This window comes from Alosa alosa, chromosome 20 (genome assembly GCF_017589495.1).
Source record: "Alosa alosa isolate M-15738 ecotype Scorff River chromosome 20, AALO_Geno_1.1, whole genome shotgun sequence".
Taxonomy (NCBI): Eukaryota; Metazoa; Chordata; class Actinopteri; order Clupeiformes; family Clupeidae; genus Alosa; species Alosa alosa.
Window position 1 is genome coordinate 29,609,906 of NC_063208.1, and position 282,295 is coordinate 29,892,200.

Sequence of the window (282,295 nt, forward strand, 5' to 3'; positions counted from 1 at the left end):
CCAACAAAATTACGTCTCACTGCAGCGATCGCCATCTAGTGGACAAACGACTACTTTCTGCGCCAATGCTACTGAAAAATGCAGCCATGATGATGATGATGAATATTTATTTTGGCTTTCTTTTTAATCCTATTGATTTTCATTTTTACCGGGGACAAATCACAAATGAGTGATTATGAGCCAGGTTGATGTGGGCCCTTGAGACCAACATACCATAAAAGATTCACAGAGAACTGTGTCTGCCCTACCCTCCTTTTCGGGGTCCAGTCCAGCGGGGGCTGCAGATGAAAACGAAAAATGACGGTTCCATGCTATCCATGTGGGGGTACATGCTCACCAAGTTTTGTGTACCCGGTCTTTCAGTGTCCCGGGAATCCTTGTTGGTGTATCGTCACTAAATGTACACATAAATTATTTTATTGTAAGGCCCCCATGAACGAAAGTACACAAAACTTGGCATGCATTCAGAGGGTGTCATAATGATCCTACTCTTTTAATTTCGTGCAGTTTTGACCTTGTCAGCCAGGAGATATTGAGATGAAAACACCTCATTTTTTGCTTTTTAATTTTAACTAGGTGGCGCTATACATGAAATAAGTGGTAATGGGATGGGTTGACATGCCCCCTTAAGACCAACATACAAAAAAAGGTGGACCTCCTAGGCCCCTACGGTTCTCGAGATATTCACAGAAAACTGTCTCCGCCACCTACAGGCCAGTTGGTGTATAGTAACATAAATTAATTTATTGTGTGGCCCCCCATGAACGGAATTCCACAAAACTTGGCGTGCATACATAGGGTGTCATAATGATCCTACACTTCCAATTTTGTGCAATTTTGACTATGTTAGGTCACAGATACCTTCAATTACACCACCTCATTTTTACTTTTTGTGTTTAACTAGGTGGCGCTATACATGAAATGAGTGGTTATGGAATGGGTTGACATGGCCCCTTGAGATCAACATACAAAAAAATGGTCCTCCTAAACCCTATGGTTTTCGAGATATTCACAGAAAACTGTGTCTGCCCTACCCTCCTTTCGGGGTCCAATTCAGCGGAGGGCTACAGATCAAAACGAAAAACGATGGTTCCATGCTATCCATGTGGGGTTACATGTCCACCAAGTTTCGTGTACCCCGTCTTTCAGTGTCCGGGAATCATTGACGGAAATTTGGGCATGCTAAAAAGAAAAAAAAAAAAAAAAAAAAATCTGACTAAACCTATATGACCGCCTGGCAATGCGGCGGTCATAATAATATAGAAACACAATAGGGTCCTGCACCTTCGGTGCTAGGCCCCCAATTACAAAACCAAACAACACTGCCATTTGCCCCTTGAACAAAAAAAAAAATATTTATGATAATAATATTTATTATGTTGAGCTTTCCAAAGAGTAAGGATTTCTCTCCACATAGCCTATGGCTATCCTAAGCCATCAAATATGTCAACATAACTGGCTACATTACGGCAAGTAGGCTACTAATGTGCAGGAAAAGTCTTAGGTCCAAGATATTCCATGAATTCAACTCTTCCACTTTGCAATCCTACACCAATTTACTGCTGCAACGTGCTATGCCGCCTCAAAAACTTACGTACAGGAGTTGAGACCTGATGTAAGATTCGAGCGTAGCCACCGCTCACGTTAAAATTGATAATTGGCATGCTTTCGTGGAGATGACAGTATGACTGTCGCCTGTGTGGTCATGCGTTCGTTTCATAAATGAGGGCCATTGTGTGTCAGCAACTTATACTCAATTCTAACCAACTCCTTTTTAGATCTCTTCCACCTACCTCTTCTTGTTGGTCTGGCATATTCTACCTACGAATATCAAGAAAATGAAATATTTCCACCATAAATACACAGTCACAGACATTAACTCTTTGGCATATCATACACCAGACAACACCTTCCGGACTTTGATTTATATCAGAGTAATTTCCAATGATAAGATACAAGGTGTGTGTGTGTGTGTGTGTGTGTGTGGGTGGCTGAAGGAATTACAGAGTACAGACTTCTCAAAACAAATGGCACAAGGGAAAACAGACTGAATCTTTAAATGGTGGACAAGCTGGTTAATGTAATGCTCTGTAGAAATTTTATTCCACTAACAGCTAATTTGCTTTTAATAATGTATTCCTGATTTCACTCATATCTAGGCACTGTGTCAACAAAGGATCTTTTCCTCTGAATCCTTGAAAATATCCTATGCACCCATTCCCCTCAAGATGCTCTGGACACATGTCCCAGTCATTTTCAAATGATTTAAAGTGAAATTACACATCTTTACATAAAAATCTGAAATTTACAATTAATTGGCCTTAAATGATAATGTGGCTCATCAAAAGGACACAGCTGTTAGACAGGGTACCATGTAGATTTATCGACCACTTATGATCAATGACTCTCAAGTGGAAAGGGTAGAGAGTTTTAAATATCTTGGAGTCCATATTACTGAAGACCTGACTTGGACCAAGCACATTAATTCACTGGTGAAAAAGGGTCATCAGCATCTTTTCCTCAGACGCCTCAAGTACTTCAAGCTACCTCAACAACTACTGAAGAACTTTTACAGAACCACCACTGAAAGTGTTATCACTGGGAGTATAACAGCTTGGTATGGAAATAGCACTGAGCTAGACTGTAAAGCTCTGAAGAGAGTAGTGAGATCAGCTGAACGTACCACCAACATTCTGACCAATTAAATTCTCGAAGTGCAATGGCTAATAGACCAATCAGAATGTATTTTGTGACGTATCATGCAGGTCTGGTAACCCATGCAGATCAGGTACCCACAACAGCTCTCTATTTAGGGAGGGAAGGCAGCAGACAGCTGTCTTCCATTTTGAACAGAACCAATGATTTGTCTGCAGTATTAAGTCATTCAAACATTATTGGGGTAAGTATTGCTATGTTGCTATGTAAGGGCTATGTTTTCGATTGTAACCCCTTGTCAGTCAATAGTGAAAGTAGATAACTGTGTAGAATTGTTTTTGTCAGTTGCATATGAGACTATGGTGAAGTTAGTTTCACCTTTCCTATGAGTTCACACACACCCATGACTGATTAAGAACAACCCTTTTGAACAATGCGCCTAGTGTCTTGCAAACTTATTACGCCGTTAAAATAGCGATTTTGGACTGACCACACCCTAAACGTATTGAAACCTTTCGTTTCAGATTTTAAAAATAGAGCCCTATGGCTGTTGACAAACCCCGAAGCTGCAGGAAGATAAGAATAGTGCGCCTACCTGAATCCATTGAGGGACTGCACCCTACTGCTTTCTTCACTGAGCTGCTCCATACACTCTTGGGCGAAGAGGTCCTGACCGTCCTGCCATCTCTGCCGGAGCTAGACCAAGCACAGGTCCCTCACAGCCAAACCACTACCAAGGGAGAAGCCCAAGGCTGTATCATACCTTTCTATTGTTATCAGGAGAAGTACAGAGTCTGTCTATACAGTCTGTGATGCTTGAAGGTGGAGCGGGGAGCTTCCATGCAAGGGCAGATGCATTAAAAACTTCAACCCAGAGGTGCTGGAGCAAGGCAGCACATACAGGGAATGAGGGAAGTAATGACAAAGATCCCAAACAGTGATTCAAGCCCACTCTTCTTGATCCCTCGAGGTTCCAGATTGCGGGTTTAATATGCTTGACTTTGTTTAAATGTAAACTGGCCGTTCTAAATGTTTCCTTGGGCAGTACCAGCCCTATCGATCAGCTGCTATATCATACACTCTTTCCAAATCTTTAGATGAATCCTTTTCTGTCTTAGAGTACAAGAGGCCATTAAATCTGCAGACTGGCAAATCTCTGGAACCAAAGGGACACTCTGGAATTTTATAAGACGTTCTCTGTCACTGTTCCCCAGTATTAAGAGTATTTAATGATGCATACTTAAAGGGGAACTTACCACCGTCTATAGGTGCAACTACATTTTAAAAGCAAGACCAAAAAACACAACCTGTAATTACAGCAGCAACTTTCCAGCACACTGATGGGTATCCAACAAACTGTTTTGACACTTGTTTTCATAATTTACATGTCTTCATTTATTTTTTATAACATTTTGTTATTTTCTTAATATTCACCACAAGTTAAACTAAAGATGATGGTGGCCTACAACAGCAGACCAAACATGGCAGGTCAACAAACTACAGTATACATTCTACAAGTTTGGTTTTGCTATCTGTGTTGCTTCATTCAACCATTTGGCAACATGTGATAGAATGGTGAGTAACGAGTGCCATGTGGCTCCTCATACACATTGATAATTTAATGCCTACAATCTAATCTACATCAATAATTTAATGTCTGATAAGAGATTGTGATACCTAAACACTGAACACTTTTTGGATGGATTACGGCCTATTCCTCTTAATGAGAGATGTGGCCAGCCAGTCAGATGAGTGATAATGGTTAAGTATGGACATGTGTTTTCTTAATATGGCTACACTACACACTTACAGACCTAAACTAAGCCCCCTATTTGATAGAAGACTGTGATTGAATTGAGATTAGATTTCCTGGTGGCATGACTTCAGCTTGTACTGAAAATAAAAAAGGTATAGTGTTAGGAAAGGAACCTATTCTATTTTGGTGTTGTATAGCACGATTTCATCAATAAATTGTATGAAATGTATTCCCCTCTCATGGATGGTAGTTGAACATGCAAATCAATGAAATGGTTATTTTTCTGTGGCTGTCTGTTCACCTCACACTGTGGAAAGCAATGCCTCTGAGTGCTTCTCACTGTATAACAATACGCTGTAGTGATTGTTTTTACTCTCATCAAATCACCAGACAAAATAATAGTACTGTTTTTGGAAGGGGAAAGGTTTGTAAAATCTGTGTTTGTGTCTGTTGGTTTCACTGAAATGCTGTGATCCTTACTCATTCAGAGCAGTACACAATTGTTCTGCAACTAGCTATACCTTTAGCAATTTTATTTAATATTATAAAAAAAACTCAATGTTAGCAATATAATTAAAAGTAAAACCTTCAGGAAAGCCTGCTAGAGAGACAATTCAATAAAGGCGGTAGACCTAAAGTAAGCTAACCTTAAACTGTGATGTTGGGACAGATTCATATAGTTCATGGTGTTGATGTTGACTAAAACAAGCCAAGGATATTTCATGTCAAGGAAAAACATGTTTTTGGAGCAAGTGCACATTTCATCTTTACAGTTGGCAAATGCCCACACCCCTGCCTGCTTACAACTACATCACAGTCATAATGGTATTTAAAAAATCTCCCTCTGGTTCTCTAGCTTAAAAGTGCACCAAAAAGTGGAAAACTAAAACTAGAAACAAACTAAAATCTCTGTTGTTTTTATATTCACATTTCATATCTTTCTGGTACACTTCAGCTCTGAGGGGGTGTCCTGTTTTCTTCCTGTTCACACTCTACAGTAGTTCCTCAGGAGGTCCAAGACCTTACTGCTTTGGATTATGGGCTATGTAGTTGCTCTGGGTTAGCAGTGTATTTTCATTATCATTCATTAACAGGTTCATTATAATGATCCATGATTGGTGTGGTTGTTTGCTTCATAAATGAAGAGATAGCTTTTTTTCTAGGATTCTAAATTAATTGTAATGTGAAGTTATTGCACACATCTTCTTGGACTATCTCTTGTTATTGTCCATCAACACAACTAATCACTGCTTTCTCATTCAGAGTGATATCAGAGCCTGCCCCACCTGACTGCTATTGCTATGTCCCACAAGCTTTAGTTTGTAGCTCACATCCAAAATGACAATTGAAAAGCAGCATGTTCATGTTGACTATGCTGCAGTCTCTCTCCCATCCCTGAAAATATTGCGGCGTGGTTCTTGCAACATTAATGGAAGAGTTGAACAGAGATATAATAGATAGATCATGAAAAATGGTGAGTGAAGTCACATGGATCTTCACATTAAATTCAGCAGTTCATTGATTTCTATGTTGACAGTGAATGAATACATTAATTTGATCATTTATCAACACTTTTAAGAACACACTTAATTGGCTGTATGTTTACAAAGGTCTGTATCATGTTTTGTTAACATAGGCCTTATGATAATATTTTTTTAATAATTATTGATATGCGTTCTCTTCTGGCAATCTAATGTCATTGAGGCTACTAGTTGACTGCATGGCAATATAACCTTGCCTTGCAAAACAAATCCTCCTTGTTGGCCATTTTAAACATTTTGGAGAATGTGACCCTTCATTGAAATAACATATAAATAAATGTGCTGGTATGGCAGTGACTGTACAAGAGCAAGAAATGCGACAACGGCAAACCTAGAAGGAGAAAATACGAGGCTCAAGGTGAAACAACCATGGTGCGCTTTATGTTCACAATGCATAGGTTAAGTGAGCCACACAACAAACCTTCAAGCAAACCGTGCTGAGACTACCTCCTGAGGTGGTGTCAGTTTGGTTAATTTAAAAGGGGTCTGAGTATGTTTGGAGAGTTCAGATATGCAAGAGAGTCATCAATCTGAGATTGTTTCGAGGGCTGAAAGGGGCACCCTTTGAGGACCGAGTTTAGTTCTTTTAAGAAGGACTATGTGTGAAAACACTGTAATTGTAGTCTGTTTTCATTTTGTTTTCCGATTGTGTGAATGAAACATACTATACATTAAACTTTCTTCATACGATTTCTCCGTCATCTCTCTAGATGACATTATCTAGGGATAAATAGGTCACAAGAAATGCCATGGTTATAGCATAACTATGCTGGTACATAATGATACATTAGAATAATTTATTGTTTAAAGTCCAACGTTTCAGAACTAATTTAATATCTAGGCAAAATATATTTGCTGATTTAATACCATGAGCAAGACCCAAGGCATAAACATGGGTGGGACAGTTTTAGGTCATGGACGAGACAAAGTGCTTGACTTTGACTCTGCCCTGTATTTAAATTAAGGCCCATAGTGAACAACAATGTTTGTGACACATTTAAGCTTTGTAGCTTGTAGTGTTTCCCAGGTAGTTCATTTGAAGTAGATTGAGAATAGGCTAGGGCCATGAAAGCTAACATCAGCTCAGGTTAGGGCTTATACAGTATAACTTATCTCCTTCTCCAACTTGAATTGTCAAGTGGATATGACTAGCATGAATGCTAAGCACACTCCCTATTGAAAACAACAGCAATGACCATCACTGAAGTTGAATAGACACAGCTTCACCTTAGAAATGCCTATTAGCTTTTACCTGGATGTCCATGGCAGAACCAAGGCTATTAAAAAAAACACTGTACAGTACTGTAGCTACAGAAATGTGATTCATAGAAACTAATAATTGTTGTGGCTGCAACTGGTGTATGCTTTGCTGGAGTGGGTTTGTAAATTGGTGCCGCTATAGATTATCCTACACACTTGGGGGGCTTCTAACCTTATGGGAAGTTTTTAACCTTATGATATTTTGGTCCCCAATTTTATAGTTGATAATAGTACCACCTAAGTCTAGTGAAAAAAGTGCAGTTGGTATAACCATAATTGTGTCATTACAGACCAGTTTCTTTGCTGTGCAAGCTGTCAGTCACAACTACCACCTACATTGTTATTTACATAATAATACTATTCATATTCACAATAATAATTAAAATAATAATAATAATAATGTGTGGGTGTTGAAATAGCGTATACTTACATTTTAAGATTTTAAGGCAAGTGTGTGGACATAACTCAATGTCATCATACGGCTTGATTTCAGAGTAAACATAATTACACAGCCAGCTGTCCTAATATTGTTGTGAAAATAGATTTTTAACTTCGCTGTTATTAGAGAATTCCATTTATCTTACTGAACGGAAATTTGTATCTGGCTGTTATCTGAGGTTTTATGTTGAGTATTTATATTTGTATCTGGCTGTTATCTGAAGTTTAATGTTGAGTATTCGTATTCGTATTTTATGTTGAGTATTAAGTATTCATTAGAAAAGTAATTAGTAAATTTAGTTTGCACCAGTATTTTCGATAGTGCCTGAAAGGGGTTTGCAGATTCATGGGAAATGGTAGACATGTCTTTATAAGAATCCATGAATATTGTCCTCTCTGCAACTGCTCAGTCAGGGTGCTGAGATAGCGTTTCCAGGAAACAATAACTCATGGCTGCGATGAGAAGATGGCCAGTCACATTCCCTGAATTTACATTTCAAATGTCTCCAAATGGAATGACAGATTTTGCACTTTAAAATCTGTCATTTCATCAAAAACAGAATGCTGCAGAAACCTCATTCACGTAGACTAAATGGATGTGAAAAAGGCAGACAATCAAACTTGTTCTGAAAACTTGGATGACTGACGAAAGTTTCAGAGTTAGTGTTCAAATGTGACAACATGAGATTTTTTTTCAACAGTGCAACATTTTCGGACGAACAATACGGACTCATGATACAATGGCCTTAAGTTGGTGTTCTTACAGTTGGGAGAGAAGCAGGGGGAACATGACCAGTGTACTGTCTAATCAAAATATATATATATATATATATTAATCAGCTAATAGAGGGTGAGAGGGCATTACATCAAAAAGCAACATAGGTATACATACATACATACATACACACACACACACACACACACATTGTCATATTTTCCACCTTTTCTCCTTAACTCTTCCTCTTTTTTGCTCACTCATTGCCTCGCCTCACTTTTTGTAGCAGTTTTTTTTTATTATTTCTCCCTATCTTCACTTCTCTGTACAATGTCTCTCCACACAATCTACATCACTCCTCCACTCCACGTCTCACTCTCAGTCGCAGTCTCACTCTCTATCCCGATTCCCTTTCTCCATCTTTCTCCTCTCTGTCCCCTCTCTCTCTTCTTACTTTTGCATGTCACACTGCAATAGGAGTACAATAGATGGGTCACTCTTGGCAGCCTCTTTAAACTCCTCTAGGGTGATCTCATCATTGTGGTCTTTGTCCATCTTGCTAAAGATCTTGTCCACACGTTGTTGTGGAGTTAGTCCATCCTCATTCATCCGCATCATGATCACTGTACCGACCATCTTGTATATTGCCTAAGACATGCAAAGGAATAAAAAAAGGAGAGATGTGGTGAAAGACATTCCATTTTCCTTGGGATGAAGTATTTCTTATCTTATTTTAAGAGACCTTGAAGTGGAATAAATGGATGAAGATATGAGGTGAGAAAATGACTTCCATGGAAGTGAAGAGAACTTCTGAAGATACTGAAGGAGATGGGGTTGTAGCTAAAACAGGTAATTTTTGATGCCGTATACTGGCGAGTCTGCTCCTTGATCAGATACATTCAACATGACTTCCATGACCAGTCAATGCTGCCAGCACCAAGCTCCAGTATCTGTGCCGTGACTCATACCACCTGTGTGGCCTCTGTGACCAGTCAATGCCGTCAGCATTCCCTCACTCTCCATCTGAAGTAGATGTGTGGTGGGTGCTACACATTGGTGGTGGATAGTGACTGTAAAGTGCTTTGGGTGCCTTGATAATCGCTATATAAATGCAAGTTCTTGTTGCTGGAGTCAACGTCTGGAGTCTGTTCCGTGACTGGTGAATATCTCTGATATAGCCTCTGTGACCGGTCAGTGGTGTTGGCAGAGTGACACTAGGAGTCTGTTCCATGACCAGTCAATGTCGTCATCAACTAATAGCTAACTCATAATTTAGACAGGTGCAGCTGTTAAAACTTATCATTGACCAGACAGGCCTGTTGACATTTGTCATAGAAAAATACTGAATTATTTCAGCAGATGGCTTTAGTGCTTCCTGGTTGACACTACACACTTGACCAGTCACAGAACTGGCTCTGGAGCTCCCCCTTGTGTCACTCTACCGTCCATACAGGAGACATTGACCGGCCACAGAACAGGCTCTGGACCTCAGTGCCAGCAGCCCTGACTGGTTACAGAGGCCATGCCGAATGCATTGACCAGCCATGGACAGGACTCCTAGTGGGACTAGTCAGTAACAGCACACTGCATCAAAAAAAAAATAGATTGTGATACAACTTCTTCTTTACTGAAGACAGCCATAAACAAAAACATGAAAGCACAACTATGCAGTAAAGTTTGCACTCACACACACAAAATAAACAAAGAGACAAGAACAGATTAACAACTCCACCAATTTGATACACATACAGGGACAATACAGAGATTCTAAAGGGCTCTCCACCGCATACAACCCTACTTTTAAAATCAGCTATTCAGAATTTGTTTAGGATCACAAATTTCATTAGAAACAGGTCGTGCTGCTGAATGCGTTGTGTGTGCATGGCATGACACAAAAACTAAGCACATGGATAAACTCACACCTTTTAGGTCCATAAAATGGCAAGCAAAGGCAGAACAACAGATCTAAAAAGTTCACTCCGAAAGTGTCAACACCTTCTTTCACAATTAACACAATTGAACACAGTGTTTTCATCTCAAAATCCAGTATCTGTAAATAGAGGAGGAGCAGCTAAGAAATAATAGTACATTTGTATTATTATGTTATTGCATGGTTACTGTTATTGAATAATAATAATGTTCCTATGGTGTTTTTTTACTATTGTATTGTTAAATATTATTCTAATGTTGCAAGTGTCTTTGGATATAAACATATCTGCTAATTACCATTTCAGATATAAATAGGAGAGGTGTTAAATTCCTGGTGTATTGTATAGTCATAGACATTTACATGGGCACCGATCACGTAGGGGAATCCCGTACATGTATGTATGTTTGTAATTAATTTGTGTTTTATACATTATCATTCTTTCACACCTGCTTATGTTTATCATCTTACATCACATTTTACAGTATTTCGTTACTGCTTTATATTTTTTTTTGTTATTATAATGTAGCCTATAGGCTACACACCCGAAAGCAGACAGATATGAATATGTATGCCAGCTATTGATGCATACATTTTGAAGGTTTCTTGTATGGCTATGCGACATAGAAGAAATAAAGTATACCCAACAATGCAATCAAGGAAAATAATCAAGGACATCCTTTCAATTGTATAAAGTTTCAATGCAACACAATATTTTTTAATAATATCCTTCAAAAATCCAGTGTTGTGCATGTCACAAGAGCTAGCTCAATGCTCAGTTCATTAAAGTGAAAAAGAAAATCACGTTATATTTTGTGATTTCAAGTTCCAGTTCATTTAAAATAAGCCTTCACTCTCCCTCAACATCACTTGCACTTGCGACTGGTCATAGACATGTATACAGTTATGTAGGCTACTAGGTTCATTTCTTTGTTTCTCACACATGCATATGTATAAGTGGGTTACTGACTACTCATTTACCAAAAATAATGCCCTTCCCAATCTGCATTTCCTTGCAATATATTACAGCTATAGCTTAATAGGAATTCAGTCAGTTTAAGGGATGATTAGAAATGAAATAACAAAAAATATTTTGCCTTCTGCATATGTCTAGAGAAGATGCAGAAAGTTAAATTAATGTTTTATTTTAGGCCTATATTTTATTTTTAATTGTCAAAGGAGCTGAACTACTTCTTTAACATAAGCTCATATGGACTTGCATCTGTGGTAGCTAAATAAGAAATTAGTTACGGCGCAAAGGAGCCTGTTGCTGTAGGTAGTGTAGTCCTGGAAGTAGCTACATAGGTTAGGAGGAAGCATAGAGTCACAACAAATCCCAGGAAGACATGCAGTGCCTCAGCATGTCAACTATGCCGAGGTGTCAGCATCCTGCAGGGACTGATTGACTTTGTGCCACCCTGGTGGCCATTTTGTGTGTTGTCCTGTGTTTGTTTGCTTTTGCTGTTCCCCATGTGCTCTCTTTACCTGTCTGCTGTCATGTGACTGATGGTCTGCACTTGCTTTGTTGTTAGTTTCCCTCCGTTTCTGCTCACACCTGTTCCCCATTATTGTCTTGTTGGTTTTGTCCAGTCCTCTGTCTTTCTGTTAATTAGTCTCTGTATTTCTACCCCCTGTTCCTTTGTCCTTTGTCGGTTTGTCTCTGTTTGTCGTGTCAGAAGTCTTGTAAGTATTGTTTGTAATAAAACATGTTGTTCAAACTTTTGTTTGAAAGAGTCTTGCGCTTGGGTCCTATCCTGTCTATCCTGACACAAGGGTGTTAAATTCAGTTTTTGATAGGGTCTAATCAAGGAGTGCACCCAGATTAATTTGTTCATCAATTGCAACTGTGTTGCGTTAAATTGCTGTTCACAGCAAAATGAGGTTGTTCAATGAACATGTTCTTTTTAACGCATTAATGCACAGCACCTTCAAAATCAACCAAATGAAAACCAAGAATATATCAATTTGTCAAGATAAATGCTTATGTTATGATGCAAGTAGAAAGTTTTCATTCTTCTATTTAACATTTGTCCCTATACATAGAAATAATAGTCATGTAGCAAAATAAGTTGATTTAACCATCTAAATAATATACACTAGATATGGTATGTCTTATTACAATATAGGTGGCACTATAACCTGGTAATAAGGGGAGAGAAAATTATTAATTGATAATAAAATACTTAATTTCATTATTTTCAATTTCAATTTACAGCAGTTTTGTCACAAGTGCTTTAAAAGTGTTTTAAACAGGCCACTGTAAAGCAACACCTATATGTACCTCAATGATCTCTAGCATCTCCATGCGTGTGATCTTTCCATCTCCATCCAAGTCATACATGTTGAAAGCCCAATTGAGTTTCTGCTCAAAACTTCCCCGTGAGGTGATGGACAGGGCGCAAATGAATTCCCGAAAATCAATGGTGCCATCCCCGTTCTTGTCAAAGGTCCGGAAGGCATGCTGGGCAAACTTAGAGGCATCACCGTATGGAAAGAACTAAGGAAAACAAGCAAAAGAACAACTAAATGAAACACATGAATTGGTCTCACTCATAGAATTTCTGTACACAACTACAGGGCACCTGTATGTATGACTGTATCTTAATCAGTTGCTTTTACCAGAGGCATCATCTGATAGCATGATGTACAATGTCAGCTTTCAACCCTTTACATACATCAAGGAATGGTCATGGTTGCTGGGATCATAAAATTCTCCTCATAAACTGTGGGCTGGCTTCCTGGACATGGATTAAGCATAGTCCTAGATTTAAAAATCTATTTTACAGTTGAGAAAAAAACAATGGTAAAAGTACAGTCTCTAATGTAAATGTAAATGTACTCAAAGAAGAACTATTTGACAGTTGTTGCTATTTGATTTGCTATCCATCTTCAGTTTAAGATGCACTTTATAATACATTTAAAATGTGATGAAGCATTACCCATTAAGATAACATTGAAGTATGAACTGCTCTATCTACTGATTCAATGATGAACATGAAAATAAACAACTTATTTTAAAGCGTAACTCTTGCCAAGATGCAACCTAGGGTCTTTTTGTGAATGTACCTGAGTCAAACATTTGTTTAAAAGCATAATTAGGATGGAAGCGCCTAAGTACACTCATGGTAGTCATTAGGTGGCGCTACACCTAAAATATGTGATGAAGGCTGCAATGATGCACCTCAAAGAGACCAATTTACTACATACATTTTGTGATTGGCAGATCGGTAGACAAGTTATCCTAAAAATGGCATTCAGCCTTCCTACTAGGGGAGGTAGAATCCTACATTCTGACTGGCTGTTGGAACCTTGCATTCTGATTGGCTGTCAAAATCCTGCATTTTGGATTGGCTGAAGGAATTCTGCATTCTAATTGGCTGAAGGAATACTGCATTCTGATTCACAGAAATTCTGCATTTTGATTGGCTGTCGAAATCCTGCATTCTGATTGGCTATTGGGATCCTGCATTCTGATTGGCTGGCAGAATGCTGCATTCTAGCCATCTAGAAGTGCGCCATAATTGATCATGTGTCATTACGCACAAAATTCAAAATACTTCACCTCCTGTTGGGTGTGGCTAATGCCAGTGTACATACAAAAGTTATTGCGGAGTTACACACACCTACCAAATTTGTGTGTAGCTGAAACTATAGGCCAGCACAAGACTCAGTGGATTTGTTTGCTGCATATGCCTCTGAGGTGTAACCCTACTTGTTGCATACTTCAGCAATACCTCCCTCAGGCTAATGAGATAACGTGAGTGTGTTGACTAACTTCATAAACATTCCATCTGTAATTCAAAGAGTTAACTGTGTTTTAGAACGAGTAGATGGGATTTCACTGGAAGTGTCTACTCTATCTCAGTTCAGTATATTGCCATGTGTAATTTTAGAATAAATGACTTTTTCACAGAATAGGATTGACTTTCTCTGGTAATGCACAGTATTTTTGGTGTTCTGCATGTTGTCCCCAATGGCAAAAACGTGGAGATTCTATAATATTATATAGACCTAGCATCTAAAGATTACGATAGTGCTCTGAGGACACCCAATACTGCATAACTGACACTTTGCCTGCAACAATTAACATTTAAAAAAAAAATAATTGCACTCTAGTCTACACAAATTATTATTTTAGTAGAGACTTGCATGCAAAGGGACTCCTCATACATTTCTGGGATTATTTTATTTCAATCAGTGAATTATAGCTAATTAGATTACCATGATGAAACTAATGACACAAATGTAACCACAACAGTCGGGTCTGTAAAAGTCATTGTCAATAGTTTCATATATTGCATGATAAGTGGATAACAGCCTAATTATCATGACAGACTTACACCTAGGGTAACAATGGGGCACAAAGTAACGCAGGGTTAAATGTAACATGGACTGTTTAGTTGCATAGGGTTGATCAGGGCATGTTAATCACATTACTAGGATAGGCTACGGTGTCCCACAAATTTTTGGTCAGTATACAGTAGATGTGTTTTCATGGAAATCTAAAGCAAAATGTCTTTTGGAGGCATTAAAGTAAATGTCTAGATGGTGCTTGTCTTTCGATTATTGAGTTGGGGGCGAAGTCACTGAGTCCAATCTTATTATCTTAGTATCACATTAATAAGCATTTTGTTGGCTAAAATTTAACACCTTTTTGAAGCCATTTTGAAACCATTTTGATGTAGCCAACTCATAGTAGGTGCTAGCTAAGCTTATGACAAACGTGACCCGCTGTTAGGAGCTGTTACAATTAAGCCACCCATACTGTACAACGCTAGTGCAATACAAACACATGTGCCTATTAGTGTTAGATTAGTTTAGTCAGTTTTTGTCTTGCATTTTGACCTCATGTTTTTTAGGTTTGAGGGCTTTTCTGTAGACCTACTGTATTTGCTTCCATTGGCACATGCCACACATGGCTCATTTTTCACACACAGTCTGTTGTTAGTATTTTGACTTATGTATCATAAATAGTCAGATCAAATCATGCACATTCAGATAAATTTGTATTAAATTAATTTCGTCCAAACAGCCTTTTCTAGCAGCCTTACAACTAACCCGCCTACGGAACAGGGGTGCGTTTTCCGTACAACTACGGAAGGAGGTTAGCTTTTCACTAACATGGTACAGTAGGCCTACGATGCATCGTTCAACTAACCAACATCTAAGTTACGACTGTTTCCCAAAACCGTCGTACTTACATAGTACTTTGTAAGTTTGGACCATGATAGTTTCCAAACTTTAGTAGTCTGGACTAAGGTGGTTAATGACGTATAGTAACATGTGGACTGGCACACCTGCAAATAACAGAGATTAACTTTCATCCGTGAATCACCTCTGTTTTTCTTTATTCAGGGTCATCAAGTTAATTATTGGTTCATATAACCTGACCATGTAAATGAATCACTGCTCCATAGATGGTGTAGTAAATGTGTAGGTCTAGTTTTTACTCTCAGCATACTGCATGACATCATTAACAAAGTTGCTGGAACTACAGTGACATGAACAATGGAATTAGTTATGTTGGACCTTACTACAATGTTTTCTAGACAGTGTGAGTAAATTCAATATTTTAGCAAATGTTACTTTTTACCACCATTGTTCAGCAATGACTTCTTCCTAGAAATGCTCCCCGGGTAGTATTGCAAGGTCAGAGTGAGGGGTGTGTTGCTCAATACAGACTATACAGTACAGTACATACATACAGTACTCTATGTGTTGCTTTAGAATCCTCTGCCTACAGTACCTTGACATAGAGCTGTTGGAATTCCTCCAAGTTGAGGATCCCAGTGGGGCAGTCCTTCAGAAAGCCTTTGTACCACTGTTTGAGCTCAACTTCATTGAACTCTGTGTTCTTGGTCAAGTCTTCTAGCACCTCTGGGTTCAGCTTGCTGTTGTGTTTCCCCATCTTGCTGCACCTGTCTGGGTGTAAATGGACAGTGAGTACCTAAAATAAAATAAAAATCACAGGAAAAGCTAAATTCTAATTTGGGGGAAAACAGAATCAGCAGACAACAGAATCAACAGGTTTAAGAAATGCAGGTTTTGCAGGTTAAAGAAATGCGCTATAAGACAATTTTATTTCTCCCATTCTCCACTGGGCCGCTTGGCAACAAGAGCATTCCAGAGAGAGCAACAGTGAGAGTGAGAGTGAGTGAGAGAATCACTTGAGGTAGATTTTGACTTTGTTAATAGAAAACAATCTTATTTCATCAATGTGCAAATCATCGTTGATCCAAACATTTGACATTAATGCAAGATAGACTGGATCAACTGGATTAAATGATTCATTTACTGTATGATTCATCCATCCAACCCAGTTAACTAGGATGTGGCTGCTAACCTTCTTGCCAACTTCCAGATTTATCAAATAACATTTGTTTTCTTGCTTTTACATCAGATGAGAGCCTTACATTTTCAAAATTGTCTTTTTTGGTTGATTTGATGAGTGACGTGTTTAGATATGTGTTTATATTACTGCTGTGTCTCTGAGTCTGTGTACTTACTACCTTCTACCTTTTGCTCACTCTCCTGTCATGTAGCCTACCCTGTTCTGAAATAATACTGTAAATGCATACAGTAGGGGAGAGCCTGGACAATTGAAACACTTTTTAATTAAACGTAATTTACAAAGCGATCGTACCACACTGAAAGCTAATATTTGGTCACTAGTAACCTACATCTGTCCTCTGTCAAATACAGATGCATTTTCAGCTTTGAACAAAACCGTTCAGGAATTCTTACAACAAAAGTGGGACGTGTGTAATGTTTCATTCGTCCCTCCTGGTCGGGAATGTTGAAAGAACATAAGGGGACGTCCAGGAAACATACAGTTTAAGCCATATAATTGAAGTAGTATAAACGTCCAACAACTTCGACATTTTATTACATATCATGAATGGTACTCCCAAAAGGTTTTATTTTAGATAGATTGTTGCAGGGCTATACGTCTTTGTGCATGTCTGTTAAAAACTCATTGCTATCATCGTGAAGCGTGTATGAAGTGAATTTTTGAAATATCATGCCCTGTGGATGATTCTGCCATGTTTAAAGCTAAAACGGTAAGCTTTCCCATTTATATCATGTTTATATTGTTGAAAATGTCGTTTCACTAGGTTTTTACGTGGGTTAGGCGACTGCACAGCAAAATAAGTAGGCTTAACGACCCACCTGCCGTCAGTCTCCATAGGATAACATGGGAAAACTCGACCCCCTGCCTGGTGGGCCCGAATGTATTTTCATCTTCCTAAAACTGTTTTTCCATGTCTCACCTCCATAAATGAGTGTTTAAACACAGATATTTGTGCATTTCATTAAAATACATGGAGTTACAGCCTGGTCGGGACGATTGAAACACGTGTTTCAATCGTCCCGACACAGACTTATGTCACTATAGCTTGTTTTGCTTTCCATGTAAACAAGCATGCGATATGAAAGTCTGGGATTGTGGAGAACACTAAATGGTCTACTGAATAAGCATTAAGTCAAACATTTAAATGAAAAACACTCATTGATAATCGAAAAAAATGTAACCACTAATGAAATTTACTTTTGCGCATCAAAACTCGTTTATCACCAGTAACTCCGTGATAAAATGACATAGCAGGAAGATATTTGGCTAATAGAAGGAGGTTAACATGCTCTATGTTTTGACCGAAGGACGTCGGTCTATCATCATTACACTCGGAGAAAACTGGATTGTTACATTCATCCCGTGTTTCAATTGTCCCGGCTCTCCCCTACAAACAAATACACACACACACAACCACACATACACACAATATGTCAAAAATGGCACATATCAGTTCAAGGAGCTTGTTTTGGTAATTGTGACCCACATCCTTTTCTTTTTCTTTTATTTATTAAATATTTTAGTTGATGCTTTTAGGAATGATTGTCATCATAAGCAAAGAATGATTGAGAAAGACTGTAGACATAGAGGTGCATGGTGGAATTACAGCAAAGGCATTTACTGTACATCTTCAAAGTTCAAAGTCTTCAAACCATTGTTCATTGGGCAGCCGTGGCCCACTGATTAGCACTCTGGACTTGTAACCGGAGGGTTGCCAGTTCGAGCCCCGACCAGTGGCCCGCGTCTGAAGTGCCCTTGAGCAAGGCACCTAACCCCTCACTACTCCCCGAGCGCTGCTGTTGTAGCAGGCAGCTCACTGCGCCGGGATTACTGTGTGTTCACTGTGTGCTGTTTGTGTTTCACTAATTCACCGATTGGGTTAAATGCAGAGACCAAATTTCTCTCACGGGATCAAAAAAGTATATATACTTAAAGAAATTATCCGGAGTAAAATGCACTTTAGTAGATCAATTTACGGATGATTGGGAGTACATACGTTGAGTTGACATCAAAATCATGTGGATGTGTTTTGAGAAAGTTCGATTTTACCGTTTTTTAGTCAAAACTCGTTAGCGTGGAAGTGAGAAGGGCATATTATTTTGCCACTACAAAACGCTATTTTTATACCTCTTCTACAGTTCCAAACAACATTACACTTACGTGGTAGTGAATAGAGGGTCCCTAAAGCCAAACCGAAGTATCCCGAGGTCTTTATGTGGTCGGATAGAGAGTCCAGAATGAATTTCATCAAGCCAGTACCTTTCCGGAAATGTTGCCATCTTTGCTGCCATCTTTAGGGGAAAGTCCGTAGGACTTTGGCAAAAATTTTTTTTTTCTGTGAAGATAAGGTTTGGGCATAGAGATATACTGGATCTAAAATCCATATGGAGACACATGCATTTTATTCAAAGAAATTGAATACTGGGTCTCCCAAGCAGTTAATGAACTACCAGGGGTATTATTTTCATGATTTCCCAAAACCATTGTGGTGCAAGGTGCGGCTTGTGATCATTGATCAGTGATCATTATGCCGCCAAACGCATGAGTCGACAAGTTGTCAAATTAACTTTGTGCAGAATATAACTGTTGCCACATGTAACAACATGCAAATACTGTATGTAACCAATTTTTAGAAGTGGGATGTAAGAAGTGGGATGGCTTGCTGTGGAGCCATCAAAGGTAAGCCCAGTGTGTGTGTGTGTGTAGTATGCAAAGGACCCTGAGGTTAGGTTTATCCTTGTGTGAAGGACCCACCATATGGATTAAGCATTACTTTATGGGGCATCTTGGGACAGGATAAGTAGGGTAGGATGTGTGAAGAATGCCTGTGTGCACCTGTGTGTGTGAGGCATGGGTTTGCATGCTTTGCAAATGAGAGGGGTCTGTTAATATTTTGAAAACCGTAGGGCCTAGGATGACTAATTTTTTTCTGTATGTTGGTCTCAGGGGGCCATTTCAACCCATCCCATAACCACTCATTTGCAGTATAGCGCCACCTAGATAAAAATGAAAAAGCAAAAATGAGGCACTGTAATCTCAGGTATCTTTGCCTGACATGTTCCAAACTGCATGGAATTTGAAGAGTAGGATTTTTATGACACCCTCTGAATGCATGCCAAGTTTTATGGAATTCCGTTCAATGGGGGGCCATACAATAAATTAATTTATGTGTACATTTAGGGACTGTACACCAATCGGCCTGTAGATGGTGGTGTTGAGCATAGGTTGCCGGTAGAGGATGATGAAATGTACTTACTAAATGTCTACAAGCACACACATACACACACGCATGCACACACATACAAACACACACACACACACACACACACACACACACACACACACACACACACACACACAAACACACACTAACACACACTGACCAGCTAACCTTCTCTGACCATGTTGCCTCTGATACCCGGTCATGGCACTTCACACTATTCAACATAAGGACAATCATGCCATACCTAACCCAACACGCAAACGATCTCCTGGTACAGACCATGATCTTGAACAGTGTTCAAAACCCAGGGATGGTATCAAAGTCTCTAGTGAATAAATAGTTGTCTTAGCAACACAACAAATGACTACATGCTCTAGTGATGAATATGTGTGAGTGTGCCACATCAGCAGATGTTTCAGGAGTAGAAGCCCTTAAAGCTAAACAAAAAGTAGCTTAAACAAAGTCCCTCCACTCGGCGGTCATATTGCAACACTTTTTGGGCACTTATCGGGCATATTTTTTGGGTAGAATTGCGCATGCACAATGCTCCATGAATCACGACACACCAACCTCGCGCCAGCTGCAAGATCACAACACATGATTGGCACGATGTATTCACAACATACCACATGATTGGCACGATGTATTCACATGTCAACTCTTGGCGGAGGAAGGGACGGAATATCATCATCATCATCATCATCATCATCAACCGTTTTTTATTCAGGGAGAAATTGACTGAGCATCAAGCTCTTTTACAGCAACGCCCTGAGTTACAAAACATACAACAACAATAATCAAAATAATAAAACAAGAACAATAAAAAGATACAAAAGGCAAATGATAATACAAATAAAATAATAATAATAATAATAATAATAATAATAATAAATAGAAAGAAAAGAAGAAGGGGAATATGTATGTATAAATAATAATAATGATATAAAAGGTCTAAATATTAGTCAAAGCAAGAACATTGTGCAACAGCCATATCATCAATCATACCCTTGAACTGGTCTAGTGACACAAACCTATCTTTGAATAATTCTTGCAATTTGTTCCATTTATTACATGCAAAAAATGTAAAAGCTAATTTACCAAATTCAGATTTAATTTGTGGAGTTTGAAGAGATATAAAACCCTGTGAGCATGTATTGTGGCAGATTGATTTCATGTTCAGAAGAAAACTTAGGTAAAAAGGTAACTTTCCCAGTAGTGCCTTACAGGGGCGCTGCTAGGGTTGTATCCTTGGCCTCTCTCCTTATTGAGCCTAAGAAAAACCTTTTACCCCTTTACCCCTTTTTACCCCAAAAAAAAAAGCTTTTGGTAAATGTAGGCCTCTCTCCTTATTGAGCCTAAGAAAAACCTTTACATAAACTGTAACAGAAAGCCCCTCCTAATCACGTCAACCTACCCATGTCATCCCTTAAAATAGCCTACCGCACGAAGCGTCTAACACTGGCTGTAGGCTACGTGGGCTATAGGGGTGTTTCAAGCTTTTTAAAAGTTCTGGGATGAGGGAGATTTCTCCCCCGGGAATTTTTTTTAATTCTGGTTGCTAAACACACTATTTTAACGCAGTTTGGGAAGGACAGAAAAACCTTTACAGAGCAAGTGGCTCTGGCTCAAATTAGGTGAACATATGCTATATGCGCATTATAACTCAACTGCCCAACCCGCGAAACAGGGAAAGAAAAGAAAAAATAAACCAATGAGTTTATGTCGTGATTTGCAATAGAGAAAAACACAGTTATGGTAACCTACTAACAATAAGGATTTGCTCACAACACTGTAAATACATTGCACTGCTGTTTTGGTTGTCCCAAACTTTTAGATGATCCACTAATAGCCTACACATTAATTGAATCTTATTAATCCTTATCAATCTTGAAACCTGAACGGTGAAATGTTCCAAATAGAGTATGAGTACTCTTTTGATCCCGTGAGGGAAATTTGGTCTCAAATCCGTGAATTAGTGAAACACACTCAGCACACAGTGAACACACAGTGAGGTGAAGCACACATTAATCCCAACACAGTGAGCTTCCTGCTACAGCGGCGCTCGGGGAGCAGTGAGGGGTTAGGTGCCTTGCTCAAGGGTACTTCAGCCGTTCCTACTGGACCCTCCGGTTACAAGTCAGAAGCGCTAACCAGTAGGCCACGGCTGCCCCACTAGTGACTGACTGTAGATGATGCAATGCCTAATCTCACTGCCGTCAGCATCACTGCTAAGAACAGTGTGCCTTTTACTGCTAAACACCTGAAAAATATTAAGCTGATGTTTTCTTTTCATGACGATCACTAGGATCACTAGGATTGAATGATTTATATGTCTGAATGGAACCTTGCGTTTTGAAGCACCAAAATTGCTCATCATGTCATGACATAGTTTACACTAATCATCATCTTCTAATGTATCCTTATGCTGAGAAGTCTGCTCTTTTTGCACCAAACATAGGCGTTTGTGCACAAAGCGTTTGTGCACAAAGCATGTTTCAATCAAGATATTACACAACCTATTTTTATTGTTGTATAGGCCTAATACTGATTGAATGATAAAGCAGTGAAAATAAATGTACGCACAGTGCGTACAGGATTACGGCTGGCGTGCCACTGGTGCCTTTTAAACAAAAAGGAGGCAGTGCCTTTCCCTCCTATCATAGAGTTCTACATAGACCATCATAGACCATCCATTCATAGACCATCCTACATTTTAGTATAATTTACAGTGATGAGTTCTAAACCTAGCCTAGAAATCTAGACGCGCCCCTAGCGGCAGCAAATTACATTTGCTGCCAGGGCTAGTCTAGCAACTCTCCATTGGCTTGTGAGCTCCAGAAATCGAAACGAAATCTGGCATTGAAATCGTGTATAGAGTCGTTTGGTGGGCTTAACATAATGATTGATGGCAGAGTTGCAACGGTTTGGCTTGAATTCCCTGCTACTTGAAAACAAATATCCTATTAAGGCCCTATTTGGCGTGCAGAGGGAATTTGAAAGACAACTGATTATCCCGCCCCTCGGACTGAGCACTGCGAACAGTGAGTGCCCAGATCCTACATTTTAATGTGGGTCTGGCTCGCCAGGCTATTCTAAACCCATCTCCAGTTATAAAATGTATTCCATTGCACAGATTCCATTGCTGTTGATCTGTTATCACATATTTAATTAACCATATTAGCAATATAAAGTCAGTGCCACCTTCACAATGTAACCACTGGAGTAGCCAGGGCCTGTGGCTGAAATGTTCCCAAAATACAAATACAACAAAATAATAATGGTAACGCTTAAAAACATACTTAATAAGGATGAAATAAGTGTTTGTTAATGCTTAACTAATACTTAACTAATGCTTAATTGTGTACCCTTATTGTGAAGTGTTACCATAATAAACAACCGGCTAGTGATGTTGCTATGCATTTACAAAATACAACTCCTATATTGTTGATGTTGTACTTCATTGTATCTACAGCTGTTAATGTGATTACTCATATTTCAAGTATTTCTCCGGCCCCTCAGTTGTGATACTTCTCATGAACTGGCCCCCATTACAAACGAATTTAAAAGCCCAGCAGTAGACTAAATCATGTAACTTGAAACTAAACATCCTTTGTAATCTGGTCTTATATTACCTCTCTACTGTACATTATTTGTAGCCAAGTCATTTTGTATTTCTTATTGACAAAATAAGTGTTGCTAACCATAAATGACTCATACATTCACCAGTGAGTCATGAGTCATGGCTATGACATGCAGAGCAGCATCATGCAGCTGTTGGTAAGAAGCACAAATCCGCATGTCATCCTCCTACATTCAAAGATCATTTTTTGCTTCTCTGTCTGTCTGCTGTTTTGTTTTTCGTTTCATTACTTCATTTCTACAGTTCCCATTTTCTTCTGAAACGTGAATACACACACACACACACACACACGCACACACACATACACAGAGAGAGAGAGAGATATTCATGCTCTTCTCCCAGGTGCATATCTCAGTCCCAGCACATTATTTTAAATTAGAATCTTTGAACCGAGATGAGAGCTGTTTCCATAGCGATGAGCACATCCCTTGTGCAGCTGGGACTGGCAGAATACACACATCCCACCTTCCACTACAGACAGAACACCTGTAGGTAGGTCATACCTCTGAGGCCTAAAACTAAAAATAGTATGCTAGTCTTGCCTAACATGGGCACACATAGCGTTTGGACCTCATTAGAGGGTCCATTTGAGAGGGAACTATCCTAAGTTCACAGCAGTGACAGTGTGACAGTGAATTCTAGAAAGATGAAGAAATCAATTTTACAACAGCGCACAATGCCAGACAGACTCCTCTGTCATAGAGAGTCTCAACAGAAGAAGATTGAAGACGCTCCAACAGCCAACTGAACACAAACAGTAATACATAGACACCATCTCTGTCTCTCTCCTCTTGGGAAGCATCTAAGCATGCAAGGCAAAGTCCCTAAATCCCATGGGTTAGACAGGAATAGACACAGGTATGTTTATTAAGCAGCCACATGCTGTTGCTCTCTCATGATGACAGTAATCCCTGCATTCCCATAAGTAACCCACAAAACATTAACATTCAACTTGGTTCATTTTCATTGACCCCAACTAAAACGAAATGTGGGTGTTAATAATGACCAATTTGACTCAAGATCTCATCAGTTAACACCCTATAGCAATTGTAAGATCAGGCTGTATCCCACACAATATGCTACACAACGTCTTGCACAGGCACTGTAACCAGCCTGCCTCTGTTGAGATCGCTGCAGTTGATTCAAAATGTGTTGGTCTTCAATCAGCTACGGTCATATGGAAATTCTGGTGACAGGTATTTGGTAGCGGTACACAACTGGATTGGCACTAGCCTATTTAAATACTATGATTCATATCTATTCTGCCTCTCACCCACTTTGGTTGTCTTTGCCCTCATTCAGAAGCAAGATAACACAGTCCCCAATAAACAAAATAAAGTCCTGGAGACGTCCCTAAAAGGTCCCTGGCGAACGTCACCTCCTCGACATTGTGTAGGGTTCCCTTGACATCCCGCGGACCTCTGTTCGGGAGGTCTAAAAGACGTCCCCGAGACTTTGAGGGGACGTCCTGTATTGGTCACTGCGACGTTATGCGCGCAACGTTTATATTACCGCGATGGTAAAAAAAAAACACATGAAACGTGATTTAGCAGTAGGCTGGTACATCCTGAAGGCTTCATCGCTGCTAGGAGAGAGATTGTCGGAACATGAACACGCATTTATGACTTGCACTACAATTACACGATCAATTACACTTACCTCATGTTTTCACGTCGACCTGTCATGTATGAAATCACGTCCTCCTTATGCATTATACTAATGACGAGTAGACATGGACCTTTATACCGGGCTAGGATGTGCTGCTTTCACATCTACGGTGTCTTTTTCTTAATAAACTAATACAACGTTTTAATGGGCATATCCCGTAGCATATTGTTCAAAACATTATCAGAGTAGGCCTAGGCTAGCCTAAGCTAAATTGTTCAAACCATATTGTTTCAAAATAAAAAAAACTATTTTTTACATAAAATACGTAAATGAATCGAAATGCATGCTGGGAAGCAAAACTCAACATGAAATAAAGTACATGAAATATAACTAGAATATAACTAAACAGGGACAGCCTAAAAATAGCCTATGTAAGCCTATGTTCCTGGAACATTGCAGATAAAAAAAATGTATCGTTTTCTCTAGGCTATGAATGCTCTTTGTAGCCAACTTGAACTGAAACAACTGAAATAAATAGATTCCAGATGTTTCTATTCCATATCATTTTTTATTCATAAACAGTAAGGCTCTGGTAAGGCAGAGATCTTCTGCTCATTTCTCTAGTTTTATTGCATCGTATTCAGCTCCAAAAGTCCTCGGTTCAGCCCCAATACAGCCGTGTGTGTGTTTCTGAAAATAAAACAGATAATAAGTACGTGACTAGGTTAGATAAACCACTGCCTATTTAGAGCATGTTACATGCATCACGTAATGACAGTTATCTGAAGAAATGCGCATTGTAAGCTATAGAAGCTAGAAGCTAAGAACAGTGATTTTGCTAACGTTACACCAAGCATCACATCAGCTAACACGAATTTGATAAAATCCATTCCGTAGTTTGTAACGTTATACATTAACGTTAAACTCAAAATGCATGTGCTACATAATTCACATATCTGCAGTGAACCTAGCATGGTTCTACTTTGTTCATAGACGTACAACTTCATAAACTGTATAATATGTTGCTTTAGACTACGGTAGGCGAATGCAGCTACTGCTAGAGACTAGGGCTGCACAATATTAGGAAAACATGCGATATGCGATAACATTATTGAGTACTGCGATAACGATATAACTTGCGATATTTAAATATTTAATGTTTTTCTCCATTCTACTTGCTGCTAACATAGACTATAGGGTGGGGGGGAATGTATGCTCAAAAATTAAGGGGACACTTCAATCATACACTGGATTGGTGCTGACACTGTTTGATTCTGAGCATAAGAAAAACTTTTAAGGCGAGTGTTTTATTTTGCAAGAACTGTCAGACATTCTGTGAGTGTAGTTTGAGAATGGAGAGAAGGGTGGAAGGTTTCAAAAAATGGGTTTGAAAAATTGTGGAAAACTGTAAGTGTTCCTTTAATTTTTTGAGCAGTATATTATGTAGCCTAGGTGGACAGCTAAGATACCTACTGACTAGGCTATCGAAGTTGTGTGGAAGATGTGCTCCAAGAAAATCCTCGTAAAAGACGGATAGACAGCCAATCTGAATACTTGTGCACCAACCAGCGGAATACTCCACATTGCCAGCCTTCGCTGGGCCTAGCAAAAAAGCTACTGTCCTTAAGCTATATCGCGGCGGTCACTCATCTAAAATTTTAAGTATCCCAGTCTGTAACCTCATACGCTGCACATCCCACGTTATTAAGCTACCGGCATGCCGACTACGAGGGCAGCGGAAAGTGAAAGTAAGTGGCTGCGATCACACAGTCCAGGCTAACAAAGTAGGCTAAACAACTTTTACAAATAACGAATCCTGATTACCTCTCTGCTGCTGTCTGGGGCTTTTGCTAAATGCAAATTATGAAATACTGTACAAGCCTTACAGTGAAAGACAGATAGGCCATCTTCTGATCCTATAACAACAACGAAAGAAATTGTTTATTTGAACATGGTGGAGAAGGATGCATTTGGCACTGTGTTTGTAATAAGTCGGCCTTCATAAAACCAAAATATTTCCATACAACAGACGTGTTTTTCCTTTTAGTCACCAATTCCTCTTTAACCAAGTGTAGCCTACCTCGCTCGACTATCTTCAGCCATCACGACTTAGCTCCTGCCTCAACACCTAAAACACCACACACCTAAACTGGTGGGCGACGGGCTTCTAGGGCTGCATGACAGCATCGGTTTGGTAAACTATGTTGACATTCAGAATGCGAATACACCATAGACTGTATGGAATGCGCGCAGCACAGAAAATGTATCAAAATGTATCGAAAATTAAGTAATCTTTGCGGTATGTCCATCGCAAGCGCTGATATCGCGATAACGATAGATTTTAGATATATCGTGCAGCCCTACTAGAGACGTTCGATTCTAGATAGATACTTTATTCATCCCCAGAGGAAAATTACAGAATGTTACGTTATATGTTAGTAGCTAACATTATGACAACTTTTCATTCAGTTTCATTCAGTTATTGAAAACTTTATGAGCTACATACACAAAAATGTTACTTACTTTCATCGGTGGCCACCAATGGTGCATTTCTTCCGAATGCAGTGTGGAGTTGACCCTTGCTGACCTCAATATTGCTACGTAATGACGTGTAACGTGAAGTCGCGCATGGATGTGATGTCTCCGTCCTGCTAGCCAGAGCGCTCTCAACTCCGCTGCCATGTGTGAATAAACAAACGTCCCCTTGATGTCCCCGGTATAACATTATTGTCGGGTCCTTAGGACGTCTTTGAAATGACCAAATGCAAATGTCATCCGAGGGACCTGATGGTGACGTCCCCAGAAAGTCCTGCACCGGACGTCGCGCAGTAACCAAAGGATAACTTGCTCCAGACGTCAATAACGTCACCGGAACGTCCGCTAGAGAACATGACGTTCGAGACCAATCGGGGACGTCGTGAATGTCCACATAAGGTCCGGGGGACGTCCCGTGTTTGTTGGGTCAAGACTCTTATCTTTGCAGTCCCTCAGGGGTGGAATGACCTTTCTAGGTCCAATACCTTTTTCAGTCTAATCTACCCTAATATGAGTGCATTTTCACTGTTGACACGGAAGGCGATTTCTAAATGGATTCCAGATTCCAGATGCACTACAGCATAAAATGATGGCTCACATGAATCATAATCTCATGTATTTGTTTTATATGGACAAATCTCAGACAGTAAAAGAGCTTATGGGCCCTTTCTCTAAACCCTCTGTCTCCCCTTAGTCTTTGTTGGTCATTAATGTTGTGGTTTGTGTCTTGTGACATGCGTGGTTTGCTGTGTTCTATTAAAGATTCCCATTTGCTCCAAGTTTGCCTTGCTTCATCCTGTCCTGCATTTGGATCCAACACTCCCCCGCAGACCGTGACAGAATGAACGACCGAACTATGGATCGAGCAGGCAAGTTTTTTGTTTGTCTTCCAGTATCTTCTGGGGATTTTGGTGAAGCGACATTCTGGGGAACCTGGCTGGCTATTCGGAGATTCCCCAGTGTTTTGGAGGACGAGTGGTCGACGGAGGACGACTGGTCCTCCAAAGAGGATGACTGGTCCTCCGAAGAGGAATGGCCAGTCCCCACTCCAGTCCCGGCTCACATGCTCTGGTCCTGGCTCCGTGCTACGCTCCGTATTCACCTTTCGCTATAGACCAGGTTTTTCTTGGTCAGTGGCGTAATGCTTTTTAGACAGTCTAAGATAGCGATTTTTAGATAATGCGCCAGACCACACCTTAGGTCCTTAATTACTAAGGAAAGTAAGAAACGAAATTTCAATTCTTTGTATGACCAAGTGCATTCTACAGTCCCCTTGACTCCAGTCTGACTTGCTCCCTACATGCACTCCAGACCTAGCTCCCCGATGCACTCCAGACCTAGCTCCCCGACGTGCTCCGGCTCCGCGCTGCGCTCTGGCTCCGCGCTGCGTTCCTGTTCTGGCTCCGTGCGACTTCTGGTCCCTTCATGTTCCTGAGCTTCCTGAGCTCCCTGTTTTCATGACTTCTGTCTCCGCTCCCGCTCCAGTCTCGATTCCGGCTCAGAACAGGGAGCTCAGGAACAGGAAGGGACCAGAAGGCGGAGCGTGTCAGAGTGCCCTGTTAACCCCTGTGTATTTAAACCCTCTGTCCCTCTGTCTCTCTGTCCTGCATTGGATCCAACACTCCCCCGCAGACCATGACACTTGGGGATCTAAAAGTCAAATTTTTCGCCATGCGCGTTTCTTTTATTGAACAATGCGCTCAGGGGTGTGGCAATTAAGGACCTAAGGTGTGGTCTGGCGCATTATCTAAAAATCGCTATCTTACACTGTCTAAAAAGCATTACGCCACTGAGCAAGAAAAACCTGGTCTATAGCGCGAATATGAAGCACAGCTGAAGACGCACTGTCAGGAAATTTAAGCAGCAACTCTCTGCACACACCCAGACTCGAACCCGCGAACAGCAGCACCTCGGATCGGGAAGCGAGCGTGCTGACATTTGAGCCAATAGCCCAGGCTACTGGCTCACATGCCAGCAGCACTCTTGAGGCATCGGGGAGTGAGGTTTACCAACGTTCCACAAGCACAGCTAAGCTAGCTGGCATCCGTTACACTAACACTTACTTGCCTAATTGCAGGATGATCAGAGTCCTACTGCAAAGGCCCATCATTCTATTGGCTGAGCCAAACCTGTATGCTACAGCCTTTCAAAAGCACCATATTGTGCCAGTATAGCCAACAGTTCAAGGGCAAAAAATCCCAAAAGTAGAGTAAAAAATCACTTTAGAAATTGGATGATTGTATAAATTAAGAAATATGATTCCTGTGAATTACCAATTCATTTGGAATTATGAAAATTATACTACAGTAAATTCTATATTGGCATACAGGCTATTCCAGACAATGTTTTTGTATTTCCTCTTAAGCATATTGGCATCAAATGCCCAGCATAAGACACTCATAAAACATGAAAATGAATGGACGGATGTTTAAAAATGTACAATGTCATTTAGTCACAGTTGAATAACATTTGGACAAAGCATCTGCTAACCTAAAGTCATTGTGTCCTAGTTGTTTGTATCAGTGTGTTTGTCCCTCACTCTGAGCTGTGTTGATATGGGGTGAGAGCAAGGAACAATATAACTCTATTGCAGTAGAGTTAAAACAATAGTGTCTCTATCTAGACACTCACTGCTAAATCTAATGGCTATCTAATGACTAACCATCAACCCCCATTCCAATCATGACAGTGGTCAGATTTCATTATTGTTCAAAGTGTGGCAGAATGATACAGGAAAGAGGGATAACCATGACTTATGCACTCATACAAAGGAAAAACAATGCAACAGCAGGGATAGATAGTTAAAGGAGAATTCCTGCGATTTTTCACATAAGTCACTGAATATTGTTAGTATAAACAAAAATGAACATAAACATGGGAGCTCATGAACATCCCCTCAGAGCGTAGCACTGTAGCTGCCTGGAAGCTCTAGCTGTTGGCTGCAGCAACTCGAGCTAGAAAAACAACTAGAAAACTGTTTTGTTTTGGGTTTTGGGGGGGTACCGACAGTACTCAGTGACCTCGAGAAATGGAGATCTACTAAAATCGCTGGAATTCTCTTTTAAGGTTCATAAAATAGAGGTTAGAGATTAGGTAGCCTAATATGTCAAAAGAGACCTGTAAAAAAAGAAAAAGCAGAATGACATGCTTTCACTCATCCACTAAATATTGCTTTCCTAGTCATGCTCAGGGGCGGAGTGGGGCACTAAAATCCACCGGAAAATTCTGACGGCACCGGCCCCCGAAACTTGGTGGACATGTAACCCCACATGGATAGCATGGAACCATCATTTTTCGTTTTGATCTGTAGCCCCCCCGCTGGACTGGACCCCCCGAAAGGAGGGTAGGGCAGACACAGTTTTCTGTGAATATCTCGAGAACCATAGGGTTTAGGAGGACCTTTTTTTTTTGTATGTTGATCTCAAGGGGCCATGTCAACCCATTCCATAACCACTCATTTCATGTATAGCGCCACCTAGTTAAAAATTAAAAAGCAAAAAATTAGGTGTTACTATACACCAACTGGCCTGTAGGTGGCCGGAGACAGTTTTCTGTGAATATCTCGAGAACTGTAGGGCCTAGGAGGTCCACCTTTTTTTTTGTATGTTTGTCTTAAGGGGGCATGTCAACCCATCCCATTACCACTTATTTCATGTATAGCGCCACCTAGTTAAAAAATAAAAAGCAAAACATTAGGTGTTTTCATCACAATATCTCTGGCTGACATGGTCAAAACTGCACGAAATTGAAAGTGTAGGATCATTATGACACCCTCCGAATGCATGGCAAGTTTCATGAACTTTCGTTCATGGCGGGCCTTACAATAAAATAATTTATGTGTACATTTAGTGACCGTACACCAACAAGGATTCCCGGGACACTGAAAGACCGGAGTACACGAAACTTGGTGGGCATGTAACCCCACATAGATAGCATGGAACCATCGTTTTCGTTTTGATCTGTAGCCCCCACACCCGATGGACTGGACCCCCCGAAAGGAGGGTAGGGCAGACACAGTTTTCTGTGAATATCTTGAGAACCTTAGGGCCTAGGATGACCAATTTTTTCCGTATGTTTGCCTCCAGGGATCATCTTAACCCATTTCATGTGCACACATGTGCATAAACAGATACACACGCACACACATACATTCACAGTAATCATACGTATGACACATACTCACACTGTAGACATATGTACGCATGCATGCACATGCACAAACGCAGGCACACACACAAGCACACACACACACACACACAAGAATTTCTCAGAATTATGAACAGGCAAGATGGGGGTGGGGTTGTATAAAATTAATTTTACATGTGAAATCTATGAACTAATCATGTTTTGGTACTTGTTGTCTAGCAGATACCAGTGAGAATTGAGTGTGGATAATGCAATTTAGTGAGACAGTTGGAATCATAGGCCTTTCAGCGTGATTTATTTTTGTAGAAAAAATGTGCTGGACTGGGCGGCGGTCATATTTTGTACCGCTCTGCAGTACATCTAGTTAGGGTAACTGGTAACACGATTGAGTATGAAAAAGAGCATCCCAGACAGGCAGGGTCTCTTAAAAGTAAAGATGTAGTTATATTCATCACTCTGTGTAAACCTGTGTGCACAAATGATGAAACAATGTAATTTAATGCTTCTTAACATGAAACTGTGAAGTATTTGGGGAATTCATCATCTACATGACATACTATTATTAAAACATTCAGAGAATCCAGAGACATCTTTGCAGACAAGGGAAGAGCTGAAAAACTAATTGAATGGCTGTGGTCTTTTGGACCTCAGATGGCACTGCATCAACACCAGACCTGATTCCAGACCTGTCATTGTATGGGCTCAGGAAAACCTCTGATAACCATTGTCTATGTGCACAGTTTAATACTCAATTCAAAAACTGCAGCCAAAATTGTAAATGCCAAAACAGCCAAAATTGTATTGAGACATGATACAGAAAATACCACTGTCTTATCTGGGCCTAAAATGGACTGAGGTAACATAGAAAAAGGTCCTGTGATTAGACCAATCATAATTTGCCATTCTTTTTGGAAATCATGGACTAAAGAGGAAAGGGCCTATCCAATTATCCAACCTATCCAACATGTTTTAGTACTCAGTTTGAAACTCAACATCTATGACTGTGTGAAGGAGCATTAGTGCCTACAGCATTAGTATCTTGCACATTTGGTAAAGCACAATCAATTCTGAATGATGTATACAGGTTTTGAGCAACATAAACTGCCATCCAGGCAATGTCTTTTCCAGGGAAGACCTTGAATATTTCAGGAAAACAATGCCAAAATGAATACTGCATAAACAGTATTTCTCCATAGAGGTGCTAAAATGGCCTGTCTGCAGTCCAGATTTGTCAAATTAGGTGCATAATGGAATGAAAAACATGAAGAATACCCCATACTGAAATCCTATATCGGGGAGTAATGCAACTCTAGCAACTGGTCTCCTCAGTTCCTAAACATTTACAGAATTTTGTTAAATGAAGAGGTGAAGCAGCACAGTGGTAAACATTCCCTGTCCCAACTTTTTTTGAAACATGTTGCTGGCAACACATTCAAAATGAACATATATTTTTCATGAAATAGTCCAAATTTTCATTTTCAACATTAGATATGTTGTCTATGTGCCACATCTCAGTGATGCAGTAATTTACCCAAAAGGACCTCTGACTAAGTATTGAGTGCATACATTTACTATTTCTGATTAGCCAGTTTAGTTAATTAAGGTTGACATTGTTGTATTATAAACTCTTTATTCTAATATAAAAAGACTTGACATATTTTAATCTATGTGCAATGAATCTAGACTATATTAAGGTTTCACTTTTCGCAATAAATGGGGAAAAAATGAACAATAGAACAACATTAAAAGCCCAAAATTATTCATACCACTGGGAAATATCAATTGAATGTTGATTTTCTCTTGACCAATATGTTTGTTCTGACTGAAAATGACACTGCCTCATGCCATGTGCCCACATGGCCTGGCTAGGGACTGCATAAATTAGCCTACGGCTAACTCTGTTACAATGCATCAAATGCCAACATTTAGGCTATGTTAGAAATTGTACAGTACTTAGTCCCTAACAAATAAAAGTAATACATAATTTAAAATGTGGTAGAAACATGGAATCAACAAAAGTGTTTCCTTCTTTTTTAACATTTTTATGAAAAATGGCATGTCCAAAATGATTCATGTCAATTGACATAATCAATGGAAACATCTTCATTTGCCGTCACAGCACTCAAAGTGGTTCTTATAATAGCTACCAAGCCTCTCCATGTTAACACAATGATTCTAGACTTCACCTTTTTTAGCAGCAATCCAGGTTTTGAGGCAGGACACATGTACTGGTGTCATTTTCAGTCAGAAGAAACATATTGGTCAAGACAAAATCTGCAGACAGTGAAGTAGTTGATGGTGGCGGTAAAAGATGGAGAAAATATTTAAAGTAGAAAAAAAAATTCTACTGTCTGTGATGTTCTCAATTGTTCTCTGATAGAAAGCCTTTTTAGCAAGTACCGGTAATTGTGGATAAAAAGGCAGGTAGCACTGACTGGTAGTTATTAAGATCAGCATCTCTTAGCAGCTCAAAGTCCCTTTTGTACTTTACAGATTCAGTTATTGAGCCATGGATGATGGCATGTAGAACAACTGTCCAGACACCAGTGTGGAAGAAAGAGTGTCTATAGCATCATTAATCTCTAATGACAAGAATGAACTTGGAGTAGGTAAAACAGATGTCAACGGGGTGGTAAAATGATTGCTTAAGAGGCTTCTGAGATTACACTAATATACATTATATACTGTATATCTGCCATGTATCACTGTGGGACAGCTCAGTTGTAAGACAAAAATGAATGCACAATGTAAGAAAATGTGCTGAATGAATGTGCAGAAGGTGCGTTCCCCATGAAATTGTATTTTTGGTTGAGATCACATGACTCATGGTATCAATTCAGGGCATAACTGTGATTCATGATGTCCCTTTGGTCTGTGAAGCATGCACTGACCCATAAACAGGTTGAATAATCAATACACTATTCCAGAGAGGGCGCAGACCGCTACAGTTCTTTTCAGTGAAATGATCACATGTGTGATGAGTGATGACATCATGGCTGACCTGTTCTGTAGGATGCATGTATCTTCCTCTTTCAAATGCTTTCCAGTTTGAAGCAACTCAGAGTGGACACAGCTGCAGTTCCCTTGCTTAAGCCCTCACTATTGTCAGTAAGTTTTTTTATCCAAACATGAGGTCAGTGAGAGTTTGGATACAAGCATTATTTTCTGTCCCCTGAAACATTGAAACATATGTGACTCATATATTGTCACCCATGTTATGCCCTTTCATCATATTGGTGATCACTGGTAGTAATGCCATTATGCCACAGCCCAAGTAGTGCCAGGTAGTGTCACAGAGACCATGCAGAATCATGGTGACAGACACCTGCAACGTGGCATTCTGGTGGCAATGGCTGTCTCCTGAGCCTTCTGACTGCCAACTTGCAATCAATCCGAATACTAAAACAGATCACAAGTGCATTCCAACACAACATATCTGAAGAACATAAATGCTCCCAAAAACAAATGTGGTGGATATCCCAATCACAGAAAACTGAAATCAAGTTTAAGAAAATACTAATGTCTACTGTTTGCCCTTTCCCCCACTTTCATCCATTTTCTTCCATGAAAATACAATATAGGCCTAACCTATGCTCTCTCACATGTCCTGCACACGTTAACAACATGAACTGAGGACCTATTTGGCTAAAGCTCAAACTTAGACATGGACCTAAGAACCATCATTACTTATCCCTCAATGATGCAAAGACTGGAACACGCCACAACTACCACTCACATGTCAATTTCATGGAGAGGCAATGAAACCAATGGAACAAAATCTTTCCACTGTGTACATGAACAGAGCTCCAAAAGGAGGTTACACATGTGCCCTTTCTCCTCTAGTAAACCACATCGTGATTTCCCGTTACTCATTCCAATATTTTCGTCCATTACCTAATTCAGTCCAAACTGGATTGTATAAAGAATGATTAATACTGTGCGCTGAAGCCTGATGCATACCTATGCAAATCAAATGAGTCTGCTACACCTGCTGTTATGTCAGAAACGGTGAGGTATTCATCAATGCGTAAATAGCAGACCTATGCATGCAATCGGGAAAAAACGAAATTCATCATAGCATTGATCATAGCATTTGATCTTTTTTCCAGTAGCCCATTTACTCTGACAACTATTTTTCAGATTTCTGCTGCGCACTCAAATGCGCTAGCGTTATTGCTTTTTGACTTCATTTTACAATAACAAAATCACTTGCAGCCGTAAACAAGTTGTATTTCTTACCAATAGATTGAATTGAACAGTGTTCTTTCCGTAGTCTGCAGAGTCTTTATCCGTTTTCTACTGTCTTGTAATTCTAAAACTAAACGCGCAAGGCACTTCAATGCGAGATACCAATTTATCCTGTACACCGAAAATGAATGGACCGCCGCTTACGTCTCCGTTGCCAACACATTTGCGTAGGAACCGCCTACTTCTTTCACTGATTGGATAATACTTAAGATGACCTCAAATATATTATATATTAAAGACGGTGCGCTTGGAATTGGACAGCAAAGGCCATAAGCAACGTCATTCAAAAACGACTCAGTGCTGTAAGTATGCCAATAGGTGCTGTTAAAATACATGTTTGTATAGGCCATAATATGTGTGCTGCCATTGCAATCTTTTTTTTTAATGCTTCTTAATGGTTGTTGACACTGATATACAAGCTCTGACTAAACTGGAATATTCAGAGATAAATTACCTAATAACCTTCTTTGTTCTTATTCCTGTTGTTGATCTTGACTTAACTGCAAGTCTGAGTGTTATGTTGCACAGCATGTTTTCATATCTGTGTTTGGGACACATTAGGCATCTTCATGTTGTCTGAGGTAGTCTACTTAAAAGGGACAGATACTCATACCTTTCTGTTTCTTGTTCAGTTCAGTTTTTGTACTTAACAGGCTAGCATTCTGCTAATGAATGCTGATTGGTCAGTGAAGCTCCATCCAGCTTCATTCCATTCAGCATGTCAATAACAACTTGGAGTGAAGAGAGTAGGACATATAGAGAGAAAATCCTGCCCTAGTTGATGCTATATTCTAATAATGTGACCTCAATGCTCAATTAACTCACAATGTCTATCTCCCCTTTCTGTCTAAAATGCCAATGGATCCTTTCCTCACAACTAAGTGAGCCAACAACAACAAAAAAATACTAATTAATTACCTAATTATTTATTGTGGCCTGCATATTCACAATGCAGTGACAAAATGAATGTAGATTAAAACAAGGCGATTTCCTAGGCAGGAATGGACTTGTGACTAAAATTCCAAGAGTTAAAATGACAGAGTAGACTGTTATTGACTCTAATAGAGTTACATTTACTACAGTTGGAGTAAAATGTACTCTAGCATATTAGTTAAAAAACAGAGTTAAAATCACAAGAGTTAATCATCCACCCCATTTTCTCATTTGGACTCCATTTTAGAAATTTCTTGGGAGATGTTTGCCTAATTATTATTTGGATATTATTAATAAAAAATCTAGTTTTTTATTCAATTGTTGCATTGTTTAAGTCTATTGTCAGTTTTTTTTTTGTAATGTTATGTTAATTTTTATTTTAATGTTCATGAAATTTGATATTGAAGCCAAACACCGAGCTGGGCTAAAATGTATGATGAGTTTGGTACAGAAGATTGACAACTATGTGTCTGAAGATGTGGTGAAGGATCCAAATTGTGGTGTATTAAAGCTGAAGCCTGCAGAAGATGATGGTGAGTTGGAATATGGAATGTAGTTAAAACTTGGTACAGGTTTTGTGAATATATCAACAGCTGTTGCAACACATTGTTTTGATGGAATTCCACTCTGTGGGGTTTGTGGATGTTGATTATGTCCGTCTTTGAGCTTATTTAGTGTTTAAAAATCTCAGCCATCAAAGACTACATGACATACAGCTGTCACAGGTACTGGACATGACTATATTACTGATTTATTCTGTCCTCTGCTTTGTAGTAGATGCATTATGTGATTCAGATGACACCACTGCCTTGTCTCCAAATAAGCCCAAGGGAGATGATGGGGTAGAGCAAGTAAGTGGCATTTTTTCCCTAGTTAAATATTGGTAAAATCTTTATGCTGCCCATTAACACAAAGGTAACCTAAACTGAAACCCACACTGAGGTGTTTTTTTTTTCTTCAAAAAAATTCCACACACTCAGATCTGTGCAAAATGATCTTTTTATTCTAGATTTCAGTCATAGACCCTCTTCAGGAATCCTGAAAAAGGCCTATGACCGAAAGCTAGATAAAAAGATAATTTTGCACAGATGTGAGTGTGTGGATTTGTCATGCTGTGCTTGACTTTTGACTTTAAATCCCAGCATCTCAACCACCAGATGAACAGTATTATTTGTCTCTTTTAAATGATTGAACTTGAAATGAAACCATTTCATAAGTATTTCTGCATACAACTTGTAATGAATCTGTTTAAGATCAAATACATTGTTTACAGTGCACTGAATTTCACATTGATCTCCATTTCTCAAGGTCACCGAGAACTGTCGGTACAGGGAAAAAAAACAAAACAAAAAAACAATCGGATTCACTTAGCTCGAGACGCTGCAGCCAGGAAGCTACTGCGCTACACTCTAGGGGCATGTTCCTGAGCCCCAATGTTCATGACCCCAGAGTGTAGCGCTGTAGCTGCACAGTCGCTTTAGCTGCTGGCTGTAGCAACTCGAGCTATGTAAAACCGATTGTTTTCGTTTTACATACTCGGTGACCCAAGAAATGGAGATCTATTTGGAAAATCGCTGGATTTCCCCTTAATGCTGAAACTCACCCTACTTTACACTGTTTTATAGGAACATTTCTATGATCCAGTCAGCGGATCAGGGTACCTGGCCTGACGCATTAAAACAATTCAGAGGAAAGCCTCAGGAACCACAAAGTCCAGCACACAATGAACATAATGGAGGACGAGCTTCTGAAGATGTGCCCGAGCCAGTCCTGAACGAAGAACAGCTGAGAGAGGCGGTATCTCTAATGAAGCCTTCTTCTGATGAAGAAGTTGTGCGGCTGAAGGTGAACGTTTGATTATCGTCAGAAAAAATGGTCCATGACCCTCAATCACCTCATATGCTTGCAACATTCTCTCGATTCGTGGATGTAATGGCATCAGATTGAGCAAGACTGTGTTACTGTTTGGTGAGATTTCAGCGAACCTTCTTGAGAGGTGGTCAACTATGTTCAAAGAGAAGACTATTAAACAGAGTAAAGGTCTTTCTTCCTCCAGCATCGAACTGCAAAAAAGGATCCAGGTAGCAGAATCACCACATGGGCTGTGTCCCGGTAGAACACTCAGGTTAAAGTGTGGTGAGACTGGGTGTTTCAGGGACATTTGGCTTTTAGAAAACATTTGGAAAGGATACATGAGTATAGCGTTAATAATGTTCATGTTTTGGAAAATAACTGTAGTGAACACAGAAGTAATGATTTGGCGGTAGATTTTGATACAGTGGTTCCTGTTATGCATTCTGCTGTACATGAGATACAGGTTAAGGAAACTATTCAGTTTTTTGAGTGATAAGCAAAGTGTTGAGGAAATGAATCATAATTTAAGTCATCTTGAAAATCTCTTCTAGGCCCCATCCATTGGATCTTGCCTTAGGTATGAGCTACACCAGGCGCGTAACTGAAGCGTTCTGTTCGCAACGCGTAAAATTAATTTTAAATGAATGGTCAATTTTTTTCGAACGTACGCGCCACTATCACGTCTGGTGTAGCTACCTCCATTGATTATAGTGGCAGCTAATTGTTGCAGCAGACGCTATGCGAATGCAACGCTTTAGTTAGGCGCCAGGTGTAGCTTCACTGTTAGAATGTGTGGACTTAAACATGTCAGTGATGCTAGAATGTTTCAGTACAGACTGTAGAGTGAGTAAAATTGGTATGTAAGTTAATGTATCACTAACAACAACTTGATATTATGTTCTAGTGGCTTTGTTCCATTTGATGCCAAATGTGTTGTACATGCATTTACAAAAGGAAAAAAAAATTGAAACTTTTTATATTGTATATTGATACATTAACTTAATATTTTGTAATAAATATTTTTTCAATAATTTGTCTGTATGTCCTTCAGATTTTGTAGAACTTCATAAAGACAAGCAAAATGGTGACTAGCAAGAGTACCTGGGAATAAACTCTGAATAGAGATAAACTAAGATTACCCCATTAAGAGTTAAGATGACTCTGGAAAGAGTTGTTGGCTTATAGAGTAATTTTTTTTTTACTCCCTGTGGAGTTTATCTTGGTGATTTTCCAACTCTCTATAGAGTACATTTAACTCTGAAAAATGTGCTCTAGGAGAAGAGTCAAATTTACTCTCTGTGGGGTGGGACCAATGGGTCTCTATGACAGAGTCAGAATCGACTCTATTAGTACATTGGGGCGAAGCACAGTCAAAGCATTGCTACTTGGACGCAGAGATTGTCCGTGCTGTGGCGAGTGACACACACTGTAAAAAAGTCAGGGCTGTCCAATTTATCAAACCATATTACATTACAATTACATAAAACAGTCTAGTTTTGAATAAACACAACCTTATTGTGTTTACATGTTCATTCCAATTGAGCAATCCATGTTTCTAATTGAATCACGTAAGGTAAGAAAAAGGAAAAAAGGGTTTGTCACAGATACTAAACCACAAAACATGAAATTAAACAAACTCATGTTTGTTTTTCAAGCATCAAAATACCAATGTGCTGTTTGAAGTTGCGCTGCTTGCTAAAGGGAATGCCAGATATAATTTTCATTGGTTTAAATGCTGTTATGCCCAGAACACATCCATGACTGATAAAGAAACATAAGAACAACCCTTTTGCACCCATCATTTGATCACAAAATCACGCCATTAAATTAGCAGATGTGGACTGGACACGCATTAAATGTCTTTAAACTTTGCACCTCTGACCAGAAGTTTCAGATTGCCAAGATGGGGCCCTAAAGGTTTATGGGTCTTTGTAATTTATGCTGTTCAGGTGTGTTGTTGGTAAGCATTGCTACTCTACACAAAAGGTGCCATACAAATAAAGGTTGATTGATTGACAGACTGATATACTCTTCAATGTGTTTAATGTAATATGACTAAATGCTATATTTTGGATAATACTGTACACACATTGGTGGAGAAATTAGATTCAAATGGCAAACCATTTTAAAATTCCGACCTATACCTTTTTTTATCTAGATCGGCTGTCTGGAATTCTTTCATTCTGTGGAATACAGTAGTTCAGTACAGTACTTCAACCCCTTTGACAATCAGAACATACTGCTCACTAGTGACGTCTGTGATCTCTTAAATATGAATTATAATAATTAATGTGAGGAACATGCAAAACATTTGCAAGAATAATAGTGAATAATAGTGATGTTTTTTTTCCAAAGTGACTTACAAAATAAACAATACAATTGTTAAAATTGAACAGTAAACAGTTTTACAAAGTTGGTAAAGACTACATTATTAGGAAAATAGCAATAATAACAATAATGTTAATGCAATATCAACTGTAGTGTAGAGCTGGATCATAGAATTGAAATAGCAGGGAGCAGATTGCAATTGAGACTACATGCTCAGAGAAGTTAAGTTGGTCATCAATTTTGACGCCCAAGTTACATGCCGTTCTAGTCAGTGAAAATTAGTCAAGCCGGATGTTAATCTGCTAGGGGAATAGCTGTTTTAGCTGGAAACACCAAAAGCTCAGAGCCAAAAAGGGTTAATCATAGTTATAACCTTTAAATCGGCAGACATCTTATTTCCTTCCTTTTCAGTGAAACAATGTTTAATCTTGCCATTTGCTTTACAGCAGAAAGGGTTACAATGCGGAAGAGCCGGGTCTTAGAACAGGGATTGTAGCAGGCCAAATGATTACTCTTCAATAACAGTTACTGTATTGTATCTGTAAACACCACAAAATCCAAAAGAACAGAATATTCAATTACCACCACCACCATCCACCCCTCTTAAGAGATTTTCAGTGCACTTCTACATCTGAAATTTGCCATGGCCCCACTCAGCTGATAAGGCTGATATAAAGATCTCTGAGAGAAAAAATATCACCTTAAAGAAATACAATTTTTAAGCCTAAACACACCTACCACACAATTATTGGCACATCTAAAGCTAATGAACAAAATGTAACTAATATTTTTTTTTTCATTCAGTTCATTCATTCATTCATTCAATTTCTTTAAGGTAATCAGCGTACAGTAGTAATGAACTTTTCAGCAGTAATTCATGAATTCCTGCTTCATTCATGTGAAAGACAACAGAATTCACAATTCAAATAAGGGGCAAGTGTATTGACCTTGGTAAGTCAGGAAATTGATATAAAAACAAATTGCTGCCTGAAAATGCCCATATTTAAAATTTTCACAAACTTGCCTGTTCAGACACAAGATGGCAACCAGAATAAGAGCAAGGTAATGAATGCACTGACTGCACAAACAATCCTTTTTTATACCCTTTTCATACACTTACACAGGTAAAAGTACTTCAGTTCGTCTCTTCTAGCATAGATGTGTAATGTTTGTTGAGCCTAGAAAATGGCGTAAAAGAGTGATTTACTTGTGAAGTTGCACACAAAAGCTATGCTATATGCTATTAAGGTTGTAATTGCATATTCCCCTCTTACTCAAAACTGCACGTCTTTTGAGTCCTTAATGAAAATGTAGACTGGGTTGTATTATGACAGGGGTAAGTCATGCAGCCTTGTCTGTCAAAAGTTCCCTGCAACCTTAGCACTCGCACATAGGTTTTTAACCTGAAGGGCCCTATTTTGGAGATCAGAAACGGATGGTAAGTTTATAGACATTAAAGGCGTGGCCAGTCCGCATTCGCTAATTTAATGGCGTGATTGGTGAACCAAGTTTACAGCTGACATATTTTTGCCTCTATCATTAAGGGAAAGCTAATTTAACAGTCTAAACTATTCCCTCTAGATGTGACATTAAAGGAGAATTCCGGTGTGATATTGACCTAAAGTGTGTTGAAACATGATACCGAAAAGTGAACGCATAGTATGTTCATAGCTCATCTCGGCTTGTCCCCTGCACTCAGAAATCTGGCTTAGTTAGCCAATGCTACCAACAGTTTTTCGATGGGTGCCTCGAAAGCATCGCCTAGCCATGCAAATAAATCACTGTTTTACACCATTTACGAGGCTCAAAGTAGCTCCATACTTCATTGGTAGACTCGAGGGCCTTGACATTTAAAAAACGAGACATTGAGAACTTGAAAAAAGCACTGGTAGTTTATTTTACAAGACGATTTATTAGACAGCACCTTCAGGAAGTTTACCGCTTGTCGCCATCTTGAATTTAGTCACATAAGTCGAGCGACGAAAACCTAATTAACAGGTATGATAAGGGATGAGATTCCAAAAATGAATAAAACCTTATTATACTGAATAAAAATCATAAGGATATTTATTCTGCAGAAGAAAGTTGCTGCTTACATGTTCGATGACTGAATTTTTGGATCATCTGCAGAAGACCATCTCCTTTTTTTAAGCTAATTGCCATACACTTGGGTTTTAATAAAAGTGGAGCGCATGGCGAAAAACTCTTTATTGAGTGTAAGATAAGAATAAGCCTTGCACCACCTTGCGTCAGGGGCACGATAGGGCCCAAGAAGTGGTAGGGTTGTGAATATGGAAATTCAATGTCCTGCCCATAAGGGTTTAACTAGTGGGCACAACAGAGTATAACTAGCTACCCTCCGTAATTCGGGTCCTTTGGGACCTAGAAGCCAGTAAATAGAGAACAATGAACACAAGGAAAAGCAGTTTCCATTTGCAACAGTCTTCCTTGAGAGATAAGTAAATCAAATGAATTAAACATGACTGTTGTGTGTGTATGTGTGGTGTCATTCCTTATAAGCAGCTGTAAGTGAAAACAGGATCACTAACATGAAATGTTTGCAATATAAAATATGAATATCACTAAAATGAAATGTTTGCAATATAAAATATGAATATCACTAAAATGAAATGTTTGCAATATTCGGAACTTGCGTGTACACCTGCAAAGTTAGTTAGGAGCTATAGGGAACAAAATTGTGAGGGTGAATAAATGAGTATGACATTCAATCAGTGTAGTGTGGTACACTCTTGCCGCCACTTGTTAGAGACATAACTTTGTACCACAGCCACAATATGACCGCCACATGGTGATGCCATGGATATACTATCCAAAGAAAATAAAGCACGCTTCTCAATTTCTCTCCATCCCCAACTCCTGCAACCCCTTAACCAAAAGTCTGAAATGCTCCCCAGAGCCAGTCTGTGGCATAGGGGCAAATGCTAAGGGCTCTTTCCATCCACAGGGGCACCCAAAATGATGGGTTTTTCTTGGCTAAATCTTTTAAAGTACAGTACAGTTTAAAGTAAAGCACAGTAACATGACTATATTATTAGCTGATCGTGAATAAAGATTGTCGCCCCCTCTACTCAAATGTGGAGCTATAGCCAGGGAAGTACCTTCCCACAAACAAAATAATAATTATTATGGAAATTAGTTATTATGTTGCTATTAAGCAACAGTAAGTAAGTAAAAGTATACATACTCTTTTGATCCCGTGAGGGAAATTTGGTCTCTGCATTTATCCCAATCTGTGAATTAGTGAAACACACTCAGCACACAGTGAACACACAGTGAGGTGAAACACACACTAATCCCGGTGCAGTGAGCTGTCTGCTACAACAGCGGCATTCGGGGAGCAGTGAGGGGTTAGGTACTTCTGCTCAAGGGCACTTCAGCCGTTCCTACTGGTCGGGGTTCGAAGTCCGAAGCGCTAACCAGTAGGCCACGGCTGCCCCCGTATTATTAAGTTTGCAGGAGATCATAACATTGGTGGGATTATGTTTAAAAAGTGCAGCTTGTTATTACGTTGGTGTGAAGTTATTATGTTGGTGGGTGTTGCAGGTGCCCACTGGGACCTGGGTTCTGACCTGGGCCATTTCCCGATCCCACCCATCTCAATCTCTCACTAGCTTCTTGTCACTATCTTCACTGTCCTGAAGCCTGAAGACTGTCCTTTGAAGGACAATAACCGACTATACAAAGGCATTATTAGAGAACCGTTCCAGCTCCACAGCTCCTTGTTGTGTTTGAAAACAACCCATGGTACAATATAAGGATGTGCAAGACACTATGCTTTAACAATTGAGGGGTAGCCTTACAACGGCTAGTTGTGTCAATATGAGAATGCTAATTTGTGTATGGCTGCGTCCTGCGTGGACAAGCTGGGTCATCCTCTGTCACTACTTTACATCACCTTTGTGAAACAGACAGAAAACACACATTCTCTTTTCGCCATCTTTTTTATGTCTCTGTTAAGTTTCCACACCTCCTTCTCATGCACCTGTGACACATTCACTCATTACACCCTGTGCCGACTGCCGCAGCACTGACCCAGTTTCCATGGCAACAACATGGGCCCACCAGGGCAGAGGATGGTTCTGTGACGGCCACCCCACAGGCCTGCCTCACTGCCTCACTCATCTCTCTCCCGCCCTCTTTTTTCCATCAGTACTTCACTGATGTACAGTTCCTCATACAGTTTCTCTTTCAAGCATCATTACTCTTCTTTGGAGAGCTTATCAATACGTTCATATCAATACGGCATGATGTAGCTCTCCTCCGCAGGTGCATGTTTACATATCTGCTTCTTACTAAGATATACGTTCAGAAAACAGACTTGTTTAACTCTGTCAGAAAATATGTTAATGTACACAATGTATCATATTCTGCTATTATAATGGTATGTAGTTTCTGAACACTCTGAAGAGACTACGGAATCAGTAAACAGCTTACATGGGTAGGGTTTCATTTTCATTCATCCATTCATGTGCCAATAACAGGAGGTGTACTTGCTTATCTCTGTGTTTCTGTCTCTCTGTGTGTGTGTGTGTGTGTGTGTGTGTGCGTGTGCGGTGTAGGTGGTTTCATGGCCACTGCAGCTGGCTGAGATCAGAAATGATAGAAAGGAGCATGTGTGTGTATATACAAGAGAAAAAGGGGTACCACCAGATTTACATTTCAAAGGTTGGTGAGTCCTGTGCACAGATTACAGAAGCATGGCTTGTTTCAAGGACACTCTGGTGTCCAGCAACACACCGAGTCTCGATAAGCCTGAGTGTATGTGTGTGGCGTGTGTAGAGATATACTTATGCTAAACATGGGAACATTGTGTGTCACATCAAAGAATCCACTGGAAATGTGAAGATTGATATATTTATAAGTTGATCATGACTTTGAAGTTCTGGGTGAATTTAAAAAAAACATCCACACACACCCCCTGCAAAGTATCTCTGCCTGAAGCAAAGAGGCACAAAGCATTGTAGGGCTGGTTGCCGGGGTGATGCTAGGTTACATGCCCACTTCACAGAGTTGACTGGCAGCAGGGACCATCAACATGAGAGGAGCTCACCCACAGTCTCAGCCTCCAAGAGCTCGATAATCCCAAACATTGATTTGCTCACCACAGGAAAGAGAGGAGGGAGAGTGAAAAAAGAACTGAAAAGGGTAAAAAAATACAGATAAAGGAAAGAGGTAGATGAACCGGAGCTGTACTTTCACATTTGAAAACATTGACTCTAATGTATCATGATGTTCATGGAAAAAGTGGGTGAGTGTAGAAAATAGTAAAGCTGACAGAGAAAGGTTGGACAGAAAATGGAAACTAGGGTGACATAAGAGAGGACAGATCCAAGGATAGAAGAGGTGTAATATAGTTTTACTGGTAAGGAGCCCATATCGCCATGTCATGACTGATTCCTTCAGTTACACAGTACAGTAGTGTGACAAAATTAGCAGTTTTCCCTGAAGTTGTGTGCACATTTGTGTTGATATGCAACACAAACTGTTCCTTTGCTCAATGAAGCCTGCTGAATAAGTACACTGTGCAAAACTCCCATTAATACTATCTACAGATTCGCAGGCATTTCTCCCCCAGACATTCAGACATCACAACAAAAATAGAGAAAAGCAAAGAGAATTCTGTGGCACCCACTAACCCTCGTGCCAGTCCCCAGTGCCTGAGATCAATGAAAAGGTTTACAGCAGTAGAGGAACTACCACATGGAACCTCTCTCCAAATGCACAGAATGGCTAGTGGAAACAGACACAAGCAAGCAAGCAAATGACATAATGCATGACCCCATATAAAGTTCAGCAGATTAAGCACTGTCTAGAAATAGGCTACTAGGCAGGTGGTGCACTCCCAACAGAGCAAGATCAGGAGTTTGTAGGATGGGTAACAATGCATCTTATTTACCAAGAGTGTTTATCTATTACACTGTCCTAACTGCATGGCATGCGAGAGAGTGTCAGCAACAAAAACATCTTAATCACATTGTGTTCAATTGGACTGTCCTAACTGGACATGACGCAAAAGTGCTGTGCAGCCAGTTTGAGCAGAAATTTTGTGGGATGTCCCATTTCTATTTTCTGTCTGTCACTCGCATTGTTTTGCTTTTTTTAAACAAGAAATATGACACAATAGACCAGCATATTTAATGGATTCAGTATGGACAGAGAGCATTCAATGCTACATGACAGTTGGTCACTCGCATGTTAGGATGGTCAATAGAGCCACTGCATTAAAAATATGTATCTGTACAGTGCAATACAATATATCTGGGTTCAGCCCTGACAAAACATTTGCATCAACATTTTCCCAAGCCTATTGAAGGCAATGTCAATAATGTTTCATTTTCTTTTCAAGTTTTCATTCTTGTTTCATCTCTAAATGAATTTAGATGGATACACTGCATTTTTAATATGACATGTTTTGTGTACACATCATTGCTGATAGCCTAGGATATAGCCAATCACCTCTGACACACCAGACGATAGAAAACATACCTGAAAGCATGTTGTGTACCAGTGCACACACCATTTCGACCATTTTGTTGTCCAACCCGGAAAGTTCAGCAAAATGGTGCAAAATGTTTTGAGGTTGAATGTACCCATGGAAGAATGCTAAAGATGTTGGCCAATCAAAGTGAAGCCAATTATGTATATACATTTTAATATCTATAAAACCACAGCCGTCAAATCAGTGTTTTCCCCCCTATAGGATTCACTTTGTGGACCATGCAATTAACCTGAGGCCTCATGTATAAACATGACATGTGTACAAAAATGTTAATGTTGCATTTACCATATATCTCACTCATGGCTGATTGACTCTAGGGTGAAATGAAATTAGTCTAGAGTGGCATAAGTGGCTTTTGTCCGTTGGCGACACTCAGTGGCTACGTAGTGTAAGTATTATGGGGCATTGGTAGAGAAGAATAACACATCAAAGTATGTACAATTGAATAAATAGGCATAGAAAGCATTTTCATTTCATACATGTGAAAATGATCTGTAATACAGAAATGCGACTGAGTGACTTACTATGAGGGGTAAGAAGATTAATTTCTTCTTATACTTGTTGCTTTGGACAAAAGCGTATCCATAACCATTTAACATTTCCCTATGATATTCCAAATACGCCCACTGTGTTCACGCAAATATAACATAGCTGCCTATGTACATTAGAAGATCCACAGTTTCAACTAGTGAAATTATAGGACGATGGTGGTTCAATCTACCTGTACTGCCTGCAATAAGTTGGTTTAGACATGGAAACCCAACTGAAAACCTATGGTCAGTAATGACCGCGACTGGTGAAAGGTACAAGGTAGTTGTCAGGTATGTGCATATTAATAACACAATATAAATATAATTTACACAATACATTGTCCAAACAGAGCAAATCTCTATTGATGTTAATGGGTTCTATTATAACTATTTGCAGTGGGCCCCATATTACCATAGCAACACAGCAGAGGCCATCGAGTACCACATACTCTTTCTCCTCAGTTCATTTTATTCGGTGTTCTAGACAGTTTCGGTGGCACAGGCAGAGGCATCAGATGGGTAAATGTCTCGACACCTGCCACCTCTCGCGCTCACAGACAATTAAGCACATTAACCCAAGGCACTGATCTACCACAGATGAAGTGATATAATTCTCATAATCTGATATGGGATGCTGCACATCACATTTCATTCACAAATGCAAGCTTTTTTATCTCAAGCAGCTGCGTGGAAGGCTTAAGCCTTCATTTGAGGCAGACACGTTCATTATTAACTGAACAGCAGTCTCTTTTTGCTAGTGTTTCAGTTGATCAAAGATTAACAAGAACATTATAAAATGTATCATTATAAACAACAGCTTGTAACCACAAATAACTTTAAAAGGCTTCCTATCAACAAAGTGGCAATGAATTGGTACTCTTGTTACAATTATGTGTCAATAGACTCTCTCCACTGACCAGCCTCACTAATGCTACAAAGTGGGAATAAACAATACCAAAACAAAATCCACAGAAAACCTGTTCAGTAGAAAAACCATTCTGGACCAATAATACTCAAACAACTAGTACAGAACCCTAACTATAGTTCCAGCTCCATAATTGATCCCTGTCATTAAATCAACAATGTGTGGGATTTTAAATATTTTTTGTGGACAGCCATTTTTCATAGCATCCTTAGACGCACATCATTCCCACTAGCCACCAAGGCTATTCACAATGTACAACAACTTTTACACCTCAAGAGTAATCGAATAAACCAACACACCAGTTAAATACACCAGTTAGTAAGCTAGTTACATTTGCAGTGCCATCAATGATGTCAGTGTTCGCAGGGCAAATCTATCCGACATTACTGGCAAAACTCTACTGCCTCTCCACTGTCCTGTCTGAAAAATAGTGACTGCACACACTAGGTGGAGACATACACCATCTCGCTCCAAATGATTCCCTAAGAGACCAGAGATGCACAAGTAATACAGAACTGAAACTGGTCCTAAGTGTGAAAAAAGCATGTACTGTATTGCATCTGTTGTAACATGATGGGATGATCTTCTGAAAGAGAGTGCTGAAAGTGTGTGTGCCACAAGCATGCCTTGTGAGCTTGTATTGAGTAAATATGGGCATGCACTTACAGTGTGTGTATGTTTGAAGAGATATGTTCAGATGTACACATGTCTGAATATTCTATGAAAATGCATATGTGTAATATGTCTTCTGTGGGTAAGCAAATGAGTTTTTGGCTGTATGTGTGTGTGTGGAGTAGAGCAGACTGGGAGGGTCCCAGCTGGATTGCATCTGTGGGCCTCAGAGCTGTTCTCTTAATTTGCTGAGCTTAGCTTTGTGCATGTAGAGACAGGAACGATTAAATAATGCCTTGGGAGACAGATACAACAATGACGCAATGATACAGATAAGAGAAGAAATCTAGTGTTACAACATGTAACACTTGGATAAGGTCATGATAAGTAAAAAACGTATGTGTAACAATCAACTACAGGGTGAGCTTAGCTGGCACGTTTCTGGGCATTTAGCTTGTTCGGCACTTCTACTGCTTGAGGCTGGGTTTGGGGTTGGGGGTTGAATATTGTTGCCATCATATCCCCCCCAACACATACAGGATCAGGTGGAGTCGTCTACCATTTTAGCTTCACACTCCTGCAACAGTGCTGAGCCACCTGGATTGATACAGATTGTATGAGCCAGTAGTGTTGCAGGAGGAGTTAGTGTTTGGATGTGCGGAATGCAGAGAGAAAGGCAAGGCTGCATCATTTATTCACTTTATTCACATAATTGTCAAGAAGCTTAGCTAAAATGTACTTCCCACTGCTCTTTACCTCATTCACTTTGGTCTTCTGACTCTCTTGTAACCTCTTATTTCATAGTGTTCTCAGAGGACTGCCCCTTCAGAGAGAACCATATTTGTTTCTTTATTTATGTAGAGAATACCTATACTTAGAAGGCCAGGTCTACCTCAATTAACATGTCTTTCATATTATGTATCTCACTCAATCTCTTTTCCTGTATGTCCCCTCTTTCTCTCTTATCTCTCCCTCTGGCTGGTAACCATACACCCTACCTGTCTGTCTGCTCTGGTGCAGCCCCATCTTCTCACCACTCTTGGTGCATTTTGCCCATATAAGGAGAGAGAGAGAGGATGGACTATACCATATTCAATCTAACTGTGGGGGAGACTACAGGAGATAGCAATGATGGTATTCAGTAGGAAGGAGGAAAGCGCAATGGTACTGATTCTGAGGGTGAGTAATATCACTGAGTGGTATAAAAAGAATAAAAATAGCATCAGAGTGGGAGAGAGAGAGCGAGAGAGAGAGACAGAGAGCAGGCTCCTGAAGAGTCTGAGGAGGGAGAGAAAAAGGAGGGAGAGAAAAGGGGGCACAGAGCAAGACACAGAGAATCCGTGAGCAAGGGAGACAGGGGAAGCTGACTGCTGCTTGGTGGGCAGCTCTGTGGGATGGCAGTCAAATTTAGCACAGAAGCAGGAATATCACAGCAGGTTATTTTGAGATACTGCCACATAAGACCTGAGATGGTGGAGAGAGACCATCAGGAGACCAGGTAAAGGCCATATAGCCTTACATAGCTACATAGCTGCATCCAACTCACTGCAACCATCACAATACAGAGAGAAGTGTGGGACCATGAAAAAGACGTTGTGTATAGACCAGTCCTTACTGCATAAGACGAGCTAGGAAGCTATATTACAAGTATTATCACCCACCAGCATATTACTGGGAATGCCTTTAGATGCCTGGAAATCATGACTAAAGTCCCCTTTTTCATTCCAATTGTTAGGCCTTTGTACAATATTTCTTGGCACATATTGGTCAACAGTTACACCTACACTGCTATGATTCAGTCAAATATGATACAGTAGAATTACAGATGTACAAACTCTCAACAGCGATAACATGCACTACGTTACCTGTCCAAACTACAGTCATCCCTGCCAACCCACATAAACACTTGATGTGCTACTAACTCACTCACACAAACACCTTGGGACTCCTCAGCCTCAAGATGTAGCGCAAGACAGGACAATTGACCCAAAAATACTGTCCCCTTAATGTATAATGCAGTGGCTGAGCCTAAACTGCAGGGAAATAATTTCTGTGTATAAATATTTCAGAGTTCTCTTCCATCAACACTGTGCTTGAGACATAAATCTCTATCTAAGGATCTGCGCAAAGAGTGTGTCACCGTCTTTGCAGACAAATACTCATCCAACATTTACCTCTCTTATAGGTACTGTATCACTGCAGGATAGGCAAGCAAACAATTGCCTCCAGGCCGCAATCCAAGAAGTGAGGGTTCACTAATTTTACAAAAGGGACCCCTTCACTGTCGCCACCTTAAACCCATTCCTTCTAACTACCTCTATCGTCAATACTCATTCAGTCGCTCTTTGAACTCAAGTCTGTGCTCATAATATTCTGTTTGTCTGTTTGTGTTTTTTACTGTGTATTTATATTTTTCTTTTGTATAGTCTTTTATATTGTGCTAATTATATGTGCACTTTTACAGAGATGCTCTTTAAATCTCATTGTACTGTGTATAACGACAATAAAGGGTTTATATTATATTATATTATATTATATTATATTATAGTATATTATATTATATTATATTATAATGCAATATATTCTAAGCCTAACCCTACATCTGCTCATGCATACAAGATAAGGGTAGGCATGCAGGGATCCAGGATTGGGCTTGGGTTTTGCATTCAGCTGAGGGCTCTGTGGCGTGACATATACTTCTCCAGCTGTTTTTGATGCCCTCCATCTTTTAGGTCTCTTCTCTGGCTGGAGATATGTATCCAACTGAGATGGGTGTACATAGAACCAAACTAGAAGGCACCAGTGTTAATGTCAATATTGCTTTCCTTGAACCTTTTTTTATTGTAAGAACTAGGAGTGGATGTGATATCAGCCAGAACGTTCTCAGTAGTTTCAGTAAAACAAAAAAATAGCATTTATTCATTATCTTTTTCAATGGATTAGTATGTTTATGAGGATGATGAAGTGAAGAGTGTCTTAAAAGAGCTGTGTGATCTTGGTCTTGAAATTCTAGCTTTTCAAGTTTTGTTTCTGAATTGTTTGAGGTAGAGGGTCTCAAACTGTTTGGTTCCAAGGGCCCCTTGTGAGGGAGAAAATTTGGTTACAATTTACTTGAAGGTATCTACATAAGAGTGACATGACACTGTCATTAGCATGTCACACTTTACTTGACAGGTGAGTTCATAACACATTCATAGCAGCTGTCATAAACTGCACATAAAACATTCATGACTGTTTCATGAGACATGACTCAACATTCATACCTAACCTTTCATGAATGTGGAAGACAGAACGACAACAACTTGTCAAAATAAAAGTCCAACAATCGCAAAGGTAAATTAGCCTACATTCAGCTGACCCGTATTTGTGTAACCTGGATACCATTCATTTAATCTCTCCAGCCTTTGTAAATATTTCATGAATATCTTATATTAAGTCTACATCGAATGTCACTTTACTATTCAAGTTGTAAAGTATTTGTAGTCACTGAGTTTAACACTGCAGGTAAACTAGCCTACATTCAGCTGAATTTGTATTTGTGTAACCCGTATTTGTGTAACCTAGAATGGTTGGACATTCCCAGTAGCAAAAGATGAGAAATCATCTGTAAAAATCATAAAACAAGTACATTTTTATGAAACAAAATTATTTGCTTGACCATGTTCTGTCTATTTGGCACAGGAGTAGCCCATTGACTCAGATGTGACATGATCAGGTAGGAGGTTTGGAACAAAAACGGTAATGCTGCTTTGCGATTGTTGGACTTTTATTTTTTTATTTTTTTATTATTAAGTTGTCGTTCTGTCTTCTACATTCATGAAAGGTTTGGTATGAATGAAACAGTCATGAATGCTTTATGTGCAGTTTATGACAGCTGCTATGAATGTGTTATGAACTCACCTGTCAAGTAAAGTGTTACCAACATTATAAAGTCATAAACGTTTATGACATAATGCTTCTGCAGGGTTGGGTCAGATTACTTTGAAATGTAATCCATTACTGACTACAAATTACATGGCAATTTTTGTAATCAGTAATGTAATCAGTTGGATTACCAAAAACATGTAACGTAATCTGATTACTTTAGGATTACTTTTAGATTACTTCAATAAATATGCCCATTAAGTAAAAGACACCACCACAGAATTGATGAAAGAATTCTCATTCTATTTTTCTCCACTCTTCTCCAAACATGCACAACTCAGCTTAACCTTTATAAGGGCACACCTGGACAAAGAATTTAGCTTTCCTTGGATTTTTTTGACCCAGGGACTTCTGTCACTCATTTCTGTCAAATGGCATTCTGTTTTTGTCATGACAAGTTAGGGTTAGTGTCATTCGGTTTTTGTCATGACAAGTTAGGGTTAGTGTAAAGGTTATGACAGTGTCATGTCACTCTTATGTAGATACTTTTAGTAAAACATTTAGTAAAGTGTTACCAAAAAAATTCTGAGGACCCCCTTATAATCGTAACAATTAAGAATATGCCATTTCTATTCTCTGAAATTGTGACCAGGTTCACTATCCGTGTTTTCTGGACAGTGTGTAACTTGGTCTTTTGTCAACTTTGGATTTTACATCACTTGACGACGTGGACTGGCTCAAACATTTCTCCACATTCATCAGCTAGCTAGCTGGCAAATAAGCCAAACTAAGCAGCAGTAGGAATGATTCTTTGTGACCTGCGTGAAATAATTCAAATAATTATAACTGCTAGATTGCTGGGTGTAGATCATGTAAAGCCCAGACTCAAAACCAGGGCATTCAAAAGACGTGATGACCACGGGACCTTGAGATGCAGAGTGAACTGGTCTTGTGGATCAGGGTGAGCTATCAGCAACACACAAAGGAAATTCTGTTCCAGTGCTGCAGACCTGTTATGCATGGATCATTTACCCTCACAATAACATGACCACAACCAGCTATAAGCACTGCAAAGTGCTGGGAACCCAGTTTATGTTATGTTGGGAGTCCAGACACCTACTGAAGAGAATGTCACAGTTGTTTATACACACACACACACACACACACACACTCTCACTCACACACACACACACACACACACACACACACACACACACACACTCAAATGACACACACTCAAATGACACAGTCACCCACATACTGAAACACTCAAACATGCCCCAGAACACACGCCCACCCCCCACTTTGTGAGCAGACTCTGAAATGTCTGTTGTAACCCAGGGGGAGGGGGCTTTACTGGGTTGCTGGGGGTCTTTGTGTGAGAAGAGAGACAGTGAAAGAGAAAGGGAGGGAGAGGGGGAGAAAAAAAACAGCAAGAGAGAAGGAGAAGGTCTGAAGGAAAGGCAGGGAGAGAGACATTAAGAGGTTAAAATCAGATTCAGAATAGAGAAGAAAGAACAACCATCCTATTTCTAATAGATTATTGTTGCTTAGCAGAGACCATCCTGATTACAGAGCAACACTGAATGAGAGAGCAGTGAGAGAAGACGGCCAGTGAGCAAGAGAGGACTCACTCACACAAACACATGCAGAGGGCGTGAGACGCTGAAGGAGCTAGCGGTGTGTGTAGGCAGATCCGTCCACAGGCTGCGAGCTGGAATAAAGGAGGCTGTCAGCAGCGTTTTCTACCCTACAACAGGACTCTTTCCACCAAATCCACCATTTATTCACCCAGTGCTCCATTTGCCTGAAGAGAAAAGGGAAGACTGCAGAGATCCTACTGCACAACCAACCGGTAAGAACAACACAGCCTGTGGGTCTGGATGTCATTTATCTGTGTGAATGTGTGTGTATCTGTCTTACCTCAATCAGTGTTTCCCTATCTGGTCCTTATTTGCACATCCATTGATGATGACTAGACCATCTAAGATTTGATAAATAAAGAGACCAGCATGCTAACACGTTAATGTGTAATAGGAGATTCAGATGCAGATTGTACAGAAATGAGAATGTGTCAAATACTGTGGTTATGGACATAAAGATGATGTAAATGTGCAGTGGTGTCCAATGTCCTCAGTGCAAAAGGTAGAGTATGTAGAGGGTGTGTTTGTGTAGTGCATTGGCTGTGCTAGAGCCGGCAGCTCAGACTGGTATACTACTTAGCTGATAAAGGAAGAGCCTGGCTGCATTAAGCTATGATGAGGGAGAGGGGGCATGATGCTGAGGAGGAGAGGAAACATGCAGAGAGTACAGAAAGGACGCACAGAAGGATGCAGGGGAAGGGGTGTGCTACTTTCGGTCAGCTGGGGCTTGTCCTCTTTCACTGCAGTGGGCGGTAGTGTAGCGATGTAAAATGTACTCACATAGACACATACATAGATATACATGCTTATGTATGTCTCTGTCTGTGTGTGTGTGTGTGTTGCTAGGTAAACCAGAACCCACTGAGACCTATTTACACCTTTTTGCACGAAGACGCTAAATCTACTGCTAAAATGAGTGCCAGAAGGACTGCACAAACACAAAAGATTTCATAACGTCAGTACATCCTGTGAGTGTACTGTGTGTTTATGTGTATGTCTGTCAAAATATTTCACAGGCAGCACCATTTTACTGCTTCAATGACATTTACAGGCACGTCTAGCAAAAAGGAAAATCCATTTAAGGCTAATTAGTGAAAATGACTGTGGTGTATGTGTTTATGTGAGCCTCACTGTACACACGCAGAGCTCAGAACAATAGCCTGACATTTTTACTCAGAAAGACATTATAGCGGAGGGACTGTAAATGAAAGAGGATAGAGGACAGAATAAGGAAGAGAAGAAGAGCAAAGAGCACATTTGGATAGAGAGAAGAACAGAGACCAGATGAGAAGACAGGGAGAATAGGAAGGAGAAAGGAGAAGAGCCCTCCTCTCACCTCTAACGTCTGATGGAGAAATTAAAGTGAACAGGATTTGGGTTCTGATAGATAATAATGAGAAAAAATGTGGGCATACAACAAAGCATCCATACTGTATCTCTGTCTGTGAGCACATGTGTGCATGTGCATTTGGAAGAACCAATGATAAAAGTAAAATGCTTTATAGGCATAAAATGGTGTGGTATATCTGGACCAAAAAGTGTGTGTGTGTGTGTGTGTGTGTGTGTAATCCCAGATTTGTGGTGTATTGGATATATGATAAACATGACAATCATTAAAATATGAGTAGATTACATACAGTACAACTATACCCATATTTTTCAGCGTTTAAAATACACTACCTATCATTTTAATGGAAATTAAATGAATGCATGTTTGCATGAGGATAGATGGGGAGGCTGACCTTTACTGTCCATCTTTATGATCCACTATAGAGATTTGAGATTTTGCATTACAAAGCAAAGCTGACATATGTGATGATAATGCACAGCTACATTAGACACAATTATGTTCTAATCCATTTAAAAAGCTTTGAAAACCACAAGAGTATGCTTATAAAAGAAAGAATTTGCAGAAAGGTTTGTATTGGTTTGGCAATCTTTGACATAGGTCTATGAATGTGCTCGCATCTCACCTACACAATCAGATGAGGCAGAAAATGTATTTACTCGTCTGTTGCTAGGACACTCCCTTTGAATATTTTGTAGAAGTCTCCTGATTGGTTGGTGCCGATGATGCAAGTTTCTCACCCCAGATCTTTCCATTTCGTCCATAGAAACATGCTCATCTGTATTCCTCCTTCTCAATGTTTCACTTTTTCCCCATCTCGCTCATACTGTATTCAACCTAAAAACACCATACATCAATCTTTCTGTGTCTTTTTTCTGATTCCTTGTCAACATTTTGCCTTGGCAGTGAAATACACGCTCACAAGTATACACACACTCGGTCACACACACATTCATAAAAAGCTGAAGCTGAACTCACTATTCGCAAAGCTTTGTTGAGCATATCAGCTTGTATGAACAGTCCATAGTCAGGTTGTATGTATTTGTCTGGGTCTATGGAGCTGGTCTATGTGCAGTGGTCCATGTGTATTCAGGGTATGCAGCCAAAGTGTGTATGTTGCCAGGGTGTATTATTTATTGTGTGCCTCAAAGCCTCTTTGTTTTGGTCGGTGGGTGGTAAGTGCACTTAGTGTGATAAATATTATGTCGGACTGAGTGGTGGGAACAAATGGGAAGGGTTGATCAAAAGACTACTAGGGTTTATGTAGGGATAGGGGTTGAGGGGAGAGCTGCAGGGCTACCACTGTCCTCCACAGCATGCTATGAAAATTCCTCACCTACTGAAGCACTGTGAAATCTTAAGGATACAAGAGAGTAGGCAAACTTGAGTAATATGTCTTCTGGATGTGCTGGAGTGCATGTTTGCATGTGTATTATTATTTTATATTGTGCTGATCAAAACTAGAAGGCTGAGGATAGATGAATGGAGTTTTTTTGGTTCCACCTCATACTTACGGAATATTAGACTAAACAAAATTGAACAGAATAATAATACTAAGTGCAAACCACAGTTCCACCAACAATGAGGGATCACAGAAGAAAAGAGTCTTGACTGTGACTTCTTAGATGAAAGGCTGACATACAGTAGCAGACGCTCATCAGAGGACAGCAGTGGGTGAGAGAGGACGTAGAGCTGGATCATAGAATTTTGATAGCAAAGTGCAGACCCAGTAAGTGTTCTATAGGCTAGAGTGAGAGATCTGAATTTAATTCTGGCTGCTATCCACCTCATTCCTGAAACCTATTCCCATTGCGGTTTTCATCTTCCGTTCATTCTGGTTACAGTTGGGGACAGTCTCACATTGACCTGTTGTGTTGTCATGTAGGCCTATGTTGCTTTTATGTTGCTTTTTTGTCTGTGTTACTCTTGTCTTATTGTACAGTGTCCTTGGGTAACATGAAAGGCACTTTAGATAAAAATTATTATTATTATTATTATTATTATTTCTTATTAAATGTAATATAATCAGAACCTCCTGACTACCAGAGTTAAATTTTGTCCTAGAGGCCATTTGTAAACTTGACTATCTCCCAGACCATGCATACGGTGCGTTCATGGGCAAGGGAAAAACTTTTTCCCCAGTGAAAACACCATCAGTGGTAATAAGAGGTGGGCAACTGGGGCTAGATTTTGCTAACGGAGTTGCCCAGCTAAGGGCTCGTCATCACTTCTGTCGTCACGTAGTATGTTTGTAGTCCATGTGGCCTTTCATGTCCAACAGTTTTTATGTGAACTTGGGAATTTGCCATTTTTGTCATTTGAGAGCTGCATATCCTTCTTTCACAAGCGTCTTACACCATATTTTTAAGCAAATACAGTTGTTTATTTAAGTGAGCATATTAGTGAGCGTATATTTTAACCTTTGTTGTGGCATCCATCTTGTTCACACATTCTGACGGCAAAGCACATGAACACAAGCAGTGGGGAAATGAACAGGTGGCATGAACAGACCAATACTACTGAGCTAAATCCTTTTGTTCTCTACAGAGGACATTTAGGACTTTTAATTGATAACAAATGTATGGGGGTGGGGTTTTGTGAACTTGCTCTTTCTTTCTTAAAATGTCCTTGTGATGATGGACGCCATTTTCCAAGAAGCCAAAGAGGAAGTTCCCAATACCCCACTCCCATACATTTGTTATAAACTAAAAGTCCTCTGTAGAGAACAAAAGCAGTTGGCTCAGTAGTATGCATGGTGTGGGAGATAGTCAAGTTTACAAATGTCCTCTAGAGAGGACAAAATTGAACTGCTGGCAGTCAGGAGGTATTGTTGTGGTAAAATATATGACCTTGATATGGCAAATGATCAAGACTTTTTTAAATAAACCAGAATTTGCCATTACCTTGTTTGATGGATTACCCCTCAGTGATATTTTCCAAAAACTTTCACAAATTCTGCCAGGGTATGTAAACTTGAGCACAATTATATTTATTATTTGTTAAAGAAAATATGTCCATATTATGGTTCAATACTGACATGATCAGTACAGCCATTCGGTTGTGTAACAAATGACTTACAGTAATGGTCCTCCTTTGTCACCACATAAAGCCCACCCTAAATCGGATAACTAAAATCATCTGAATGTAGGGCACAGGTTGTAAAATATCAGATTTCTCTTTTAAAGATGCTATGTAGAGTACATTTGAACATTCAAAAATTATTTTGAAATAGCGTCAGAACATGGAGGAAAAAAAGCATTTTGATATTGAAGAATTGAAGAATATTGTCACATCAGTGTGCGCTTAGCTTACATGCCCAGCAACATGGTGTACAAGGCAAAGAGAAGGGGCCGCAGCACTGAGCCTTGGGGCACCCATGTGGCAGAGCAGTGAGATGTGGATGTTTGTCCTAGCCATGACACATTGGACTAGTTTACATTTGTTTTTATGGATACATCTTGGGTGATCTGATCTGATCGAGACACATAGTGGTTCACACATGTATTGAGTGGACTTCATAAACGTTGCTTACAGTATCACTTGTGTTTTGTTTCTGCTGTTGCTAACGTCACATTCATTAGAACTCCCATTGTCTGGGACACATCATCAAGGAATTAGCATTTACACTACCAAAGATATGTGATGAAATGCGTCTCGAACCACCTCGGATCACAATGTGTCTTGGCGATTGTTAAAAAACAAATGCAAATAGGGTCATTGAACGATCGCAGGTAGGATAGAAACCAAGAGTGTGCTTGGCTTGTAATGCCCATGTTTGAGAATATGGATTGTACGATGTGTCGGTTGACTGTGTCAAAAGCAGCTCAAGTCATGCAAGATGAGTACCGAGGACCGAGCTGCTGTTCTGGGGGTCGTTTCTAGAAAGCATCGCTATCTTGCATCGCAACCCTGGTAGTTCACTCCATCGTTCTTGGATTTGGTGTTTCAAGAAAGGGTAGTTCGAACTCTCAATCGCAAACAAGGACGCAAAGTTTGGTCGTTTGAACTACTGCCCCTAGGCAGTCGCACGTGTGTCGTTCCTTGGTAGTTCCTGTTGGTCACAACCGCCTAACCAAAAATTGCAAAGTGGATGTTTATCTCGTGACTCAAAGTATTGATCTATCCTGTAGCTTAATTTTGATTAAGACACTGACTCCCCTACTTGGCTCATTCTTGCTATTTATGTTAATTCAAGTATTGCCTTGCTTTTAGTATTAATTATAATCTTCCCAGACCCTATTAACAGTAGCCTAGTGATAAATGGTGTAGTGGCTAAAGCAGATGACTTCTTATCCCAACGTTGTAGGTTCAATTTTCTTATGATGTGAGATTGTCCTCTTGCTTCTCGCTACCTGCAGGTGAACTAGTGTGACACGTAGATTAAATTGTTTTTGACTGATGTCTTGTACCTATGGTCTCTCGATGTAGAGTAACTATATACATAAATATGTATGGTCAAAACCTACTGTGTATCGTAGGCCTATTCTTACTCAGAGATGAAAAGAACAGATGCTAACTCCGCTGAGCCGCCAGAGTGCACTGATGCGCTGCCGTTAAGCCCGCAGACAATTGATAACTTTTGCGATACCCAGACATTCGTCCAGGCTATATATTTTTTCCAACACAGATATTTAACACAAATAATGGCACATATTGGTCGGCTTCAGTAAAATGTTTTATATACTTGCAATTAATAGGTTTAGATTTTTGCAGATGAAAATGACAATGCCAGCATTAATCACTCGGTTTAAATGAGAAAAAGGTCAACATAGGCTGTGGCAGAGAATTTCTAGGGGGTGGGGTATTACACGTTGCCACTGTTTCCACCAATGATATTGTAACAAACTGCACAGTTGTCTCAGAATGTTTTTTATTGGTTATGCACCAAAACACACGAACACATAATTCCGGGCCTGACCTGGCCCTTATGCTCCAGCACTAAACATCTATGTGAGGCTGTATCTACAACACACACTAGTTAGACCCGGTTATGAACACTGTAATCAACTATAAACATAAACACGACAGTCAGGACGCACAACATTGGTAACTTGCATGGTTAACATTAACATTCAACATAACACATCAACCGAACAGCATCATGGGAGCACAGTCATGAACAGCTAGGCTCAAAACATTACACAGCCCCCCGAGACTTAGTCCATGTCCCCTTGACTCAAGTCTTACCCTACGTCAGTCCATGAGCCTGGCTGGGACGCGAGGCTGGCGTTGTGGGCGCCCCGCTGTCGCGGCGGTGACTTCCGGTGAAGGCTGAACGGTGACCGGTGTTAGAGCCACAGCTCCATTGTCACCAAGTTCCACAGAGTCAGTGTCAAAGTCTCCACGACCCTCAGCTGAGGCCAGGGGTCGATACGGGGCCAGTCGATCACGGTGGAGAGCCACATCTCTCCAACGCTTAATCAGCCTCACACGATAGAGAAGCTGTCTGACGTGGTCTAAGACATCGCACGGCCTGACCCACTGGCTAGTGAGTTTCGGGGAAATGCCTTTCTTTCTCTCCAAACTTTATCGCCAGTCTGGAACTCCTGGCCGCGACAGCTCGCTTTTGCCGTATTCCAGCTTCACTCATAGACTGCCGGGCCAACTCGTGTACTCCTTTCAGTCTCTCGCGTAGCTGCTTGTAGTATTCCAGCCCTGGCTTACCTCCAATCTCCGCTTCCGGAGGCGAACCGAACACCAAGTCCACCGGCGTGCGTAGCTCCCACCCGAACATCAAAGCTGCCGGTGTGCATTTTGTTGACTCTTGCACCACTGTGCGATATGCCCAGAGCACCAGGGGCAAGTGTAAGTCCCAGTCCTTTTGTCGGCGGTCGGCCAATATGGCCAGCTGCACTGAAGCGCCCGTTAAACCGCTCCACCAGCCCGCCGCTTTGTGGATGCAGAGGTGTTGTTTCGCTTTCTCCCGATGTCCATGCGCTGGCAAACCTCAGCAAACACCTCGCCCGAAATTCCGCCTTTGTTCGCTGTGGAGCTCTTCCGTGCCCCAACCGCAGAACATCTCAGTGACCAGTCTGTCCGCCTGTCGTGGGGCTCTGATCTGGCACTGCATACGCCCGCCACTTAGTGAAATAGTCCATGGCCACGGAAGCACGTGATCGGTTTCCCCGCTTCTGTGACTGGCAGTGGGCCCATGACATCGACGGCTACCCGCTCCATGGGAGCCCCAACTGCGATTGCTGCAGCGAGCGGCGAAGGCCGCCGTGCGGCCCTTTCTTCGCTGTGCAGGCGTCACAGCAGTGAACATGCAGTTCAACGCCCAGCCTGCATCCCGCCAATAGAAGTGGCTTCTCAGCCGACGGGAGTCTTTGCAATGCCGAAATGAGCCGCCCCCACTGCCCCATGCACATGTTTCAGTACACAGGCTCGTTATTCAGCAGGAACCAGCAACTGGAAAAATGTCAGATTATGTCTATCGGGAGCTCGCCAGTGTCTATACAACAGTCCTTGACGCGGCTACTATTCCGGCCACTGGCCAAAAAAAAAAAATCGCTTTGGTCTCTGGATCGAAAGTGCTGATATGGGCAGTCCATGGCAGTCGCTGACCGCTTCGATCCATGACCACACTCGGCCGAGCGTGGCGTCCTCCGATTGCGCCTTCAGGATCTCCTCCCTCGACATCACGTCCACCGGCGACTGCGTGTCCATGGCCTCAGCTGCCGCTCTGCAGTGCTGTGTTGTGGCGTTGGGCTGCGGTGCGTTGTCTCTTTCGCTGGCGTGAAGCTGGCGAGCGGTGGCTCTCTTGATGGCGCGGCGCTGGTGAGCGTCGAGTCTCTCGCTGGCGTGCTGTTGGCGAGTGTTGACCCTCTCGTTGGTGCGATGCTGGTGAGCGTTGAAAACAGCGACTCTCTCTTTCTGCCAGCGGTGATGCAGCCTGTAGCCGACGAGCGGGCTCCGGTTGAGCCACGGCTGGTGACTGTAGCAAAGTCCCCAATGAAGCACCGGGTAATATGACGCCAGGCCCAGGAAGCTCCGCAGCTCAGCACCGCCGTTTACCGGAACAGGCCAACGCCTCACCGTTCTCTCCACCTTTAGCTGGGTCGGTGGCCACCCGCAGCCCCAATGACATGGCCCAGGAACCCGGGTTTGACTCGAACAGATGGCACTTTTTCGGGTGCAGTTTGAGCCCAGCACCTCGGGACCCATGGCGCCAGGCCCGTCAACACCTTTTCCAGATGTCCTATGGCACCGTGAAGTCCGCTGTACGACACAGGATGTCGCCCAGGTAAACCACGCAGCATGTTCTTTGGAATGCCCGCCAGGACACACTCCATCAGTCGCCGGGTTCGCTGGGCCCGCTGTATAGTGGCCCGAACGGAAGTACCCGAACTGCCACAGCCCTTTGCCCGATGGTGAACGCTGTCTTCGGGCGAAGCCCGGGCTAGCTCAATCTACCAGTAGCCACTACGCAAGTCCAGCGAAGCCAAACCAGCAGGAGCGGGCAATGCTGTCCAGCGATCGCCACGCGGGGAGCCGGGTAGGAGTCTTTCCGGTTACCTGGTTGAGGCGCCTGTAGTCAACACAGAACCGCCACGAGCCGTCCTTCTTCCGACTAGTACAGCCGGGCGCAGCCCAGGGACTACTGCTTGGCTCTATTACTTCTATTACTTCATGCTCTGTTTTCCCCGCCGCAGTGCAACACTCACGCTGCTCGGCCCCGGCGTAGTGTGAACCGGGAAATGTCCACCACAGCCCCCATTTCTCCTAGCACGCCCAGGCCGAATGCAATCATCCTGAATGCTAGCTAACCAAAGCCGGGCGTCGCCGTCTCACCGTTGATTCACACGCCACACCACTTTTGTCCATACAGTTCCGCCGCTCCGGGTAACTGTTTGGATGCGTGTTTTTTGTCTCTTCCCAGCCTCTGGGTCTGGCTACCAGCGTGCGGGTAAGAGACCGGGCGCATTCAGCCAGATGGTGGACCCAGTATCGATCAAGGCATCGACACTGAGTCCCGCCTAGCGCACAGTCCACATAGAGTCCTCTTTGTTTGGCGAGCCACCCAGTCGTATGCAGTCCATAGCCAGGGAGGTAGTGAAACTTGAAGGTGGCATCCCTTCCCCCGTGCCACCCCCCCCTCTAGTTTGACTGGGGCTGCGTGAGGGGTGCTGGGGCGGGACAGTACCTGTGCGATGTGCCCCGTTCGCCACACCGGTAGCATCCGTCTCGCTGGCCGGCTCTCTTCCCTTTGGGCGTGGGCGGCGTTGTGGTGGCTATGCTGTGGTCTGTTGCGTCGTCTCAAACTCCTCCCCATCTTCCTCCATCGATGTCTGGCGACGCAATGCCTCGACTCCGTTATTGTGGAAGATGTTTTCCACCTGTTCGCCTCCGCGAAGGCCGCGGCCAGCGAGCTGGGGCTCAGGCTAAGGTGTTCTCTCAGCCTCCCGGTGGATGCCTCGCACAAACGCTTCCAGTGCCATCTCTTCATGTAGACTCTGAATGTACGTTAGGTAGCCCCGCCGGGCATACAGATGCAGGTCAGCCGCGAACTTGCCCAGTCTCTCGCCCTTGTGGCGCCGTCTGGAAGCGAGTTGTTCTCGAGCATCGCTGGTGAAGATCCTCTGGCCGAATCGTCGTTGCAGAGCGGCCTCGATTGCAGTCCAGGTTGCTTGCTCTGCCGGTGGCAGGTCTTCTAATACTTGTAGCGCTTCCCCCTCCAGGGCCAACGCCACCTGTACGCCCGTTCTCTCCACCGACCAGCCATTCAGCTCGGCAGCCAGAACATAAACAATCGCTGACCGCATGAATTTTCATTTGACCATAGAACACAGATCCAGCCAAAGTCCTTACAGCATTTAACAAACTCCAGGCAGTTACATTGTGGTTAAATGACATAAAGGGGATTTTACATAATCTGTTGCATCTGATGCTAGCTTTTGGAGACTTGGTGACCACAAGATATACTTCTGTCGCTCTTCAACAGCGATCGATAGAGGATTTTTGCCGTTCTTCTGACCATTTCATCTCATTGATAGCCAATCAATTATAGCCATTCCCTGACTTACAATGATCAATACATTTGCCCCTAATTTCTATTGTGTATTCTATGTTGAAGAATGACTAGGGCAGGGGTGGCAAACCTGTGGCTCTTTGCTTCCTCTTGTGTAGCTCGTGGCTGCTCAACTGATGTTCTCAATTCTCCTTGGACTTGAATTAAAATCTAATTCTGATAAATCAAAAATGCATTTCATTATTTGACAATAATTAAAATAATTTTACCGTCATGTGATGGATATGAATCTAGCCCCAAAAGAAACATAAGCAGACACATAGGCTATTTGTCTGCCAGGTTTAATGCTACTGTTGAAATCAGGAAAACGTAACCTGAAGCCAAGCACAAATAAGGACATTCAAAAGGAGGATTTGTCTTTTTGTAGCATAACCCTATATATACCAATGTGTCTGTGACCAAAATAACACTGTAATAAATGTGTTCTACACGTTAGTGTGGTACTTAGTATGCCAGACTTAACTGATGCATAAAGCTAAAAACCTGAACATTTCCCACGAGTTTTCCCAAATACAAGGTACTGTAGGCTAAAGGTAGTATAGGCTTTTTTTAAACATATGTCAGAGAAGCAGATTCATTTTCTTTTTGTTCATTTTCAATTTAGAAAAAAATTAAGGAACACTCAAAACAACCCTCAACGGTCACACTAGCATCATATCAGTTATCATATCAGCAATGCTCCAAAGTCATTGAGTGAGGGGAAATTTGTGATGAGTCTCAGATATTTTTGTTACTTGCTACTCATTCCTGAAAATGATCATTTATAGCATTCACTTTAAATGAAAAAGAGAAGAGCTATTTAAACTGTAACCCTATGTCTCATTAAGTGTAGCCTATAAGTCACTGTTGCTGTTGTAGTGAGGGCATCTTTTTTTGTTGTGCGGCTTGAATGGTGGTGTGAAATGTTTTTTGGCTCTTCATGATGGACTGGTTAGCCACCCCAGGACTAGGGTATTTGATCTTTGTCATTTTATTTTTATTCCTCACTGAAACAGGAAGCAATAGATTACTACTTAAAAGTCGATATACAGTCTGATCACCTTAAAGATCTAGTTACATTTTCTTGGGGTGCAAAACATTTCTCGATTAAAGATTTTTCCCCACAGAATAAATTTAACTCACCTTAGTGTTGGATCTGTTTCAGACTCATCTTAAAATGCATTCAATTTTTTTTTCTCATCGATCTACATACAATACTCCAACACTCCCCCCAAAAAACAGGTGTTTGGAGTGTTTTGTACATTTATAAAAAATAAAAGACTGACATATTCCAATTACATAAGTATTCAGATCCTTTGTTATTATGCTTGTAATTGAGCTCTAGTGCATCCTACTTCTATCAATGGTCCTTGAGATGCTTCTACAACTTGATTGGAGTCCACCTGCGCCTAAATTAATTCACTGGGAATTATTAGGAGGGGCACACATCTCTTTATATAAAGTCTCACAGTTGGATGGTGTATGTCAGAGTGAAAACCAAGCCAGGAGGTTGAGATAATTGTCCATAGACCTGCGAGACATGGTTATATGAAGACACAGATCTGGGGAAGGAAACAAGAATATTTCTGCAGCACTGAAAGTGCCCAAGAGCACAGTAGCCTCCATCATTCTCAAATGGAAAAGTTTGAAACAACCAACAGTCTTCCTAGATCTGACAATACTCAGATACATCACAGTGTTGAATATCAAAATTTCGCCTTTACCAAATTTCCCCTGCACTCATTAAAACAATGCTTCCGGGACTGCAATTTGGAGTGAGTGTCACATTGACGCCTCAAGGGTAGTCATGTGTAAGCGCCTTTAGGCTACTTTCTGTCAGGTGTATTGGCAGTCTATCTTAATTCATACATAGTCTGTCAATGATATTAGCCTACACCTAAATGTCTCTCTCTCATCTCTCCCTCTGTCTGTCACACACACACATTCTCCTGTGCATGTTATCATGTAAGGTAGACATGGCATAATGACCCATTTTGCCTATTAAAGACCTGCATTAATAGGTCACATATTTCACTTCCTAGCAAAATCTTGTCTTAGTATGCAGAATAACTTGTGTTTGGAATTGCTACTTAAGTTGCATACCTTGTTTTCCTGGCTCAGTATGAAACTTCAGTTTCAACCCCTTTTATCCCTTTTCTCAATTCTATCAGAAAGAGGGAGGTACAATGAAAGTTAACACACGTTTTAATCCATCAAAGGATATACAAAAGGCATAAGCAACAATAAGACAGTCTTTGGCATAGGCCCCATCCTCGGTCCAGGTCACCGAGTGTGCAGACCCTTGCAGATCCTGCCGGTATGAGACGGCAGGGGCGGAGCCTACCCCCAAAGAATAAGAAATAAAGATACCCACCAGAATGCTTAGATGGTCATCCTCTCTGAAATAGAGCATAACAATATTAAACAGTGCATGTTGTATTATCCGGTTGAGCTTGGGAGATGAATCAGAGAAAGCAAGACAGACAGCAGAGACACATGAAGAATATACCATTAATAAAATAAACTGATGATTTGATGAGGATGATTATGATGATGGATTCAACCACCTGTGACTCAAATTCTATGATTGATTTAAAGTTATGGAAGGGAATTGAGCTTGCAGATGTTCAACCCATTGAACAAGACTGCTTGAGTGACTAGTGCTTGCAGAAGCTTAGTTTAAGGGTTAACTAACAACGTGCAGGGCGATGAGCTTGCAATTACAAATGCTCAGGGTCAGTGCAGGGGATGGAGCCTGCAGTTGCAGATGCTCAGGGTCAGTGCAGCAGAATAGAGCTCGCAGTTGCAGATGTTCAGGGTTAGTGCAGCGGGATAGAGCTTGCAGTTGCTCGGGGGACAATGAGCTTGCAATTGCAGAAGCTCAGGTTAGTGCAGACGAAATGGCGCTTGCAGTTAAAGATTATGACCTGCACAAATGCGACCAAGCCAGTACGGGCACCAGAAACGAAGAGATGAGTAATATGATTAAATTCAGATAACCACCACCAGACATTTGCAAGAGGAAGTACATTGATTACAAAATGCTCATTACTGCCGAGTGAGTCTTTAGTAATTAATAACTCAGTAACCATACAGTCCATAGATTCTTGTGAGCCTTGTGACAAGCAAATGGAGTAGCTAGCTCTTAATTGATAAGCAAGTTGATGCAAAATATTACAGTTTGTGAAATCCATTTGTTACGGTTCAATGGTGAACAGAAGCTGCAAGGACAAGATGTACAGCAGATGAAATTAACAAACTACTGTCCATCCGGCAGAGGTAAAGCCATGTTAAAGAAAGCTAAATAGCACGACATATAGGCCTACTATTAGGATAGAAATGTAAACAAAGCAAGGTTTATATTAATGAATTAATTATGTTGACTTACCCAAAATAACAGCACGGTGTAGTGTCCATGACAGATTATATCCGATTTAAGTACAACCCCTAAATGTGATTTTGTGTTTCCGTGAGCAAGCCGCATCCTGCAACGGAATGGAGCTAAAGCAGATCCAAGGGCAAGATGAAAAGAGTGAGCCATGCTTTTGCACCTTGCTCTTGGAAAGGCCCCCCAAAATAAGATGAGCAGCATAGGTAACGTTAGCTAAACGAGACAGGAAAACATGAAATACATTGTCCATGGGTAATAAGTTCAGAGAGAAAAGGTATAGAGAAACAGATAGAAAGCTTGAGCACTTTCTGGTGAAAAGAAGAAATGACCAGCATGGTCTGCAGCGAAGTCGAGGAGCTTGCACAAGCTCAGAGCTTTCGTAAGCTCGGTTCTTGCACGGCAAGAATGTAATGCAATGTGGTGCAAATCCCCGTGGAAAGTGCTTAATGATCGTTCGGTTCGATAACGATTGATTGCGATTTGATGATTGCGAGTTGCATATGTATATGATGAGTGAAGTGGGGTGATGGTAGGATAAAAGAAATTAACTGTTGTGACGTGAGATTACCCAAGGTTTTGCTTGCAGAAGCTAGACCAAGGGCGGCGGTGCATAGTGACTACAATGTACTGTATAAACGCTTTATTCTGTGCCTAAAGTGCCGGCTGTGCGTAGTGACTGGAGAAGAGTGGCTCGGGTCCAATGTAATTAATATAATGCTTTAGCTGAGCCGGATAACCACCACCAGACCTTTGCAAGGTAGCTTACCTTAATTGACACTTGCGAGAGCTATTTGCGCATCTAGAAGGGCTTATATAGGACTCGTAAGCCGACGAAGACCATCTTCCGAGCAACTTGATTGAGGATGCAGGTAATCCTAGAGCGGCTGTGGACGTTGCAGCGCCGATGCGAAAGGAATGGCCAGTATATTGGGAGGTTGAGAGCCCGCAGCTACCAACCGCTGTCGACAAGTGGATTCTGAACCATTGTTTAGACATAGATAACCCAGTGGGTAGAAGAAAGAGAGGTGCATTAGGAGAAGTGTGTGGGCGAAGTTTAAGATAGTTGATCATAGAAGTATAGGGACAGAAGAGTTATTTATATTAGAATCTCTGATAATGACAAAGACCTGAGGTGTCCATTTTAGAATGTTTCAGAATTACACTATAGAAGTGGGAGGAGAAGAGGATGGCTGAGCAAGCCAGATCCTGAGAAGGGTTAAAACCTGGCTGTCAGAACAAAATTCCCCAGAGCGCATGAACCCATAGAAAGCCATGAGGAACACATTCAAGGAGTGAATTGATAGGGAGTGAAAAGAGAGCCGGGGTCAACTAACCAGCAGCAGACCTAAGGACACAACAGGACAAGACAAAATACAATCAACAGATACATAGCTGGAGTACACTAGCACTTATGGATGGTCGCTGAGGATGGTTTAGCATATAACTAAAATAAAGACAAGAGATGGAAGAGTAATCCTCATCATGCTGACTGGGTGAAATAAGATTAAATGAGTAACAATGCACTGCTCCAGAGCCAAGAGTAAGTGGGTGGTTAGAATAGTGAACCAGCATCACAGACCTTGTAAATTAAATAGTTAGAGTGAATTGGTGATTTAGCCTAATAATTGCTGATTGATTTGATTATATGACGATTGAGAATTATGTGATTGAGATTCGAGGACATATGGATATTCGATAGTGAATTGCAAAATCTAATGATTTAACAATGCAAGTTCACTATTCTGCTGCTCCTACTGTGGTGGGATAAAGACATGAAGGGTTAGCGTATAGCTTAGACGAGGAGGTAAATAAGTTGACATCACATGACCTGGATGAAGTAAGATTAAATATGAACCAAAGCACTGATGCACATTTTGGCTATAGGCCTACGTGAACCAGCCCCGCATCCCTGCATGAAGTAGATAGTTACGGTGAGGGTCAGTACCCCACTGCCGACAGATGCATACCCTTAAATGAGAGAGAGAGAGAGAGGCATTTACATTAAACGAAGAGGAGCTGCTCCTGAAATTGAAAGATTATTAAGATGTTAAGTAATGAAGAAATGGGAAGGAATGCCATCCCTGTGCTTGCGGCTGCCATGACGTAATGGGAGATTACGAATGACGACAAGCAAAGTGCATTGTGCTTGAAAAAGTATAAGGGTGAGTGCAGTATTGGCCTGAAGGAGAGTTTGTGCCTGCTAGAGGTGTTGCTCTTTTGGCAGAGAAGAGTTTGAGGAAAGATCTTGTTCTAGTCCCTACAGCCTGAAGACCTGCAAGGAGGAATGGAGTGGTTAGAGAGGAGACATAGCATTTTCAAAAGGACCTAGCACGCAGACAAATAAACAGCCATGATACATTACGTTGCCATTAGTTAAATCAATCGAACACAATGTATGGGCCTCCATATTATGTAGACACATAACCAATGACAGTAACAGACAATAATGATCAGCCATGTTGTTAGCGATACGACGTTAACCTCTTAAGCAACTAGGATCCAACACGAGACTAGGGTGAAAGAGAAACTTCAAGCCGCGGAACTTGTCTATTTCCGTTGATAAGACCGGGTGGACAACCCGAACAGTGGCAACAATCTGGCCTACCTTACTCTCCGACGTTTACAAGCTACTATGCTACATTAATGGAAACCCCCTAGACTTTGGTGAGATGCGTCCAACTCAGTTGAAGCGAACGTAAGGAAGGCTAAGCTACTGGTCTGTGACTGCATCATATGTTAAAGTTGTGGCGAAGTGAATGACTAGCTACCCGTGCATGGATACGGAACATCGAAAATCGGCACCTGAAAGCAACAGGCAGGTGCAAAGTAAAGTGATTATAAAGGCTGATGCAGACTGGTGATTGGTCGGAAGTAATGAATGAGTGACGCATGCATTGAGTCTTCCTGACAGAATTTACGCTAAAGCTTCATTCTCTTCACCATTCTCAAAACAATCTGAGTATTTTTTCCTCAGTGTCCACAACAAAAACTTTGAGCGTGCCACCGTATGAATAAGGTTAATTGGAGTTTGTATCCATTAGAGTTTGTATCCAAGACTCCAAAGTAGCCTATTATGGGCCCTTCATTAGTATCAACAACATACCACAATATCATATACTGTTCAGGAGAGGTAGAAAGAAATGTTGCCCGGCAGACAACAACACATTTATCTAATGTTATCTTGAAAATTAAAAGTGACCTAGAAACAAAATTCAGTTATGCTGTGAAATCACCTGCAATTTTAAGTAGTCAGAGGAAATGTCATGCACATATGTCAAACTTCATTCATGCCATCCTGCTTGCTCTCATCCCTTTGATAAGGAAAGCAGGTTCCATCATTGGTTCATGCCCCAGTTCTGTGGAGGAAATCCTAGAACAGAGGGTGATGAGGAAGATGTCATAGGATGACGGATGATGAATTATGGCTGGAAATGATTAATGAACAGGTATCTTTCCTCTTGTTTCTTTTCATTCAGGTGGGAGGAGCTGATGCAGTGAGAGGTGAGAGGACACAGGCCCCAGGTTGATGCAGTAAAGTGCACTTTAAAAAAATAAATAAAAAAAAAACGTTGAAGAAAAGGTAAGGCCTACCTAAAAATAGGTGCACCTCCCATTTCAAGTGATACACTAATTGTGGCCCAATCCCATTTCTCCATTCACCTTACCCCTCCGTGTTGCTCATTCATGTTTAGAGGTAGGGGTGTCCAGGTAGAGGGGTATAGTGAAGTGTTAAACAATGTGAATTATGAGGCTTTGCCTACAAATACCCCATTATAGTGGCAAAGAGGCAAAGGAGCAGGGGTAGGGCTAAAAGTGAGAAATGGGAGCAGGCCTAACACTGCATGAGAGAGAGAGAGAGAGAGAGAGAGATAGAGAGAGAGAGAGTATGTAGTCCTTTGCTTTGCTACAAAACTGCGTAGTCTCCATGGCCACATGATGCAAGTCAAACATAGTGCATACTGTCAGAGGTGATGCCAGGCTCTAATCTCTAAACTTGAACCACATCACTCTCTCACACACACATACACACAGAAGCTATTCCATGTTCATTCTTACTGTCTGCAAGATTCCCGGTTAGACCAGGGTTTTCTATTGCTTCGCTGTGTTCTTTCTTCGAAAACGAGAATAAATCAATGTCAAGAGGTGAAAATCACTACAGATCGAAACATGTTGAGGCTTTTGTATATTCTTCCGCTGTATTAAAAGGAAAAGTTTCCACTAGCATAAAAGATAAAGTTTATAAATTTACGTAACGGTAAATTGGCCTAATCTGTTCTGATTACATAACGTTACTGTCAACCGGGGTATTTCGGAATTTATATACAAACCTGAAAAAAAAGCAAGTAGGCTATGAGACTCTGACTGATGATTGCATACAGGAGCAAAGCACTGCATCATGTTGACAGCGGTTTACACAACGCTAGTTTCAGTTTAAAGATTAAAGATTCTATTCTCAAAAATGGCTTCAATCATCGGAAAAGCAAACTGCTTATTCATGAAATAAACATTCCTTTTCTATAAAACTTTGGTCTGGCATATATTTCATGTTGTTCATTTGGTTTGTGTAGAACAGAAAATTGGTTGCTAAGGAAACCTGACATCACACTTTAGTACCCTATAAGACCAAGCTTTATGGTAAATGACAATTAGCCCATCATTACATGTTTGGCAATTTGGCCCAAGTGGGTCTGGCAGCAATAAAAATAACTTTGTCCCATTTTATTCAAACACCTTCTGAAAGGCACGGCTGAAGTGCCCTTGAGCAAGGCACCTAACCCCTCACTGCTCCCCCGAAGCCAGCTGTTGATGCAGGCAGCTCACTGCGCCGGGATTAGTGTGGGCTTGACCTCACTGTGTGTACACTGTGTGCTGTGTGTGTTTCACTAATTCACGGATTGGGATAAATGCAGAGACCAAATTTCCCTCACGGGATCAAAAGAGTATATATACTTATACTTATTTGTAGTCAATAGTGTGATAACTGGCAAAATCTGTGGAATGTGAAAAAAACTTAACTTAAAATCAGATATAAAATCTTCCATATCAAGGAGTAGATATGACACTTGATGTGTCACTATCATGATAGCATCTCTAGTAGGTGTGCTAAATTTCAGAACTTTTTTACTATGTTGTTTTATAGGCTGTCATAATCTTAATGTCAGAAGAATAAAGAAAATGCATAATAATATAAACGTAAGATTAATATATGAAAAGGAAGAAACACAATGGGTTCCTACTCAGCTTGGCTGCTTGGCCCCCAATAAGAAGATGTACTCCACAATTAGGTTTGGTTAGGTAGGCTCTCTCTATTCGGTCTGTACCCAAGGATGTTAGCAAAAAGATGGAGTACTATGGACACATAAAATATCTTAAATCTCATGTTGTCTTGACTAGTCTAAAAACAGAAACTGGTGGGCAAATAGTTCTTAAAATGGAGGATATGGGTATTTTTTAAGGGTATTTTTGAGGAACCAGGAGACAAAAACATGCAATCACATGCATGCATCATCCAAGTACACACACACACACACTCACAACCTTGCTCTCAGATAAAGGAAACTGAACTGAAACTGGTGCCTGTCGAAGCTGGTTTACTGAAAATTAAACCTACACACACACCCATCCCCCATATACACGCAAACACACTCATTTAATACACAGCAGCTCCAAACATACCACATCCTTTTTTAAAAATAAAGCCATGAAAAGAGAAGTGTTAAGTTGTTAAGTACAGAGTCAAAATTAACCTCGGAGACGTCTAATGCGGCAAAACATACTAGTCTAGTTTTTTGGATTCAACCTGTTATAAATGAAAAAGGAATCTAAGAAAATCTGAGACTGAACTAAAGAAAAAGCAGAAAAAAGAAGACAAGGGTAAGAATCAGAGAGAAGGGGAGAGCACCATAGAGATCGGTGTTGGGTACATTTGAGTTTGCTTTTCATTGGGAGTGGTCCAGTGAACAGGATAATTAGCTGTGGTGGGTCGAGTTGAGGTGTTTGAAGACAATGATGTTTCAGCAGAACTGATATCAGATGGCTGATATTTGTTGACAAATCTTAACAAATTTGTTTTGAAAGAAGTGTCATCGGTTTTTGTCATAACAAATTAGGATTAGGATTAGTTTAGGGTTAGGGTTAGGATTTGGGTTAGGGTTAGAGGTTAGTATTGGGGTTAGGGTTCATGTGTCATGACAGTGTCATGTGTTCAAATGTGATTGTGATTAATGAACGCAATAGTAATTCTACTTAATGTAGCAGCAGAGACATTTAGCTGTTGTGTATGCAAGAGTTAATGTTAATGTTTTGGTGTCTGTTATATTTAATAGTAGTGTATTGTCTTAAAGATAAACTCCTCTATATGTCTGGATTGTTGGGTTTCACTGCAACTGTGTAGCAGATCTCACTAAGGAGGGAATAACTGCACATACACTACCAGTCAAAAGTTTGGAGACACTTAGACATTTCCATTCCACTCCATTATAAACAGAATACCAGCTGAGATAATTTGCATTGTTTTTTTTACTCAGGGCAGCAGTTTCCAATGTTTTCTGTTAGCCTTTTAAACAGGGGTGGGCAAACTGCGGCCCACGGGCCGGATCTGGCCCGCCGAGCATTTCATTTGGTTATCAGGCTGCTCGCTATTTTTTTTCCTGCGATAGTTGGTTAGCTTTACTGCAAACTGCTTTTCACTCTCCTTAGAGAACGTTTACAACGTCAATGTCAAAACATCATGTTAAATAGAGATAACATGTTAAACTAAGTTAACTCTTAGTTATCTCCTTTGCAGCAGATCTAACGTGAACATTATGCGATCCATTTAATTGGGAACGAGTCTGCACTCACGAGAGGGAGAGAGAGCCGCATGTTCTGGCTTGTCATTGTTGATAAGTGATATGTGCTTCTTATAAGAAACTTTTAAAAGGAAATCATGAAGGCAACAGTAGTTCCCACTACTGACCATTTAAAAACTGTGAGAGGGCCCAGCCGTAGGTACAGCACTAGCGATAGCGGAGCAGGCAGAAGATCATTGAGAAATAAACGTGAATTAAAGCGACTGTCTTAAAGCGACAGTGCACAATTTATACATTGTTAAACAGCATAAAATTAGCAGTATTTTTAAGCAATTCACATTTTAAAACAAATACTTTTCATACTAAATTATAGGCTATAAAAATGTTAAAAAATGTGTTGTGCGGCCCGCCGGGCAATTTTCAAAACCCAATGTGGCCCTTGAGCCAAAAAGTTTGCCTGCCCCTGCTTTTAAATTATTCCCAATACAAATTTCAAGTGTTTGCCTGAAATTGCACTGTGCCTACTTACGAGGGCATTCTTCCCACCTCTTTTGGGGCCTACCATCAAATGTTTGACCTCTATAGAAAGCTAAGAACCTGTGGTTTTCGTAGGAAACAGTCAGAATAACTGTGTGATGTACTTGCACAGTACCCTGGAAATCCAGAGTTCTCGCGAGAGCACAATGGAATTGTCTCTGCGAGACACTCTGGCAAAGAGCAATGATGCACGTTACTTTTACCCCAACATTCCGGGAAATCAGCTAAACTGATGAAGACAGCGCTGCAACGTTGGAGGACAGTACACATTGGTCGTAGTGTTATCCGATTGCGTCGAAGTCCGATTGAGCCCTAGCACCAGGTCTTGTGAAGCTGTGTGCAAGTCGATCAATATAGAATGAAAATATGAGTGCTTTAGATCATTATTTGCCAAGGTATGCTCATGCATAAAATGCCTGGCAACTCCCCATAGGACTTTTGGTTATCCAAAATGCATACTGACAATCAAATGCTTACTGCACATGAACCCCTTTGTGTAGCAAAGTCCTGGTCTCAAATGAAAGGTAAACTTTGAGGTTTCTTGTGGACTATTTAGATTGTATGTCAGATGTTTTGATATAAACTACACAAAATATGGAATAATTACCAAAAAGTCTCTCTATTTATGCATTTACTTTGTTGGTTCAATGAATGTGTATAAGATAGACTAGATAGATAGATAGATAGATACTTTATTGATCCCCATGGGAAATTCAAGAATTTCTTAGACTATACATCTGCACAACTAATATTGGATAATACAACATGAAGATTCAATTTCTATGGATTTCTGTGAATATTTCAAGACCCAATATATATATATATACATAGAGGCATTTTGGATCAAATTTAATTGAGACATAGTAAAATTAATCTGAGAATTTAAAGCACTATACAGATTGTACATGAAAAAGTTGTCATTTTTGGATTCCCACTAAAGGTTTCAAATGGTGTATAACATTACTATGCTACATAGCAATATGTAGCATACAATTGATTTAGAATGTTGGGGGGAGGTGGGGGAGGGGGTAATCGTCCCGCCGGTGGGACACTGAGGATTAATGATATCAGATTAGTAAACAGAATGTGCCTTTGCAACATTGGATGAATGGTTGTTGATAATGGGCAATGTTAAGATCAGCCATTTTTTTCTACAACAGTTGAGAACCCTTTTGCAATTATGTAAGCACATAATGTAATCTGAAAACTGCTGCCCTGATTAAAAAACATTGCAAATGATCTCAGCTAGTATTCTGTCAAAAATGGAGTGGAATGGAAATGTCTAAGTGTCTCCAAACTTTTGACTGGTAGTGTATGTGTGAGAAAATCACATTTTGATGTGAACCCCAGTGTCTCTTTTGAAATTGTGAAGTATTGAGTATATGCTTTCATCTAATGTGGCTGAAATTATTTCTTAAAACAAAGGCCAAAGCTAAAAACAAAGGCTCTAGATAAGCCAAATTCCAGATATTGCCATGAAAGATTTTGCCAGACAGGCACAGGCACTTTAGATGAAAGATGAAAGACAGGCACTAATTCACATACAACCAAAAACTGTTAAAGCACTTCACCCATAACCACTGGCAGATTTTGACAAAACTTCTCTGAGTGACTGACATCTGAAACTGAAATCCAACAGATGAAATGTGGTTGATTTAGCTATAAAGGAACTAGGACCTTGTATCTCCGCTAGTCTTGTGTTTGTTTGCCAACCTGACTTCTGCTGCAGTTCTGTAAACTTTATTTCCTTCATTTCTGCTAGGCCTCTGATGGTCTTTTGCAGGGTATAAGCTGCTGCATTGTAGTCCGACATTGTGTGGAATAAGCCCTGCATTATAAGCAGTTGTAGGCTACATGCTGTTAAAGCCATTCATACCGCTATGGTTTCTGGTTTGGAAAGACCTTTCTTTTAAATCAGAATGATCAGATAGTAAGTACGGATGAGTGCATTAGTTAGCATATGCCACTCACTTCACTCACTGAAATCATAAGAGTGAGCCTACTCTCTGATGGTCACCTCTGCAACATGGCTAAATTCAGTTTTCACCCATCACCACATTCGGATGGGCTATCCCTTACAAACGGATAGTTTGTGGCTTTCTCTCTGACCATGCTATAGCTACTAATGGTTCATTGTATTGTGTGGGTCTTTTCTTCCTGTTAAGATGTATGCTTATAGCCATAGCTTATAGTTTAGCTTCAGACACTCTCTCTCTCTGTCCATCACAAACATACACATACAAACACAGGGACAAAGAGAGAGAGAGAAGTATGCAGTTGTACTGTGTATGTCTTGTCTTCCTGCTCAGGTGTTCTGGCCATGGGGAACCTCATTAAGGTCCTTGGCAAGGATTTAGAGAACTGTCCACATTTTTTCCTGGACTTTGAAAGTAAGTCTTCGCTTGGGGTATGGCATCCTGTACTCTTGTGTGTTGCAGTGTATGTGTGTTGTGTGTGTGTGATTGTGGCCGTGATCAGACAGACGGCAGTTTGCGGAGTATAACACACAAAGTGCACTATGCTGTCTTTTTTTTGTTGACAATGACTGTTGAAAGGAGATTGTATGCATTGACGGAATGAAGATATAATGCAACTTTCTCACTAGATATGTTAGCAAAATTTAACTTTAATTTAATGCCAAAAGTTTTTTTTTTAAATATTATATTTTCCACTGAGAATGAAAGGAACATCCACCATTTTTAATAAAATCATGAATGGTGTTGGACACTTTTCCACTCAGAAAAAATGCAAAACACAACAGGTGCAGAAAACACAAGGTGCCCATCGCGCATTAGCAACACGCAAAACTCAATATAAAACAACAGAAAAAAGACGTCTCTCACAGCAAAAACAGTGCGCTGTCTGATCACGGCCCTTAGTGTGTTTGATGCATATTGGGAGAGCTGGTGAGTGGTGAAAAGTTAAGGGTGTGTTGTTGGGTGTATTCAGATTGTCTGATAGATGTTGAATGCTTCTGTTTTTTTCTGGGCAATCTCTCCACTTGCCGTGGTTTCTTTACAGTGTCAACCATCTAATTCCCAAATCAAATGAATCATCAAATTGAGATGAGAAAGCATGAGAAGACTGATTTTTTTGTCTGTGGTATGCTATGTAGCAGATTTTGTGAACGTTTTAGAGAGAATCTGGTCTCTGACATGTTCAGTCTGTTTCAGCTGGAGACAAACAGTTGGAGAAGAGACCACTGTTGCTAAACCCATCACCTGAAGGAAACCTGTACTGTTGTTCCCCAACGTTCCTTCACCCAATATACATACACGCACACATATATTCCATCTTCAAGTCATGGAGGCTTTTGTATGAAGAAAAGCCTCCACTCTTATCCTTTACACACACATCCTCTTGGTCCCAGATCCAAACCACATTACAATCCCTCACCCAAACCCTCTTCGATCTCTGTGTTCCAGGGGAGTGATGGGAAACCTCATGAAGGTGCTGGCTTGTGCTGAGAATGAGCATGGTCCCATAGTTTACCTTGACTTTGAACGTGAGATATCATCATCTTTGTTTTTGCTGCTTTACTCTCCACATTCTATTATTTGACTCTCATTCCCTCTCACTTCGGCCATGTCTTTATGTGCATCATATTATGTCCTGGTATTCTGCTCTCTAAATATCACATAGTTTAATATAATTGCTCATAGATTAAAATTATATATCTAATCTCAATACTGCTATGACACATAATAATGCAAATTCCTCTAAAAAAAATCACCAAGCAGTGAATACATACAATTAGGTGAAAAATCTGACACCTGGGCTACACCAGGTCCGCAATTGAAGTGCTCCGTTCATGTCGCATACAAATAGTTTTAGAAAACTGGTCTAATTTTTTGAATGTACGGGCCGATATCAAGGTCTGGTGTAGCCAGTTCCATTGCAGTGGAAGCTAATGGTTTCAGCAGACGCTCCGTGAACGGAACGCTTCAGTTACGTGCCCATTGTAGCCTCCCTGTAAGAATGCCAGGCCATGTTTTGCTTTTTGCTGTCAAAAGATGAAATAATCAACACATGGGGCTCTAGTTTGAGTGTGAAAACTGCTGGCAGAAACTAAAGACTCATGCATTGCACACTGTTGCACAAAAAAAACAAATGTTGAGGACAAATGCAAAGCAATAACTTTAAACTGAATGTAAAACATAAGCTTCAGTAGACTTTTTCTATTCATTGCTGGAGTTTAACACAATCTGTCCAGGTGGAATAGGTCATTTAGTTTCAGCCAACAAACAAGGACCCATGGAGTGACGTTTTCCAATAATTGTACCATCCTTTTGCGTACCCTCTGTATCAATCCCTGTGTCTATTTTCTATAGTGTGTGCTGTATGTTTTAACCCTTAACTTTAGTGCAACTTTTCTCTTAACAGATTCCTCCTAATGATACTTTTGTCCCACAGCACTTATCTTACCTTACACTTATCCTGTACATACTGTAGACATTTCAGTTTGAATAACTTCAGCAATGCTAAGCAGCCTCAGAGCCTCATAGTTAAGTAGTGAGACCCACGTAAAGCTTTCCAAAATGTTGTTAGTTCTGTAATCCCCCACACACATTGTAGGTCACTGTGATATCAAAATGATATGGTTTGTTGAAATTCAAGATTAGTCTTTCTAATTGTTCACTGAACATCACATTAAACAAACACAAATCCTAACCCTAACCTCAACCTTAATAGAAATGTTTTAACAATTTGTTTATAATCTGAGCATCTATAGATACTGTAGTCTAGGGATCTAAATGTAACCAAATGTCTTCAATTCATGTCATCTTAAAATAGCATGTGAGGTTACTAGAAGGAGGTTGTTCACACAGTTAAAGCAGCTTGTGTAAGCACATCAAGTATGTGTGTATCACTGAGAATGTGGCTCACAAATAGCTATTTAATGCACCTCATGATATAGTCTGCTGTATAGGATCAATTGCTTTTCTGAAGTATCTTTAGGTAGGTATGATAGTGAATGAAATCATTGAATGTGTTTTTGGACACATTTGGATTTAAAAACACTAACTATATTCCAACACATATTGTATACTGATGTTTCCTATCCAGTTATTATTTTTATATTTTTTTAATTGTAAACGTCATAAATTGCCATTACAATTAATAATTACTTACAGGACCTACAGGATGGGACCCAAGTTTAATGGAGAAAGATCAACAGAACATCCCAAGGGAAAATGTATTGTCTCATTTTTTTTTTTCACACGAGAAGTAAATCTCTTATTGAGATCTCACCTGATACTCCTAAGAGACCTTATAAGAGAAATAAGGCGAGATAAGAAGAAGAACAGAGTATTTTTAGATTTTCAGTTGAACTTGGACTTGGGTGAGATAAGAGGAGGGTTATATCTCAGCTGCGAAATATCCATCTGCTTGTCTCATCCCAAGTTCAATTTAAGTTAGGAGACAGTGTAATATGTGTATACTGTCAGACCAGAGCATGTTTACACTTCACTTTTAGTGTATGTGAAGTGTACACATACACATACAAATCATTACACACATTCTATTTCATTGACATGTCGCAAAGCTCAATTAAGCAGAAATTGGTTGAGGAAGTAGGCCCAGTAGCGTTTTTGTACATTTAGCAGAACATCAGGGAGGTTTAATTGACAGTTTGTCAATGTTTTTAATATGTTTCATAGAAATAGGAAGGAACTTCCTTATCTGTGTGCAGACCCTCCCATGTTCGCATGGAATGTCATTATAGTTTCTTGCGATTGCTAACATACTTTGTTTTGTCCAATCTGTAGTCATACTTTCATCCTAGCCTTAAATGTGCTTACAGGCAAACCTGTAAGCAAATTTGAATTTACTCTGCAAATCCATCTGTAAAGGATCCCATTGACGAAATTCCCGTTGTACAACATCCAGGGTCATGACCAGCAGTAAAATTAAACTTAAATTGGTGCATTAAACTCGTACCAAACCATGCAGCAAACACATATACAAAATAAAAAACAAAAACACATCTATATCTGTTTAGCACTGTCACTATCAGCGCAGCCATTGGTTGTGTTGAATGCACGTGACTGTGACTGGTTGGATCCTGGCATATGCTGTTCACGTCAAAGATGACAAACGTGATGATGTTCAGCGAACAAAGGCAAGCTACTGATCAGGCATATTAATACAAAAACACACACATCAACCTAAGGAAAATAGGAATGTCCACAAGGGTGATATTTTTGTTTCAGAAGAAAAACGAAATATGTTTGGCAGAACTGTCTACTGTGTAGAACATGCTTTGTGTCCATTTCTGACACAATACTACTGTGTTTGACTGTTCTACTAACATTGAATGTGACTAAGGTGCCAGTCCTAGTGTAAATTTGTTTTTGCCTCTAACCTTAACCTCCCCATGCTCAGATGCCCAGCCCACAGAGGCAGAGACAGCAGTGTGGAATCAGGTGAGCGCCATTCTGGAGGAGGCCCATGGCATACTGGCAGAGCTGCAGTCCTACAATGGGGCAGGACAGGAAATACGAGAGGTAAGGGAATTAAGCTTTGATTTTGCTTACTTACAGTTCATAACTGACAGATGTTATCCTATATAATTTATGTCTACAGCTTAACCCTAGATATGTGACTACATCATCTATTAACCCTACTGTAAGTACTGGATGATGTCTGTTCCTCTCACATGCAATAAATTAATTCTGCTTTCATTACACCAGGAGAGGTTAGACAGTAAGATTACAGGAGAAGTAAGGTATTATTCAACACATCAAAATTAAGACATATTGAGCCATTCAACAAGTCATCTACTAGAGTCAAATACTAGAGTATTTTGCTGAGTATTTAATTTTGTTAAGTTAATGGAAAGTAGTCTTGAAGCTAGAACAAAAAACGTGTCCCTTCATCAGGATACTGATGATACAGAAATACTGAAATAGTACAGAAGATATGGGATGTATTAATTTGCATGGCTTTGGCTAAAACAGTAGACAGTATGTTTATGTAAGTGAATGAAGATAAATTGTAAAGGTTGAAGATGGGGTTGAATGGGGGTTTCTGGGCTATAGGGCCAGATAATAGCGGTATTAAACCGATGATGTATCATCTTGGGGTCACCAATAGATGGAAAAAAATCTTCAAAAGTGACCTCACTGCTAATAGCTTATTTAGAGGGGCATGCAGGTAAAAAGCCTGTCCAGCCTTTTAACTATTAATGTAGCGGCAGCAGTTACTGAATGGTACAGTGACTTTATCTGGAAGTGTGGTCTATTGTCAGATGAAATGAAAATTGAGCTCTTTGGCTAGAAACTTTAGATGTGTTTGGTGTACATAGAAGAATGGCTATACTGAAAAGAACCCCATGCCTAATGACAATTATGGTGGAGGGGCTGTGCTATTGTGGGGCTGTTTTTATCCCCAAAAGCCTTGAGAACCTAATTAAGGTGCATGGTGTCATGAACACCAAGAAAAACCTGAACATTTTCAAAGGAAATCTGCCAATCTCTGCCAAGACACTAAAAGTTGGTCATGATTGGATCATTCATCAGGTCAATGAACCAAAGCAAATGTCCAGATCAAAACAAATATTGTTTGCTGAACACAAAATCATGCTTCAGACATTGCCATCTCAGTCCCCAGATCTAAACTCCATTGGGAACAGTGGGGTGAGTCAAAGAGGAGTGTGGACCTAGGAATCTGGACGATCTGGGGAGATTTTGTAAAGACGAACGGTCTTAAATCCCTTGCTTTGTATTCTCCAACTTTATGGGGTTTTATTGGCAAAGAGAGGCTTAAGAAGTTATTACAAGCAGGGGTGCCAATAATTGTGAGCAATGTGTTTTTGTTATAAATATTTATTTCTTTATGAGATTTTCCTTTTTCTCCAAATAAATTTGCTTCCCTTCAAGGTTGGATTTTTCCTAATTTCTTTCATTGTGAGATTACAATAAATCACCAACAGATTGTTTTTTTACCAGTTTTTAGTCAACATTAACCGAGGTGCCAATAATTCTGGAGGTTACTGTATATAATTGCTATAATTATTGCTATAATTTTAAACTATATTTTCTGATTCAAAGCTGAATAACTGAACAACAGCTGAGAAAGCCACAAAAGGCAGTGGATCTCTCTCTCTCTCTCTCTCTCTCTCTCTCACACACACACACACACACCACACATACAAACAAATAGATAAAGATTTCACCTGGTGGGGTAAATTATCTATATACTATAGTATGATGTAGTTTGTTGTAAGATTCCATGTTGAATTTTGTTTCAATATGGGTCGCTATAATTTAACGGATTGAACTGTAAATTATGCTGACATATGTTTAAAAATCTTGTTTCATGTGCCCCTTTTTCAATTTGAGCCCCTGGCCCTCCAAAACCGTCTTTATTCAGAAACTGTGTCATTGGTCATTGATTTATGTACTCAAAAATAGCCCTCTAGCCTTTTTCACAAGCCTGTATTACGCAATGGGTTCCTCAAAATTCCACGCACATTATTATTGATTTACTTTCTTCCAGATATAAAGTTCTTTTGTGAATTTTTTTGTGAATAAAATGATGGCTTGATTGAAAAAAGTTGGTACTCATGATCCTAAATTCATAAACTCAAAGTTGCAAGTTGGGTGCTTAATATCACATCGGCTTTATGCAGCCATATTTGTGTATGGGTATCCTACATGTAGGTATATTCTGAACAACGATCTTAAATCAAGTTGAGTGATTACCCAGGCTTTATTTACAATAACTTTAAAAATGATGTTTCATTGCAACTTTGTGGGCATTTCCACCCTTTATCTAAAAAAAGCACCATTTTGCTCAAATTGTTCAATAGACCCTTCACTTCAACTTAGAAGTGAAAACCAAACTTTAACACCAATTTGAAATGACTGAGAAAAATGACACATACATACGACCCCACTATCTGGTGCTCGGGCCCTAATAACACTAGTCCTGACACAGCTTGCAGTTTTTCGCTAGAGGAGGAGGTTGCATGCTAACTTTAGTAGATATCTGGGTTAAGTGTTCCTTATGTAGGCCTTTTTTAACATGACATAAACAGTAAATATTTTCACATACCATTGCTATTTCTAGTTATATTTCAATCAATCCTCATATGCAAAATAGTTGTATTATTTTATTATTGTATCATTGTATATCAATATCAATATTAATTAACTTCTTAAAATCTCATTTCCATAACATCAACAATATATACTGTATATAGACACATGTAGATTTATTCCGGATGCTGCCATCGAGGTCTGTAACTCTCTAGAGGTGATGTGTGGATTGGCTTTTACCCAATTTATTATCTTTCTGGTGCATCTTGGTCATATAATACTTTTGATGGGCATCCACTGGGTCGTTATCTGTGTGATGGGCATCCACTGGGTCGTCAGACTGAAGAACTGCCTCTCTGACACTGTGATCAGCAGCACCGGAGCGCCACAGGGAACTGTGCTCTCTCCAGTCCTGTTCACCCTGTACACATCTGACTTCCGCTACAACACCGAGTCATGCCACATGCAGAAGTTTTCTGATGACACTGCAATTGTGGGGTGTATCAGGGACGAGCAAGAGGAGGAGTACAGGAGCCTGGTGGAGGACTTTGTGCAGTGGTGCAAACTCAATCACCTTCAACTAAACACTTCAAAGACCAAGGAGATGGTGGTGGATTTCCGAAGGTCTAAGCCCACTCTGCTACCAGTCCACATTGATGGGGTCAATGTGGAGGTGGTAAGCACCTACAAGTATCTGGGTCTCCACCTGGACAATAAACTGGACTGGTCAACCAACACTGATGCACTCTACAAGAAAGGTCAGAGCAGGCTGTACTTCCTGAGGAGGCTGCGGTCCTTCAATGTGTGCAGCAAGCTCCTCAGGATGTTCTATCAGTCTGTTGTGGCCAGCGCCCTCTTCTATGCAGTAATATGCTGGGGAGGAAGCACAAAGAAGAAGGATGCTGGGCGACTTGACAGGCTGGTAAGGAAGGCTGGCTCTGTAGTGGGAGCTGAACTGGAGTGCATCACTTCAATATCTGACAAAAAGACCCTAAACAAACTGATCAACATCTTGGACAATGAATGTCATCTCTCTACAGCACAATCAAAAAACCAAAAGAGCTTGATCAGCTGGAGACTTCACTCACTGCCATGCACAACTGAAAGGCTGAGGAAGTCATTTGTTCCTAGGGCCATTGAACTGTTCAATGCCTCACTAAAGGGAAGAGGAGAGATAGACTTCTCTGCTTAGTCTGTCTGCCTCTCTACGTCCATGTTTTTTGAGTACTGACTGCCCACTACTGCTTACTACTGTTTTACTACTGTTCTACTATTGTACACAGCCTAATGTTTTCTCTACTGTTTTACTGCTACACTGTTTTTTTCATGCTATATTAGCACACATGATCAATGGCTGCGGTCAGGCTTCTGATACAATACTGAATGAATGAATGGCTATAACCCTATTACCTCAACCTGTTCTTGCACTGAAATAGTTTTTTATTTTACCTTGTTACACTTTACATTACACTTTACTCCCCTATTTGTCTATATTATTTATGCTGGTCTCTAGACCTTACTCTTGCACTGTTGGACTACTTTTTGCACCTTCACCATGACACTCACTCTCTTGAGCACCTTGCCAGGCACACATAACTAAGGACTATGGCTGGACTACTGTTTGCACCTTCACCATGACACTCACTCCCTTTAGCACATCACACCAGTCCTGGCCCTGTCACTACAAGCGTCTTATGCTTGATCACCCTCAAGCACATTGGTCTTTCTTAATTTAACTTATATAGTGTATTTAGTTTTGTTAGTTTTCTTATCTGTCTTATCTTCTACTGTCTTTATTGTACAGTGGAGTTTAGTTATATGTTTACTTACACTTATGTTTACCACTTCTGCTGTAAGTGCATGTTGTGTGTTATGTCTGTATGCTACCGAGACCCTTGAATTTCCCCTTGAGGATCAATAAAGTATCTATCCATCTATCTATCTATCTATCCACTTCTACATAGTATAGACAGATGGGGCAGTAAACAGTATAAGACATACTGTATAGTGCAGTAGTATTAAGAAAGTGGTATGGTTTACAGTAATGTAAATTAAATAAAAGTATGTGCAATGTATTAACAGTAATATATAAAAAACAGAATAAATATGGATAGAGCCTATTCAGGGCCTACATATATGTACAGTGTAGTAACAGTAACATCAGAGATGGTTCAAGCGGAGCTAGTAATCAAGGATCTTTGGTAACATTATAAGAGTAGTAAAGTGTATGTGCAGTACTATGAACAGTACAAGAGCAGCAGAATATGCCGATGTATATGTCTATGCTAGCATTTTGCTAGTAATGTCCAAATATTTAATATTTCAGGATAGATTTAAGCCCTATGCCTAAATGTGGGGCTATTTTTTCCACGGACTGCCATGCTCCAAAATTGCAAACGTGTTCCCATGAAGCATGTTTTAACAGGAATTGAATGCAATATCACAAATGTTTGGTTCAAAATCGTATTGCAACTGACATAGGAACATAGGAAATTAAATCTTACCAATAAGTTTTGAGAATCCTAGCTGGAAAAGCAGTTATTTTTGGTCACAACAAACCCTGGGAAAATCCTGATGGGACGTGTTAGTCTACTCCACATTATAACTGGTTATGTTGTTAGACAGTACTTCTTCTACAGATCTCACCAAACTTACAGTGTGGAAGTGACTAAAGGGGGACTAGGACAACTACTGTACACACATCACAGCTAACTGGTTTTATTTCATGAGGTCTCTTATTTGTGGTTTCCTTTTTCACTGGCCATGTTTCACATGTGTTTATGGTTGGTTATGTGGTTTATTCAGTTATGCATGAGCTGTCTGTATTAGACCAAAGACTGAGAGGGATGGACAGATGAATGTGAGAAGTAAAGAGAAAAGGCTAAAAACTCACTTAGGCAGAATCACATCAGCACCACATTTTAATTCCTTCTTTTACCCTCTTTCTACCACTCAGTTCTTTCTTTTGTTCCCCTTTCTTCTCTCTCAAGGATCCTTAACTTTGATCTCTTCATCTCTCTCTGTCTCAGGCCATTCAGAATCCAGGTGACTTACAGCTGCAGGAGAAGGCCTGGAATGCGGTCTGTCCTCTGGTCGCTAAACTGAAACGCTTCTATGAGTTCTCCCTCCGTCTAGGTAAGTAGAAAGCCATATTTCCCCTGCTCTTCAGCGACTTATCAGTGCAGTGTTAATATATCACAAATGACCTTCACAAGAAGTTATGCGCACACATACACACACACACACACACACACACACACACACACACAGAGAGAGAGAGAGAGAGAGAGAGAGAAGGTGGTATCAGAAGTAATATTTAGTAGCAGATTAGAACAGGTAGTTCTGAGCTAACAAGAGATACCTTGCCTCACTTCCTTACTACTGATATTTTTGTAGACGTCACCATGACAACAGTGTCAGCTCTGTAGAAACAGCTATTGAGGCCGTTATTGAGGCCCATCTACAGTGGCCCTGAAGTGCACAACACAACAAATGGGAGACATAACAACAAATAAAAAATGAAATGCAATTCACAAAACACAACAGTAAAAATGAAACCACAACAAAGCAGAAGACACAACAACACTCTTTTCTCAAGTTTTGTTACGCAGCCTGGTCCATGATCACCAACGAGATGCGCATTCATGACAATATGACAATTTCAGTTGCACGGGAGGGGAGGGTTGCCACATCCGATTTGTGAAAATCTGTGACCCAAAAAAAAAAAAAAAAAAAAATAAAATAAAATAAAATAGAATGAATGAATGAATGAATGTGAAATATATATATATATATATATATATATATATATATATATATATATATATATATATATATGTGCTTCTAATTGTATGCTGTTGAAATTGGCTATATGGTGCATTGTCACTTTTTAAGGTTGCTCAGTCTAAGCTTTCTCATAAAACCCTTTCACCAGCTCTTGTAAGATACAAGGCTAATCCATAAACTCTAGCCTTGTTTCCTTGTGCCACATTGATAACACAATATGAACAATACTATGCATAATATTAAGTTGTTACAAGCTGTTATAAGTTTCATATTATCAACACCTGGAACCTGCCAGCCTATCTCTCTCTCTCTGGTGCGCACTCAAGATGCGTTTCCCAATTAATTAGAGTAAGTAGCGTTCAAGTTAGATGCTGCTGCATGATCATCCTTGCATGTAACACGAATTTGGTGCATTTTGACATCGTAAACATTCTCAAAGAGAGAAAAGCAGTTTCTGTTGTAGTCAAAGCAGTTGTTCTGTTGCAGTCACCCAACCGTGCTTAGAGAACCTTTAATGAACCTTCTCTGATCAGGCTATGTGAAAGCAGCCTTTCTTTGTGTTAAAAAAATGGATAGTGCATTCATCCAATCAGTGAGAAACTGTTTCTACAGCAGATAAATAAATGTTGTGTTCTCTATGGTTGGGGTTTCAGTTTTTCATTGTGTGCTCTTAGTCAAATACACTCAATGTTAACAGATGGGGTGTCATTCTAAAATGACATCATCAATCTCTAATCACCTGTCTCAGGGGATTTTTTCACAGTAACTTTTCGTCTAAGCTTCCTCCAATGTACGTGACCTTTAAATTAAACATATAACGAGATGCATGCTTTAAGGAAGGTATAAGATGGATTTAAAACATGCTTACAGCTATGTATAGGTTACTTTCTATAAGTGCATCTGACTATGTCTCAGAAACGAAAGTGCAACAGTGTTTATTTATTTATATTATTTATCAAACAATAATCAAACTATTAAACTAATTAAGGAATGCACCACACCGTTTGTTACATTACCTTCTATACGATGAAGGCTATCATCATTTATATGGAGAAAATAGTGACAGACAGACAGAAACAAAGTAACTTGGAAACGTACAATCAACCCATGCAAAAAAGAAACTAGGCCTAAATTAAAGAAATTAGGGAATGCCTTGTTTAGTTTTTACTAAATGAATACTATATAGTCTATTAGCAATACATTTTTCATGAACCTGAACATTAGTAATAAAGTGAAAGACACTGCTCATCTGTCGGTCAGTCGGCAGACCACAGACCAGACAGGTAGAGGGATAATAATAATAATAATACATTTTATTTAAAGGCGCCTTTCTTGGCACTCAAGGACACCGTACATACAAATCTACTGTACCACGTGCAGATTCAAAGTAAAAACCTTTTTTGCACAGACTAGAGTGTGTGGATTTTTCTTATATTTTTTATGAACATGAATATAAAAATAAGGAAGACATGAGAACTTAGGAGAGGATAGGCAGGGGGCCTTCCAAAGAAGGCAGGGAAAGAAGAGAGAGTGAAAGTGAGCCAAATAACAGGTCCTGGTAAATGTTCTACACATCGGCTAATAATAAAATAATGTGGCCTGTGTAGGTGTGTTGAAAGTTGTTCACCTATACCAAATCTCACTCCAAGCTTAATTAAAAAGTTGGCAGATATACAGAGGAGAGGAGAACAATATGATGCAATAAAGGTTGTGGTAGAAGTAAGGGCAAGAATTTAAAATTAGTTTCACCCCGGATCACAATCACATATAAAATATTTCAGAGGAGTGCTAGGCCATTGGAGTGCTGAAGGTACACTATGCACGATTTTCACCTTTACGAAGCCAATTTGATGGTAAACGAACTTATAATAGGCAAATTGTTCACCTACTGTAGCATAATTACAGTATACAGCAGAGGTGTAGCGACTCTCTACCGAGAAAACCAGCCATGCAACTTCAAAAACGGCCATTGTGAAACATTACCTTGTCAGTAAATATAGCTCTTTGGAGTTTTTGCCTGTTAATCCTTCACCTCCACAACAAAAGCATTGTCATTGTGTACAGGGGGGATAAATCACGAGAAGTTTGCTTTTACAACAGGAGAATAAAATATAAATATATTGCGACTCTAGAGGGAGCTCTACAGTCGCCCAAAATACCTAAACCTGCATAGTGTACCTTTAAAGCAGTGACTTGATAACTGAGGCTGTTTCTTCTGTTTCATGGTTCACACAGAGAATGCGTTACGCAGCCTGTTGGAGGCACTCACAAGTCCACCATATGCCCCTATGCAGCATCTAGAGCGGGAGCAGGCACTGGCAAAGCAGTTCGCCGAGATCCTCCATTTCACTCTCAGCTTTGATGAGCTCAAGGTGAGCAGAAAAAACACACATATACTGTAGACTTAGCATGCACACAACAGACAACAGAGCCAGAAGACTACAGGAAAGAGGAGGATAGTATAGAAATATCAAAATACATACACACACATCCAGTTGAGTGATTTTCAAATTAGTGGATCTTTCTTTCAGCACAAAGAAAGAATCATCTAAAGTTTGAATCAGGTAGTCAAAGATCAGACTGATTAGTAGACAGGACCACTGAATCGCTTTAGCCAAAGTTGGTGAAGATGACATTGTTACACACATCCTATCAATAAAACTTTCATCTATATTTCAAAACTCATAGAGGATAACAGTTTTAGTTGTGAAAAAAAATGTTTACATTTTTAAATCCCTCTTACAGATGACAAATCCTGCCATTCAGAATGACTTCAGCTACTACAGGAGGACCATCAGTAGGAACCGACTAAACAATCAACAGGTGTGCTGAGTAATTGGCATAGAATAACAGAGATCTGATCTGATGGGGACTGCAGAAAACTCTAACCCTGACAGATGTGTCTTTGTGATAAGCATGTTGAGATCCAAGACAATTTTCCATAACAATGATAATATTATGATGACTAGCTCATACAGTTCATACAGCTTTGGTCCTCATTAAGCAGTGCAAGCCTAAGATCTAATGTGTGAATTCTATACTATATTCTAACATGTGAGTTGATCTTGCAATTATTGTTATAAATGTCTGACAGCTGGAGGCTGAGAATGAGGTGAACAATGAGATGGCCAATCGAATGTCCCTGTTTTATGCTGAAGCTACACCCATGCTGAAGACGCTGAGCAATGCCACAACCAAGTTTGTGTCGGAGGTGAGATTGAGTCTCCTGTTAGACTCAGACATCCTGATACTTGGTGCACTTGGCGCAGAGTCTGCTCCCACGTATCTTAATGCCATCATGAAGGATTATGCTCCCCCTCAGTTGCTGTGTTCCTCCAATGAATGTCAGGCAGTACCGTATACACACAGTAATCTAGATTATTCTCATTTACAGTGCACCCAGAAAGTTTTCTACATTTTATGTTTCAGACTCTTACAGCCTACAGAAGGACAACCATCAGTGCAGCACTCCACCAATCAGGCCTTTATGTTAGAGTTGCCAGACGGAAGCCATTTTTTGCCGGGAGTTTGCCAAAAAGCACCTGAACGACTCTCAGACCATGAGAAGCAAACTCCTTGGGTCTGATGAAACAAAGATTGAACTATTTGGCCACAATTCTCAATGGCATGTGTGGTAGAAACCAGGCACTGAGCTGCATTGATGGTTGTCATTCTGTAAGGATTCTCCCATGTTATCATTCATAGTGATCATTGGATCCTTGGTTACCTGTCTGACCAAGGCCCTTTGTCCTGGATTACTCAGTTTGGCTGTGAGGCCAGATCTAGGAAGACTGTTGGTTGTTCCAAACTTTTCCATTTGAGAATGTTGGAGGCTACTGTGCTCTGGGCACTTTCAGTGCTGCAGAAATGTTTTTGTATCCTTCCCCAGATCTGTGTCTTGACACAATCTTGTCTCGCAGGTCTATGGACAATTCTCTCAACCTCCTGGCTTGGTTTTCACTATGACATACTGTACACCATCAATTGTGAGACCTTATATAGAAAGATGTGTGCCTCTCCTAATAATGTCCAATAAATTCATGTAGGCACAGGCGGACTCCAATCAAGTTCTAGAAGCATCTCAAGGACCATTGATATAAGTAGGATGCACCAGAGTGCATTATGCATTTCACGGCGAGTCTGTTTTCTTAACACCTTGAGTGCCAAAAACGCAATATTGCATTTTTTGGCTTTTTTCTTAAATTACGAAAATAGACACTCTAACACACCTTATGTGTAATTTTGGGAACTCTTATGATGAATAGAACTGAAATAGATGATCGAAAACTCATGAAAACACACAATCTGGACATTTTATCATAACTCAGCTTTTGATGGTTGCCGCTTTGGGTCGAATGTGTAACGCATACACGTCAGGTCAAAACCAGGCCATTTCTTTTCGTGGGTTTATCACTAGGTAGCAGTCTCGCTAGGTATCGCTAGGTCACTTCCCGGAAACGTTACAGGCAACACTTCTCAGGTGCTGAAGGGGAAAATGAAAAAGTTGAAGAAAAAGATATTGCTATTAAAGAATTAGATATTAAAGTCATGGAAACGGAATGTCACTTTGGTACTCTATTGCAAGCATCATAACAAAGGGTATGGGGCAGTTCCAGCGTTATGGATGTGACAATTGGACTCATATTGGTAAACAAAATGCCTTAGAGTGGGGGCAAAATTAGTATCAGTGAATTAATTTGCATAACTTTTAATGCAACCTCTGTCCTGAATACTGAGAAATCCTCAAATTTCATTTAATCAATTTCATCCTAAGAATACAAGGCATTTTATCAGCGTTATGGATGTGACATGAAATGGACACACTTTTGTGAGAGATTACAGGTTTTCTACAAACTCTGTGAATTTTGAAGGAAACTGCGAAACTATGATATATGTAGCATGAAGGAGACTTGAATGAACACAAAAAGTGTGTTTTTGTAACTATGCGTCATTTTCGTAATGCATTATGTAGGAAAAACTGGCGTAATGGAAGTGACGTGTCTGAACCAGTCCTCGACAAACTACATAAAACACGTAATTAAGTAGTGAATTTTGATATGAAACAATTGAAATAGTAATCATGAAAAACTAGCGATGAAATTATTGCTTCCTCAGTGCCCACTAACAGGAAGAACACACAGGAAGACACAGGAAGAATCAGGACAACAAGTAATTTAAAATATAAAAAATACATTTATTTTTTTCTTTTACCGTCATCAATTTTGGTCAGTGATTCCCCGGTTACTGAAACACCAGGGAACATGAAACTTGGTGGCCACTCTCTTAAATAACTAGCCCTACCTGAACCGTTGCACCCAAGATGACAAAATATTTACAGTATGTTAGTCTCAAGAGCCCGCATCAACCTAACCCATACCCACTCATTTGTGATTTGCACACATAAAGTACATGTGCACACACACACACACACACACACACACAGTCGCACACAGACAGGCAAGCACACACACATGCACACACACAGACACACACACACACACACTTATAAACAAAAGCAAACTCACATATGCACACACTCATTTACATGCACATGAGTTGCAGGAGTAGGAAATGGAGACAAATTGACAAAGCGTGATTTATTTTTGCTGAAGAGAATATGCAGGACTGAGAGGCGGTCATATTTTGTACCGCTATGCGGTACATCTAGTTTATTGCTGCCGTTACTTATGTTACTCTGTGGGTATTAGCTACAGAGGACCTGACACTTCAAATGCTGGCATATCGGCGTCACATTTAAAATTAAACTGTGTTAAGCAGGCGTGAGCGGCAGGCTGAACAGATCTGCAACAAAAAAGGAGGTTGCTATGTTAACTCCAGCTGCAAAGTCAGCCATCTTCACCAGCTAACACGATAATCCAGTTACTGTACAACAACAGTATGACAGTTACAGGAAGATAATCGCTCAGATTTTCGCTATTAGGCCACTTGAAAATAGGCTATGGCTAGGCTAATCACTGGAGGTATTTTAATATTATATTTGTTTTGCTAATGGTTAGGCAAGGCCTCCCTGTGGTTTTGATCAACCTAATAATCTTTGAAATGTCAATTGTAAACACTAAGGTGAAATGCCTTGAAACTGACATGCCACCAGAACAGACGTTTTATAGGCTTTGAGGTATAATAAAGTCTCCAGTCTTGTAAATTCACATTATGTAACATCCATAACGTCACATCCATAACGCACCATTAAAGGTTTTAAAAGCAAGAAAGGGGCACAATTTGGTCATCACACTTTACATTGATATCAATCAGCTTTGCACAGACACTATGGACATTGTCGCATCAACACTGTATGTGTAGCATAAACTTTTCCTATAAAACGTTATGGATGTGACATGGCCATGGAACTTGCTGACTTAAAAACAAAAGCCTTACAAATGTAAGGAGTTGTGCACTTAAAGGCAAGATGAGCATAGACATTGCTCTACCATTCCCTTGTCAATCTGGAATTTGTCAAATGGCACAATTTGTTTGAACCTTGGGTCCATTTATCCACTTTTCAAATATGTATAATATTACCATGTGAAAAATGTTGTTTCTGTATGGTTGCACACCATATTAATGATGTAAAAAGAGTGTAATTCTCCATCAAATTCAATCAGATCAGTTACAAACAATAAAATATAGACCTAAATGAAGATTTTAACAACAGTTCTATTTGCATATGCACAACTTTTTTTTCCATGGTAAGGATGACCTTTGCATGGAAGAGCCTATGCCTATGAATACTTGTGTAAAGGGATATGTCAATCTTTTTTTTTTTTTTTTATAAATTTACAAAACAGTTTTTGTGGATTATTGTGGTATTCTGTGTAGCCAAAATGTGGAAAACTTGAAAGGGTCTGAAAACTTTTCTCAATGATGGAATGAGCTATCAAGTACTACCAGAGCAGGAGCATCCCTGTCTATCTTCAAAAGTAGAAGACCCAAGTCTTCTGAGAGTAACTCCCCTAACACATCTCCTAGACACATCTAACAGACACACCTAACATAGTGTGTCTGTTAGGACGGTGATAGTGTGTAGTGCCTAATGAGCCGGGCTAGCATACAGCCAGAAAAAAAGTTGTGGGTTAGATTTTAGAGGTTATCAATACAATGGTCACAGTATACTGTGTACTTTTTGTTTCAGAACAAGACACTGCCCATTGAAGACACAACAGATTGCCTGAGCACTATGGCATGTGTGTGTCGTGTCATGTTGGAGACTCCGTGCGTATTTCCACCCACTTTTTCCTTCTCTTTGGTGTATATCCTCAATATCAAATTGTGGAGCTACAATGCCCCACATGCTGATGAATGTAATCTGTATATCAGAGCATACAACAACAGGTTTAAAAGCTAATTTTAAAAGAATCCAGCATCCATTCATTGTCCATCACGGTAACACTTTATTTTAATGTGTCGCTGTTACAGTGTACCTACCTAATTAGGTACAGTGGTACAACCTGTGTAACAACATGTACTATCAGGTACTATCATTGTACTTGCATTATGTATTGGTGGGTACCTACATATAGTTGTTACATTGTAATACTGAGTGCTTTTACAAAACTTTGCCAATTTGTCTAAATTTTCATCAGAGGCAAAGAGCTGACCTGAGACCTGCTGGATGGGGTAAATCTGGTCATGATAGATTTGATATACAAATCATTCTTAGCTCCAGTCAAGGCCTCATTGTCGTCAGTGTACATGTAACAGCTGTGCTGCTACAACCTTGTTACTCTTTGATACAGTGGAATAAACCTATTAAGTGTACCAGTTAATTACTTACATGTACATATGACATGTATGTTGTGTTGTGTCTTCGATGTCTTGGAACAGGTCTACTAATTCACTACATAGTCTAATATCAACTGTGTTGGTTATTGCTCTTTGATACAGTGGCACAAAGCCATTAAAATGAAGTGTACCAGTTAAGTACTTACAATTACATATTACATGTATGTTGTGTCATTGGTGTCTTGGAACATGTCTGCCATTACCCTACATACTGTAGTACATGTATCAACTGTGTTGGTACACATTTATTACTATTTTGATACAGTGGAATAAACCCATTAAAATAAAGTGTACCAGTTAAGTACTTACATTACCAGTTAAGTACATACATATTATATACATCCTGTCAATGATGTCATGCATCCTGTAATTGATGTGTTGAAACATGTCTGCTGTTACACCACACAGTACATGTGAATTAGTAGACCTGCTCCAAGACATCGAAGACATAACATCAAAGAGTAACAAGGTTGTAGCAGCACAGGTTGGAGCTAAGAATGGTTTGTATATCCATCATGACCAGATTTACCCCATCCAGCAGGTCTCAGGTCAGCTCTTTGCCTCTGATGAAAATTTAGACAAATTGGCAAAGTTTTGTAAAAGCACTCAGTATTACAATGTAACAACTATATGTAGGTACCCACAAATACATAATGCAAGTACAATGATAGTACCTGATAGTACATGTTGTTACACAGGTTGTACCACTGTCCCTAATTAGGTAGGTACACTGTAACAGCGACACATTAAAATAAAGTGTTACCGTAATCTGACAGTGTGCTTAGAACAATGCTAGTATCATGTACTAACATGTGTGCTCTACTCTGTCTGTTATGGATTGTGTATGTGTGTGTGTGTGTAGTGAGTATCGATGCCGCTTTACCAACACAGACACCATGCTCTTCTGCATGCGGGTTATGGTGGGCGTCATCATTCTTTATGACCACGTCCATCCAGTGGGCGCCTTCGCTAAGACCTCCAAGATTGATGTAAGAGATACCTCCTTCTTAAAAAAAAATAAATATATATATATATATATATATATATATATATACACACACACACACACACACACATGCAGAGTATCAATGTTGGTTTTCTTGCACATTTGAATATGTGTGTCTTCAAATCAAAACTATGAAGTACACAAGTAAAGAGTACAAATTAATCTCCTGTTTTTAGACTGCTAAAACATTTGCATAATACGGCCTTAAACCCCTGGGTGCTTGTGTTAGTCATTAATATGATCTTGAGACATCTGGGCTGGTTTCCCAACAACTGTCCTTATGGTTACGAGCTTTCTGTACAAGTGATTCTATGAATGTTAAATTTCATTTATTAATTTCTACACACTTGTCCCACTTAAGCATGTAGTGTCAACATGTGCTCCTTGCTTTAAACTAGTACTCACCTGGCTGTGTAGTGTGTATACACTGCTGAAATTAGGTGATAGGATTTTTGTGAAACATTCTAAAACTGTAAGATGATTAAAATAGCTTCTATAAAAACAACATTGGCTTACTATACTTCTGAAGGATATACAACTCTGTTCCCACTGACTTTTGTTACAGGGTTACGTTGTGATGAAGTGTTTGACTTAAGAACAGCAAAAGACATGGCTATCAAAACTGAAATCTCTTTGCAAATGTAAATGAACTTTCTCTGCAGATGAAGGGCTGCATCAAGGTGTTGAAAGAGCAGCCTTCAAATAGTGTAGAGGGCCTGCTTAACGCACTGAGGTAACTTCATGTTTTTATGTATGTGGATAAACTATACTGTATATGGTTTAAATTGTGAAACTGCATTGTATAAGGATTCAAATGCATAAAAAGTGACACATGTAAAGGGAAGGCAATGCACAGGAGCACTGTCCTACTTAAAGACAAAAATCACTGGAAATGTTAGTACAGTACGCAATATGCAACAGTGGTAACACTACATAAGGGCCAAGGTGGTCATGTGCCGTCCAAACTGACAGCCAATCAAAAGTGGTTGAACATACAGCTTGAAAAGGAGAGATGAATATACAGTATATTGTCACATACAAAATAGATTAAAACTGATCTGATAAATAATGATGATAATTAATGCTAATGTGGCAAGTTCAGATTGTTAAAATGAATAGATAGATAGATAGATAGATAGATAGATACTTTATTGATCCCCAGGGGAAATTCAAGATAATAGGAATAGAAGGTCTCCAGAAAAATATGTATTTTATTTTCTCTTAAAAGGAAAACTTCCTAGGATCGAAATGTTGCCCTTTTAAGACCGTCTTTGTTATGTAAAGTTGGTCAAGCAACTTTTAGGAAAAGTATATGTCAATTGGATTTGTGCACACTTTTTGCTTTTTCCAAAAGTCATCATTCTCATCCAAGTGGAAGCCAAAATCCTGTCTGCTTAAAGGATTTGTAGTAGTAGCCTATGAATACCAATTTATCTCAACTTCTAAATTTGCGGGCAGAGAATTTGATCTGGAGTCGTTCTATTGAGAAGTTTGTATAAATATGAATAAGTTGCGTTTGGGCCACTCTAATGGTTCGGCCGGACTTTATACAATGATGGACAGATGAGCAACAGCATAGCAGTCATCTACGTCACCTGAGCACACTTGAGATGATTATGTTCACAACAAAACTGCTACCGTTTGAGAAGTGAGATGATTAGATTCCACTATCACGTCTTATCACGATTAAGGCATGACATCCTCAAATGTTGTATAGGCAGGGCAAATTCAGGCTGGCTTTCAGGCTAAGCTGAAACACACATTCAGCAAACAGTTATTGTGTGCACATCCCACCTTCTGGCAGGTGCAGGACAAAAGAAAACTTACTCAATTGAAAAAAATATAATGTCTGCAACACTGCTTTTGACTCCCATATATTTAATGCACAACAGGCAACGTTTCGACCCTGCTGCAGGGATGGATTACTGCACGGGCCTACCAGGCCCAGGCCCAGGGGCCCAAGGGGTCAGGGGGCCCTGAAGCCCAAGCCTTTGCATGGAATCATTGCCTCAATATCAACAAATCAGGATGTAGGCTATGAATTGAATTTGATTGAATTTCATTGCCATCCCCAAAATGCAACAGAATACAGGATGTAGTGGGGGCCCTAATACAATGCCCTGGGTCATCTTCAGGCAAAAGAAAATTGCCAATTTAGTCAATAGACCTCTGAAGCCATCCCCATCTTTGCCCTTATAAGGAGATCCAGATATACCTGTATGGGCAAAGATGGTACCCTGATCTCCTTAAATAAGCAAAGAAGGGGGCTTTGGGTTAGTTTTTGTAGGCAGACTTCAGAGGTCTATTCAATTGTGATTATTTGGAACATCCATAGGAACTTCCCGTCTTTGCCAAATAGCCCTACTCAGACATAAACAAGAATTAAAGAATGAACTTAATTATGGAAGTCAAAAACTGATGAGCTATAGTTAAGCCAAGAGGTGTGTAATATGCACAAGACAACAAGATAGTAACAACAGGTAGGCTTAGAGATTGTGTTATAGCCTACCATCCACAATTGGCTAGCCTATACTAAAACATGCTGTCATTGTTGAGGTCGTATACCCCTAACTTATCTAATGTGCAGGCTGCTGGTGATAGGGCTAGCTTTCTCCTTCTCTCTCCCTCCCACTCATACCCTAGGCAGTCTCACACACTCAATAAAGACAAACTGTGTTACAGTGCAATTTCTCGATGTAATGTTCTAAAATACAATTAAATAAAAGGGGAGTCTTGTTACATAGGCTATGGTTATTTGACACACTAATGTAGAAAATAGTGGCCCACCCTACTTCACACAACTCAACACAAATAGTGTGGCCTCGCCACTCATGCTATAAGTGTAATATAATAGAAAAACTTTGGGTATTGACCACAGGTTAAAGGTTTGTGCAGTACAGTTGCTTAACCATGTGATTCTCCCAACAGGTATACAACACGACATTTAAATGATGACAGCACCTCAAAACAAATCCGAGCTCTGCTCCAATGAGAGAGGATGAAGACAGCTGGGTGTTAGGAAGAGAGAAAAATTGAGACGACATATGAAGGAAGAAGAAAAAGATAGAAATGCTGGAATATGCTACTTGTGGGTGACCCAACCTCTGAAAACTGTTTGTTTACAAGCGTGAAAACATAAAACCCATCTCAATATCAATAACCTGGAAAAAAGTAAAAAGTATATATATTGCCAAGCGTTCATCATCATGCCTCTCATTTTGTATTACAAACAAGGAGAAAAAAGAATGTAAAAAATACTAATGTCCAAAAGCAGACACAAAGTGATCCAGAAGAAAATAAATAGAATTATCTAACTATATGCCTCTGGTTAGGAGTAAAGGTTTTGAAATCAATTTCCATCTCACTGCAAGAATTCTTGAAAGTAAGACATGATGAGTTGAGTTCAGATCATCTTGCCCTTTAGATTTCATCTCCTGATACAAACACTTCCTCCATGTTACGGATGACCTTGTGACCTCTGGGATCTGCAGAGTTCGGTTATGGTTTTCTAAAGCATACCAGCTTGTCATGCTAGATCTTGGACAAAGAAAAGCATAATCATCTTTAATGAAGTTAAATTTGTGTTGCTGTTTTATTGCTGTAACCTTCTCAAAAGAGCACATTACAGAATTAGTGAAGACTTTGTATTAGAGATTCTCATAAGTCCTGAACGGCAGTCTACCCCCTACAAAAATAATAAATAAAACAAAAATGGTAAATCTAGCAGCAGCTAGGTGTATTTTAAATCAAAAGGTTAAACTAGTCTGAAACATATAATTTAAAGTCATTACTATGTGAACACCTGCCTATGGCTGATGCATATCCTGAGTCTCATGGCTGCAGCACCACCACCTGGCTTCATCACTGTGTGCTGCTGAGGTTGAGTCAACTTTCTTTCCGTCAACCTATGCAGTTGCACACATAAACACAAATGTCTGTGAAAACCATGAACTATATGGGGGGAAAAACACTTCACCAACATCTACATCTGTCAGCTTTAGCCATAGAACTGTGAATGGAAATGGAAATCATCTACTGAAGAGGACATGCTCATCACTCTCTTTCTCACACACACACACACACACACATACAGTGTGGAGAATAAGTATTTGAACCCATGCTAAAGTTGACTAAAAAGAGGAATATAAAATAATCTGTTAGAAATTTATCTTAATGCCTTAATTAAAAAAAATGATTAAAAATCCAACCCGAACACCAATTTTAGTTAATGAAGAATGTATCGTAAATAAATAAATGTTCTTCCTTAAAATACAGGGGTAATAAGTATTCAACCCCTATGTTTAATTCCCATAGAGGCAGGCAGATTTTTTATTTTTAAAGGCCACTTATTTCATGGATCCAGGATACTATGCATCCTGATAAAGTCCCCTTGGCCTTTGGAATTAAAATAGCCTCACATCACCACATACCCTTCACCATACCTAGAGATTGGCATGGTGTGTTTTTTTTTTTTTGGTTAAGTCTATTAGCTGGTTTGATGTTCATTGAGTTCAATGCAAATCGAACCAGCTAATAGGCTAACTGAAAAATACACCATACACTTTAAGGAAGAACATTTATTTATTTATTTACGATACATTCTTCATTCACTAAAATTGGTGTTCTTAAAGGTTGGATTTGTAATCATTTTTTTTAATTTAGGCATTAAGATCAATTTCTAACAGATTTTTTTAGATTCCTCTTTTTAGTCAACTTTAGCATGGGTTCAAATACTTATTCTCCCCACTATATATATATATATATATATATATATATATATATATATATACATACATACACACACACACGCACCCATACACATGCAGGAGGTTGTGTAACATTTTGGTGTAAATAAGGGAGAGCTCTGAGAAATCAGGCAACTAAGGAATTTCCATCAGGCAAATAAGAGGTCTGCTAAAGAAAAAAACAAATGTGCTTATGATTAACTAGAGATATGTCCTTTAGTATGAAGCAATTTTTACATGACATTTGACATATGTGAGTATTTGAAATAAGAGATTATGTGATTTTCAAAATGAGGAGAGTTTCACACAGTACTGTACTTTGGATGGCTGTAGTCCTTAGTCCCACTTCATTTGATCATATATTTTCTATACAGGGATATGTTAAGAGGCATATTCTGTATAAATCTCTAGATGGCATGCTGCAAAAGGTCTGATAAGATGTGTAAATTAATTTGTTAATTAAAGTGTTTTTAATTCATTTTTTATTTGTTCTGTGAAATTAATTGGGTATGTGTTGGGTATGTGACTCTCAGAATCATGTATCTGGATTGCGCCAGCAGACATGCCATAGTCCTGGGTTCCAGATTCAGATTTTCAACTCATGTTCTGTCAAACACAGCTGAGGTGTGTGTGAGTGTGTGTGTGTGCGTGTGTGTGGGGGGTTGGGGGGTGCTGCTGCTGCCCATTTGCTTGTTATTTTGTACATTTTGTGCAACAATAAACTTATTGTCATTTATTACATTCAATTTGGAGTTATTACATTGAAAATGGAGTGCTGTTTTGTAATTGTAATTGTGAGGATTGTATGGATAATATCAGAACAGTAGCCAATTGTAAGTGGAACTTTCAGTTCACTGATAACCTTCTAGCATCACCATCACTACAGTCATCAGCAATAAGTGTTTTGGTCCCAAACAAAAATTGTTATCATTCAAAAACAGACCCCATGTTGTTTCCCTACAGGTACAGTCATGAACTTCTACTCTTTTTCCACTGAATGACATGAGGCCAGAGAAGGTGACATATTGTGGTGTTCTTTAGAAAATCAACATCCCATTCATAGCTAGAATGCCTCTTTCTCCGCTAGCGTGGCGGTCAAAATTACACAATATCAAGGGCAGTTTAGTCAGAGTTAGTCATATAGATTTAGTCAGTTTTTTTCTTCCAGATTCTTTTTCTTTCTTCAGTAATTTTGTGTCAACAATTCCCGGGACACTGAAAGAGGCTGCAGGAAACTTGTTGGCTATGTAACGCCACAAGGATGACACGGCACCGTTGATTTTCATTTTGATCCGTCGCCCACCCGCCACACCAGACCTCCCAAAAGAAGGGTAGGGCAGACACAGTTTTCTGTGAATATCTCTAGAACCGTAGGGCCTAGGATGACCAAAGTTTTTTTATATGTTGGTCTAAAGGGGCCATCTCAACCCATTCCATAACCACTCATTTGGGGTATAGCGCCACCTAGTTAAAAATGAAAAAGCAAAAATGAGGCATTGTAATCGCAGGTACCTTTGGCTGACATGTTCAAAACAGCACGAAATTTGAAGTGTATGATCATTATGACACCATCTGAACGCATGCCAAGTTTTGTGGAATACCATTTGCAGGGTCCATACAATAAATCCATTTGTGTATATTTTGTGACTGTACACCAATCAGTCTGTAGCCGGTAGAGGATGTTTAAAATGCACTTACTACATTTCTACAAGCACCCACACACGCACGCACTAACGCACACACTAGGGATGTAATGGTTAACGGTAAACCACAATAAAATTCTCGACGATAACAATTACCGTTTAGATTTTTAATTATCTTAATTACCGCGGTGGATTACCACAGTGTGAAAAACATGTGTGGAATTCTTTTCAGTATCATCCGAGTCCTCCAAAGTAGTCGCAAAGGCGAAGCATGCAATGTGGGATTGTTATGTGTTTGAAGGTGCAATTGTTTTTCAGGTGCAATTGCTACGCATATTTCATATTTCATCCTAGCTTGATTTGTGGATCTGCAGTGGATTTCCACAGGCCTACTCTCACAGGAATGGTTCTCTGTTGAATCTACCAAATGTGTAAGATAAGTGTCAAGTCAAGTCAAGTTTATTTATATAGCACATTTCATACACAACAGAGGTCATTCAATGTGCTTTACATAAACAAAAGCAAACAGTAATAACTAAAAGCATAAAAGGACAATAGTGAAAGAATAGTTTAAAAGGTAAAGATCATAGGTGCCAATAATTGTGAGCAATGTGTTTTTGTTAAAAATATTTATTTCTTCCTTTTCCTCAAAATAAATCCCTTCAAGGTTGGATTTTTTTCATTGTGAGATGACAATAAATCACCAACAGATTTATTTGTATACCGGTTTTTAGTCAACTTTAGCAGAGGTGCCAATAATTCTGGAGGGTACTGTATCTATGTATGTATGTGTGTGTATGTATGTGTGTGTGTGTGTGTGTGTGTGTGTGTGTGTGTGTATGTATGTATGTATGTATGTATGTACAGTGGGCATCACTTTCAAATGGCCACTTCAGTCGCGCATTACGAGGCGTGAAGCTTTAGTACCACTTTCAGCCACTGTGCGTCGCTCTGCCACTGTACATCGCTCTGTCAGTAGCCTGACTGCCGCCCCTTCTGAAAAAGCAGGAGGCTAGGCTACCTTTAAACGTAATTGTTACCGAGAGGAATCCCAGCCTACGAATTCAATAACAAAATAAATCGTAATTAAACATTACCTCGATTAAGGCTATTTGGGTATGGCTTAAGGCTTGACTACACGGTGGTAGCGAAAATAAAAATCTGCTTTTGATAGCCTACCGGTGCCGCTTCACAAAACGAAAAAATATCTTAATTTGCTGTCTACTGTATGTTATTGTCAGTGTTGGGGGTAACGCAACTACGCAAATCAAAACAGTGTCTTAATTTGCCCTACTTCTTGACTGCAATGTAGGCTAGTCAATTGACTGCTTGACATGTCATTTTTATTTTTCTGTACAATAAACAAATACATCTGCTTTATGCCGCAGAATTACATTCATATTTGGCTGACTGCAGATGCGCCACTTCCCTCCCCATATTCCAAGATTAAGATAGTAGCCTATACAAAAAGCACTTCATACTATCATAAAAAAAAATCGTTAAAACAAATAGCTATTTGCAATTTGACAAAACACTCGTCCTCATTTTGCGAATGCGAGGACGATATGAGCCTGTTGCATTTAGTTAGATGTCCGAGTCACGCATAATGTTTGAAAACCACTGGCTCGTAATCACAATGATTGAACACATTGGATAGCCTACTCCATCATGTCCCCATGCCTACATTTTTGTGAGTAGCATAGAGATTGTTAAAAACAATAAAGTATGGCTCTCCGTTTGGGACATCGAAAACTTATATTTTTTTTTCTATTTTTTTAGACTTGCAAAAGCCTGGATAACACGTTATCTCCACTATCATCAGTCATGCCCCTTGATCAAAGTGGGGAATGAAATAAAAGTTTGAGAACCACTGGCTTAACAAGTTACCTGCAGTCCAGAACACAGAATCTGTTGCAATATTCTGATGATGTGATGATATCGGCAAATGTTTGTTTTCCAAAGTAAGAATTTCACTTCACCATGCACCTTCGACAATGAATAGCTCATTACACTTGTTACTGTTAAGCGTAGGCCTACCTGGTATCATTACAAACATTATTCTGTGTCCTAAAACTGGCATATTTTATGGCATTGTGCCATGTAAGTTTGTTGCAAAATCTAGAGAAATGTGTGAGGTGGTCAGCGGGGGACAATTGAGACAAACATTGGATTGTGTTATTACTTGATACCTGAACATTCCACACTATCCACAGCTGTGGTAGGCCTATCAGGGGCAGGAGGATTACTGTTAGCGCAGGCTTTATATAAAATTCTTCAACAGAAGGCCTCGAATGTTGTCTTGTTTGTGGAGCGCTTTGCTTCGCTTCTGTAATCTCGGCTTCATTGAAAATGAGGGCTTCCCTCAATGACCCTCCGAGAATAAATAAAGGTTGAATGAATGAATGGACAAAATAAAGGCCAGTGGTTTGCGGAGCCTACAGTAAATAACAGACCCGCCAGAATAATGCGTTATGATGCTTTTTACGAGCAAAATGTTTTTGGTACCCTACGCACACTGCATGTTCTTAAATAACAATGATCATCAGTAATATTCGACCATTAATTTGGGTAAATGGACAAGCGTGACCACCTTGATTGGCTGACTGGCTGATGATTGTAACGCGGGCATGATTCTAAACACCTCCCTTACGATGATGAGTCACAGGTGACAGGTCTCAGAATGCGTGCGCTACACAAGGACGGAAGATGATGAATAACTGGGGCCGTAGGCTATTCACAAAGGCTTTTATCTTACTACTAGGAGTAGGCTACTCATAAATCGCACTTAAAGATTTTAGCTTGGAGTTTTCTCTTAAAAGTTATTCACAAAGCCTTTCAGACAACTCCTAAACTAGGAGTGAGTCTTCGTGGCTATGGTTGACGTCATTACTCATGCACGAGCTTGACTGAAGTGACCACCTTGATTGGTTGACGATTGTAATGAATCGTGAATGAATCAAGGCAAAATAGCCTAGTAGCCTAATGAAACATACGGATTGATGTAGGCTAGTATCTTTGTAACATTATTAAATTATTCTGTTACTACAGTATGCCTACGTTTGCAAAAGAGAACATTTTAATTTGATTCACAATAAAGTTACATTTCATTTACATGTTGACAATGATTAGCCTAGTTTTGGTTGTTGTTGGCGGCGTTATTGCATGTTAGTTATGCCTACAATGCAAAATTGCTTCCTCACGATTGGAAGCTCCTATAGCTGCATAGGATTTCAAAACAGGTGAATTGGTCTGTGAGTGAGGAATCCTCTTCACTTCTTTTAAGCTGTCAGAGGTGGGATGGTGTGATTTGTTGGGGGCAGGGCCGATTAACTGGGCACAAATGTCTGATGGCCCCCCTTCCCTAATCTGACAATAGCCAGATGAATTTCGCTCCGCCTAGCTCCACTCATCCATCTGGAACCGATCCATTGAAGTGTTGCTTCAGAAGGCTGGGCCTAATCAAAAAATGCTTGCATATGATTGAATAAGCCACTTGTCCGTCATCTATTGGCGTGCTACTTCAACCACTCACATCAGGATTGGTAAGTTATGGAAGCCAACCCGTGGCGCTAATAACAGTCTCATAGCCTTCAAGCAAGGAAAAGCGATGATTTGAAGCTTGGAAGGGCAGGGGAGTAGCAACAGGGCAACACAGAGACAGGCCGATGGCAGGGGCGCTATGTCTTTAACTACCTCTCCAAACACTTCCTATACTCTGCTTTTATTAAAGTTGTCTTTTTATTGTATCCCATCTTCAGCTTTTCTACCGTCTCAATCTCCATTCTCCTATCATACAGGTCACCTATGTGGCAATCTCATGTTGCTTATTTAGCCAATGATGTCTTTTAATATTTGAGTTAAATATTAATGTTAGCCTTCTCATGATATTTTATACATTTTTAGATATATTTCATTTATTTTAACTGACCTGCTCGCAAATGACCCGAATATCATTACAAATATTTTTTCTCTGAATCGTAACTGCGGGTGACTGCAGGCACCCTGCTTAACTCAGATCAACTTGTACATCACTGACTAGCACTGTGGTACTGTGCAAGAGTAAAACATGTGCCACCTTGGGGAATACCACCAGCTATACATCAATGTCGATATATCCTGCGTCATGTTCTGTAATGTTAAATAGGCTTGGCTGTTGATTGGCCTCTGTGGAATACCCTTCTTCTACAAAACAAGGATTTTAACACCCCTTCTGTGCATATATGAAATTACCAAAATAAATTGAGTATAATTGTGTAAACACATTATATTATTAATCCTTTATTACTTTTAAAATAATAACAATAATAATTTGCGGTAGTAGTTGACAAGAGCAAGGTCTGCACAAAGAGCTAGATCTTTATCGGCTACAGCATTTACAACCTCATTTAAGAGATGCTGATAGTTCTATTCTTCAATTCTCTCGTCTCAAAAATGTCATGACACAAACGTGTATTGCAACACTCTGCACACCACAGCCACACAGACAATGTAGATTATCATTATCTGTGGTCCACATTGTAGCTGCTCGCTTCCACTTGCCTGCTATGGTGTGTCTTCCTCTGACGTGGCTCTTTCAGGGCCAGGGATTGACCTTGCTTGAGTAAAAACCTCTGTTGATGACTGGTGAGCATGCTGGTGCAACTGCTGATCTGAGGTTGCTTCTGTTCTCCGTTTCTTCCTGACATGATGCTGGTGGGTTTTAGACTTCAGATGAGCTAGAGAGGTAAAAAAAAGAATATTCTGAATGGACAACCACATATTCCTCAGTATTCCCTGGAAAGGAGAACTCAAGACTAATCTGTAAAACATCATGCCATTTAACTCTATACATCAATCTGCTAGTTTCTGATTATACTATTCATGTGTGTGTGTGTAATAGGCCTACCACTCCACTCCAGGTCTCCAATGATGATCTTTTTACACAGCTCACACGTGTGGTGGCTCCTCTTGTTCTTCTGTCCTGACCCCTCAAGCCTCAGTGGTTCAATCAAAGGCTTCTCACCCTGTAACAAAGAACAAATGCCAGAAAGAATATTGAAGTCATTAAAGTAATTTTAAAACCAGCTAAATTAACTCCTCTAGCTCTGGCTCCCTGTTACAAAAGTGTGAGAAATGGCAGTATAATTATTTAATTTGAATGACAAAAAAATGAGCTTTGGACAGATAAGTATTGATATTAGATGGTCTTACAACTGATTGAGGGAAATTGGGCCCAAGGCCGTAATCATAATATACATTTTGGCAGACATAACCACCCCCCACACACCCCCCATCCCCCAAAATAAAGACATAAATCGTCAGGCTACAATAGTATCACTCACTGTTGTGCAAAAATGGAAATTGGTACTGTATGCTAAGTGGTTAAATATAAAAAGGAGTGCTGAGGTGAGATGATCTCAGTTAAGTAAAGGAACTTGATTACAGAAGGTTCTTGGTCTAAGATGCCATGACACGTTCACAACTTTTTCTATCACTGTAAGCCCAGAGACTGACAGGAAGTGAGTGGGAGAGAAAGATAGGGTGGGACCATAGACAGTAAAAGAAATGGACGAACAGACTCCATTGTTTTAAATGGGAGGACACTGACACAAATTGAAAGTTTTTTCAGTTGGCTTCCTATCGTACTGCGCAGACTCACACTTAACTTTGATCTTAAACTGAATCTTGTAACTCGTCTGATAGATGGTTCATACAGAAATTCTTATAACGCTTCCTTCGCCTTCACTCATCAAAATTAAAAATTTATTTATGTATTATTATTATTATTATTATTTATAATATCTTTCTCACAAGTGATATCAAGTCGAATTCATGTTGAAGCGACCAGACATGATCATCGTCAAACACAGTCAATGGTAAAACAAAACAAAAAAGTTATAGCCATTCTTTTTTCCACTTTTCCGACCTACTGTCAATCCATCAAAAACCTCTGAAATGATTAACGTTAGTGCCGTTTTTCATTAGGTTTACTTGCTTCTATGTAATGCTTCAACTTAACATACAATGGTCTTGTAGGCTACAAAGCTTTGTTCACCAGTTTTCCGTGCTGGCCGGACTTTCTTATCCAAACAATACGGTTATCTCCCTACGGTGCGACGGGCATAACTACGTCAAAGTTAGCTTCCCTACAACCGGACATGCTAAATGTTCTTCTCACGGGAACCCAATGTACGAGGTAGTTGAGCCTGTTTTGCCTTCTATTGTTTATGTAGATAATACAGAAGCTACAATGTCGGCATAGGATATATGTTATGAAGTTATGGATTGTTTCAAAAACAATCCTAAATGAATGGGCTTCTATGGGGGTTAGTGAAGAGATTTGCCCTCCAGCCTCCATTGGCGTTTCTACTTCCGGGAATTCGCCTGCCCCCTTGGGTGGGACTGGGAAATGACCCGGGTCAGACTCGAGCCCAGGTTCACATGGGCACTTGGACCCAAATGTGGTATGGGCGATGTAGCCAGTTGTGCCACAGTGGCGCAACATCAATACATCTGGAGACACATACCACAGCGCCTCTAGGAGCACTACAGCGGAATCCCCACATGGTTGGTGGTGAATTAGGTGTGAGAGGCCGAGAGCACACTCAAAGCCACATCAGAACCCGTCACATCGCATAGAACCTGGCAAGGGTATTATCAGATGCTCATTGTCGCCAGGCAAACTTAAAGAGTGGAGGCGGAGCATCCCTGCTCAAATAGGTGGTGTAGAAACGTAAGCACTAATTTAGTTACAATTGCCAATGTGAATGAAATCTATAAACTGCCTTGCTTTTTTAATGATAGATACAAAGACCAAAACAATTTTTGTCAGCATTTTCCTTCTGTTGGGTTTGACAGAGATCAAGAGACTATTTGTAATATTCCTCCATGTCCTGTGCTGATCCATGCTGTCTTTTACAGTGTGCGGGGACACTTTAGAAAAGTTACCATAGTCTCAATTTTACATTTTGGATGGCTATTGGATTTGTGTGTTTTTGGAACTGAATGATGCTAAACACTAGATATAATTTTTTTTTTTTAAAAAAACGTTTATCCTGGAGTTGAAACATTTACTGTACACACAGACATACCTTCTGAAGGTTCTCTAGGATACACAGAGCAGGGTTGAGGACTGTGTCCTCCCATTGTGACAAATTAGTCACATCGAGACCATAAACTGGAGGCACATTAGAACCAGGCCCTGGAGAGCAGAAGATCAATAACAGGGTCAATAACAGCTGTGGACAGAGAGCATGTTTTAATTATTTCCAGTTGAACATTTTCAAAAAGCACAATTAGAGGCAAAGTCTTCTGCTATTGAGCAACCCTCCTTAGGAATAATCTTATCACCCTCTGAGAGGCTGCCAATTTAAGTCTAGACAAAAAAAAATATTACTCTTTAGCGCATCCTACCATGCACCCATGTTGAGTATGTCCAGAACAACAAGTTCTGTTTCCTTAAAAAAGTGTCAATGTCAATCTTAAAATAAAAAATAATTTGCTGAATCATAGGAATTAGGAGAGACCGTGAAATAGCATTTACTGAATTTAACATGCTTTATTTGTTATGATTGATCCTCAACAGTTCAACTACCAGTTAAAAACAGCAATGGTATCGTACATGGTTCACCTTCGATTTCCAAGGGCGTAACCTGCTGATCTGAAGTAGGTTTACCTTTGTAAGTGCAAAGAAAATGTATAGAAAATGACTTGATTACCAAACTCTTCTGTGTCCATAACTCATAAGAAATCATAATAGTCCTCAATGGTACAGCAGTCAACAAAATAGCTGTAGCCTAGGCCTATGCGTGGCTTCTTTAAGTGAACCTGACATCAGTGAATTGGAAGTGAGTGGCCAGCGACAGTGTATGAATCATTTCATATCTATGGAGTAAAGCAGAGAATGTCTAATAAGGGGAGAAGTTCCACCTTTGTGGTTGCAGTACCTTCTGTGGTTCCATATGAGGGCACTCGCAGGCGAGTCCAGAATGAATAGAGGTCTATGGAGCTGTACCCCTCAAAATCTACTTTTCTCAGGATATCATTTTTTTTCAAGTAATTTGAATATTGTATTCGAAAGGGGAGGCAAAGAAAATACACTTGGTTGAGTATTATATTTTTTAAAGTCACTTAATTGTTCTAAAAAGCCTTTCAAATGTGTCAATGACGTCATTCATTAGCACAATGCTAGCGTGTTCTGGGCAACAACGACCCAACCTGTAAGAAAACATAAGGACTTGACTCCCGGATTATTTCACTTTTGATTGATAATTCATGTCCATTTTGCGAAAAATAAAATAAAACCTGAGGGTTTCAGTCGTTAAATAGGTGACAACAATAAATTTAACCATGTAGCTCCATAGGACCCCATGTATGCCCGCGATCGGCATCTAGGTAAACTCTGGTGAACTACAGTCAAATTTGGTGTGTATGGGATTAATAGAGAGTGAGGAGGCTCTCCGTAGACGGACTCTGAGTAAAGGCTCAACGCAGATAAACGGCTAAACTAGGCTGGGAAAAAGCTATTGCAACCAAATCAGAGTTCGTGAGGGAAACTTATGTTTAGTTTCAACTGCGCGTAACTTAATAAAGCTGCAACTCCTTGGACTGTATTATCTGTTCGTCTACTCTGCACAACCTGCAGCAGCAGAAATGAAAGGGGTTAGCCCCGAAGGTTTTAATAACCTAACTTATAATGATGACCCGTCTGGAACTGAAGCAGGCTGGTTAGCATTTCTTGGTAATAATACAAAACCCAAGCAAACGAAATGCAAATATAATACTAAAATACAACTTAGAACTACTCGTCCCACCGAAGAGTGTTTATTTGTTTCCCCAACTAGCGCGGTAAAGTGCAAACACACCCGAATACATCTCCGAGTACACACCAGCACAAGACGGCTCTAGGTAGGCTGAGGTCCGCTCTGCTCTGCTTAGGATAAACGGAGGATCATTCACGAGAGGATTTTGGGCTGCACAGGTTCAACGCAGATACACAGATCTTTTTAGAATGGTGAAATACAACCAAGCTCGAGTACTAGGTCAGTGTAGCCAGACGGGCCTTACATACGCCTACTTCGAAAATTAGGGCTTTAAAAAAATATTGGCCCAAATTATCAGCCGGAATTCTGTTATCGGAAAGATAATAATATTTTGCATTTTTTCACTTATCGGCCAATAATATATCGGCCGCCGATATATCGTGCATCCCTAGTTTCTGAATTTCAGTCAGAATTTTCCCGGTGGATTTTAGTGCCCCACTCCGCCCCTGATATACAGTACAACACTCCTGGAGCACCAACAGACACTTCTTGCCAAATGGACAAATACACATTTCATCTATCCATCAAAGATATCTAGACACACCATATTTTCTGCACTTCACCCAGTCTTTACAATACAACCCCTTGATCATCTGCCATGACCAGAGAAGAGGACAAAATTACCAGTACATGAAATTCACCAGGAAATAGTAAGACACAAGGAAATATTGAATTTAGTACTTTTCTACAGTACACTAGAATCATGGTTGGAGAATGAGAAAGATCAGTGATCAACTGTGAGGGGTTAGGATAAAAAAAAAAAAAAAACTGTGGTCACTCACTCTTGAGGAAGCGGTTTCGAACCCATTTATTCTGTTTCCGAGCATAACGCCGAGTCACCATCTTCAAAGCCTCAACACCTATGGATCATAAAAAAGGGTAAATAGTGTCCATCTGTGTCCATGAGTGAATGACAAAAATCAAAGAGAAATCTTCAGATACATGAAAAAAATACCAAGAGCACATAGTGAAGAACAAAGGAGAAAGATGCATACTAAGAGGCCAGTTCAGTTAGTTGTACAAAACGCCTGAAGCTAAGATTTTCCTAAAAGTCTGAGGTAACATACTGTTAGATTTTAGTGGTTTTCTGTATGTCATTCTTTTGGTTCTTTGTTTAAAATACTGCAGAAACTGTGGGGACAGGACGTTTATTGTAAGCAGACAGAATGTTGTCACTTTACAATAGCAAATGGTGTACCTAACTAATTGTTCCCCACAAGAGACATCTTAATTGAATAAGGCTATATCACCCAGCCCCCCCCCCCCTCAATTTGACCCCAGACATGAATGTATATTCTGGTATTATAATTAGCCAGGAGTTTCCTAGTTCTTGGCTTCAGTTTCTTACCTTGGCTTCACCTTGCAACACTGTGCTGTGCGTACAACAGGGTTACCAGAACTCTGTTGTTACATCCAGAATAAAGAACTATTCTTTCGCAAGCCAGCCTCAAGTTTTACCTGCTCTTAACTACACTGGAATCTACTCGGTCAACTGTGTCTCCATTTGGAATTAAGGAGACAATTTTAATAGCATTCTGCAGTTGGTGTTTCCACCCAGTTATGCGTGAAATAAAAAAAAAAACAAGATTCATCCTGAAGAGGACAACAGCCTGTTTCAGCGGTGAGTCGTTTTTTAATTATTCATGCTACAAAAAGAACAGAAATTTGCTGGTTTTGGGTTATAGTTTGACTAGAGTGTACCAGTGGGTTGAGCAAGAAGAAGTTTTGCCTGCAGCTGTCTAGAAGCCAACAGTCCTGCATGTTTTGTGTGTATACAACTATTTTGGCGTCGTAGGCCTATTTAAGCATTTTGAGCTTTGCATTCTGTTTTTTTCATTCTGTGGATGTTTTGAGATAAATTTTTATCTCTTGGCTAATTTAGTAGTGGTGACTGACTAAATTAGAGGCTAACTGTAGCTTACGGCTAAGTTAGAGTTTGTAGCTACTGTTTTATGTGCTTGTTAGTATTTCCCGCTGCGCTGTAAGACAGCGTTTCAAGTCTTATTCTGTAGTTCTATGGTGCAGGGTGTGAGGCTGTAACAAAGAATTACTGGATTTGGTGTGGTGCATAGCTGAGTCTAGGCAGGCATATTGTTTCGCCTTGAGGCAGGAGAAATTTGATAGTGCCGCGGTTTTATGTGCTTGTTAATATTTTTGCTGGGCTGTAAGACTGCGTACAAGTCTTATCTTGAACGGATTTGGTGTGGCGTCAGCCGAGGCTGGACGGGCATACTGTACACAGCAAGACAGGGGAAATTTAATAGTGCATGGGCTAACTATAGCTGACGCTAAGTTAGAGGCTATCATTAGGAATGTTCATTCTATGATAGAGTTTTTGTAGCTACTGTTTTTATCCACTGAGTGTTTTGGCAAAGTCTTGTTTTCATGCGCCGGATAATATTTCTCTCTGGGCTGTGACCTGCGTGCATTTTTCCTTGTTTATTCTATGTTGTGGGGTGTGAGGCCATTACTGGAATTGACTGAATTCGCTATAACAGTAATCGGACAGGAGATTATTGATCTAGGTGCGGCGTTTTGAATTGTCTGAGGGAATCAAGTGCAGTTTTTAGACTGGCCGAAAGTGCGGCTCAATTTGAAGTGCGGAACTTCATTTTAAATACAGCGTCACAAGTTGGGAAACATAGTTTGGAGTCAATTATTAAAAGTGTGAGCAGTGATTTGTTGAGTACCTACCAGTAGGCCTAACATCTTGTTTAGATATTTAGTTTCATTATTACCATCTAACATAACAGAACACAATGTTCAGTAAGTGGAACAGGGCCTGTGGCTGTCAGCGTCCCTACAACTGAGAAAGGTGGAATGTCGCCCCAAATTAGTGAAGATGAAATAATTAAAACGGTGAGACATTTTTGAATAGTTATCTCAGAGTGGACGAGACCGAAAAGGATCGAAATGAAATATGGAATTGTGTCTGGTGATGATAACTTGTGGCCCTTGGCGATTTGCAGCAAGCATGGGGAAATTGCAACGTTGCCTGATAAAAAGAAACCGGTCATTAGCATTAGCAATTTTAAGCCAAGCAATCGTGAAAGCATAAAGCTGCTGAAAAGAAGGAAGATAAAGACAAGATGGATCGCTAACACAAGAACTGGCTAAGCTTAAGGCCGAGAGATGAAATTGCTTAAACAAAATGGGGTTCTTGAATTTCAAAGTCACCTTGAACACCCAATCCCCGAGATCTGGGCACGTAAGCGTGCAAGTGTTGATCAAATTTCATCCAGTGGGAACATTATATCCGTTCAATGAAATGAGAGAAGCCGCTCAGGCGAAATGTGTGAAGTGATGGGCTCAGCAGCAATGCCCAATGATGAAAGTGAGTGTGAAAATGTTGATGAGAAGGTAGATGAACATGTAAATCTCAGACCTGTGACAACAAAGGCGAGCTAATGGAAATGTGGTTCATTTCTACAAAGTCGCTAAGCCTCATGAAATTGATCAGTGGTCTAAGGACTTAAAGCACCCTCGAAAGCAGGCATGGAGGCCTGGTCTAAAATTAAACGCTTGCTAACATCTACCAATTGCATCCGTTCGATAAACGTGGCTATGTTGTGCACTGTGCTGAATACTTCTGAGGCTAGCAGGGTGAGGGGCGTGCTGTTGAGACTGGTTTAGGTGGACGGCCAAAAATTTGGAAAATGGTTGGGTGGCCCTCCATGAGTGGATTATGAGCATTACTTAATGCAAGCACAGATTGGGCTAAAATATCTGGTTGTACACAAAAGGCCAATGAAGCTATGGATGATTTTACTCAAAGATTTGTTGAAGTGTTTTTGAGACATTCTGGAATGAGTGGTCTGACTGAGGACAACATTGGATCAAGTAGCAATGGCTGAAGGCCAATCTTTTGCAGAACTTGCTTTCAGACTTAAAGCAAGCTGTCAAAATGATCAACCCACTTGGGAGGACACAACATTCACTTTTGAAATGCTAATCAATGCAGCAAGAAGGATGGAACATAATGTTGAGCACAAGCTTAGATGTGTTGATATGTATGAGTCAGAAGACGAACAGGAGTGTCTTTTGAGAAAACTAAATGGGAAGGTGCCATCAAGGGAACGGTCCAAAATTAAACATGCTCCCAAAGAGAAGTCAAAAGACACAAGTCAATGTCATAAATGCGGAAAACGAGGCCATTGGGCAAATTAATGTACACTTCGTGGCCATGGCAAGCGTGGTCCCCGTTCTAATCAGAACACACGATTTGTCAATTCATAAAATTGAATGATAATCAGAAAAGAGCCCTCCTCTCTGCGGTTCAGGGAAACTGAATGGGCCCTCACTGCAGGCTCTTACATCTGCAGTGAGGCAGCATAGTGATGGATTATCTGTGTACACGACCATTGATAACCAAACGGATTTAGGTACTTGTGCTAAATTGACTGAAACAGACAAGATATGCCATCAGGTGACAGAGGTGTGTGAGGAGCCCCTTTGACGGGGACACTCCCCTGTGCCTGACCGATGGGCGATGATTAACAACCCATCCAGAGTAGCCGGAGGAGATCATTGGGAAGGGCCATTCCACACGTTGTTAACAACTGATGCAGTCTCAGATGACCATGGCTAAACCCTAAGCCCTGTCCTTTGATATTTAACATATCATAACTGCTAGAAATTACATGATGCTGAACCTTAGGCTATTTGATGAAATGATATGACCCTTTTATAATTTGATAGATGTTTGTTTTCAGTTTAATTTGTATGCTTTTTCCAATTTTCTGTGAGCATTTGTATACTGCCGCTCTTTTTTGTTTGTCATTTCAGAAACTACTGTCCGTGACCACAACCCCCACACAGCCGTTTGACAACGACACCAGCAGTGATCATAGCGACATGGGAATGACCCCAGGATGCACAGAGTGGATGACAACCGTGATCCTGACAATGATGGTTTTCATATCAGACGTCCTCCCACTGCCGGACCACAACCAGATGTTGGATGTCAAGATGGGTGTGAATGGGACTATATTTGTTTGCGGGAAACATGCATACCCATGTTTGCCCTCAAACAGGGAAGGGAGTTGTTATGCCGCTCTGACCCAACATTTCTTAACGGATACAGAGTTACCTTCTGTTATGGACAAGATTGCCAATGATACTATAGAAGCCCTATCCGCAATTAATGAAGAATTATATGCCATTCACAAAGTAGCCTTACAGAATAAAATGGCTCTGGACATTATACTGGCGGATAAGGGTAGCACATGTAAAATTCTGACACAAGAGTGTTGTTTATTGGGAATCATTCAGATTTTAATGGAAACCTTTGTTCCTACTCTGTCCATTTATGCAATTTTCAGGATTTGAATATCAGTTACCTGACTACAAGAACACCACACATAGCCCCAGTTAGAATTAGCTGACTGACATTAAGGTGATAACTGAAAACTCAGTAGCATATGAGTAGAAAGTTGCCCCTCTGGCTTGTGGAATGCAAGTGCAGCTGCAATTTGCAGGGTAGTAGGTGAATTTTTACCTCATTTGTTTTTTTCACCTCTGCAATTGGTAAAATCAGATGTTGTTTTACAAATAGGTTTTTCGCGCCTACCAATGAGTTCAGGAACTTGGCATCCTAATTGTAAAAGACATTACACTATAGAAACATTTTTGGTATTTTGTAGCTTCTTACATTTGAGATTCTGATTTACTTGACCACTACACTAAAGAAAAGGTTTGATTGATAACAATCTAAGCTTTGTTTGAATTGTTTTATCGTTTGGCGATTATAAACATTTTTAGAGTTTTAGACTCTTACTTTTGAGAGATTTTCTTGACCACTACACTATAGGAATGATTTGATTGTTTACGATTTAAGAACATTTTTTTAGCTTTTTTATTGACCACTACACTATGGGAAATGTTTGGTTGTTAACAATCTTAAGTTTAGTTCAAAATTGTTTGATCATTTTGATTTGTTTGTATTTGCCTTTATTGTGATCATATATGTAGTTGATTTATGATCAGACGGGGGGATTGTTAGATTTTAGTGGTTTTCTGTATGTCATTCTTTTGGTTCTTTGTTTAAAATACTGCAGAAACTGTGGGGACAGGACGTTTATTGTAAGCAGACAGAATGTTGTCACTTTACAATAGCAAATGGTGTACCTAACTAATTGTTCCCCACAAGAGACATCTTAATTGAATAAGGCTATATCACCCGCGCCCCCTCAATTTGACCCCAGACATGAATGTATATTCTGGTATTATAATTAGCCAGGAGTTTCCTAGTTCTTGGCTTCAGTTTCTTACCTTGGCTTCACCTTGCAACACTGTGCTGTGCTGTGCATTACAACAGGGTTACCAGAACTCTGTTGTTACATCCAGAATAAAAACTATTCTTTTTCGCCAAGCCAGCCTCAAGTTTTACCTGCTCTTAACTACACTGGAATCTACTCGATCAACTGTGTCTCCATTTGGAATTAAGGAGACAATTTTAATAGCATTCTTCAATACTGTAACGATTTGATGGCGACACACACAGTTGTCCAATCAAAAGGTTTATTAGCTGAGAACGAGAGCAGGGACACAGACACAGAACACAATACACACGGAGCAGGTGAAGTACACACACACGCTACACATACGGGGTGGACGCAGCCCCCCACACAAAGAGGATCACACACGAGGGAGAACTAAAAGGGAAACATGTTACAATAAAGACGCTAACATTACACTCAAAACTAAGGAGAAATACAGACATAAACCCCAAATGTTCGCTCCCGCATCCCAGCATGCCCTGCGTGGGAGAACGCTACGCAAAGTCTTGTGATCCGACGTTACAATACGTTTGCAACGTTACCATTGAATGAGGACATGTGCATCAAAATTAACCATAGAAAGTTGCTAGGTCAGTAATCGCCTATAGAGGGCCACTCTTCTGCACTCTATTCTACGGTCATAAATGATCAATGGAGAAATAAATAAAATATAAAAAAGTAAAAAAACAGTCTAAGCAGTGCAACCAGGAAGTCATCCGAATTCAACGGCGCCATGGACACTTATTCGTTTCCTTATGCTATGCTTGAAATGCCGATCCTGTTTGAGTTACTGAGGTTTCATACTGGGTTCAATTGTTAAACCTCACACCATGTTGCATCAAGACGAATCGAGTCTACCTGCGACGAGTCCACCGAGCAAGGACACAAGCAAGGCGCCTCTCAGATAAGTTTCACTCTTGTCTCACCTGGTCTTGTTAGCTGACAATCCTTCTAATAATGTGCCTTCAACATATCCCTGTATCGGTCCAGGTTAATAAAGCACTGGTGTTGAAAGGCAACAATCAGTTCAGCAGGCTTGTCCTACTTTTTCTGTAGGGTTGTGGAATTGCCAATCTGCAGTTAATAAAGCTGACTTTATTCCTGCTCTGGCCTCACAGTTATCGCTTCAATTGCTTGCGCTTACAGAGACGTGGATTAGGCCAGAGAATACTGCCACACCTGCAGCGTTGTCGACCAATTATGCTTTTTCGCATACCAGTCATTCGTCTGGTAGTGGAGGCGGGACAGGCTTTCTCGTCTCTGATGATTTACACAGTTGCTGCCTGCTCAAGTCCACAACTCGTTTGAATATCATACAATCATGATAACTGAGCCATACAAATTATACTTGGTGGTTATTTATCGCCCTCCAGGACAACTTGGGAACTTTGTGAATGAGTTGGACATTCTACTGTCTGCTATTCCAATGGATGCATGCCCATTATTAATCCTTGGCGATTTTAATATTCATTTGGATAACTCGTCTTCAATTGACTTCCTGTCCTTACTCTCCTCATTTAATATCACACGTGTCCACAGTCCTCCTACTCACAAGGCTGGTAAAGATCTTGATTTAATTCTGGTACGTAACTGTAATACAGACAACGTTTTGGTTAATCCATTACATGTATCGAATCATCACTTTATCAGATTCTCTGTGCGTCTCCTGGATAACCCAGCAGCTCCTCCTCCGACAATTTCGTTCCGGCGTAATCTCAGAAGCCTCTCAAGCGACCATTTTGCAACATTAGTAACATCTGCTTTACCTACTCCTAGCTCATTCTTGGCAATTGAGCTTAATGACGCTACAGAGACTCTCTGCTCTACACTGGCATCTTGTCTGAATGCAGCATGTCCTCTTTCCTCAAGACCTACTCGTTCTAAACCTCGTCATCCATGGCTGACGAACAGTATAGTCTCAGAACGAAAGGAACTTAGAGCTGCTGAGAGGAAATGGCGTAAATCCAGAGATGGAAATGATCTTAGTAACTACCAGTCTTTGCTGTCATCCTTTTCATCCACTGTTACACTTGCAAAAAAGCAAGATTGAGAGCGCCACTGACAGTAGAAAACTTTTTTCTACTTTCAAATCTCTTCTCAATCCTCCACCACCACCATCAACTACTTCACTGTCAGCAGATAACTTTGCAACATTTTTCACTGAAAAAGTTGCTAAAATAAGTGCTCAGTTTGATGCTCCTATAAGGAGGGCTTTGCCTTGTGTTAGTATGACCGCATCATTGGACTCTTTCTCTCCTCTTGATGAGGAAGCAGTCTCTCAATTGCTTCAGCGAAGTCGTCCAACAACATGCCCATTAGATCCTGTCCCGTCCACTCTTCTACAGTTTCTCACCCGCTGTTCTACCAGCAATCACACATGTATTTAATGCTTCACTCAGTTCTGGAATAGTTCCTTATTCTTTTAAACAGGCTAGGGTTACACCTCTGCTAAAGAAAAGTACACTTAATCCAACTGAGGTGAAGAACTACAGGCCTGTCTCCCTTCTTCCTTTCTTGTCAAAGGTTTTGGAGAAAGTGGTCTTCAAGCAAGTTTGTGACTTTATTCATCAGAATAATCTACTAGACCCTATGCAGTCTGGTTTCAAGAGTGGTCATTCTACTAAAACTGCTCTTCTGTCTGTGACTGAAGCATTGAGAGTAGCTAAGTCCTCTGCTCAGTCATCAGTATTAATTCTACTAGATTTTTCTGCAGCCTTTGATACTGTTAACCATGACTTTCTCCTATCTATACTATCTGAACTGGGAATTTCTGGAAAAGCTCTTGATTGGTTTGAATCTTACCTTAAAGGGCGTTCTTTCAACATGTCTTGGCAGGGACAGGTATCTAAGTCTCATGACCTCACCAAAGGTGTGCCTCAGGGATCAGTATTAGGACCCTTGCTTTTCTCTATTCACACCACTTCCTTAGGTGATACCATTCGCTCCCATGGATTTGACTATCACTGTTATGCAGACGACACTCAACTTTACCTGTCTTTCCCACCTGATGACTCTAGTGTTTCCCACCAGATTTCTGCATGCCTTAAGGATATTTCAGCCTGGATGAAAGATCGGCACCTTCAGCTTAATCTCTCAAAAACAGAGTTTTTGGTGTTTCCAGCTAAAACAGCTATTCCCCAACAGATTAACATCCAGCTTGACTCAACTTCACTGACCCCAACTAGATCAGTACGAGAAACTTGATGTTGTAATTGATGACCGACTTAACTTCTCTGAGCATATAGCTTCTATTGCAAAATCATGTCGGTTTATGCTTTTACAACATTAGGAAGATCAGACCTTATCTGACACAAGATTCCACACAACTTCTTGTTCAGACCATGGTCATCTCTAAGCTGGACTATTGTAATTCACTATTAGCTGGCTTACCCGCTTGTGTAACAAGATCATTACAGCTGATTCAGAATGCTGGAGCACGCCTGGTCTTCAATCAGCCAAAGAGGACACATGTAACTCCTCTCCTAGTTACTCTCCATTGGCTCCCTATAGTAGCCAGATTATTAAATCTCTCACTTTGGCCTATAGGACACTAACTGGATCTGCTCCTAGTTATTTGAATTCAATAATCAAGCCTTACATCCCCAACCGCCCAATCGCGGTCTTCTGGTGGCGTCTGTTGTGTCGACCAGTCATGAAAACTGGGTCTAATTCAGACTCTTTTCTTCAGTGGTTCCATGTTGGTGGAATGAATTGCTCAGTGGTCTCCGTTCCTGTGGTAGTTTTGGGTCGTTTAAGAGGGGTCTAAAGACATTCCTATTCAACATATACTTATTGATTGAATGGACATTATTGTTTTTATTGATATTGCCTTAATGTAGTTTAGCATGTCATTGCTTTTATGTTATTGATTTTTTCATTGCCTTTTTTTCATTGCTTTTTATTAGGCTATTGATTGAATTGATATTATTGTGTATTATAACTACTCTCCTTATTATATTTGACCTACATTCTAATCTGTTCCCTGTTCAATTTTAAATATTATTATGTTGTTTGTATTTATGTGTCGCTTTGGACAAAGGCGCCTGCTAAATCCATAACCATTACCATAACCATAACCATCTTGCATCATAACGTTATGTCTTTGTTAATGTGTGCTCTAAAGCCATGTGACATTTAGTTTCATCTGATTGTATATATTTTTTTTTTTCAATATCATACAAATCCTGTTGGGAGTGAGGAAACAATGTATTTACCTTTGTGGTACCTTTTGCTGCTTCATGACGCATAATACAAATGTAAAAAAGTGTAAAGGAAAAGTAGCATCCATCTGATCAAAGTAACACTCACCTTTCATCTTCAGTCTATTGAGCTCCTCCTGGCTGGTCTCCCTGTCTGCTGTGAGATATTCATGGAACTCCTTAAAACCAATGGACTGGAAGATACCATGCTGGTAGTCCTGACTGACATATTAATAATGTATTTAAATGCAAAGGAGAAATGTTAGGACAGAAAGTAGATGTGCACTTCTTAGGAAAAAAATAAAACATTAAAAATATACAAAGCAAAATATTTGAAAATATGTAAATTACTTTCCATTGTGGAGCATTGTGTGTCTGCATCATGTCAGAAACACAACAAAATGTAAACTTGAAAGGGTCTGAAAACATTCCATATGTACTAAATTGGTATGTGTTCGGCTGGCAATCATCAACAAGTAGCCTTCAATCGTTTGCCCATTATTGTGATTTTTGACCATTGGGTTGTATTTAGTATTGTGGTTCAAAACACATCTCTACCAAACTCATAAATATGCATTTCAAAAATAATATTCGGCAAGAACATTGGTGTGGCAGATGTCAGATGACATGAATGACACTAAAAAGTATGTGAACTGTTTGCACACCAAACATCAGGCATGAGTCTGATGCAGTTATAAAGGTCAATTCAAAGTCCAGGCGACAAGTGTCCCTTGACAAAATATGACGTCAAAGCGACACAATGTCACAGAGCTTGTCACATACATCAAAACATTTGAAACAGCGAATACATTGTTGTACTCTTTTTGGATATAATCTCAAAGTTCTACTGGGGTTTCAGTTCTATTTTGTGCTGTCGTGGTCATGGTGTGGGTGTTTACTTTAACTTTGTGGTGACATTAATATCCCACTTGTAATAGAAACTATGTTCTACAATGTGTTGCTGCCGCTGGACTATGATTATTCCTGGACTATAAACTGGCCTTCAAGTTGCCAAAATGGCTTAGAACCATTTGTCTGAAATTTGGGCAGGTGTACTGTAAAGTAAAAGTCCTTTGAGGTGAAGGCACACTATATGAGTGAATAAAGGAAATGTGTGGGGATCAAGTGGAAGACACTGGTTGATTTCTCATGGAATGACCCTTTTATTTAAAGATACTGAATGTTGGTTACGTATGTAGCTGTGGTTCTACGACCAGATGGCGTAGTTTAGACTGTGTGAAACTCCTTGCGCGTAGCCGAGGACCAGTGTTAGGAAGTAACGAAATACATATATTCTGGATTACGTATTTAAAATACAAAATATGACTAACTGTAAATACAGTTACAATTTAAGTGGGTGGTATTCAGAATACAGTTAAGGAACTCTCATTCCGGCCTAATAATCAAGGAATGTTGCGAACGTACCATGCAGCACAATGACATCACGCAGCACCCGAAAATAGTGCCAGTAGGCTATAATTTCCAGCAAGAAGTTTGAGCTGCAGCAGATTATTACGCTGGAATGAGAGTATAGTTCCATGTCAAATCAGCCTAAAAAATCGCCACGTTTCATCTTCTGTTAGTCTTATTACACAACTTTTGAAGAGACAAGTTTTAAATAGGAAAATTACCGGAAATCTTAGTTACTTTTATGCGTGATGCTAGCGGGCAAGATGCTAATGGTCTAATCCGATTCAATGATCTATGCTAGGCTGGAGCTAAAAGTGACATCACCAGACTTTTAACTCAAGGGGAGGAGGAAAATAAGCATAATTCCCCAAATGGTGGAATATCCCTTTAAAGCAAGACACTACAAGTGAATAGGGTAAATTTGTAAAATAATAGATATCACCATTCCTCAGTTGGTTACTTACTGAAAAAAATGTATTGCAAGTTTTTGAAATGTGTATGTTTAAATTATGCAAATTTGGCATTATCTCATTAAATATATGCGTTTTGCATATAATGTGGCAAGAAAAAGTATGTGAACCCATGCTAAAGTTGACTAAAAAGAGGAATAAAAAAATCATCCTTTGGAAATTGATCTTAATGCCTTAATTCAAATAAATAGGAAAAATCCAACCTTTAAGAACACCAATTTTCTTTGTGAATGAATAATGTATCGTAAATAAATAAATGTTCTTCTTTAAAATACAGAAGGCATAAGTACAAAAATAGGAACCCCTATGTTAAATTCCCATAGAGACAGGCAGATTTTTATTTTTAAAAGCCAGTTATTTCATGGATCCAGGATACTACGCATCCTGATAAAGTTCTCTTGGCCTTTGGAATTAAAATGGGCCCTCATCATCACATACCCTTCACCATACCTAGAGATGCCATGGTTTTATTTCAGTTAGCCTATTAGCTGGTTTGATTTGCATTGAGCTCAAGATCAATTTCCAAAAGATGATTTTTTATTCCTCTTTTAGTCAACTTTAGCATGGGCATCTAGCATCATACTTTTTCTTGCCACTGTATTTTCGGTAGATAGATCTGAACATATGATAAAGCCAGGTGCAAAACTCTTTTTTCCATTCTGTACACACAAGATGAGAAAAAAACAGGAATGGGAGGAATTACAGGATATCTACTTTCAAAATATACTGTTCATGATCTTAAAAAAAAAAAAATAAACACCATACAGTATTTTACAGGCCAGGAATGATTTATTAACAGTTCCCTCTGTAAATAACTTCAGAATACTGGTAAATGTATAACTGGAAAGTTTGGTGTACATCGGTGCTACATACTGTAGGCTGAGATGTTAATACTGGAGAATGGCAGAAACGTTAAAATGCTTAAAACTTTTGGTGAATTTAGGAGAAATATACAGGTGCGAGTAGACAAAATGTAATGAAATAAACACCTAAACTTTGTTGTTGTAGTAGTGTGAAAGAATACATGCTAAGGTAGCAAAACTAGCACCTAATCTCAAAATTGGTCACCTGCTGTCTCACCTTCATAAAAAAACCTCTCTGGGAATGTGCTGGGGAATGAGCACACAGCACTGTTGATATAGGAAAATAATCTATGTAATATAATCGCATGTATAATAATGCAATCTCATCAGATGTTTAGATCCGTCTATAATAATGCGGGGGCGTCTAACGCTATGGAGTTCTCTGGTGCCGGGGACTGAGCACCTGTCCTGTGAAAACGCACTGGTTCACTATAAACTGCGCTGGGGGGAGGGCACAGTTATAGCATAGTATGGTGTAGCTGCACTGGGGGCTGGGCGCTAGCAACTTCACCTAGTGGTGGTAGTGCTTGACCGGTGTGGTGGGTCTAAAGCACTCAAGGGAACTTCCCAGATGTAACTCCTTCGGGAAAGCGGCAAAAAAAACTTTATTATGCTTTGCTGCACTGGGGGCTGGGCGCTAGCACGAGCAGTGTGTAGTGTAGTGTCAGACAATGTGATGATGCTGAGGTGTGGGCAACACACGTTGTTGAGGAATGCTAGTTCACCTAACGCCAGACCAGTGTGGTGGGCCTGTGCTCGAAGATACTGACCCGTAAACTAGAAATTCCGTAATACAATAGGAATGATTTAGTGTTGAAGCGAGAGTAAGCCGTGGAAGCCAGCTGTTAGCAAGTTAGCTGTTCTGCAACCACAGTAGTAGAAGTGATGCGTTCTCAGTAGGCATGGGCAGTTCGCGACAGAAAGAACGAATCCCAAAGGTGAACGACGAAAACTGATTCCCAAAACAAGAGAACTGGTTCTTTTTAACATACAAAAATATGGTCACCTAATAAAAGATACAAGCTAACAGAGCTTCATCTCCCTCGACCCATTATATCGCGATTGAGTCTAAAACGTGAATGAGAGTACTACAGCAGGTAGCAACCGCGTTGCTATGGGTAAACAAATGACAGGCCTGGCTTTACTTACGTGCCTGCCTGCCAGCGCTAGAACTTGGAAAAACGCCATATGATTCTTACTGTATTCCATTCAGTATATTTATGAAAAAAGGCACTTTTGTGCTTAATATTAAGCTTGATATTTACATAAATGATGTAACACACCATATGAGACAGTGTTTTAAAGGATATTTGACTTAAGACAACCAAGACGGTGCTCTAAAGCATATTTTGACTTAAGGAACTGAAAGAACTGAAAGAACGAATCAAACGAACGATTTGTGAAGGTGAAGGGAACTGAAAGAACTGATTCCTGGAATAGAATCATTTGGCCCATGCCTAGTTCTCAGCAATGGCGAGAAAGCGAAAAGCAAGGATTGACGTGAACACTCCCGTCACAAGGTGACAACTTGGGTATAAGTTCTTGGCAAGAGATGGGGGGTACGCACAAGGGGTTTCGCACAGGGGCATCTAAACTGTGCCATCTGGCGGTCTGGAGACAAGGAAGTAAAAAGATACTTTCTGTGAGATGTCTACATCAGTGTTTCTCAAAGTTTTTCTTTCTGGGGATCCACTTTTTAAAAATGAACATGCATAGTGACCCAGTTTACCACAGGCATATTGTGAATGAAGACTGAATCTGTGCATAAATGAATGTTGCTAATTAATCTCATGGTTGTGTGGCCGTAGCAAACAATCCATAGGTGTTAGTGGACCTTTCAAAATGTAGGCTAGCCTTTCATAACAACAGCTACAGTCTATGGCCAAGTTGGTGGCATTAACCAACTTGCTATTACTAAGTATAAGTGTAAGTATATATACTCTTTTGATCCCGTGAGGGAAATTTGGTCTCTGCATTTATCCCAATCCGTGAATTAGTGAAACACACACAGCACACAGTGCACACACAGTGAGGTGAAGCACTCACTAATCCCGGCGCAGTGAGCTGCCTGCATCAACAGCGGCGCTCGGGGAGCAGTGAGGGGTTAGGTGCCTTGCTCAAGGGCACTTCAGCCGTGCCTACTGCTCAGGGTTCGAACCGGCAACCCTCCGGTTACAGGTCCGAAGTGCTAACCAGTAGGCCATGGCTGCCCCAGTTACCTAGAATCATGGCTGCCCCAGTTATCTAGAATCTTCATTACCTAGAATCTTCATTACCTAGAACCTACCTAGAATCTACCCAGTTACTAGAATCTTCATTATTGCTTCTCATGTAATTTTTGATACACCGTAGCCGAAAAAGAAACGTTCATGAAGGTGCACATGGGTCTACAATGACAAAGGACTGTATCTTATTTAAACAGTACAACATAGAAGGCTATTGTGTGGCCGCATTTAAAATGTGAAACAGGAGGTGTGAGAATTTTGTGATTTCAAGGGGGTTGAATATGCCACCCACTGTAAGTGCTCTTTGTCTTCAGCTATTATACTGGGACCTTTGGGGATTTTGAAACCTTTAGGTGTGCATATACACACCAGTTCTCCTGGACCATCTGTTGATTATAGCCTAAGTGGAATTGCTGGAGCTCAGCGATGAGGCCTTGTGAAAGCATCTCCTCCACCCGTTGATCCAAGCGTTCATCCAGAGCTGTGGTTGTAGGGTACAAAAGAAGTGGTGGGGTTTACAGACATTTCTGACTACCAAGATAAGCACTGCACTCCAATGCACCACCTTTGATCACACAAATAATAAAGAGTGCACTGTATAAAGCATGGATACAAATAGGAATATGGCGGTAACAAACCAATCACCACTCTTTTTGCCTATTGTTATACTGAAGACACAAAATTAGGATAGAATACAAATCACGGAAGTAACGTCGACGCACAAGGAGTGGTAGCAGCAGAGAGTAGAAGCCATCAGACAAGTGTTATTTAAATAAACTCCTGGTGTACGCTACTTACTGTACAAACTTTCCAATGCCTCGTTTTAAGAGTACAGACCCTATTTGTACTACTGTATAACTTTGGTACCATTCCGGGCATTAATACTGGGGTAGACACAACGTTGGTGCCATTAGCATGACAGCCATTTGGGGTTCATTCGGCTGATATCGCTAACTCGACTAGTGTTCGACCAAGGGAAAAAGCTTCTGGGGAGGTGTTTGGCTCGAGGCCATAGTGCAAAGGACCCTAGTAGAATTACTCTGAACCATCCCTTAAACGATAGTTTAACATGCTTCCTCTTGATGACCAACTTCCTACTGTGCATAGTGCTTTCCTGTGAAATCGCAAATAAAACCTATTTTTCTTAAAACAAGGTTGATATCATATTAACATAGCTAGTTTTAAGTCTAGCTTGGACAGTTATGATATTATGGCTTATAATCAAAGTATCAATCTAGAAAAAGAATGGGATTTTTACTTCTGTAGTGGTCACTGTTGAGCTCTGTTTGGGTGAGAGAAGAGGAACGCGTATATCTGTGTACACTCACTCTGCATATCAGCGTGCAGCCAGAAGATGCAGGGCTCTGGGAATCTTAGAGGCCCCCCAAGGATGTCACCCCCCTCCTGTTGTCTTTGCTGCTCCAGCAGTCTGCTGTGAGCCACACCTGTTTCCTCAAACACTTGCAGGCTCCTGACAAACACACACACACACAACCAATCGTTTTCCAAACTTTTTGCACACAGCCCACAGAGAAGGGTGACCAGATGTCCCTAAAAATTCGGGATAGTTCCGAAATCCAAGTAATTGTCCTGAATCCTGCCCTAATTGTCCCGAAAATTATACTAGAGCAGAGTTTTGAGTAGTTATTGTCTGATTGAACATTAAAAACAGTTCATGGTGGTTTAGTCAATTTTTAGAATGGTAACTTCACTATTTAGGGTTAAGAACTGTTACTGGCAGCATAATACTTTCTGACCATGCCACAGTATCTTTGTATCAGTGTCCATAAAGAGTACTACAGACCCCCTAGATGGAGATTTGATATCAAATGGCTACATGATCCAAAATTCACTTTATCAACACAAATATAGATATGTTCTTCCAAGTCAATAAATCGGAAACGTCATCTTTAATCAGAAGGGATGCCTTTAAGGCTTATATCATAGGGCAGATAATTAGCTATACTAAAGTTTACTTAACTTACTTAAAACTTAAAAACAAACTGTTGGAAATAGAAAAAGAATGTAAAGCATTATAAAACGAGATTATAGTTAATAGAACTTCAGTTTTGGAACATAAATTAAATATACTCAGAACTCATTTTAATAAAATATCAGTAAATAAGGCTTTCAGTAATTAAAATTTTTGGCAACGCCGGCTGTGACAATAAAATCATGCCTGCGTTCTGTTCCCAGAGCCTTCTCTGTCTATGATCTGCAGCGTTTCTCAAACGATGAACCTCCTCAACGAGTAGATTGCTGGTGAAGGGAGCTAAGAATTTAAATTAGCCTAGACCCAGCTTCTGTCTGTTAATTTGCGGCATAATTGAATGATATTATGGAATGGCGGACTGAAAAAAAAAAAAAAACTAAAAGTTTCCCTAATCAGGAAATTTCAAATATAGAGGCATAACATTAGGTGTAGTGGTATGAGTGCATACAGTAAGTGACCTCTGGAGATAACGTGGGTAGGTTAGAAGTGATATATATAAAAAAAAGAAGTGGTTTCCTGTAACTGTTTATGAAAACAGTAACATTGCAGCAACTGCACGAAATCGCGACTTCTTGTAGGCCTAACAAAGGTAGCTGGAGCGAATGCAGTGGGCTGTTGCACAAAGAAATTAATGAAGGAGATGATATCCAAACCAAAAGCTATAGTTTTCCAAACATCTCCATTGTTAACATAAAATATGTCTGCATGCAGGGCAGTATCAAGCAGTGAAGTGATAACCATATGCACGCTACCTGAGCGTGAACATTGACAAAAGACGAGCCCTGCTTGCTCTGTTAAGGTGCTGTCCCTCCCAAACTTAGACAAGCCCTGCTTGCTCTGTTAAGGTGCTGTCCCTCCCAAACTGTGTTAAAATGGTGTTTAACAGCCAGAATTTCAACATTTTTCCTGGGGAGGAACCCCCAGACCACCCTTAGGCCTATAATATGATCTACAATATTAAGCCAAACAGTAATGATAACAATATCAATCAAATATCAATAATAAACAATTAACCAAAAATCATAAATATATAAATCATAACTCTAAGAATTAATGAATTATTTAAGTGTAAGCTGAACATCTTGAGGCCCCTCTTGAAAGATCCAAAACTATCACAGGAATGCAGAATACTATGGAACTCATGGCATAAAATGCATGCATATTTTAAGTGAACTGTCTGCAGGGAATGTGTCTGATCAATCATGGTGAGTGTGGGCCGTCTGAGGCAAAAATAGCAGGACCAATTTTTTGTCCCAGTCCAGCCCTGTATATAACCTTCTGATAAAAAAAAATCTAGAGGAAACACTGGGAGTTGTCTTAGCTGTAAGACAAAATACTTTGGGGGGAATTCTCCCATGTGTGTAAGGGTGTGTGTGAGGATGCATAAGTCAAAAAAAGTGTGTGACTACGTGCATTTCACTCTGCACAAATTCTCCCCTTCGCTTAAGTCTGTCATTTACGCACGATAGAGGGAGTTATGCATTTTGGGAGGAGCAACCCCAAAATCTGGGCGTTTGTTATGTACACAACTCTTGGGCACATTCTGCCATGGCTTAAGCACCTTTCCAACTACGCGCTTCAGACAAAATACTCACCGAGTGGTTAGTGGAGTTCGTTGACTATTAAAAGCAAATATATCGGCGCAATGTATGATTTCTAGCCGTCTTATTTGCTAGGCCTATTGTGGAACTATTTATTCAGACACCTCACAACTGTGTATAAACTTCCGCTCAATATTTGAACCTGAAGCATAGACGGTGGCGCAGTAATATCAACATGCAATGAGTCTTCCAACAGAAATCAATGGGATTTTACAAAATGCCAAATAAAAGACGACAGAAACTGTATTTCGCTACGCTACTTGTTTTGGAACATCAATGAACACCACTAACCACTCGGTGAGTTTTGAAAACAAACGTTAAGGGTTGTTTTAGGACATGTTTGAGTAGCCTACTACAGTATGCCCATTGCCAGCCACCCTGAGAAGTCAAAGGCGATTCAAAACGAGTCAGAAAAGTCAAGACAGGACCAATCGTCAAAATTTCGGTGTCCACCAGTCTATTTCATCCAAAACAAACTAGAAAAGGGCCTTAAAGTGCTAAAAACCGGAATTTTCCTTTAATATGCTGATACAGCTTCATGTTTTCCCCCCATTACAGTGTCACACGGTGCCATATTTCCCGACATTACCTTATCAATGAGGATACATTGTTAAATAGTGAAAAACCTGTTACAATCACCCACTTTTGATATTGGAGCTTATCGACTGTGCATCATAAGTTTTAACTTGACGTGAAGTCATAATCCCATAGCCTACTTCATTTGAATCTGTCCATTTCTTTCCAATTTGACCGAAGTCATATACATTTGCACAGATGTCTGCACTATTGTCGAGCAGCATTTATATTCGCCTGTCTATTGATTAATTTGTAATAGAGAATGGTATTGTTATGCCTGTCTCTCTACTGTATTCAAAACTGCAGGTGTCAGTCTACAGCTTCATTAGCATCGATAAATCGATATCAGAAGCAGATGCCATTGAAACGTTCTTTCTCAACAGTGAGTTTTTAAATTATGGATCTCCACACCTAAAGCAAGTCTTGACTCTTTATAAACAAACCTCAAAGCAACAGTGAAATTTCGTGAAGTCAATTTTTTGTTAGGCTATGTGATGACACACCATTTTACTGTAGGCCTTCGCTATTCAGTTCACCATGCTTACGTTTTCAAAATCAAAGACTGGTTTGTGTTCTTTCTGTATTTAAAATGGCATTCAGAAGGTCAATGAGAAAGTCCACGTTCCATGCTTTCATATCAACCTAAATTAACAAGATGGTGGATCAGTCTGGTTCTATATTAAATAAAATCACACCTCTTTCATAATGCCGCCTTGATTTCGAACTTGCGCACTGCGGGTGAGACAGAAGCGGGAATGGGAGAATATGCGTTACACAGAAGTGCGTAACTGAAGAAAAACTGAAAAAAAGTTTACACACAATTTACGCACGAATGGGAGAATTCCTCCTTTTATGAATATGGGCCCTGATACTGAAGTATCTAATAAGCTTAGGTTAGAACCTTGCAATCTTGCGGGTATCATGAGGATGCAAAATGGCTGCCATATCAGGGTCCACCTCAGTCAGCCGTCGATGCAACTCAGGAGCCCCCAGTTTCTGTAAGGCCATCTTTGGATCCGGACAACACAAACGCCGTTCCTGATCTTCATTGCCCTGCTATCAAAGAAAAGAAAGAGGGAATGGGGGAGTGGGGGTATGATGGGTGAGATATGAAAATAATTTAGAGTGAAATGACATACTGTACAAGGGTATATATCAAATACAAAAGTTAAAAATGTTCTGTACACAACAGACTATGCCACATTGTTTGGAACTAGGGGTGTAACAATCCATCAATCTATACTGATGCATCGATTTATTAGCAAACAATCCGATTTCAGCGATGTGACTCAAACACTGATACAGTACATGCATGTTTTTTTCACACCTGTTCCCATTTTTATCAGTATTATTTCTCTTGCACTCCTACACTGTAGGCAGCAGCATGCAGGCTTACTGAAGTTCACCTTGTGTGCTTGTGTCCACACATACAGTTACGGCTCCTACACACAGTTGGCATGCCAGTGGGTGTTCCCGACGGTAGCCATGCAAATGACTTGAAGTATAACCGTAATTTGATTGGTTGGTGCCGTCCGTCGATTGGCTTGATTGGCCGGTGTCGTCTGTCGGTGCAGCAACAGCTGAACTTCTCAACGCGAGCGACGGGAGAAACGCAACGCAACGGACCCACAATTCAGTTCGGCAACGGATGACGTGAGCCCATGTAAAGTGAATGGGATGCGTCTCCAGCACTGCAACGCATGCAGCTGTGTGTAGGAGCCGTAAAGAACAAAATGATTCATACCCCTGGCAAATATTGATGTAATGTTGATTTTCTCTTGACCAAAATGTTTGTTCTAACTGAAGATGACACTGCCACATGCCAAAAGGTTGTAAGACAATGTGGTAGAAACATGGAATCAAAAAAATATTTGGTTTTATCTTTTTTATGAAAATGGCATGTCCAAAATTATTCATACCCTTTTCAAATAAATCAATGGAAACATCTTTATTTGCATTAACAACTCTCAAAAAGCTGTGCAGATGGTGGTTGATTCATTATTGTTTCAAGTGGATTTAAAGATAGCATTGCAAAAACATTAAGGTACCAGCCTATTTCTTACATGAACATAAAGCAATGACATGGACAGGCTACTGAGGTTTATTGACAGATTGCAATGCAAGTCTAAAGGTAGGCAAGCCTACCATACAGCGGGGAAAATGAGTATTGAACATGTCAACAATTTTTTCAGTAAGTATACTTCCAGTGAGGCTATTCACATGAAAATTTCATTACCATCAAATTGGCTTTGTAAAGGTTATATTAAGATAGTAGATTTATTACTTCATGTTCAATAGCTGCTACCCTAATGTCAAATTGATGGCAACATAATCTGACCATTAACATGGTTGAAACATTCGTTGCTGTCACAAACTACACACATGAATAGTCGGCTTCATTTTCCACTGTACGGTGGCCATGTATGGTAGGCTTGCCTACCTTTAGACTTGTCCAATTGTGCTTTATGTTCATGTAAGAAATAGGCTGGTACCTTAATGTTTTTGCAATGCTATCTTTAAATCCATTTGAAACAATAATGAATCAACCACCATCTGCACAGCTTCATCTCTGAGAGGTTCGTGAATATGAAAATGAGACCAGTAGTTTGTTTGGAGTCCGTAAGCAGGTTTACTAAATATTTAGCAGACTTGACAATGTTGTAACATTAGTAGACTACATGAAGGGCATGTGCGTCTTAGTAACTTTTTTGTTGTAATTTTTAAAATTCTAAGGGGAGAGCCTAACAAGTAACAAGCAATGTTTGGCCCCATGTCGCTAGTGCTCCATTAACATTTATTACGTCATCTCTGTTTCCATTCACACTGGTAGTATGAACACTGAGTAGGGTAGCCAAGTAGCCTCTCCAGTTTGTAGTCTGAAAACGCCTAAGGATCACTGGACTTTTAAAAAACATTCCATGAAATGATGCTGATGGGAAAATTTTCAGGTTGTTTTTTAAATGTCAATTTCTGACAAGTTTCTTCAGAATACAACACAAAAGTTGAACACACAGAGACATAGTGCTTACTCTAGTGTCCACCAGCACCTTCCACAGAAGGGACTCGATGTAGTAGTTGGTTCCTCCCACGACTATGGGCAGCTTCTGACGCTGGTGCAGGTCTTCTATGTGCAGCATTAAGGAACTAACAAAGTACAGGAATCCATTTACATTTACTGCAAAAACTATTTATCTAATAAAATATCGACTTACCAAGTCTTATTATGACCGCAGCTCAGCAAAGCAGCAGTCATATAGGTTTTATTTAGTCAGTTTTTTTCCTTCTGGATTTTTTCTTTCTTCAGTAATTTTTTGTCAACGATTCCTGGGATACTGAAAGACCGGGGTGCACGAAACTTGGTGGGCATGTAGCCCCACAAGGATGACACGGAACCATTGATTTTCATTTTGATCTGTCGCCCATCCGCCGCACCGGGGCCCCCAAAATGAGGGTAGGCCCTAGGCCGGACACAGTTTTCTGTGAAGATCTTGAGAACTGTAGGGCCTGGTGTAGGGACAGCTCCTATAAACCTCACAAAGAGCGCCACTATCCAACCTAAGTACAGTACTTGTCTAGGGGTAAATAAGCTAATGTGTAGTGCACTGACGTGACAAATGGCAGATGTATGAATCTAGTGGTGTATGCAGCCAGGGAGAAACAGTGTGAGGCTTACCTGTCGGGGCCAGCCCTGTCTTAGCCCGATGGCGGCCAGCACAAGCAGCGATAGGTTAGTTTACGGGAAGCTGTGAAAAGAGCCTCAGATGGATGATGGTCGGTAGGCAGTTTTAAACTCACGCTTCCCGTGACGGAGACGGGAGCGTCCCGTCGGTCGGCGTTGGTTGGTGTTGTGTCTGAGAGCGAGCAAGCCCCCATGCATCCGGTTACTCACAGAAAACACAGGTGCACACCAACACACTGGCCCCTGGTACATGGGATGTGGAAGTGTATCGTGTAGGGTCTACACTAAAGCACTAGACTTTTTCCTAACACTAGGATCACCAATTTCGTATGTTGGTCTCAGTTGCTAATGGCAATTATTCATTCCCTTTGACACATGAGAAACATTAGAGTGGACAGTGTTGCAGTGGCTTTCATTTTTTTCTTCAAATTCTGACTTGCACTACATACTTGGTTTTCCTCTTAATTTGTAACTTTTTCCACCAAATGTATGTAATAAATTACTTTTTGTTCAAATTCACTTTTGGTGTGGTCTCCCTATTGCTCCACCATGTGGAGCCATGTGCACCATGACAAATGTCTTATGATTTAAGTTACATGCACACTGTCTGGGAATTAGTAAACTATATGCATGTGGGCCTACTAATGGATTTAAAAACATTACATGTATATTAGTTGATGTTGAGAAGCTTACATACTACTCCACCTGTGTTTGCCCTGAATGCAAAAGTCTACCCAGGTTAATATTTCTTGCACTTTATCACAATACTAAAACGTCTGATATTTTAGTGATTGAGTTTATGTACGACACTATATGAACACTGATTTCTTTCTAAGATAGTTTTGCAGTAGTCCAACTTCTCCGGTGTGAAATAACTAGACCAGCATCTTTGCAAAATCAATGCTTCCCCAACTTTTTTGCTGACGCAAATGTAATCAACTGAACACCACATTTGACATTACTAGTATACTGCTAAGATGAGATGCTTAGTCTGTGTTTTAAGATAAAATGCAGAACTTCGTTAACGAGAGATAGGACAACATTGTTACGGTCTTCCTTCCCATAAGTGACATAAAGGAGTAGCCACCTGTTAATGTAGCTTACGTTATGACGGGTGTTTAGAGTTTGACTTATATGTGGACGAGGAACATGCATACGAACAGGTTGGCATATTTAGAGAACCGATTTGTAGCCTATCTTTAAGATACATACAACTTTTAGAACAAAACTCAATATCCAACATGACAGTAACCAAGGCTATTTCAGTGTTTTGAAGTAGGCCTAGCTTCAGATAGTTAGCTTCAGACAATCCCAAGTAGGCTACTGTATATTGTCTACAGACACGGTAAAATAGGCTACGAGTTTGATGTGCTGCGTGGCGCTCAATAAAACCTTAAAACTAAAGAGTCAGGGCTAATTGTATTTCACCAGATACATATTCCATCTTCTCCCCTATTTAAAGTGTAAAATATAGGCTATCCATTTCGCACTGACAACTTCAATTCTCCCTTTTACGTGTTTAGACAGTGTTACCCGAAGATTCTAAGAGACATTCGCCTAGAAATTAACAGCTGATCGGAATGTCATTATTACGTTCATGACAGGGCCATGTCAACCCATCCCATATCCACTCATTTGAGGTATAGCGCCACCAAGTTAAAAATAAAAAAGCAAAAATGAGGCGATGAAATCGCAGGTATGTTTGGTTGACATGTTCAAAACTGCACGGAATTTGATGAGTAGGATCACTATGACACCCTCTGAATGCATGCCAAGTACAATACAATAGATGAATATATGTGTACATTTAGTGACCGTACACCAATCGGCCTGTAGATAGCCGGAACAGAGTTTTCTGTTAATATCTCGAGAACCGTAGGGCCTAGGATGACCAAATTAATGTTGGATGTTGGTCTCCAGGGGCCAAGTCAACACATCCCATACCCACTCATTTGAGGTATAGCGCCACCTAACTAAAAATTAAAAGGCAAAAACGAGGCATTGTAATCGCAGGTATCTTTGGCTGAGAGGTTCAAAACTGCACAGAATTTGAAGTGTACAGTAGGATCATTGACACCCTCTAAATGCATGCAAGTTTCGTGGGATTCCGTTCATGGGGGGGCCATATCTACGATGGGCGAGAAGTGCAAAACAAATTTACATTTGCGGATGCAAATTTCCAAAGTGCAAAAGAAATTTACATTTATAGGTGCATTTTTACAATGTCCGAGCACAAAACTGCAATCTAAAACAAATTTACAACTCTGTGAACATTTTTACCACGGCCTAACACTTTTACAAACTTCAATACAAATTTACAAGCAGCAGAATCTGACGGAAACAATACACATGAAGTAGCCTACTTCTTGCATTTTTCGCGCTTTTATGGCTTTTCCAGGGGTGTTCCCTAATGATGACGTAAGGTGATTCGTTTGTGTCAGTGTCAAACGATACGTGTGCAGTTCAGCAGATAGCCATTGATGGTCTGTGTGTGTGTGTATTTCCAAAAAAAACGGTCAGCTGGTACTTATGCTTAAGAACTTGCCACAATGTCCCGAACACTTTCCCTGGCACACACACACACACACACACATACAGAAGCACACATATACACAAAAACAAACATACACTATGCACACACTCATTTGCATACACAAAAGTAGGGGATGGAATAGGAGATGGAGACAAATTGACAAGCATGATTTATTTTTGCGGAGAGAATGTGCAGGACTGGGCGGCGGTGACATTTTGTATAGTTTTAGCAACTTTTTCAGTGAAGTTAGAGGAGATTATGTTGACATGCCGTTTTTATACATGAGTCTGTGTGTGTGTGTGTGTGTGTGTGTCCCATCTTGGCATGCATGCTAGACGTGACATTGGGCGTGTGGCTACAACTTCGATTCTACATTTGATTTCGAAGTTTGAGACTGTGAAGTCATTTCAATCTATATTCGACCGTGACACCACTAGTGTTTGATGATTGACTAAGTGCCATGTCATCAACTTGGTTGTAAAAAAACACAGGTTGTTGATTAACATATTTAGTCATTGTTTTCAAGCGAAATTATCCCGATACATACCTATAAGCAACACCTTCAGAATGGGTAATTCAAATCTATGTTTATGCTGGGAGTGTGGTTTTCTGACCTGTACCCACCGACAGTTAATGTCTTAATCCTCTCAGTCCCTTATCAACTTACACCACTGCCAGTGCTTGAAGGATATGAGTTGAAGAGCATGGTTTCTGAAGTCCACCACTGTATAGCTGTTAACCAGTGGGTCCAAGAAGCTGATCATGTGATGTGGACACTGAGCCCGCTCCTCAGCAGTGACTTTATTGGTTATAATGTCCAGTCCTTTATAGACCTAGAGTGTAGAAAAGAGGAAGAGAAAAACAGGGATGAGTTCTTGCTGAGAGGAAGCATTGGCTTAAATATGGTCAGTCAATCACACTATTATTTATGTTTACTAGTGCAATGCTCCTTCAGACATGCTAAGACAGAAAACCTGTAGCCCAATTACATGCCCGCAGGTAGGCCTGATTTAAAAATAGGTCAAATATGATCAAATCAAATATCAATAATGAATACTAAATATCATACATTATATTAAATGTGCAGTGAGCAGAATTTAACCATGGATGCATGTGACATTTTTTGTACAGATCAAAATGACATAAGCCTAGTTAAGGCTATATATTTAGCTTATTGAATAACTTGATAGAGAAGGGCAATTCCATGGAAAATTACGTTTTTTGTAACATCCATAACGCCAATAAAATGTGATGGTATGATGTGATGTGAATGATTACATGAATTTTGAGCATTTGCTATTTTTGGCTGAAGAATGTACATGAGAATTGGATTGGATTATTAGGCTACTTATTCTATCCAATTTTAGTCATATGTTCCCTCACACTAGTTAAAATAGTAGCCTACATTACTGTTGTGTACACAGTTTCCTTGTCTAGACAGGGATACACATTTAAACTGAGTGTGCCTATCTGAGAAATGTGTGGCTTTTAATGTCAATTGAAGCAAAATGTGTCCAGATTAGTTCGGCTAATTTTGTGTCAGGTAAGTGTATCTCATGTTCTCAACTGGTAACCTATGCCTAGGCTATGTTAACTAGCATCCTGTGTTAGCCAGTGGCCACAGTGTGTCACACTTCAAATTTGTTAACTTGTCATCAACAGATGGTAACTTACAAGCTTTTCTAATGATAAACTATGCCTCTGGCTTACAGTTGGCTATAAAGCCCATCTCCAGGCTACCTGTGATGTTGATTACATCCTTCTCCAGTAAGAATAGTGACCATTTTAAATGAATGAGTCTAGTGAGTCTGATTTACGTTAACAGTTTCTTTATGATAGATTAGGACAGATTTATTTAGCATGGATTGTAGCCTGCTGTCCACCAAACAAAGATGGCAACAAGCAGCATAAGCGAAATAAACAATCAGAATCAGAAGCTTTATTGGCCAGGTTTGCGTAAACAAACAAGGAATTTGACTCCAGTTAATTTTTGCTCTCAAAATACGCTCACTTAACATATAAAGAATAAAAACAGAGGAGTAAGAATAGTATGAGCAGTAGGATATAGCTGTCTATAAATATATTTACAGTATGTACATTTGTAAATAAATAAATAGCACATTATGGGTGGGATAGAGTAGTGCAATTGGGTCAGTAGGACTGTAACAATAGACCAAACTCACGACTCAACTTACTTCTATTTTTATCTTTTATTTTATGAGATGACTATAATTTTAAGAACCTTTTTGTTTGTGAAGTGAAGTGACCTTGGGTGTCATGAAAGGCACTTTAAATAAAATGTATTAATTTTATTATTATTACATTATTATATCCTGATATAAAGAGAGAATATATTGAATTTCTGCAAACTTTATGCAGATTGTAGCCTACTATTACAACTCTACCTCTTTAATTCAGCTGTCTGGTTGGAAATATTGTAAAAAAAGTAGCATAGTTGGCTAGTTTACCATAGTCTACTGGTTGTACTGTTCAGTTTCCCCACGTGTGTTTAAGTTTCAAGGTAGCCTAATACTTTTTCTCCTTGGGACAGGCCCTTTCGAGCCCTTTCGGATAACATTGGTTTTGAGATGATCAGTCAACTTGAATGCATGAGTTTTAAATATAAATATAGTGCAAGGCAGTTCAGTGCACTGATAATGTAACAATATTGTAGTTGTAAGATTGAAGTATACATGAGGTAGATGAGCAGAACAGTGTTGACCGACTTTGTTCAGTGTAAGGGCTATTTCTGAGCGTTCAACACTGTGACATCTTGGAGGAAGAAGCTGTCTTTGTATCGGCTGATTTTGGCAAATAGTGCCCTGTATTGCCTACCAGAGGGAAGGAAGTTCATGAGTGTTGTAGCCCAGTTGTTGTTGTGTGTTGCTGGTGTAGTGTAGCTCTGTACCTCGCACTAGTTGGGGTTAAGTAGCCTAGTATACAAAACAAACTCCATAGGGTTTCTGTTTCAGTAGATACATGTGATTTGTTTGCATAGTGTTTTGTTAACACACATTTTGGTCATTTATACTAATGTTATCTTCCCTGTATTTTTTTAGTCCAGATCGTCCCGTTATCATTATATGCTCCAAGACCAAAGTCAGCGCCCAATTCACTTCTATTGTAGCTGAAAGGTCATGAGCAACAGGCAGATGCAAGACATAGTGTACGAAAAGGAGTAAAATGCTATGTTGTGTTTCATCTGAGGGGGCACTAAAATCTATTTTTTATTGTAAATGTTTATTTTGGTGTTCCCAAAACACCTGTAACTACATGCATTTATTCTGTTAATGAGACTTGGGACAATATTTTTGCATGTTTTTACTGAAACTAGGGACTTCTATAAAACCAATAAGACAAACTGTTACAAACTTTTAATGATTGAATCATACTGAGAACATGTTTGTCTTCCATTCTACAAAGTTTAGTGAGGCTAGGGATAATACTTTTTAAGATATAAATGTCCAAAAATGCCCTCCAAGATAAGGCCTTTTAGAGAGTGTAAACAATCAAGGGCAAAAAGTCTATGAAACCAATAGAACAAAAATATTTTACAGGATTTAGTTATGGAACCTAAACATTGTGTAGACAAACTTTGAGGAAAATCGGAGTCGGTGCTGCAACCATTTTCCTGGATTTTTTCTGATTTGACACGGAATGACCCAAATATACTGGGCAAGTTTATTTAAAATTATCTTCATCTAAATAATGCTGCTCTGTGTATTAGCCTACCATACACTATGGAGTACAGCCAGCAATAATATTCAATACTTCCATGATGGCGCACATTTGGAAATTCACGTTTATGAGGTCAAGTTTGTGACGTCAAATTTATTACGTTGGTGGATGCAATATGCTAATTATTATACAGTAGATAATGGTTAATTTATATGTACGCATCATATTTTAAGTCTAGACTTAAACCCACCTGTTTGCTTTGGTCTTCCCAGCTTCCTAACCCTTCTTCTGTTGCCACATCTGTAACTTTGTATTTAATGTCCCCTGCTGTCCACTGTTGTTGTTAATCTGTGTCTACCTGTAGGTCTCATACTGTATTGTTTACTTATTTTTATTTTATTTATTCATTAATGAAATCTGTGTTTAAATGTTCTTTATAAATAAATGTTACTTGTGTTGAACACAAATTAAAGCTATTGGAATGCAGATCACCCTTGTTTCAGTTGTAAGTTAAGGTTAAAGGTTTGATCGAGACTTTTTGCCCTAAATAGCCTGTCATACATTTTCCAAGTCCCACAAACCAGAAGAGTGCTCATCTGGGGAAGTGTTGTCAAATTATGGCAGGCCAAATTAATACCACCACTTACCACTGGTGGATATGTCCAGATAATAGTTGAAAAAGTAGGTACATGTAGAAAAGGTCGATTAATATTGGCTGCCACACAGATGTCAATCATAGCCAGTAAAAGGATGTCAATGCAGTCATGTAGTGTGTCAAAAATGGACCTGGCACCGTCGAGTGCTGACATCTTTTCACGTAGTCGCTCTCTGCCACTTCTTACCTGCATAGAATCAGCACTTATTATCTCGCCTTGCAGTCGTTTACCGATTTCAATTGCCAGTTTAGATTTGCCAGTGCCCGTTGCTCCAAGAATCACAACCAAGGGTGGGACGACGGTTTTCTTGAAAGCATTCTGCATGCCGAGTATGGAAGCCGCCATGACAGTTTAGCGCATGCGTATGGGTTGTGGCTAGATGGGATACAGCTAAGAACGGAAGTTACGTAACAGATAGTGAAATGGAGAGGATGGAAGGCGAAGGAGGGGAATGGCGGCATCTGGAGGAAAGGAGCGTAGACGTTTGTCTGTTGATCGTGAGCTACAGGCGGTTGGCAACAACTGGACTGTGAATGGTCAGAGGTCAGGAAATGACGGATCAGGAAGTGAGGATGGGGAGATGGATGTTGGACGCGGGAGTTTGGATGAGTGGAAAGTAATCAATAGGAAACGGAAAACTAAAGATAGAGACGAATCAGATTATAGTGACATTGATAAAGAAATAAAAACGGTGAAAAGGAGTGAAGATGAGTTCAAGGTGTTTATCAAATTGTTACAAGAGGGGACTACTTTTAACGAGTGGAGTCCAATCCAACTAAGCAAAAGTCTGCATAAAGACATTGGGGAGGTAAGGAGTGCTAAACAATTGAGGAATGGTTCTTTACTGGTAATATGTAAAAGTGATGAACAACAACAGAAAGCAATAAAGACAAATAAACTAAATGGACAGCGAGTGAAGTGTTCAATGGCATATGACAAAAACTTTGTTAGGGGTGTGATCTCTGGGATTCCTCTAAGTGAGTCAGTGGATTCAGTGAAAGAAGGAATACAAAATGTTAAAGTAAGGGAAGCAAAAGCGACTTAAAACAAGAAGGAATGGAGTTATATGTGACAGTCTATCAGTACTGTTAACTTTTGACGAAGCTAAACTCCCAGGAAAAGTCTTGATTGGTTACATGAGCTATGATGTCAAGGTTTACATTCCTCCACCACTGCAGTGTTTTAAATGTCAAAGATATGGGCATGTAGCGGCAATATGCAAGGGCAAACAAAGATGTAGCAAATGTAGTGGTGAACATGAATATGGAAAGTGTGAAGAAGGGGCAAAACTAAAATGTTGCAACTGTGGAGGAGAACATAGTGCAGCATATGGAGGTTGTGAGGCTAACAAAAGAATGCAGGAGGTACAGCGAATTAAAGTTGTCCAAGGGGTTTCCTATGCAGAGGCAACTAAGAAAGTCCCAAGAGGTGTAGGTGTACCGGTAGAAACAATAAAAGATGGGACTAAAGATGTAAAGGAATGTGTAAAGTGTGATCAACTAAAAGAAGATCGTTGATTGTGAGTAAAAGGTGATTTTGTGCTCTTCATGGCTGAGATAATCAATTGCTCAGCACAGACCACTAGTAGAACTGAAAGAATTAAAATAATTGTAAAGTCAGCTGAAAAATACCTGGATGCAAAGGGAATGCCTTGGGAAAGAGTAAGAGATATTCTTAATGATGAAACACAACAATCACAGTCATGGAGTGGGCCTGTATAATGGTTTTAATTATACTTCAGTGGAATGCTAGGAGTTTAATTGCAAACGGCCAAGAATTCAAAAAATATGTTGAAAATTTACAAGAGAAACCTAATATTATTTGTATACAAGAAACCTGGCTAGTGTCTAGGTTGGATTTTGTAATAAAGGGGTATGACTCTATTAGAAGGGATAGGGAAATAGGTAAAGGAGGAGGAGTTGTAATTATGACCGCCGCACAGCCGTATGGGTCATATAGGTTTAGTCAGATTTTTTTTTTTTTTTTTTTTTTAAGATGCCCAAATTTCCGTCAATGATTCCCGACACTGAAAGACCGGGTACACTAAACTTGGTGGACATGTAACCCCACATGGATAGCATGGAACCATCGTTTTTCGTTTTGATCTGTAGCCCCTCCGCTGAATTGGACCCCCTAAAGGAGGGTAGGGCAGACACAGTTTTCAGAATATCTCTAAAACCGTAGGGTTTAGGAGGACCATTTTTTTTGTATGTTGATCTCAAGGGGCCATGTCAACCCATTCCATAACCACTCATTTCATGTATAGCCACCTAGTTAAACACAAAAAAGTAAAAATGAGGTGGTGTAATTGAAGGTATCTGTGACCTAACATAGTCAAAATTGCACAAAATTGAAGTGTAGGATCATTATGACACCCTATGTATGCACGCCAAGTTTTGTGGAATTCGTTCATGGGGGGGCCACACAATAAATTAATTTATGTTACTATACACCAACTGGCCTGTAGGTGGTCGGAGACAGTTTTCTGTGAATATCTCGAGAACCGTAGGGGCCTAGGAGGTCCACCTTTTTTTTGTATGTTGGTCTTAAGGGGCATGTCAACCCATCCCATTACCACTTATTTCATGTATAGCCACCTAGTTAAAAATTATGAGGTGTTTTTCATCTCAATATCTCTGGCTGACAAGGTCAAAACTGCAACTTAAATTAAAAGAGTAGGATCATTATGACACCCTCTGAATGCATGCCAAGTTTTGTGTACTTTCGTTCATGGGGGGCCTTACAATAAAATAATTTATGTGTACATTTAGTGACGTGACACACCAACAAGGATTCCGGGACACTGAAAGACCGGGTACACAAAACTTGGTGAGCATGTACCCCACATGGATAGCATGGAACCGTCATTTTAGTTTTCATCTGCAGCTCCCCCCCTGGACTGGACCCCGAAAAGGAGGAGGGTAGGGCAGACACAGTTCTCTGTGAATCTTTTATGGTATGTTGGTCTCAAGGGCCCACATCAACCTGGCTCATAATCACTCATTTGTGATTTGCCCCCCCCCCCCCCCCCCCCCCCCCGGTAAAAAAAATGAAAATCAGTAGGATTAAAAAGAAAGCCAAAATAAATATTCATCATCATCATCATGGCTGCATTTTCAGTATTTAGAAGTAGTCGTTTGTCCACTAGATGCATGATCGCTGCAGTGAGACGTAATTTTGTTGGAAGTTAAAAGTGGGTTGAAAAAACAATGGACGCTTCATACAAGGACTGTAATTTTTACCGCAGCTTAACATCTAATAAGGATAGGATGATGTTCACATGAAGTGTAATTCCCATTTCTTCTTGAAGCCTAAATAAATCTAAGGATGTTTCTCGACATGCTTGGTTTTACTGCAGGCACGCTAATCTTGTAATATCAATAAGGACCTAGGTAATGTTACCGTTAAGCGTTGGTTGAGTGATGGAGGCATTTGATTGATTGCATTTGTAGAAAACTATAAATGCGTTATACCAAGCAAATTGATAGCAGCACTGTTTGTATCTTTTGACTGTCATTTATTGCACGTGCTACAAAAATCATTCTGTGCAATGGAAGATTTACCAACGTTAACTCGGTCTGATACAGTTTTGCCTATACATGAGACTGAGACGCCTGTTTATTTTGTTTTTAAGTGCAGCAGGGTGTGAGAGGGGAATCGATGTGCTTTGATTACAGCTTGGTAGTTGTAGTCTGTGAAATTAAAAAAAAGCACGTGTGTGTGAAGTATCCAAACAATGACACCTTCATTTCATTATGGCTGCTTTAGCAAAACACCTTAAGCTACTGTGTAGTGGGTCCCATTTAGAAGTGGCTACTTCATTCGCTGGCTTTCCTTGACTCATGGAGCTGCGTGAATGTTATTACAACTTTTCTCGCCACGATATGACAGTTTAAGTCCCGCTTTGATACTGTAATCATGTAAGCCATTGGTTTCAAAGGAGATTTTTTTTTGTGTCGTTAAAGCATAGCCTATTGACAATTTATGTTGTCAATAGGCCTACCTTATAATCCTACCTGTAGCTTAGGGAAGCTAACAACTTTCTATTAGGATCTAGTTTGTTAGTTACCGTTTTTGTCATAACTCCCTGATGCATTTTTTTGCATTTAGAATAGCCAGAGCGTGTATATCTCAATCGAAAATTAAACAATATCGGTGCCTATGGACTAGGCTGGGTGAACCCAGCCTGATCTGCCCGCCATTTATTTTTTTTTGATTTCTTAAAAAGATTGAGCTTTGGTCTGATGAAAGCCAGACTAGCCATGGACCTCAGTTAAACAATGCAAGGGAACATGAATCAGCCTATATTTGCACTAACAATAACGGACAAAAGCTTTTCAACTTTGGCCCGTTAAAATGTGTATGAACAGTCTAGTTTAACAAAGATTTCATCAAGGCCCATTTGGACATGTCAGTTATTTGCACCACTGGTTAGATGTAAAACAGCATTTCGTTTCAGACTAGGCTACTGTTACTTAATTTGTGCATTAACAATAACGTTTCAGACTACTGTTACTTAATTTGTGCATTGACAATAAAGTATTACATGAACTAAAGATGACTAAAATCTTATGTAGAAGAAGAAACATTCACAAAAAATCCATCCATCAAAAAATGACCTTTGTTTTTGATAGCTGTTGAAAACGGCATGGAACTGACAGAGATGGTTTTGTTTATAAATACATAAAAAAATAAATAAATAAATAACATTATGCTGATACCTTTTGCTTTTTTCCCAAATACAATGTAGCCTACAGGTGTAAGTGACCTTTCATCAATCCAGTTGCAATGGATGAACTGTGATGAACTGCCCTACTTGTGATTGTTTAGAGATTTTAAAGGTTTTATAACAATTCTACATCTTTGGCTATTCTACAATCTATTCACCTTTTCAGCACCAGTAGGGTACTTTCTGTGCAGTCAAGACACACACTCAGGCATGCCAAACAAGCATACACAAAAGTTTCAAGAGTGGGGGATGGAGTAAAATATGGAGACAAATTGAAGTGTGATTTATTTTCGTGGAACGGATGTACAGGACTGAGCGGCGGTCATATTTTGTACCGCTATGCGGTACATCTAGTTTTTATACAAAGGGGACTTCAGTATAGAGAGGTAAAGAGGGGGAATGACTTGGAATACATTGCTACAGAAGTATGGACAAATGAAGATAATGTGACAATTATAAACTTTTATAACCCATGTAGACAAGTGGAGATAAGGCAACTGGAGGATATTTGGAAGGATTTGACAGGGAGAATTATCTGGTGTGGGGATTTTAATGCACATAGTACATGATGGGGAGAGAGGGATGATGGGAATGGAAATGTAGTCGAAGAATTTATGGAAGAGAAAGAGTTAGTATGTTTGAATGATGGATCTGGGACTAGAATAGATGTGGCAAGGGGTACAGAGTCAGCAATAGATCTAACTATTGTCACAAAAACCATTGCAGATAGATGTGACTGGGAGGTAGTGAGGGAAAGCACAGTAGGAAGTGATCATTATCCTATTAGAATTCAGATAGGAGTGGAATTAAGAAATGAACATGACATAAGAGAAGAGAGATGGATTTTAGGAAAAGCAGATTGGGGTAAGTATAGAGAAGTAAGTGATGAATTGTTACTATCTATTGAGAAAAATCAGGATATTGAGAAATTGTGTAATGAAATTGGCAGTGGAATAATTGTTGCAGCAGGAGTATCAATCCCAAAAACAGCCTAAGACGCTAACTAAAATAGTGCCATGGTGGTCTACAGAATGTAAGGAAGCAATTAAAGGTAGAAATAGAGCGTTTAAAGAGTTAAAAAGAACACATAATTTTCAGAATTTAGTTCAATATAAAAGATCTCAGGCAATAGTTAGGAAAACAATAAGACAAGCTAAAAAAGATCATTGGAAAAAGTTCTGTGACTCTATTGGTCGAACTACTCCAGTGGAGAGAGTTTGGAATATGATTAAAAAAATGAAAGGGAATGGAAGGGAATATGGATACCCAGTGTTGGTTGAGGGGCAAAGAACGATCACCAATAATAAGGAAAAAGCAGAGGTTATGGCTAAAACATTACCCAAGGTGCACAGCTCAGGGAATTTAAATCAAGAAAAAAAAGAGGTAGAGAAGTTACAATTGAAAAATATCGCATAATGTGTTTGACATTGAGGATAGCGAAAGAAGGGGTATTGGATGTGTTATTTGAAATCTGAACTCAATAAGGCATTAAGTAAATTAGGTAAGTCATCTCCAGGGATGGATAAAATCTGCTATTCCATGTTGGAGAACTTAAGTGATAAGGGGAAGGAAGTTTTGTTAAGTCTATATAATAAAGTATGGATAGATGGCTGTATTCCTAGAACATGGAAGGAGTCTATAATTATTCCTATTAGGAAACCTGGGAAAGATCTGAAGCCCGGGTATACCCTGAGGTTTCGAAGGCTATATCAAGCTAAGACATATATTTTATATTCTTAGGTTCAATGGGTAAATACACACAGATAATTAAATAATTTGCACAGATAAAAAAGTAATCAAAAACATTGCTTTATTATACAGGAGATAAATACAGAGAGGGACATGTTCAAATGTATAACTAAATCAAACAGTTAAGCCACAGGTTTTGCATGAACATTTTCATAGGATCATTTAAATAGTCATCATTTAAAATAGTTGGACGGTTACATTATGTAGGAAAGCAACCTAACTTGTTAGTAAGGTGGAATAGTGCTTAATTGGTGGACAAATCTATCAATCAGTCATGGCAAATTCTCATTGGTTTTAGGGGAGGGTCTTAGAAATGGAAGGAGAGAGATTATCTAGCCTCGTTGGGGATAACGGAGGATGAAGATGGCTATGTGTGCTTGAGCACCTTATTAGTTTACCAATGTCAGGATAATTGCGTAATAGGCTACCAGGGGTGAGTCGTTTAAGATAGAAGCATTTTGATTTTTGCATAGCCTCCTAGGTGCTTTGTTTTTTAATAGTTAAGGACGGTAACGTTATTTTTTTTCCCCACTGTACTACCGCCAGTAATGTTGTTCAGGTAGTAGCTTGCTAGGTAGATCACTTAGCCTACAGCTTACCCAGAAATTAGCTGTTTGTGTATGTTTATTGGTTTACAACAAGTAGTGTAGACGGGAAACATCGCTGCTCAAATAGCCACGAGTCACCAGAGCACTTTCGTGGTTCCTTTTGAGTTGGCCAACGTGGGAGCCACCCCACTGAATAGCGCTGCTAACTACCGGAAGGTTAGCAGTTCCATTCAGCCACGAGGGATTGGAAACTACAGTTGCTGAACGCTACACCGACGCCATGGGGTGCACACCAATGTCGCGGTGTTAAGTGAGTAACACTCATTGAGTGGACTAGTGAACTTTATCAGGCCTGCAACGGGGTTATGTCTGCCTTTTTTGTTTGTTTTATATGCCGGCTGTTGTAATTTTATTTGTTGTATATTATGTGCCTGTGCTCTTTGTGAGGGTATAACTGAAACTAGGGAGGGAGAGAAAACTATTTGTGTTTGACGACAGTAAATAGGATCCTTAGTAGAGCCTGTGTTTTTTTGGGAGGATTCCTGTAACAATCTTTTGCTTTGCTAGTATGTACTAAAGCCAGTATTGCTAGTTTCAGTGATTGCCCATAGGGGAGATGTGCTGTATATTTTTAGTTGTTGCTAATTATTCACTGGCGGAACAGCATTACTTTAAAGCAATGTGATTATTTCCTTACAAAGAGGCCTAACATTAGTCTATGTTCTAACTCTGAAAAACTTACCTGCATTTACCCTTGCTAGGGAAAATAAATTGCTTTAAATTATACTGTAACATGGGTTGCGATCTCCACTCACTTTGAATAGTAGATTAGTCAATTATCCAGGTGGCAACTATAGAACTCAGGTTTATGCCTTGTCGTGGCGGTAATCTCGACAAAAGGGCTACATAAATGGAGGCACCGCTGGGATTCTGTCAGGAAGGATAAATACTTTGCTTACATAACCAGAATTGAATATAGTTCATGCATGTGTGTTATTTCAAAGCCTTGGGCGAGTGTAAGTAATTTAGTAATATAGGCTAAACTCTAAGAGTGAGTGGAGAGCAACATATAGCAAAAAATAGAACACTAATTATATTGAAAGATTTAACTAAAACTTTAGTACATACAAGTCAAACTAGCAAACAATACAAAAGCTAACTTTCAAAATGTCTATTCTCGGTAACTGGTGTAAAGGTGAGGGGTTGGACCCTGAACATGTTATTGAGGTTACTGATATCCCCGACAATGTTGAAGTGGAAGATATTGAGAAAACTCTTGAAACTATAAAGGCGCTGGGGCGAGTAAAGGTGAGGATGAAGCTGTTTGACCCAGTCAAGGGACGTTTTGTTGCCTACTGCGTGTGCAAGGAGAAGGTCAACCCGCGGTCCATTCCCCTGGACGTGGTCCCAATGGAGGGAGCGGAACCATGGCCTATACATGGGATAGAAAATAATCCTGTGCCACCTACCAGTCCCACTGAGTCTCTTATAAGAGCCATGGGTGAGTTTTTTCAGAAGTCAATGCGGCCACCACAGGATGGAAATGCCTTTAAACGTTTGCGAGCCTATTCTGGCATTGTTCCCACCCCTGCTGGGGAAGAAAGCTTTGACACTTGGTTAGAGCATGCCTTACTTATGGTGGAAGAATGTGATTGCTCCACCAAAGAGAAATGTAAGAGAATAACAGAAAGCTTAAAGGGGCCTGCCTTTGAGATCGCTCAGGCAGTAAGGTCAAATGATCCAGATGCTTCCCCTCATGACTATCTTGATGCAGTGGAGAAAGCATTTGGCTGTCCAGAGACAGGGGAAGAGCTGTACTTTGCTTTTAGAGCATTACGCCAGAATACTGGAGAAAGGCTCTCTGAGTTTTTGAGACGAATAGAGCGACACCTTAACAAAGTGGTCCGCCGGGGTGGGATATTAGCACGCCAACGAGACCGTGTCCGCGTAGAACAGCTTTTACGGGGGGCAGTTCACTCAGATCTCATGCTGTTGCAGCTGCAGCTCTGAAAAGAAAGAAAACCCGCCTTCATTCCTACAGCTCTTAAATGAGATACGTGAGGAGGAGCAACAACAGTCAGTACGACAAAAATCCACTGCTATCAAGACAACCGTGAGGCAAGTGCGTACTGCAGATGATGAGCTTGCCATCACTGAAATGGACTCTCTGAAATCAGAGTTAAAGGAACTTAGAGCTTGTGTGTCCGTACTTGCTGCTCAACAGAAAAAAACTTCATCACAATCTGAGGCCCCTGCATTAAGCCAGGCTCAATCAACAGGCACTCAAAGTGATATGAGTGATCTACAGATGCAAGTATCTGAGTTGAAGAATCAACTGCAAGTGATGACCGTGAATCAAAGAGCCACTTTCGGCCACTAGGTGAGAGAGACAGGAGGAACAGAGATGAGGGAATGAATATGGCCAGCCGTAACCAGGTCAGTCATTATGAGAACCGAATCGGGCAAGTAGATAATGAGGATTTTTTCTGCTACCGTTGTGGGGAAGATGGGCATGTAGCTACCGCTGCTCAGCCCTGAGAACTCAGAAAAAGTTAAAACTAAATTGATCCATTCACTGAAGAAACTACAAAGTGGAAACAAGAGACTCCAAAAAAGGGAGGTGAACTGTATTGTTAAGAAAAGTGAGGCACATTCTTTGCAGCAATCCAGTCTTCGGAAGGTTTAGTTGGCAGGCCAACATTCAGTAAGATTATGATTGAAGGGCAACCCTGTTCAGCTTTGATGGACAGTGGCTCAACAGTCACACTCGTTTTTTGAGAGTTGGTACAGCAAGCACCTCTCGCACCTACCCATACACCCTATATCTAGCTTATCGCTTTTGGGGTCTGAGTCAGTCTTATTACCCATATAAAGGATATATTGCAATGGGGGTGTCATTTCGGATGAGGGTGAAGAGGCCGGATCTAAGATCGTACTGGCGTTAGTGTGCCCAGATCCATGTGGACCGACCAAACACCTGTCATTATAGGAACCAATGCCAAAGGTTTTCATTGGGGACCCACAGCTGACCACAACCCCGAGCATGATAATGATAGCGGAGCCCACACATTGCGGGTGCAAGTAGAATCACCTGAGTCAGTGGGTAGATTTATACGCCCTGGCTGGGCAGAAGATGAAGTGGGTCTTGTTAAGTGGATAGGTCGGGGGGCCACTCACTATTCGCCTGGGGGCACGCCAAGCCATATGCAGAGCTACAGTGAAGAAGTCATACAGCCCTGGGGTCTTGGTAGTAGATGCCCCTGCCTGACTGCCAGCTGGAGTGGTTTTGTCACCATGTGTGCTACTTCCTGTTGACTTGACCAGTGGGGACATACCAGTACTGTTACGGAACGAGTCCTTGAAAGTGAAGGCCATACCAAAGGGTGCTGTTGTTGCACAGATTTACAAAGCAGACATTGTCACTGAGATTCAGAGAAACCGTCAACCGTCCAGCCCGATTGACCCCAATCTGTTTGACTTTGGGGATTCACCAATATCAGAGGCCTGGCGAAACAGACTGGCCAAGAAACTGTCTCAGCTTAACTGGAGTGTTCTCGTTGGATGAATGGGACGTGGGCCTCGCAAAGGGAGTCGAACATCACATCCGGATGAATGACACACGCCCATTTAGAGAACGTTCTCGACGCTTGCCACCCGGGGACTTGGATGATCTACGACGGCACCTGCAGGACCTACTGGCTGCAGGGATCATAAAAGAATCCACGCCAGCCCATATGCCTCCCCTATAGTCGTGGCTCGAAAGAAGAATGGGAAAATTCGAATGTGTATTGACTACCGTACTTTAAATGCGAGGACCATTCCAGATCAATACACCGTGCCAAGAATAGATGACGCACTGGACTCTTTGAGTGGGAGCCGGTGGTTTACAGTGATAGATTTAAGAAGTGGCTACTACCAAATCAAGATGGCTGGTGTGGACCAGGAGAAAACTGCTTTTATATGTCCATTGGGGTTTTTCCAATTTGAGCGTATGCCACAAGGTATTACTGGGGCTCCTGCCACATTTCAAAGATTGATGGAGAAAGCCGTTGGAGACATGAATTTGTTGCAGTGCCTAGTATACCTTGATGACATTAATTTTAATTTTCAGAACATGAAGAACGTCTGTTTAAGGTTCTGGATCGCCTGGAAGACTATGGTTTGAAAATCTCTTTGGACAAATGCCAATTCTGCCAACCTCAGGTGAAGTATGTTGGCCACATTGTGTCCGAAGCGGGCATAGCCACCGACCCCGAAAAGCTAAGAGCCGTCGCCGAGTGGAAGCAGCCTACTGACCTGAAGTCTCTCCAGTCCTTTTTGGGATTCTGTGGCTACTATCGGTGTTTCATAGAGAACTATTCTGCCATTGTCCGTCCTCTGACTGACCTCACACGGGGTTACCTGCCAGCCCAAAAGGGCAAAAGTCCCAGTAAGGGGAAGACCAACTATTTCCGGAAATCAGAGCCATTCTCAGAAAGATGGACCAAAGAGTGCTCTGCAGCCTTTAAACAGATTATACACCGTCTTACACATGCTCCTGTCCTAGCTTTTGGGGACCCATCAAAGCCTTATATATTACATGTTGATACAAGTTTTGAGGGATTAGGAGCCGTGCTGAATCAACAATATCCTGAAGGCTTACGTCCAGTGGCATTCGCCAGTCGCAAATTGAGCAATGCAGAACGCAACTACCCAGTCCATCAACTGGAATTTCTTGCCCTGAAATGGGCCATTGTTGACAAATTCCATGATTATCTATATGGGGCTTGATTTACCGTGAGAACTGACAACAATCCCCTCATGCATGTGCTTACGTCGGCCAAATTGAATGCCACTGGGCATCGATGGTTAGCTGCTCTTTCCACTTATGAGTTTGGCATTCAATACAGACCAGGGCGGGAGAATATTGACGCCGATTCCCTTTCGCGAAATGTTTCTAAGGGGGAAGGATGGATCCCACCGGCAGGGGTTAAAGCCGTCTGCAAGAAAAGTAGTGTTTCTGAATATCCAGACCGAACAATTAGTTATGCAGAACAATTAGGCGTGCCACCCCAAGCCATTCCTGAGATATATGCCTATCCACTGAGATTGGAGAGTCATGCATTGGAGCGCCTGAGTGACGAGGACCTTAGCCATGCTCAAGACTCAGATGCAGCTATAGGGGTCATTAAACATGCTATGAGAACCGGCCGATGGCCTACTGTCACTAGACAGAGTGAGAGTCCGGAGATTGTACAGTTACAACGCGAGGGGAATAAACTGGTACTGATGAATCAGCTTCTCTACCGGAAGACCAAGACAGCAGCTGGAAAAGAGGGCTTTCAGCTGGTGCTTCCCAAACAATTTCGACCTATGGTCATTGAGGCTCTTCATGATGACTGTGGCCATCTGGGTACAGAGCGGACACTTGCTCTTGCTAGGGATAGGTTCTACTGGCCGAAAATGGCCGCGGACATTTCACAGTATGTTCAGACTTGTGGAAGATGTGTGACTCACAAGACAATACCTCGCAAAACCGCCCCCCTTAATCAGCTAACCAGTCGGGGTCCACTGGATTTAGTCTGTATTGATTTCCTATCCATTGAACCAGATTCCAGAGGTGTTGCTAATGTGACTGATCATTATACCCGCTATGCTCAGGCATACACTACGAAAGATCAACGGGCACCCACAGTAGCAAAGGTGTTAGTGGAGAGGTTCTTTGTGAATTATGGGTTGCCATCAAGCATTCACTCTGATCAGGGACGGATTTGAAAGCCGGCTGATGAAAGAACTTCTGAATATGTTGGGAATCAGAAAATCAAGAACTACACCCTACCATCCCAGGGGGATCCAAGAGCCAGAGCGGTTTAATCGCACACTCCTGTCTATGTTGGGCACCCTTGATCCTGCATAGAAACAGAGGTGGAGTCAACATGTTTCCTTGATGGTGCATGCCTACAATTGCACCCGCCATGACGCAACAGGATATTCCCCCTATTACCTCATGTTTGGAAGGGAGGCTCGGTTACCGGTGGACCTCTGTTTTGGCATCTCAAGGGACCATCAAGGGGATTGTACCCACCATCAGTATGTGGAGAACTTGCGGAGGGAATTGCGCCATTCTTACCAGTTGGCAGTCGAAGCTGCAAACAAAAACCACCAGAAGAATAAGAGGGCATACGATTCCCGAATCCGTATTCAACACCTGGAGGTGGGAGACAGAGTGCTGATCCGTGCTTTAGGGGGAACTGGAAAGCAAAAGTTGAAGGACAAATGGAATTCCCTGCCCTACACAGTAGTAGAACAGTTGCCTCACCTACCTGTGTATCGGGTGAGACCAGAGAACTGTGTGGGAGGAGTGAAGACACTCCACCGTAACCACCTCCTACCAGTCGGCCAGCTGATTAGGTTACCCGAGGTGGTTGAGGAGGTGCACTCCCCCCGTCGACCAAGAACCAGAATGGAGAGAGCAAGGAAAAGAGAGTCTGGTGGGGAAAAAATAGACATGATGGATGTAGATCAGGAAACGTCTGAGTCAGAAGATGAGGGACCTTTGCATTTTCCAGCCCCCGCACCGAACATAAGTTCACAGAGGACCAGGAACGACAACCACGTGGCCTCGAAGCTGGAGCTGCGGAGTGCAGAGAGTACAGCGGACACATTGTCAGGTAATGAGGAAGAAATGCCAGAATTGGAAGGGAGCACTGAGTCAGTGCAAGAACCTATCGCTACTATGGACCATCAGATGGACCCTACTTTATTCCCAGCAGAACACTGGAGGGGACACAATTGATAGTGAGATTCATCCAGCAGCTAGCCCCAACAATAGTGATGATGCACAGTCAGATGGCCTTGTCAGCAAACGGCAGGTTAAACCTGTGATTCGTTTTAAGCTATGACTTACCTGGCCAGCTCACTGACAAGCCAGTGGTGGTGGTCCATAGAGGATTGCTAATCCACATCACTCAGGAATATGGCGGAGCCAGTCTGCAGAGTTTCACGATTCACCTCAATCCTGTAGCACCAGGGTCGGGATGTATAGACTTAAAGCTGAAGCAATAGCCTTAGTAGTCTGTTAAACAATGTTATAAGGTGTGACCTATGATAATACCTCTCCAGGTGCCAGGGAGTAGAATCTTAGCTACAAAATAAAATGAAGTCTGATGAGGACATTCAGACGTTTAGAAGGGGAGAGTGAAGCCCGGTATACCCTGAGGTTTCAAGGCTATATCAAGCTAAGACATATATTTTATATTCTTAGATTCAATGGGTAAATACACACAGATAATTAAATAATTTGCACAGATAAAAGTAATCAAAAACATTGCTTTATTATACAGGAGATAAATACAGAGAGGGGACATGTTCAAATGTATAACTAAATCAAACAGTTAAGCCACAGGTTTTGCATGAACATTTTCATAGGATCATTTAAATAGTCATCATTTAAAATAGTTGACGGTTACATTATGTAGGAAAGCAACCTAACTTGTTAGTAAGGTGGAATAGTGCTTAATTGGTGGACAAATCTATCAATCAGTCATGGCAAATTCTCATTGGTTTTAGGGGAGGGTCTTAGAAATGGATGAGAGAGATTATCTAGCCTCGCTGAGGATAACGGAGGATGAAGATGGCTATGTGTGCTTGAGCACCTTATTCGTTACCAATGTCAGGATAATTGAGTAATAGGCTACGCCAGGGGTGAGTCGTTTAAGATAGAAGCATTTTGATTTTGCATAGCCTCCTAGGTGCTTTGTTTTTTTAATAGTTAAGGACGGTAACGCTATTTTTTCCCCACTGTACTACCGCCAGTAATGTTGTTCAGGTAGTAGCTTGCTAGGTAGATCACTTAGCCTACAGCTTACCCAGAAATTAGCTGTTTGTGTATGTTTATTGGTTTACAACAAGTAGTGTAGACGGGAAACATCGCTGCTCAAATAGCCACGAGTCACCAGAGCACTCGCGGGTTCCTTTGAGTTGGCCAACGGGGAGCCACCCCACTGAATAGCTGCTAACTACCGGAAGGTTAGCAGTTCCATTCAGCCACGCAGGGATTGGAAACTACAGTTGTTGAACGCTACACCGACGCCATGGGGTGCACACCAATGTCAGCGGTGTTCGTGGAGTAACACTCATTGAGTGGACTAGTGAACTTTATCAGGCCTGCAACGGGATTATGTCTGCCTTTTTGTTTGTTTTATATGCCGGCTGTTGTAATTTTATTTGTTGTATATTATGTGCCTGTGCTCTTTGTGAGGGTATAACTGAAACTAGGGAGGGAGAGAAAACTATTTGTGTTTGACGACAGTAAATAGGATCCTTAGTAGAGCCTGTGTTTTTTTGGGAGGATTCCTGTAACAATCTTTGCTTTGCTAGTATGTACTAAAGCCAGTATTGCTAGTTTCAGTGATTGCCCATAGGGGAGATGTGCTGTATATTTTTAGTTGTTGCTAATTATTCACTGGCGGAACAGCATTACTTTAAAGCAATGTGATTATTTCCTTACAAAGAGGCCTAACATTAGTCTATGTTCTAACTCTGAAAACTTACCTGCATTTACCCTTGCTAGGGAAAAAAAATTGCTTTAAATTATACTGTAACATGGGTTGCGATCTCCACTCACTTTGAATAGTAGATTAGTCAATTATCCAGGTGGCAACTATAGAACTCAGGTTTATGCCTTGTCGTGGCGGTAATCTCGACAAAAGGGCTACAGATCCTAAAATAGCAATTAACTATAGACCTATTGCATTAACATCCCAGATGGGAAAAACTATGGAAAGGATGATTAATGACAGGCTTACATATTGGGTTGAGACGAAAGGATTAATGAGTCAGTATCAAAGTGGATTCAGGAAAGGTAGAGGCACCATGGATCCCATTGTATGCCTTGAAGATAAAATAAGGAAGGCTCAAGTGAACAAAGAAAATGTAGTGGCAGTGTTTTTTGACATTGAGAAGGCATATGATATGTTGTGGAAAGAAGGTATACTGATAAAGGTTAAAATATTGGGAATAAAGGGACGGATGTTCCAATGGATTAAAGGGTTTTGTCTAATAGAACAATTCAAATTAAAATAAATGGAGAATTAAGTGAGCAATACAGTGTGGAAAATGGTGTCCCACAAGGACTAACTATTATTTTCAATAATGATTGATGATATTTTTAAAGACATACAAAATTCAGTTGGGGTGGCATTGTTTGCAGATGATGGAGCAATGTGGAAAAAAGATAGAAATATAGATTTTGTGGTGGGTAAGATGCAACAGGCAGTGAACAGAGTCCAAGAATGGGCCCTTCAATGGGGGTTTAGGATCTCAATAGATAAAACAAAGACTTTATTCTTCTCTAGGAAGAAAATAAATGTAGATGTTAAAATCAAATTATCTGGGGCAGATTTAGAAAGAGTGGAATTCTTCAAATATTTAGGAATGTGGTTTGACAAACGATTAACTTGGACAATGCATATACAAAAAAATATTGAGAAATGCAAGAAAGTGTTGAATGTGATGAGGTGTCTGCGTGGAGTTGAATGGGGAGCAAGTAGACCTGCTTTAAAAGCCATTTATACAGGGCTGATGAGATCTGTATTTGACTATGGGTGTGTAGTGTATGGGTCTGCTGCTAAAACATCACTTAAGAAACTAGATGTAATTCAGAACCAAGGTTTGAAGCTATGCTGTGGGGCAATTAAGACCATGCCAGTGGCAGCAGTCCAGGTAGAGATGGGAGAGATGCCTCTCTATCTTAGAAGAGACAAGCTGTCTCTTGTGTATTGGACAAATCTAAGGGGTCATAGTGAAAAACACATGAGTCAATCAGTCTTATGGCAGTGTCAAGAGAGAGAGAGTTACCTTATTAAAAGTTTTGGTTGGACAATAAAACAAAAGGTAATAAATATGGGAATCAGTGCTCTTGAAATAAGCCCTACAGTGGCATATCCTGTTGTTCCTCCTTGCCTGATGTCAGTAGACTTGGGCTTATTAGAGGAAAAGAAGGATGTTGAAGTGGATCATTACAGGGTCCAGAGTTACATTGCGAGCAAATATAAAGAAGCAGTCATTTTATATACTGATGCATCTAAGCAGACTGATAAGAAAATGGGAGTTGCTTATGTTATCCCTCAATTAAACATTGAATCTGGAAAGAGAATCAATGATGATTTAGCTGTATACACAGCAGAAATTATAGGAATATGGATGGCCTTATTGTGGGTAGAGAGCAATAGACCTAAGCAAGCTGTGATTGCGTCAGACTCTAGCTCAGCTTTAATAAGCCTTAAACGTTGTCACTCTGAGTCTAGACAGGACATAGTATATGAAGTAATGCAATTAGCCAACAATCTGCTTAAGTCTGGTATTAGTACTACATTTATATGGGTACCAGCTCATATAGGTGTAGGAGGTAATGCATTAGCAGATAAATGTGCAAAGAAAGCAGCAGGGAAGTCTGATATAGAGTTGAATATTAAATACAGCAAAGCTGAAGTCAAAAGTATAATCAAAGCTAAAAATAAATGAAAAATGGCAATTTGTATGGGATAACGAACAGTCTGGAAGACACCTGCATAGTATTCAAGGAAAGGTGGGGAGGAGCAGGAATACATGCAGAAGGAAGCAAGAAGAAGATGTGGTGTCCAGAATGAGGCTAGGAGATACAGGATTAAACAGAACATTAGTTACCATGAAAAAGCATGTTGATGGAATGTGTGAATATTGTAATAGTCAAGAGACCATAGAGCATGTAATTATGTTTTTTCCTGAGTACCATCAACCCAGACAAAGATTTATCTCACAACTTGGTGAAATCCAGATGACATTAAATTTGAATGATATACTGCAAAGAGAATCAGGGGAAATTTGTTTTTCCTTTTTGTTTTCTTTTTTGAAGGTAACTGGGTTATTTAAAAGAATTTAGGAAAGTGTAGGATGACCATTTGATCCACACTCCAGTCCAGATGGTGGCGGTAATGCACCAAAAAGCTGGTTGCCAACCGCCATATAAAAAAAAAAAGAAGAAGAAGAACAGATAGTGAAATCTCGCCGCTCAGGACAGGAAGTAGGAAGCGATCGTGGATATTCCAGGATCCAAGAAAACAAGAAAAATAGCTATTTTGCGAACATTAACATCACTTTTATGTTATACTTATACTTATAATTAAAGACGATCTAAAGACGTCTCAGCCATGGATATCCACCGCTGTCTCGCTATCCGGCAAAAGATTCTTTGGACGCCGCCATTGGCCGAATACCGGCGCCCATTGACTTACATTGAACACATAAACAAAACCTCAATTATTTGCTCAAACTAACGCCGCTGACTTATGACAACAACTATTCCACTTTGATACGAAACTACATTTTTGTACAACATTTATCCAGCAAAAATTACAGAATTTGGATCAAGTAATGTGAAATATCGATATTAAGAAAATTGCCGCTACATGACGCCGAGTTAATGGCATTTCCCCTTGTCCATGAGTCACATAACAGTTCACGTCGGTGGCCGTTATCCCTCACATGTCAGAGTAATGACATTCAAAAACGTACCTTTATATTACATTACAATTTATAAAGGAACGAAATGTCAAAAGAATTAAGCAATATGCAGGGCCGGCCCGAGGCATAAGCGAACTAAGCGGCTGCGGGGCCCCCAATCGAGTTTCTTCTTTTTTTTACATAATAAATAACGTAAACATTGTATAAACAAGTGACATCAATGAATGAATAAATGAAACAATTAATAATTCAAAACAAGAAAATTCTGATTTCATGATCAATATACCTGCCTACTGCTACTGTGTCTGCCAGCCTTTGAGTCATGCGCATAAAGTAGACACCTCGGGTGCATAGACAATTCGTGCAGACACTGCATCAAGTTCAAAAATCGGAAGAGACGGTAATGTTAAGACAAGTCACAAAAAAGGACGTATCCCTCTGATGCTGAAAACAGAAAGAAGAAAATGACAGAGGAGGAGAAAAACCAGCAAGATACAGGTATGTTTGCATGATTATTTACAGTATGTTTTGTGCTTGAGGTAGCTAGCTAACTGTCATGATCTAATATAAGCCATCACCAGAGCTAAATCCCCGCCATCAACAGAGAAATGTCTCCCATTAATATATATTTATCTAGGTGTATTTCAGATGTCAAGGATATTGGGATTGTTTTTGGATGTTCAATCAAGCATGTACCCTAGGTGGGCTTATGTTGTAAATTAAAGTTAGCTAGCTAGCTGACTGAAGTGGACATTAGCACTAGCTACATGAAAACGTAACTGATATATATGAAGGCAAATTTACCACAGAGGTATTGTTTCTGATTTCGCACCTGAAAGTGTTGATAGTTTATTACTGTTCTATAATATGTGACATAGTGGTAAGTCTGATAGCAACAGCAGGCTAAGCCCAGGCCCCCAGTCCCAACCCCAATCCACTGACAAGCGTGACTCTGGGCATCGGTAACATTCCAGCTTCATAGGCAAAGATGGAACAGTACGTGCGCTCTGCTCTAAGATCTTTGGTGAGAGATGGTAGTGTTTATAAGAAAATATACAATGTTGGGTGGGGAGACTTCTGTAATGAAAATAGACTTAAATTTGATTAAGATAGTGATGTAGCGGTGCTACCCTAATATTTAGGCTGCAGTAGATCACCATGTTAAGCGTTCACCATACTGCAATTAAGCCTCATTTGCCAATAGAATATGAATTGTTAGATGTGGAATTGCTTGTTGATGAGTGTAAGTAATAATAGCAAAATAAACTCATTCTGCTCGATCAACTATGCACTTATGCAATATTTTAATTTTTTTCAGAGACACTGTTGAAGTTACTTTGGAGCACATCACTACCTCTACCTAACTCTACCTCATCAAGTGTCTGCCTCCATGGCTGATGACACAGAAGGTGAGGTTTTCTTGATGGCAAATGGTTACATAGCCTGTTAATATGACATGACGCATTTAACATAGTTTTTTTTATTTATTTATGTATTTATTTAATCATTGCAGGTTCGTCCACTGCAGTCCACTGCGAGTTGCAGATGCCTGAAAGCCAGGAACGAAGTAGGAATAAGTATCTATTTTTTGGGACATTTAATTTTTGATTATTAATGTTTGTCTATTTTGGTTTTATTTTGTAGTTGAAGATTGCTCATTTAATGCACATTTGCGGATTTGTTGTGATTTGCAAATCTGTTGAAAAACAAGTCATTAAACTGATGTACTTGTTTACAACAAATACAAACGATGTTGTATTTTGTTATTTGTCAATTCAACTTCAGTAAACCACCCTTAGTGCTTCACTTTGAATATGAAAGTTTCTAAATAAATTTGTGATTTTAGTACCCTCTAAGATTAAAAGGTGACAGGGTTGGTGTAAATAACAACTATATTAATACATTGGTTTACCAAGCACATGAGGCAAGAAGTATAGAGCGGAGCCCCAAAACATTTTTGCCATGTGAGCAAGGATGGATTACTGAATGAGCCTACCGAGCCCAAGAGGTCAAGGGACCCTGAACCCCAAGTAGTTGTGTGAAGTCACTACCTCTATAAGTCAAAAAGCAAAAGGCTATGAATCTGAACAAATTTAGGTACTGCCCCTCTCCAGCTGACCATCCCAAAAATGCACCAGAATACAGGAAATCACATCTACCAAATTCAGAATTTTCTGGGGGAGTACCCCCAGAACCAGCCCCCTCCCCCACACACCCCCCCGTTTGTACCCACATTTGCACAGATAGGGTAAGGGGAGAGGGTCCTTATGCATCTGTGTCCAGGGGGACAGTAGTTCATAATCCGTCACTGTATTAATACATAACCTCACTCTATTAATTTATAATACAACATTATAGTGTGAAGTTGTCAGTTATCGCCAAGCACAGGTGACTTTGTGTTGTGGGAGGGGGCCCCCAAATCAAATTCTGCTTAGGGCCCCCAAAAGGCTCGGGCCGGCACTGGCAATATGTAAGCTGGATGACACGAATATTAGTAAGGAAAAACACTTACGATTTTTACCGTAATGTCCAGTGAAATTACATATGTAATTTCACTGGACATTTCACTGGACATTACGGGAAAAATCTTGTTGTGGCGCTATTGCGCGGCACGGCCAGCAGATGACATCATTGCACTACAGCAACCAGGAACCAGCAATAAACCTAGACACTCGAGATTTTAGGGCCGTTGTCAGCCACAACGCACCATCTGAAAATCTGAATTGTGAAGTAGACCTACTCCATAGTCACGTGTGCCTGTTCATTCATTCCATGTCAATAGAACAAACCAAATTAGAATAGGCTAGTAATGCAATACTACATACAATACATATGTATATATGCATGGATATACTGTATGTGTGTGTGTGTGTGTATGTGTGTGTGTATATATATATATATATATATATATATATATATATATATATATATATATATATATATATATATATATATATATTTATACAGAGAGAGAGAGGGCAATACAGAAGAGTTTTTGCTATATGTGAACACACTTGTCACGCTACATTTATATAAATGCACAAATAGGCTGACACCAGACATAATTTCACTGCATTTCTTACTTCCAGTAACTATATGCATGTGACAATAAACTTCCTTTTATCCTTGTAACAGCTGTGCTGCTACAACCTTGTTACTCTGTGGAATAAACCTATTTGGTTAATTACTTACATGTACATATGACATGTATGTTGTGTTATGTCTTGGAACAGGTCTACTAATTTTCATCCAATTGCTCTTTCATCCATAACGCCAATAAAATGTGATGGTATGGTATGATGTGAATGATTACATGAAATTTGAGCATTTGCTATTTTTGGCTGAAGAATGTACATGAGAAAAAAATGCACAAAAAATGAATAGTAACATTCACATACAAATGCCAAGGCATTTCACTGGCGTTATGGATGTGACAAAAAGTCAATTTTCCATGGAATTGCCCACTTACAATTACATATTACATTACATGTTGTGTCATTGGTGTCTTGGAACATGTCTGCCATTACCCTACATACTGTAGTACATGTATCAACTGTGTTATGTATTACTCTTTTGATACAGTGGAATAAACCCATTCAAATAAAGTGTGTATGTACATATTATATACATCCTGTCAATGATGTCATGCATCCTGTAATTGATGTGTTGAAACGTGTCTGCTGTTACACTATACAGTACATGTTAATTAGTAGACCTGTTCCAAGACATCGAAGACACAACATACATGTCATATGTAAATGTAAGTAATTAACTGGTACACTTAATAGGTTTATTCCACTGTATCAAAGAGTAACAAGGTTGTAGCAGCACAGCTGTTACACACTGAAGACAATGAGGCCTTGACTGGTGCTAAGCATGATTTGTATATCAAATCTTTCATGACCAGATTTACCCCATCCAGCAGGTCTCAGGTCAGCTCTTTGCCTCTGATGAAAATTTAGGCAAATTGGCAACGTTTTGTAAAAGCACTCAGTATTACAATGTAACAACTATAGCCTATGTAGGTACCCACAAATACATAATGCAAATTACAATGATAGTACAGTACCTGATAGTACATGTTGTTACACAGGTTGTACCCACTGTACCTAATTACAAGGATACAAGATACAAAGGAAGTTTATTGTCACATGCATATAGTTACTGGGAAGTAAGAAATGCAGTGAAATTATGTCTGGTGTCAGCCTATTTGTGCATTAATGGGGGTGCAGTAGAAGAGGGGTTTAGTAGATTAAGTGGCATTAAGTGGCAAGGGCTGCATAAAAAAGGTGGGAGGATTGGGATTGGGTGGGGGCACCAACAAGGAGCAACCTAAGAGCAACAGGGGCAGGAAAAACTCCCTTACCAAGGAAGAAACCTTGGCAGATCCACGGCTCAAGGGGCTAACCCAACTGCCAGGGTCTTGTGTGTGTGTTGGGGGGATGACAGGAGATGGGATAGTGTGCTGTGTATGTGGGGAGAGGGCAGTGTGCACATGTGTGTTGGAGAAGCTTCCTCATGAGACAATGTGCTGTGTATTGGGGCAGTGTGTGCTGTAAGTATGTTGGGGATGTGTGTTGGAGAAGCTTCCTGATGAAATAATGTGCTGTGTATGTAGGGGGGGGGGGGGGGGGCAGGGACTTACTATTGCAAGCAGAGTACTGTATGTAATGTATGTAGTGATGACAGTGAAGATGTGTGTGTGGGCAGGAGGGAGTGGAGCAGTGACTGTGTGTGTGTGTGTGTGTGTAGTGTGTAGGTGGGTAGGTGGGGGCAGTGTGCTGTAAGTATGTAGAGGATGTGTGTTGGAGAAGATCCTGAAGACAATGTGCTGTGTATGTGGGGGGGGGGGGGCAGTGTGCAGCAAGTATGTAAGTATGTAGAGGAGGCTTACTGTAGCAAGCAGTGTGCTGTATGTATGTGAAGTGATGACAGTGATGATGTAAGTGTGTGTGTTGGGGGTCAGGGACTTACTATTGCAAGCAGAGTACTGTATGTAATGTATGTGAGTGATGACAGTGAAGATATGTGTGTGGGGGGAGTGGAGCAGTGACTGTGTGTGTATGTGTGTAGTGTGTGTGTGTGGGTAGGTGGGGGCAAGTGTGCTGTGGTATGTAGAGGATGTGTGTTGGAGAAGATCCTGAAGACAATGTGCTGTGTATGTGGGGGCAGTGCAGCAAGCAAGTATGTAGAGGAGTGCTGTATGTATGTGAAGTGATGACAGTGATGATGTAAGTGTGTGTGTTGGGGATGGGGGGGCAGAAAGGCTAGGCAATCAAGGACATGGGTAGATGGAGGAGAAATCAAAAATAATAAATAAAAAGTGTGCAAAAGTTGGAGAAAGTCAGATATGTGTGTGTGTGTGTGTGTTTTGACGTGTGATGAAATAAGAAAATAAATAAAAGGTCTGTAGCAGGGAGAGGGATGTAAAAGTGCTAAAAGTCTTGTAGGTGTGTGTGTGTGTGGGGGGGTCATGAGTGCTGAGTCAGTATAGTGTGAGTTCAGAGTTGGGAAATGTTTGAGAGTGCTGAGGAGGAATGTGTGCAAAGTCAGTATAGTGTGAGTTCAGAGTTTGGATGGCCTGGGGATAAAACTTCTCCTGAGTCTCTCAGTTCTGGCTTTGTGACTACATAGGCGTCTTCTTGATTTCAGCGGTAGGAATAATCCATTGTTAGGATGAGAAGAGTCCTTCAGAATCTTTTGGGCTCTTAGGGTACTCTTCTGGAATAGATATCTTGTAGAGCAGGGAGTTGAGTTCTTATAGTACGCTCAGCTGAGCGCATCTACCTCTGCAGAGTACTACAATCTCTAACTGTGGAGTTCCCATACCAGGTGATGATGCTACCAGTTAGAACACTCTCAACCGCTGAAGTGTAGAAGGCCTTCATGATGGATGTAGAAACTTTGAATTTCCTTAGTTGACGAAGGAAGTAGAGTCGTTGTCTGACTTCTTCAGAACATATTGAGTGTTAACAGTCCATGTTAAGTCTTCAGTAATGTGGACACCAAGGTATTTAAAACTTGTGACTCTCTCTACAGGTTGCCCGCTGATCATTAGTGGGGTGTAACTGTAGTTCTGCTGCTGCCTTCTGTAATCCACTACCATTTCCTTGGTTTTATTGATATTCAGTGTCAAGCTGTTAGATTGACACCACTGTGCCACCCTCATCAACCTGATCCAAGTAGAACTGTTCATTGTTGTTACTAATCAGGCCCAAGATCACTGTGTCATCTGCAAACTTGATGATGGAGGTATGACTACTGTTGGCTTTGCAGTCATGTGTGTAGATGTTTGTACAGCAGTGGACTCAAAACACAGCCTTGAGGGAGCACCAGTGCTGATGGTTAATGAGTCAGATGTCAGACCCCCACTCTAAACCACTTGTGAACGGTTGGTGAGGAAGTCAAATATCCAGTGACACAGGGTGGTGTTCAGTCCTAAGGCCTTCATCTTTGTGACCAAGGTGAGGTACTATCGGTGTTGAATGCTGAACTAAAGTCAATGAACAGCATCCTCACATAATTCCCATTCCCTCCTCCAGGTGAGTTAAGGTGGTGTGCATGAGGTTTGAGATGGCATCCTCTGTAGACCTGTTGGCTCTGTAAGCAAATTGAGGGGGTCAAGGAGGCAGGGAGGGATGAGCAGATAATGTTTTCACAAGCTTCTCAAAACACTTCATCACTGTAGGCGTCAGGGCTACTGGGCGGTAGTCATTCAGACATGATGGACTTTGTTTTTTCGGTACTGGAACAATAACAGACTGCTTGAAGCAAGTAGGAACTGTCTCTTGAGCCAATGATGTGTTAAAGATATAAGTGAACACAGGAGCTAACTGAGCAGCGCGGGATTTCAAAACCCTGTTAGAAATTCCATCCGGTCCAGTAGCTTTTCTACAATTTACCCTCCTAAAGGCATTGCTCACATCGACCTCAGAGACACAGAAAGGTGCATCCTCATTTTGCTTCCACATGCTGCAGCTAGTCCAATATAGTCTGTGTTTTTCATGTCAAAGCGCAGCATAAAAAGCATTAAGTTCATCAGGGAGGGCTTTACTCCACATTCATCATAGGAGGGGACTTTCTTTCAAAGCCAGTGATGGTTCGAGTCCTTTCCACACTCGTAGGCTGGATCACCCTCCAAGAAATCAGCTTCAACTCTGTCTCTATAAGCCGCTTAGCATCTTTAATTGCACTACGTAAACTATAAGATGCTGCTTTGTAATCCGTCATATCCCCTGAAATAAGCCCAGCATTATAAGGTAGGTACACTGTAACAGCGACACATTAAAATAAAGTGTTGCCGATTAATTTCCCCAGTAGTGGACAATAAAGACTTCTCTTCTAGCCTACACGTCACATGTAGCCTACTAGAAGTGATGTTTCAGCTAGAAGTGATGGTTCATAAATTAACCCTCCAACTTTGCTGATGCACAGAACAGGTGTGCTGAGCTTTGTTTTTGGCTCTTCAAAGTGTTGTAAGTAAGGTGGTGTAAGTAGCCTATAGGCAGGTGGTGACAGGTCAAGAAATATGGTGCAGTGAAACACTATACAGTTGATTTTCAGAAGGTGGTTTAGAGTAGTATAAATGAAATATAAATATGTGCACTGTATTACCTTATAAGAGCAAAATAAATATGGCTATGAATAACAATGTCAGTTGATATTATTTTAAATGTTGGTGACACTACATTAATAAGGAAAATACCAATAATAAACAATAATGTGAATGCAATATCAATGGGCAATAAATGCAAATCAACAAATACTATAACATACAAACAATGACTCAGAACAGCCTAAGTGCATGGTGAACAAATATGTCTTTACACCCCTGTTGACAGGTGCATGCAAAAAACACAGAAAGCAGACAAGGATTTTGTTTTATAACACATGTAATAAGCAATGAACATTTGAAGATGTATTGTTTTGTTCTTCTAACATCAATAGTAGTTGTTCAGAGGTTGTAACATAATGATAAGTACATGCTGCCTGCACATTATGAATATATACCCTGTCTTGTCTTGCACATCAGAAGCAGAAGCACTATGCTATTACATTGTTCAGCATAGGGACTAGTATGAGGGAGACTGAGCTGCCAATCTCTCTTAACAAGTCCTGCATCTACAAATATCTATTCTGCTCTGCACAAACATAAGCAGGGTCTGATTTAGCGTGGCAGATTGCTGATTGACAATAACATGGTTCCCTGCAGTGTTTGGTGGATTCCCATTGATGTTTGTGCATTCTGTTTGACTGTACATTTTATGTGTGGCATCTCATTCCTCAGTTGTCTAACATGTTTTCTGACGGCCACTGATTGCATTAGCAGCTGAAAGACCAACTTGTAACAAGGTCCCAATTGTGGATACACCCATTACCAGTCCTTGCGACCAATGACATCTGGATCAACTACAAACTTTTGATTGATTTTCAACAATGAACAATTAGTTCAGTGTAATATGTTCAGCTCTCTCCCCCATCTTAATAAGTCAACATTATATGATATGACCCTATTTTTACATTATAGCCTATATGTTATAGCCTAACCCTTATCTATAGGTGACTGATGAGATTCATGTTAGCATATATTCATTGGCGCCACAATTAATATTGGAGCTATTTCACTGTCGCAGACCCAGACGTGCTGGTAGCCTAGGCTACGTAGTCATAGGCCAACATGAGACTTAATTAAGCCCCCATGTCGTCATGACTTAGGTTAGCCTATGTTCTTACTGTTGTTATTATCTGTAGGACATATTGTCTGTGGAACACAATTGTAGGCTAGGCCTATATTTGATTTTCAGTAAGCTTATATATCAATGATAAAGCTTCTTTACTTTTTTGGTGTAATTATTTAGTTTTTTTTTATCTATGTAGGCTATTTCTTTAATGTTACATTATTATTTTGTTAATACATGGAATAAATCACCACAAACACACACGACTGTAGCCTATTGGCTTCTTCTGTAGCCTATCCGGCTTGCGCAGCGTGGCTAACAACGCCCCTAAAACAAGTGTAACCGTCGGCTCCTCGAGGCTTATTACTTAAACCAGAGACTTTCTAATGTGGAGACACAGAACTCAAAAAATACTCCATAGAAATGCATGGGGCTAGTTTGTCATGCCAATATGGCCGTTGTCTACACATATCCCACCCCTTTCTCGGCAAAACGTCGACATGTGAATACATTGAGCCAATCATGTGGTGTGATGTGAATACATTGAGCCAATCATATGGTGTGTTGTGAAGACATCGTGCCAATCATGTGTTGTGATCTTGCCGCTGGAGCAACAATTGGTGTCGTGAAGCCTTGCGCACGCGCAGTTCGACCGAAAGACTGTGCCCGATGAGTGCCCATAAAACGTTGGTATATGGCCGCCGAGTGGAGGGACTTGCCTAAAAGGACTTTGCTTAAACAAAGTTACAGCAGCTATTAGGCCCGAGGTGCAGTGAAATGGCGTCATCTGGTGGTCATACAATTCACCCGCTATTAGACCCGAAGTGCAGGAGAAGTGGATATTCAACCACGCCATCCTTCAGGTCGCAGCGACACGTATGTGTACTTTATGTGCTGTGTCATGCTGCCATCTAGTGGTTGTGGAATATTTAACACCCATTATAGTTCTGGGAATATATGTGCCCTCGAATAAATGTTGTACTTTGTTACAAATTATTTGGGTAATCCATCTGATAAATTGTGTTTTTCTTTTTATACTCCGTACCTTTATAAATTGAAGTGTATCATGAAGGTACCTTTTTCAATGTCATTACTCTGACATTCGACATTAGTCGACCATAAATTTGGGCAATGGGCACATTGTTAGGGGTTGACACTTTGCATAAGATTTCTCCACATTACTTGATCCAAATTCTGTGATTTTTGTTGTATAAATGTTGTACAATTATGTAGTTTCGTATCAAAGTGGAATGGTTGTTTTCATAAGTCAGCGGCGTTAGTTTGAGCACATAATTGACGTTTTGTTTACATGTGTTCAATGTAAGTCAATAGGAGCCGGAAATCCATAAATAGTGGCGTCCAAAGAATCTTTTGCCGGATAGCGAGACAGCGGTTGGATATCCGTGTCATAAATGAAAACTATTTTTACAACTATTTTTATGGATCGTTGTGAAAGAGTTGCTTCAATTGCACAACGAACACTGTCATTTCCCTTTGGGGATGGACCATAACTTGCTGTGATGGAGCTGCTAACGATTGGACTGAAATCGTAACTTTTGAAACCTGGCATGCAATATCTACTTCTGCACGGAGACTCGACTCCATCTGAGAACACAACATGTAGGCTTATATATATGTGCAATGTATTGGCAGTACCAGTATGAATCATATAGATATATGCAGTGAACAGAATATATTAAAATAAAAACTGAATAAATATGGTATGAGCCATATGGACAGATACTGTATGTACAGTACAGTTATGTGCAGTGTGGTAACAGTACCATTGTAGTGCAGAAACAGAAACAGAAACATCAGAGAGACTTGCTTCTACAGCTACATAAGATAAGAGTTAGAGAGTCACAATATGTCCAATATGATTTCATTTAATTTTAGGGGGTGGGGTTTGTGATTTTCACATACAAACAAAGCATTCTGCTGCATTCTGACAAAATAATAAAGACAAAATAGAACATTTCCTGTGTTGGTAACTTTACTCATAAATCTATCTACAGTCAAGTATCCATTTAGAGAAATACAATAAAATATCAAAATAATATAATACATTTTATGTGTGGTTGTTTAAGACACACTGAAGGCATGATGCCACCTTAGGTTTGCAGAGAACTATATACAATATGCTCACTGATGGCATGATGCCACCATACAGTAGGTTTGCAGATTATATACAATATGCACACTGAAGGAATGATGCCACCATAGGTTTGCAGAGAACTATATACAATATGCACACTGAAGGCATGATGCCACCATAGGTTTGCAGAGAACTATATACAATATGGACACTTGAAAGGGGTGGGGTGGTGGTGTGGGGTTGGGAGGGCCGCTGAAAACCAGTGTCCATCCTCACAGGAAGGGGTGGTGTGGGGTTGTGAGGGCCGCTGAAAACCAGTGTCCATCCTCACAGAAAAGAGTTACAGTTAATCTGCAGCCTTAGGCACTGGTTAGCAGAAGGTGTCCACTACAAACCAACAAACCCCACTTCTAAAAAAACACAAACACACTCGCGCACTCCACGGGAAAACAGAGATTCTGTCAATCTGAATTTTAAGTTTTTAAGTTGCTTACATAATAACATTGGCCTTTATATGACACAGGAGGGAGAGGGAGACGCACACACACACACACAAACTCGCGCATACAATGCTAAGCTAACAGCTAGACTATCGATTTAAAAATGGACATTTTTTTTAGCTGAACTCACTGTCCTGACCAAAACTGCGGTCTTTAGTTAAGACTGTAAACTTAGTCATGGTTTCTTCCTCGTAATCACTGAGGTACTTCTCAAAACTCCTGTACGACGAGAAGAAAGCTGCCATCGCTAGAATGCATGCATTTTTTTATATGCATTCTAGAGAAAAGGACCAATAATAGTCCAACAACTGAGTGTCTTATCGAACTAACTGAGTGTGTCCTGTCATGTAATTATTTTTTGTTTGGTGCTGATTTCTATCTTCAGATCTCGGGTGTGGCAATGGTATCAAAAATGTCACCCAGCTTTGCATCGCTCTATGTGGGACTCTTCGAATCAAACGTGATCTTCAATACACAGAGGAACCCCTTCATACAGAATATATCATACTGGAAACGCTACCTAGACGACATCTTTTTCAAATGGGATGGTGGTGAGAACGAGCTACAAGCATTCCATACATACATGGGTGAGAACAACCAATATCTGAGATTTACTATGTCCGTGGATAAAACAAAAATGAACTTTTTGGACATTCTTGTAATAAGGGAAGGAAATGTGTTAAAAACAAACCTATATCGCAAGAGCACAGATAGAAACTCTTTGCTACATGGGGAATCGTACCACCCGACATCCTTAAAGAAAAACCTTCCAATCTCCCAGTTCAGTAGAATCAGGAGAATCTGTAGCTCGGAGGACGGCTATCAATCTCAATCAACCATTTTAAAAAAAAGGTTCAAAGAAAGGGGCTACAAGGATCAATGGATTGGAGAAGCTGCTGATCGTTTTAAAAACATGTCCCAAGATCAATGCTTGAATAGGAGAACAAAAAATAATAAAAAAAATGGAATCAAGAATATCATGTTGTGTACAGTATTCCCCAATTGCCAGGGACATTGAACAGAGTGTAAAAAGACATTGGCACATCATTGACTCTGACCCATGTTTAAAAAAGATTTTCCCCAAACCACCGCGTGTGGTCTACAAAAGACAACCAAACCTTCGGAACATGCTGGTGAGGGTGGATCTACCCCCTCTTCCTCCCCCCACACACTTTCTGAGTAACATTCAACCAGGCAACTATAAATGTGGAAACTGCCAACAATGTAACTTCACTAGTAAAACTCACTTTTTTAATCACCCCCATACTGGTAAAAAAAATTCACATCAAGGGTATCATATCCTGTTTAACAAAAAATGTGATCTATATGCTTAAGTGCCCATGTGGCTTGGCCTACGTGGGGAAGACCACAAGGGCACTTAAGACTAGGATAGCAGAGCACAGATGTGCAATACGCAACATGGACATGAAAAGTTCAGTGGCAGCCCATTTTAAAGATGCCCGTCATAATGTGTCTGCCCTTAAATATATGGGAATTGAGATGATAAAAATGCCCAGGAGGGGGGGCAATATTGACAACTTACTTCTCAAACGTGAACTATATTGGATTTACACACTGGACACTATGGCACCAAGGGGTATGAATGAGGACTTTAATATCAGACCGTTCCTGTAACTATTTTAATGACTGTGGTTGCTAACTGAAAATCTTTAAATAATGGTACTTCTGTTTCGTGTTCTTCTGTTTGCCCTTTGCCCTTTGGAAGTGAGTAAAGAGTTCACAAACTCACTAGCAAAAGTTTTTTTAACATGATGCTGTATTGTAGTCTCCTGGATAAAAATAGTAACCTTGTGATTATATAGACACCTTATCATGCTTACTTGAAATTATGATGGCCATAGGGCCTGATGCTATGTCAAGTACTCTGAATAGACTTCTTTGTACACTCTAAGACGTGTTTTAGAAAGAACTTCAAAATATGTGTTTATGTTTGTATGTATGTATATATGTGTATATGTATATATTTTCTGTATTTTTTGTATATTTGGTAGAGACTGGTGTAGTGTGGTGAACAATATTTGTGGATGTCTATTGGTACTTTGGGATGCACCTCTCTGCAGTGGGTGTGCCTTCCAATTAGAACTTGATTGATGTACCATGTGACTCTTTCTACCTAATAAGTATGACGTGTGTCTATCTTGATTCAAGTCTGATGAAGCGTGTAGCTCGAAAACGTTCACTTGGTGAAATTAAAGAAAAAGCAAAATGGGAGCAAGTGTGCGGACATTCAACTTTGTTTTTTGATTTTTTAAAGTCACTTAATTGTTCCAAAAAGGCCTTTCCAACGTGTCAATGACGTCATTCATTAGCACAATGCTTGTTATGGGCAACAACGACATAAGTACTCGTTTATTCAACTTTCGACCTATAACCCATGTTGAAGTTATACAAACTACAATCAAATCTGATATTTCTCAACGACAATCAGGTAAAAGAGACAAATTTAGCCGCCTAGCTCAATTGACTCCCATTCATTTTGCACTCATGGCGATCGCCCGCAGTGGAACTTTGGTGGAACGGCAACCAAATTCGGCCAAAAGTGGCCAGGCTCTGGTGTTACTTTATATTCAGTATTTTTTTTATTTTTTTTTAATATGAAAAAATAATGAAATGGGGGGAAAAACTAAATTTTATTTGCTAGTTGGGTTTCTTTTAGGAAAGCTATAACAGCGCAGATATAAGTTTTTCATTGTTATATCTTTCTTTATTGCTCTCTGTGTGTTGGATATGTTCCCTTTCTCTGGTACATTGTGTGCAGTCTAGAAGTACAGTATGTGTTTTACATTTTATGTTACTCCACAGTGTGTGTATACTCGTCTGGTGTTTCCCTATAATATCCACTGTCTAAACTTGTGTGTCTCATCCTAGGCCTGGTAAACCATGTTTCCTCCTGCCTTTCCAATCCACTGATTTTACTAGCTGTTACCTCTTTGTGTATATTATACAAATGTCTGCCTTTTCCCTTAATTGTGCCATCTCTCCTGCCATATTCTGTTGATTTTGTCCTTAATAATACTTTTAATTTCTGACCTGCTACTCTTGTTTTTTTATATGCATTTTTTATTTCTCTTTGCTATTTGTGCTTATTGGAACCTAATCAGAATAAAAACGAAGTATCTTCTTTTGATATTATACACTTTTAGAGAAAAATTATGTCCACATGTAGATTCATGGTCCGAACTTCCATAAAACACAATAAAGTCAGCTTTGTGTAATAGAATGAAAAACTCTTTATTTCCACCTTGAACACAGCAGTTTTTTCCTGACTGTTTTTTAATGTATTAACAACACATACATACATATTTTTTGAACATGTTTTGAATATCAGAGAGTGAATCAACATGAAAACATTGCATTTTTGCCCATTTGCACACACACACACACACACACACACACACACAGAAGTAATAATGTCACAAAATGTACACCTACGAACATGTACACACCTTGAGAATCACTGCCATCACTTATGTGTAAAAGGCTGAGTAACAGTTGCGTTCGGTTTGCAAGCACAAGAACACTTTGCAGGTCACACAACGCACTCAGGTTCTTCCAGTGCAGCCTGAGTTGTCTCCATCAATTAGTATCTCCAAATGCACAGAAAAAACGCTCTGGAAATAAAAACATGACAAAATCAAATACAAATCAATTTAATTTATGTATGTAGGTTTGCATTATTTATTTGTTAATTATTCCAATGCTAGCTAATTTACATGTGCACATTTTTACTAACATTTTCAACCCAACTAATTAATTATTACTAATTAAGTATGTATGTATGTATTTAGTGATTTAATTGTTATTTATTTCATTGGGACCATGTACAGCTTTTTAGCTGCACCAGAGTTAGCTGTCTTCTTATTTTACATGTTTACTAGCATATTAGCCGTTTCAAGGAGCATCAGTCCATAAGTACACTTATGTGTACTTCATGTTTAGCAACCTATAAAGTTGCTATTTTTACACTTTTTTGTTCAAATTTGTATGTCATGACAATGTACAAGGTTTTTATAAATATCTAAGTCAGAATAAGCCATGAACTATGACAGAACTTCTTACCTGGTCGACGTTTGTGTATAGAGCTACCACTTGAATCTTCTCTTGTGTTTGCCGCCATTTTGAATTTTGACCGTAGCTACAGTAGGGGTTAAGAGACCTCAGACCAAGGGGGCAGGCGAATTCCCGGAAGTAGAAGAATCGACGTAGGCTGGAGGGACCACCTCTCTGCTAACTCCCATAGAAGTCCATTCATTCTAGGTTTTTTTGAAATACCATAATTTCATATAACATATATCCTGTGCCGATATTGTAGCTTCTGTGTAATCCACATAAACACTACAAAGGCAAAACAGACTCCACTACCTCGTCCGTAACGTTGGTTACCCGTAAGAAGAATGGTTAGCTTTTTCGGTTGGAGGGAAGCTAGCTTTGACGTAATCTCTCTTTCGCGCCATAGGGAGATAACCGTATTGTTTGGATAAGAAGCTCAGTCCACCTTACTGTCTACGGGTTACCTTACGGTAACTCATAAGCAAAACCTAGCATACACGACTGTATGTTAAGGTAAGTAAACCTAATTTTTTTAAAAACGGCACTAATCATTACAGAGGTTTTCGATGGATTGACCGTAGGTCGGAAAAGTGGAAAGAAGATTAGCTTCAAGGCTATAACTTTTTTGTTTTGTTGACTGTTTTTGAAGATGATCATGTATGGTAGCTTCAACATTAACACGACTTGGTGAGGATGATATTAATAATAATACATAAATAAATGTTTAACTTAGATGACTTTGAAGGCGAAGGAAGTGTGAGAAGAATTTCTGTGTATCTATCATATGAGTTACAAGATTCAGTTCGATGGCTAACGTCACAAAGTTAAGTGTGAGTCTGCGCAGTACTGGGGGGACCAACTGAAAAATCGTTCTATTTGACTCAGTGCCCTCCCATTGAAAACGACGGAGTCTGTTCGTCCATTTCTTTTACTGTCTATGCCTCAGACCCATTAGACCAGCCTCAGACGAGTCCAGGAAGTGACGTCAATTCCGGAAATAAGTACATAATTTACTTTACTCTTTATGGAGAATACAGCTGGAAAAAACGAGTTTTCTTTTACAGTTCATGGAAAAAATAGTCACATTAGGTAGAAACTTTTTATTATTATTCGTAATTCACATTTATTTATTAAATAATCGATCGTGACTGACTGTCGAGGAGCTCGTGATTCACGCATAGGGACTTACGGCAGATACTGCGCGAAATTTTGGTTTATGGCTATCGTTTAGGTGTCCTTCCTATTCATTAACATGAACATGATGACTGACTAAATAAATGACTATGATGTTTAATAAACCATTGTAGGCATACAAGTTATCATTATATCACATCACATAGCCTAGTTTTCTGTAGGCTAGGCTACTGTGTGACATGCTTTAGGCTACAGGATATAAATCAACAATAGGCTATCAACACGTTTGCAGTATCACTGTTGCAGAAATCACATACAAGAAGGCATCCTCTTGATTGTTTGTACATTTTTGCACATTCCAACATAAGGAAGCAGCATGAGGAAACTTGTCGTTTTTCTGCCTTATTTTCTAACTTATGTTACAGCTGTTACAAGAGGGTCTGGCGTCCCTTTATTATGATGCACTTCCTGCGACGCGGTCATTCGTCTCTAAATGACTTAACTCTCTCCGTAGTTAGTTAGAAACTTCTGAGTGACACCACCAGATGGCAGTGTTAGTCCCCACAATTGTGGACTTAAGAGCTAAAAAGTGCTGTCCACGTATGTGACCGCTAAGCCCTTAATGTGATATCCAGTTCAACCAGTTGTGATCTAATAGCTTCCTTCGCCAGCGTGTCTGCCTTCTCATTCCCCTCCACTCCCCTGTGTGCAGGAACCCATATAAATCCTACGCTTCTGGTCTGTTGGTTTATTTTGAAAATTATTTTTTTAAATTTATCTTATTAATTTAAATCCTGTCTACATGTAGACTTTCCACTCTGGATGCATTAAGTAAGTATATATACTTTTTTTGATCCCGTGAAGGAAATTTGGTCTCTGAATTTAACCCAATCAGTGAATTAGTGAAACACAAACAGCACACAGTGAACACACAGTGAGGTGAAGCACACACTAATCCCGGCGCAGTGAGCTGCCTGCTACAACGGGCGATTGCTCGGGGGGTGCAGTGAGGGGTTAGGTGCCTTGCTCAAGGGCACTTCAGCCGCGGCCCACTGGTCGGGGCTCGAACCGGCAACCCTCCGGTTACAAGTCCAGAGTGCTGATGGGCCACGGCTGCAGTGCAGATGATCACCTTATTGGGTTTTACTTCTTCCATCCATTGTAGAGCCAGTATTATTGCTATCATCTCTGCTGTAAAAATGGCCAAATGGTCTGTTGTCCTTTTTTTAATATTAACGATTGTAATAGGCTGATGCCTCAGCTACGGAAGGTGGGGGCATGGCAAGGACATAGTAATTAAGGTGGTGCTCTTTAAAAGCACAGAAGTGTTTGTCTCAATGATTGTGGCTGCTGGTATCAGAGAGACACGACACAAAGCTGGGGGTTCGTTAAGATCCTAGAAGTGGAAAGTGGTCTCTGGTTCATTCAGGCCGTGACAAATTGATGTAAGGTGATTGTGCCAGGACTGTAGTAGGCCTACCGTCATACTTCCTGGTTTAGAGGCAAACCTCAAATTACAGAAAATCTGTTGGCCGCTGCTTTGCTGGAAGCCACTGCTGCCGGCGCTCGTGTCCCGTCACGTCCTGTCATTGGGTCCCTGCTTCTCAGGCTGCTGGCTCGCCGCTGCTTGCTTCACCTAGCTTGCTTGCTTTACAGCTTGTTGGCTGCATCTAGCTTGTGTGCTTCATCTTTCTCCTTTGCTGCATTGCTGTACGCCGGTTTGCGGTTCAGCGTCCGGCGATAACACACATTTCTCTGCAGGGCCGGAGTGGGGCAACTTTTCAGCCCGGGAGTTTCAGGCCTAAGACCAGCCCATTTTTTCCATGGTGGTGGAAATTGGATAAATTAAGCAACAGTTCAGTTCTTAGTCTTACTATCCCGTAGTTTTTATTAGTACCATGGTTCAACAAATGTGTAAAGGTTATATAATAATTTACTTAAACTGAGAAGTTAACAAAAATATTCCACTATCCCACAAGGGTAAATTAACAAAAACAGAAAGAAATAAAGCATTTGAAATGTATTCCACTCTTCCACAAAGAGGCATATTGAACTAATGTTTTTCAGCGTGGGTAGGCTATCATATTGGTGTTTGGTGATGTAAGCTACTCCTTTACTACACTCACTTCTGAGCAAACAAGGCATATAGGTTGATCATGTAGATTACTGCTGTCATATACTGATCTTTCTTACATTAAATAATTTTAATTCATATTGTTTAGGCCTACTCTTTTATCCTCTCTTCTTGTGCCTCATGGCCTCCTCATCGCTAATTTCGGACTCATCTACTGCTTAGAGGCTACTTTTACTGCATAGCCACACAGATCAAGCTTGGGTTTTGTAATTAATATTTGCATAATATTCGCAGTCTATGAATCGCAATGTTGGATGATACAAAAAGGCTAATATTTTAATTCATTTAATAATTGCTTGCGAATAGGTTGACAACACTAACGTCCAATATTACCCAATAATTACGTTGCTAATCATTGCTATCTCTTACCAGTTGCCAGTGTCTGTCTTAAAAATAATCTGAAAGCTGGGCACATTTGGCAACATCCTCCTCCAATGCCTTTGTCACAGTGTGCAAAATATCATGTTTCACGTTTGTAGTGTTTTAATGCATTTATTTGTGTCCTGTGTGCTGTGTTTTGTTTTGCTTCACGTGTGGACTTTTGATATTCCCGTCACGGCTGTCCCAAATCAAATTGACAATTAACAAAGACTCCCAGACTCTCAATCGAACCTATAGGAAGGGGGCTGCTTAACCCTTAAAGGAGTACCGTCACACCGGTGTGACGGGAATGTTGGGAAATTAACATTCTAAAGAATATCTGGGTTCATTGAATTCAACATAGAATTTTAGAACCTTCAGTTGTTGCGGAACTTAGAATGTTCAAAAACCTACACCTTTAAGGGTTAATTTAATGAGGGGGAACAGGTGTGTGGGAGTTTTTCCCCCTATATTTGCATGATCGACAGACATAGAGGAGGTATCAAGTCAGAACTGCAAAAGACACAGCGGCCGAGCCAGAGGTGGCCTACCAACCGGACACACAACCGGACACACAGCAGAGCAGTTCCAGGATTTCGGCATCCACGCAAAAGCTATATTCTGGGTGGCAGATTTGGTCTGCACCCGGCAATGTGAGTAGCTCCTTTTTTTTGCCTCGAACAACAATGTGTATTAGCAGTGGTAGTTTGCTCCGTACTGCCAAAAGTCTCCTTTGTTTCAGCTGAGCGATTACTGTACATCGCTGCTGGTGATCGGGTGGAGAGCTGAGCAGCCTACGATCTGTGGAGGACTTACGGGAAGGTACCGAGCGATTGGAACATTTGTGGGTTGCCGTGCGGATGACTGCTTGGCTAGGCTAGGCCGGAGAACACTGAAGCTACTAACTCGCCTGCTGCTTGCTTACTTGCTCGTTTGTTTACTGCTGTGCTGTGCTGACTGTGGGGACTGCTGTGGGGTGTCTGGCGCTGCTGGTGGCTGGCGGCGGTATTACTGGCTGTGGTCTCGTTTTACTACAGTGTTGTATTGATGTGCATTTTAACTGTGGATCCAATGTGATTGACTTTGTGTTTATTTATATTTAATTTAATAAATTTGTAATACGAGTCTGGGCCCCTTTGCCTCACTGATTTGATTGCACTGCCTACTGCTGTTTATCTTAAAGTACTTAGGACAAAACCTATATTGCTGTCTGGTCACGGACAGCCTTAAGGCTACTACTATTCTGGTGACTCCTTCCTTTCTTTTTTTACCTGGCCTTGTCAGTCTTATACCATACATCCTCTCTGACGCTTATCGCTACGGTAGGGCCAGCCCAACTATCGGTAGGCCTATCTGAGAACTTTTTGGAAAAGACTGGCTGTATGGACCCAATGAATTCTTTTTGGGAGGGGATAACTCCCTCACATGGTAGGCTACAAACCATGCAGAGGCTGCGGTGTCAGGCTGCAGAACGCCCAAAAGTGAATTCCCACCGGGAATTCTCCCGATTACCCACTCCGGGCCTGATACAGACCTTACAGCTCTTTAATTTACCCTAGGCAGATGGATCAGGCCCTTGAGTCGTGGATCGGCTTGAGGTTTCTTATATGTATCTATGTGCAAGCTTTCGGTCAGATGACCTTCAGGCAGAGTAAAAACACATTAAGTGAAACAGTGCATGAGGTTACATATAATCATTGATTTATGACACCTGTGTCAGTTTCAGTGCATTCTAGGAATTGTAGTCTTTTACAGAGTCATGACATCCAAAAAAGCATCATGGGAAATGCAGTCCATAGATAGATGATGAAGCTTATCTAAAAACAGGAAACAAGAAACAAATCAATGCAATGTGCACATCAGGCTTCAGCAGTCATAAAAACAAAGCATAAAAAACGTGTTTATAGGAATACACTATCAAAATCCTCATTTAGGCCCAAAGGTTGTAATGTCTCCAAAGTATGGATCCAAAAAAGCTCTCGTTGGTAGAGCTTTCTGTCAACATCACCCCCTCTATGTAAAAATACTTGCTTTATACCTTGGAAATCTAAGGGAGGAAATAGGATGTGAACAATCATTAAAATGGCAAGCGACTGGATAATTTTCATCTCTCCGTCTAATTGAACTTTTGTGTTTACTTATTCTTTGTTTAAGTGGACGGGTAGTTTTACCAATGTACATTTTATCGCATGGACATTTTAACAAATAAATTAAATTTTTTGTATTACATGTAATAACTCCCTTGATTTTAAATGTCTTTCCAGTTAGAGGATGTTTAAATGAATTTGTTTTCTCTGAATTATGACATTGGGCACAATTCCCGCAGGGATAGTTCCCAGGTTTAACTGGGGCTAGTAGTGCCTGTTTAGGGGGAGGCAAAATAGAGGCTTTAACAAGTTTGTTGCGTAGGTTAGGGCCTCTTTTATGAACAAAAAGAGGTGGATCCTGAAAGTTTTTGGACAGAGCTGGATCTGTGGCTAAAATGTGCCAATGTTTTTGAATGTTTTTTTTAATGAGGTGAGCCTGAGGAGTATAGGTAGTGATACAAGAAACTGAAAAGTGCCTTTCCTTTTTAATACTTTTTTTCAAAAGGTCAGCTCTAGACTTAGAGAGTGCAACATCATACGGTTCATCAACACACTGAGCTGTATAGCCTCTAGGAAGCGCTGTTTCATTTCTACTGCTTTACACATTAAATACACATGTATTTAATCAGCCAATCAGATTGCAGGATTCCAACAGCCAATCAGATTGCAGGATTCCCACAGCCAATCAGATTGCAGGATTCCCACAGCCAATCAGATTGCAGGATTCTGAGAGCCAATCAGATTACAGGATTCCCACAGCCAATCAGATTGCAGGATTCTAAGAGCCAATCAGATTAACCCTTTAGGCGCCAGAGGTTTTTTTTTTTCCAAACGTTTGATTTTGATATCTTCATTTCAAAAGGCTATATCTTAAAAGTGATAAGAGATAGAGACTTTCTGTAAATTAGAGAAATATTAAGGATGACCCAAGGTTTATGTAGAGATTAAATGTTTATATATAATTTGCATATTATGACGTCATATGGTGGCGGCCATCTTGGATTATAGAATTTTCATGAAAAGTTGCATGTTTGAATGATAAAATGCACCACTTCTTTCCCCCCTCACCTTCTGTATGTTATATTGCACAATACTGAATGCTCAGGTAAATAGTAAGTAGTAAACAATCTGTGTAAATCATTACTAATAAATGGCAGAAACAAACCAAATTCATGTAGCGGTAGGCTGGCCTTTTGCTGTAGAGATTTTCCATTTTCTACATACAGTAGGCACTCTGATTCCATGTATGGGGCACATATATGTATTATTCAGATGACACACAAACACAAGTAGACAAGACCTGTTTAGTTCAAAAGCTCACTTGCCACGGCAAGGCACAGATCAGGAGTGAGGTGACGAGACAAGACAAGTGACAATGTTTTTTCTTTTTGTTGTTTTTGTTAATGTTTTGTTGTTGTTTTTTTCTTAGCTGACAAAGACACACACATCACAAGGACATGAACACATGAAGTTTTTTATGTAGCAGGCCTTTTGCTGTAGAGATAATGACTCCCTATCCCTATCCATACAGGGCCGACATTCCCATCATCTTGTGATAGACTATGCATGGCCTAATGGCTCCCCTGCCCAGCTCCTGCTCGAAGCAGCATGGCCAGCTCTGCCTTGCGCCGCGCCGAGTGGAAGAATTTGCGCAGTTGGGACTAGGCCTACTGTCATTCTCATTGCGACTCCCCACACCACGTTTCCCCTAACTGTCCTATGAGCGCCGACCTCGCCTAACATACCCAGTGGCATTAGACAAAGGCTCCACCATCGTTACTGTCAGCCGCTGACATGAGAGAGGCACACGGTCAGAAGACAGAAGCTAGCGCTACATGGACATTACCTCCAGCCTCGTTAAGCCCACACCACTAACTGCGCCTGCTAAATTCCGATGAACACTCCGACCCGTGAAAAAATTATTCCCACTACTAACATTGGGCAAAACAATTCAATGTTTGTGCTTGGTATAAGCTAAACTCTCACTTTGTCTAGCTGCATCATTGCAAGGCAGGGACACATCTGAAGCCTCACTAAACGAATCACCGTCATTTTCTGAATGCAGGTATTCCCCTTCAGAATCAGGGTCCGCGAATAGAAGACCCAACACTTCATTTCGGGTAAATGTTTTTGATGCAATTAGACGATAATCTAATGCAAATACTCGCTGACGTTGACAATATCGCTCTGATAAAGTAGCTCACACGCACACTAGCTCCGGTATTGCACGCACTGATTCAATGCGCTGTAGCGAAAAGTTTTGTTTAAAAAGCATGACCTTTTTGGACGGGGGATAACGTATGACATGTCTGCCATCTAGTGGAGTGGAGGTCGAACGAAATATGACACCCTATTTGACTAAATCGGCCGTTTTATTCAGTACCGCATCTTGTCGAGTAAACTCGACCGTGGCGCCTAGAGGGTTAAAGGATTCCCACAGCCAATCAGATCGCAGGATTCTGGGAGCCAATTAGATTGCAGGATTCTGAGAGCCAATCAGATTGCAGGAATCGGAGAGCCAATCAGATTGCAGGATTCTGGGAGCCAATCAGATTGCAGGATTCTGGAAGCCTTAATCAGATTAGGAATCAGCAGCCAATCGGTGGATTCTGAGAGCCAATCAGATTAAAGATCCCACAGCCAATCAGATTGCAGGATTCTGGGAGCCAATCAGATTGCATGATTCTGGAAGCCAATCAGATTGCAGGATTCCCACAGCCAATCTGATTGCAGGATTCCCGCAGCCAATCTGATTGCAGGATTTCCCACAAATCAGATTTGGGATTCTGAGGGCAATCAGATTGCAGATTCTGAGCCGTGAAATCAGTTGCAGGAAGCCAATCAGATCAATTAAAGATTCTGAGAGCCAATCAGATTGCAGGATTCCTGAGCCAATCAGATTGCGGAATCAAGTCCAACAGCCAAGCCAATCGGTGCAGGACTGAGAGCCATTCCAATCAGATTGCAGAATTCTGGGAGCCAATCAGATTGCAGGATTCTGAGCCAATTAGATTGCAGGATTCCCACAGCCAATCAATGGATTGCGGGATTCACAGGGCCAATCAGATTGCAGGATTCTGGAAACCCGAAATCAGATTAAAGGATTCCCACAGCCAATCGGGTGCAGGATTCATTGCAGGATTCTGGAAGCCAATCAGATTAAAGGATTCCACAGCCACCCAGATTGCAGGATTCTGAGAGCCAATCCAGATTGCAGGATTCTGAGAGCCAATCAGATTGCAAGATTCTGAGAGCCAATTAGATTGCAGGATTCTGAGAGCCAATCAGATTGCAGGAATCCAACAGCCAATCAGATTAAAGGATTCTGAGAGCCAATCAGATTAAAGGATTCCCACAGCCAATCAGATTGCAGGATTCTGGGAGCCAATCAGATTGCAGGATTCTGAGAACCAATCAGATTAAAGGATTCCCACAGCCAATCAGATTGCAGGATTCTGAGAGCCAATCAGATTGCAGGATTCTGAGAGCCAATCAGATTGCAAGATTCTGAGAGCCAATTAGATTGCAGGATTCCCACAGCCAATCAGATTGCAGGATTCTGAGAGCCAATCAGATTGCAAGATTCTGAGAGCCAATCAGATTGCAGGATTCCAACAGCCAATCAGATTGCAGAATTCTGGGAGCCAATCAGATTGCAGGATTCTGGGAGCAGAATCCGATTGCAGGATTCCCACAGCCAATCAGATTGCAGGATTCTGGGAGCCAATCAGATTGCAGGATTCTGAGAGCCAATCAGATTGCAGAATTCTGGGAGCCAATCAGATTGCAGGATTCTGAGAGCCAATTAGATTGCAGGATTCCCACAGCCAATCAGATTGCAGGATTCTGAGAGCCAATCAGATTGCAGGATTCTGAGAGCCAATCAGATTGCAGAATTCTGGGAGCCAATCAGATTGCAGGAATCAACAGCCAATGGATTGCAGAGTTCACAGCCAATCAGATTGCAGGATTCTGGGAGCCAATCAGATTGCAGGATTCCCACAGCCAATCAGATTGCAGGATTCTGAGAGCCAATCAGATTGCAGGATTCTGAGAGCCAATCAGATTGCAGGAATCCAACAGCCAATCAGATTAAAGGATTCTGAGAGCCAATCAGATTACCAAGGATTAAAGTTCTGAGCCAATCAGATTAAAGTTCTGGAGCCAATCAGATTGCAGGATTCTGGGAACCAATCAGATTAAAAAGGATTCCCACAGCCAATCAGATTGCAGGATTCTGAGAGCCAATCAGATTGCAGGATTCTGAGAGCCAATCAGATTGCAAGATTCTGAGAGCCAATTAGATTGCAGGATTCCCACAGCCAATCAGATTGCAGGATTCTGAGAGCCAATCAGATTGCAAGATTCTGAAACCAATCAGATTGCAGGATTCAACAGCCAATCAGATTGCAGAATTCTGAGGAGCCAATCGATTGCAGGATTCACAGGAGCAGAATCGATTGCAGGATTCCACAGCCAATCAGATTGCGGGATTCTGGGAGCCAATCAGATTGCAGGATTCTGAGAGCCAATCAGATTGGTGCAGAATTCTAGGGCCAATCCAGATTGCAGGGTTCTGAGGCAATTGGGTGCAGGATTCCCACAGCCAATCAGATTGCAGGGTTTCTGAGAGCCAATCAGATTGCAGGATTCACAGCCAATCAGATTGCAGAATTCTGGGAGCCAATCAGATTGCAGGAATCCAACAGCCAATCCGATTGCAGGATTCCCACAGCCAATCAGATTGCAGGATTCTGGGAGCCAATTAGATTGCAGGATTCCCACAGCCAATCAGATTGCAGGATTCACCAGAGAGCCAATCAGATTGCAAGATTCTGAGCCAATCAGATTGCAGGAATCAACAGCCAATCAGATTAAAGATTCTGAGAGCCAATCCAGATTAAAAGGATTCCCACAGCCAATCAGATTGCAAGATTCTGAGAGCCAATCAGATTGCAGGATTCTGCGAGCCAATCAGATTGCAGGATTCTGGGAGCCAATCAGATTGCAGGATTCCCACAGCCAATCAGATTGCAGGATTCTGGGAGCCAATCAGATTGCAGGATTTCAATAATGGCGCACCTCCCTAAATGTGGGGTGGCAGCCTCAGTCCCCTCACAGAGGCCCTTAAAATTTTACAAGATTACTATTTTTTTTCAAAGTTATTTTATTAAACTTTTTTTGGCATAGATAAAAAGGCATACATTTTTACATTTTCTTGTACATGTACAATGACAAGATATCCTATATTCCACTGTTAGAGTATTTAGAAGAAAAAATGCCAGGTAGGCATAATGTGCAGTTTCAGAAATTTGATAGGAAAGAATCTTTAGATGAATGTCTACCATAACTGCACCTGACTGGTCATCAGAGAATTGCTCCATCAGGCCGTGCAAAGAAGGGGGCTACACAGTCAAGTCAAGTCAAGTCAGTTTTTATTTTTAAAGCGCATTTAACATGCACATGAGTGCAACCAAAGCTCAACAAAACAAGACACATAACAAGACAAAGCGATGCGGATGGGCGGGGTATTCGTCATGGCGTGCCCGACATCAAGACATGACAAATACATTTAAAAATAACAAATACAAAAATGCTGGGCCGGGCGGGCGTCGCTAAAGCGTACCCGTGACACCAAGACATACAAGACAGACAACAAAACAAATAAACAAATAAAAGTAAAAAAAAGAAAATATATTTAAAAGGGGAAAGGTGATGTTAAAATTAGTCAATTTCCAAACCAGCTGAAAATGTCAAGGGCAATGATGATCCATGAAAACTGCACAGAGTGTCTTCACAACCGATATAACTCAGGTTACGGGGACGCTGGCGAGACATGCCGCTCCTTCTGGCATCATGTTTTTGTTTGTTTTTATGTAATGTTCTGTTTATTTTTTTGTATTTTTTGTCTAGTTAAATGTATTCTCTCTTTATTTGCGTTATTTTTGGGTAGTTTCTGTGTTATTCTTATTCCTTTATTTGCTGACAAGTCTGTTGATGCTGTGACGTTAAGGGCTGAGGACCTAGCCATGGCTAGCGTTGGCGTTGGCTTTTGTCCTGGGCCTCTGGTGTACTCCATCCGTGAGCTGGCTAGCGCCCGGAAGGTATTTCTCGCTGCGCGACCACTGGATTGACCTGCGAGCTGCCATGCTCTGCTGCCTGTAGTCTGGATTGAGTAGGCTAACGTTAGCGTTAGAAGGAAGTTTAAAGAACTCTGACGACAGCGATCTCACTGAACAACAAACGGTCGCTGTCAATGTTCACCGAGTTGCTGATCTGTAGGATCACCTACGACTTCAGACTGTTCATTGCTTCCAGTGCTCTCCGTACTGGCAGGAAAACGTTAAATCCTCCGGGTTGGACACAGCTGTGCGCCTTCATCATTGCCCTTGGACTATTCAGCCGCTTAACTAGATGCAACCTACTGAGGGGTATTCCAGAAAGCAGGTTTACTGGCTAGTTAGCGGTTAGCGGTAAACCTGGGATTTCAGTTCCAGAAAGCTCAAAAATGATCAGGCTATGTAAGTAACTATGGTAACATAGGCTCTGAACTTAACCTGGTAGGGGGTAGGTTTTGTTCAGGTTATGTTCAATTATGTTCGGTTATTTCAGTGCATGTTCAATCAGGCCTCTATTTGTACACTTGTCAAACGCACAATGGCGTTTTATTTTGACGAAGGTCCGATTGACAAAGAAGCACAAAATCATGTAGGCTAATATTCATCTGTGCAATTCACCGTGAGAGGGCGATAAGACCACGACATCACATGATAGCCTATCCATTATTTTTCCAAAGCGAGTTTTTCAAGGCGCTAGAGTTTTTCAGCTGAATCCTAAATATAGGCTACTTGAAAAGCAGCATGGTGGATTAGAATAGAATAAAATAAATATTTAATGTAGCCTACACCATAGTGGACATTTGTGTTTGGCTCACCAGACAGATGGACAAACAACATCTTAGACACATTGAAGATATAATTAAAACAAGTACAGTACAAAAAAGGGGAAACATAGCCTATAGAAAATTGATAAATAAGTTTAAATATAGCTGTACAGCTCAGCCAGGTATGCATGTTGTCACTAAGTTTGGTTAAGAATGCTGATGCATTTTGGGATAAAATATTTTTTTAATAGGCTATACACACGCTCTCCGACTGGGAGTTTTTGTAGTGTTGGAGACGCAGAGCATATCGGCAAGCTGTCGGTCAGTGCGTAAAGTTTGCCTTGCGCTAAAGCAGTCCCTGCGCAACTTCATTCGTTTTCCTGGACACAAACCCACGAGGATCATTAATGTGTAGTTTCACCAACTGGCAGGTCAGCATCACTTATTCAATTTTCCAAATGTGCACTGAAATGTGTCCAATAGGCTACCCATGCCTTCCGACATTAACCCTTCCCAAGATGGAGCGCAAAAGTTTAACTTGGTTTAACCACAGCTGCAGAACCCGTGTTAAAATAGAAAATTACATGTGGAATTCTCAAAGAATTCTATGGCCCACTCAATCTGTGACAAGGTAGGCTAGTTTAAGAAAGCATCATTCAAAGCAGTCAATACAATACGTGATGTTCAGTGAATTATTTAATTGTGCCTTTGACATTAAATAGGCTATCCTAAACATACGCATTTACACGGTCAGTTAGGCTATTCTCTGCCAAGCAAGGTCTCGGACGCAGGCGCTTAAGTATTGCTCTTTTTGTTATTACAGTTCTCTCCTCGTAAGCCTCGACTTCTCCGCCTCTGAAAAAATACGGTTGCTCTTCGTTTCGCCGGTTTCTGATTGTTTCGACTCTCAATAGATGATGCCTTTATAAGTTCGCCGTGAACGCGCACAACTTTAGGTTATCTAACACAGGGTTGATTGAACTAACTGGTAACCGGTGTTTGGGCTCGACAGCTCGGGTTTTAGTCGCCACAGGTTCAGACAACCCAGAGGTTAAGTTTTATCTCAGTGTTTGTTAAACCTCCTTTCTGGAATACCCCTCTGGACTACTAAGTTGACATGAGTTTTCTTTTTAAAATGTCTTAATTATTTATTTTATTAGCCTATTTGTTTTTGTTTGTTTGTTTGTTATCCGTCTTGAATGTTTCACATGTTGTATGTTTCACGTGTGGCGATACGCCGCTCTGTTAGGCATTTTTGTTATTTGTTTGTTTGGGTCTTGTGTGTGAAGCACTGTTGTTGCACTTTGTGCATAGAAAAAATGCTCTTCGTGTTTGTCTGTAAGCACTTTGTGCTCAATGCTTGAAAAGTGCTATATAAATAAATATTATTATTATTATTATTATATGCCAACAAAGCTCTTTAACGTTAGCAAATGATGAACCATTAAAATTTGTAAAAATACTTCCGCTAGTTCCAACGTGAATATTCGCGTGTGTCTCATTAATAGTTTGTGAAATTAGAAATTTACAAAAATAAAATGTTTCTGTGTTAGGCTAATTGAAATGCCTTGCGGCCACCAATCCGTGACGTCATACATTCAGTGAACTCTCAGAAGGTGCACGCAGGCACAGTGCTGCAGGAGACGTTTGGGAGCACGGTAAGGTCACTATCTGAACATGCAATAGTATTCAGCTTAGAGATAGAGAATAAAATGTTAAAAAGTTGTTTCATGTTTAATGAAGTAGGCTAAAGCCGTTTTAACCATGTCATGGTCCATCCATTTCAATAACCTGGCAGCTTCGAAAATCTAAGGCTGAACATTCAAATATTCTGTTTAGGTTGGGTTAGTAGACCTAGTTCATAAAACAGAGTAGGCAAACCTTTTCTAAATCGTCATAAGCGTTCTCTGTTTACAGTAGGTTTACATTACCCGTCATTTCACTCAGTGGCCACACGCACAGCACGTGAATCTGCAAGACACCAGCTTAATGGTGGTATTTCACTGTGTGATAAACATTAAAATTAGCCTGACAAGCCAGACTAGGCAATAACATATTGGCTGCCGCTAGGGTGCGTCTAGATTTCTAAAGCTATTAAAATTAGCTTTGAATTTCATCAATAAGATGTAGCCTTATAGTAGAGGTCTGCGCGGGACTGATTTTTCAGACTGGGACTGATTTTTCAGTCCCGCGCCCGCCCGCTCCCAAAATATGAGCAGCAGGAACAAATTGAACCCACGTAAACGACAATATAGGCTATAGGTCTGCTATCCGTCAGTTATGCTTAAACCCCGTTTTTTAATGCTGCCTAACAGAACATCCAGATGAACTATAGTTATGAACACTACTTTAATCATTTCCATATTTAATTTTGCGCACATATTTCATTTGCGGGAGTGCAGTGAATCATCGGTTTGTCCCGCACCCACAAACGCACCTCTCTCATCCCGCTCGCTCCCGCAAAGAGCTTTCAAAAGTTGTCCCGCGCCGCACTCTTTTGCGTCGGGACCCGCGGGTCCCCCGGGTCTACCGCGGGAGTGCAGACCTCTACCTTATAGCCTATGATCTCTGTGTAGACAATGGCCTAATGAAAACTGAAAAGACCTATCTGTCTGTGCCCTGGCTACAGTAGGCCTACAGTAGCCTACATGCACTCCTATTGAATTTTCAGAACCAAGGAGAGAAATGAGGAAAATGTGTTACAGCTCTGTCTGCTATTTACACCCATTCTTCTTGATACATAATGAATAAATTGAAAATGAAAATGTATAAAATGTTTATCAGTACATTAGACTAGCCTACTTTGCAAATTGCTAAACCATATAGCCTGTCCCACCATCATCATTGAAATAGCATAATGCTAGAATTTAAATGCAAAAAAAAAAAAAAAAAATGTCCAGCTTAGGTTCAGATGATTAAAGCTTTAGATAGATAGATAGATAGATAGATACTTTATTGATCCTCAAGGGGAAATTCAAGATTTTTATAGGCTAGGGAATGTAAAACTTAAGTTTCAGTTTACACCATTCAAATTGTGTGTATCTTTTTTAGCTTTCGTATGCATTATGTTCTATAAAACATGATATTATATTCTGCAGTGCAAAGACGCCCACTAAAGACAGGAAGCGAAAGCAAAGGGAGAAGGAGCTGTGGGAGGCAGCAAAAGGCAGTGTTTTATTTTGATATAATTTGCATGTAGCCTATGTATTCTCTATTGGGTTGTAATCAAAATTAAGTTTTAAATAAAGTTAACACGTTTTCTGAAAATTTTGTTCACTTGTGCCCTTTTTTTTAATTTGAGCCCCTGCCCCTTCAAAGGTCTCTGCACGCCCCTGTGCTCCATTGTAACACTCACACACTACAGTAATGTGATGCACAACTTTATTTTTGTATGCTAATTTGACCATCAAGTTACAGGCTATGGCGGAATACAGTAAGCACATTGAATAGACTTTCTATTCACTGTAGTGACATTTTGTCAGTTATGACAAAAAGTGCTCAGCTAATCGTACGCCTATGGATCAGAGGGTTTGTGGAGCATATGTGTGTACTGACCAGAAAGACTGGAGCCACTCAAAAACATCATCCAAGTGTGAATCTGAGAATGAGGAAATGTGGATTTTCGTAGTTTGGTTAATAACAGAATATAATATTCTGCTCTTATTGCTACTTTACTGCATACATGTTGTGAGAATAAAAATGAGTGATTCAAACTAACTTTATTAAGCAAATTACTACAATGATAGGAAAATGGATGACACCGCATTCGGGTATCAAAAGTTAATGCACATTTGAGGTATGTGCATATCTGAAAGTCAACTGACATTCTAAAGAGCACCTCAACAATAGGAAATTCTACCAAGCAGTGGTAATAATTATAGAACTGTGATTTAAAATCTGAACACACATGTAGCCTACACACACTCTCACACCTACAATATTAAAATTAAGCATTTTTGTGACTGTATGCACAGTGCTAGATATGGCTATGTAACCTAACAACTATTTATGCCAAAGGTCACTGTATATTATTGTAAACAGATGATATCACACATCTGCAAAGAGCAGACTGTACTTGTCTGGCCAGGTCTGCATGTGTCATTGACCCCGTGTGATCCCATGCCACATGAACGGCCTCAATGGACTTTGGCACAGATGGGCTGATGTTCCCAAGATGTGGCATCAGTGAGATATTGAGGGAACAGCACAGCGTCATCGTGAATGGGACATATTTTTACATTGTAACAAACTAAGGTGGCTTGCAGGGAAAGTTGCCAGGCCATTTCCCATGCTAGCGCCTGGATATGCTGTGAAGCACATTCCTTTGCTTCTCCAATGCCCCCTTAACCTCCCTTAACCTAAAATCAGTTTTGAAGTACAGAGCTTCAGCTCTTTGATTTATTTGAAATGAAGCCTCTGCTAACAAGCCTGTACTGTCAATAAAGTCAACCTAATCAAATATTTTTGCCCATGTCTCTGCAGACTTACTACATAGCCATGTCTCACATGACCCTTATGGAAGTGATAAGAAAAATATGGCCCAAAATCACTAATGGCACAATCCTCTCACAGTGCGTAAACAGGCAACACAACTTCCTTGGGGGGGGGGGTCATAATGATCATTTCATTTGACAACAGATGAGATCTGTTTATCAAGACAAAGCCCAGTGTCAAAGATAACACCCAAAATTCTTGCATGTGGTTTGACAAATGAGGAAAGGTGACCTAAGTTGTCAGTTAGGGGGTTACTAAATTTGGAGGGGCCAAAAAAATATCACCTCTGTTTTGTCATTATTGACTTTGATTTCACGAAGGCATTGTAACACCCACCAACGTAATAACTTCCCACCAACATAATAAACCACCAGAGTAATATAAATCTGCACAAAATCTGCACATTTTAAATGTAACAATTCTGCCAACCTAATACTTTCCCACCAACGTACACTCTAAAAAATGCTGGGTTGGAAACAACCCAAAATGGGTTATTCCTAGCCCTGGTGCCTGGGTCACTATTGGACCCTTAATCTATTGGGTTGGTGACTTTAACTCTAAGTTGGGTTACTCTTACTAAACCAACTATGGGTCATTCTTACAAACATGATGGGTCAAAATAACCCATTATTGGTTTATATTCATCTCTTTGTATTTGACCCACTATTGGGTGTTCTGTTTTTTGCTTATGGATTTACAAAACCAGATGTTTTTTTACTTTACTTTATTTTACTTAAAGGAACCATATGTAAGATTGTGGCCAAAACCGGTATTGCAATCACTTTCAAATTACTGTAGAGCGGTGTATCCCCTCCCCCTCCCCCCTGACTCAAGGTTGCCAACCCAGGATGCCGAAACACTACTGACTTTGGGACTAGCAGTTAGGTGGAGGGTGGCGCATCAGGCCAAAATACGACATGACATGACAAAACATCAACATCAGTTGAGGGCTGCAACTTCACTTTTTAAATGACAATATCCTGACTGGACTACTGTTGTCAGTGATATAAGTATTTGAAATGAACATGATTTCTTAATGTCTAGTGACATATCAGGGCTATTTTATGATGAATCGAAATACATTTCTTACATACGGTTCCTTTAAGTAGGTCTACATCAAGGTGAAATAGGGCGTTACCCTGAATGAATTAATTAGATGTTGTTTGGCATGATTATTACCGTACGTGTGACTTGTGAAGAGACTAACTGTTACAGCTTCTACTTCGACCGTGTTAGCTAACATTAGATGGATTTTTAATGTTTGTCAATATCATTCACTGATAATGGTTCATGAAAGTCTGTAAATAACAGTGATTAATGCACTCTTTTTTTTTTTTATTGACATCTGGTGGTCAGCAGAAATGACAGCAGAACTTGACACAGAACTTGATGAACACAGTCGAATGAAGCTTCCAACATGAAGAGACAGAATGGCCAATACAGAATAGAATACAGCAGTGCCCCTGTGGGGTATCAGGGCAGCAACAAACTTTGGAATCCAGCAAAAACCTTTCAGTGACATTTGATCCTTCTGACGTCATCAGTCACATGTTTATGCCAATTTGATACAAGCTCCAACACACTGTGTCGAAACAATTTGCTTTACCGAAACATGTATGCCAGTTATGTATTCACCACCTCCAAAACTCAGAGAACACAAGTTTCTTATTGTGTGTCAACAACACTCAATAACAGTTTATGTGATGTGTTAATCACAACATTTCTTGCCTAACAATTTGACAACAGCTAGTTGTGAAGTAGACTATTAAACTAATCCGCTTGCTTGCGAGACTCCGTGGTTGCGTAGTGTGCACCCGCTTCATCATTTGGTTTTTGGGTTGCCAGGATTTATGACAAAAAGGTTTAAATTGAAAGTAATTGATTGTGTATGTGTAGGGTGTATTTCATACACAATCTGGTAACCTGAGAAATGTCAGACTAATAACAAAGAAATAACAAAACCGGAGGATGCCGGGAGATGACAGTGTTGGCAGGTATGGGTATACCTCTCAAAAATATTTTGCTTCAGTGTCCAGCAGAATCAAGAAGGCTTGAGTAAGATAGCGATTTTTGGATCTTCTATTGTCTTATATATTTATCCTCTTCTTCCTATAGGCTACCTATTAACTGTTCACTTTGCATTGCCACCTAAATGTCAAGTGTCAAACTGGTATTCACCAACATGCTGAATATTTGCTATTGACATTGATTGGGGCAATGTGAACTTGACACTGATATGGTGGCATTGATTTCTTTTTTTTAGTGAGGGCCTGGAGGGTATGAGGTTATCTGTGGTGTAGACCTATGTGTGTATGAGTAAACTTTTGACTGACAAGGCAAACTTTGGGATGCAATCATGGACTATGCCTTAGAGGTTAAGTTGTTAAGTAGGCCTGAGCTTCACAGTTCTGTTAGCCTACCACAAGCAGCTTACGCCTGCCGTTTATTATAATCGCTGCGCTAGTGAGTTTTTTTTCTTCCAGATTTTTTAAGTAAATTTGTGTTTCAATGATTCCTGGGACACTGAAAGACTGGGCTGCACGAAACTTGGTGGGCATGTAGGCCCACATGGATGACACAGAACCATTGTTTTGATCAGTCGCCCTCACACCACACTGGGCCCCCCACAATAGGAAGGGTAGGCCGGAAACAGTTCACAGAAACATTCTGTGAATATCTCGAGAACTTTAGGGCCTAGGATGACCAACTGTTTTTGTTGGTCTCAAAGGGGCCATGTCAACTCATCCCTTGCAAAAATTAAATGTTTGCGGCAGATTTGCAGCAAACGTGAGGGTGATTTGTGGAAAACAAATGAGTTCACTAGAAAATATTGCCAGAAGTTTGTCACTAGTGGCAAATGTGTTCGTCTGTGATTTGCCACTACACTTAGCCAATAATGGCAAACTTCAAGTGAACTTCTGGTGACAAACCTAATTTGCATATGACATTACTGCAAATTTGCTGCAACTGTTCGCCAGAAACCTGAAATTTCTTTAAGGGATTCCATGTAATCGCAGGTATCTTTGGCTGACATCTTCAAAACTGCACGAAAATCACCCTCTGAATGCATGGCAAGTTTTGTGGAATTCCATTCATGGAGTGTTTTAGTGACTGTACACCAATCGGCCTGAAGATGGCCGGACACAGTTTTCTGTGAATATCTCGAGAACCATAGGATCTAGGATGACCAAATTATTTTAGTACGTTGGTCTCCAGGGGCCATGTTAACACATCCCATATCCACTCATTTGAGGTGTAGCGCCACCTAGTTAAAAATGAACAGGTAAAAACGAGCCGTTGTAATCGCAGGTATCTTTGGCTAACATGTTCAAAACTGAACAAATGTAAAGTGTGGGATCATTATGACACCATCTAAATGCATGGCAAGTTTAGTGGAATTCTGTTCATGGGTGGCCATATCAGTTACACACCCACGCACACACACACACAACCACACATACACATAAACACACACACACGCACGCATACACACACACACGCACACAGGCACGCACACAAACACACATACACACATAAACACACACACACACACACACAGATACTGTACACACACACATATGCGCACATACACATACAAACACACCCACATGCACACACACACATATGCAGGGAAGCAGGCACACACACACCATTACGCCTACACACTCACAAGCGAGATGCACATACACAACAACACACACTATGCACACACTTATTACAGAAGTTGCAGGAGTAGCCTAGGGATGGAGTAGGAGATAGAGACTAATTGACCAGCGTTATTTTTGCCGAGAGAATGTGCAGGAGTGAGTGGCGGTCATATTTTTTACCACTATGCGGTAGGCTACATCTAGTTTTTATTATTTTTGTTTTATATATATAAAAAAAAATTACTTTAGCCTAGAATTCTAGAAGCACCCTAGTGGCAGCAAAGTAATTTGCAGCCAGGGGTACTTGGGTCTGTACCCTGGAAATCAAGAGTTTTCGCGAGAGCACAATGGAATTGTCTGCGAGACAAGGAGCAATGATGCACGTTACTTTTACCCCAGCTAAACGGATGAAGACAGCGCTGCAACGTTGGAGAACAGTACACATTGGAAATCATTCAGAGTAAACATGGTCTAGGCCTAGTGTTATCCAATTGCGTGCAGTGAGATTTTTAAATGCATGCTTGTTGCCGCCCCTCGAGTCATTAAATTGTTCTTGGCCAGACCCTTAATCTTTCTAGATTATCAGGGTCTGGATTTTCCAGGCTAGTGGGTCTGGCTCGTCAGGCTAAAATAACTTCATACTAGGCCTACCTAATCTGAGTTTCGGTGTATGAGAGACAGGCTCAGCAAGATCGACAATGCTATAGCAGCCTATCTTACAATGACACAAATATTCTATGAGCTCACCACCCCGCTGGCCCTGGAGCCCCGCCCGATCATGCGATCTTATAAAGGCTAGTTCTTGTGGTTACGTGGAAGATGAATGAATGAGGGAGGGAGTGGCGTCGATGACTATTTGACTAACTGGCAGTCAGTCAGTGAGAAAAATCTTAAATTAAATGTAGGCTGCCTGCTACAGACAGTCAAGTGGTTCTTAGTTAACGTTAGCGAGTTAACGTTTACGCAGCTTCAGCGCATCCTTATTAGGCCTATTTGTTATTTTGATTTTTGCTGAAAGTTTAGAGGGCTATGGCTAGAGGAGAAGGAGTTGAACACTCCAGTGCGAGTTTGTTAAGTAACGTTAATGTCAATGTTAAATTGGACCCTGATGCCATAGGACTAGCGGGAAAGGTAAGTAATTTAATGTTTAATTTAAAAGATCGCAATAAATGAATTCGATAGGGATTTGTAACGTTACGGTAGGCCTACTACGCTAACGTAACTAACTAACTTCACACGTAAAAACTGGACTTGGCCTAACTTTACTAACTTAGTCTACTGTCACTTAACAGAGAATTTGTCTAACCTAAGTTAACATTTAAGTTACATAAATCAAATTGAATGTGTGAGGGGCATAACGTTACGTTAACTTGTCTATTGACGTTACCGAAAACTTCACCTTGCCTGAGTTGAAGAATGTAGAAGGCAAGGCAACAATGCCCCATGAAGTCCTGAGTTAGGCTACACATTTTGTTCAATTGTGGATGAATAAAATAAATAAGGGTTATGCTCAGAACTGTGCGTATTATGCCACCAGCTCACGTTACAGGTATAACTAGTTCGTTATTCAACGTAACGTTAACTTATCGAAATGTCATTTCTGTGCTGCATGTGCTTGCCGGGGTTGGGTGTGAGTTGCAGTGCGTACGTACGTGGGTAAAGACTACGTGACGTGTCGGTGTGTGTGTGTGGTAAAACGTTCTCAAACATAGATGTGTGCTGTATGTCACACAAATACTAATTTATTATTTAGCAATTTCAGCGCAATAAGTTGATCTTCCTGCAAGCAAGTATCACAATGTCACACAAATACTAATTTATTATTTAGCAATTTCAGCGCAATAAGTTGATCTTCCTGCAAGCAAGTATCACAAGATTAGTACACGTACACTGAGGAAATAAGATTATTAGGCTATGTATCTGCTTCTTCAAGAGTAGTTTCTCTAATACAGACACTTCTGTCATGGGATATTCTTTTTTCGTGTCGGCCTGCATGCATGTGGCTGTACAGTGGTGGCATATCCAGCGTGTACTTGGTGCTGCAGGGTATTTTTGGAACTTAAGGCCTGTCATCTGCAGAATGGCCTAGGGTTCAAACCGTAGCCCGTTTTAATTCGTTTAGACAGCGAAACCGCACACTGCTTGCGTATCGATGATGTCATCCACACCTCAGCTGCCCTGGACTTGCACTTATAGTATTGCCTAACAATACAAGTTTTCATACATGACATTACCTACGATTAAACTCTGTAAGATAAATATCACAACTGGTGCTGCGCAGCGCCGATAGCTTATGACTTGGTGGACTTTTTAATAAAGTATTGTATAAGACAAAATACTGATTAATGCCATGTGGGTACAAAAAATTAGTTGTTAGTTAACAAGACCCCCAATATCACCAGTTTTGCTATTTGTTCCAAATCTAGGGCCTCATATAAAACTAATGGGCATGCAGTGCAAAAATGTAATGGTCCAGTCATACTAAGAACATTTTTTCTCTTCCAACCTACAAAGTTTGGGCAGGCTAGGAATAAAGTGTTTAAATATATTCATGTTTAAACATGGCCTCCATGATGAGACATTTTTGAGAGTGTAAAATTGATGAATAAGACCAGAAAGATCCTTTGTGTGTATGCAGACTTTGTGTGGTAGAGGTAGTCAGATTGTGAATTAGCTCAGCACATCCTATCAAGGCAATTATAGCAAACCAGATAACCCAGTGAGTACTGACAACTGGATACTGCTCCTTAGACATACGAACCAGTTATCCAATTTCAAAGCATGTTTTTACACAAAGCTAGAACTAGTGTTCTCTTCAAATGAATGTTTAGTGTTTGGTCATGTGAAAGACAGATTGACCAGTCATTCCAAATAGTTGCCAAGGCTATGCACACTGCAGTGTTGTGGTTCCTAAGGTCAAGTATTAACAACAACTCACCCACTAGGCTACTGTATATTGGTAAAATATGGGCTCCCCACTAGTAAACTAATAATTAGTTCTAACTATGCTATTGCTGGTGTTTGTAAGCGTTCCACATCCCTTCAGATTGCACTTTACTGTTGCCGTAACCATGGAGTCTCTGACTTCCTGAAAGTAGTCTAACATGGCTCAATATGATGACGATCATTATTTGTTCACATTTAGTAATGTTGGCGTAACTCAAATGACTTAAGAACTCAGGAAGTGACTCGTAATGAGGTATCTTGCTCCGCCTACCTACAATCTTTGCTAGAACCACTAAACAGTACAGTGAATGTTTTGTTAAGTTATTCACACAGTTATTCACACTTTTCTCTCTGTTTTTCTGTAGGGAGAGCAGAGAAGTCGGCTTTCCATTTGCAATAAACTGTGCTATGCCGTCGGAGGAGCACCCTATCAGATCACAGGATGTGCTCTTGGCTTTTTCCTGCAGATATACTTGTTGGATGTTGCTCAGGTAGGTTGTCAAGGATATTGACTTCTCTTCAGATGGAAGGGCCTTGCTCCATCAGCAAAATGGGGAAAAACATGACATGTAACTTCAGATGGAGGACATGACCCTTTCCAACCTTTCTCAATGCCCGTTGTGTATAGGCTCTAATGCGCTTCATGGCTGGGTGAGCAGGCTTCTTTTAATCCACTCAGTGTGCGGTCCCTGAAACAGCCAACTTGCCAATTTTGGACACAATGTAGCCACTGTAGCAGATAATAAATGGGTGGAAAAGGCTTTTCTCCTATTAACCGAGAAAATGACTATAGAGTTATAGAGCTTATCAAGACCATTATTGGCTGGAGAATCTGGGTGGGTTGGTGGGGTGGGGTTGGTCAGCTGGCTGTTACAATTACCACTAACTTGAACTGCTTGATTAACTGTTAATTAAGATACAGTGCTGGTTAAACCTGACCCTAAGCAGTTTGTAATGTTCACCCATATCGTTTTAGAATTATATTGAACGCCTTATTTCCCCTGCAGATACACACCCTCTGAGGTTCACACCATCTTGCAAATTTGTTTGCGATCAATGACTCATGCATACAGTACAGTACAGTACATTGTAGTGTATCTGATGTCCCACTCTCTAGACAAACTGACCTTAATATCAACACACTGATATTTAAGTGATATTCTGGATTGAATATCAACACATGGCTTTTTAATTTAAGCATCTGATTCTTAAAATCCTGATAATGGTTTTACAAGTCTATTCTGATGTGCTTTCATTCTCTTTGTAGCTGGATCCTTTTTATGCCTCCATTATCCTGTTTGTTGGTCGGGCATGGGATGCCATAACTGACCCAACTGTGGGTTTCCTGGTCAGTCGGACCCCCTGGACAAGATTTGGCCGTATGATGCCGTGGTAAGTGTCCCCCTAATGCTATCTTTAGGGTGTGTGTTCTCTGAAAGCTTTGTTTTTGTTTTTGTCTACAGTTTAGTTACCTCCGAGGTACCCCTTTTGAAAACCTGTTGGTAGCATCGGCTAACTAGTGCCAGATTTCGGAGTGCAGGGGACAAGCAGAGATGAGCTATGAGACAAAAGTTCACACTCGGTATCATGTTTCAACACACTTTAGGTCAATATCACACCGAACTTCTCCTTTAACCCTTTGCTTAAAATAGGGGAGAGCTGGGAAGGGATAATTTAATCTAATTTAACATAATTACAGAAGGCATAATTAAGATTGAAAGCCATTATTCTGTGTATCGGTCTCGCGTTAATCCCACACATGTCGTTGGCCGTCCTTTTCAACTCCCATCACCATAAAATCCCATAAAACCTGACAAAAATCACGGCTCCTAATGCATTTCAATGGAGCTGTAAACTGAAGTTGTCGGAGTGTGTCTGCTTGTGCGGAGCTACTGGACTGCCATTGGCTCATACGCGTTGGATGGGCGGGGCTTGCGATTAGTCAATTGCAGTTGTCTTGCATCAACTCAAATTTATTAGGCATGGTTTCAAGTCATTTTTTGGGACTATTCCAATTTTAGGGGTGAAATCCAGGCCCACTAAAAAGATGTCACGGCCGCCCATCTAAAACTTTCAGTACAGATCTCCACTCTTAGATGAACCTGCATGACCGTTCATCACAGCTGTTGCTTCATTATAAAGCTACCAAGGGAGGGACCGCTGGGAGTGAGAGTAAAGGGACTGTGATCGTGCAGTAATGAACTTATACATGTACAACAAACAATGCTATTATGCCTGTTTTTAAGTTTAAAACGTTAGGCCTACTGGTCCACTGAGAATTTGACTCCCACGATTCTCCACTACTGCATGCACTTCAATTATGTAGGCTAGTGTTTGTATAAGTATAAGTATACATACTCTTTTGATCCCGTGAGGGAAATTTGGTCTCTGCATTTATCCCAATACGTGAATTAGTGAAACACACTCGGCACACAGTGAGGTGAAGCACACACTAATCCCGGCGCAGTGAGCTGCCTGCAACAACAGCGGCGCTCGGGGAGCAGTGAGGGGTTAGGTGCCTTGCTCAAAGGCACTTCAGCCGTGCCTACTGGTCGGGGTTCGAACCGGCAACCCTTCGGTTACAAGTCCGAATCGCTAACCAGTAGGCCACGGCTGCCCCACGGCTTGTTCGCAGTGTGTGCACAGCAATCACAGAATGAAAGTGGTCTTCTCCGCTGCTTGTGCAAAGCTGATCCTAAACAAACTGCTGGTGCATTGTGGAAATGTATAGTTTGTGATTTAGTGCCATTTAAATGTAAAGGCAGTTATGGCTATTTAAAACATAAGTCCGACAGATTTTCTGTATGTCCGGTATCCTGGAATGTCTCAGTATTGCTGCATGTATTGAACTTTGAGGTCCACACTGTGGTGGTTTGGTATGAATACACATATTGTTACAGCTCTACTGTGTGTGTCAGTGTGTGTCTTTCTCTCTGTCTATGCCTGTGTGTTTGGTGGTTGTAGGTGTAAATCAACATTTTAATTAAAATTTCAGAGGGAATCCATGAACATTTGTCTAGTTGTAACAAAACAGACGGAGGGAATGTAAGAAAAGGTACACTCTTCTAATATCAAGGATTTCATTTAAAAAAAAAACACTACCAAAGTGGAATTTCAGTCAGATTTTGTTATGTTGGCACAGCTGGACAGAAATCTGCCGTTTAGTTTGTTTCATTACTCATGTCATGTGGTTATGGTACTGTCCTAGTGAATATTGCCCCCTATGTCAACCTTTGCAACTGAATTGAACTCTAAATGCATAACTATAGTACAATTTTGCAAGTGGAAATTGTTGCCATTCTGGGTATTTTAGTATATTGGACTACAACAGTGCCCATTCAAACATGCTATTCTTATAGAAAACCTATAGCCCAATTACATGCCCTCAGGTAGGCCTTCTTTAAAGATAGGATGAGGGGAAAACATCATTCCGGCTAAGCATTCAATAATGAATCTAGAATATTATTATAAAGTGCTGTAAGCAGAATGCTTATAGCATGGCTGCATGTGACATTTTTACAGATAAAAATGACATAGGCCTAACAGCTTTTTTGAGTTAGGGCTATATATAGAGCCTAATTGAATGATTGTGGAATGATACATTGTCATATGAAATTTGCAACGATGTGACTGGAAAAACAGTCTCTGGTAGCCTGTAAGTGACATCACGCTCTGTCTGCCACTCCTTGAGAGGAGAGGGAGTTAAGTCATTTAGAGACGAGTGACCGTTGCAGGAAGTGTGTCATAACAAAGGGACACCAGACCTTCTTGAAACAGCTGTACATCAGGCTCAGAAAAATAGTTTGAAAATAAGACAGAAAAACAACAAGTTTCCCATGCTGCTTCCTTATGTTGGAATGTGCAAAAATGTACAAAAAATCAAAAGGATACCTTCTTTGTGTAAGATTTCTGCAACAGTGGTAGGCTGTTGATACGTTTAGTTTTAGTTTAGTTTAGTTATAAAAACGTGTTGATGGCCTACTTTTTTTGCTGTAGTGTAAACCAATGTCACACAGTAAGTAGCCTACAGAAAACACTCAATTGATGTGATATAATGATGACTTGTTAAATGTATGGCTACAATGGTTTATTACACATCAGAAGGAAATTTGAACCATTCCATTCGTCCGACTGATCTCAAACTTGTAGCCATACATTTAACAAGTCATCATTAAATCACATCAATTGAGTGTTTTCTGTAGGCTACTTACTGTGTGACATTGGTTTACTACACATCAGAAGGAAATTTAAACCATAGCCGTGATATCTGCCATGAGCCACATCGCTGTATTATCCTTAAACAATAAAATATATTATGTACCTATTTCCGCAATCTCATCTGCAAGACACCTGCCAAGTTTGAGATCAGTCGGACGAATGGAATGGTTCGACAGATATGTGAATAACACTGTTCCTGTCATTAATATATATATATATTTTAAAAACTGGAATGCCTTTATAAAATATATTTGGGTGTCAAAGCATACTTTTCTTAATATGGGTGCAGGACTTTAGTACTGCATGGCTGACATTTTAAAGCTCAGGCTACAAACAGATGACTTTTAGTTCTGTGCCACTGTCTACTCAGACATTTACTGAATATGCACACATATATACACACACACACACACACACACAAAGTGGCCCTCAGGCTACAAACAGATGAACTTGCTTGTTCTTGCTTTTAGAGTTCTCAGCATACATAAAAACACAAGCTGCTTTAAAGAACTGGTTGAGATCTGCTATTCCCTGGTGTAACAAGAAACCAGTGACATATAGCCATATGGGTGTCTGTGTGTTTTGGATTTTTATTGACATCAGCTGAAGGCATATGTGAAGGGGGTATTAGGGAAGATAGATGAGTGAGTGTTAATGTTTGGTGTTAATTTAGTATTTAAGTTGACTAAAGTAGGCTATATGTAGTTGAGATGATAACATTATCTTTGCTACATTTTGGAATAACTAGATCCAAAAGTAGACATGGTAGCACAACAAACAAGGAGCAGACACACATTGTTTGAAAATGCAGCAGATCTGAGGTGTTGAAAAGAGGCATCATGGGATTTCTCACCACCAGATTGACAATGTAGGCAGAAATGTTGCTGTCTAGAGATGCAGTCTATTTTGCCGCCTCAAACTTGGGAGAAAGAAATGCATTTTAGAAGCATGCCGTGAAGGGGGTGGGGGAGGCTGCCGATTGGGCAGACAACAGTGGTGTGTTGCAGGCTAGACCAATCAAATCTTCCTCAACCAGTTCTTCTTTCCAGAGTACATAAAGCATTTTTAAGTGGGTTACTATAGTTCATGTGCGTGTGTGCGTGTGTGTGTGTTGGGGGTTAGTTTAGTTATATAAATAAGAGTGAATAAGTTCATAAATAAGAGAAAACAGATCCAAGTTTGTCAATGGATCTTTAACAACTGAATATGTCTTATATTCCCAGTGACTTAACTATCACTGGGGCAGGTGCAGCAATGAGCAGTAGCCTGCATTAAAAAGATGGGTCTATTGGGGGGGTTGCATGCTCATGAGCTTGAACGTAGACTGTTGTCAGTTTGTACAAGTAATTGATTAAATATCGTCATGTCATGACCTGTGGGAACCCTGAAATATCATGGAATTTTAGGAAGTTTATTCCATACATGGAAAGTCAGGGAATTTGATCATTCTTGGAAATATGTCTTGGAAATATGTTTGTTTTGCAGTTTAAAATTTACTTGCCAAAATACATTAATACAGATATATTTCCCCGCAGAATTGGTGTATATCTGGTTATTAGCTTTACTGCTTGTAGTTGTGGTTAGCCCAACTTTGTTTATTCAATGCCCATTTATTCATCTCCCACTCTAAAAAAGTAAAATATTTTGAACGCTCTGCGGCTGCTCTGAAATTTTTGGTAGGTATATTGTACCATTCATTATATAGTAGGTCATGGAATTTCATTTTTTTTGTCAGGGAAAAGTCATGCAATTTTTTACATTTGACTTAGAGTGGGAACCCAGATATTTAATGTTTTGGAAATTCTGCCAGGAAGGCTTTCGCAGTGGTGGCAGGGCAAATGTATTTTTCATGATGTCAAACTGAAGTAGCCTAATATCAGAGGCTAAAAAATGAAGACCAGATTTCAGAAATAATTTACAGGCCTTTGTCTTGGGTCCCATTCATGATGTAGACTAGGTTTGACCAAATCTGAGACAGTGTAGCAGTAACCTTATCCGATCTGACACGGAATGACCCACTTTTTACAACCTCCCTTTGTTGGCTCTGAATCTTTCACTATACACGGTTCCCATTGTCATGGAAAATCTGGAAAAGTCATGGAATTGTAAAATCTCTTTTTCCAGGCCTGAAATCATAGAATTAAGTAAATTCATTGAAACTTTTGGAAAAGTCATGAAATTTTATTTTTCATACCAGGGACATAGGTTGGAGGTTGCATGCATGCGTAGTTTCACATAATTCGATCACTTTCTTCCTAGATATAGATATATCCTGGAGGACATTGGTGTCGTCAGGCCATTTTGCTGGGGCTTCAACCCCAAACGACTGTTGTAAAAAGAAATGGCTGATCTTTTTTTTTTTTTTTTTTTTTTAAGTATATATCTTATGTATGATAAGTATAATACACATGTATTCTGTGGATGAAAGGTGCTATACAAATACAGTTTATTATTATTACAGTATTACAACCCCAAAACAGAAAAAGTTGGGGCATTGTGTAAAATGCAAATAAAAACAGAATGTGATAATATACAAGACAAAGGACATAGACAACATATCTAATGTTGAAAATGAAAATTTGGAATATTTCATGAAAAATATTATGTTAATTTTGTTAAATCTGGACTACAGACAGGCCATCTTAGCACCTGGATTCTTCCTCTATGGATAAATGCTATTTAAATATGTGCAGAATTCCTTTTGGCATGGTTTTCCTAAAATATTCAAGGTCGTCCCTGGAAAAGACATTGCCTGGATGGCCGTATATGTTGCTCAAAACCTGTGTACATCATTCAGAATTGATTGTGCTTTGCCAGATGTGAAAGATGCCCATGCTGTAGGCACTAATGCTCCTCCACACCTTCATAGATGTTGGGTTTCAAACTGAGCACTAAAACAAGTTGAATAGGTTGAATACTTAGATAGGCCCTCTCCTCTTTAGCCCAGATGAGTCCGATTTCCAAAAAGAATGGCAAACTTTGATTGGTCTAACCACAGGACCTATTTCCACGTTACCTCAGTCCATTTTAAACAAGCTCAGGCCCAGATAAGAGGGTGGTATTTTCCGTATCATGTCTCAATACAATTGTAGCTGTTACAATTTTGGCTTCAGTTTTTGAATTGAGTATCAAACTGTGCACATAGACAATGGTTATCAGAGGTTTTCCTGAGCCCATGCAATGACCGGTCTGGAAACAGGTCTGGTATTGATGCAGTGCCATCTGAGGTCCATAAGACACAAGTTTACTCAGAGTGATGAATTCCCCTACATCTTTACTTGCCTCTAGGATGCTCTTTTTCATACCCACTTGCCACTTACCATAATTAGTTGTGAAACATTCTTTCTTTTGTTTTCTTTATCATCACACAACTTTTCCAGCATTTTGTTACCCCGTCCCAACTTTTTTTGAAACATGTTGCTGGTATCAAATTTGAAATTAACATATATTTTCAACATTTAATATGTTGTCTGTGTTCTTTTTGCAACTAAATATGACTATTACATTCTGTTTTTATTCACATTTTATACAATGTCCCAACTGTAAATAAACTGTTAATAAGTTTGTTAACTCAACTGTTTGCCATTCCAGGATCATATTGTCTACTCCACTTGCTATTATCTCCTACTTCCTCATCTGGTATGTTCCTGATCTGGACCAGGGCAAGGTGGTTTGGTACCTGTTGTGGTACTGCCTCTTCCAGACATTACAGACAGTAAGTAACCCATCTAGTCTAGTCTCTTCCACTTTGCATCACTGTTTCAGCACAAATTAATTGCTGAAAATATATCCCTGTGTTCAAAATATATTCCTGTGTATCCTCATCCAGTGTTTCCATGTGCCGTACTCTGCACTCACAATGTTCATTAGTCATGAGCAGAAAGAGAGAGACTCAGCCACCGCCTACAGTAAGTCATTCCATACTGCCTATCAGTTTGTGTAGCCCACAGAGGGCATACAGTATACTACTTGAAATTAATACCATACATCTAAAAAGGTGATAAGTCCCATATATTAAATAAGATACTGATTAATCAGACGTTTATGGTAATGCTTTATGTTAATGCTGACCACTGTCTGACCACTGCCAGGAATGACGGTGGAGGTCCTGGGTACAGTTATTGGTACAGGCATCCAGGGACAAATAGTGGGCATGGCCAATACGCCCTGCATCAACTCTACCCTGACTCCACTGGATGCTGATCAAAATGCCAGCCATCCAAGCCATCTCTCTCTGATGCCAATCGACCTCACCCGCACAGTAAGACCTCAAGAAGGACTGCAATGGTATTGACCATAGCTGTGCAGTTTTTTGTTTTTATTCTTTAACATCACCCAGACCGAATGAGATCTAGTGTGTTAAAAGCCACTAGAAACACATGTGTTCTGAGTTTCAGAGTTGACGTTCTGATATCTGTACATATTGATCTACAAAGTTTACAACTTTTACAAATATTAAAAGATCAAATTGTTATGATGAATGTGTGCAAATATTGTGTGTTTGCTTTTTTGTTGATTTTGTTGATTGGTCATGTCCAACAGAGGGAAGCCTACATGATTGCTTCAGGTATCATCTGTGCAATCTATGTTCTGTGTGCTGTGGTTCTGTTCTTTGGAGTAAGGGAGCGCAAAGGTGAGCACAGCCAGTTGGTCTCTCAGATTTCAGATTTTTGTTAATTTAATCAATGATGGTCTGATTGATTTTAATGCAACCCACATGCTTTGTTGTTATTTATGTTTGTTTGTTTTGATGATACCCACTCCACCATCCCCCTCTAGATCTTGGAAAAACAAAGAATGAGCCCATCTCATTCTGGCAGGGTATTCATCTGGTAATGGGACATGGACCGTACACCAAATTGGTCATGGGCTTTCTCTTCACTTCTCTGGCTTTCATGGTGAGCATTAAGGGGTATTTTATGTACGCCATACAGTATGGATAAGGATGCCCCATGTACCTCTACCCAAGCCAAAGCACTTTGATGGCCATGTTTCTTTTTATGTTGGTTTTGTGAGAGCATTTGCAGATGTCAGGTTTGGCTATACTCTCATGTGTCTCTACTGTATGTATGTATGTATCCACAGCTCCTGGAAGGCAATTTTGCGCTGTTCTGCTGCTACACACTTGGCTTTCGAAATGACTTCCAGAATATTTTACTGGTCATCATGGTAAGGAAGGTCATCAACTTTAAGGGAGATGCCTATGGATTTCATGTTGAGTATTAATGTTGTGTGTATTGTTTGTGTGTATCTTTGGTCACTCAAAGTGACAGACATTCTGCTAGAAAATGTGCCTTAGAAATACTTACTTACTTATGTACTAATCCACACAATAAATACAGCATTCTTTAGACACATGCAACATTTCATGACATTTCATAAACAAAAGAAGCTGTTTGAGTGTGTGAATTAATCAGATGAAATCAAGGACTTTCTATTATTGACTTTAATGTGTAGTAAGAAGTTGTAATTAAATAAATGCCTTTTTTATTCACTTCTGTCATAGCTCGCCGCAACCCTTACTATTCCCTTCTGGCAGTGGTTTCTTATGCGCTTTGGCAAGAAGACAGCTGTTTTTGTTGGGATCCCGGTAAACATTTTCACTGCCCCTCTACTGAAAAGAAAAAAAAACAAATGCATACACACAAACTCATGTTCTCATACAGTCTTGCAGGGAATACATAACAAATATAGCATTTATATGGCAAACACTAACATATACTATATTGATTTGTATGGATGTCTAGTTCGTAATACCATTCCTGGTCCTGGTGGTTTTTGTGAAGAGCAACCTTGTCGTGACCTACATTGTGTCATTTGTGGCTGGTGTCAGTGTTGCAGCCGCATTCCTGTTGCCATGGTGAGTGACCTTGAGAGCACTAAATACTCTTGCTGAGGTGCATAGCTTGTTGATGAGTTGTTGCGTAAACATAGGATTGATGGAAGATGCTTGGAGGCTGTACTGTGTGATTTTGGTACACTGTTTTACCTTTGCCTGGATGACTGTGTTTGTGCTGAAGTGACTGTCTAAGTGTTGACTTTCTATCAATTGTGTGTCTGCGATGATTTTACATCCACCTTTTTTACATCCAGCTCATTATGTTCATTTTGTGTATTAATTGATGTTAAGCCTCCATAAATATGTCTTTTTGTGTTTTACTATGCTCTGCAGGTCTATGCTACCTGATGTTGTTGATGACTTCAAAGTGAAAAACCCTGACTTGCAAGGCCACGAAGCTATATTCTACTCTTTTTATGTCTTCTTTACCAAGTTTGCCTCTGGAGTGTCACTTGGCATATCGACTCTGAGCCTCCAGTAAGTTGCTTAACCCTTAGAACCCGATTGACGCAAAGTGCATCAAAAAACACACCCTCTCTTCTGTTACATTTCTCCGCAACTGTTCATCGCAGCGAGATGAAATCTTTATTGCGTGACAGAGGAGAAGTGGGGCTTTCCAACGAGACCAGGCACTAGTCTGTGCGTTAAAGTATGAATATGTAAAAAAATCTTGAAATTAAATCAAATTGCATCATATTTACAGTCTATACTTCTCTGCGTTCACCTGCGCACCCATTACTCTCCTTTGAATTACTCGAGAACCCGTGATTGCATAGATACGGCAAGCATATCAGATGAAAGAGGAGATACAGGGCTATCCATTGGTACCATGTATATCGATCCTTCTGGCTTATGAAAACAGACTAAGTGACTGCAAAATAATAACGTCAGGTACACAAACCAACGCTGCACACCCATTACTCTCGTTTGAATTACTCGCGGACCCGTGATCGGATAGATATGCCACGCATGTCAGATGAAAGAGGAGACACAGAGCTATCGTTTGATACCAAATACATCCTTCTGGGTGATGAAACAGACGAATTGACAGCAAAATAATAACTTCATATAGCTGGACTTACCCCACGTTTTTGTCTGTTTTTGTGGCAAAGCATGTTTATAATCCAGCGCTATCGTGTGTTTCTCTATGGCAAAGCATGCTCATTATCCGGTTTTGAGATCCTAGCAAATTCCTGCATGGCATCCAATTCAAGGCTCACATTACATCCCAATTTGTTGAACAAAGAAACACCTTTTTTGCCTTTACTTTGTTCATGGCAATCCAGTAAAAAGTTGAGAATCATTATGAGTGCATACACATAGGCACGCAGGCTAACACGCAACCTCGGGTCAAGTCTGGTCAGATCAGTTCGTGTCACAGATATGGAGCGCAGAAAAGTCATTTTTCATCACTAAATAAAAAATGGCATTTATTTCCTTAAATCACACACCACATATTTCTGTACATTGCTCAGCGCCAGAGTATCCCTCCAACATGGCAATTATATTGCCCAATTCAGGACAGTCAGCCCTACACAAACATGAAATGCATGTAGAGCTATGAGCTTGTTGTGGTGAGATACATGTCAATATATGTCATATACATGTCAATGCTAGTACTAATACATGAAATGATGGCAGATCTGGATAGCCTAGACTCTGCTGAAAACAACAATACATAATATGTGTGTGTGGCACTTACAATGACCAGAATAAATCCTTATGAATAAAGGTAGTTAAAATGCCCTAAAAACAGCTTAGGGTTCTAAGGGTTAACACATGTAGTCACCATAGTACAAGTACAAAGCCAACGAAATGCAGTTTGCGTCTAACCAGTAGTGCAAAAAAGCAGAAAAGTGCAATGTGATATACAAAGATCACATTTGACTTTCCCAAGTCAACTGAGGCTTTGATGTGGGATTTGGACATACTTGGCCATTATTGTTGCACCGTTGACACTGTAGCATACAGGAGTTATGCCTGGTCTCCCCAGCAACCTGACTTTGATATTTAATCAGATTACGCCCAATCAGTAAGTAAAACACAGGACTTCAGAAAAACAGTCTGGTTGGGTTCAAGGTCACAGACAGCTCACTAGATTTAGGCCACCCATGTACATGTGTGTGGCTTAATCTCCACTTGCCCTGATAGTTCTGGGAATTCATATTTTTCCTCTGCATGTTAGTTTTGCAGGGTACATCACAAGCGGCTGCACACAGCCAGAGGAGGTAGGCTTGACACTCAAGATTCTGGTATCAGCTGCCCCCATCGGACTCCTCATCATCGGCCTTGTGATCTTCGTTCTCTACCCTATAAATGAGGAAACACGGCAACGGAACCGCAAAATGCTACAGCACCAGCGGTAAGGCCCTTGTATGTGCTCTATCCAAACACCAAAGGTCATACATTAATACTGTGTTAGTGGCTGCAATAACTGAAAATTGTGGTAAGAGCAAAATTTCACTAAGGGGATAGTGTCATGGCTCTTTCCACCCCCAAGTCTGAGAACTACAACTGAATGAAATAGAAGTAGTTTTTTTTTTTTTTTTTTTTTAAAGGTTTGAAAAGTTGGGTTATAATAGTTTACATGAAAGCACTTTATTTTGTTATTGACATAGGCAGAGCTGTACTGTACAGTGTACAGAATTGTTTGTCTAAAGCAAACTTTTTTTTACCTACATTTTATGTGTATGGTGTCTTCTTTAGAATATAACTTTTTCTAGAATTAGACAATATATTAAAATTGCAATATATCGCCTTTTGCACAATATTTAAATTAAACTAGAATTGCGGTTCCGAGGAACTGCAAGAGTGGGTTTGATCAGGGGCATGGAACTCGGCCTCATCCAAGGATTCCAACGGTACCTCATTTATGAAAATACACAGACAGCCCAGCCCAGCCCAGCCCAGCCCATTAGACATTACCAGATGGCTTAGAACTCTGCCAGGTGCAAGCTTAAACAATTAGAGCTGTGATGTCATAATCGAAATCAGAATCCTGAACATTCCGCCATTCATTTCAATGGGGCCCAAAAACGCAGAAAAACAGAAATAACGCGAAAACGACAAGGACCAGCTACACGAAAGTAACAAGCAAGCTACACCGGTTCGGGCCTGAATTTTTGGAGTTGGATCCGCGTCGATAGCTCAAACAGTCTAGGAGCAGTAGTTCATACAAAAAGTGGGTGAAAAGGAATAATAAATAAAGAAAGAAATAAAGAAAACTTAAGAAGAACAATAGTGGGCTTGCTGGATTAAACCCACTAATAAATTGAATCGTAACCTATGTATCGTGATATGTATCATATTGCCAGATTCTTGCCAATACACAGCCCTAGTTGGTATATAAATATCGATGGGCTCCATTGCGGCGTTGCTATCGTGTATGTGGAGGGAGGGACGTTCTGTTCCGTGTAACAACAGCAATTGGCTGAATCATGACTTGCATTTTGGGTCAAAACAAAGACCTTCCTTTGATAGTAACAGATGTCAAACTTAGCATGTAGCAACACAAGCTGTGTCACACAAATAGTCTCTGCACACTGCAAACCTACAGCAAAAACACCTATTTTATGTAAGGCCAAATAGTCATCTTGTTGTTGTTATCTTTCCAGTTGACTTCTCCATCTTAAAATAGCAATTGCATCTTTGTTAAAAAAATTGCTGGTAATCTGATTGGCTGAAATTCACTGGAGGACGAAAAATGGGGGGGGGGGAGTATAAACCATGCTGCCATAGTGACTCAAGCAAATGGCAACCAAACTCCACCTTGAGGGCTGTGATTCATATGCAGACCACTGGCTGATATATCTTGCCCATCTATTCCTTCTGCTTTAACAGTTGGGTTTGTGTTTTTCTTAGGGAGAAAGAGACTCAGAACCTCAGAATCAGAGACTCCGAATCAGAATCCACAGAGTCGGGTAGTTCTGTCTAAATGTCTGTGGACCAGTCTGAGCACAATCATTTGCTTCCTGAACCTGAGGATGAGCTGATTGACCAAAACCAAGATCAGCTGGACTCGACTGCTTGGGGATCTGAGCGCTAAGATGGTGATTTGCATCGTCTCCACAGGTGTCGGAGCCTTCACAGGGCAGTGATATTGAGACTTGACTGTGCCTTCTCCATCTCAGACCACAAATGTACCGTTAGTGATATCTCACAAGATACCAACTGTTTTATTTATTTTATTGCACAAAACCTTATAATGTGATGCAGCCTGGACCTGTTTTGGTTGGCATTACGAGTGCACCTGCTGCCTGGCCAAATGGGATTGATGTCATGTGTGATATTGGTGCACTTGACAAGATAATGCACTATGGAATTCATACCTTTTCTTAGGGTGGGGTTATTAAGAAATGTGACATTACATGTATTTTCATAGGGTGCCATTTTTAATTATATTTACCTCTAATAATGGATACAGTTGACATGAAGAAATGTATTTGTCTATCCAATGTGCACGTTCAAAGCTTCATGGTGAATGATGAATGTATTTTCTACTGTTTACAAGGTGAGGCTAATCCCTTTTTAGGGTTTTCACTTTAAGACTGCTTTTTCAGAATATTCTTGTTGGGACTATGCTCAATACTTGAACGGACATCCTTCAGATATACATGTCCAAGTCAGAATCATTGCCAGGGGTGGATGGGTTCAAATGTTGCATTATTCAGCACAGCACTTCACAGCTTTCATTTCCTAAGGACTGTGCAGATCTGTCATACTGCTGAATGTAGGTTAGATTGTCTGGCAGATCCAGAACTGTTAGTAACAGAGGTAAACAATCATATTTAAGTATTTATTAAATCTGTTTAAAATATTTTGAGAGTTTACATATATTCTGCACTTGTAAATGCCACAATTTTGTTCCTGTGCCCTGATTAAAGAATATATTATATATATTTTATTTTGATTCCTGCAAACCTGTAAAATATATTTCTTGGCTAAATGCAAACCTGCAACATGAGTTTGATCTTAATCTTACTGTGTTGTTCTACCGTAATCTTCTCACTGCCCAAATATGCTTATAAAAGGGAAGTGCTGTTGTGAAGGTTTGTGTCGAGGTGTGTCGTGGATTACTTTATTTTTGTCTACATATCTGTAAATCAAGGTGTGATTCAGGTCTTTGAGATTGCCCATATCAGCCTAAAATTGCGCTATTGATATATGGTTTGTGTTGTGTATATTTTAGGTGAACATATGGAGATATCTAGACAAAATATTGAGATAAGTACACTTGGATCTGAGAAATGTAATGGCCATTTATAACATCTTTTTCCATGAATGAACTATTATTTACCAAACAACCCACTTCTCTGACATTCCAATGTATGCTGGACCTTTTTTTAATCAAATGTTCTCTGAATTGCTACCTACTTTTGATGTGGGTTAGAGCTTTCCATCTTAAGGATTGAGAATTCAGTCGGGAAACTATTACTGTGAATATGTACATAATGTAAAGTTCTGTAAATATCTTTTTGTTAACCTTGGAAGTGGATGTGCCTTCTTAACGCTGTTTAAATATAGCTGTTAACATATTGTAAATGAAGTCGTTGTTATAGAATATAATTTCATTATACCTCATCAGTGTAAAGCTGTCATTAAACATCTTCTCAGCACATAAAGACTGTATTAAAACTACATGGTGCATGGAAAGCAAAAGTCAAAAGATTACTTTATTTTATTATTATTATTAATATTATTATTATTATATATACTCTTTTGATCCCGTGAGAGAATTTTGGTCTCTGCATTTAACCCAATCCGTGAATTAGTGAAACACAGCACACAGTGAGGTGAAGCACACACTAATCCCAGCGCAGTGAGCTGCCTGCAACCACAGCGGCGCTCGGGGAGCAGTGAGGAGTTAGGTGCCTTCCTCAAGGGCACTTCAGCCGTGGCCCACTGGTCAAGTCCAGAGTGCTAACCAGTGGGCCACGGCTGCCCAGAGCAATTACACTGTTTGCTTTAACTATCATTTGCATGTACATTGTTGTATTGTATTTGTGTATATGTGCTATAGACAACGCTATTGTGTCATGAGCTAACAAGTACACAATGTTATGGTCATGGATATTCTACAATAGTTGGGGTGGTCATGTCTACCTTGAAACGCCATTGAATTAAAATGTATTTTCCTGAACTTTTGGTATGTTCAATGTCTTGATATTTTTTTTTACAATAATTAGCATATTGATTATATTCTTGTTAAAATTGGTCTCCACCAGTAACTCAAAAGTCAGAAGATTGCACTATTTGCTTTAACTATTGCGTACATTGTTGTATTGTATTTTGAATTCTGCTATCACAGTCCCGCCCCTCCTCCGAGAGAGCTTAGTTTCCGAAAGTAAATTTCCCATTCATTTCTCCCATTGACGTTTTGGGAAAATCCGTATCTAACGAGTTTTAGAGCATGTCTTAGGTTAATCAGCTACGGAGTAACTCATAAGCATACAACATCTCATTTCGAGTGAAAAAACGAAGAGAAAGCCCAAAAAAAGCAAATAGGTACAAAACTGTGTACATATTTTCATTTCCGAGTGAAGGAACTACTCATCCCATAAACCACCGCGCCTCACTGAATAATATATGGACCCTTTCAATAACTTATGGAATGTTAAAACGGAAGTCTTGTGGGGCCAACTATGATGCTGATAATGGAACTCTCTTGAAAGGGTCCATAGACCCTTTCAACAATAAAAACAAAAACAATGCTTGAACGTTCTATTTGGGTCCCAATCTACTTCCTCTGCATTAAGATAACGTATGGAATGTTAAAAAGGAAGCCTTGTGGGGCCAACTATGATGCTGATAATGGAACTCTCTTGAAAGGGTCTATAGACCTCCATTCATTCTGCACTTATTCGTGAGCGCCCTCACGTGGAACCAGAACAGGAACTGCAACCAGTTCAGAAACCAGAAGTTTCCCGAGAGTGGCGGTTCTCTGACTAAAGGCACAAGACTTCCGCACGACTCCGAGCAAAAAATCCAACCCGACTTTGCGTTCAAGTCATTTTTCCTCTATCGGAATATCCGATGTGGCTAAAGGCGGCACCAGCTCCTTATGTTTCGAACGTTTCTTCAATGCAAGTATTCCACAAACAGCAACAGGAAATCGGACCAGACCACACAAGCCGTGGTTCCGAGTTGTCTTGAACACGTCAACTGTGCCTGACATTAGTCAGCTGATTAAAACTGGCGGTCATATGATCACTTTATTGTTGTTGTGATTTCTGATGCAGGAAGATGGACATTGGTTTAGTTCAGTCGTCTACATTTATTTTATGTTTACTTATACATTGTACAAGTGGGCTTACTGGAGATGAAGACGATTATCGACGCAAAGTACGCTGAGTGAACCAGGCGATAGCTTTACCCCGTTTAACGTTTGCGACACTAGCAATCGTATATGGTACTAGCAATCTAATATAGGCTAATGAAACAGCACGTGTGTGTATGATTGTCGTCAGGTTATATAGGTTGTAACGATTGTAATTGTGATAGGTTGTAAGACCGCCGGTTCATGCTATTAGTAGCTGATTCAAAACGACCGAGGGTAAATGTTAATAACGAGAAAAGTGCTAGACTAATGGAAAACATCAAACCTCAGACTATACGGAACCCAGAGTGTACTCTTAGATTTCGATGGCTATATTTTAAATTAATGTCAATATACTATGCCTATACTGTATAATTATATAATATCACTACCCTCAAGTATGTTCCAATTTAATACGATTCATTATCTACTTTGTCAAAGGTTCTTGAGAAAGTGCGTTCAAGCAAGAGCCTATTTCACTTCCTATTTTAGAACAGACCTGGTTTCAAGATCATTACCGAAATTGTTCTTTTGTCTGTTAGCCTACTGAAACGAGAATAGGCCTATCAATTTTACTGTTTGTAAAGATTCTGTATTTTACTTCACTTCTGCATCTGTCACTGCTAGCCTACTGTTTTTGATCGAATTTTTGCAGATCATCATCACTAACCCCAAATCGGCAGGCTTATTTGGGTGTCATTCGATCATTACTCTGAGCATGTAGCCTCAAAGGGATATCGGTTTATCCTATACACCATCAAGATCGTACCTTATGACACACAATGTCATACAACTTCTTGTGCAGGCTATGGTTCTTTCCAAAGGACAGTAGTTCATTGTTAGCTGACACAACCTGCTTGTGTACTGATACCATTTACAGATGGATCAAACTGCTGCAGCATGTCTTTAAAGAATGTGCATGCAACTCCTGTGTTAGCTACACTCCATTGGCTTCCTAAAAGCCAGAATAAAATGTTTTTTTTTTTTTTAGTTGAAATCCTGATATTAGCTTATGGAGCTCATCAGTAGATATGTGCCAAATAGGATTGATTCACTGATGGACGGTGTGTTAAGCAATAATTCGTTATATGATTCTTTATATATATTTTTTAATTGTTTGTTTGTATGTTTGTGTATAATTTGCCCTTAGGTGTCCATGGAGCTGAACCCTGGCCAGAGTGAACCGTCCAGCGGAGTTGATGTTGTTCATGTCCGGGCAGTAGGCTCAGATGACACACTCCACTTCCTGTTTTGTAACCACAGAGCACCTGCATTGATGCTTGTGCACACCAACTCCTCTTTTTCCAATGTGCACATAAACTGGACAGCCTTTCTGAATGGCAACTATTCAGGCAGCCTGAAGGTAGTGCCAGAGAGCAGTGTGCAGTTCAGCAGTGCATTGGTGTTTACCAGGGTGAGTGGGCTGGTTTGATTTCTGTTTCAGGTGAGAAGTTTATGAAAAGCAGTAAGAATATCTGATTCCTATTCCATTTTTCAGAATTCAGTTAATAATTCCACACAGTCCTCTAAGCTATTATCATTACTTTTGGAGTCTTTACCTGTTACAGTAAATGTAATTTTTTCTTAATAATAACTTCATTGACATTATGAAAATGTAATATAAATGTCAGAAATGTAATTTGTTCAGATGCATTTGTGGGAGTGACAAGTATCATCATATTAGAAAGAAAGTATGTTAATGAATTGAATATGACTGTCTCCTCTCATACAGTTGTGGGAATATGATGATGTTAATGATACGGCAGATCCTGAGCACCTTCCCCCATCAAGCTTCTTTCCATCATATGAGCTGCAGGACTTTAGTTGGAACATTCGCAATGCAACTTATAATCTCACTACCCACACTGCCACTCTTTGTGGCCGTAACAGCTCGAACAGTTTCATGAATGGCTTCCTCTGCCTAGCTGTAAGTGCCATTAGATTGCGCTATGATGCCTGCATTATGAATTGTAATTTTCCACCCATTCATTTATAGGATTTTACTAGTGTTCATTTTGTCACCTATTTTTAATTTAGTTTCGTCTTGTGACGAAATGTCCTTTTTAGTCTTTGTCAATTAGTCATTCAAATATCATTTTTGTTAATCAAGTTTTAGTCGACTAAAAGTCTCGTCATTTTAGTCTAGTTTTAGTCAAAAGAAAACTAAAGGTATCTTAGTCTTAGTCAGTTTTAGTCAACACATTGTAGTCTTTTTTTTTATAACAAATTATTTCTGATTACCATTTGAGTCAAATAGTGTTTCACACATCTCAATTTTCCAACAATATTGTGTGTCCACAGGGCTACTCGTCTGTTATAATTACTCATTCTGATTTTTTGTCAGTCAGTATGTTTACATGCACAGGTAAGTCGAGCTACAGTTATAGCTCGGCTGGGATTTGACCATAGACTTGACTAGACCACTGTCATATTCGTAGACCAGTGTTTCTCAAAGTGTGGTCAGGGGGATCACTGGTGGTCCATAAGCTATCCCAAGTGGTCCTTGAGCAGGCGTGGTAAAATATAATATAGATGAGTTGTTTGCAATATTGAACCAACTTGTATGTAAAAACAGTTTTGCAACACTGTCTATGTAAGATATGCCAGTTTAAATCATACAGTATGAATCCACACAATAAGCAAAGTGCAAAGACAATAAGCAAGGTGGTTCAGTGAGTGTAAGCCTATTGTGTAGACTAATTATAGGCTACTGTTGAAGTAGGTCTAATCTTTTTTTTTTTTTTTTAGCTAGGGTTAGTTAAGTGGTCCTGAAACTGAAAAAGTTTGAGAAACACTGTCGTGAGGGCCAAAGTATTAATGTTTTACTCCGCCCGCTAGATGGCTTATATGTCCAAACACAACACATTCCCCAAACAGACTCTCCATTTTAGCCATAGCTAACTTGCTAGCTTAACTTTCCATATTAGCTTACTTGCTAGCAAACTTTGCATCATCAGTCTAACTAGTTAAATAGTTGACATTACATGATGAACATTTTCGTATGGACATTCTGGGGGATGTTAATTTGTATGAGAGAAGCTTCAACTTCTGGGTATGTAGCGTTGTGGCATAAAGCTTAGGTAGTTATCTTGCTAACTCTGGCAGAAATCTCCAGTGTTCTTGTTCCATGTAGTTTAGGTGTTGCAGCCACAGGGTTGCAGCAACAACGTGAGACTAGCCTACAGGAAAGCTGTTGCGTATGAACTCATTCGAATATTTTGAAAACGTAACAGCTAGATATTCTGTCTTCTCATTTTGTAGAAGAAAATTAAGAGAGATTTTATCTTCGTTTTTATCATGCAAAACATTTTAATCTCGTCTTCTTTCGTCAACAATAATGCATCTTAAGATAGTCTTAGTCAGTGTTTCAGGACATTACTGCCGTCTCGTCTTAGTCATGAAAAAAAAGGTCGTTGACTAACATATTTCCTCTCGTCTCGTCTGACGAAATTAACACTAAATTTTACACATGGTTTGCAACCAGCATAGCAACCACTTTATTTGGCATAGCAACCACCATATGTTCCCTAGCAACACCCTAGCAACCATCGTAATTATCTTAGCAACAACCTAGCAACCACCACTATAATGTCAACCTAGCAACCAACATGATTGGCCTAGCAATCAGCATAGCAACCGCTTTATTTGGCATAGCAACCACCATATGCATCCTAGCAACCATCTTTATTACCCTAGCTACAACCTAGCAACCACCACTATAATGTCAACTTAGCAACCACTATAGCAACCAATGAGATTACCCTAGCAACCAGCATAGCAACTGCTTTGTTTGGCATAGCAACCACCATTTGTTGCCTAGCAAGTGCTTTAATTACCCTAGCAACAACCTAGCAACCACCACTGTAATGTTAATCTAGCAACCACCATAGCAACCAACATGATTACCCTAGCAACCAGCATAGCACCCACTTTATTTGGTAAAGCAACCACCATATGTACCCTAGCAACCATCTTAATAACCTTAGCAACACTCTAGCAACCACCACTATAATGTCAACCTAGCAACCACCATAGCAACCAACAAAATTACCCTAGCAACCAGCATAACAACCGCTTTATTTGGCATAGCAACCATCATATGTACCCTATCAACACCATTGTAACTATCTCTGCATTATCTTTCTTTACTCTGTATAATATTTTGTATCATATCATGCACTGATAATTTCTTGGCATTGTAGTTATTATTACAGTACATGCAAAGCAATGTACCTTATCAATCATTAAGAGACCTAAGGCCCTAATTTGAAATTCCAACTCGCACTACAGACAAATTATACAGTGAGACCAATATTTTTCGACATGTCGGAGGGCATAATCAAGTATGAATTGTTGAAGTAATTAGCAGAGCCTTTTATTGCGAGGAACATGACAGAGGTTAAAGTGACTGTGTTATTAACTACAGAAATTGTGGTTTGTTTTTTCTTCTCCATTTAATAATTCTGTGTCTGCTATCCTTGCAGTTCTCAGCATTTGAGTCCAGAGGTCGAGATTCTGAATGGCCAGGCCTCCTACACAATGCAAACTCCTCCCAGCTCCATGTATGGTTGGACAATGTGATCCCCAGGTCTAATCAGTCCCGCTTCATTCTGGAAGTGCAGTCTGTGAGCAGTGCAGAACAGAAGGGCCAGGTGGATGTGCTCAAGTCAATTGATGATGAATACACACCCTCCATATTCAAGGTTAGACCTCACTTTCACAACTGAAAATGCATTCTGACTGCTGAAAATCTAATTCTATATACCATTCTGACATTGAAGCAGTTTGCAGTCAGATTGTGACCTCCTCTTTGAAGATACCAGATACCATGTTTACATTGTTTGGACACAAATACACAAGCATATAAATTTGGAGACACTTACACATTTCCATTCCACTCCATTATAAACAGAATACCAGCTGAGATCATTTGCATTGTTTTTTTACTCAGGGCAGCAGTTTTCAGATTACATTATGTGCGTACATAATTGCAAAAGGGTTCTCCAATGTTTTCTCAGATCAGCCATTTCTTTCTACAACAGTTGAGAACCCTTTTGCAATTATGTAAGCATGAAATAGTTTCATTTCAAAGTAAATTTTGTCAACAACATCAGTAATTCCACTGGGAAAGTGTCATTCTTGTATGCAAGATAAGAGTTCATGGCTTCTAGTCCACCCTCATGGGGAATGTTGGTATACAAGCTCTCTGTCACTATGTCACTAAGAAAGACTTGTCGGGTATATACACATCACTTAACAATTTCAAAACATCTCTAGTATCAGCAACATAAGATGGAAGTGATGTTACAATTTCTTTGATAAAATGATCCACAAACTTACTCAAGTGTTATGTCAAAGAGTCTTTACTGGCCACAATTGGTCTGCTCGGGGAATTTTGTAATCTTTTATGTATTTAGTAACAAATAAAAAATAGGCTTGATGGGGTGTTCAGTTTTCAGAAATACAAATGCATTGAAATACTATTTTAGACCAACTGTAATGGTTGGAAACAATGTAGCTAACTGATGTTGTCTATGTATGTTGTTGGGGCATCCGTGGCCCACTGGTTTGTTTGTTTTGTTTACACACTAATCCCGGCGCAGTGAGCTGCCTGCAACAACAGCGGCGCTCGGGGAGCAGTGAGGGGTTAGGTGCCTTGCTCAAGGGCACTTCAGCCGTGCCTACTGGTCGGGGTTCAAACCGGCAACCCTTCGGTTGTAAACACAAACTTCGGTTGTAAACAAAACCATGTGCTTTATCGTTACCTTTTTCCACAGTTTGAAATAGCATAATGCACAATTTATCCAGCAGAGGGGGAAACATAGCTAATCCTGCCAAGTTTCCCTTTAAGTTTGGGTGCAGAGACTTCGAGGTCTATCGAGTGATAATCCATCCATATATTTGGAATTTGCAAAAAGGGCAACATTAGCCTATTAGATATACCAGCAAAATTGTGTATCTTATATTGGAAACAGAGGGTGGAATATAATAAAACGGGAGCACCGGCAAGTAGTAGCCTATTAGTCCTATTATTCTAATATTCTCATGAACTTGAACTGTCAGTTTGGTGAGATAGGCCTTAAAGATAGTCACGCGTAAAGTTGAGATCAAAGACTAGTTCAAACTAGATGTGCCGCATAGCTCAGTCCTGTACATCCTTTCCGCGAAAATAAATCACACTAATCAATTTGTCTCCATCTTTTACTCCATCCCCCACTCTTGAAACTTTTGTGTATGCTTGTTTGGCATGCCTGTGTGTGTGTGTGTGTGTGTGTGTGTGTGCGGGTGTGGCTGCACAGAAAGTAGCCTACTGGCGCTGAAAAGGTGAATAGATTGTAGAATAGCCAAAGAAGTTGTAGCATTGTTATAAAACCTTTAAAATCTCTAAACAATCAAGTAGGGCAGTTCATCACAGTTCATCCATTGCAACTGGATTGATGTAGGCTACATTGTATTTATTTATTTATTTATTTATTTATTTATTTATTAATTAATAAACAAAAACATCTCTGTCAGTTCCATGCCGATTTCAACAGCCATCAAAAACAAAGGTCATTTTTGGATAGATGGATTTTTTGTGAATGTTTCTTCTAAGATAAGATCATCTTTAGTTCATGTGATACTTTATTGTCAATGCACAAATTAAGTAACAGTAGTGACGAAAATGCTGTTTTACATCTAACCAGTGGTGCAAATAACTGACATGTCCAAATGGGCCTTGATGAAATGCGTCGCTAGACTGTTCATACACATTTTAACGGGCCAAAGTTGAAGAGCTGTTGTCCGTTGTTGTTCGTGCAAATATAGGCTGATTCATACATAAACAGTAATTCTGAGGCACTCAAAAGGAATATAAATTAAAAAGCCTTTATTTTAAATTTGGCTATCCATTAAAAAACATGCCAACATGTTTCGGCCTCTGTGGCCTTCTTCTATAGGCTGATTCATGTTCCCTTGCATTGTGTAACTGAGGTCCATGGCTTGTCTGGCTTTCACCAGACCAAGCTCAATCTTTTAAGAAATCAAAAAATAAATAGCGGGCAGATCAGGCTGGGTTCATAGGCGCCCGATATTGTTTAATTTTCCGATTGAGATATTCACGCTCTGGCTATTCTAAATGCAAAAATGCATCAGGGAGTTATGACAAAACTAACTAACAAACTAGATCCTAATAGAAAGCTGTCAGCTTCCCTAAGCTACAGGTAGGCCTATAAGGTAGGTCTATTTACAACATAAATTGTCAATAGGCTATGTTGGCGACACAAACAAAATCTCCTTTGGAAACCAATGGCTTACGCCTTACAGTATCAAGTGGACTTAAACTGCCATATCGTGCGAAAAGTTGTAATAAAATTCACGCAGCTCCATGAGCTCCAAGAAAGCGCGAATGAAGTAGCCACTTCTAAATGGGACCCACTACACAGTAGCTTAAGGTGTGTTGCTAAAGCAGCCATAATGAAATGAAGGTGTCATTGTTTGGATACTTCACACACACATGCTTTTTAATCTCACAGACTACAACTACCAAGCTGGAATCAAAGCACATCGATTCCCCTCTCACACCCTGCACGCACTTCAAACAAATAAACATGCGTCTCAGTCTCACGCATGTATAGGCAAAACTGTATCAGACCGGTGTAACGTTGGTAAATCTTCCATTGCACAGAATCATTTTTGTAGCACGTGCAACAAATGACAGTCGAAAGATACAATTACAGTGCTGCTATCAATTTGCTTGGTATAACCGCATTTATAGTTTTCTACAAATGCAATCAATCAAATTGGCCTCCATCACTCAACCAACGCTAACGGTAACATTACCTAGGTCCTTATTGATATTATAAGATTAACATACCTGCAGTAAAAACCAAGCATGTCCGATAAACATCCTTAGATTTATTTCGGCTTCAAGAAGAAATGGGAATTACATTTCATGTGAACATCGTCCTATCCTTATTAGACGTTCTCTGCGGTACAGTCCTTGTAGGAAGTGTCCATTGTTTTTCCAACCCACTTTTAACTTCCAACAAAATTACGTCTCACTGCAACGTCGCCATCTAGTGGACAAACGACTACTTATCGCCAATACTGGAAATGCAGCCATGATGATGATGATGAATATTTATTTTGGCTTTCTTTTAATCCTACTGAATTTGTAATTATGTATTGGCCGTTCTAATACCGATAGTATGTGGTGTGTGCATGTGTGTGCCATCTGCAGTGTGTATAAATGTACACATAACCTAAATTTCATGGATGCCATCTACCCACAAACAGTTCTGAACCAATGAAGTAGGGGTACAGTCACTAAATGTACACATAACCAAAATTTGACCAAAAATTCACTTTTATAAATGACCGCTTCGCTAGCGGCGGTCATAATAATGACGTGAAACCTCTCTGAACTCCAAATATCAACTCAACACATTATTTTAATGATTCAATGACATATTTATACTGTTTTAAACACTCTGCCATGATGTAATGATAATGTTAATGCCTAGGTATTTTTGGCTATAGCCTACTGTCCTGCTTAGTGTTTCACATAGGACAGCAGAATGTCCCATTCTTACAATAAAGGGATGTTTGCGTTTAATTGCCAATAGACAGATCAGAATTGAAGGCTGGTTGCATGTTATTGCTTTATTTCAATTAACTTCAACAAAGAGGTCTCGCCTATTTCAAAGTCTACCTTGTTTAAAATGAAACAAATTTGAGGGTGAATGTGTGTGAACTTCACACGTACATGAAAATGTGGCTTGATGCTAAAATTGGACATACTGTATGTGCAACACTCTACTATATTTCCAAATTATGTACAGTATGCAATGTTTATATGATGCTGAAAGAAATTTTATTGCTGGCTTACCTTACAGATGGGGGAGCTTTGTGCTGAGATTAAGTACTATGAGACTTAATGGTGTGCTGGCATTAATGTGCAACCGTGTTCATTGCTTCTCAGGTGTCTCAATGGGTTTCATCTCCCAGCAATGCTTCCTCAGAAATTCTGGGGTACACCCAGTGGAAACCAGTGGCCTATCGGACAGAGCATCCCAAATTTGAGGATGCCACTCCCTGCAGGCATTCAGATCCTGTCCTTGTCTCTGAGTTGCCTCCCTCAGGGTGGGTCCAGGCCCTCTTCAGAGATGGGCTTCAGACCTCTACCCTCAACATCACTTTCAGTATTGCTGGAGATCCTTTTTACAACACCACTAACTACCTCAGCTGGTGAGTTTGCACAGCACCAATACAACAGCTAAGGAAATCTCCTTTGAATACTACCATCTCTCTCTTTTGCTCTCATTAGGCATACATAGGGGCAGCTGTGGCCTACTGGTTAGCGCTTTGGACTTGTAACCGAAGGGTTGCCGGTTTGAACCCCGACCAGTAGGCACGGCTGAAGTGCCCTTGAGCAAGGCACCTAACCCCTCACTGCTCCCCGAGCGCCGCTGTTGTTGCAGGCAGCTCACTGCGCCGGGATTAGTGTGTGCTTCACCTTACTGTGTGTTCACTGTGTGCTTAGTGTGTTTCACTAATTCACGTATTGGGATAAATGCAGAGACCAAATTTCTTAAACTTATACTTTTTTTAGTTTGAATCTTAGAAAGAAAATATATTTCATAGATTTTTAAGCCTTTTTTTTCATCTTTCCCCTTCTCCTCCACCTTTGTCTCTGACTCTCACTCAAACTGTCTCAGGTCTGTGTTGGTGGGATTGGGTAATCCCCCTCAAGACTCTTTCTCTCCACTGGTGTTGACCATTATGGCCGTGGGGTTAGGTACTCCCCTGGCTCTAATCCTTTTCGGGGGGGTTGGTGCCGGGATCTTCAAAAGAAACCAACATCCACAGGGTTATGAGCCAATCAACTAGGACTACTCACCTGAAGACATGCATCTTAACACACAAACACACACATACATACAGACATACACACAAAAAACTTTGTCATTGTGATTTTGGAGATTTCAATTGATTCATGTCTGTGCATAGATACTTTGATCGGGCAAATTTGGCTACCATGGAAGACATAATTGTAGTTTAGCCTAAATTAAACATTTTTGTGAGAAGTATCCATATGGTGGGGCATTATTCTTCATCATATGTAGCTTAATTATACAAGATAAGATGATGTATGCAATTGTAGCTCATTTGTGCATAATCTCCGGCCAGTTAGATTTATAAAACCGGCGCGTTAGTTTGACGAGAAATGGTTGTGATTTGCTTACTCCTATGTGGTATAGAAAGATTACATGTGGGTCATTTATTGTCAAATCAGACAAAATATAGGAAAATTGTTGCTGTACTGATTTTGCCTCAGATTTTGCTCAAAGATTGTCTACCCTTGTTTTTCTATCATTGTTACACTCAGAAATGCCTTATCTTGGAGGCCATGTTTGGGCATTCATATCTTGAAAAGTATTATTCCTAGCTTGCCCAAACTTTGTAGGGTGGAAGACCGACATGTTCTCAGTATGATTGGACTGTTAAAAGTTTGTACTGCATGCCCATTAGTTTTATATGGAAAAATGCAAAACTCAAGATAGTAAGATAGAGGGTCTTGTAATCTTTTGGTATTCACATGGCACCAATAATTGTTTTGTCTGCAAATACAATACTTAAATTATGGCTCAACATTAATAGAGGTCTCTGCAACAAATGCACATGAATATATATTAAGGATAAAACAAGGTGTGATTAGCAATTTTTGATAATGTTCATAGGACTAAAATGATATGTGGGGTAGCAAGTAGGAACATGAAAATCAGCATGGTAATAATTATGACCGCCGCTAGCGAAGTGGTCATATAGGCATTGTCAAAAAAAAAAAATTCCCCCCTGTCATCTACTTCCTGAATTTTTGGTCAACGATACCCGGGACAGCGAAACACCGGGGCACATACAATTTGGTGAGTATGTAGCCCCACTAGACTTTTTAACGGAAAATTTTCATTTGGTCCCCGGGGGCCACACTTCAGTTAAGATGTTCAGAACTGCACCAAATTTTATGTGTATGATTAACCTGCCGTTCTCTGGGGGTGTGCCAAGTTTCGTAGAATTTCATTCATGGGGGGGGTCTAAAAAAAATTAAGTTATGTGTACATTTAGTGACTGTACACTCATTGGTGTACAGATGTAGATGGCGGTGCACACATATACACACGCACACACACACAGGCACGCACATACTATCGGTATCGGCAATTAGAACGGCCGATACATAATTACAAATTCAGTAGGATTAAAGGAAAACCAAATATTCATCATCATCATGGCTGCATTTCCAGTATTGGCAATACGTAAGTCGTTTGTCCACCAGATGGCGCATCGTTGCAGTGAGACATAATTTTGTTGGAAGTTAATCTAAAGTGGGTTGGAAAAACAATGGACGCGTCCTACAAGGACTGTAGTTTATCGCAGAGAATGTCTAATAAGCATAGGACGATTTTCACATGAAATGTAATTCCCATTTCTTCTTGAAGCCGAAATAAATCTGAGAATGTTTATCGGACATGCTTGGTTTTTACTGCAGGTACATTAATCTTATAATATCAATAGCTATAGGACCTAGGTACAATAATGTTACCGTTAGCATTGGTTGAGTGATGGAGGCCAATTTGATTGCATTTGTAGAAAACTATAAATGTGGTTATACCAAGCAAATTGATAGCAGCACTGTAATTGTATCTTTCGGCTGTCATCTCATTCTGGCCTACTAACAAGTAAGTACCGTAAAACTTCAAATAATAGCCGAGTCCCAAAGAGACGCCTGTCTCTTTTAAACGCCTGGCGTGGCTACAGGTTTGGGTTAAAGGCCGGTCTCCAGTAGAGGCCTGGTCTGTTTTTTAGTTTCGGGTTGTATTTAATCTAAAACCCGTCAGATCGTCTGTTTAAAGCCCAATTCACACCAAAGATTCGCAATGACCGAAACCATTACAGAAAGTACACGGTGTGAATTAGATGTTGCACGTCATTGCAAGCCGTCGCAAAGCATTCACCATGTCTGGTCACAGTTGCAAGGTTTTAGAATGTTGCATCAAGTTGGTGGTTAATAGAATGTTGCAGCTCATCTCGTCGCGAATCTTGATTTGGGCTTAAGTATAGAGCAGACTGCACACGTTATGATTAGATGGCATTAAAAGACTGCGGTGGGGAAAAGCTAGATTTATATAACTTTTTTTCAATATGAACTATGCCTATATGTCCGACTTCGTCATTGTTCAATTCATCCCTTGTGTTTAAAATGTGCGGATAGGCTGATGGTAAGCTTGTTTTTATGCTGGCAACAAAACCAAGGGTTCGCAAACGTTATTCCTTATTCTAAATGCCATGGCGATAAAGAGAAAGAGGTCAGAAAAGGTATTTACCTTGGACTAGGCTATATCAGAGCCCGTCTACGGACATTCTCTGGCTATATACTGAAATAGGTTAATGATGTAAAGTCAAGTGCGCTTCTATGGGACTGGTGTGTCGTAGCGCAGTTTTTTATTGATGAGTCGGAGTGGCAAGTGCTGCGCATAGTTGCAGTGGAATGTGGCTGCCCAGGGCATTATAAAACTTCTCACTCTTAGACTTACTCATACACTCTAAATTCGAATCATATGCTGGGGGAGAAATCGTCGGACATCCATGATTATTTTGCTATTCAGCACCCCTGGTCAAAAATATGTTCCCGCGCACCTGGAAGTAGGCTATGATTTGAAATGTAGACTGTCAAATTTGGCAAAATACAAAACGGGAGAAACAATATGGTTCATGCTCTCTCATGCTGTTTCATTCGTGCCGAAAAGGAGGGAGAATGAAACATTATGCACGTTCCACTTTTGCATAAATAATTCCTGAACGGTTTTGGTCAGGGCTGATAATGCAACTGTATTTGACAAAGGACTGATACAGGCTATTTGCTAGTGACAAAATATGAGCTTTCAGTGTGATACGATCTCTTTGTAAATTACGTTTAACTAAAACGTGTTTTATCTGTTCTGGCTATCCCCGCTATTTGGATACTGTATCTCAATGAACAACATCTCAACACTAAATGAATGATGATCCATAATTGTCGTCAGATAGCCTAGTCATATAGGTAGACATTCAGTTTTGAAATAATAATTTCGATAATAATATATAATAATAATAATTAATTCAATAGTATTTTTGTGTAAAGGGAATTAAAGGCCTGTCTCTAATACTAGCCGGTGCAGTTTGGCAATTTGGGAAAATAAAAGCCCGGGCTATTATTTGGAGTTTTACGGTAAGTTAGCCACAACGTTCCCTAACGCGATGGTTTTCTAATGGAAAATATACCTGAAAGATAACCTGTCTATGATGCAAACACCGGGCTGGGACATTTCTGCTTGCTAAATAGGTTTTTTTCTGCTGTTGATTTGGTCACAGTCCTTGGTGTCAGTGCTTTGTAAAGTGTTGCATTAAGACCACAAAAAGTCTCAAAAAGCATCTGAGCTAACGTTCATTCCCAAACACCCACTAGGCTACTTCAATACTCAAACTTTCATCAACCCGTAATGATCTACATCTAAACCAAATATTTTAGAGCGCACTTTGAGAGATGTATCCAAGGCAGGGCTGTACACATAATCGTAATATTATTTGTTGCACGTGCTACAAAAATCATTCTGTGCAATGGATGATTTACCAACGTTACACCGGTCACCGACACAGTTTTGCCTATGGCTATACATGCGTGAGACTGAACGCCTGTTTATTTGTTTTAAGTGCGTGCAGGGTGTGAGAGAGGAATCGATGTGCTTTGATTCCAGCTTGGTACTTGTAGTCTGTGAGATTAAAAAGCATGTGTGTGTGAAGTATGACACTTTCATTATGGCTGCTTTAGCCACAGACCTTAAGCTACTGTGCAGTGGGTCCCATTTAGAAGTGGCTACTTCATTCGCGCTTTCCGTGATTCACGGATCTACGTGAATTTTATAAATAAATAAACATATAACATTATGCTGATACCTTCTGCTTTTCCCAAATACAATGTAGCCTACAGGTGTAAGTGACCTTTCATAAATCCAGTTGCAATGGATGAACTGTGATGAACTGCCCTACGTGTGATTGTTTAGAGATTTTAAAGGTTTTTTAACAATGCTACAACTTTTTTGGCTATTCTACAATCTATTCATCTTTGCAGCGCTAGTAGGCTACTTTCTGTGCAGCCGCACACACACACACAGGCATGCCAAACAAGCATACACAAAAGTTTCAAGAGTGGGGGATGGAGTAAAAGATGGAGACAAATTGATTAATGTGATTTATTTTCGCGGAACGGATGTACAGGACTGAGCGGCGGTCATATTTTGTACCGCTATGCGGTACATCTAGGGTCTGTTTGAAACGGAAGACAGCTGCCTACTGCCTCCCTCCCTACATAGAGAGCTGTCTCACTAGACATGACTTTGGATTAAATGCATCTTTTAAATATGAGCGTAGCACTCTAGAATCTTTGGTTAAAGCAACACCAAAGCACTTTTCCTGTCGCACGCACGCTATTTGTTTATCCAGCACTGGCTTTGGAAATAACGATGTCTACAGATAAGGTAGAGTAGCCTACATTGCATGATTTTATGAAAGTATGATTGCGACATCAGAAGCAAGTCAAATTTGTAGTTTCTTATGTCTCATTCCATCGAACTACAGATCCGCTACCCGATCTGGTTATAGCCGATAGAGGGTCGCGAAGAGAATGCAGAAGTGCCGTTCACCCTGTTACGAGTTGATGAACCACTGAAACGATTTTGGAAACAATATTTTAAGGTACAAAAAACTCTTTGGTGTTGCTTTAACACTACGGTATGACGTTAAACTAAATTAGCTTACGTAAGCTAGCAGGCTAACGGTATAAATTAGTTTTACGGCCGGCAGATATATCAGACCAGACGCTATTAATGGTTACAACAATGGCATAATCAGATAGTAAATTGTTTATTTATCATCTCAAATCTACAAATCTAAGTAAAATAAGGTCACACAAATGACATTTTAAACAGATTCAGCAGCTATTACCGATGTCATCCGCCATGTTTGTTTACCTTTCACAGCTGTTTCAGACGTTGCCGCAAGGGATTATGGGTAGGAAGGAGCATGAAGTGTGCATCGATGCTGCCTCCAAAAATGACCGTTATTTGGGAATTCTAAGATATCTTAAAAGGCAGCAGAATTTGTTTTTTCGGTTTCGAACCACACTTGCTGCCTTGCTCCCCAGTTAGATATCTTAAAAGGCAGCAACTTTACCCGTTTCGAACACACCCCTAGTTATAGCTCAGTTTATAGTCATTTTGTGCTAAATTAATTCTAAATCTGATGTTTTATTTATTTTTTGTCTGGATTATTTTTTCTATTATTGTGTTAAATGCTCCAAATGATAAGCACTTTGAGCTGCATTCTGTGTATGAAAGGTTCTATACAAATAAAGTTTATTATTATTATTATTATTATTATTATTATTATTGTAAAGTGCCAATGATGTACCATGTTTCATTCAAACATACATTTCATTCAAACATTACATTACATTGGTTACATTGTATATCAGTTTTCATCTTGTCCCTTTTTTTTCAACAATTTTTGACTATATATTTATCTATGGTACAACATTAGCACTTTGTACACTAAAAATCCCCACACATTTGAGCTACTTTCAAATGTGCAAGTGCATACTAGCTACCCCACATACCATTTTAATCCTATATGAAAAACACAACCTCCTCTTGTTTAATCCTATTCTTCCATTATATGTGGAGAGCTCAAATATTGCTATAACATTATTAAAATATAGTATGTAGTAATATAGGGAAAAAAACAAGTTTATACTACCCTCAGGTAATGGAAGATTTTTGATTTCTTTGGAATCTTCATGTAAATAAACAGTGACGTCTCTAAAATCACTTTTTTCCAAATCCTTGTTGAAAATCAATTAAAATGCCGTACAAACTTTTAATGGTTCAGTCTTGCTGAGAACATTTGTCTTCCACGCTACAAAGTTTGGGCTGCCTATGAATGATACTGTGTTCATGCTCAAAACATTGCTTACCAGATGATGTGCTTTTCAGGCTGTAAAACTGAAAATAAAGACATAAGATTTGAACAGAAATATTTACATGCAGGGGCGAAGCTAATGGTTCACTATGGGGCACACAATTTAATTTCCTTATTTTGACAAACGGCTAGCCTATACTAACAAACGCATTTCATTTGAAAAAGTAACCTGGTCAATTGCTAACAACTAAGTGAAACAACAGCTCTATTAACACATCAAAAAGGGCACAGCACTTTTGTCTGTTTAGGCTATTTGTTTGTTTTTGTTCTCTCATGGGTCGTATTGACTTTTCCATACTGCACTATACCAAGCTAGGGCACAACTAAGGCTAAGCAATGTTGGCAGCAAGGGCTATGTGAGGACTGATGAGTCTGTTTTAGTGTTAATAGTAAGTTATCATATATCCTACTAAACCCCACAATTATTCTGATAATGACTCCCCCTCAATGACTCCCCCTCAAATTGTCCCATTTTTATGTGAAAAAGTATACATTTTGCAGTTTTTCAATAAAACATCATTTGGTTTCCCTCTGTTTTGCCGTCTTGTTTTCTTCCTGGTTATGTTACATCCAATCCTGTATTGGAGTAAAACTGACACTGGCCATATCATATACCCCTTTTATTTATGTGGCCCAGTTGAAATCGTATTACAATGTAAAGAAATGAGTTCCTACTGATGGTCATTTTCCTAGTACCACAGTTATCTGGAAACTCAGTTAGGATGATGTTCAATCAGGAAACAGGCTTTATTCTTTTCAATGATGTGCATCAAAGGGAGACACAAGCTTCACCAGGAGGATTCACTCATATTTGAAATTTATTGTGAGGAGGATAACCCCTTGAGATGAGACATCTCGTTTTCGAGGGGGTTCTCGGGACGTAAGACAAAGACAATACAGCACATGTACATTCACACCCTCTAAAGCTCTCCCTCATCCCGCCACAACCACCCTGCCGGGTCCTTAGTGAAAACCAGACCATGTATTAAACACAATACAGTATGAAGAGGCATGACAACATGTAGCCCATACCCATATGTATATACATACCAGTAAATACATATACACACATGAAATAGTCCTATATACGCACACCTACACCCATAGTCACATATAAACACAAAAACACATGAGTTAAAAGTAAGGACAAAAAGTATCCCACATGGTAGTATAAAAAACAAAGGAACAGTTTACTTGCAAGTGAGTAAAGAGCGATGTTGAAATGAATGCAAAAGAAAGGAATGCAAAGAAGTGGCAGATCTTAGAGACCCAGGTAGGCAGTTCCATTCTGAGGGGGCTTTAAATGTAAAGGTACGTCTACCACTCTCTTTGGAGATGTTTGGCACAGTGAAGGAGGGATATTTAGTGTGTCTCAGTCTATAGCTGGGTCTATATGGAATTAAATTATCCTTGAGGTAAGAAGGATAATCAGTGTACACACATTTAAAATAATCTGATACCAGTGGTACTGGCTTTTGGTGATAAGTTCAGTGAGTCATACATTACACAGTGATGAGTAGTAAAAGGGCATCTTAGCACAAATCTGCATAATATATTATTGAACGCAACATTTAATGATTTCTGGTGTGATTCTGATGTGTTTTGGTAGACAACATCCGCATAGTCTAAGATAGGAAATATTAGTTGAGACACAATCCTTAACCTAATCGGTTGAGTAAAACAATTAACCCTTAAAGGTGTAGGTTTTTGAACGTTCTAAGTTCCGCAACAATTGAAGGTTCTAAAATTCTATGTTGAATTCAATGAACCCAGATATTCTTTAGAACGTTAATTTCTCAACATTCCCTCCTTTAAGGGTTAATGGAGCGATACAAAATTCGTAAATTACAGTTGATCTTTTTTACAACAGAATTAATGTGACACCTAAAGGAGAGTTGTGAGTCAAGCCAAAGGCCCAAGTATTTAATTTCATTAACTAGTACCAGTGGAGTATTATCTGAGAATTTGAGTGAAAGAGTGTTATCTTGATTTGATGTAGCTGATCTGGTGGGGAACAGCATGCTGTATGATTTTTCTTGTTCAGTAAAAGGTGGTTGGATTGAAACCAAAGTTGAATGGCATTAAAGTTTGATTGCAGTGTGGGTTGAATCTTAGAAACAGACACATTAGATGTGTAAATCACTGTGTCATCTGCATAGAGATGAATGTGACAGTCTGAACAGATTAGAGGAACATCATTAATAAACAGTGAAAATAGGAGAGGCCCTAAAGAAGAGCCTTGAGGAACGCCTTTCTCCATTATTAAGGACTGTGATACAGAACCATGAAGAGACACACACTGACGTCTACAGTGGAGATAAGAATAAAACCAAAGAAGAGAGTTTTTGGAGAGGCCTATTGCATGTAGTTTGTCCAGAAGCAAATAGTGATCAACCATATCAAAAGCCTTAGTAAGGTCTATAAATATTGCACCAGTCGACATGTTATTGTCTAGGGAGGATGAGACTAACTATACATGAGAAATCCTACATTTTAAGTAAGTACAACAGAGGGGGGCGTGTTGTTCTAATTCAAGGCTCATCCTCCAAGACGTCGTTAATTAGGAACACCCATCTTGCACATGGCCAAATTGTAGCAGCCATATGTGACAATGTGAAGTGTGAAAGCCCCCTACAGACAAAGAATCCCACCTGGGAATAAGCAAAGGTGTCTAGATAGATTCCCATTGAATTCTAACCATTCAAGGATAAACAAAGGATACTCTGCATACAGACCAAAGACACAAGAAATACACAAGTAGGTATAATATTGATTCACAATACTTTAATACAAATACCCCTTTTCAAGTCCTAAAGACTTGAACATTAAACTATTCACATACAATTCAGTCACTTGCTAAACAATTACACAAAATTGTTTTATCATTTTCAGAACTGTCCTCTTGATTATGTTGCATTGTCTTAGTAGGACCTTTAGGGGGTGGAAGGAGGTTACAGATCATGAGAGAACAATAATAACAACAGTACCGTATTTTCCAGACTATAAGTCACACTTTTTTTCATAGTTTTGTTCATAGTATCAAAATATATATTTAACATTTTAACATGTTTTTAAATGATAGTCAGTATGAATTGACACTAACCCTATGAAACATTACCGTCTAAAGCGGCGAGAGGGCCCTCTAGGCTTGTGGAATGAGATTGGTGAACTTGCAGGTCAGACATTTTTGCTTTTGATAGCTGCTGCTCCAAACAAATAAAGGCCTGCCTCAAATACAAGCCTGCCCCAAATAAAGGCCTGTGCTTTGCGCAGCCCAAGTAAATAAACGACCCCGGCCATAATTTGAGGATGTATGATAGTCTGTCTCCTAAACATTCCTCACACATTCTCGAAATCATACACCGGACGCTAGGCTGTAGTCTTTCTACATGGGTTTAGTTAATGATCGGGCTATAATAAGACCACACTTTAATAGGGGTTGGTGTAAAGCAGGACATTTTAGCATCCCAAAAGGCTTTTGTCGGGACTCGCAACTCAAAATCAGGACTGTCTCGGTTAACCCATTCGTGCTGGATGCTGCACGACGCAACACTCCATCTCCCGCCTGTTGCTGCATAGCGCAGCATTGACTCTCCCGCTGGTTGCTGCGTAGCGCAGCATGCTTTTTATTTCATGTTGCTAGGTGTACAGAGGCTTAGATAGTAAGGTTTTGGTAGACGTTGACAATTCTTAGTATTTTTTCAGAAAACCCTCAGGAAATAAGGTTATTTAGGATTCTATAGGCGTTTTTAGCAGACATTTCAGGAGTAAATGGGTTAAACCAGGTGGTCTGGTTACCCTATTCTGTGTGCTAGTTGAATAACTTGCCTTTCCAGATTAAATGTCCATACTGGTTAAGAAAGGCATGTGAACAGTCTCTAAAATGAGGGTAGCTTCCTTAGTAGCCTATAGCGTGCGTTGTTGAAAGTTTGCACGTTCTTTTAAACACGCATCTTTTTTCTCTCTCGCTCTCTCGGAGATGGCCTCCCGAGCAATTTGCTGTGCTGCCGGCTTGTGCCTGGACATCGCCCAAAATGCTTGATTGCATTGCATTCTCCACGTTTCTAGCTAAATTTTCATCTACCACATCAGCATTTTTGTTCAGCGAATCTTTTGTAAATTGGTTTACAATTACCGTCGGGCCCTCGTTATCGCCCGGTTCGCCTGCAGCCATGATCTCCTTCTGCAAATTCTTTTAAAACGCACATCTTTTTCCTCTCTCCTTCTCGGAGGTAGCCTCCCGAGCATTTGCTCTGCTGTCGGCTTGTGTTTGGGCATCGCCCAAAATTCTTGATTGCATTGCATTCTCCACATTTCTAGCTACATTTTCATGTAGGTCTACCACATCAGCATTTTTGTTCGGTGAATCTTTTGTAAAGTGCTTTGCAATTACCGTCGGGCCCTCATTGGCTGCGTTATCGCCCAGCTCACCTCAGCTTGCTGATCACTCCGTCGTCTTCATTAATATTCCCGGTAGAATTCTTAATCTTTTTGGCCTCTATGTGTCCAGTTACATAGTCTGTCTGTTCTTGGTCTTGTATAAATAAAGAAATAAATGTGATTTATAGTCCGGTGCGACTTATAGTCCTGAAAATAGTACAAAGACTGACATCAAAGACTGGACAGGGCGAACCAGCTGAACCACTTCTACAACATGTTTGACTGCCCTGCTCCAGCTCCAATGGCAGGGGTCTGTCCACCACCCCCGGCTGACTAAGACACCATAACAGCCATAAGTCACACAGATCCAAGATGCACCCCTCCCCCCCCCCTTACACCCCTCATCATCACAGCAGATCAAGTGAGAGCTAAACTAAAGAAACTTCACACAAATAAGGCAGCGGGGCCTGATAGACTGTGTCCAAGGCTACTCAAGGCCTGTGCTGCTGAACTGGGGGAGCCACTGAAGCACATCTTCAATTTGAGTCTACGCCTTGGACAAGTTCCAACACTGTGGAAGACATCATGTCTCACCCCTGTCCCTAAAAAGCCACACCCTAGTGAGCTTAATGACTACAGACCTGTCGCTCTAACATCACAAGTGATGAAGACAATGGAGCGACTGGTCTTAGGTATGCTCAGACCCCAGGTACGCCATGCACTAGACCCGTTACAGTTTGCATACCAGGAGAAAGTGGTCATGGACGATGCCATCACTTGTCTTCTACACAGGACACATTCTCACCTAGACAAGGGGAAAGCTGTGAGAATCATGTTCTTTGATTTCTCAAGTGGTTTTAACACCATCCAACCCCTCAGACTGGGAGACAAGCTCTTGCAGATGGGTGTGGACGCTCACCTGGTAACCTAAATTACAGATTACCTGACCGAGCGACCACAGTTTGTCAGAGTGAAGAACTGTCTCTCTGACACTGTGACCAGCAGCACCGGAGCGCCACAGGGAACTGTGCTCTCTCCAGTCCTGTTCACCCTGTACACATCTGACTTCTGCTACAACATCGAGTCATGCCACATGCAGAAGTTTTCTGACGATACTGCAATTGTGGGGTGTATCAGGAACGGGCAGGAGGAGGAGTACAGGAGCTCCTCAGGATGTTCTACCAGTCTGTTGTTGCCAGCGTCCTCTTCTATGCAGTGGTATGTTGGGGAGGAAGCACAAAGAAGAAGGATGCGGGGCGACTTGACAGGCTGGTAAGGAAAGCTGGCTCTGTAGTGGGAGCTAAACTGAAGTGCATCACTTCAATGTCTGACAATAGGACCCTGAACAAACTGATCAACATCTTGGACAATGAGTGTCACCCACTCCACAGCACTATTGTTAAGCAGAAGAGCCTGATCAGCTGGAGACTTCGCTCACTGCCTTGCACAACGGACAGACTGAGAAAGTCATTTGTCCCCAGGGCCATTGAACTGTTCAATGCCTCACTTAAGGGAAGAGGAGAGATAGACTTCTCTGCATAGTCTGTCTGCCTCTTCACCCCCTCCATGTTTGGTACTGTCTGTCCACTAGCCACTTGTACCACTGTCTTTATGCCTCACTGTTATTAGCACATTAGCACATATGCATAACCCCCCCCCCCCTCCATGCCACAGCCGAACTGTGGCCACACTTATACATTTTCTTAAATAGTTAAATATATAGGTATATAGACTTTACTTTACTTTTGCATTGTTGCACTGTTGGACTTACTCATTTGCACCATCACCATGACCACCATCACCATTGCACTACCACCATGAACCTCATTCACACAGAGCACCTTAGAGCACCTTACCATACCTTACTATGCACAGAGAATCACAGGCTCAGTCCCTGCCTCAGTCATTGCAAGCGCCTCTGATTGATTAATCACCACTATGTGGATACTGTTTTTTAGAATTGATTTAGATTAAGTGTTAGTATAATTTGTATTTTTGTAATTTGTATTTTAGTATATTTTTATATATATTGTATTAAGTGTTAGTTAGTATAATTTGTATTTTAGTATATTTAGCATATTCTTTATCTTCTACTGTCCTTATTGCTTAGTTGTGTTTTTATATTATATACTTTAATTACTCTTTCTGCTGTTAAAGAATGTGTTTGTGTTGTATGTATGCTGCTGAGACCTTGAATTTCCCCTGGGGATCAATAAAGTATCTATCTATCTATGAGATGTATGCCTCTCCTAATAATATCCAGTGAATTAATTTAGGCACAGATGGACTCCAATCAAGTTGTAGAAGCATCTGAAGGACCATTGGTAGAAGTAGGATGCACCAGATCTCAAGTGTCATAACAGAAAGTGTGAATACTTATGTAAATGGAATATTTCAGTCTTTTATTTTTTTATACATTTACAAAACACTCCAAACACTTGCTTTTGTGTTGGAGTATTGTGTGTAGATTGAGGAGAAAATTAATAATTGAATCCAAGATAAGTCTGAATCATAACAAAATGTGGAAAAAGTGAAGTGCTATGAATACTTTCTGTATGCACTGTATCTGTTCTTGTATCGAATCGTGCCCATGTATCTATCTGTGAATCGGATCGTCTTTTACATGAGAGATTCACACCCCTACTGTTTACACTGCACTATATATCTTGTCCTGTCTATACTTTGTATCACACTGCACTTTTCTGCTTTTTTGCACTTCTGATTAGACACAAACTGCATTTTGTTGCCTTTGTACTCTGCACAATAAAGTTGAATCTAATCTAATCTAAAAAAACATGATTAAGCGATTGTGTATGCTCATATAGGCTAGAAGGCCAGCAGTTCATGGGGCATCTATCTATTTTGTTTAAAAAAAAAAAGTTTTATTTGTGATTTTACGTTACTACTACTACTACACTTCCCATAATCCTAATGTGTAAAAGCAGAGCTTTTGATTGATAGAGATCAACTGTTGCCATGGAAACGTTTATGCCTTAACTCCCGCCTTTACTAACCTGGCTTGCTCCTTAATTACTTTACGGTAGTTAGTCATCTTGTTGTCTTACATTCAAAAGTAAGCATGTTAAAATATCATTAGGTTAGGTTGGAAAATGTATAATTAGTAATGGCTGATGGGATGAATAGTTCCTTTGCTGAGAAATTAAAATATGTACAGTCTTGTACCTTTGCCTTTTTGTAGGCCTACTAATACATATGACAATAAACCAAACTTGAACTTGATTTTTTCTTTTTTCAGTTTTTTTGCTCGAAATGTTGTATGATTCACGAGTCACGTCACAGCTGTTCAGCCTAAGGCAATGTCTAAAACTTTATATACGTATTTTTCCACGTCATGGGGGAAATTAATGGAAAATTTACTTCCAGACTGTAAGCCCTCACGGAAGGGGGGCGGGACTGTTGGAGACAAGGTCCGAAATGAAGTCAGCTTCTCTAGTTCTCTCTTCAGTATAACAGTAAAAGCCTTTCATTGAAAATGTAATAGTTTTTATTTTTCATGTCTGAAATGAAAAAAACGAAAAAACTATTTGAATCCTTTATGTCCCATTTAATATCATTATGTCACAACATAATTGATTTCAGATTGTATGTCCAATTAACATCTCTAAAGAAATGACAGTCCATGCAGACTTTACATAGATTTTACGACAAAGCCATGATTGTTATCTAAGTCTAACAGAAATGTGTCACTTGCAAGTAATGAACACAGAATTATGATGTGAAAATACCACAACTATATATATATAAATATATGAAGAGTTCAGATGCAAAACCCTCTAAATCCGTCTGACCACTTTTCTTTTAAATGAGCATTTAAATATATATATATATATATGTCATATTCAACTGTTTGAATAATAATAAAAACAGACATCCAATCTCTTCCCAAATCATTTGCACCCTGGTAAAGATGAGTAAAAAGGGTTTTAAAAAGAATCTTTTCATGACTTCTCACCCTAACACTGAAAAAAGAGGAAAATCAAAACTGGAGTGAGTGAACCGACGTGAGGCTAATTTAATCAGTAAAAATGCCTTTCTATTTCCATTAAGAAATAATTATCTTTAACACATGCCACAATTATTGACACTCATTATTTTTCACAACCTCCCTTTGCCAATAAAACAGCTTTTAATATTCTCTGATAAGTATGTAAGTCAGTAAGTAAGTCTTTTATAAAGCACATTTGTATGTGTAGCACAAAGCACTCTACACACAAACATCAAGACAAACAAACTAACAATTAATAAAAAATAAAAAAATGAAATAATTTAATTTGTTACATTGAAACTAAAATGTCCATGGGCAAAAGTGATTATCATGAACAGCACACAGCACGGTGTGATTGAACAAACTGGAGAGCTTTGGCACAGATCAAGAGTCGCAATTGCTCTGAGCAGATGCTGGAAATTGAAACTGCAGAGCAAGGAATGTGACGCTATTCCTCTTCAGATCGTCCACACTCTTATGTCGTCTCTTGTGCACGCTCATCTTTAGTTTACCCCACAAATTCTCCTTAAATCTGGGGACTGCAATGGTAATGGAGGAAGCTTGATTTCATATACAGTGTATTTTGGATAATTGTCCCTCTGGAGGATCCAATGAAGACCCATATTCAGTTTCTTAGGAGAGGCATATTTGTAAACTGTTGTATTTTGATGTCCTTGTAACCTAATGAGGTTCCCAGGGGTTTTAGTGGATAAACAGCCCACATAATTACAGACACTCCTCCCAGAGGGCAACTTAATCAGGGGTGCCAATAATTCTGCTGGGCACTGTAGTTGGGGCATTTAATCTCGCTTCAGAGAACTCTTCATTCTGTACACCATCATTCTCACTTGTAGTCATTACCACCACCATCTCACTTTGGGTGGAGGAACTGCAGTTGGTGGAACAGTGTTGAATAGTGTGTCTGGTGAGGTGACAATAAAGTAAATATTGGCACCTAACATGGCTAAAACTGGGAAAAAAGAGAGTCCATACCCCAGACCTCGCACACCACTGCTGAAGGCTGCACACACCCAGTAGATCAACCTGGAAATGAGCAGGGTAAAAACCATAGAGTGTGTCACTACAGGATACATAGATTATAGGGCTAGAACAATTGCCCCAAGAGAGGAGATCACTGTGGTTGGAAAAGTGACCCTGGTTTTAAAATGGTCCTCAAATTGTTGATTACCAATATGCCCACTTTCTTTTGATACTTGTGATTGACTATTTCAGTAGGATACTGTATTTCAATACAAGTAGTATAGTTGGAGGAAACTATTTCAATCCTATTTCATTGTTGCCTACAGGATAGGCTGATAATGTTTCTGTATTAATTCTACTTCGGGTCATACGATGAAAGGTCCCATTGCTGAGACATGGACACCTGTCATGTACCTGTCATGACATGGACACCTTCATGTGACTGCCATACTCAATGTCATCAAAAACCACAAAATCTGTCCAGCCCTCACAAAATTTGGCACAGATTACCGTATTTTCCGGACTATAAGTCGCACTTTTTTTCATAGTTTGGCTGGTCCTGCGACTTATAGTCAGGTGCGACTTATATATGAAAAAAATTATATAATTGAACATGTTTTTAAATGTTAATTTATATTAACTGACATGAACCCTACATGAAACATTATCGTCTACAGCCTTGAGAGAACGCTCTCAAAGGCACAAGTCGTGAAACACACGTGCAAATCCTCAAATTACTGCCGGGATTCTATTTATAGCTGGGCCTCAGATTCGGACAAATAAAAGCCAGTATAATTTTGTTTCAATTTAACTCATAAAATAGCTCTTCTTAATAATTTATATTGTTGGTTGGTTTAATATTGTTGCCAACGAAGTCATTGTCCTACACCATGAGTCTCCAACACATTGCTCTCAAGCTACCAGTAGCACGCAGCCCCAGGTTAACCTACATTTAAACACAATTGTTGCTGCCAGGCATCAGCCTACGAATTTTATAAAAAAGTAAATCATGCATAATTTAAAACTAACTAAATCTTAGACCTCTTTGGCTATACAGAATAAGGTTTCCCTTGCAGCACAACACACGTTCCATGAATGAATGAATGAATAAAAGCGGATGCCAATTATCTCGCAATAAGCGGATGGACATCCCAACACTCTTTCATACATGAAACTTAATAGTGACCCAATGCCATTGATAGCCTAACGGTATGCTGCTCCAAACGAAAAGTATAGGCCTATGTCTCACAGTAAAACGCAAGAAATGAAGGCCTATAGCTGACTCGAATAGGCTACAAGCCATGGTCCAAATAAAGGTGCTGTGCTTTGCCCAGCCATAAATTCAGGATTCACGATAGTCTGTCCCCTAAACATTCCTCACCCGTTATCTGGACATGCATGAAAACATTTGAAAACAAAACTCACTGCCATGTAATATTTGATCGCTGTTTTGCTACTAATTATCTTTCACGTGAATACGCATCTTTTTTTCTCTCGCGCTCTCGGCGAGCATTTGTTCTGCTGCCAGCTTGTGCCAATACGCTATATCGTCCAAAATGCTTGATTGCATTGCATTCTCCACATTTTTAGCTAAAATTTCATGTACCACATCAGCATTTTTGTTCAGTGAATCTTTTATAAATTGCTTTACAATAGCGTCGGGCACTTGTCAGCAGCCTTCGGCTTGCCTCTTGCCACTATTCACTCGTCTTCATGATTCCCTGTAGAATTCTCAATATTTTTGGCCTCAATGTGTTCAGTTACATAGTCTGTCTGTTCTTAGTCTTGGATTTTGTGAAATAATTTTTTAAAATATCATCTGCTTGCTGCAGCTTCGGTCTGCACGTCCTTTTAAAACCGCATATTTTTCTCTCTCGAGCATTTAATCTGCTGCCGGCTTGTCTCTCCACATCGTCCAAAATGCTTGATTGCATTGTATTCTCCACATTTTTAGCAAAATTTTCATGTACCATGTAAGCATTTTTGTTCAGTGAATCTTTTGTAAATTGCTTTACAATTACCGTCGGGCCTATATGCCTATTGCCTGGCTTGCCTCAGCTTCGGGTCCGCCCTTTTAAAACCGCTTTTTCTCTATCGTGAGCATTTAATCTGCTGCCAGCTTGTGACTCCACATCGCCCAAAAATGCTTGATTGCATTGCATTCTCCACATTTTTAGCAAAAATTTTCACGGATCATATAAGCATTTTGTTCAGTGAATCTTTGTAAATTGTTTTACAATTACTGGCCGGGCTTATAGGCCTATCGCCTGGCTTGCTTCAGTCACGCCTAAAACTGCATCTTTTTCTCTTTGTGAGCATTTAATCTGCTGCCAGCCTGTGACTCCACATCGCCCAAAATGCTTGATTGCATTGTATTCTCCACATTTTAGATACATTTTGGTGTACCACATGGTATTTTCTTTCAGTGAATCTTTTGCTTTGCAATGACCTTCCTGCCCTCCTCTTGGCTGCCTTCACTCATTCGTCTTCATTAACATTAATCTTTTTGGCCTCAATAATCCAGTTACATAGTCTCTGTTTTTGGTTTTGATTTTGTGAAATACATTTCTAAATAAATGCTAACTTATAGTCGGTGCTTAACTTATATATGTTTTTTTCCTGTTCATGACGATTTTTTTGACTAATGCGACTTATACTCAGGAGCGACTTATAGTCCGGAAAATACGATATGTATATGACGTAGCCCCATACAATTAACCATTGCAATATCAAGTGCTAAATCAAGGAATGATTTTCGCATTAATCATTTATTCTTAACATTTGAACTAAACTGCGCATTTGAAGAATTGTTACATCCATAACATACAGCTATACACACCTGCCGAACACAAAGATGATGGTTAGGAGTGGTATGAGCTTGAGCAGGTCCTGCTGTATGTAGGTGGACATGACACCCAGCTGCAGGAAGTAGAGCAGGTAGAGAGTAAGGGAGTCATGCACATAGTACCAATGCATGGCAACATCCCGATTCTGACAGCAGTCCTCGAACTGTGGGGTCAGCTCACTGCACCTCAACCGTGACACACTCTGCACCAGCACACCTGAACAAAATACAAAAATATTAGCTCAAATTCATATAACAGAGATACTGGCAATACCTGAACTATCCCTCAGGAACAACTGGACTCTATTACTGGCAAGAATACCAAACGGAAATACAAAAAAAATAGTACTATAGGTAAATACATCATATTGAATGATAACATTCAGTGTTCATTTATACAAGACATTTGAGGAGCACAACAATGTGATTAAACCAAACATCTTAAATATCTCCAGATTTTTTTAGTGCAAATATCTAAAGATACTTGACCACACAGAGGTTCTTACTCACCCAAGCCTATGGGAATGGTGGCAAAGAATGCACAACGCAGTGTATACACCAGCCTGAAGGGGGTGCTGGTGATGGACGGGCCCTCAAAGGGTAGCAGTTCGTAGCCTGCCCATATCAAGAAGGGGAGGATGACCACAGCAGCTGCCATTGACACACCCATCCTCATAGAGTTGCCACAACCTGCTGGGGTGGAGGAAGGGTTAGTATTCATAGTGTTTACATTATATACATAACTTCAGAGTTTGAAAATATATCTTGGCTATATTGTGCTGCAAGTGTTGCACGATATTAGGGGGGGAAAACTGATGTTTTTTTTCAGCGATAAACACTTTTTTCTTGAGCATGCACATACACACTTCCTGTGTATTATGCATAATAAAGAAACAAAAACATGTTTTCACCACACCTGCGTAATAACCGCAGTGCCCAATAGCGAATCAGAATCAGATTGTACTTTTATCAAAAACAAGAAATGCATTTCCCATGTATGACCCACATATCTGTATTTACCTCACAACTGAGGACATTTTGCAAAATCAATGTATACATCTCAGTTAATAGGCAGGAAATTGTGGAAATGTTAATATCAATGCATACCTTTGAGTTGGGGGTGTTCAGAGGCACAGTGGTGGGGATGGGCAGGTTCAGTTGTGTTGCACAGTACATCATATAGGGGAGGTATTCCTGTGGACTGCTCACTTACAACAAGATCCTCTGGGCTGTCTTGCCTAATGTCAGTGTTCATCACGGTCACCACGGGGTTAAAGGCATAAGCTCCCTTTTCTGGCATCACACTCCTATGGCTCCCCAAGGTTTCAGTGATGTCCCCTTCTTCACCAACTTCATAGTCAACTAATAACTTGTCCCCCTTGTCTTGGATCATTGTCTTCTCCAGCAAGCTGCTCCGTTTCCCTCCCAGTTGCATGACACTATGTGGACTCAAGGAGACTGTTGACATGCCAATAGTGTTGGGGCGGTCTTCCTTTTTGTCTGGCTCCCTGTTGGGAAGAGTGAAATCTGGCATCTCGGTGTGTGTGATCTCTTTCTGTTCCTGATCATGGATGTGACCCTGTTATCTGTCAGAGTCACTGTATAATGTACTGTATTATACTGTAAATCACTGTATTTGTAATTTTCTTGTTTACTTACCCAATATGTCTAATGGTCTTATTTCATGCCTGTATGTCTCAGTGGGCTTTCTGTGGTTTTGTAGTGTTTGAATGTACAAGCTATCTGCATTTCCTTTTACGCTGTCCAGAATGGCTTCAGGTTAATCTGAAATATGCACAAAAGCAATTTTCAACCTACACTCATCTGAGGGGAATTTTATCAGCTCTAACTAGAATGAATTGGACTTCAGTAAGCATCATCTTTCAAATGTGCATAAACTAGTTATATTAATGTGCCAATATTTCCCCATGATTACACAAAGGTGCTATATAAATAAAGACTTACTAACCAGGGTACTTTAACCACAAATGAGGAACATGCACCTGTTCCATGACAAATATATAATCCAGGGACTAACACTGCAGTCTAAAAAGTCTTTTAATTAAGTCTTTGTAATGCAGAATATGTTCCCTATTCTAAAGTTGGGTCTTTGTTCACATTTAATTTACAATTAATTTGGCACTTATTAACCCCCATGTGTTCCCTAAACTAAAGTTGCCCCCTATTCACGCTTTTTAAGTGTATTACAGCGCACACAAGAAGCAGACAGCCAAGTTAGCACAAATAATCGATTTTAGACCCAACTTTAGAATAGGGAACATATTCTGCATTACAAAGACTTAATTATGAGGTATTTGTACACTATTAGCACTTGTGGTTTAGTGTCTAGTTCCATTTGAAAAGAGCATCTTTGATAAGTATTATTAGGTTCTTGTGATACCACCTTACAAGCCCCATACTGAGCCATGTATATTTAGGTCATAATTCATATGCAACAACTTATTTAATAACTATAAATAAGGGGTAATTAGGAGCTTACATTCTTAATTAAGGGTCTAGTAAGGGTAGAATAAGGTCTTGCAGAATAAGGTATTACAGTAATTAGTGACTTATAATGACTAACAAATGGCTAGTATGTTACTAATATACATGTTAGTAAGCAGCTAATTAATGGTGAAGATGTGTGTCTTAATAAAAAGTGTTACCAGAATTTGTTATTATATCTTGAATTACAATTTCTGCTATGAGAATAGTGCTTCGAATATCTAAGAATGTGCTTCGGATATCTGATTTTTCTATCATACTGTTTTTTATCATACTGAATGAGAAACTCTCAAAAGGGGAGTCAGTTTTTTATGTTTGGAAAATATGGCCAATTTCAGGGCCTTGTAAGAGAGAAATGGCATAAGATATTATTTTATCTGATTATATTCTTGAATTCTACAGAGTTAGTGCAAATCACTACCCTGGAGATTCCAGACCCTGGTAATCTAGAAAGATTAAGGGTCTGGCCACGAATAATGTAATGGCCCAACTTGAGGGGCGGCACCAAGCGTGCATTTGACAATCTCACTGCACGCAATTGGATAACACAATACGACCAACGTTTACTGACTGATTCCGGACTTCGACGCAATTGGATAACACTACGACTGTCATCTGTTTAGCTCGCCTCTGGCCCGCCTATATCAGATACACCAATGTGATTGGCTCCCTGCGATACAAGTGGTAAAATTAACGTGCATCATTACTCATTGCCAGAGTGTCTCGCAGAGACAATTCAAATTGTGCTCTTACGAGAGCTCTGGAGTTTCCAGGGTACCAAATCACAGTGTCTCATATCAAAGGTGCCATGAATGTAGGAAGTTGGAAAAATAGTTGGCTGGTTCGCCAAAATGCGTAAAATACTGTTAAAGGGCCTTAGTGTTAAAACTGTTACTGATACAGACACAATGTTTTGGATTTCTCCATAGGTTTGGCATAGGAGTACCTGTAATTAGGGGTCCGAGCAGCGTAGCTGCAAATTTTCAGGTATGGTTACCAGTACCCCCCCCCATAACCCAAAATTTGGGGTACTGCTCCCAAAGGTGGCGCTATTGAAAAAAAAAGTTAATTGTGCTAATTTCTCCTTACCAGATTGACCTAGACTCAAAATTCTTTCATCATATTAATCTCTACATTTAGATGCATCTTTTTCACCCTGGTCTTATGCTCTAAAAATGTTTACTTTTGCCACAATTTCAGAAAAAAGCCAAACATCATAAAAAGTTTCACAGGCTTCAAAAATGATCAAATCTTCACCAAAATTCTCAGACAATGTTTAGACAAAGCCTCACAAAAGTTATCAAAATATTTTTTCCATTTCAGAGATATAGACCAATAAAGTTCGACCACTCAGCCCATTTCTCCTATATTACCTATATTCCTATATGAGTAATTTTTTTCCTTGGAGAACAACCATACAACCATCATTATGTGGATACCATCAACAGTGCACATTTTCAGATCTGTACTTATAGAGCCCTTAATTCTATTGTCAAATGTATGCTAGGAATTTTCTTGATGTTGTGTGTTTGCCAACACACATTTTCACCATGTGAATGTGACTGCCACAGCTGTAGCCTATAATTATTTGTTATTCTTATAATATTTGTCATTTCTTATACATATTTAGTCTTCCTGTTATAACTTCCATGCTATAATTTTCAGTTCCTGTTTATTTATTGCACAATGGGTAATAATTTAAAAGGAATCGTGTTGCAGTCTTGTAAATAGTGACCCTGCAAGATCCCTAGTCATTGCAAAATCATAGTCTGTGACTTAAAACTCTACTACTTGTCTTTAGATGTGAGAGGGTCTGAGACTGTAGTCTTTCAAAAATCTTTTCCAAATCTTTGCAAATCTTTCCAAAGTCTGTCAGTGTAAGGAGGGCTTGAGGTGAAGGTGCTGTGGAGAAATTGCAGGATTGTTTGGCTCTGCCACCTAACCACACCCAGTTTACCTGCTGGGAAACCCTGTAGCTCCGGAGCAGGGGCTCAGACCAGGATAAATTGTTTGCTCGCCCTCAGTTCACTCTTTTGTTCATCTCAACCCAGCACTCCAGTGTGTCCTGCTCTGTGTGCGTCTTTGAGTTAACATAAGTCATCACTAGGGATGAGCAAAGCGAGGCTTTATGAAACACTGAAATGTTCAAAGCAATTGTGCCGAACGTTGCTAGGTAGATGAGGTTTAATATAGTTGGAATGATTGAACAGTTAAATAGGTGGATAGTTTATATAGTTAAATGATTTGCTTGGTAGATAAGGTTTAATATAGTTGGAATGATCGAACGGTTAAATAGGTGGATAATTTAAATGGTTAAATTATTTAGGTAGATAATTGACGATAACTGACAGTTGGAATGGCTCTAATGTTTGCTAGCAGTTATGCTAACTATGTTATCAAAGATAATAATGTTAACCAAGTTACTTAACTTAGTTAACTTAGCATAACTATTAAAAATAAAAACATTAGCTAACTAGCATGTTAGCAATGCTAACATGTTAACTATGTTAACCATGTGACTTAGCTAACTTAACTAATCATTTTTAGCAGTTATGCTAACTATGCTAACTAACATGCTAACTATGTTAACCATGTTACTTAGCTAACTTAGCTAATCATTTTTAGCAGTTTTGCTAAAAATGCTAACTAGCATGCTAACTATTCTAACCATGTTACTTAGCTAACTTAGCTAATCATTTTTAGCAGTTTTGCTAAAAATGCTAACAATGTTAGCAATGCTAACATGCTAACCATGCTAACTAGCTACAGTGGGTAGGAGTCATACAAGGATACAAGGAAGTTTATTGTCACATGCATATAGTTACTGGAAGTAAGAAATGCAGTGAAATTATGTCTGGTGTCAACCTATTTGTGCATTAATGGGGTAAAAGTGCAGTAGAAGAGGGGTTTAGTAGATTAAGTGGCAAGGGCTGCATAAAAAGGTGGGGGAGGATTGGGATTGGGTGGGGGGCACCAACAAAGGAGCACCCAAAGGCAACAGGGGCAAGGAAAACTCCCTTACCAAGGAAGAAACCTTGGGCAGATCCACTGGCTCAAGGGGCTAACCTAACTTCCAGGGGTCTTGGTGTGTGTGTTGGGGGATGACAGGGGAGATGGGATAGTGTGCTGTGTATGTGGGGAGGACAGTGTGCAATATGTGTGTTGGAGAAGCTTCCTCATGAGACAATGTGCTGTGTATTGGGGGCAGTGTGCTGTAAGTATGTTGGGGATGTGTGTTGGAGAAGCTTCCTGATGAAATAATGTGCTGTGTATGTAGGGGCAGGGACTTACTATTGCAAGCAGAGTACTATATGTAATGTATGTGAATGATGACAGTGAAGATGTGTGTGTGTGGGCGGGGGAGTGGAGCAGTGACTGTGTGTGTGTGTAATGTGTGTGTGTGGGTAGGTGGGGGCAGTGTGCTGTAAGTATGTAAGAGGATGTGTGTTGGAGAAGATCCTGAAGACAATGTGCTGTGTATGTGGGGGGCAGTGTGCAGCAAGTATGTAGAGGCTTACTGTAGCAAGCAGTGTGCTGTATGTATGTGAAGTGATGACAGTGATGATGTAAGTGTGTGTGTTGGGGGTCAGGGACTTACTATTGCAAGCAGAGTACTGTATGTAATGTATGTAGTGATGACAGTGAAGATGTGTGTGTGGGCGGGAGGGGAGTGGAGCAGTGACTGTGTGTGTGTGTGTGTAGTGTGTGTGTGTGGGTAGGTGTCATAGTTGATGACAAGTAACAGTTACAATGGCTGAACAGTTTAAAGGGTTAAATTGTTTAACAGTGAAATATTGTAGTGAGGACTTTTATTTTGAAACAGTTTTTGGCAGAGGAAGCAGTTGAAAAGGATGTGTAGTCTTAATAGGGCCAGTTTGTATGCTTAAAGCCTGAGACTGGCAGTTGGGCCAGGTGGCCTGAACACCTGCCATAGGATTCTAATTGCTGTGATGTCATAAAGGGCAATGTTAAGTCAATGGGGAAATTTTGATAGTTTTTAATTAATAGTTTTAAAAGTATAAAAGTTACAAAGCTGAAAAATACATAGCACTCTTGTCCTAAAGTAAGACCCTCGTGACAATGTTTGAATGAAGTTTCACGTTAAGCGGTTGAAGCTGCATTAAACGCGTTAGAAGAAGAAATAGCATTTTCATGCACTATAATAAGAAGCCTAGGAAGAACAGTACAGTGCATTTTCATGCACTGTAATAAGAAGCCTAGGAAGAACAGTACAGTGCATTTTCATGCACTGTAATAAGAATAAGAAGAAGCCTAGGAAGAACAGTACAGTGCATTTTCATGCACTGTAATAAGAAGAAGCATAAGAATAAGAAGCCTAGGAAGAACAGTACAGTGCATTTTCATGCACTGTAATAAATATAGCCGCAAGCGGCAATGGCGGGCCCGAGCACCTGCGGGCTGCAACCCGTGACATGTCGGAATCCAACAAAGCACCGACGTGGTGCGTTTGTGAAATGTACATATTTGATGCGTGGGCTATTTGCTTTTGTATTTGATTTTCTGCCACATGTACTTGCTTGGCCAGGTGGGGGCGTAATGCAAGGCAGGCCCATTGGGTGTCATCATAATCATAATATATATTAACCTGAGAAATTTTAGACCATTCATTTTAAGCAAAGAACATTTCTGATACACTTTTTGGTTGGCCAGATGGTGGTGCTATGTTAGGCATTGAAATTACACATGTGTATATCATCACAATAATGATATCCAAACTTTTTGTAAGAAAGTTTCAGATCAATCAGCTTAAGGCATTGTCCATTTCTGGCACATTTCCTGCTTGACCGATATTTTATAAAGGTGGTAAGGCATTGCATAATATTTTATGTGGTGGACAGGCCCATTGGGTGTCTGGATATCATCATAATCATGATGTCTATTAACCTGAGAAGTTTCACACCTTTCATTCAATGCACTGTGATTTATGACACATTTCCTGTTTATGTGGTGAGATATTAAAATCATAACAAATATATAAGTTATCAAAAATCCCTTCACAATTTAACATCAGCGACATCTTGGCATAATGTTTGCCAAATTTCACATGAATCTGACAAACCGTCTAGGAGAAGTATGTTAAAATTGATCATGTGACATCAGTGTAATTGACATTCTTTCTGTTGCCAGGTGGTGGCACTATGCCAAATATGCATTATGGGCATTTCAATATCATCACTCCATGGTATTCAAAGACCTGTGAAATTTAAAACATTACCCAAGCCATGCATGGTGAATAAAGACATATTTATTGTTTATGTGGAAGCGTATTAAAATTCAGAGTTTTGCCATTTCGTCAAATTACAACATATCAAAAAAAGCTTCACAATTTAGATTCAGAAGCATATTGGCATCATATATACCAACTTTCACATGAATCGGATCAACCGTCAAGGAGAAGTATGTTAAAATTGATCATGTCATAACGACAAAATCCCAATTACCTCACTTCCTGTGGGCGTGGCTAATGGCATGTTAATACAAAGTTGATTGTTTTGGGAGTTACACACACCCACCAAATTTGGTGTGTGCATCTAAAACTTATATGCCAACCACAAGTCACAGTGACGCAAAGGGGCGCTATGGAGTTCCTGGGCCAAGCCCAGTGCCAAGGCTTTTCCCCTGTGTATTCACGGTACCTCTTGACGTGTGTGCCAAATTTCATGCGTTTTCACCGATGGGAAGCACCTCTTTTTTGGCATCACAATTCATGATTTTTAGTCACAAAATCCCAAATACCTCACTTCCTGTTGGGTGTGGCTAATGCATTGTCCATACGAAAGTTGTTCATCTTGGGGAGATACACACCTACCAAATTTGATGTGTCTAGCTGAAAGTATGTGCCAACCACTGCCTCAATCACCCTAAGGGGGCTACTACTGAGTCCCTTAGGCCACTTCGGGGCCAAGCTCTTGTACCTAACTGCTTTGGCGTGACACCTGATGTGTGTGCCAAATTTCAAGAGTTTTTCGACCATGTTAACCACCTCAAAAGGAAAAACGCTCTGAGACAAAGTTAATATAATAATAATAATAATAATAATAATAATAATAATTAATCCTTAAAAAAACAATAGGGCCTTGCGCCTCGGGCCTAATAATAATAATAATCCTTACAAAACGGTGCCTCGGCCCCTAATAATAATAATCCTTACAAAAACAATAGGGCCTTGCCGCCTCGATTGCTTCGGGCCCTAATTATGTGATCTAATCTAATTTCAGGATCCTTGTTTCCTTTTAACAAGCCATTTTCAAGATTTGATCCATCCGATAGCGAAATCCAGTAACTGAAATCCGATAACCGAAATCCCGAACGTTTCAAACAATCAAAGCATATGTAAAACTAAAAGCTATGCTACCTCATGTTCGCGTTTTGCTCGACCCCCGTAAATCACCACTTGCGGTTATATTTAGGGCCCGAGCACGCAACCGGAAGTTTAAAGGCCCTATTGTTTTTGTAAGGATTATTAGGGCCGAGCACCGATGGTGCGCGAGGGCGGACGCCTTATAGCGACCGAAAGAGGTGCTAAGCCCTATTGTTTTGAAAGGATTATTATTATTATTAGGGCCCGAGCACGTAATGGGCCAAAGGCCCTATTGTTTTTGTAAGGATTATTATTATTAGGGCCGAAAGTAACCGTCGGGCAAGGCCCTATTGTTTTTGTAAGGATTATTATTATTATTATTATTATTATTATTATTATTATTTGTTCACCTTTTGCTATTTTGAGGTGGTTAGCATGGATGAAAAGTCTTGGAATTTGGCACACACATCTGGTATCACAATGGCTACAGAGGCATAAAAGGTTTTGGCCTCGGCGGCCCAGGGACTCAGTAGCAGCTCCCTTAGGTGATTGATCCAGTGGTTGGCACATGCTTTCAGCTAGACACACCAAATTTGGTAGGTGTGTGTATCTCCCCAAGATGAACAATTTTCATATGTGCAATGCATTAGCCACACCCAACAGGAAGTGAGGTATTTGGGATTTTGTGCGGACTAAAATGTGATGAATTGTGATGCCAAAAGAGGTACTTCCCATCGGTGAAAAAGCATGAAATTTGGCACACAGGTCAAGAGGTACCGTCAATATACAGGGAAAAATTTTTGGCACATGTCGGAAATTTGCCAGGAACTCCATAGCCCTTATGGCCCGCCACTGTGACTTGTGGTTGGCATATAGTTTTAGATGCACACACCAAATTTGGTGGGTGTATGTAACTCCTAAAAACAAACAACTTTTGTATTAACATGCCATTAGCCACGCCCACAGGAAGTGAGGTAATTGAGATTTTATGGCGTTTTGGACATGATCAATTTTAACATACTCCTCCTAGGCGGTTGATCCGATTCATGTCAAAGTTGGTATACATGACGCAGAGATGTTCCTGATTATAAATTGTGAAGCTTTTTTTGATATGTTGTACTTTGACGAAATGGTGAAATTATTAATTTTAATACCCTTCCACATAAACAATAAATGTGTCATAATTCACCATGCATGGCTTGAAATGTTTTATATTTCACAGGTCATTGAAGACCATGTTAATAATGATATTCACATGCCCATAATGCATGTTTGGCATAGCGCCACCAACTGGCAACAGAAAGAATGACAATTACACTGATGTCACATGATCAATTTTAACATACTGCTCCTAGACGGTTTGTCAGATTCATGTGAAATTTGGCAAACATTATGCCAAGATGTAAGCTGATGTTAAATTGTGAAGGGATTTTGATATGTTATATATTTGATATGATTTTTAATATCTCACCACATAAAGAGGAAATGTGTCATAAATCACAGTGCATTGAATGAATGGTCTGAAACTTCTCAGGTTAATAGATATCATGATTATGATGATATCCAGATACCCAATGGGCCTGCCTGGCATAGCGCCACCACCTGGCCAAGCAGGAAAGAAATGGACAATGCCTTAAGTGATTGATCTGAAACTTTATACAATATTGGATATCATTATTGTGATGATATTCACATTCGTTATTCACAAGCCTAGCATAGCGCCACCATCTGGCCAAGCAGGAAATGTGCCAGAAATGCTCTATGCTTTGAATAAATGTGCTGAAACTTCTCAGGTTAATAGATATTATTATTATGATGATATCCAGACACCCGATGGGCCTGCCTGGCATAGCGCCACCACTTGGTCAAGCAGGAAATGTGCCAGAAATGGACAATGCCTTAAGTGATTGATCTGAAAGTTTACAAAAATGTTGGATATCATTATTGTGATGATATTCACATGTGTAATTTTTATGCCCAACATAGCGCCACCATCTGGCCAACCAAAAAGTGTATCAGAAATGTTCTTTGCTTAAAATGAATGATCTGAAATTTCTCAGATTAATATATATTATGATTATGATGACACCCAATGGGCCTGCCTTGCATTGCGCCCCCACCTGGCCAAGCAAGTAAATGTGGCAGAAAATAAAATACAAAAACAAATAGCACAACACATCAAATATGTACATTTCACAAACGCACCACGTCGGTGCTTTGTTGGATTCCGACATGTCACGGGTTGCGGCCCGCAGGTGCTCGGGCCCGCCATTGCCGCTTGCGGCTATATTTATTATTATTATTTATCTGCCATTGGAGTCTATGGTAGCCCATAGAACGCCTGGCTAAAAAGTTCAGATTTTTTCGTCGATAGTTTCTGGACACTCCACTGATCACTCACACTCATTTACGGACCTCTAAACCCAGCCGTCTAGCGCCACCAACAGGTCAAAGTTTGGCCGAAAGTTGAAAAGCTGGGTTGAAAGGTATTCGCAAGTCATTATTATTATGAAATTTAGCGCCCTGATTCAGGACCGTCCCATGATCACTCACCAATTTACAGAACTCTATGCCGAACACTCTAGCGCCACCAATAGGTCGAATCTGGACTCACATTCACGCATGTAACAATTTAACGGTGTGTTCGATTTTCACAAATCAAGCACCGTTTGAATCCCTGGACTGACCTGAGTTGAATGACCCATACTACGTCACTTTCCGCCATATTGGACCTCCGCCATATTGGATTTAGTCCAAACTCTACGAAAAGTTTCACTCTACGAAAATCTTCCGATTTTCACGAAACTTGGTAGAGATGATCTTCTGCCCGAGCCGCACAAACGATACTTGTCAGATTTTTCAATTTCATTTTTATTTGCCCGTGACAGCCAATCAAATATGGTGACTAAGCCGCCAAACAGGAAGTGGACAAACATCTAGGTGACACTTTGAGTTAACATAACAAAACTCGATACCATTTGTCAGGACACTGTCCAAATCACTCACACCAATTTTCATGCATATACATTGAACACAGTAGCGCCACCACCAGTTTAATGCTGGAAATGCGTTCATGCGCGTGATCCTTGAGTTCATCGACCCCTATCCCGTCACTTTCCGCCATATTGGATTTGGTCCAAACACTACGGAAAGTTTCAGCGCTCAAAAATTTCATTTGATTTTCCCGGAACTTGGCGGAGATGATCTTCAGACCGAGCCGCACAAACGATACTTGTCAGATTTTTCAAATTCCACTTTATTGGCCCATGACAACCAATCAAATATGGCGATGAAGCCGCAAAACAGGAAGTGGGCTAACATCTCGGAGACACTTTAATGTATGAAGTCCAAACTTGTTACAGGGACTTCGTATCTGATTCTGAGGACACAGTAGGAAATTGGCATCATTTGGCCTCTATAGGGGGCGCTGTAATACAGGAAGTGGGCTCGTATCTCAGCAACTCTTCGATGTATGAAGTCCAAAGTTGGTACAGGGACATATTAGCTGATTGTGAGGACATGCAAGGAAAGTAGTGATGCACGATATATCGGCCGCCGATATAATATCGGCCGATATGGTCATTTTTTTACACATCGGTATCGGTCCGATGTCAAAATAGGGCTGATGTGAACAGGCCGATAATCATTCCTGTGTATTTGACGTGTGTGTAGCGATCCAAGCGTGTTATCTGTCTACACTGAATCCGTTAAATATGCCCTTCTATTGCATCATATTTCTTATTTAAAATAGCAGGGCAACAAGACTGACAGAAAGAAGACACATCAGCATCTGACAAAAGTTCTTTCAAAACGTTGCGTTGTATCGCGCTGCTCGCGTTGATTGCAGTCAAGTTGATGGCTGGCTTGCATGTCATGTCACGCCTAGCACATCTCTCGCGGTAGGCTAAATATAACTGTCAGGCAGAATGTAGTTATATGGTCGTAATAGGAATTTAATAGGGCTGTAACAATATGCGATTCAAAACTGAAATCGCAACACTCATATCCACAAACCTGTGTCGCGGTGTGAAAAGGCAGAACCGACACACCCTTTCTAGTGTCTAGCAGTGCTTTGCAGCTTACGCGGCCGCATAAACAACACACATCTCCCGCTTTACTTGGCGGTAGCCTACGTTGCTTTCATTGTAGACTTTACCAAACAGTATAAACCCCCGTTAACCTTTCCTGCTTTGTTTCAGACCGTAGTCAGAAACGCAGGGGAGATTCGTTATTCGAGGGCCGATGTTATAAGATAAAATAACGTCGGTCACGGTCCCATTTCTGATGAGCAAAATACATGAGCTGAACTTTATGGAGTTTTATTTCGGACAGTAACACCACTCACACTGTATACAGACTCCAACTTGAACTTCCACACTCTCTGCTCCAGTCGCATGCATACACTTCCTCACTCTATCTCCCTCCTTCCCAGCTTCCCCCCACACACACACACGGAGCTCTCTTAAAGGAGCCGCAACACCATTTACAACACCCCTCTCTTTGCCCCGCTCTCTCTCGCTCACTCAATGGACACGCACGACTGGGCCAAGCGTAATCCAAATAAAACATTACAATCATTGAAAGCAAGGACTCATAGAAGACGACTAGCTAAATTACTATTAAATCTGCTTAGCAACATTAGCATGCTGCACATATTTGTTTAAAACTCTTGGTTTCAAGTTGACTGATCATCTCAATACCAATGTTTCCCAAAAGTGCCTGTACCAAGGAGAACAAGTATTACCTTTAAACTTAAACACACATGGGGAAACTGAACAGTCCAATCAGTAGACTATGATAAGCTAGCCAACTATGCTACTATGCTACTTTGTTTACAATATTTCCAGGCTTCAACCACACAGCTGAATTAAAGAGGGAGAGTTGTAATATAAATAGTAGGCATATAGTGTGCCATACCTACCTAGGCTAATCTGCATAAAGTGCTGTCATAAATATCAGACATTCAGTATTCTCTCTTTTTTTATATCAGGATATAAAATAATACAGATATATTCTATTATATTGTAATTCTCTGGTGTTCTAAGGTAGGCTATTGAAGCGTTATTTAAAAAAAATGCATTTTGGAAAATAGCTCTTTATTTGATTATCATAAGAATGTGTTTTCTATACAGATATATCGACATCGGTAAATATCGGTATCGGCCATAACAGCAAAATTAATATCGGGGTTATCGGCCACAATTTTCACATCGGTGCATCACTAAAGGAAAGTGGTCTCATTTGGCCTCTAGGGGTGCTGTAATAAAGAAAGTGAGCTCACATCTCAGCAACACTTTGGTGTATGAAGTCCAAACTTGGTAGAGGGACATGTAGCTGATTGTAAGAACACACAAGGACATTGGTGTAATTTGGCCTCTTGCTATGAGTGCTTGCTCATGCCATGGCAACGCCATTCCTGCTATAGCGCTCTGCTAGGCCCCCGCATTGCTGCTTGCAGCTATATTTATTATTATTACACTAGTTTAATCCAGGCTTAGTCACTTATCTCACTTTTTGAGATAGGAGTAGTCTATGACATGGCTATGTCTAAAGCAAAACAGGTGCTTGAGGTTCTAACAAAGTTATCAGCAAACCTCTGTTCAAAGTTCATATTTCAGTGTCACTCTGGGTCTGCCTATTACTGATTAACCAGCCACTCCCTAAATGATAGGTTAGGCCACTTGTGTTGGGTGTAGTCTAATAAGTTGTACAGTCAGGGGCACAGGAGGTGCGGGACACGCAGGGGATTTCTCCCTCGCTGTTTTGAAGAGACAGCAATCATCCACCTCAGTTTTGATTTGAGGAAAGAAATAGCCTATAGGCTATGCCAAATAAAACTAATAGCATCACATCCCAACCAGTGCCATGTAAAGAGACCATTAGTGTTTCTAGTAACAACTGGATATTTAGAATGTTAAATGTCTAAAATCCTTTTGCCTACTGTAACAACCCATCACAAACTTCTATGGTCATTGCCCACCTCTCTAGTTTTGTCTTCTGCTTTGTCCATGTACCTTGTCTCTTTGTTATGTACCTATGTGAAAACTGTAAGGCATCTTTGAGTGTCTTGAAAAGCCCTATACAAATGAAATGTATTATTATTATTATTGACCTTGATTATTACTACTATTATTATTATTATTATTATTATTATTATTATTATTATTCCTGCTTCTGCAATCTGTCTCCTGTTCACCCCAACAGACATATTTTAAACCAAACCTACTAGTAATACTCGACTCATTTTCACTACTGCATTTTATTATCTGGATCTTCACAATGCTAATAGAACGTTTCATTGACTTGAATGGGATTTCCCAATGTTCTACCGGTCAATTATATTCATGTAATTACAGCTGAAAACATATAATGCCAAAAACATTTCATATAATGAAATATATGCAAGTAGTCCGGTCACTTCTTGCAATGGAACTTCATTCAAAGGTGAAAGCAGACGGTTGATCAGCTGTTCTAAAAAATGTTTGATTCAAGTTCAGCGTGTGTTGTGAAGTGTTTGTTTCTCAGCAAAAGCCACAACGAAAAGGTAACAAATAAATGTAAAGAGACGCATCATGTGAAGTCATGTGTTTCTTGTGTTGGCAAGTAGCTGGATAATAAACAGGATAATGTGTGGAAAGCTGTCATTATCAGGAAAATAAGTTCCTACAGGGCGAAGCAAGTCCGGTTCGCCCTGTCGGGACTTATTTTCCCGAAAATGACTGGCATTCTATACATTATCCCTTACGTAATAATCATATAAAAGATATAACCAAAGATCCTTAATATACTTATATCAACCGTCTCTGATATAACTCTTACATCAATTTTAAGTTCTAAAACAGAATGTCCATTTTAACTCTCATGACAGTGTATGAAACGCACACAGATGCGCATATTAATGAGCCAAATTTTCATGAATGCGAACGAGCTGAATGGAAACCAGCATATGATTTTGTTGCTGTTCAGGGCCCTTGTGGATATCAATTTCAAAGTCTAGAAATGTGTCTTTGTATAGCAGGGGTTCCCAACCTTTTTTGGCAGGTGACCCCATTTTATTTCACAAAAAGTTGGCACCAATCATTCACAACATCTTTGTTGTAACACAGTCGAGACCAGTACTTTGATTTTCCCTAGCAGTCTAATTAGTTTGGCTAAATTTGCACATCTGGATGTTTTGCTAGTTTGTTTGGAACGTTGATTAAGCATGATTACATCAATCAAACATCTCATGCAGGCTGTCTAGGTTTATTTTTATGTATCCAGATTGTAATGAAGGATCCAATTAGTTACTTATTATTAGTTACTTATGTTATTTTTTATTTAATGTATGTATATTTTAATGTAATGTACTGGTCAATTGAAACATATCCATAATCTCAGGTGACCCCATTTGAATTTCAGGCAACCCCACATGGAGTCCCGACTCCAAGGTTGGGAAACGATGTTGTATAGCTTGATAACGGATAGGAACTCCTGAATGAAGCCCCAAACATGCATATTTTCTAGACATAGTCTACTGCCCATGACCCATCATTATGGAATCCGTGAGAAAAACCTGTCTGCTGAGCTCTATACCAGACCTGCCGGCTACTGGAACTAAAGAAACTGTCATGGAAAATTCAAGGTGAACAGATTTTTTTTGGTCTCTGCATTTATCCCAATCCGTGAATTAGTGAAACACACTCAGCACACAGTGAACACACACAGTGAATCCCGGCGCAGTGAGTTGCCTGCAACAACAGCGGGCTTCGGGGAGCAGTGAGGGGTTAGGTGCCTTGCTCACTTCAGCCGGCCTACTGGTGGGGTTCGAACCACTTCAGCTAACCAGTAGGCCACCTGCCCCCACAGGTGGGTGGGGTTTTTATTGTTATTTTAAAAAAATCACATCAATCAATTAACCAGTCAATCTTTCCATATTCTAGATTCATTAGATGTATATGTATCTATATTTCAAGCCATTTTTTTGTTTTAATGCCATTTTGTCTTGATAATTACTGCTTACAGTTAATGAAAACTAAAAATCTGTGTCTCAAAATATTACAACAAAAAGGATATTATACAGAAGTGTGCCTTTTGAAAAGAAATGAACTAAGGTGGGAATTCAATGAACCCAGATATTCTTTAGAATGTTCATTTCTCAACAAAAAAAATAAGGAATATTGTTGGTTTTTGGCTCATTTATTTCCTCTTGATAATACCTCATAGATTATGGGGTTTATTTTCCTGCTGGATCAAAAACTATTTATCAGTTTTGGCACAGATGGCTTATCAGCAGATGGAAGCGAAGTGCTCTAAAATCTCTTGGTAGAAGGCTGCATTAACTCTGGACTTGATAAAGCACAGTAGACCAACACCAGCAGATGAAATGGCACCCCAGATCATCACTGACTGTGGAAACATCAAACTGGACTTCAAGCAACTAAATTTGTTTGTATGTGAAAAGGAGAGTTTGGACCTGAACAGCGGTCCAGTTCTGTCTCTCCTTTGCTAAAACGCTCTAACCTTGTCTCCTATCGTCAGGAATGGCTTGAGACTATGAATGTGCCACTTGTAGCCCATTTCCTGGACACGTCTGTGCATGGTGGCTCTTGATGCAGACTCCAGCCTTTTTTGAGCTGTAAGCCATAATCATCTAACCTGACCCTAGCCAGATGAATGTCGTTCCGCTTAGCTCCGCCTAGCTTCACTCACATCCATCTGGGACCTCTTCCATTGAGAGTGATTTCTCCAACCAACTTTATGGTTTAGCCAATCAGGGACGCAGGGCGGAGTTTCATAGATGTGACATAGCGTAGAAGCGACTGTGAGTCTGTTATTAGCGTCCACGGGTTGGCTTCGATGTGAGTGGTTGAAGTAGCACGTCAATAGATGACGGACAAGTGGCTTATTCAATAATATGCAAGCATTTTTTGATTAGGCCCAGCCTTCTGAAGCAACACTTCAATGGATCGGTTCCAGATGGATGAGTGGAGCTAGGCGGAGCGAAATTCATCTGGCTATTGCCAGGTTAATAATCATCAACACTAAAACAAAAAATGGCTTCAAATATTAAACTCTATATGTAATGAATCTAGAATTTATGAAAGTTATAAATAAGGGGAAATACATTTTGAAATTAATGTTGAGACCCACCTGTACATTTTCTGTTTAAAAAGTTAAATCAGATAGTGAACTTGCAGTGTATAAAAACATGTGAATGAATTAGTAAAGCTCTAGGCAGCAAGACTGAGCACTTTACCCAAAATGATGACTGTAGGGACAGTTGAGGCAGGAGAATGTGTAACTGAATTACAGATTGAAGAGTTTGGTTCCAAATCGCTATATCCTCCCAGTAGAACTCGAATTGGTTATTGTTAGGCTACTTGATTTATCTTTATTTCAATCAAAACAACATTGATGTTAGGCCTACCTGAAATTATAATAATAATAATATAATAATAAGCTTTATTTGTATAGCACCTTTCATACACAAAGTGCTTTACATTTGAAGCATGTAACACAATAATAGTCAGTCAGTCATTATCAATCAGTCATTATCAATCACAATCACAAAAATTAAATACAGAATTAAATAACATGACTTAGGCTATTAATGTTTTTAAAATAGAAATATACCGTTTTGGAACTAAACTCTTCCAATTATTTATTATAGGCCTATATGGATATATTATTAGCCTATATATTATTCACTGTTTATTTACACATTGTCTTTCAAATCTAATTAATACAATATATAGAAACCATGGCTTCAAAGTTCAAACTCTTCAACTTGTAGTTTTACACCCATCTCATATTTACTTGGCTATAAGAGAAAAATGGCGCAACTTAACCCATTCTCCCCTAAAAACACCTTCACCCAAGCACTGTGATGTGTTCAGCACACATTAACACAAAAGCACAGCATTTTTACTGTGTTTACTCTGTAAAGCGACCTTGGGTGCTTTGAAAAGCGCTATGTAACAAATAAAATGTATTATTATTATTATTAGGCTATTATTATTATAGGCTACCGCACGAGTTATCAAGGGGCAAGCGCACAGGGGGGTATTCCAGTGGTAGGCTACCTGGTAAGTGGTATTGGGATTTCAGTTCCAAAATGAGCAGGCTATGTAAGTCACTATGTTAATAGGCTCTGAACTTAACTGGGTATGTTAACCCAGAGTAAGTGGTAAACCTGGGATTTCAGTTCCAAAACGTTCAAAAATGATCAGGCTATCTAAGTAACTATGGTAACATAGGCTCTGAACTTAACCTGGTAGGGGGGAAGTAATGTTCAGGTTATATTTCAATCATGTTCGGTTATTTCAGTGCATGTTCAGCCAGGCCGCTATTTTTAGCCTACACGTGTCACACAATGGCGTTTCATTTTGACGAAAGTCCGATTGACAAAGAAGCACAAAATCATGTAGGCCTAATATTCATCCGTGCAACTCACCGTGAGAGGGCGAAAGACCACGACATCACATGATATCCTTTCTTTTCCAAACGAGTTTTGCAAGAGCGCTACAGTTTATCAGCTTAATCCTAAATATTGAAAAGCATTCTCCAGCCCTACGTGGATCAGAATAGAATAAAACAAATCTTTAATGTAGGCTAGCTATAGCCTATCCTACTACACCATAGTGGACATTTGTCTTTGGCTCACCAGACATAGACAGATGGACAAACAACATCTCAGACATATTGAAGATATCATTAAACAAGAGAATAGAAAATGAATAAATACGTTTAAATATAGGCTACATAACAGCTCAGGTATGTGTGTTGTCACTAAGTTTGGTTAAGAATGCAGATGGCATTTGGGATAAAATATTTTTTTAAATATGCTACACTTTTTTCCTCTCTCCATATGCGCATCGACGATCGCTCTCCAACTATAAGTTTTTGTAGTGTTGGAGACGCAGAGCATATCGCAAGCTGTCGGTCGGTGGCCACGAGGATCTTATTTTAAGTTTTCCAAATATGCACCGAATAGGCTATCTTTGCTGGTGAGCTTTCAATTAATGGGCCTTGGCTTTTTCAGAATTTCCTCACATTAAGTTCTAATGGATAGGCTATAGGCACTTCTATTTTTGGATGCTCTCTTCCCAGTCAGCACACATATGCTTTAATAGTGTTGGTGTTTAAAACACATTTTTTATTTTAAGAATTGCCAGATGATATGTGATGCTTCACATCTTATCACAAACGTGGAGGCGAAATGGCCAGGGTCCAGCACACGATACCTAGCCTGGCGGGCCATCCTATATCATTGAAATGTATAGTCTGGAACTGCCTAGGCATGCAATAGGCCAGCACTACGACCATATCCGTATAAGGTTGGCAAAACGGCAAATACATCCTTCTTCGAAAGGAATGACTTCTTAAGTGCATTGTGTTGCTCAACTTTCAAAGAAAAGCACAAGTCCAACTCCTCCAAAGTTGAAGCCAACGCCGATTCAAACAACCGCTCTTCGTTCGCCATAGCCACCACCTTCCTTGTTGTTCACCGTCGTAGTCCGTCTTAAGACTCTCTAACAAAATAGAGCGCTGTGATTGGATGACGTCCACGGCGTCAGCCAATAGAAATTCCTATGGTTTGCTACTAGACGTACAGGCTGAGCAAATTAATTTGCCGCCGCTAGGGTGCGTCTAGATTTCTAGGCTACACGATACCAGGATGTACCGGGAATCTAATTTGAGCGACACATTTCAACAGGGTGCGTTAGGCCTATACCTTACTGGAATATTATCAGATCCACTACAGACCAATTAATGTGTAGGCTGTAACTTAATGTTATATGTGCAATTACAGGACAACTTATGGGTACAGCCTTCCGACACTCATCACCCCTAGTCTGATTCTGATGCTGGAGCGCAAACGGGTTTACTTGGCCCACAGCAGAACCCGCGTTAAAATAGAAAATTAAATTTGGGATTCTCAAGGAGTCTATGGCCCACTCAATCTCTGACAAGGTAGGCTAGTTTAAGAAAGCATAATTTAAAGCATATGCGTTTGCCATTAATATTAAATATGCGTTTGACATTAATAGGCTATCCTAAACTTACGCATTTACACGGACACGGCTATTCTTTGTCAAGCAAGGTTCCAGTTGGCAGACGCTCACCGCTCAAGTAGCCTAGGCCTATTGCTCTTTTTTGTTATTACAGTAAGCCTCGAGGAGAACTTGCTACTCCGCCTCTGAAAAAATACGGTGCTCTTCGTTTCGCCGGTTTCACTCATGGTTTCGACTCTCAATAGATGATGTATTTATAAATTCGCCGTGAACGCGCACAACTCTAGGTTAACTAACACAGGGTTGATTAACTGGTAACCAGTGTTTTGGAACCGACAGCGTGGGTTAAGTCGCCACAGGTTTAGACAACGCAGAAGTTAAGTTTTATCTCAGTGTTTGTTAAACCTCCTTTCTGGAATACCCCCCCACCCCCAGGCTACGCCTAATAAAAGGCTTGCAGGTGACGCAGGCTATCTACAAATCATAGCTACTGAAAGCGGGTAAGATCAGGCCTCTTTCATTAGGCCTATCAAACTGGTCAACTCCACAAATATATATATAGGCACATTATGATGACGCTATAGACAATAACTATAAACTATAAACGCTATAGCCTAGTGCTAGTGGGATTACGCTACAAGGCAACAAATGTACAATTTAATTTAGCAAGTGCGTTGGTCTTCCAGTAACCTAAAGTAAAGCTGCGATTAAAGGAGAGTGTAAAACAAACTTACCAAAATCAGCGAAGAACACAATGCGACAATCTCCCCCCACACACAAAACTATAGGCTTCGCCATGACAAAAGGGCAGGGCTGGGTGACAGGTATGGTCCAGGGGTGCGTTTCTAGAAAGCGTAGTTGGAGAATTTCCGTCGCAACCTTAGTAGTAGGCTACGATCCATCGTTGTTGTATTTGGTGTTTCTAGAAAGGGTAGTTCGAACTCTCAATCGCAAACAAGGACGCAAAGTTTGTTTAAACTATTGCCTCTGGGCTGTCGCACTTGTGTCGTTCCGGTTGGTGATGTCGTCAGTGTCAGGAGCGCCTAACCTGGCCTAATGGTGCATTCATGGCACCTGGGAATGACAGGACCGCCCCCGTGTTTACTTTGTTTTCCCACAGCTAGTGTTCATGTGCTTTGCCGTCGGAACGTGTGACAAACACGGATGCCACAACACAGGTTTAAACATATGCTCACTAATCCTAAATAAACAACTTTATTTGCTTAAAATATAGTGTAAGATGCTTGTGAAAGAAAGATATATGCAAGTGACAAAAACGGCAAGTTCACTTTAAAACTGTTGGACATGAAAGGCCACATGAAGATGAAATTTTCAGTCAACTGGCTTCTCTCTCAAAAGGAGCCCTTGTCCAATTCTAGGAAATGTGAATACATTAAATTGCAAGGCAAATTTGATGAGCTATAGAAAGAGCTAAAGGAGCTTATGTAAGATCTAGAGTGAGATGGCTGGAAGAATGGGAACAAAAGTCGGCCTACTTTTTTAAACTGGAAAAAAATAAAGCCCTTCTCACCACAATAGATACGCTTATAAATGATAAGATAGCTAATAGTCCTATAGATATGTCTACCTTTTGCCACAGTTTTTACAGGAATCTATATAGATACTGTAAAGCAGGCCCGGGGTGGGTAATCGGGAGAATCGGGAGAATTCCCGGTGGGCCGCTTCACTTTTGGGCCGGTCGAGGGAAAAAAAAAATATTGACATTTGTCACGTTAGTCTATCTTCTCTTAAAGTAGGCTATGCACGTTCCGCATTCTGTGCATGACACCGTTGCCTCTGTATGGGTTGTAGCCTACCATGTGAGGGAGTTCTCCCATTCCAAAAATAGTTGGTTGGGTCCATATCGCCCGTCTTTTCCAAAATGTTTGTTCAGATATGCAACAAATTATTATAATGGCATTGTATAACAACCCTCATAGTAATAGGTATATTTTACATTTTTCAAATGTATTTATTTGTTGCTTTTATGTTTCCTTACAACTTGCTGAGGCCCCCTGACACAGGGACAAGTAGAGAGGATAATTTATAGTTATTTAATTGAAAGGCAATTATGCCCCCACTTTGAAAACCACTGGGCTAAATCACCAAACAACATTAGGCTATACTGTAGCCTACCCGTGCAAAAACATAGCCTAAACATTAGTTCAATATGCCTCTTTGTGGAAGCGTGGGATAGGCTACATTTCAAAGGCTTTCTTTCTTTAGTTTTCTTTCTACATTTCAAAGGCTTTCTTTCTTTCTTTCTTTCTTTCTTTCTGTTTTTGTTAACTTGTGGAATAGTGGAATATTTTTTGTTAACTTCTCAGTTGAAGTGAATTATAACCTTTACACATTTGTTGAAAACCATGGTACTAATAAAATTTACAGGATAGTAAGAGCTGGGCTTTGTACATGAACTCGGGACTCCAATGTGAGGATGCACAAGATCTGAAAAAAAAAAAGATTAAATAAAATGTTCCATCAATTGACAATCCCTTTTAACTATGCCATGATATTCAAGCCCACTTGTGGCTGCTTTACCCTCAATTACATGTTACTTGACTATGTACAGTTCCATCTTGACCTTGCCACGCACTTCAATTTAATATCATGCCATGGGATAGTATGTACTTACAGATATTTATAGAGAGGAACCATGTGATATATAAACCAGCAGTACTCTGCAGTACACTATCATGGTTTTCAAATCTAATTTGCTTAATTGTCATGATATGAGAGTATTATTCTAAATTTTACAAGTACAAAAGTTGATGGGAGAGTATTATTCTAATTTTTACATGTACAAAAGTATGCAAATTAATATATTTACGGAAGATTAAGTATAATAAGGCACAGTGTTTTATTTCTCGAGTAATGAGTTTGCATCGTGGATGTTCATGACTGCCATATCAGCAATATCAGTAGCCTACGACGGGAATACAGTTTGTGAAGGTGTGCGTTGATGAAAAGTAAGTTAGCCGAGAACCTGTTAATTGACCTACAAAGCCAAAGTGCAGTAACTGCATTTTTTGTGAAATTCACTTTTTTACACCAATATAAAATGCCATATCCTCCGTTCAATCTATCAAATGGTAGCCTAACTTTTTTCTCTGTTCAAAACTCGGTTTACACAAAGACGATAGAGTTTCTTAGAAGCTGTGAAATTTGACCAGAAAGGAACGTCTTCCCTTCTGAAAGTTGACACAAAATCAAACAATGATCATTCAACTTCATCTGAATAGCGACAGGTTTTGGTAGGCATGTAGACTCAGCAGACGTTAAACGGTAGCCTACAGTTATAGCCAGCGTCAGTCAGCATCATGTAACATTAATGGTGTTAAAGTCATGAATCCTGTAACATATTATAACATAACAGCGATGGCTTATTCGAAGACGATCGGGGGCCTGTACTACGAAGCGGGGTTACTGGCTTATCTGGGTAACTTCGAGAGTAACTTGATCACGTGTGGCGTAACTTCCCGATTAACCCGTACTACGAAAGGTGGATAGGTTTTAACCAAGGTATGCTGCCATGGCAATTTACGCTGCATCTCAAACCTGCTCCGACCAGGGGGGTATTCCATCAACCTTGCTAAAGGCCAAACCTGGCTTATTTCGATAAGTCTCGCTAATTTTAGTGAGAATTCCGTTCCATTAATGAGGTTAACGTGAATCCCAGCTTGGTAACCATGGGAATCTACGCCACAGAACTGACCTGCTATGTAGCAGGTTAACTTTCATACTAAATTAAGCTGTGTTGCAAAAAAAAACAATCAGTCGGAAAACGAGTCCAAAAAGATGGTTCCGTCAACCTGTGGTTTCATCACCTAGCCTACAACTTCTAAAATAGAAGTAGGCCTATAGAAATGTTTTTTTTTTCCGACAGTGCACCAAGAATGGATTTACACATTCACTACCTCCAAAGAATGTATGAAGATTATACGATTAAACATGTTTTAACTTCACATGCGTGTGGTTCTAGGAATCGTGCTACTCTCGTCACTTACGTTCGGGTGGTGGTGTAACTGCAGCGAGACGGTATAGGAAAGGAATTACATTCTTGCGTGTTCACAGGTTCGCTTCCCATACGAAGTATTAAGGCTACATTGTTTATCACCTTGATAATGGCATTTTTAGTTATAATCTTTGATGAAAGACATATGTCTACTGCTGATAAAGGGTCATGCACATTTGGCTGTTCAGTGACAAATTGCCAGTGGGCTATATTATATCTGATGCAAGCCAAAGGATAATTATTCTGTAGCCTAGGCAGCTAATAATTAAAACTGCTTCATGTGTCGACGATTGTTCATGAATGTCAAATCAACAGTGTGCTACACAGATCAAAAACTAGGCATAAATTGAATTGAAAGCCATTGCATTTCAGATAATTTTATTTCAAACACTTTGGGACTTATGGGAGACAATAGGCTATTATGTTGATACTAATTTATTTTATGACCACCTAGACAATAATTTGGAGTGAACTCTTTTAATATAAGAACGTAGGCTATAGATAGTTTTGAATATATGGCAAAGTTGTTTTTGAGTTTATACTATTTATTCATTCACTCGTTTTGTTCAAGCATAGACTGTTGGCTAGTCTATGTGTTCAAGAGTGAAGCCAATCAAACTCCCAATTGATTTCAAACCATTAGCATTGTTGTTTTAAATGTAGGCTATGCTTTCATTATTCTCCAATTTCTGTAGGCAATCTATTTTTTTCTCTCGATGTTAAATTTGATGACTTTCGATGAAAATCCTGTAGATGGCGCTTGCCTATCGAACAGAAATCATCTAGTATTGTCTTAATTTTACGACATATATCGATCTTTTTCAATCTACTGTTTTGGTCTACTTTTCTACCTCGTGCACGAGCAGAGATGTAGCTGAACTAAACCTCGCTTGAATAAACGAGGCCAAGATGTCGCTAACTTGAGTTAATGGAACGGCTTCAGCCCCAAGTGAAGGTCTACGCTAGTTCAAGCCAGGCTATTTCTGTTAATAGAGAATTCCGGTGTGATATTGACCTAAAGAGTATTGAAACATGATACCGAGTGTGAACGTATGTCTCATAGCCCATCTCGGCTTGTCCCCTGCACTCCAAAATCTGGCGCTAGTTAGCCGATGCTACCAACAGCTTTTTCAATAGTGGTGCTTCGGCATCGGGCTAGCCATGCAAATAAATCACTGTTTTACACCCATTTACGAGGGCTCAATGTATCTCCACACTTCATTGTTAGACTTCGAGGGCCCTGACATTTAAAACGAGACATTGAGAACTTTGAAAAAGCACTGGTAGTTTACTTACAAGACGATTTATACAGACAGTATCTTAACGAAGTTTAGCGTTTGCCGCCATCTTGAATTTAGTCACGATAAGTCGAGCAACGAGTAAGAATGAACAGGTATGATAAGGGATCAGATTCCAAAAATAATTCAGTGGAAATGCATGGATTCCAGTTTCTTCCAGGAGCAGCAACTGGAATCCATGCAGCTGGAATCCTATCAAGCTGCACTTTTTCCCTTCATATCCTATCTCTTGCAATTCATTTTTGGATGACTGTAGATAGTTGTATTTTAGCCTACGTCTTCGTAGACAGTAGCCTAGGCTACACCATTAGGCCATCTTGAGAATAAAAGACTTCACAGCTGCTAACGATCATCCTCCACAACCATGAGGATAGGTAGGTGCTTCTTATTGTAAAACCAACTGTTAGGGCCTACAGAAGTGGTCGGCATCCCGGTCAATATTTGGGGGCCAAGCAGCGAAGCTGCGAGGACCTCATTGTGTTTCTACGTTTTCCTATTATTATTATTATATGCAATGGGAGTCTATGGCAGCCCATAGAACATTATGGTAAAAAGTTGGGAAATTTGGCACACTGATTGGGGACGGTCCCATGATTCATGTCACCAAGTTTCATGTCGGCAACTCGAACCCTCTAGCGCCACCAACAGGCCAAAGTTGGACGTGCGTTCATGCACGTAACTTTTGACCTGTTGGTCCGATTTTCAAAAGTCAGGTATTGTTGGAATCCTCGGACCAAGCCGAGTTCAACGCACCCTATGATCATATGATCATCATGATGGATTTTCCGCCATTTTGGATTTCATTAAAAACACTTAAAATGTATCAGGGGTCACATACTTTCTCTGATTCCCACCAAATTTGACACAGATCATCTTCAGACCAAGCCTCACAAAAGTTATCACTTTTTGTCTTTGGAAGTATTACCGTTCGCCCGTAAAAGCCAATCAAAATTTTTGCGTGAAGCCCGCCAAACAGGAAGTGAGCTCATATCTCAGCAACCCTTGCATGTATCAAAACCAAACTTGGTACATTGACTCATGACCCCATCATGAGTCTTTAAAGGTGCAATTTGTAGGATTGTTACCGAACGTTCTGTAGGCCAAAATCAAAACATTGGTGAACGTTCTCAAGACTACCAGACAGTGAAAACAAAAAATACCTCTCTAACCAACGTACCAATTTAGCTGAAGTTAGCGATGCAGATGAAGTTTAGCCTAGGCTACCTGTTGTGGAGAAATATGGCCAGCTCTGCGTCAGACTTGATATTCTTCGTTTGGCCGAAGGCAGTTTTAAGCCATATCAGCAAGCTCCTCCGATGTCCACTTAATTTGTTTCTTGTTTTAATTTTGCCTGCCTCTTGTAGGCGTTCATGACTACAACTGACAGCTGTTGACAGTTGGCCTTTGCTAATTTGGCAACCCAAATAGGAGGACGCGCTAGCCCATTATTAATACGCTATTCTAGAATTAATCGTTCAAAACATAAACGAAAATTCCAAGAGATTCCGCCCCGTTTTCATTTTTTTTTCATGGGTTTTATGGGGTTCTACGGGTTAGAGTAATGTTGTCAAACAAGCCATTACTTCAATTCATCGTGTTTCCTTACTCTCTGACAACATATGGGGATCATTTTTGGAATGGTTACAGTTTATTTTCCATTATTTCCTACATACTGGACCTTTAAACCTCATACCTAGCAAATAATTTAACCATTTAAACTATCCACCTATTTAACTATTCAGTCATTCTAACTATATTAAACCTCATCTACCTAGCAAATAATTTAACCATTTAAACTATCCACCTATTTAACTGTTCAGTCATTCTAACTAACTATATTAAACCTCATCTACCTAGCAACCAATATAGTTTGTTTTTACTCTGTATGATATTTTACATCATATTTTTTGCATTTTCATGCACTGTATTTCCTTCAGGAAATGCTTTTCTAGTTTTATATACAATGCTGGCAATGCTGAAAACGATTAACATCCTTATTTATCTTACTTAGGCTACATTGAGTTGACTGTGTGGCTTAATCCACAGGTGTGGTGGAGCACTGTTTCGTTATGGTTTGCTAAGGACTAGAGCTAACCCTTTGCTTTAAAATAGTGGAGATCTGGGACGAGAGAATTCATCTAATTTAACATAATTACAGAAAACGTAATCAAGATTGAAAGACATTTTTCTGTGTATCGGTGTTGTGTTAATCCCACATATGTCATTTGACTGTCCTTTTCAACTCACGCCATGTCTGCCTGCAGGCGAATTTTTTTTTTTTTGCTACTGGACTGCCATTGGCTCATCTGCGTTCGATGGGTGGGGTTTTGCGAACGGTCAATTACGTAGGCCTAGTTGTACTTCAATGAAGAGTTTATACTGCCAACGAGGTAAGGGAATGAATATTAGCATAGGACTAAAAACTTTGTTTTTAGCCTGATCGGGAAGCTATCTGACAACGAACTTTTGTCCTTAGTTTCCACTATGTATTTGATACCCAGTATGATTGTCAGTATAGCGGTGAATATTGATATCATTATTATGGTTTATTTAGTATGTTTCTATGCATATTAATGTCATTAGGAGTTAACTATCTCCTGATGTTAGTGGGCATTGGACTTGGGAGAAGGATGTCCCCCACTTAGAGAATAGACCTCTCCGGAATAAGTCCCGCCTCCGAAACAGCCGTGTCCACCCAACTTCTGGGTGTCGAATGTCTATGGGAAATAACATGGCGTTTCGAAATATCATACGGTAAAACATCTGTAGATGGCGAAGTAGAAAAAAATGGTGGGCCGATTGGCCTACACACTTCTGCCATCTAGTTTCCACTGGGTTTTTTGATTGTCGGTGCCGTTAAAGTAGAAATATATCGTAAGTTACGCATGTAACTATGGATCTGTGAGACCGAGGATGACCGTCACTAAGGTCTAAAAAAGGAATGATCACCTTCGTTCTACCTATCACCAAGACCATATGTCAACAAAGTCATGCCCTCCGAAAGCAGAACGACTCGAGCTTGTAAATAGCGGAGATGGCTCCCGATTCAGCCTCCTACCTTGAGCGCCTCAGGATGGTCCGAGCGACAAGGATAGTGACAGTCATCCCTCGGTCTCACAGATCCATAGTTACATGCGTAACTTACGATCTGTTTCGACCTCACTCTGACCGTCACTACGGTCTAAAAAAGGGATGACACATACCAAAGAAGTAGCGAGGAGCTCTAGACTAACCATTAAAACCTCGCTCGGTCACGGACATGAGGGCAGCGTCGCCAACCGGAGCTGGGCGAGTGACGTCCACCCTATAAAACCTGGTAAAAGTGCAAGGCGTCGTCCATGAAGCCGCTGCACAGATATCGCTTGCTGGTACCCCCGTAAGGGCAGCCCAAGACGTAGCCATACTCCTGGTGGAGTGAGCCCTTGTACCCGAAGAGACTGGCATTCCCAGAGCCCGGTAGGCATGGGAAATAACCTCAACCAGCCAATGCGACAGCCGCTGTTTGGAAAGCGGTAGTCCCTGCTTCGCCGACCCATAACAGACAAAAAGTTGAGTGTGTTCCCTCCTCAATGACTGCGTACGGGCCAGATAAGCTCTCAAAGCCCTGACTGGGCACAGAGTGAGCAACCTTTCGCGCTCTGCCTGTGAGGCAGCAGACGGCTGGAATTGGGTCAGCTCCAGAACCTGGTTGATAGACTGCCGACTTAGAACCTTAGGCAGGAAGGCTGGATTAGGCCAAAGTGACACGCCAGTGCCCCCTGCCTGCCACCTCAGGCAGTCTTCGCTGACGGAGAGGGCGCACAGCTCCCCGACGCACTTGGCCGAACAAAGAGCCAGGAGAAAGCAAGTTTTAAGAGACAAAGATGGCAGATCTGCATCTAAAATGGGCTTCAGTAAGTGACATCAAAACAGTGGGCAAATCCCAGTTTGGTGCCCGCAAAGTGCGAACTGGACGCAACCGGCGGGCCCCTTTTAAAAACTGACCAATCAGTGGATGCCTACCCAAGGGTCTGTTATCCGCACCCTGGTGAAAGGCTGAAATGGCCGAGGCATAAACCTTCACAGTACTGACCTTGATCCAAATAGGACTGCAAGAAGCGCAAAACTTGTGGCACAGGGCAAACCGCTGGCTCAAGACCCAAGCTGACACACCAATCTGAAAAGATCCTTCACCTGAGTGCATAGCAAGCTCTAGTAGAAGGAGCCCTTGCGTTGTTCAGAGTCTCCTGCACAGACTCAGCTAGCTGTTCAATGACGGACTCTGCAGGGGCCAAACCCACAGGCACAGGGCACCTGGGTTCGGATGCCAGATCTGCCCGTCCGCTTGGGACAGAAGATCCGCCCGGCAGGGTAACTGCCATGGCTGACGCTGCAGGAGCCGGAGAAGGTCTGGGAACCAAGACCTGATATGATATGACATGATACACCGCCGAGGTGCTGTCTGACCTCACCAGAACATGTTGGCTTCGCAACCCTGGCAGGAACCTCTGCAGGGCGAGATGGATGGCCTTCAGCTCGAGGACGTTGATATGCTCTGACGTCCAGGAGGGAGGCCACACGCCCCTCGCTGACAGCCCTTCTCAGACAGCTCCCCAGCCTGTCAGAGAAGTGTCTGTAGAGATGACTTGCCTCTTGTGAGGAAGGCCCCCCAGTGGAACACCCTGGAGTAAGAACCTCCTGTCCCTCCAAGGCCCCAGGGCCGGATGCAAGCAGGAGACACCCGCAACTTCACATGCCTGTCGTCCCTCGGGTGGAGCTGAAAGGCAATGAACCAACACTGCAGGGGCGTGCCTTCAGCAGGCCCAATGGCAGGACCGCGAGCTGCCGCGAGCCATTAAGCCCAACAGCCTCTGGGCGTTGTGGGCGGTGACCAGTCTGCCCAGCCAAAAGCCTGTCAGAGCCTCGGTCAAGCTGTCTGCCCTCCGTGGAGTGAGAGGCGCCCGTCATGCTGACCGAGTCCAGGAGGACACCAAGGAAATCCGCCTGCTGGCGGGGCTGCAAGTTGCTCTTTTTCCAGTTGACCGTGAAACCCAGGGCCTGGATATGGGTCAGAACTGCGTCGGTGTCGTGCACCACCTGCACCTGAGATGGGGCACAAATTAGCCAGTCGTCCAGGTACGGTAGGATCTTTAGGCCCCGGACCTGGAGGGGGGCTAGCGCGGCTGCCACCACGCGAGTAAAAATTCTGGGGGCCAGCGAAAGGCCAAATGGGAGGACCTGAAACTGGAACACCCTGCCTTGGAAGGCGAAGCGGAGGAAGGACCTGTGTGCTGGGCAGATAGGGACGTGGAAGTACGCGTCTTTTAAATCCAGAGACGTAACCCACTCCCCTTCCTGGATGGAATGAATCACTATTCCAATGTGGACCATTTTGAATGGCAGCACCTTGAGGTACTGGTTCAAGGGCCTGAGGTCGAGGTAACCTCCGTCTTTTTTGGGCACAATAAAATATTTGGAATAAAACCGTGCGTGCGGCGGTACTTCTGAGACGGCCCCTTTCAGAAGCAACTCCTGGACCTCCTTGACAAGCACGGAATTTAAAAGGGGGTCTTTCACAGACGTCATCTTGACGCCTTCCCAGGCGCCCCCAAGGGAAGCCATGTCTGTCATAGGGGCCTGAAGACCCAGGATCTTGGAGGCACTCAACACCCATGACATCAAGGAGCCGACGGGGACCTCCCCCGGCACCGTGGATTCATCAGTTGGCTCCACAATGTCTGAATGTAGCTCATCCAGGAGGCCGTCCCCGCTTACGTCATCGATCGTAGAACGAGGGGCATGGAGCGACAGCATATCCACATCACCCAGATCAACATCCGCACCATGGCTCTCAGGCCTGGACAAGGACCCTTCCTGGCCAGGGGGCAGAGAAGAGGATGACGTGCCCTGGAGACTCTCCAGCCAGTCCATCCTCCTAGCCAGAGCCTGGAGAGCTGAGAGAATCTGAAGCGACTCCGTGCCATCACCCTCGGTCACGGCAGCTGGAGCCGGGCGCTTAGCAGGTCCAGGGACCTCCACCTGGCCATGCCTGGAAGGGGACTCATGTTGCTGGTCCCGTTTACGCTTGTGCATATGCTTACGGCCATGCCTATGAGAGTGGGACGGTCGGTCGGGTGAGTGCCGCCTGTCCCGTCTGCCCTCACGCACGTGGCCACATGCCTGGTCAGCCCGGCGGAGCCGTTCCTCCCTAGGAAGGTCACAGGCTGCGCTGCAGGGGCTGTCGACATCCTCCAGGAGGTGGGCGGCCCCAAGGCAAGCGGGACACTTCCTATGCCCGTCATTGGGGGCCATCGCGGCCCTACAGACTCTGCAGTAGTGTGAACTCAGGAAAGGCGTCAACAAGTTAAACAAAGTTGAACGAAGTTTCCCGAAAAAAACACAGGTTACTGCCACATGCAGACTAACAAACACAGTCAAAGCAAGAAAGCAGTGAAAGTACGTACTCACGTCTCACAGGTCTCAGATGAGGCGATCAAGGTGAGAGGCTGAACCTGATTTCTTGGGGGGTGATCCAGCACGAGTGTGGAAAGGACTCCGAACTATCACTGGCTTTGAAAGAAAGTCCCCTCCTATGATGAATGTGAGTAAAGCCCTCCCTGATGAACTTAATGCTTTTTATGCTCGCTTTGACATGAAAAACACAGACTAGCTGCAGCATGTGAAGCAAATGAGGATGCACCTTTCTGTGTCTCTGAGGTCGATGTGAGCAATGCCTTTAGGAGGGTTAATTGTAGAAAAGCTACTGGACCGGATGGAATTTCTAACAGGGTTTTGAAATCCTGCGCTGCTCAGTTAGCTCCTGTGTTCACTTATATCTTTAACACATCATTGGCTCAAGAGACAGTTCCTACTTGCCTCAAGCAGTCTGTTATTGTTCCAGTACCGAAAAACAAAAGTCCATCATGTCTGAATGACTACCGCCCAGTAGCCCTGATGTCTACAGTGATGAAATGTTTTGAGAAGCTTGTGAAAAACATTATCTGCTCATCTCTCCCTGCCTTCGTTCGACCCCCTCCAATTTGCTTACAGAGCCAACAGGTCTACAGAGGATGCCATCTCAAACCTCATGCACACCACCTTAACTCACCTGGAGGAGGGGAATGGGAATTATGTGAGGATGCTGTTCATTGACTTTAGTTCAGCATTCAACACAATAGTACCTCTCACCTTGGTCACAAAGATGAAGGCCTTAGGACTGAACACCACCCTGTGTCACTGGATATTTGACTTCCTCACCAACCGTTCACAAGTGGTTAGAGTGGGGGGTCTGACATCTGACTCATTAACCATCAGCACTGGTGCTCCCCAAGGCTGTGTTTTGAGTCCACTGCTGTACAACATCTACACACATGACTGCAAAGCCAACAGTAGTCATACCTCCATCATCAAGTTTGCAGATGACGCAGTGATCTTGGGCCTGATTAGTAACAACAATGAACAGCTCTACTTGGATCAGGTTGATGAGGTGGAACAGTGGTGTCAATCTAACAGCTTGACACTGAATATCACTAAAACCAAGGAAATGGTAGTGGATTACAGAAGGCAGCAGCAGAACTACAGTTACACCCCACTAATGATCAGTGGGCAACCTAGAGAGAGTCACAAGTTTTAAATACCTTGGTGTCCACATTACTGAAGACTTAACATGGACTGTTAACACTCAATATGTTCTGAAGAAGTCCAGACAACGACTCTACTTCCTTCGTCAGCTAAGGAAATTCAAAGTTTCTACATCCATCATGACGGCCTTCTACACTTCAGCGGTTGAGAGTGTTCTAACTGGTAGCATCATCACCTGGTATGGGAACTCCACAGTTAGAGATTGTAGTACTCTGCAGAGAGTAGTGCGCTCAGCTGAACGTACTATAAGAACTCAACTCCCTGCTCTACAAGATATCTATTCCAGAAGAGTACTCCTAAGAGCCCAAAAGATTCTGAAGGACTCTTCTCATCCTAACAATGGATTATTCCTACCGCTGAAATCAAGAAGACGCCTATGTAGTCACAAAGGCAGAACTGAGACTCAGGAGAAGTTTTTCCCCCCACACACACACACCTACATGACTTTTAACACTTTTACATCCCTCTCCCTATGCTACAGACCTTTTATTTATTTTCTTATTTCATCACACGTCAAAAAACACACACACACACACACACACACACACATATATCACATATATCTTTTCCAACTTTTGCACATCTCCATAGAACTTTTTATTTATTATTTTGATTTCTCCTCCATCTACCCATCTACCCATGTCCTTGATTGCCTAGCCTTTCTGCCCCCACCCCCATCCCCAACACACACACATCATCACTGTCATCACCTCACATACATACAGCACACTGCTTGCTACAGTAAGCCTCCTCTACATACTTGCTGCACACTGCCCCCTCCCTACATCCACAGCACATTGTCTTCAGGATCTTCTCCAACACACATCCTCTACATACTTACAGCACACTGCCCCCACCTACCCACACACACACACAATACACACACAGTCACTGCTCCACTCCCCTTCCCCCACACACACACATCTTCACTGTCATCCTCACATACATCATACATACAGTACTCTGCAATAGTAAGTCCCTTCACCATACTTGCATTACCTCCCCCCCCCTCTCCCCCTACATACACAGCACATTATTTCATCAGGAAGCTTCTCCAACACACATCCCCAACATACTTACAGCACACTGACCCCCCAATACACAGCACATTGTCTCATGAGGAAGCTTCTCCAACACACATATTGCACACTGCCCTCTCCCCACATACACAGCACACTATCCCATCTCCCCTGTCATCCCCCAACACACACACCAAGACCCTGGCAGTTGGGTTAGCCCCTTGAGCCGTGGATCTGCCCAAGGTTTCTTCCTTGGTAAGGGAGTTTTTCCTTGCCCCTGTTGCTCTTGGGTGCTCCTTGTTGGTGCCCCCCACCTTTCTTATGCAGCCCTTGCCACTTAATAAATTGCCCCCCATAAATGCACAAATAGGCTGACACCAGACATAATTTCACTGCATTTCTTACTTCCAGTAACTATATGCATGTGACAATAAACTTCCTTGTATCTTGTATCCCTTGTATATATATATATATATATATATATATACTCTTTTGTTCATCTCAACCCAGCACTCCAGTGTGTCCTGCTTTGTGTGTGCCTTTGAGTTAACGTAAGTCATCACTTTAATGACCCTCACTATGACTTTTGTGATGTTTATCAGTTTGTAGAGTAGCTCTGCCATCATGTGTAAAGTTAAGGTCTTTGTTTGTTGGTTTGGTGTGTTGGAGTCCCATGTGAGAGATGCATGTGAGAGATGATTAGATGATGTTGGTTGACTTGGGATGTCAAGTATTGTTTAGTTGTACCTTATATAGCCATATGATTTCAGTTTATTGTTGTGAGTTGGGATCTGTACTGATTTACCCCATTTCACAAATTACTCCATTTTCTGTTTGTTTCCTCTTTGATGCAGCACACATACAAGTAAAGAACAAAAGAACAGATGAATTGAAACTCAAATAAAGTTCACTTGTGTTGCACCGAAACCTGCCATCTCCTTGTCATCACTCTATACCATTGAGCCTTCTGACCGAGGCTCTGCCTGCTCGCCACACACTTACTCTACCTCAACCCACATCACCCCCTACAGTTC

The 282,295-nt window shown here is 40.3% G+C and overlaps 7 protein-coding genes and 2 long non-coding RNA genes across 21 annotated transcripts; 6 read left to right on the top strand and 3 right to left on the bottom strand.

The window, feature by feature from the left end:
• Positions 1-2,816: 2,816 nt before the first annotated feature.
• LOC125285459 lies at positions 2,817-4,695 on the top strand. The gene is made up of 2 exons (XR_007192028.1): positions 2,817-2,899; positions 3,180-4,695. It is a non-coding gene; the product is annotated as an uncharacterized LOC125285459 (long non-coding RNA).
• Positions 4,696-8,316: 3,621 nt separating this feature from the next.
• hpcal4 (hippocalcin like 4) lies at positions 8,317-36,173 on the bottom strand. 2 transcript variants are annotated; one of them, XM_048229916.1, is made up of 4 exons: positions 36,036-36,173; positions 16,039-16,214; positions 12,574-12,789; positions 8,317-9,013 (listed from the first exon to the last, which is right to left on the bottom strand). In XM_048229916.1, the coding sequence occupies exons 2-4, from the start codon at positions 16,198-16,200 to the stop codon at positions 8,816-8,818; spliced, it is 576 nt and encodes a 191-aa protein (XP_048085873.1). In that variant the 5' UTR covers positions 16,201-16,214; positions 36,036-36,173; the 3' UTR covers positions 8,317-8,815. The 2 variants fall into 2 exon arrangements, with proteins under 2 accessions (XP_048085873.1, XP_048085874.1); XM_048229917.1 differs by having other exon boundaries at positions 16,039-16,239.
• An 18,810-nt stretch (positions 36,174-54,983) lies between these two features.
• fam49al (family with sequence similarity 49 member A, like) lies at positions 54,984-101,157 on the top strand. Of its 3 annotated transcripts, XM_048229020.1 has the most exons (12): positions 54,984-55,465; positions 72,476-72,579; positions 78,637-78,717; positions 82,715-82,836; positions 88,401-88,506; positions 91,393-91,529; positions 91,903-91,980; positions 92,252-92,368; positions 96,308-96,387; positions 97,820-97,946; positions 98,626-98,696; positions 100,892-101,157. In XM_048229020.1, exons 3-12 carry the CDS (start codon positions 78,648-78,650, stop codon positions 100,953-100,955), a joined length of 972 nt encoding a protein of 323 aa, XP_048084977.1. In that variant the 5' UTR covers positions 54,984-55,465; positions 72,476-72,579; positions 78,637-78,647; the 3' UTR covers positions 100,956-101,157. The 3 variants fall into 3 exon arrangements, with proteins under 3 accessions (XP_048084977.1, XP_048084976.1, XP_048084975.1); XM_048229019.1 differs by lacking the exons at positions 54,984-55,465; positions 72,476-72,579; positions 78,637-78,717 and adding exons at positions 74,723-74,873; positions 79,753-79,832; XM_048229018.1 differs by lacking the exons at positions 54,984-55,465; positions 72,476-72,579 and adding an exon at positions 79,753-79,832 and having other exon boundaries at positions 78,635-78,717.
• trit1 (tRNA isopentenyltransferase 1) lies at positions 97,892-143,664 on the bottom strand. Of its 3 annotated transcripts, XM_048229016.1 has the most exons (12): positions 143,500-143,664; positions 139,672-139,812; positions 135,797-135,895; positions 133,669-133,823; positions 129,926-130,068; positions 128,967-129,078; positions 123,739-123,851; positions 113,935-114,012; positions 111,422-111,531; positions 109,237-109,354; positions 108,891-109,066; positions 97,892-97,963 (listed from the first exon to the last, which is right to left on the bottom strand). In XM_048229016.1, the coding sequence occupies exons 1-11, from the start codon at positions 143,656-143,658 to the stop codon at positions 108,894-108,896; spliced, it is 1,401 nt and encodes a 466-aa protein (XP_048084973.1). In that variant the 5' UTR covers positions 143,659-143,664; the 3' UTR covers positions 97,892-97,963; positions 108,891-108,893. The 3 variants fall into 3 exon arrangements, with proteins under 3 accessions (XP_048084973.1, XP_048084974.1, XP_048084972.1); XM_048229017.1 differs by lacking the exon at positions 97,892-97,963 and having other exon boundaries at positions 108,076-109,066; positions 133,669-133,820; XM_048229015.1 differs by lacking the exon at positions 97,892-97,963 and having other exon boundaries at positions 108,076-109,066.
• Positions 143,665-143,764: 100 nt separating this feature from the next.
• Positions 143,765-174,331, top strand: LOC125285007. The gene is made up of 2 exons (XM_048229188.1): positions 143,765-144,121; positions 173,479-174,331. Exons 1-2 carry the CDS (start codon positions 143,765-143,767, stop codon positions 174,109-174,111), a joined length of 990 nt encoding a protein of 329 aa, XP_048085145.1. The 3' UTR covers positions 174,112-174,331.
• On the top strand, positions 162,121-163,475 carry LOC125284786. The gene is made up of 3 exons (XR_007191934.1): positions 162,121-162,318; positions 163,139-163,229; positions 163,334-163,475. It is a non-coding gene; the product is annotated as an uncharacterized LOC125284786 (long non-coding RNA).
• Positions 174,332-198,738: 24,407 nt separating the features above from the next.
• mfsd2ab (major facilitator superfamily domain containing 2ab) lies at positions 198,739-216,656 on the top strand. 2 transcript variants are annotated; one of them, XM_048229390.1, is made up of 14 exons: positions 198,739-199,034; positions 201,215-201,340; positions 202,117-202,241; positions 208,659-208,782; positions 208,897-208,975; positions 209,159-209,328; positions 209,610-209,700; positions 209,847-209,965; positions 210,153-210,236; positions 210,574-210,657; positions 210,815-210,927; positions 211,240-211,383; positions 213,092-213,268; positions 214,768-216,656. In XM_048229390.1, exons 1-14 carry the CDS (start codon positions 198,933-198,935, stop codon positions 214,838-214,840), a joined length of 1,611 nt encoding a protein of 536 aa, XP_048085347.1. In that variant the 5' UTR covers positions 198,739-198,932; the 3' UTR covers positions 214,841-216,656. The 2 variants fall into 2 exon arrangements, with proteins under 2 accessions (XP_048085347.1, XP_048085349.1); XM_048229392.1 differs by lacking the exon at positions 198,739-199,034 and adding an exon at positions 201,065-201,102.
• A 1,372-nt stretch (positions 216,657-218,028) lies between these two features.
• LOC125285120 (glycosylated lysosomal membrane protein) lies at positions 218,029-229,102 on the top strand. 3 transcript variants are annotated; one of them, XM_048229393.1, is made up of 6 exons: positions 218,029-218,247; positions 219,372-219,635; positions 219,954-220,148; positions 222,706-222,924; positions 227,184-227,449; positions 227,920-229,102. In XM_048229393.1, the coding sequence occupies exons 1-6, from the start codon at positions 218,149-218,151 to the stop codon at positions 228,089-228,091; spliced, it is 1,215 nt and encodes a 404-aa protein (XP_048085350.1). In that variant the 5' UTR covers positions 218,029-218,148; the 3' UTR covers positions 228,092-229,102. The 3 variants fall into 3 exon arrangements, with proteins under 3 accessions (XP_048085350.1, XP_048085352.1, XP_048085351.1); XM_048229395.1 differs by having other exon boundaries at positions 218,204-218,314; XM_048229394.1 differs by lacking the exon at positions 218,029-218,247 and adding an exon at positions 218,340-218,458.
• A 7,941-nt stretch (positions 229,103-237,043) lies between these two features.
• Positions 237,044-268,351, bottom strand: tmem79a (transmembrane protein 79a). 5 transcript variants are annotated; one of them, XM_048229849.1, is made up of 6 exons: positions 268,044-268,351; positions 248,146-248,271; positions 247,594-248,047; positions 246,997-247,179; positions 246,481-246,703; positions 237,044-237,205 (listed from the first exon to the last, which is right to left on the bottom strand). In XM_048229849.1, the coding sequence occupies exons 3-6, from the start codon at positions 248,018-248,020 to the stop codon at positions 237,196-237,198; spliced, it is 843 nt and encodes a 280-aa protein (XP_048085806.1). In that variant the 5' UTR covers positions 248,021-248,047; positions 248,146-248,271; positions 268,044-268,351; the 3' UTR covers positions 237,044-237,195. The 5 variants fall into 5 exon arrangements, with proteins under 5 accessions (XP_048085806.1, XP_048085804.1, XP_048085803.1 ...); XM_048229847.1 differs by lacking the exon at positions 237,044-237,205 and adding an exon at positions 242,205-243,704 and having other exon boundaries at positions 247,594-247,994; XM_048229846.1 differs by lacking the exon at positions 237,044-237,205 and adding an exon at positions 242,205-243,704 and having other exon boundaries at positions 246,997-247,176.
• Between the last annotated feature and the right edge of the window lie 13,944 nt (positions 268,352-282,295).

What these genes read in the sequence shown, in the direction of transcription:
- hpcal4 (XM_048229916.1), bottom strand. Translation starts at nt 16,200, where the DNA reads ATGGGGAAACACAACAGCAAGCTGAACCCAGAGGTGCTAGAAGACTTG. An exon ending in TCCAACAGCTCTATGTCAAG is followed by an intron (nt 12,790 to 16,038) that starts GTACTGTAGGCA and finishes TGTTTTCCTTAG; the next exon opens with TTCTTTCCATACGGTGATGC. An exon ending in AGATGCTAGAGATCATTGAG is followed by an intron (nt 9,014 to 12,573) that starts GTACATATAGGT and finishes TGCATGTCTTAG; the next exon opens with GCAATATACAAGATGGTCGG.
- fam49al (XM_048229019.1), top strand. Translation starts at nt 79,760, where the DNA reads ATGGGAAACCTCATGAAGGTGCTGGCTTGTGCTGAGAATGAGCATGGT. An exon ending in TGAGTTCTCCCTCCGTCTAG is followed by an intron (nt 88,507 to 91,392) that starts GTAAGTAGAAAG and finishes TGGTTCACACAG; the next exon opens with AGAATGCGTTACGCAGCCTG. An exon ending in ACCGACTAAACAATCAACAG is followed by an intron (nt 91,981 to 92,251) that starts GTGTGCTGAGTA and finishes AATGTCTGACAG; the next exon opens with CTGGAGGCTGAGAATGAGGT.
- tmem79a (XM_048229845.1), bottom strand. Translation starts at nt 248,020, where the DNA reads ATGCCAGATTTCACTCTTCCCAACAGGGAGCCAGACAAAAAGGAAGAC. An exon ending in TGAACACCCCCAACTCAAAG is followed by an intron (nt 247,180 to 247,593) that starts GTATGCATTGAT and finishes CCTCCACCCCAG; the next exon opens with CAGGTTGTGGCAACTCTATG. An exon ending in ATCATCTTTGTGTTCGGCAG is followed by an intron (nt 243,705 to 246,480) that starts GTGTGTATAGCT and finishes GCTCATTTCCAG; the next exon opens with GTTGATCTACTGGGTGTGTG.
- LOC125285007 (XM_048229188.1), top strand. Translation starts at nt 143,765, where the DNA reads ATGGCGGCATCTGGAGGAAAGGAGCGTAGACGTTTGTCTGTTGATCGT. An exon ending in TGCATAAAGACATTGGGGAG is followed by an intron (nt 144,122 to 173,478) that starts GTAAGGAGTGCT and finishes TTCTATCTTCAG; the next exon opens with ATCTCGGGTGTGGCAATGGT.
- mfsd2ab (XM_048229390.1), top strand. Translation starts at nt 198,933, where the DNA reads ATGGCTAGAGGAGAAGGAGTTGAACACTCCAGTGCGAGTTTGTTAAGT. An exon ending in CCATAGGACTAGCGGGAAAG is followed by an intron (nt 199,035 to 201,214) that starts GTAAGTAATTTA and finishes GTTTTTCTGTAG; the next exon opens with GGAGAGCAGAGAAGTCGGCT. An exon ending in GCCGCATTCCTGTTGCCATG is followed by an intron (nt 210,928 to 211,239) that starts GTGAGTGACCTT and finishes TATGCTCTGCAG; the next exon opens with GTCTATGCTACCTGATGTTG.
- trit1 (XM_048229016.1), bottom strand. Translation starts at nt 143,658, where the DNA reads ATGGCGGCTTCCATACTCGGCATGCAGAATGCTTTCAAGAAAACCGTC. An exon ending in TAAGTGCTGATTCTATGCAG is followed by an intron (nt 139,813 to 143,499) that starts GTAAGAAGTGGC and finishes TCTACACTCTAG; the next exon opens with GTCTATAAAGGACTGGACAT. An exon ending in GATACCCGCAAGATTGCAAG is followed by an intron (nt 130,069 to 133,668) that starts GTTCTAACCTAA and finishes TGTGTTTGTCAG; the next exon opens with GAGCCTGCAAGTGTTTGAGG.
- LOC125285120 (XM_048229393.1), top strand. Translation starts at nt 218,149, where the DNA reads ATGGACATTGGTTTAGTTCAGTCGTCTACATTTATTTTATGTTTACTT. An exon ending in AAGACGATTATCGACGCAAA is followed by an intron (nt 218,248 to 219,371) that starts GTACGCTGAGTG and finishes ATTTGCCCTTAG; the next exon opens with GTGTCCATGGAGCTGAACCC. An exon ending in GTGCATTGGTGTTTACCAGG is followed by an intron (nt 219,636 to 219,953) that starts GTGAGTGGGCTG and finishes CCTCTCATACAG; the next exon opens with TTGTGGGAATATGATGATGT.